The 266,441-nt window shown below is 43.4% G+C and overlaps 3 protein-coding genes, 1 long non-coding RNA gene and 3 pseudogenes across 22 annotated transcripts, besides 15 other annotated features; 4 read left to right on the top strand and 3 right to left on the bottom strand.

The window, feature by feature from the left end:
• RN7SKP108 (RN7SK pseudogene 108) lies at positions 16,051-16,272 on the top strand (annotated as a pseudogene).
• Positions 27,395-27,464: an enhancer, noted in NCBI's record as "active region_8988". NCBI's record gives its function as "activates an Ori minimal core promoter by ATAC-STARR-seq in GM12878 lymphoblastoid cells {active_cell/tissue: GM12878}" and the evidence as "EXISTENCE:reporter gene assay evidence [ECO:0000049][PMID:35858748]".
• Positions 61,755-61,934: a silencer, noted in NCBI's record as "silent region_6056". NCBI's record gives its function as "represses an Ori minimal core promoter by ATAC-STARR-seq in GM12878 lymphoblastoid cells {active_cell/tissue: GM12878}" and the evidence as "EXISTENCE:reporter gene assay evidence [ECO:0000049][PMID:35858748]".
• On the bottom strand, positions 87,449-152,189 carry PAPOLA (poly(A) polymerase alpha). Of its 10 annotated transcripts, none has more exons than NM_001293627.1 (22): positions 151,965-152,189; positions 134,337-134,510; positions 133,493-133,559; positions 129,174-129,255; positions 127,026-127,135; positions 126,559-126,612; positions 122,979-123,090; positions 122,145-122,234; positions 121,916-122,054; positions 120,002-120,074; positions 118,566-118,686; positions 117,505-117,589; positions 112,269-112,322; positions 111,672-111,791; positions 110,307-110,416; positions 106,647-106,768; positions 101,943-102,085; positions 98,618-98,715; positions 98,152-98,390; positions 93,854-93,916; positions 91,672-91,746; positions 87,449-89,610 (listed from the first exon to the last, which is right to left on the bottom strand). In NM_001293627.1, exons 1-22 carry the CDS (start codon positions 151,970-151,972, stop codon positions 89,515-89,517), a joined length of 2,235 nt encoding a protein of 744 aa, NP_001280556.1. In that variant the 5' UTR covers positions 151,973-152,189; the 3' UTR covers positions 87,449-89,514. The 10 variants fall into 10 exon arrangements, with proteins under 10 accessions (NP_001280556.1, NP_116021.2, NP_001280557.1 ...); NM_032632.5 differs by having other exon boundaries at positions 98,618-98,718; positions 151,965-152,183; NM_001293628.2 differs by lacking the exon at positions 151,965-152,189 and adding an exon at positions 151,611-151,714 and having other exon boundaries at positions 98,618-98,718.
• Positions 149,534-150,033: an enhancer, noted in NCBI's record as "H3K4me1 hESC enhancer chr14:96970869-96971368 (GRCh37/hg19 assembly coordinates)". NCBI's record gives its function as "activates a minimal SCP1, AML or CMV promoter by ChIP-STARR-seq in naive H9 embryonic stem cells {active_cell/tissue: H9 hESC(naive)}" and the evidence as "EXISTENCE:reporter gene assay evidence [ECO:0000049][PMID:30033119]".
• Positions 150,034-150,535: an enhancer, noted in NCBI's record as "H3K4me1 hESC enhancer chr14:96970367-96970868 (GRCh37/hg19 assembly coordinates)". NCBI's record gives its function as "activates a minimal SCP1, AML or CMV promoter by ChIP-STARR-seq in naive H9 embryonic stem cells {active_cell/tissue: H9 hESC(naive)}" and the evidence as "EXISTENCE:reporter gene assay evidence [ECO:0000049][PMID:30033119]".
• Positions 151,691-152,286: an enhancer, noted in NCBI's record as "NANOG-H3K27ac-H3K4me1 hESC enhancer chr14:96968616-96969211 (GRCh37/hg19 assembly coordinates)". NCBI's record gives its function as "activates a minimal SCP1, AML or CMV promoter by ChIP-STARR-seq in primed H9 embryonic stem cells {active_cell/tissue: H9 hESC(primed)}" and the evidence as "EXISTENCE:reporter gene assay evidence [ECO:0000049][PMID:30033119]".
• Positions 151,691-152,369: a biological region, named in NCBI's record as "NANOG-H3K27ac-H3K4me1 hESC enhancer GRCh37_chr14:96968616-96969211".
• Positions 151,870-151,989: a silencer, noted in NCBI's record as "silent region_6055". NCBI's record gives its function as "represses an Ori minimal core promoter by ATAC-STARR-seq in GM12878 lymphoblastoid cells {active_cell/tissue: GM12878}" and the evidence as "EXISTENCE:reporter gene assay evidence [ECO:0000049][PMID:35858748]".
• Positions 152,110-152,369: an enhancer, noted in NCBI's record as "active region_8987". NCBI's record gives its function as "activates an Ori minimal core promoter by ATAC-STARR-seq in GM12878 lymphoblastoid cells {active_cell/tissue: GM12878}" and the evidence as "EXISTENCE:reporter gene assay evidence [ECO:0000049][PMID:35858748]".
• On the top strand, positions 152,239-152,917 carry PAPOLA-DT (PAPOLA divergent transcript). The gene has a single exon (NR_122121.1). It is a non-coding gene; the product is annotated as a PAPOLA divergent transcript (long non-coding RNA).
• Positions 152,287-152,881: an enhancer, noted in NCBI's record as "NANOG-H3K27ac-H3K4me1 hESC enhancer chr14:96968021-96968615 (GRCh37/hg19 assembly coordinates)". NCBI's record gives its function as "activates a minimal SCP1, AML or CMV promoter by ChIP-STARR-seq in naive and primed H9 embryonic stem cells {active_cell/tissue: H9 hESC(naive and primed)}" and the evidence as "EXISTENCE:reporter gene assay evidence [ECO:0000049][PMID:30033119]".
• Positions 152,428-152,771: a silencer, noted in NCBI's record as "fragment chr14:96968131-96968474 (GRCh37/hg19 assembly coordinates)". NCBI's record gives its function as "represses an EF-1alpha promoter that drives an FKBP-Casp9 reporter gene in an ReSE screen in K562 erythroleukemia cells {active_cell/tissue: K562}" and the evidence as "EXISTENCE:reporter gene assay evidence [ECO:0000049][PMID:32094911]".
• Positions 152,882-153,478: an enhancer, noted in NCBI's record as "NANOG-H3K27ac-H3K4me1 hESC enhancer chr14:96967424-96968020 (GRCh37/hg19 assembly coordinates)". NCBI's record gives its function as "activates a minimal SCP1, AML or CMV promoter by ChIP-STARR-seq in naive H9 embryonic stem cells {active_cell/tissue: H9 hESC(naive)}" and the evidence as "EXISTENCE:reporter gene assay evidence [ECO:0000049][PMID:30033119]".
• On the bottom strand, positions 165,138-262,437 carry AK7 (adenylate kinase 7). Of its 10 annotated transcripts, none has more exons than XM_006720021.3 (18): positions 262,306-262,437; positions 256,302-256,490; positions 249,700-249,808; positions 245,624-245,718; positions 233,633-233,743; positions 216,650-216,730; positions 211,747-211,835; positions 207,958-208,048; positions 204,686-204,763; positions 202,995-203,144; positions 198,090-198,218; positions 196,353-196,482; positions 182,959-183,087; positions 181,810-181,878; positions 175,903-176,100; positions 171,346-171,566; positions 167,509-167,667; positions 165,138-166,607 (listed from the first exon to the last, which is right to left on the bottom strand). In XM_006720021.3, exons 1-18 carry the CDS (start codon positions 262,408-262,410, stop codon positions 166,548-166,550), a joined length of 2,193 nt encoding a protein of 730 aa, XP_006720084.1. In that variant the 5' UTR covers positions 262,411-262,437; the 3' UTR covers positions 165,138-166,547. The 10 variants fall into 10 exon arrangements, with proteins under 10 accessions (XP_006720084.1, NP_689540.2, NP_001337817.1 ...); NM_152327.5 differs by having other exon boundaries at positions 165,138-166,260; NM_001350888.2 differs by lacking the exon at positions 181,810-181,878.
• Positions 180,327-180,527: a silencer, noted in NCBI's record as "peak2245 fragment used in MPRA reporter construct". NCBI's record gives its function as "represses an SCP1 promoter by STARR-seq MPRAs in K562 erythroleukemia cells {active_cell/tissue: K562}" and the evidence as "EXISTENCE:reporter gene assay evidence [ECO:0000049][PMID:32103011]".
• On the top strand, positions 197,512-198,036 carry RPL23AP10 (ribosomal protein L23a pseudogene 10; annotated as a pseudogene).
• Positions 227,122-227,241: an enhancer, noted in NCBI's record as "active region_8986". NCBI's record gives its function as "activates an Ori minimal core promoter by ATAC-STARR-seq in GM12878 lymphoblastoid cells {active_cell/tissue: GM12878}" and the evidence as "EXISTENCE:reporter gene assay evidence [ECO:0000049][PMID:35858748]".
• PEBP1P1 (phosphatidylethanolamine binding protein 1 pseudogene 1) lies at positions 230,268-231,637 on the top strand (annotated as a pseudogene).
• Positions 237,033-239,904, bottom strand: LOC124903276 (translation machinery-associated protein 7-like). The gene is made up of 3 exons (XM_047432025.1): positions 239,832-239,904; positions 239,369-239,506; positions 237,033-237,115 (listed from the first exon to the last, which is right to left on the bottom strand). The coding sequence occupies exons 1-3, from the start codon at positions 239,902-239,904 to the stop codon at positions 237,033-237,035; spliced, it is 294 nt and encodes a 97-aa protein (XP_047287981.1).
• Positions 241,910-242,042: a silencer, noted in NCBI's record as "fragment chr14:96878860-96878992 (GRCh37/hg19 assembly coordinates)". NCBI's record gives its function as "represses an EF-1alpha promoter that drives an FKBP-Casp9 reporter gene in an ReSE screen in HepG2 liver carcinoma cells {active_cell/tissue: HepG2}" and the evidence as "EXISTENCE:reporter gene assay evidence [ECO:0000049][PMID:32094911]".
• Positions 262,368-262,877: a silencer, noted in NCBI's record as "silent region_6054". NCBI's record gives its function as "represses an Ori minimal core promoter by ATAC-STARR-seq in GM12878 lymphoblastoid cells {active_cell/tissue: GM12878}" and the evidence as "EXISTENCE:reporter gene assay evidence [ECO:0000049][PMID:35858748]".

Here is a 266,441-nt window from a genome sequence, read left to right as displayed (position 1 = left end):
AGCACCACTGCACTCCAGCCTGGGTGACAAGAGCGAGACTCCATCTCAAAAAACAAAACAAGGTTAAAATAGCAAAATGTATGTTTTTTAACCACAATTAAAATTTTCATATTCCTGAAAGGGAAAATGGGAAGTAGTATTTTTAAAATAATAAATAAATAAATAATAAAAATTCAAGAAGGTGAAGGGACAGACAATTCAATAATCGTAATTGGAGATATCAGTACCCCACTATTAATAATCAGTTAAATAACTAGACAAATCAGCAAGAATATAGAAGTTAATATTATCAATTAATTTGTTCTAAGCAACATCTATAGGATACTCATTTGATGAGGCAGAATACACATTCTTTTCAAGCACACTTGGAAGATTCTCAAGGATAGGTTGTATTCTAAGCAATAAAACAAGTTGAGGCAGAATACACATTCTTTTTAAGCACACTTGGAACATTCTCAAGGATAGACTGTATTCTAAGCAATAAAACAAGTCTCAATAAATTTTAAAGAATTGAAATCATACAAAGTATGCTCTCTCATTACAATGGAGTTAAATTAGAAATTAACAAAAGAAAGAAATTTGGGAAATCTCTAAATATTTGGAAATTAAACATCACACTTCAAAATAACTCATGGGTCAAAGGAAAAAATCATAAAAAAATTAGAAAGTATTTTAACTAAATGAAAACAAAAATAAGACATATGAAAATAGGCCGGGCGCGGTGGCTCATGCCTGTAATTCGAATATTTTGGGAGGCCAAAGCAGGCGGGTCATTTGAGGTCAGAAGTTGAAGCCAGCCTGGTCAACATGGTGAAATTCCTTCTCTACCAAAAAGTACAAAAATTAGCCAGGCATGGTGACGCGCCTGTAGTCTCAGCTACTCAGGAGGTTGAGGTAGGAGAATCACTTGAACCCCGGAGGCAGAGTTTGCTGTGAGCCAAGATTGGGCCACTGCACTCCTGCCTGGGTGACTGAGCAAGATCCTATCTCAAAAAAAAAGAAAAGAAAAGACAATTTTTGGGGCCCAGAGTGGGGTCTCATGCCTGCAATCCCAGCACTTTGAGAGGCTGAGGAGAGTGGATCACTTGAGGTCAGGAGTTCAAAACCAGCCTGGCCAACATGCTGAAGCCCATCTCTACCAAAAATACAAAAATTAGCTGGGCATGGTGGCACATGCCTGTAATCCCAGGTACCAGGGAGGCTGAAGCACGAGAATCGTTTGAACCCAGGAGGTGGAGGTTGCAGTGAGCCGAGATGGCACCACTGCACTCCAGCCTGGGTGACAGAGTGAGACCCTGTCTCAAAACAAAACAAAACAAACAAAAACCAGACAATTTATGGGATGCCACTAAAGCAGTGCTTAGAGGAAAATAAAATAGTTTTAAACATTTATATTATTAAAATGGTATCAAATTATTAACTCAATTTTCCACCTGAAGAAACTAAAAAGAGGCAAACTAAACCCAAATCCAAAGAAATCAAAAGCAGTAAAACCATAAGGAAAAAAATCAATGAAACCAAAAGTTAATTCCTTTAAAAGATCAGCAAAGTTGACAAATCTTTAGCTAGACTGATCAAGACAGAAAGAGGACACAAATTACCAAGATCAGTAATAAAAGAGGGAACGTCACTGCCAACTGAAGCTTAAAAGGATTATGGGAAAAACAATGAAGAACTTTATGCCAATAAATTAGGCAATTTAGGTGAAATTGATAAATTCCTAGAAAAACACAAATGACCAAAACTGACTCAAAAAGGCAGAAAATCTGAATATATCTATAATTAATGTGATGATAAATTTTATGTGTTATCTTGACTGGGCTAAAGGATACCCAGGTAACTGGTAAATCATTATTTTTGAGTGTGTCTATGAGGGTGTTTCTAGCATTTGAATCAGTAGACAGTAATGAAGATTGCCCTCATCAATGTGGGCAGGCATCACCCAATCTGTTGAGGGCAGGAATAAAACAAAATGGCAGGAAAGAGCAAATTTTCTCTTCCTTCTGGAACTAGGACATCCGTCTTCTCCTGCCCTCAGACATCAAAACTCCAGGATATTGGGCCTTCAGACTCAGGACTTAGACCAAGCAGCTCACTAGTCCCTAGGCCTTCAGCCTCCGACCAGTTACACTCTACTGGCCTTCCTTGTTCTCCCTCTTGCAGACAGCATATTGTAGGACCTCTTAGCCTCCATAATTGAGTGAGTCAATTCTCACAGTAAGTCCCCTCTTGTATATGTTCATATTTCCTATTTGTTCCATTTCTCTGGAGAACCTTGACTAATATAATTCATTAAAAAATGAATTTAAAAAAATAGTAATTTAAAAATCTTTCTACAAAGAGAACCCAAGTCCTCAATGATAAATTCTATCGAGTATCTATATCAAAAGAAGAAATAATACCGATCCTTTACAAACTTTTTTAGAAAACTCATTTTATTGTCAGTGCCTTGATACCAAAGTGAGACAAATATCACAAGGAAAAAAAACTATACATCGATATCCCTCATGAACATAGATGTAAGGTTTTTAAACAAAATATTAGCAAACCAAATACAGCAATATACTAAAAGGATTATTCACCATGACCAACTGGGATTTGTCCCAGAAATACAAGGTTGGTTTAACATCTGAAAATCAATTACTATAACACACCGTATTTGTAGAATAAAGAACAAAATGCACATGATCATTTTCATAGGTGCAGAAAAAAATTGACAAAACCTAACACTCATAATAAAAGCGTTTAACACAGTAGGAATAGAAGGGAAAATCCTCAACTTGATAAAGGGCAGCTACAAAAAGCCTGTTGCTAACATCATATGCAACAGTGAAATACTGAACACTTTCTCCCTAAAATCAGGAACAAGGCGAAGATGTCCATCCCTTCCACTCTATTCAACATTGTACTGTCAGTTCTAGCCAGTGCAGTCAGGCAAAGAAAATAAATAATAGGTATCCAGATTGGAAGATAAGTAAAACTGTTTATTCACAGATGACACAATCCTGTAAGGAGAAAAACCTAAGGAACACACACATACACACACACTCACACTCACACACACAGCTAGAACTAATAAATGAGTTCAGCAAGCTTACACGACACAAGATTAATAGGCAAAACCACACTACTATATACTAACAAATAATCTGAAAAAAAATGGAATAAAGAAAAAATCCCATTCACAATAATATCAAAAAGAATTTTAAAAATTGAGGCTAAATTTTACAAAAGAAATGGAAGGTTTGTATGGTGAAACTGTAAAACATTGCTGAGATAAAGAAAATTTAAATAAATGGAGATACAGTCCATGCACATAGACTGGAGACTCAATATTGTTGAGATGACAATTCTCCCCAAATTGATCTATACATTGAATGTAATCCCTATCAAGATCTCAGTAGGAGTTTTTTGTAGAAATTGATTAGTTGATCCCAAAATTCATATGGAAAAGCAAATGACCCAGAATAGTCAAAATAATTTTAAAAAGAAGAACAAAGTTGAAGAGCTGCTTGACTTCAAAACTTACTGTTAAACTTCTATAATCAAGGTAAAGTGGTATTGGCATAGGATAGGATCAATGGAATATACCTGAGTGTCCATTATTACATTCATGATCAACTGATTTATAACAAAGGTGTCAAGGCAATTCAATAAGGAAAGAACAGTCTTTTCAACAAATGGAACTGGAACAACTGGATATCCATATGCAAAAGGATTAATTTCAACCCTTACCTCACACCATAAACAAAAATTAATTCAAAATGGATTATAAACTTAAATATGTAAACTAAAACTATAAATCTCCTAATAGAAAACTAACCAGAAAAAAAATTGTACATTGGGTTAGGCAGAGTTTTTAGATACAATGTCACAAACACAATCCATAAAAGAAAAGATAAATTGAGCTTCATCAAAATTTTAAAATTTTTGCTTCAAAAAATAACATTAAGGAAATGAAAAGTAAAACCACAGACTGGGAGAAAATATTTGCAAAACATATATTTGATAAAGAATTTCTATCCAGAATATATAAATAACTCTTAGAACGCATCAATAATTAGAAGCCAAATTAACTTTAAAATCCAAATTAAAAATAGACAAAATTGAATAAACATTGCACCAAAGAAGACATACAAATGGCTAATGTTCACATGAAAAATGCTCAACATCACTATTCATTAGGGAAATGCAAATTAAAACCACAATGATAAATGAAGGTTCAAGATGGCTGATTAAAGGCATTCAACACTTGCCCCCTCTGCAAAGAAGAACCAAAATAATAAGTAGAAAATCTCACTTCAAATAGAACATCTAAAACACTGGAATTTGGCAGAAATGTGACATGAAACACCCAGGGCACAGAGGGAGAGGGAAGCAAGGCAGCCAGCTCAGCCAGATATCCCCAGTGGGTAGGGAAAAGGTAAATGAGAAATCCCCAGTTATCCACCTTCTGACTGTGGGCTCCTACAACCCTAGGCACAAGAGAACTCCTTGACCCTTGTGGGCCTTGAGACTCCCATAGGGAGCTGCCCAGAGACCACATAGAGACATTGCTACAGAGAGAAAGTTCATGCTGGGTCCCACACACACTCTGAGTTTTAAGCAGTTGCAGCAGGGAACCATTCTGAGGGCTCAGCCCCTACCAGACTGCATCCTGCCCTGGGGTCCAATAGCCCCTGCATCTTTACATCCCTGGAGCCCCACTGACATCCCCTTGTGTCCACCCAGAGGGCTGCACTGGCGTGATGCCAGCTGAATCCAGCAAAGTGACAAGATCCCCAGCTCCCTAGCACACATAGTGTCCTGCACTCCAGGGAATGGGCACTGCAATACTCTGGGAAGACTGCCCTGGGACGATGGGAGCCAAAATATGTACTCCTCAAAGCATGAAACCTACCTACCTGGGCCCCTGCTACTGACAGCAACCCTTAGCCCACCAGCAGCAGGGCTACACCAAGCTTTCATGCTCCCTGAGGACATGCCCTCCCAGCCTGCAGTTGCCACTGCTGCTGCCACTTTGGCAAAGTACAAAGTACTTGCCACTGCAGCAACATTATACTCCTCAGCAACGGGGACATCACATACTTGAATGTGCCTTGAGGACTGGCTCTCCCACTGCTGCCACTGTAGCCACCTCCACTGGGGGCCAAATCAAACACTCTCCAGATTCTAAGAGCTGCCTGCCTGCCTGCCTGCCTGCAGCTGCTGCCAATGACGGCAACCCCACACCCCCTAACAGCAGGTTCTCAGCATACTTGCATCACCCTAAGGATAGATTCTTTCTGCCCTCAGCCATCTCTGCTGCTATCACCCAGGTACTCCACCATAAGGCCTGGGGATCACCCTACTCTGCCCACGACAGCATGCATTCACGCACACCACCAAGAAGCCTGAGGACAGGCCTGCCTGGCCTGGAGCCCCTCCCTCAATGCCCAAGCATGTTCCCCAAGGGCCTGGGATCACCTTTCCCCATCTGCTACTGCTGGCATCTGTGCACTTTTCCCGGAGGCTTGAGGACTGGCCAACCCAGCTTACCACTACCATCACAGCTGGCACCTACCCACATGTGTCACCTGAGGGCCTGGGGTCTGGCCTACCCAGACCATTACAATAACCACTAACACAAGCACATGCTACCTGGGAGCAGCATGGGAGCCTGAGGGTTGTCCCACCACCACTACAGCCATCACCCATGCCACACATGCTGTCCAGGGTCCTGAGGACCCACTCAGCCACCCTGCCCACTGCTGCCACTGCTGACACCTGAGTAAGCCTCCTGGAGGTCCAAGAATTGGCCCACTTGGAAATGCTAAAACGGGTGATCTTGTATACCACCTGGAAGCCCAAGGACAGGCACACTCAGCCTGCCATTGCCACCACTGGTGACTGAGGACTAGCCTACCAGGCATCCCTGTCCCTAGGAAAACTTCATCACAGCCTCTGCTAACAACCACAGCCTAAGCCACTGAGGAAATCACAGATACCACTGCCACTGTTTACAGCTGAGGAAATCGTATGGAGACTACACTACTGCATGCATGCAGAATCAAAGCTAAAGTGCCCTACTAAACCAACACTATAGATACATCTTCTGAAAAATGTCTTCCCCTATAAAAGCTAACCCAAAAATTGGAAGAGGCAACTGTTATACCAGATGTGCAGATATCAACTGTTACACAGATGTGCAGATATCAACATAAGAAGGCAAGAAACATGAAAAAGTAAGGAAATATAACACCTCCAAAGGAACACGATAATTCTCCAGCAGCAGTTTTTAATGAAAAACAAAATTATGGGATGCTGGAAAAAGAATTCAAAATAATGATCTGAAAGAAATTCAGTGAGATACAAGAGAGCACAGATAAACAATAAAAAGAAATCAGAAGAAATAATTCAGGATATGAATGAGAAATTCACCAAAGAGATTGCTTTCATAAAAAAGAGCCAAACAAATCCTGGAACTGAATAATTCAATGAATAAAATAAAGTAAAAAAATTTATTCAAGAGCTTCAACAATAGATTAAACCAAGCAGAAGAAAGGACTTCAGAACTTGAAGACAGGTCTTTTGAAATAGCCCAGTCAGACAAAAGAAGAAGAAAAAAAAGAATGAATAAAGCTTAGGTGACATATAGGACACCACAAAGAGACTAGACATTCTAATTTTGAGTTCCAGAAGGTGAAGAGAAACCCAAAGGCATAGAAAACCTATTTAACAAATCAATAGCTGAAAACTTCTCAAGTCGAGCCAGAGATTTAGATATCCACAAACGGAAGGTCAGCAATCTCCAAAAAGATGTAACCTAAAGAAGTTTTCTCCACAGCACATTACAGTCTAACTGTCAAAATCATAGACAAAGAGAGAATTCTAAAATCAGCAAAAGAAAAGCATGTACTCGCATGTAAGGGAGCCCCCACCAAATTAACAGCAGAATTCTCAAGAGAAACATTACAGGCTAAGCAGAATGAGATGACAGAATGAGAGAATGGGATGATATATTTAAACTGCTGAAAGAAAAAAAGACTGTCAGACAAGAATACTATACCCATATAAAGTTGTCATTCATAAATGAAGGAGAAATAAAGTCTGTCCCAGAAAAGCAAAAACTGAGGGAATTCGTAATTGCTACACTAGTCCTATAAGAAATGCCTAAGGGAGTCCTATGGTTAGGACTGGTTGAGCAAACACATGAATGAGGAAGAGAAAGGACTCAAATATTACCACTACAAAAAACAAAATAAACAAAAACAGAGAAAGAAAGGAGCAAAGCATATACAAAACAACCAGGAAACAGTTAACAAAGTAACAGGAATAAGTCCTCAAACATCAATCATAACCTTGAATGTAAATGGATTAAATTTTCCACTTAAAAGATCTAAACAGGCTGAATAGAGGAAGAAAATGGACCCAACTATGTGTTGCCTACAAGAAACCTGCTTCCCCTATAAATACATATATAGACTGAAAATAAAGGGATAGAAAAAGATATTCCATGCAAATGGAAACCAAAAGTGAGCAGGAGTAGCTATGGTTATATGAGAAAAAATAGACTTTAAGTCAAAGACAGTAAAAGAAGACAAAGGTCATTATATAATGATAAACAGATCAATTCAGCAAGAGGATACAACAATTCTAAATATATATGCACCCAACACCAGAACACCCAGATATATAAAGCAAATAATATTAGAAGTCTATCTCTCCCACTAGAGATAGACTGCACTTTAGATCAAATCAACCTAACAGACATCTACAGAACATCTTATCCAATAGCTGCAGAATATACATTCTTCTCACAGCATATGGAGCACCTTCCAGGGTAGACCAATGTTAAGCTATAAAAACGAGTCTCAATATATTTTTTTAAATTGAAATTATACCTTATGATACAAAGAAATCAGTGTCTTCTCAGACCACAATAGAATAAATCTAGAAATCAATAACAAGAGGGACTTTTGAAACTATACAAATACATATAAATTAAACAATATGCTCCTCAACAACTACTAGGTAAATAAAGAAATTAAGAAGTAAATAAAAACATTTCTTGTGACAATTGAAAATGGAAACACAACATCTGGAAACCTATGGAATACAGGAAAAGCAGTGCTAAGAAGGAAGTTTATTGCAATAAACACCTACCTCAAAAAAATAAGAAGCCTTCAAATAAACAATCTAACAATACACCTCAAGGAACCAGAAGAACAAGAACAAACCAAACCCCAAATTAGAAGAAAAGAAATAATAAAGATTAGGGCAGAACTAAATAAAATAGACTAAAAAAAATGCAAAGGTTCAACAAAGTGAAAATCTGATTTTTTTGAAAAGAAACAGAATTGATATACCAGCTAGACTAACCAAGAAAAAAAGAGAGATGATCCAAATGAACAAAATCAGAAACAAAAAAAGGAGACATTACAACTGACACCACAGAAATACAAAAGATCATCAGAGATTATTATGAATAACTATGCACAAGCTGGAAAACCTAGAGGAAAGGATAAATTCCTGGACACATACGACCTACCAAGACTAAATTAAGAAGAAACAGAAAACATGAACAGACCAATAATGAGTAACAGGCTTGTATCAGTAATAAAAAATCTCCCAACAAAGAAAATCCCAGGAATGGATGGCTTTACTGCTGAATTTTATGAGACATATAAAGAAGAACTAACACTAATTTTCCCTCAAACTATTCCAAAAAGTTGAAGAAGAGGGAATTCTCTCCAACTCATTCTATAAGGCCAGCATTACCCTGATACCAAGACCAGACAAGGACACACACACACACACACGGACACACACACACACACACGAAACAGAAAATTACAGACCAATACCTTTGATGAACATAGACACAAAATTATCCAACAAAATACTAGCAATAGAATCCAATAGTACATCAATACACCATGATCAAGTGGGATTTGTCCCAGGGATGCAAGGATAGGTTCACATATGCAAATTAATCAATAAACATGATACTGATATCAACAGAATGAAGAACAAAAAACATATGATTATCTCAATAGATGCAGAAAAAGCATTTGGTAAAATTCAACATCATTTCATGATAAAAACTCTCAACAAACTTGGCAGAGAAGGAACATAACGCAACATAATAAAGGTCTTATATGACAAACCCGCAGCTAACATCATACTACATGGAAAAATGCTAAAAAGCCTTTTCTCTAAGAACTGGAAAAAGACAAATATGCCCACTTTCACCATCCCTATTCAACATGAAAGGAATGTCTTCCATGCCTGGAAGCCCTAGCCAGAGCAATCAGGCAAAAGAAAGAAATAAAAGGCATCTGAATTGGAAAAGAGGAAGTCAAAATTTTCCTTTTTGCAGATGACATGGTTTTATATTTAGAAAAACTTAAAGATTCCACCAAAAAACTCCTAGATCTGATAAATAAATACAGTAAAGTTGTGGGATACAAAATCAACATTCAAAATTCAGTAGCATTTCTACCCACCAGCAATGAAATATTAAAAAAGAAATCAAGAAAGCAATTTAATTTACAATAGACAAAAAATAAAACACCCAGAAATAAATTTAACAAAGGAGTTGAGAGACCTTCAAGTGGAAAACTACAAAAAACTGATGAAAGAAATTGAAGAGTACACAAACGAATGAAAAGGCATTCCATGCTCATGGATCAGAAGAATTAATATTGTTAAAATGACCATACTACCCAAAGTAATTTGCAGATTCACTGTAATCTCTATCAAAATACCAGCATCAGGCCAGGGACAGTGGCTCATGCCTATAATCCCAGCCCTTTGGGAGGTCGAGGCAGGCAGATCACTTGAGACCAGGAGTTCAAGATCTGCCTGGCCAATATGGTGAAACCCCATCTCTACTAAACATGCAAAAAATTAGCATGGCGTGATGGCAAGTGCCTGTAATCCCAGCTACTCAGGAGGCTGAGGCAGGAGAATAGCTTGAATCCAGGAGGTGGTGGTTGCAGTGAGCCGAGATTGTACCACTGCACTCCAGCCAGGATGACAGAGTGAGACTCTATCTCAAAAAATAAAAAAGAAAAAAATACAACAACCAACATCATACTTCACAGAATTAGAAAAAAAAAAAGTCCTATAATTCATATGGAACCAAAAAGGAGCCTGAATAGCCAAAGCAACCCCAAGCAAAAAAAACAAAGCTGGAGGTACTACACTACCTAGCTTCAAAATCTATTACAAGACTATGGTAAACAAAACAGCATGTTATTGGTATACAAAGAGACACACAGACTAATGGAAACAGCATAAAGAACCCAGAAATAAATTCACATATTTACAGCCAACTGATTTTTGACAAAGGCAATAAGAACATACATTGGGGAAAGGGCATCCTCCTCAATAAATGGTGCTGGGGAAGCTGGATATCCATATGCAGAAGAATGGAACTAGACCCCTCTCTCTCACCATATACAAAAGTCAACTCAATATGGATTAAAGACCTAAATATAAGACCCAAAACTATAAAACTACTAAGAAGGCCAGGCGTGGTGGCTCACGCCTGTAGTCCCAGCTACTCAGGAGGCTGAGGCAGGAGAACCGCTTGAACCCAGGAAGCAGAGGTTGCAGTGAGCCGAGATCACACCACTGCACTCCAGCCTGGGCGACAGAGTGAAACTCCATCTTAATATAAATTAATTAATTTTAAAAAAACTGCTAAGGAAATAAGGGAAACATATGGGATATTGGTCTAGACAAGATTTCATGGCTAAGGCCTCAAAAGCACAGGCAACAAAAACAAAAATAGACAAATGGAACTCTACTAAACTAAAAAGCTTCTGGGCAGCAAAGAAAACAATCAACAGAGTGAAAAAAAACAATCTATCAAATGGGAGAAAATATTTGCAAAATATTCATTGGACAAAGGACTAATATCCAGAATATGCAAGGAACTCAAACAACTCAATAACAAGAAAAATCAAATAACTCCATTGAAAAGTGGACAAAGAATTGCATGTGGAGGCTCTTGCCTGTAATCCCAGTGCTTTGGGATGCCAAGGCCGGAGGATTGCTTGAGGTCAGGAGTTTGAGACCAGCTTGGGCAACCTAGCAAGACCCAGTCTCTACGAAAAAAAAAAAAATTAGCCAGGCATGATGTTCACACATCTGGTCCTAGAAACTTGGGAAGCTAAGGTGAGAAGATCACTTGAGCCCAGGAGTTCAAAGTTCCTATGGACTATAGTCATGCCGCTACACTCCAGCCTGGGTGAGAGAGTGAGACCCTGTCTCTAAAAAAAAAACAAACAAGAAAAAAAACAAAATAAAACAAAACAAACAAACTTTTTTAATGTGCAAAAGACACAGATAGACATTTCTCAAAAGAAGACATACAAATAGCCATCAGGTGTACGAAAAAAATGCTCAACAACACTAAACTTCAGGGAAATGCAAATTAAACCACAATGAGATATCACCTTAACCTAGTTAGAATGACTATTATTAAATAAATAATAGATGCTGGTGAAGATGTGGAGAAAAGGAAACTCTTATACACTGTTGGTGGGAATGTATATTTGCACAGCCATTATGGAAAACAGTATTGAGGTTTCTCAAAATACTAAAAACAGAACTACCATATGATCCAGCAATCCTACTACTGGGTATTTACCCAAAGGAAAAGAAAACAGTGTATCAAAGAGATACCCGCACCCCATGTTCATTGCTGCACTATTCACAATAGCAAACATATGGATTCCTAAGTGTCCATCAGCAGATGAGGCGATAAAGAAAATGTGGTACATATATGCAAAGGAATACTACTTGGCCAAAGAAAAGAATGAAATCTTGTCATTTGCAGCAACAGTGATGGAACTAGAGGTCCTTATGTTAATAAGTCAGACACAGAAAGACAAATATTGCATGTTCTCACTCTTATGTGGGACCTTTAAAAGTTGATCTTGGCTGGGCATGGTGGCTCACACCTGTAATCCCAACACTTTGGGAGGCCAAGGCAGGCAGATCACCTAAGGTCAGGAGTTTAAGACCAGCTTGGCCAACATGGTGAAGCCCCAGTCTCTACTAAAAACACAAAAATCAGCCAGGCCTGGTGGTGCACACCCATAATCCCAGCTACTCGGGAGGCTGAGGCAGGAGAATTGCTTGAATCCAGGAGACGGAGATTGCACTAAGCTGAGATGGCGCCACTGCCCTCCAGCCTGGGCAACAGAGCGAGACTCCATCTCAAAAAAAAAAAAAAGGTTGATCTTGTGGAGGAAGAGAGTAGAATGATAGTTACTGGAGACTGATAAGTGGGGTGGGGGATGAAGAGAGGAGAGTTGGTGAATGGGAACAAACATACAGTTTAACTTCCAATGTTCAATAGTAGAATAGGGTAACTGAAGTTAACAGCATACTGTATATTTCAAAATAGCTGGAAGAGAGGATTTGAACTGTTCTCAACACATAGAAATGAAAAATACTCAAGGTAATGGGCACCCAAAATACCCTGACTCAATCATTACATTCCATGCATGTAACAAAATATCATGTTTCTCCATAAAAATGTGCAAATATTATGTATCAATAAAAAACGTTTTTAAACCACTGTGAGATACCATTATATAGCCACTAGAATTAGCTGTAATTAAAAAGACAATAACATATATGGTAAGGATGTGGAAACTAGAACCCTCACACATTGCTGGGAAGAATGTAAAATGATACAGTCATTTTGAAAAACAGTGTGGCAGTTTCTTGAAAAGTTAAACATAAACTTACTCTACAATTCAGCAGCTCCATGGCTAGGTATCCATTCAAGAGAAATGAAAACATTTCTCCACACAAAGACATGTACATGAATGCTCATAGCAACATACTCATAGTAACCAAAAAACTTGAAACAAGTCAAATGCCCATCAGTTAATGAATGGTTGAACAAAATGGGCTGTATCCTTACAATAAAATTACATTCAGCAGTAGAAAGGCATGAACTAGTCAAACATGCTACAACTTAGATGAACCTCGAAAACATCATACTAAGAGAAAGAAGCCAGCCACAAAAAACCACATATTGTATGATTCCATTTATATGATATGTCTAGAAAAGGCAAATTCATAGAAACAGCAGATCAGCGGTTGTCAGGTGCTGGGGGGAGCAGGAACTGACTGCATATTGGCAGGAGGAAACATATGAGGAGGATGGAAGGTTCTAAAACTGGACTGTGGTGATGATCGTACAACTCTATAAATTTAGTAAACATTGAATTGTAGACTTAAAATAAGTACATTTTAGTATTTATAGTTTACTTGGAAAACGCTGTTTAAAAATAAAAAAAAACTCAGGCCGGGTGTGGTGGCTTATGCCTGTAATCCCAGCACTTTGGGAGGCCGAGGCGGGTGGATCACTTGAGGTCAGGAGTTCAAGACCAGCTTGGCCAACATGGTAAAACCCCATCTCTACTAAAAGTACAAAAATTAGCTGGGCGTGGTGGCATGTGCCTGTAATCCCAGCTACTCCGAAGGCTGAGGCAAGAGAATCACTTGAACCTGGCAGGTGGAGGTTGCAGTGAGCCAAGATCATACCACTGACTGCACTCCAGCCCGGGCGACGAGCACGACTCCACCTCAATAAACAAACAAATAAACAGTAAAATTTAAAAGAGAAAAATCATTGCCCTAGGAGAGGACTGAATGTATTAATGATAGGACCCACCTCCACCCTTGTCAATCTGACCTTCAACTTCCACAAGATCTACACACCAGACAAATGCATAGTTTCTTTACCGAAAGGTTAGAGTCAGGGCAGTTTCAGAATGGGAACTGTAAGGCTGAAGAGGGAAAGGTTAAGATGGCAAGATTTGGGAACTGCCTTGAATCTCACAAGACATTGACACCCACATCCTCTGAGCAACCCCTACTCCCAAACACTGTTTATTCCTTGGTGCTTTTGCATTCTTCAGCAGTCACCAGGACTCATCCAGTGGACTTATTACAACTCTGGGGTAGAGCCATGACTCTGGGCCCATGGGTAGGGCCCATGCACCTTCCATTCCAGGGCCTCTGATCTCTCCTGAAAGCTGGGCCATGGCTTACTTTACCAATTGCCCATTTCAGTAGGCCCACCTCCCAAAGCAGGATTTCTCTTGAAGACAGGCAGAGAGTCCATAAGTAGAAAATTCCATTGTTCCTGTTCAAGATGCAAGCTGGCCCTCAGAGCCTTTGAGACCCCATTCCAAACCTGAGAAGATTTTAGGTTCTTTCCTGCTCCTCCTGGAGCCCAAGGGTCTCTCAAAAGAGCCGCTGCCTTGATGATATTCAGATTCTAGAATGTCAGTCCCCTCTGAAAGGCAGGTGGGTGGGTAGCTTTATTCCTCCCCATGTGCTTGAATGAAGGTTTTCTATACCAGGACCTAGAGAAGAGGGCATGATGGGTCCCAGAGCAGCCAGTCTGGATTTGGACTTGGCCAGGACCAAGGTCACCAGCACAGGACCACAGGGGTGGGGCAGACAGGCAGTTGCAGCAGAAGTGGAACCAGCTGAGCAGAGCCTGAGCAAACAGAAGAGCAGCTGTTGGTGTCAGCATGCCATGTCCTAGACAGGGACAGTGCATCCCTAGGTGGGGCCCTCCTAGGGCTGGTGAGGGTGGGCAGCCAATCACACACAGCTGGCTGGAGCAGGAGAGCAAGGCAAAAGGGCAGGAGACAGATCCTAGATATCTACCTGAGCCCAGAGACCACCTGGGCCGGGGTGGCAGCCACTCATTTGGTTTATACGATAGCCTGGCTTCTACTTTTGCCCCATTCTTGGCACCCAGCCACAGTGATTCTGATAAAGCCTAGTTCAGATGGCGGAACTTCTGTGCTGCGCATCCTCAGCCACAGCGGCCGAGCTCCAAAGAGGGTGACACGGCCAAGCAAGGCCAGCCTGCCACACCAAGGCCAGGGCCCTGATACACGATGACAGTGTTTACTTTCATACCCCCAAATTCTTGAATCATCAGACTCCCTGCCCCCTTGGTGGCTCACCATTCCCTATTGAAAACTGGCTCTCCCCCAGGAGAATCACTTGAACCTAGGAGGCGGAGCTTGCAGTGAGCCGAGATCGCGCCACTGCACTCCAGCCTGGCGACAGAGCGAGACTCCATCTCAAAAACAAAAACAAAAACAACAACAACAAAAAAACTAGCTCTCCCCGTTGCTTGGAGACGATGCAGAGACCCTCCCCTACAAGTCAGCATGTGCCCCTCAGAATCGATTCCCATTTCCCCTTTAGACTGCTAGGCCTGGAATTAGGATTAAATCTCAACATAACCCAGTTGGGAATGTGTACACCAGAGGACCTCCAGGACCCAGTAAGCATGACCAGCAGGAGCCTGCCAAAGTGTGTTCATGGCACTGGAGTCTGAGGGTGCCTGACCAAGGGGGTCTAAGTTAAGACTGGAAAAGGGAATGCCAGGCGCGGTGGCTCACTCCTGTAATCCCAGCACTTTGGGAAGCCAAGGCGGGCGGATCACTAGGTCAGGAGTTCAAGACCAGCCTGGTTAACACGGTGAAACCCCGTCTCTACTAAAAATACAAAAAATTAGCCGGGCGTGGTGGCGGGCACCTGTAGTGCCAGCTACTCCAGAGGCTGAGGCAGGAGAATCGCTTAAACCAGGAGGCAGAGGTTGCAGTGAGCCAAGATGCACCACTGCTCTCCAGCCTGGCGACAGAGTGAGACTCCCTCTCAAAAAAAAAAAAAAGACTGGAAAAGGGAGACTCCATCAATGTGAGTACACTCCTGGGATTTCACCTCCTGATGAGGATGCCCAGTGATGGTGCAAACTCTACAAGGATGTCTGTGGGAAGTATGGATCAAATCAGGTCCACATTCAATGAGGCTGGCATGCCAGGATTGCCACGGCAGACAGCTCCACAGGAGACTGAAAGGCTCAGAGATGTGGGTATGTTGGGGTGGATATGCTGTGTAAGGTCAGAAGACACACCAGATGAATATGTTCCATGGAAAATGTGTCATTTACTAACGCCATAATAAATAGGCTGGTGAGGGGGCGCCAGCATCATTACAAAGTTCACTGGGGGATGTGAAGGCGATCTGGCTGTGACATCTGTCACCCCAGCGATCACCCGGGTTGATTTGGCTGATCTTGCTGACAAGTCGGGTGTCCCCTTCTCCATCACCACTCCATGTGTGACCTCCTGAAGCTGTGCCAAAGCTTCCCCGATAGAGGAGGACCGGTCTTCGGTCACAGATATATGAATAGCTGCACTCCCCTGCTAGAACCTCCAAAAAAGCTCTCAAACTTCACCGGGACTCCTCTCTGCAGGGGTCTTTCCTGTCTGCAAGGCCTCAGCCACCACCACTATCCTCTCTGCAGGCCAAGGCCGATGGCAGAGAAGACACCATTGCAGGACAAAGTTCACTGATCACAAGGGAGATGATGCCATCAGAAACCAGATGGCCACAGGTGCTGCACTGAAAACAGGGTCACAGTGGCAGCACAGGACTTAGAATGTGGGGGCAAGCTGAAGTCCACTTTTGTGACCTAAGGTTGGAATATAGGTGGCCTCACAATCAATGGCAATTATCTTGGCAAGCTGGTCAGCAGCTTGTAGGGAGGAAAAGCCGATGATCTGGGACAAGGAGGTCCGGGAGGGAGACATGGATGGACGCCTGGAAGTGGGCATCAAGGGTGAAGACCCTCTTCTCACGCAGCTCACCAGAACACATCCAGCACAGAAGCACTAAACAACAAAACGACTTGGCCAGCTGGCACCAGCCAGCCCTGCCATCGGCCACCCGACTGCTGGCATGAGGGCACCTGAGCAAAGTGGAGGCCCCAACAGCATGAGCTCCCACTCACCAAGGCTGGTCCAGCTACTGCCACCTTCAGACATCCAACCTGACAGAAGCAGGGACTAATGTTGAGCCCCCAATATGGCACCATGTGGTGCTTGGTAGCAAATGGACTATGTTGGACCCCTTCCACCCTGAAAAAGCCAGACAAATATTCCAGATATGCTTTTGCCTTTCCTGCCTGCGGGGCCTCAGCCAACACCACTATCCAAGGGCATGTAAAGCATTTAATCCCCTGGCACAAGATCTCCCATGACCTTCATGAGACGAGAGAACCTGCTTTATGGCAAAGAAGGTGCAGGGAGTAGTCCATGATCAGGTAACCCAGGGGTCATATCTATATCCAGAAGTGTGGGCATGATAGTGTTGGAATTGCCATTAAAGGTACAACTGAGGCCACATTTTGCAAAGATGAGGTGTCATCCTCCAGGATGCAATATGCAGTTTAAATCAAAGACCTATATATGCTGTTATGTCCCCAACAGAAAGAATACGTGGGCAAGCTCAGAACTAAGAGAATGGAAGCAAGAGTCTCTTATGGGCTCAGTTGTGTCCCCCACAAAATTCATATGTTGAAGTCCTAACTCCAATTACTTCAAAATGCGACTGTAATTGGAGACAGAGCTTTTAAAGACAAAATGAAAATCAAATGAGGTCATGGGGTGGGCCTTAGCCCAATATGACTGGTATCCTCATAAGAAGATATCAGGACACAGACACACACAGAGGAGACATGGGGAAAAAAGTGGCCATCTACAAGCCAAGGAGAGAAGTCTTAGAAGAAATCAACCCTGCCAACACCTTCGTCTTGGACTTCTAGCCTCCAGAACTGTGAGGAAATAAAGTTCCATAAATTCCATTGTCACCCAGACTATGGTTCTTTGTAATGGTGGCCCTAGTAGACTAATACAGAGACCCTTCACTTTCAGCGACTCACTTGGCGAATTTGTGCTTTCTGCACCCACAATTTGAGCTCTGTGTGTTAAGAGGTCCTGGTTCCCTAGAAGAACAGTTCCACCAAGGGCTCAGCCAGAATCCCATTAAATGATAAGCTACAAGTGCTACCTGATGCTTCAGAATCCCAAGACCGAGGAATTGGCAAGTAAGAGTGGAGTCAGCATCCTGGTGGAGCTGACTGACCACAATCAACAAGAAAAGCAGGTCGGCTGTACACAGTGAAGGCAGGGAGGAAAACGTTTGGCATTTCTTGATATTTCCCTGCCCAACTGTGATGGGCTGAGGAAGGGCATGGTGGCTAGGAGTCAGACCCTCCAAGGATGAGGATCTGGGCCATGCAACCAGATAAGAGCAGCAAAGGCACTAGCTGAGGGTGAGGAGAACCCAAAGTGGCTACTGGAGGAGGGAGATGAGATGAGGGCTATCAACTCATGGCCCTGAGGCCAGCTGCAGCCTCAGAAGCAATAGTCTCCTCAACCTTCCCCTTCTAAGTTTCTCCCAAGAAAAGAGGTCCACCCAGGATGTTGAGGAGTGATGCTCAGAACATATAGGAACAAGTAGGTCCTGGAGGTCCAAAGGGAGGATTACGGTGGACACTGTGATGCTCCACCCAGATCCCCTTCGATGGGACTTTCGCCCCAACTTCTGGGAGTGCTGTAAGCAGACAGATTTCAGCTCTCAGCTCCTGCAGGGACCACATCCGCTGCAGTTAAGTCCCCTAACCCAAGGGCACATTCCTTCCGGTGCGGCCTACATGCAATGACTAATCCGTATGGGAGCACCAAAGCCTGGCCACGTCACCCAGCTAGGGACAACAGTGATGGCCACGCTAGTTCCAAAGCTCGCCATGGGCTCCACTGAGGCTGTCCTTGGGCCTGCCCATAGCTCAGCTTCTCCCTGTGCCCAGTCTTCTTCCTCGCCCTTCCATTGCTTTTGGTTTCTATATAAATAAATGTATTTAAGCACACTGTTCATATACCCAAGCATTGTTTTTTTGTTTTGTTTTGTTTTGAGATGGAGTTTCACTCTTGTTGCCTAGGCTGGAGTGCAATGGTGCGATCTCAGCTCACTGCAACCTCTGCCTCCTGGGTTCAAGCGTTTCTCCTGCCTCAGCCTCCCAAGTAGCTGGGATTGCAGGCACCTGCCACCTCGCCTGTCTAATTTTTGTATTTTAAGTAGAGATGGGGTTTTGCCATGTTGGTCAGGCTGGTCTTGAACTCCTGATGTCAGGTGATCCACCCGCCTCGGCCTCCCAAAGTGCTGGGATTACAGGCATGAGCCACCATGCCTGGCATCAAGCATTGTTTTATAATTACACTTAATATAATTCCCCTTCCATTTCAGAACCCACACTTTTGTCCAAGGTTCTGAGCTTTATCAATCTCCATGCCCACATCCACTCATTCCCCTGGCATAGTTTTCTAGGTCGCGTTGCCTGGTAACTTACAACAATATGGCTATGGTTGTTTTTAGTGCCTTTGTACCAGGCATTTCTCCTGCCTTCTCTCATTTGATCCTTTTAACACCACTCTGAGTCAGACACTACATTATTTCCATTTCCAGTGAAGAACCTGGGTCTCAGAAGGCTCAGTTACTCACACAAGGTCATATCGTGGGTCCACAGGGAGACCAGGAGGTGCTCAGGCAGCCCGACTCTGAGTCCACTGATTCTCAATCTGCTGCTGCAGCTCTGATGCAAAACGAGGACACCTGCCTGGTGGGCCCAGCTGCTGGGAGTTTAAGCAACGGCAGATACCACCTGAAGGGAATTCTAGGTCAACCAAAGGAGGAGCTCTAGCAGTGGGATGGGCTTCTTTGAGAGGTCATGAGACCCCTATCCCTGGGAATATCCAAACTTCCACCAGGCCTACGAGAAATATTATGCTAGGCAAGCAGAAAGGTCCCAGACAACTCAAGGAAGAAAGGATTCTCTGATTCCATCCATGACATTCAAATCTCCCCGCACTGAGCTGACTCAAAGGTTCCAGCTGACAGTGATTTGAGGAGAGGCAGACTTGTGACCAGCACAGAAGCCCTGGGGCCGGGTGAAGCCTGACCTACCTCTGGAGCACTGCCAACCGCTGGTGGTGACTCTGACCGGCCTGAGAGCAGGAGGTCAGACTGCAATACTTCTGGGGTCCCTCCACGGTCTCAGTGCCCTTGACTGCAGCCCGCCAGGTGCCTAATGGATGCGGCAGATGTGCATGGGAGTGAATGCCAATCAGCCCTGGAGGGCAAACCCCGTGGAGATGCAGATGGAGGTTCACCAACCACAGCCCCTCTTCCCACGTTTCCTTTCCCTTACTGAAAAGGTGGGTGGGTTCAACACCCTGGCAGGCATGTGTGTGTGTGCATTACCTGTATACATCAGTGCCTGCTCCAAACGCCTCCTTGGCTCGTCATTAGGCATCCAGCTTCCCATAGGACCAAGGTAGCATGTGGCAGCAAGCCTGGATTTCTGAAGAGCTCAGAGTAGTTCCTCTCTGAGGCAAGCACAACTCTCAACTCAATTCACCTCTTCCTCATCTCCCCTTTCGACCAACGTGAAGCCAAGAGAATATCCGCTATCCACACAACAAATTGGATTATTCAGGGTTTCCTACTCTTACCTGAAACTCATTCACTCATTTAACTAACATATATTGAGCCAGGCCCTGTAACAGGCTCAAAGATAGAGTCAGCAAAGTTTTTCTATAAAGGGCCAGATAGTAAAATTTTGGGCTCTGTGGGCTCACCTGTCTTGGTCACAACTACTCAACCCTGCTATTGTAGCACAAAAACAGACACAGACAATATATAAACAAATGAGCATGGCTGTGTGCCAATAAAACTTTGCTTACAAAAATATGCCACAGGCCAGATTTAGCCGCATAGGCCTTAGTTTGCCAACCCCTGATCTAAGAACACAAAGAATAGATATATCTGCCTATGGGGGATGGAGGATGGAGGTAAGGTCCTTCTTGTCTTCTGAAATTTTATAAAACTAGAAAAACAAGTCTTAGGCCAGGTGCAGTGGCTCATGCCTGTAATCCTAACACTTTGGGAGGCTGAGGCAGGAGGATCGCTTGAGCTCAGGAGTTCGAGACCAGCCTGGGCAACATAGTGAAACCTTGTCTCTACTAAAAAATAAAAAATAAAAAAATAGCCTGGCATGATGTCTAGTAGGTGGCCTGTAGTTCCAGGTACTTAGAAGGCTGAGGCAGGAAGATTGCTTGAGCCCAGGAGATCAAGGCTGCAGTGATCTATAATCATGACACTGTACTCCAGCCTGGGTGACAGAGAGAGACCCCACTGAAAGAAAAGAAGGAAGGAAGGAAGGAAGGAAGGAAGGAAGGACAGAAAGATTAAGAGAGAAGGAAGGAAGGAGAGAAAGAAAGATTAAGAGAGAGGGAGGGAAGGAAGGAAGACAAGGGAAGGAGAGAGAAGGAAAAAAGGAAAGAAGAAAGGAAGGAAGGAAAGAAAGAAAGAGCAAGAAAGAAGAAGGAAGGAACGAAGGTCTTTATCAAGGAGGGAAGGAAAAAAGGAAAGAAGGAAGGAAAGAAAGAGACAGAAAGAGAGAGAAAGGAAGGAAGAAAGAAAGAAAAGAAAAGAAAAAAAGAAAAGAAAAGAAAAAAAAGAAAAAAGAAAAGAAAAGGAAGGAAGAAAGGAAGGAAGGAAAAAGGAAGGACGGTCTTAATCATAACTAACTTTAACATGCCACAGCAAAACCAAAGCATGGCCAGTGAATGACTTCTGACCCTAAACTCCTGACAGCACTGGGCAGCCCTGGGGTTTGGGTTTGAGCCCACTCTCTGCCATTTACCAGTGTATACACCACTTCCATGATGTTTGGTTTCTTCTGTAAAATGAGGCTATTTTATAGAATACAGTAGTTCACGCCTATAGTTTCACCTATTCAGAAGACCTGAGGCAGGAGGATTGCCTGAGCCCAGGAGTTCAAGGTTACAGTGAGCTATGATTTCGCCACTGAACCACAGCCTCGGTGACAGAGCAAGACCTTGTCTCAAAAATAAAATGAGAATATTAATGCATATATACATCATGGGATCACTATGAAGATAAAAATCCCATAATGTGGAAGTGCTCCCTAAATTATAAAAAGCTACAGAAATGTAAGAGATCGTCATTGTCATCCTCCAACCTAATGCAAAACTTCAGATGTGGTCCCAGCCCTGCAACTGATTAACTGTGGGACTCTGGGCAGGTCACCTCTCCCCTCTTCACCTCGGTTTCCTCGACGCTGAGATGCTCGAAGGAGATAAGGGAAGTGCATTGCACCGTGTAGAGTGTGCATTTTCTATGTTGTCTTGATGTCATCATTAGATAATAATTATTATTATCATCATTTTGTATCATTATAATTGTCTGTGTTTCTAGCTAAAAGCTCCCTAGATATTTCCGTCTGCCAAAGCCGCTGAGTAGTCTCCTTCCCTCTTTCGCTTTGCAGCAAGTCCTCCTCATTGCTCTTAGCCCAGGATGAGGCCTCTCCTTCTCTTCAAAACACTACAGTAACTGTCTCTCTGCCTGCCTGGTCGGTCTGTCTGTCTGTCTGTCTGTCTGTCTGTCTGTCTCTCCCACTGCCCTGTGAGCTCCTTGAATATGGGGCGGGGAACAAGGTCTGACTCATCTCTGTGTCCCCGCCCCTGCCCCAGTGCCTGGTGCATAGTGAGGTCTGCTGGGTCCATCTGATGAGAATCCCTGGACCTCCCTGGCCTGATGTGCTACTCCATGTTACTGCTGGCCCTCCAGGAAGATTGCCCAGCACCAACCGCCTGCTTGAGGGCCACAGAGGGGAGATGTGGATCTTCCTTGCGGTTCACATAGCAGGGTCATGCTGCCAAGGTACTCCCGCCAGGCCTCCTGCTGTGGCCCTACCCAGTCTTTCAGGTCCTCAGGAGCCACCCCAACAGCACCTCACCTCTCACCTGCTGCGGGGTGCACTCAGAGGTGCTACACACCTGCATGGCTCGCCCACGGGGCCTGAGTCCATGGCATCGGGTTCACGTGGTGGTTGCCGCTGCTGCTCTCTGGACACATGGCTTCCTCAGCAGACGCCAGTGGAGCCGGGTAGCACTCCATGTAAAAGCAGAAAGGTGATGGCTCACGGGGCAAGATGTCACCGTTGGGAAAGAGGCTTCAGTGGGTAGTCTTCTCTCTTCCTTTCCCGGGACAAACTGCTCAAAGTTGCAGTGGACAGGGCAGAAGACATTCTACCAGGACAAGCAGCTGACTGTTCTTGGTTGAAGCTGAATAACATACTCCCTTCTATTTTCTGTCCCTCTTCCTTCCCTCTGCTTCCCTGGGCCTTCTCTCCCCAATAAAGTGTGAGCATCCAAGTTTTTGCCTCAGACTTGATTTTCTAGGTGGCAAGGGCTGAGGCATGAGGGCCTAGGAAATGCCCACTTTGGTTTTCCCCATCTGCTCTCTGTCCTCTCAGAGCCTTCCAAAGCCTGAGCCGTCGTTCGCTGCCAGTCCTCAGCACCCCTCCCCCAGCCTCTCTTATCCTTCCCAGCCCAGCCTGGAGCCCACTATGCCCACCTGGGCTACATCCATCCTCAGACTGCAGACCCAAGGCCCTGGGCTCTGTCTCTCCTGGCCTCTCTGTTGCTCCCTGGATGCTGGCTGTGCAGATCACTGTCCGCATGAGTCTCCATTCACAGTGGACCTGTGTGGAGGCTTTAAAATATGTCCACACCTTCTCCGCTCAAACTGTGAAGCCTAATGCCCCCACCCCTTGAGTGTACACCAGACTTAGTAACCTGCTTCTAATAAATAGAATCGGCCGGGTGAGGTGGCTCATACCTGTAATCCTAGCACTTTGGGAGGCAGAGACAGGTATATCACTTGAGGTCAGGAGTTCGAAACCAGCCTGGCCAACATGGTGAAACCCTGTCTCTACTAAAAATACAAAAAATTAGCTGGGCATGGTGGTGGGCACCTGTAATCCCAGCTACTTAGGAGGCTGAGGCAGGAGAATCACTTGAACCTGGGAGGTGGAGGTTGTAGTGAGCCGAGATTGCACCACTGCACTCCAGCCTCGGCAACAGAGCAAGACTCTGTCTCAAAATAATAATAATAATAATAATAATAATAATAATAATAATAATAATAATAAATAGAATCATGGCATATGATTTCCAAAATGAGGCCTGAAAAGGCACTGGGACCTCCTCCTCTCCTTCAGGTCACTTGCACCAGGGGAAGCCAGCTGCCATGGAGAGGAAACTCAAGCAGGGCCATGGAGAGGCCAACTCGGCAAAGAGCAGAAGCCTCCAGCCGGTGGCCGTGTGAGGAAATCAGCTCATGCCAGATCCTCCGGCCCCGCTCAGGCCTTCAGATGAGTGCAGCCCCAACCAACATCTTGAATGAAATCTCATGACAGGTCTTGAGCCAGAACCACTCAGCAAAGCCACTCCCAGATTCCCGGTCCTCAGGAACTATGTGTGATGATAACTGTTTTCTGTTTTAAGCCTCTAAGTTTCAGGCTAATTTGTTCCCTATCAGCTGACACCATCCTATCCTTTTACTTGTCTCAGGGGCTCTCTTCCCCTTCCCCTCAGCCAAACCTCCACATCCTCAAGCATCTACCCAACACGCAATCCTTTTGTTCTCAGTGAAAAGCTTGTCTCCCACTTTATGGGGCAGGAAGAGGGGAGATGAGGCACTCAAATGTGACACCCCCAGCTCCCTGACCCACTCCCTCCACAAACGCCTGCACCTACCCCATCCTCACTGCCTTGCATCCAGTCCCAGGGGATGAGCTCCTCACTCCTGTTCAAGAGCAGCCCGTTCCCTGCTCCTGATCCCCATTGTTCATCCTCACTCCTAGCCCTGCAGGTGCATTCTCTCCACAGCCTAGAGCTGAACCTCTCATCTCTGTGAAGCCCCTTGACCAGAAGCCACTTCCTAATCCCATTCTCTCTCCTTCTCTAACAAGCACCTTGAAAGGGCTGGGCATGCCTGCCATGCATCTGCTCATTCCTCAACCACTGAGCAGTAACTGCTGCCCCTCTTCCCCAGAGCTCCTCTTGCCCCTGCCTGGTCTCCAGTTATCCCCCAGCTGCCAAACCCAGAGGTGACTCCCCAGCCCATCTCCCAGGGGCCACTTTGCAGCATGTGACACTCTTGGCCACTCTTTCTGTCCTCCAGCCCTCCTCCTCATATCCGTACCATGCTCCTTCCTGATGCCCCTAACTGGTCCTCACTGCTTTCTGTGCAGACCCTATTTCCTCCTGCTACAGCTCAGACACAGATGTTCTCTGGTTTCAGCCCATGCTTCTTTTACTCTTCCTGTCCTCCTCAAGAGAAGTCCTGACTCCCTCTCATGACAACAACCACCACCCTGTATGGATGGCTGTCAAGTTCAAGACCTCTTCCCTGCATGTCAAGACGTCTTGACACGCCTCGCCCAGACCTCTTCCCTGAGTGTCAGATTGTATCCAGCTGCCTGCCATTTCCCAAAAGCGCTTCCAAGTCACCACGTTCAGAGGATGTAATGCTGCATGCTTCTGCAGTGTCTTTCCATCTCGGTGAATGGCACCTGCAGCCACCGGCTCATGGCCAAGACCTGGGTGTCACCCTGGAAGTCCTACTCCCACTTCCAAACACTCGGCAAGTCCAATTGAATCTTCTCCCAGGAGAGTTTTTCAATGGGGCCCCTCACACTCTCCTTAGGATGCACCGTCCTGCAGTAGACCTAGTTGTCTCTAACCTGGATCCTTGGGACAGGTTCCTGACTGGTCTCTTTCAGATCTATGGGTCTAAGGGGTAGAGATCATTGGCTCTACCCTGCAGCCACAGGGAACTTTCCAGAACTCTAATCATTTTGCCCCCTTCCTAAAACTCTTCAGTGACTCCCCTTCACCCTCTGTGACCTGTCCTCTGTTAGCCCAATCACCCTCAACTCCCACCACTCCCAGACTTACACTCGAAGACTTGCTAAAACCAGTGTCTTCTTTTTGCCCGCACATTCTCTGCACAGTCTGACCTCCAGCCTTGGCTTGTATTGGTCCTTCTGCCTTGTATGCCCTTTCCACCTTTCTTCCCCTGGCCAACTCTCTGCCATTTTCCAAAATACAGCTCCTGCATCATCTCCCACAAACCCCCATTGGCAACATCCTCCTCCATCTCTACTTCAACCTTCTGACCTTGGTGTGTGGGACGTTGGGCAGAGTGAGGGTAACAGCCACCTCACCACACTGTCACCAAGACCCACTGAAGGAGAACAGGGTACTCTGCATGAGGCCTGGCCCATAGTCAACAATTCACAGCTTGTAGCAACCATGACTAGTAGTCTCTGTGCTCTCTCCAGTACCCACTGACCACCCTGTCCCCGCCCTCACGGCTCTGGGCTGCATCCTTGTCTAACTGGGAGCTTGCTGACAGAAAGAGTTGTGGCGTTGTTCCACCTCCAGAGCCTGCACAGTGCCTGGCATAGTGGAGGTGCTCAGTCAACACCTCTGAACTGGACAAGAGCTGAGAGGTGAAAGGAAAGGTAAGAAGCACCTGTCCCCTTAAGCAAGTACAGCATAATGGTCAACTTGCTGGGCCCCTCCTGCTCTATCATCCGTGACCTGTCGGCCTTGGCCAGGTGACCCCAACTCTCTGAGCTTTGGTTCACTTACCTTTAAAACAGGGGCTCTAAGAGTGCACGCAAAGGTTGTACACAGGGACAGCCATTTACCCAGGGTCAGCGTGAACCCACTGCACTTCACTAAGGCTCTGGACCGTCCTGTCCCAGCCCTGCATGGGTGCAATGGGTCCTTCACCCACTTCTTCCTGCTAGGCCTGCCAGGCAGTGTGGAGAGCCCAGGGGGCACACATATGTGCTGCAAACTTGTTCTCTTGGAAAGGAGGTATCATTTTGTCCTTGTGGTTGCCTGCAGGTGCCTGCAGACAGCCTGTCTCACTGGGGGAGGTGTGTTGGCGGGAGAAGGGGGCTGGGGAGCTGCCCACCTGCACCTGGGGTGCCTGGCCCATGCCCACCTCACTGCCTCTCTCATCTCCTCTCCCCTCTCTCCTCTCCTTAGTCCCTCTCTCCTTCCCACCCTTCTCTCTCTCTGCTTTCCCCTCCTCTCCCCTCTTTCTGGCTTTCTCCTCTCTCCTCTCTGCCTCTCGTGTCTCCTCTCCTCCTTCCTCTCCGGCTCTTGTGTCTCCTCTCCTCCTTCCTCTCCGGCTCTCGTGTCTCCTCTCCTCCTTCCTCTCTGCTTCCTCTTGTCTCCTCTTGCTCCCCTGTCTGCCTCACCTCCTCTCTGGCACCACCTCTCTGCCTTTCATTCTCTGTCTTGTTTCTGTTTCTTTCCCTCTCTTTTCTTTATTTTCCTCTCTCTCTCTGATTGCTTTATAGTCTTATTTATCACATCCTCCCTTTCTTTACTCTCCATCCTGTGCAAAGAATTTTTCCCCTGCTGCCTCCAGACAAAGTTGGTGGAGAAGAATGAATTTTTCATTTGTTTTTCCATATTCTGCTCCTGTACCCAAGAAAGTGGAACTCAGGTCCCTCTGTATGTGTCTGGAGATATGACACACCTCGATCTCTCAGTTTTGCTTTGTCACTTCCCATAAAAGTAAAACCCGTTCAGAAAGTCAGGCGCCAGGCCCGGGGAATCAGAACGGCAAGCCCATTGGCACATCCAGCGAACCTCGCCCTGATGGCAGCCACAGGAGATGGGGAGCTTCCTTTGCCTTCTGTCCCACCGGAAGGGTAAGAACCTGTCAGAATGGCTGTGTGTTTCCAAGGATGCCAGAGCTGGAAGTTAGGTTTCTAGCCAAGGACGCCAGCTGAGTGCATATGTGCACGCGAGCACACATATCACGCGCACAACAGGCACACTCACGGGAGCTCCTGTGTGGCTGTCCCCCACCTCCTGACAAATATGTTTACCAGATAAGGGTCTTGAGACACTGGAGCCCATGGGACAGGGAGGATTGTGGGGAAAACAGTCTTCCCCTAATGAACTTTTCCTTCCTTTCTCTTACTTCAAAAGAGAAACAGAGTCAGGATCAGCTCAGCTGGACTCGTTTTCTGTTTACTTTGAGGATGTCCCATCCCTCCCTGCTCCTCCATTTCCCCCAATACGACTGGGTTCCACGAGACTGGATCAGTGTCAGAGGGGAGTGCCATGGGTTTGTTCAGTGCTGCCCGAAGGGACCGGGATTGTCCCTACCACTCCCCTGGCTCCACGTCACCCTCCAGGTCTCGGTGTAAACGACCTCTCCAGGGACGCATTCCTTGCCACCCTGGCCAAACACTTGGGAGAACGATAGTGCTGCTCACAGTGCTCCCTCCCAGCCCCTTGCTTGCTCCCTTTTCAGTGCCTCTGTCAATCTGCAGTTGTCTGATTTGTGTGATACTTGTTGCCACACCTTCTCCACTAAAATGTAAGCCTCATGAGACAGGGACCGAGCTGCTATTGTTCACCAGAACGTCCCTGACACCTGGCACAGTGCCTGGCACACGGTAGGCCACCAATAAATATCTGCTGAATGAGTGAGTGAATGAATGAATGAATGAATGAATGGGATCATCTTATCCAAGCCCCCAGTGCTGGCGATGATGACGCTGAGAGGCCCCAGGGGAAAAAGCAATTGCCTGAGAGTGCACAGCCGGGGGTGCCTGGCCAGGATGAGGGTGCTGGTCCCTCCCAGCATCCTCACCCCACATCAGTTCCCCAGAGTCCCTTCCGAGCTGGGCTTCTCCCACTAACCAACAATCCTTCTATAAGAACTTCATACACCCGCCTGCTATCCTCTTAAGCCAGGCCCATATTTTCTTTGGAGTAATAATTAAAATAACATATTCACCAGCTGTTTTTTTTTCTAGATTTAATCTGCTCAGGCTCTGATTTGCATATTAAAAGCACTAATTAGCCCCTCCGAGTGCTTGGGCACGGAGAGTGCAGTAACTGGTCACGTCGTCCCTGAAGACCCATCCCCAGCGCTCTGGGCGAGGATACGGATGGCGGCGCGAGCCCTGGGCACGGAGCAGCAGCCTTTGTTTCCCAGCATTTGGGGACTGGAACGCTCCACTGCTCCATCCTTGTGGCTCTTCTTCTCTTTGAAGTGTCGTGTTTGATGTGTTAGCTTGTCTGTCAGTTTTTATTTTAACTCCTTTAGAGTGTGTGTTTTAACCCCTCTTGGTCACACCGGGGCAGAGAGTCCCCAGAGAGTGTGGGCAGCCTTCGACCAGGGGCTCCACGGTGAGCCCCAAGTCCACGGGCAGTGAGGCTGTCCTCCTTCCCAAGCTTGCTCCTACTCCTGCCTCCCAGCGAGGAGGAGAAGGGCGATTCCAGCATGCCGGTCCCTTTAAATTATTCCCTTACTGGACCCGTACAAAGGAATAGCTAATTGCGTTGTTATATTTCCTTCAAAATAAAATTGGGGAATGTGTGTGAGGGGAGGATGAGGGGCCCCGTCCATCAAAGCTGTCGGCCGTGCAGCGGGATTCTGCGCGTGCTCCAGCACACTGGACCCCCGCGGCAGCATTCAGCGTGACCCAAAGACAGCTCTGACTTTCTGCTCCCGGGGGGATGAGATCTCAGATGGGCACCTGCCTGCACTGTCCACGGCTATCAAAAGGAAACCGAGGCCTAAGTCTCGCAGGAGCTGGCAGAGGCCAGCCAGGGACCCGGCTAGGGAGACACTCCCAGAATTTCAGAAATTCCAGCCTGGCATCCCACAAGCTGCTTCCCCAGACCCCGGATCTTCACAGACGAACAGCCCCTCCAGGAAGGCCTGTGAGCTTGCGGGCCTGCGGGGGCTGGGCCACAGCAGAGAGCCAGATGGCGGCTGTGCGAGCACCAGGGGCAGGGCCAAAAACCGTAACTGGGAAGAAAGCGCTGGCAAGAGAGCCCCTTTATTTCTTCTGCCCAGGCTCGGGGTGGAATCCAGCTCCGACGGCTGGAGCCCGCTCAGCCTCCAGGCGACCGTGGCCCGTGTCGAGGCCTGCCCAGAGCACCTGTAAGAAGGCTGTTGGGCCCTCCACCCTCGAGGCAGCCCAGCCGCTCCCAGACGGATCCCCGGCCACTCTGTCTGTCCCCACCTGCTGCGCCGTCGCCTGTGCCTGAGCAGGAGCCAGAACACCCTACACCCCTTCTGGGCCCATCTGGAGTCATTTTGGTGGGCCTCCTTTGTCCGTTTCTGCACTGGCCCCACAGGCGCTTGTTGGACATCTTGCCTGCTCCAGACCCTAGGGTTGAAGATTGAGAAGGTGTCTGGGAGGGAGAGAGTGGATCCTTGACTCTGCCTCCAGCCAGAGCCCTGTGTGGAGGAGGCAGCCTTGCTGGAGAGCCGGCTGACTTTGACAGGAACGCCAGCAGGAGGCTTAGAAGTCAAAGTGTGCGCCTCACAGTGAGCACGGAGCTGGGGTGAGAGAGGAAGGAGACGGGGTCAGGCTATGCTCCGGACAGAAGACCACCACTCAAGGCTCTCTTGACTTGGTGGGGAGAAGGGGACACCCACTAGGAACGCAAGAAAACATGGAGTCAGCTAAAAAGTTTTGCGGCCCAGACAGAAACCGTGGGAGAGAGAAGCAAGGGAAGTCTTGGGTTTAGGCGGCAGAAGAACAGCAAGAAGCAGGGGGTTCCCGAGCCAGCCATGGAGGGCGGGGACCTCAGGGAGAGGGAGCCAGGGCTGACGGCCTGAAAGAGAGTGACTGTGAGGGCCACTGGGGTGCCCTCGAGGTGCCGCAAGGGCAAGGGATGGAACGTATGCCAGGAAGGAGAAAGAGACTCCCGATGGGGGAGAAGTGCCGTGTGGTTCTCGCTGGGCCTCAGGAGAGCTCTCAGATCTTTCCAGCTTCCAAGAATGGGGTACAAGAGGGAGTGGAGGGAAGTAGCAACCCCGGCAGGCAGGAGCACAAGTGCATCCGCCACTCGCGCAGAGGGCAGAGCGCCAGGAGGGGCTTCGCCAGGCTGGGCCAGCCTGGGATCCCCGTGGGGGCTGGAGAGGAGCTGGCCCCGCAGCCACGCGGAGCTGCAGCAGTAGAGGAGGCGCATTTAGGTTTGTCCGGCGGCCTGACGTCACTGCTCTCTGTTGCCAAGGAGCAACGGTAACCCTGCCTCCATCCGGGGTCCCTGGGTGGGGAAAATAGAAGACAAAGAAGAAGGGGCAGGTTGGAAAAGGCGATGGGGTGAGTGACGCCAGTAGTGGGGAAGACCTGGACCAAACCTGGAAACTCAGGGATTACAACCTACAGAATCCTACATGCCCCAGGAGGTACAGGTATTCTGGGGGCTACTTTTCAAGAATGGTGGGTTTTCCACTAGGGAACAGAATCTCTCCAAAGGGGGAGCAGGGAGCCCAGATCAATCTGTTGTTGAAACATCCCCCACAAGTGCATTCATGGCCCACAGAGAAGCAACCCCGGGGTGTCATGTAGAAGCTGGCAACACAGAGCTTGACCACACCATCTCCTCTCAACATGCTCAGCCCCTCTCAGATACACCAGCTGGAAAAATTTCTTCTCTGTGGCCAAAGATCTAGACTGCCACCCAAAAGCAGGTCACTATGGAGCTCTGAGAGAACAGCTTTGACTTGAGGAACATGGGACCAGCGGCCATCAGAGACAGTCAGCTGCCCCTGCCGTGGGCTCTCTTGGATGTAGGATCTGGGTGTCAGTCAGTGTGAGGCTGGCACGGTGCTGCAAAGAGGCCCAAAGACCCAGAAACAGTGCTGAGGTGGAACACAGGGATGATAGCGGGGGCATGGCATCGCCCTTCCGATTGGACTTGCAGTTGGAGAAAGCCAGGTTGAGAGGAAGCAGGCTCATACCTCGACTGACCCTCAGGGAGACCGCAGGTTCACCATTTCAGATAGAAACTGAAAGACCTAGATTTAGGCAGAGGCCCAGGTGAGTGCATTTCAGCTAGAACTGGGTAGAAGATGAAGACAGCGTAGACAGGCGAAAGACTCTATCCACGTGTTATCATTTAATTTCTCCAAATCAATCTCAAGAAGCAAGAGACTGATAGCCATGTCTAACTTTTCAACAGGAGAGAGTGCTAAGTGCCATATTTGCAAGTTGGTCTGATACTTCGGTGCTTCCGGCCATGGATAATGTGCTTGGACCATCTTGTTGGCACAGTGAAGACAGAATCACCTGCTGCAGATGGTGTGACTAAGGCTGATGGGTTGTTCTGGGGGACACCCCTGACAACCTTGGCAGATTAGGGGGCTGAGGTGGGGTCCTGAGCCTCATCTCCAGGAGACTTGGATAAATGCGTGGTAGACACAACTTGGCGTATTTCAGGGGCTTCTGGGGCAGCACAGACTAGATGCTCATGGCCCAGAGGGGCTGAATTTCACATTATCCTGGACCTAAGACGGTTTCCAGGAGCTGTAGAAAGGTTAGAAATTGAATTTCCAAAGTGCATCATCTCTAAGATGCCCTAATCTCTTCTCCAGGAGGTACATAGCCACATGCCTGGCTGATGCCAGGCCTGGAGGCGCAGCACCCATGGGAAGTTGGTTTCATCCTCTCCCCAGCCTTCCCAGGGAGCACCCTCAGGCATCAAGGACTCCTTTGCAGAGAGGGCTAAAGAACCCCCCAGAGAAGAAAGACCTAGAAATAGGTAGAACAGAGCCCCATTTCTTCTTCCTAAGACCTCTTCTCCTCTCCCCTCCCCTCCCTTCTCCTCTCCTGCCCTCCCCTCCCCTCCCCTCTCCTCTCCTCTCCCAGGAGACCTTTCCTTACCCAGAACATCCCAAGGAGGTGGGCAGGTGGGAAACAATCACAGGTTGTAGAAACTGTGCTCCCCTCTTTTGTCCTCTTTCTACCTTTCTCTCTGCTGGATGGTTAGTCCAGGAAGATGCTGTCGGGGCTGACAGCTGCTCTCTCTGGAAGGAAACTCTGGTCCCAAAGAGAGCCTGGGTGAGAGCCAAGAGGGGAGGAATCAAGGTGCTGGTGGCTTGGGGTGAGCCAAGCTGGTGGCTTGCCTAAGGTCACGCTAGTTGATGAGGCTCCTCTTATCTGTAGGTGGAGTCAATTTCCAAAAGGACAAAGATGGAAGCTGCAAGGTCTCTTGACACCTAGGCCCCGAAGTTGCACAGCATCACGTCTGCCACATTCTGTCGGTCAAAGCAAGTCACAAAGCCGGCTGAGATGCAAAAGGTGAGGAAACAGATGCCACCTCTTAACGAGAGAAGCTGAAAATATTGTGGCCATGTTTTACCGTCTACCACACACACAATCCACAATTCAGCAATTCTATTTCTAAATGTGTAGCCTAGACCCAGAGAGACTCTTATACAAACTGACAGGAACAAGAATGTTCATTATAGCATCCTGTGTTACGGCAAAATCGAAAACAAAAATGCCCACCACTGGGAGAATATATAGATGAAAAATGGCATGTTCATGCACTGGAAAACTATACAGCAATTGATAAAGGAACTAGATCTCTATTTGCAACTCGGATGAATCAAAGATTATGCTGATTGGGAAAAACAAGCTGTAGAACGAAATGTATGAAAAATTAGCCAGGCATGGTGGTGCATTCCTGTAATCCCAGCTACTTGGGAGGCTGAGACGGGAGAATCGCTTGAACCCAGCAGGTAGCGGTTGCAGTGAGCCAAGATTGAGCCACTGCACTCCAGCCTGGGTGACAGAGGAAGACTCTGTCTCAAAAAAAAAAAAAAAAAAGAAAAGAAGAAGAAGAAGAAGAAGAATTAAATGTATAGTATGATATAATTTTAAGGAAAAAATTTCAAATACAAAGACAATACTGTATATTATTTTCATATACATACGCATGTAAAAGGCTAGGAGGTAATTGAAGTGTTCAGCATTAATGAGATGAGATTCTGTACAATGGGGAGAAGTGGAATGGGCATGGAGTGAAGCCGGACTGGACTAATGAGGGCATGTCATCTCTAACAGAGGAGAAAGATGAGTAAATAGATTCGTCCAGTTTGTGCTCTTGAGATCCGCACATACAGAACAATTTCAAAATAAGAAGACAAACTTGAGAGGGAGCCACGAAGGAAGAAGATAAAGAGGGATAACTGACCGAGGGAGATTTGCAGAAGGTTGAAGGAGGGTTAGCAACACATGTTGCGGTAGGAGCCTCGTTCCTGTGGGAGAGCCAACACATACAGACAATTCATACTCAGTGCTTTCCTTTTAAAAAAGTGTTGCTTATGGCTGGGCACAGTGGCTCATGCCTGTAATCCCAGCACTTTGGGAGACTAAGGTAGGGTGGATCACTTGAGGCCAGGAGTTCAAGACCAGCCTGGCCAACATGGTGAAACCCTGTCTCTACTAAAAATGCAAAAATAAAAATAAAAATTAGCCAGACATGGTGGTACATGCCTGCAATCCCAGCTACTTGGGAGGCTGAGGCAGGAAGATCACTTGAACTGGGGAGGTGGAGGTTGCAGTGACCTGAAATCATGCCACTGCACTCCAGACTGGGCAATAGAGTGAGACTGTCTCAAAAAAAAAAATTGTTGGTTATTTCTGTTTATTCTTTCAATGTATTCCCTTTGTCAGAAGGTCATGAAGTTGCCAATTCATTATCTGGATAAAGTTGGTATTAGCCATGGTTTTGACTTTGTGGGCAAAGCAGCTGCTGCTTTTACCTATAGAGGTGGCTATGGCTAAATTCATTCATTTACTCCTTCAACGAATATTTATGGAGTAACTTTCATGTGTCTGGTGCCTTAGTTTTGGGGATACACCAGTGACCCCAACATGGAGCTTACATATGGAGCGCTCCCATCCAGCAAGATGTTTGTCTTGAAGTTTCCACTCCCTGTTGAATGATCCGATCTGCTAAGGTTTTATGGCTTCCTCTATCTTTCCTTCCTGAGCAGAGTTCATACCCACAGGCCTTAGGGTCCCCACTCATAGCAGATTGAAAGAAGTGTGGAGAGAGCAAACCGCCGCTGCCCTGCATCGGCCCCTCCTTTGTGGTCTCCTGCTGACCCTCTCTGGGTTCTTGACTCTGAGCCTTACTTGCCAGGAGCCACCACAATGATCAGGCTCTGCCTCCTAATCTGAAGCCCAGAGTTTTCTATTTGTTGTTGTTGTTGTTGTTGTTGTTGTTGTTGTCTTTGTTTTGTTTTGTTTTTTGTTTTATGAGATGGGGCTCCCTCGGTCACCCAGGTTGGAGTGCAATGGCACAATCTCAGCTCACTGCCGCCTCCACCCCGGCCTCCCAGGCTCAAGTGATTCTCCCACCTCAGCCCTCCAAGTAGCTGGGCCCACAGGTGCACGCCACCACACCTGGCTGAATTTCTTGTATTTTTAGTAGAGATGGGGTTTCACCATGTTGCTCAGGCTGGTCTGGAACTCCTGAGCCCAAGTGGTCCACTGCCTCTGCCTCCCAAAGTGTTGGGATTACAAGCATGGGCCCCCGCACCCAGCCTGGAAGCCTGGGGTTCTGGATCCTCCTTTCCCCACTGTCTTTCTGCATCTCCATTGGACCAGACGGAGAGGGGAGTGGGAAGATGTTGTCAGCAATCTCTGAACAGACAGCAGTCCATAGAGGGCTTTCCAGGGGTCATGAATGTGACCCTTGCTCTGGGCTGCAGAGGTTGGGGTTTGGTTGGACAAACAGGATAGAGGTCTAAAGAGGCGAGGCCTACGGTCGACCCCTCCTGCTCTAACTGCTCTCCCCACTCTAAACACACCCCACTCACCTGCCCCTCCGTGTCCTCACTCACCTTGAGCAAATTGGGGGATGTGCCCCCACCTTGGGCATATGAGACTGAGTCCAAGTGTCACCTCCTCTGGAAAGCCTCCCATGACCTATCAGCTTTCCCAGGCTGAGCTGAGACCCTCTTCTGTGCCCCCAGTAGTTGGCACATACACCCACCTCCTGTGGCCCTCAGCACACAACCACGTGATGGCAGGTGGGCCTGTGGGTCCCTCCCTCCCTCCAGGCCACTCTTCTAGGGTTGTCCCCCAGTGCCACCATATAGACAGGAGGAAGGAGGAGGGCAGTACTTAAGCGCTGGAAGAAGGGAAAGGGAACTGAAGGGAGACAGAAAGGTGAGGGAACACTGGCCACTCCCTGCAAAATGCCCAGTGGCTTTAGCTGGGCCCTCATATGTCTCAGAAAATGGGTAGGAGCCCCGAAGCTATGGTCACACTCAGAAGGTACCCACAGAACACAGGACACCGTGTGATTCTATTGCAGGACCAAAGGGTCCTGCCAAAGCCCAGGGGGACAAGGGTTTCTGTTTAAACTCTGTGGTTCATGCAACAGTCCAGTTCTCCCTAGAGTGACATTATCTGATTATCTTCCTTCTTGCACATTTGCTGATTTAATATTCATCTATTAACAGCTGCAGGGCCAAGACCCTGTATGGGTTCTTTCACACAGTTCAGTGCTGAGCTCCGGAGTCAGGCTGCCTAGAATCAAATCCAGCTTCTTCCTGGCTGTGCGACTGTGGACCAGTTACTTAACCTCTCTGAGCCTCAGGTTTCCCATCTGGAAAGTAGAAGGAATGCTAGCACCCACCCCACTGGCTGTTCTGAGGATCAGTAAGAGACCCCGTCCATGGAGCACTGACTGTCGCTTTGTGTACATTATTTCACTGATCGCTGTTGAATTCCCAGCTTGAAGGAAATTGAGGCTCAGAAAGGTTACATGGCACCACCAAGGACTCCAAGAAGCAGGTAAAAGAGCCAGAATTGGGTCCCAGCTCTTCTATCCAGCCTGAGGGAAGCAGGGTCCCAGGAAAAGCTACTCCCAGCCCTGCTCTCCTCTTCCCAGGTAGGTCCTGGAGCCCTCCTGCTGCAGTCACACCTCCAGACATGATTCGGATCAGTGATTCTAAGTGGCAGCATGTTGGTAACCAAGAGGTCCCCTATGGTCTCCAGCCCACTGTCATCTGGCTGCACCACACCCTGACTCCACCCACAGGCTCACGCCCAGGCCACCAGGGACCCCCTTGTGGTCACACCCAAAGGCTCCTCTTCAGTCACTGCATCCCCTGCTCCCTGATCCCCTACTGCACGCACCTGCCCTTCCCACAGCTCTCCAGTTTCACTTCCGGGGTTCCCTGCAGGCTCCTCCTCCCAAGCCTGAAATGCTGCCTTCCATCCTCCACCCTCATCTGTTCTCAACTCTCAGCCTCTCCCTGGGCTCATCCAGGGCTCATCCACAGCTGATGACCCACAGGACTTCAACCCATGCTCCTCTTTGGGGGTCCTGACCCCTGGATCCAGTGGAAATTCTCCACCGGGATGTCCCACAGTCACCCCAGTGGTCTCAGTCCACCCAGACCTGAACTCCTCACTCCCGGATGCTCACTCCTCCCCTGGCTGTATTCCCACCATCTACCACCCAAAATGGAAATCCAGAATCTTCCTGGACACCTTCCTTCTTTTGCCTCACATTGAAAGAGTGACCAAATCCTACGAATTCAACTTCCTTAATATCTTTTTCTTTTGTCACCTCGTTTCCACGTCTTCTACTCAAAACTCAAGCCTCCTCATCTCTTACCTGGACCGTGGACATTTTATCCCAGGAGGTTTTGCTGATCTAGGTTCCCCGTCCTCAGCCCCTCCCCACCCTGGTCATATTTCTCCCATTGATGGTGACCAATTCCATGAACATGGCTGAGTGTCTAACATGCCTTCACAGTTCTGGGTATGAGGGAACTGATGACAAAACATGGTTCTTCTCTCAAGTAACTCCAAGTCACACAGTAATGGCAAATAAGGAATGAGTTGCCATGCAGATTACAAATCATAGTAGACATCAAGTGGCATACAGGAAGCCCGTGGGGCCATTTGGCAGTCTTAGGGGGCCATGAAAGGCTTTTTGGAGGGACCAATGGCAGAGATGAGTGAAGTCCCCCTCATTGTCACAGGCTAAAGTCCAAACAAAACCTCCAGTTGGCCTGAAAGACCCTTTGTGAGCTGGTCCCAGGCTACCCCATCCTCTTTCTGCTCGCGCCCCCCCCCCCTTACACACACACTCATGCACAGCACTCCCCCGGCATGCCCCACTACCACATGGCCTGGGGCGGGGGTCCGTCTCGCTGCCATTCCAGCCCTGGTACAACATCTTGCATCAAGAATTGTGTCAATTTGTGGGCTTGCAAATCGGCACTTAGCTCGCATGCCAAAGTCCACAGTCCTAAGTTTCAATGGCAGAAAGACATTGCTGAAAATAATTGTGCCTGGCAGCACTGGGGCTGATTCCAAAAGCCGTCCAGTGATCCAGCGCACGCCGAATCTTTGCTTGCTCTATGCGGCAGCCAGATGCCTCTATATCCTGCCCAATTAATCTGGAATGAGTTGGATTATGATAATGTACATTTTGCAACAGCCTGCTACTGAAAGAAGGATCACAAAGCTACTTCCTGGTTCCTTCCCCTCCTCCTTGCCTCTCCCTGCTCTGTGGCTCACCCCAAGGGCCCTGCTGCTGCCAGCCCCTACAGGTAGACAGCACCAGGTTGTGGCAGAAAGCGACAGCCCCACCGGCGAGCTGGCAGCAGAGACCCCTGCACTGCCAGCCATTAGCCATTGACTACAGTCCTGCTGGCTCCAGCAGGCAACGCTTGCAAATTCCTGCTCTCCGGGAGAAGTCCGTGCACTGAGCCCTTCCCTGGAATGTGACATTGGCCCGTTTCACGTGGTGAAACTACAGAGGCATTCTTGAGGCAAGGCCTGGCCTCTGCAGGCAGGGAGCTGTTTCCCCACCTTAATGCTCCCCAAAGAACCAGGAAGATGCAAGGCAAAAATGTGTCCAGAAACCCCTTGGAGGGAAAGAGGGAGGGAAGGAATGGATGTGAGGACCTGCCAGGTGCTGTCACTGCGTCACCCTCCCAGAAGCCTTGCAAGGATTGCGCCTCTTTCTGTTCTAAAAATGAGCGAACTGGAGGCTCAGAGAGGATGAGTATGGCCCCCCACTAGTCAACGATCAGGGTCAAAGCCTCCTGACTCGCACCCCCTGTTTCCAGAGCACCGCCCCCATCGCTCCAGCCCTTCACCAAGGGCGCAGTAGAGTAGAAGCCTGCAGGCCAGACGTCAGCATTCAGAGGCGGCATTCAGAGACCGCGTTTAGGGGCTCAGTTACTTCTTCTCCTTCCGCCTTTTCTTGCCCCTCTCCTCCAAACCCTCACATCCTCATCCCAGAGATCTCAAGGGGACTGTCCCGGTTCTCACTTCCCTCTTCTCATCCATTCCTTGGCTATTCTTGGAGCACAGAGAACGCCTGACTCCAGAAGGGTATCCAGGGCTGGCGGATGGCTAGAAATGCCCCGTGGCTGGCAGGAGAGTCGTTCTTAGGAAATAAATGACCCAAGAAACCGTTAATACTGTGTTCCTCTCGGGAACTTGGAAAGTTCAGTGAACTCTCAGACTCTTTGAGCTGGTTTGAGTTTGGGCTTTCTTCAGAAGATGTTCTCTTTCTCCGTCAACATCCCCAGGATCTAAACACAGAGCAAACAGCCACACACCATCCGGGCGGCTTCCTCCTCCTCCACTCCCACTGGATGCTGGAAGCCGTGAGCTTTTAGTCTGCGCCCTCCATGCCACCCACCCCGCCGCTGTCACCACACTCCCACCCTCACCCCCACCTCACTTCTAAGACACTCTTAGCTCGCATGCCAAAGTCCGTCTGCTCACGTCTGCTCTGGTCTTTGGGCGCCGCCCTTGACCGAGAGGAATACCGAACGTTCCCCTCCCACCAGCACCCAGAGTTCCAGTTTGTTTCTGGACTGTGCACAAAGCTCAGAAACAGGGAAAGAGGCTGGAAGGTCGCAAAGGAGGAAGGGAAAATGATATTTAACTGCCTCCTCAAGAGAGTCACCATCAAAGTCAAGCAAGGTTCCAAGGTCGGGACGGACTATCAGCTGGGCTCCTGGCGGCCTCACCAGCCATCCGAGAGCCCAAGGGTCTGGACCGTTTCAGGCCGGTCTGGCACGAGTATCTCTCCAAGCGTGCTGAAAGTCGCTCCAACAATTAAGCTTGGTCCTTTTGTCTCTCCTCCCCTTCCTCCCTCTCTCTCTCTGCTTCCTGCGAGTGTCCCACTGCGCGGGGCTCTGCAGCCACCCTCCCCATCAGGCCGTTTCGCAGTGGCACCGCGGCGCCGTGGAGAGGAGCTAATTGGATTTGTTGTCAGCTCCTGAAGCTGCCAGGAGCTCACGTCTGCTCTGGTTACAGATGAAGACATCACGGTGACAGGCTCAGAGACAGCTCAGCTGGCATCCCAAGGCCACTAATAGAGCCATGTTGATTTAATGTCCGAGTGGAGAGGTGCAGACAAGCTGTTCAAGTTTTCCCTTCCAAACAAAGCAGGGATATACCATCCGTCATCTGTGGATCAGTAAATAAGCATCCGCGTGCCTCTAGGAGCTCTTAACCATTGCCACAAAAGAATGACGAACTATTTTAAACAGGGAAACGGGACTTTGAAACAGAGAGTCTCTCTCTGGTGTATGCTGCCCTCAGGGAGCCCAGCTAATTCCACCAAACATAAATTTTCCTTAACTATGCAATTATGAATGAATCCCATTAGCCTTAAAATTGCTCACTCGCTAAAGGTGTGCCCCTGTGTAAATGGGCTTCGGTGTGTGGGGGATGTGGAGAGGTGCCAGTGAAGATGAGAAGACCTGCCTACTGTCAATGAAGTCATTTAATGAGCACCTACTGTGTGCCAGGCACTGGGTGAATGAGGTTTGGCACCTGCATTCAGGAAGCCCATGGATGAGGCAGTTCCAGCCCAGGGCAATAGTGCTACAAGATAAAAATGGGACTATGGGGAGCATTGACGGGAGGCATCCCATTCCCTTTGAGGGTCTGGAATCGGTTCCCAGTGAGAAAAGCATCTAAGTCCAAGGTCTGCCCCAAGCCCCTTCAATCTGAGCAGGTGGTATCTGTAGTAGGGGGATCCCTGGGGTGACCATCCCCTCTGTCCCTAGACTGGTCCTTTGCCACCAACCCACTAACGACCCTGTGGTCCTCCCCAGGTTTGCAGAGGCCTGAAGTGTCCTCATAGGGTGGATGGTGGCGCCTGAGGTCCAAGAGCACCAGGAGGGGATGGAGCCAAGCACCCTGCAGGGGGCTGGTCTTGGAACTCAGCCTGCCTGCCCAGCACATCAGGGTCCCATGGGCTGTGCTCTGTCCTCTGCTTCCCCACAGCTCCTGGACCTGTGTGAGAACTCTCCTCTCAGATCCTGCACATGCCAGGCTGCTGGCCACCCATGGCCACCTTGACTTCTCAGTGATAGGGCCCAAGCAAGAGTATATTTTTAAAAAATTTATATATATATATGATGAAGTTTTTGCTCTGTTGCCCATGCTGGAGTGCAATGGTGCCATCTCGGCTCACTGCAACCTCCACCTCCTGGGTTCAAGCAATTCTCCTGCCTCAGCCTCCCAAGTAGCTGGGATTACAGGCACCCGCCACCACACCTGGCTTATTTTTGTATTTTTAGTAGGGATGAGGTTTCACCATATTGGCCAGGCTGGTCTCGAACTCCTGACCTCAGGTGATCCACCCAACTCGGCCTCCCAAAGTGCTAGGATTACAGGCATGATCCACTGTGCCTGGCGTATATTAAAAATATTTAACATCAGATCAGATGATGGTCACTGCTTCTTATCAGCTGCACATCACCCTGGGGCCCCAGCATCCAACTGCCTGTTCCTGGGGCCCCCTCTTCCCATCCCTGCCAAGTCTCTCTTTAGACCCTCATCCGCCAAGACCACATATCACTCTCTCCTGCCCGGATCCCCAAGCCCACCTGAAACTCAGCAGGCCCACATACTGGCAGAAGGGAGATCTCAGGGCTACACCAGACTGGGGAGCCATCTGAAGCCCACCGTGAACCAAGGACACAAACTCTGGTAGAAGGCATTTAACATTCTCTCAGACGAAGCAGAGGAGCCCCTGAGCCTGACGAAGACCCCCTGCTCCCTCGCTGAACCGTCTCCCCTGAGCCATGGCCACCCACATGCCCACAGGCCTGTACCCAAGTCCGTTCCAATGGGGCAACTTGAAAATAACCACGAATGCAGGCAGTCCTCAGGAATGAAAGGGGAGAGAGGGAGGGAGACACGGAGAAATAATCCTGATCTAACAGAAAGCTCAAGGAAGAGAGAGAATTCCTCTTTATTGAACAATGAATGAGAATGGTAATTCAACAAAACAGATGCACAAAGACAAGTTACTAAAACTACAGGAAAAGATGGAAAAGGACATTGCTCAGACCTAAGGGTGCAGATGGAAGCCAAAACGTGCTACGAGAGCAACAACAACCTTCTGAACCAGAAACAGGAGACATTCTTAGAAGTAAAGTTATTGACATAGTGGAAAAGCTTGAGAAAACGTGAATGCAGATGAAATAAAGAAATTAAAGTAAGTAGAGATAAGATAACACAGAGAGGCTAGGTGCAGTGGCTCACGCCTGTAATCCCAGCACTTTGGGAGGCTGAGGTGGGCAGATCACTTGAGGTCGGGAGGTTCGAGCCTGGCCAACATGGCAAAATCCCATTTCTATTAAAAATGCAAAACTTAGCCAGGTGTGGTGGCATGACTGCAGTTCCAGCCACTTGGTAGGCTAAGGCAGGAGAATCGCTTGAACCCAGTAGGTGGAGTTTGCAGTGAGCCGAGATCATGCCACTGAACTCCAGGCTGGGCAACAGAGTAAGACCCCGTCTCCAAAAAAAAAAAAAAAAAAAAGACATATAGAGAACTGGTAAGGATGGTACAATGTAAGAAATTTGGGGGCCGGGCGCGGTGGCTCACGCCTGTAATCCCAAAACTTTGGGAGGCTGAGGCGGGCAGATCACAAGGTCAGGAGATCGAGACCATCCTGGCTAACACAGTGAAACCCCGTCTCTACTAAAAATACAAAAAAATTAGCCAGGCGTGGTGGCGGGCACCTATAGTCCCAGCTACTTGGGAGGCTGAGGCAGGAGAATGGCGTGAACCCAGGAGGCGGAGCTTGCAGTGAACCGAGATCGTGCCACTGCACTCCAGCCTGGGTGACAGAGTGAGACTCCATCTCAAAAAAAAAAAAGAAAGAAAGAAAGAAAAAAAGAAGTTTGGGTCCCTGAAGTAAAGAACCCAACGAATTGAACAGAAGATGTAAAGAAATGATAGAAGACCATTTCTCTTAAATGTACAACTTTTTCAAAAGATCAAAAATATACGCATACAGTGTTCCAGAAAATCTTAATGGAGAGCCATGAACACTGAAACATTGCCTGGTTAAACTATAGGACATCAAGGATAAAAATGAGTTCTTTGGAGGTCAAGACAGAAACAGCAAATCAATCACAAAGAGAAAAAGCTAACTGGCTAAAGACCTCTGCAGCCACATTCAATGCCAGGCAGCTCCAGAGTAATAGCTGCAGGGTTCTAGAGTGACAAGGTGTGACCAGGAGATTATAACCCAAAAAGATGCTATTGGAATATAATGGTAACAGGAGATGTTCTCAAACATGAAAAACCCCGGGAATATAGCACCCATGAAAAAATGACTCTCATCAAATTCATCCAGTTCCCATAAAGACCCATGAAAGAAAGAAGTATGGTGAAAGCACAGGTGGCAGGGATTTGGTCCATTTAAATATAGAGCTAAAATTCAACAGCCATGGAATGATGGTTTTAGAAGAGTCTTAGTGTTACACAATACTCAGCACTGGGGAGTGGGGCTTGGAGGAAGGAGCAGCAAGTCTGGCTGATAGCGGCACAAATGGAAACACAGAAAGACTTGCAGTTAAGCTGGACAGATGAGACATATGCCTTTACTCTGGGTTTAGGAAGCCCACCCAAGGGATGGTAACAGAACAAAAGAGCTATCAACCCACAAGGACAAAGAACACAGGAAAGATGAACCAGGAGATGGGAGATGTCGACAAAATTCTGGAAGATGGACAGTTGATAGATCAGTGGTAATTGACTCAGCAGACCAGAGAGCTAAAACTTAATTGATTTCAAGGGGTGGGGAGGAAGATGGGCAATAAGAAGCAAGCCTGTCTCCCACCCTCCATATCACCCCAAAAAGGCTGAGGAGCTAGAAGAATCAAAGACATCTGAAGGCTGGAGAGTGGGGTGGGGCTGAAGACAGGAGGACTGGTGGAAAGTTGGCAAAAGAAGCAGCCGGATCACCAAATAGCACAACCAACTGTCTCAGTTTGCCTGGGACTTTGGGGAGATTGAGAGGATACAGGACTTTGGGTACTAAAACTAGGACAGCCCCAGGCAAACCAGATTAGTTGATAATCTTACCACCAGGTTTCCTCCCTGACCCCAACCCGGGGCACCTACAAAATTGCCCCTTCCACCCCAGTAAAAAACTAGAAAAAGCTTATTTTGTGATGAAAATGAACTAGATTGTATATTCAACAACCCCAGGCCCAGTGAAGACCCTGCTGAAAATAGAGGTGTTAAGAGAAAGCTGGAAGTGTGAACATGGGGGAAGCCTCAGGTCCCTTTCCTCACTTGATTCAGAATCTTGGCAGCCAGGTTTATATCTCACAATCTCCTACACACACTCCCACTTCTACAGATTTGGAGAGTGTCCTTTGAGGAACTAGTCAGAGAGAAAAGATCTACAGATACAGATAATTGAGGGACCCTCCCCACAAGAGAATGACCAGATTGTCACCAAACCATCCCATAATGAGAAACATCAGTCCACAAGCCCAGCCCTCAGACCCAGCGTTTCTGCTCAGCTTTTTAGTGCCTCACTCTTAAATATCTTTAGGGCAGCCAAGGATCGCCAGATGTGATCCCCAGATTGGAGAAAAGCCTTTCACAGAAAAGTAGAAGACTGAAGAAAAACACATGGAAGGAAACAGCAACAGAAATAATAGAAGGTACTGCATTTGTTAAACAAAAATGGATGCTAGTGAAACAACAACATAAGGAACAACCAGAGAGTAAGAAAGGGACTAACAAGTTAAAAGTATGACTAAAAAAATTTAAACTCAATAGATGGCTAAGAAGGCAAAGTTGAGGAAATCTCAAAAACAGAACCAGGCAAGGCAAAAAGATACATTCACAGCACAAATTCAGCTGCCAAAATTCAGCCACAAAATTTTCTTCTTTGTCATTTTGTGTGTTTTCCAAATTTTCCACCATGGACCCATATTAATTTTATAGTCAGAAGAAAAAAGTATATAAAGATGTCATTGTCAAAAGCCCATGACCACACAATGGGCAGCAGGCTGGGGGCTCGGGAGTGAGGGCTGGGGTGGGCTGGGGAGGGAGGCTGCCAGCAGGGCCCCCATTTCCCATGGGGACGCAAATTCATGGGCAGCAGGGGCTTTGGGGACTCACTTGGCCGGGGGAGGGAGTTTCCAGAATCCTCCCAGGACAGACTTTCAGAAGCTCAGGGCCTGAGGGGGACTGAGCCTATGGGAGGCTGGAGATGGGGGCAGCCAGTTGGGCAGGGGCTGAAAAGTGAGGAAGAGTCTGGATTTAGATGAGATGGGCCATTTTTCTCCAGGTCCACAGAAGACCAAACAGAAGGAGTGCCACACGAATGACTGGGAGCTGCCAACCAGGACGACTTGCTGGGGGTCTTTCATGCAGCTGAGGAGCGTGGTCACAGCTCCCACCTCTCAAGAAGACTTCAGTTCAGGCTTTCATCCAGCAAGGCTCAAGCAAACGCCTTCTCTGTGCCAGGCTCTCGCTAGCACTGGACGTACAGCAATGAATCAGGCCTCACCAGGCCCCAAAGCAGAGGGCTGGGCCAGACCCGCTCTAAGCCTCCCAAACTCTACACCTCAGGGGTGGTGGGGGACTCAGGAAGGGAGAGGAGAGGCCCAGCTCTTCTGACAGCTCTCTTGAGGTGAGAAAGATTTTCGAAAGAGAACAAAGGCAGAGAACTGTGGTGATTATGGTCATGATAAGTCCATGAGGAAGAAGATGACAGTGGTGAGGAGAGGCCCTCATGCTTGCTGAGACCGCTGCAGGCCTGTCATCCTCTCCTCAGCTCTCCCAGCAGCTCCACAGGGCACACATGCCCACCTCCGTGGCCACAGTGAGGACACTGAGGCTCAGAAGTAGAGGCGTCTCCCCCAGGAGGCCAAGCTGCTGAGCAGCAAAGCCCAGCTCCAGCCCCAGCCCAGCCCCACTCCACGTTCTGGGCTCTAAGCTTCCCCCAGCCACACTGAGCTAGAGCACGGGATGATTTACTCACGAGGCGATGGACACAGCGGGGCAGGAAAGGTCTGAAATGGTCTGAAAGTGTATGCCCACCATCCACCACCAAAATTCAGTGTTGAATCCTAACCCCCAAGGCGATGGTATGACTCCCACCTTCGGAGAGTGATTAGGTCATGAGGATGGGGCCCTTATCCATGGGATTACTGCCTTTATAAAAGAGGCCCCAGAAAGGTCTCCAGCCCTCATTTCGCCATATGAGGACACAGCAGGAGGTGGCCTTCTATGAATCAGCAAGTGGGCCCTCACCCAAAGCAGAACTTGCTGACTCCTTGATCTTGGGCCTCCCAGCCAGCCTCCAGAACCATGATAAATAAATGTCTGAGTTTATTATAAGCTCCCCAGTCTATGATGTTCTGTTATTGCAGCCACACAGACTAAGACAGGGTCAGTCTAGGAACACACATCTGCTCATTCCAACTCTCCACTGCCCAGTGGCCGAGTGTCCTATCCAGACCTCACCATTCCCAGGCTCGGAGCACCACAGCCTTGGCAGGTCAGTCTGGAGCCCACCCGTCAGTCCCCAGCATCTCCAGGACAACCAAAGCAAGAATTGAAGAGACAGCACTGCCCCGATTTGGGGCTATTGACTCGATTTCTGCCAGGCCCCACTAAGGAATGTAAAACTTTCCACCTGCCTTGAGCAATCTGCCAGGTGGAAAAGAAGTCACAGGGACAAGTGCACATCTTTCTAGCAGAATCCAAATGTGCCCTTGATAAGTCCTGTATTAGTCCATTTTCATACTGCTATGAAGAAATACCCAAGACCGGGTAATTTATAAAGAAAAAGAGGTTTAATGGACTCACAGTTCCACATGGCTGGGGAGGCCTCACAATCATGGTGGAAGGCGACAGAAGAGAGAAGGCATGTCTTACGTGGCTGCAGACAAGAGCGTGTGCAGGGGAACTGCCCTTTACAAAACCACCAGATCTCGTGAGACTCATTCACTATTATGAGAACAGCACAGGAAAAACCTGCCCCCATGATTTGATTACCTCCCACCAGGTCCCTCCCATGACATGTGGGGATTATGGGAGCTACAATTCAAGATGAGATTTGGGTGAGGACACAGCCAAACCATATCAGGTCCCCATTCTTTTTTGACAGGGGCTGGAATGAGAGTGACCAGTGGGTCCCATCACAATTAATAGACAATCACTGCAGACCAACTGTGCCTCATCTTTCGGGTATGCAGATGTATACAAGTGACGCAGTCATCAAGTCCCTGGATGAGGCTCACACCTTGTCCAAACCCGGGTGGGCCAGATCCAGTGCCAGCCCCATCTCCTGCCCATACACCCTTGGGACCTGACCCCCCCATATACCCCCCAAGCAGCTGCACTCTTTCACCTCCAGACTTTGCTCCTGCAGTTGCTCTGCCCAGAACCTCTTTCTCACCTCCTTCGATGTGGCTGCCTTCTACCCAGACTTTGAAACCAGTTCAGATGTTGCTGAGGCTCAGAGAGGTAGACTAATCTTGACTACCATGCCCAAGTCCATTGAGTCTGATTCACACAGCTGCCTCCTCCTCTGAGAAGCCTTCCTGGATGCCCACAGAGGGTTGGGGTCCCTGATCTCAGCCCCTGAGCATCCACTAATCACACTATAGTGTCTGTGTGTCTCCTGGACCAGACCAGCTCCACATAGGCAGTGACGGTTCTTGTTTCCTGCTGGATTCCCAGAGCTGTCTGTCCTCCTCATTGGTGTCACCGCTATGGAAACACTTGGACCTTAAGATCTTCCTCCACCTTACGCTACTGGCTCCAGCCGGGGAAGCAGAACGCATTCCCAAGGAGACCACATCCACATGGGAATCTGACTGCAAGGCAGAGTTGGGAAATGGCTGACCCCACCCTGACTAGGAGTCCCACACGTCCCTGCCCACCACAGTGCCCTCTCCCATGGCACCATTCTTCTAGAATAAACACCCAAGAAGAAAGAGTCTACTAAGTCACTAGAGCAGAGGTGCTGGCCAAAACACTTCCTCACTGACAAGGCAGCTGAGAGGTTCACGGGGTCCAGGGCCTGTAGAGGAAGAGAAGGATCTAAATGGGCAGAAAGAGGGGGTGGGCCTCCTAGAGGAGCTGGACTTCACCCATAGGTGTCAACTTGCCATCAGGGTGGCCACAAATAAAAGAGCTGGCTTCTTGAAGCCTCAGTTTCTCTCATAAGAAAGGCATCCTATGTGCAGGTGGCCATGCATACAGTAAGAGCATGGGAAATGGCGCTCCTCTCCCCCAGCCGTCTCCCTCCCCTTCTCTCTCCTTCCTGAAGGCACCTTTATCTATGAGTCTCCTTCACCAACAGCTCCATGCAGTCAGCTGGGGCGGCTGGTCAGGGGCTGGAGAGGTCACTTCCCAGGCAGCGCACTCTCATGCTGGCTTCGGCTGTGGTCAGACACCTGCCTTCCTTTCCACACAGCCTGCTCGAGATTTCTCCTGGCAGGGGGCTGGATTCCAGGAGTGCATGTCCCAAGACAGCCAGGAGGAAGTCATGTCACCTCTCATGATCTCGCCTCAGGAGTGTCTTTTTCACCATAGTCACAAGCCCACCCACAATGAGGGGAGGGGACACAGAGCCCCCTCCATGGGAGGAGTGTCAGCATCACATTGTAAGAAGAGAATACAAATGTGGTCAGTTTTGGAAAATACAAGCCGCCCCACCCACTCCAGAATGAGTTTGGATTTTATTGTATACGTGACAGTAGGATGGCAACAAGACTGGGTTTACATTTGAGAAGTGGCTGGGTGGACGGTGGATTAGAAGGGAGCTGAGTGGAATCCTTCCAGTTAGGAGGCACTAGCCCTAGTCCAGCTAAGGGGTGATGTGGATTTGCGCCCTGGGCAGCAGTGGAGATGGGGTGGGCACCAGGACCTGCACACTTTGTGGCTCACTAGTACAATGCCCAGACTCAGACATGTCAGCAAGGCCGTGCAGGACGTGCTTGGGGGTCTAGACTTTATCCTGGGGCAGTGGGGACCTACTGAGGGATTCTAAGCAAGAAAGTAATCTGCTCAAACTGTGTCTTAAGGAAAACTCTCAAAGAAGGCTGAATCTAGGACAAGACTCGCAATCTGACCTTTGTAGTAATGGCCCAGAGAAACAGGTGTTGCTCTGCCTCAGCAAGCCCAGTAAGTTCACCAAAAACCAATATCCCCCAACCTCCTGCCTCTTGTTTCAAGCCTTAAGCCATGGGTGTTTCTCTCTGAATTCACACAGCTTTTGGAGTTGGCCTCTCTGGGGCATATATACTGTTTCCACCCACCCAGCACCCAATTCCCTCTGTGTATCAGTCAGCTTCTGCTAGAGGCTGCAGTAACAAATGATCCCCAGATCTCCGTGATTTCCAGTGGCAAACATTTGTCTCTTGCACTCAGTTCACACAGACTTCAGGTTAGCTGCAGCTCTGTTCCATGTGGCTTCTTCGCAGTTGGGTCCAGGCTGAAGGAGCAGTCTCTATTTCGGACAGCCCCTTCTAGAGGGAGAAGGAAAAGAGGAAGAGAGCTGGTGGAAATCTGTAATATTAAAGCTTCCGTTCAGACGTGGTGCATATCACATCTGCTCACACACCGTGAGCCACAGCAAGTCACATGCCACGTTCAAGGTTAGTGGAGAGGGGAGGTAGACTCCTCCCACAGGAGGCACTGCAAGGCATGGGGTATGGGAGGAGATGTATGGTCTTCTTACAGAAAAGGAGACTGAAGAGTTGAGAGCAAGAATACAATCTACACCCACTTCACCTGGTGACCCCTTTGCCATAGTTATTGGTTCAAGGACGGGCATGTGACCCAAGCCAGGCCAATTGAGTCAATGAGATTCATTGCTAAGCCTTTCATCTGGGCTGAAGGGAAAGAGAAGCATTCATTTCCGTTGTTGCTTCCGAGAAGGTGGCTGTGAGCCTGAAGTTTCAAGCAGTGGTCTTGGCACCACAGGCAACAGAGCCCTCCCAGAGACAGCAAGAACAAGACCAGACCCCAAGAATGTCACTTGGGGTCCTGCAGCCAGATGTGGTGGAAGCCAGCTACCCCTGGCCTATTTGATTATAAGAATCTGCTCAAGCCATTTGCATTGGGTTTCTGACACTTGCTACTCAGAGTCTGATTCAATACCACAATTGAAACAGATCCACTCTTTGGCTATCACAGCCTGACTTCCCTGAGGGTGCGTTCTGCCTTCTCAACTAGACAGTCACACCTTCAGGATAGAAATCTATGGCACCGATTTTTAATGACCCTGAGTATCTTAACACACATTTTGGAAGAGAAGCACATATTTTGCATATACTATGAGCCCGGCATTGTACTGCGTGTTTTGCCATGTACTATATCATCCCAATCTTTGAGAAACCCTGTAAGGTCAATGCTACTGTCAAGATTCAAAAAGATTAAACTCTCTGTCCAATGTAGCACCCGAATCAGTAACAGAACTGGGACTGGAGCCCACCTTGGTCGTGATGTGGACAGTATTATCCCCTAGGGCTTCCACACCACCACCTAGTGTGCTATGCAAGGTTCCGAGTGTGTTCAGGGGGAAGGATGGAAGCAACACAGCTCTGCTCTCAGGCCGACCTATTTGTGAGCAGGACTGACAAGAAGGCCGCCCGGGGCCAGGTCTGGAATGTGTGGTCAAAGGTGAGCCCGACTGGCTTTGGCTGAAAACCAGCACGCTCCACCCTGATGCCCAGTCTAGTTGGACCTCAAAAACAGGCACCAAAGCCTGTATTCATTCAATTCAACCCCCTCTAAAGACAACCTCATCTTTGTTCCAGGCTTCTGCACCTCTTCCCATAAGTCTTGCAGACTGAAGCCACCTCCTGCCCAGATGCTAAGCATGGGCCAAGCCTCCAGATCGCTGTGCCCAAGCTGCCCCAACCCAAGTCCTCTGCCTTCCTCTAACTCCCTGTCCCCAGCATGCAACCCTCCTACCCAGAGATTATTAAATATAACCCCCATTTGCAGGAAATATGCAAAACTGTTTATCTTTGGAAACTAAAATATATGAAACTGAGTCATCAGGCAAATTATATGCATCAGTAAGTGATAAATGTTCAGGGCCAGCAATCCTGAAATAGCACATGAAAGCCTTTTTGCTACTCCTCTTTCTGCCTACAGAGCACTTTTGAGCAAAGTTCATTGCCGGCAGTACAAAGTCAAGCCCCACAGAGCCTCTCACATTGATCCTGCCTGCTCGAATGGGTGCCAGGAGGACTCCTGGGGCAGGGAAACCCCATGGACCCCTATCCCAGCCCATCCTCTCTCAACCTCAGGGCAAGGCTGTTGGGACATCTCTTTGCTCCAGATGCAACCCCTGGACTCCTAAGGTTCAGCAGCCTGGGATAAGAAGTCCAAAAAATGTTCCCTTCCCTGACCTACTCAGTACACCGGCCAGAGAGGCCAGACGCCGACAGCAACTCCCCATCCAATATGGCCTCTCTGTCAAGTTGGCCCAGAGAAGTGGCAAGGCAGAGCGCAGTAGCCGAAGGACCTCTTGCCCAGAGAGGGACAGCAGCTCCTGGCGGTGCCCCTCTCAGATGCAGTCCTCACTCAGTCTTCTGCATCCTTTCCCTCTCCCCTCCCCAGACACTCATACCCACCTCTTCCTTCCCCTCTCCACGTAGCTCCTGACCATGTGGTCTTTCCTACAAATAAAACATGAAGGTCCCCTGGCCTGGCCTGGACTGCATGTCAGGAGGCCCGAACTCTAGTCCTGACCCTTCCCCAACATACAGCATGATCTTAGACCTTCCCTGGGCTGTTTCTACATCTGCCATATGAAAGTCCCCTACCCAAGGGCCCATGGTGGATGTTTGGCCCACGGTGGCTGTTCACTTTCTAAACAACTGCTCTGGATAGTTCAGCCACAAACACAAACACTTGTTCATTCATTCAACAAATACCAGGGGAGCACCTCCTGAGTCCCAGGCACTATGCCAGGTCTTGGGGTGCTGGTCCCACCCATGAGCTGTTCACTGCCCAGGGCCCAGGGTGCCACTTAAAGAAGATGCCTGCTTAACTACAAATGCACTGGCTGTGCTTCAACCCAGGACGGGGCAGGAGCTCCACGCCATGCATGAGCTTTATGCATTTGCCTCCTGGATGGAGAGGCCATAGTTTCCATTTAGCACCATGATGCAACATCTGACAGAACTGAGTCCCAGCTCAGAAGCCTCCATATACTTTTCTTGACCACAGTTTCCTCATCTAAGAATGTGAACTATATAAGGACAGCCTTCTAAGAACTCTGTAGGAATTAAGTGAGAACATGCACAGGGTTTGGCCCAGAGCACACAGTTAATAAATGCTGTGGTTGTTATTATGAAAGAGAGTCATTTCTACCTCCCTGCATCAGTGCTGGGCCGTGCTGCACAAAGCCTGGTGTGTTTTCCTCCAGCTTCCAGGTGGCTTCACTTTTACTCTCAACTATTAGGTAACAGGAAAACCTGGGGCTGTCCCCTGCAGCCCTCCAATCCCCCCTCCTGTGTTGAAGTTCTGGCCCTATCACCACGTTGCTCTCTGTCTTTAGCCTTAGTTGCCATCATCTGAGACAAGGAGCCAATGCCACACTTCCCTCCCTTACGGGCTGCCATGGGATCAAAGGTGACAGCATCCATGGAACCTGTTTGTAACCCATGCAGTATTCCATGCAGACAGCATGAATCTCCCACAAAACCAGAAAGTTACCCTCCATACATGGGTTCAACTGGAGTGCTTTGGGCTGCAAGTAACAGACAAACCAACTCAAAGAGGTTTAAACATCTCATCAAAAAGTGGGCTAAGGACATGAATAGACAATTCTCAAAAGAAGATATACAAATGGCCAAGAAACATGAAAAAATGCTTAACATCACTAATGATCAGGGAAATGCAAATCAAAACCACAATATGATATCACCTTACTCCTGCAAGAATGGCTGTAATCATAAAATCCAAAAAACAGTAGATGTTGGCATGGATGCGGTGAGCAGGAAACACTTCTACACTGCTGGTGAGAATGTAAACTAGTACAGCCACCATGGAAAACAGTGTGGAGATTCCTTAAAGAACTAAAAGTAGAACTACCATTTCATCCAGCAATCCCACTACTGGGTATCTACCCAGAGGAAAAGAAGTCATTATGTGAAAAAGATACTTGCACACGCATGTTTATAGCAGCACAATCCACAATTGCAAAATCGTGGAACCAACCCAAATGCTCATCAATCAACGAGTGGATAAAGAAACTGTGATATAGATATATATGATGGAATACTACTCAGCCATAAAAAGGAATGAAGTAACGGCATTCGCGGTGACCTGGGTGAGATTGGAGACTATTCTTCTAAGTGAAGTCACTCAGGAATGGAAAACCAAACATTGTATATTCTCACTGATATGTGGGAGCTAAGCTATAAGGATGCAAAGGCATAAGAATGATACAATGGACTTTGGGGACTTGGGGGGAAGGGTGGAAGGGGGTAAGAGACAAAAGACTGCAAATAGGGTGCAGTGTATACTGCTCGGGTGATGGGTGCACCAAAATCTCACAAATCACCACTAAAGAACTGACTTATGTAACCAAACACCACCTATACCCCAATAACCTATGGAAAAAGAAAAAAAGAGATTTAAGCACTGAGGATTTTCATGACCACACACAAAAGACCCTGAGGTGGCCAACCTCAGACCAGCTTCAATGTCGGGGGAATGGGAACCATAGACCAAACACAACTTACCTGAAGCCCAGCCAGGTGGAAGAGGGTGGAGCCTGAGAAAATCAGACTCCGCCAGCAGGGAAGTGGGGGAGTGAATTTGGAGTGAGCAACAAGAATGTCTGCCACACCTGCTTATGAAATAGCTTTGCAGGTGAATTTTCTCATTTACTTGCAAGGCATTCTTACTTGTTAGCATTTCCTAATGATGCTGAGAAAATAGGAATACCATTGGTAAAAGCTTGATCAGGAAAAATGAACAGTCTTGTCCTTGGTGCTTCACACCCAAGAGCCACTGGTTCCCAACCCCTCAGGCGGAAGCAGACTTTGGTGGCCTCATTGCCTGTGACCCCAGGCCTCCAGTCAAACGCATGGCCTGGCAAAATTCCTTTCTTGGAAAATGCCTGAGATGATCGCATGAATCCTCCTACACAGCCTAGGGATTACAACCAACTGGGAAAGGAGTGGAGGAAGGAGGTCACTGGCCCCAGGAGGGTGAGTCAGCTGTCCTACCAACCCACCCCTCACTCCTGATCTCCTTCTGCTGTGATCCACCTCTCAACAAAGAGTTGGATCTCTCAAGATCCATCTCTTGGCCTCACGTTCCTGACTGTGGACCACACTCTGGCCCCTCTAAGACCAGCACTTGCACAGGCCCTGCTGGAAGTACAGCCTCAGCTCATGGGGCAGTTTCAGCATGGCTTGACTCTCACGCCCTGCTGCCTGGGGAGGGCCACACAGCCCAGACTCAGCCTCAGCCTCAGGAAAGCCAACCCCCATCCCTACTTGGCCACCATTAGCTGGCAGAGCGGGGGGAGGGGTAGGTGGGTCCTGATGCCACTGCCATGAGCCACAGCAACTGTCAGCTAAGACCCCAGTCCCGTAATTGGCACCTAGCAAACAATCTGGGAGGTGCTAGGGTTGGGCCCCCAGCATGCGTTAGCCATCGTGGTTATAGAAGCAGCAGCCTCCTGAGGGCAAATGTGGACTGCAGTTGCAGTGTGCTTCCTAAAGCATTGGTCCCCAGCTCAAGCATGGCCCCAGGGTAAGTGGGGGCTGCGAGTGAGGCACAGATTCAGGAGTGCAGAGCCAGGCTAGGGCCTTGGCTGTCCTGGCTTTGGACCCCAATGAGATAGGCACACCCATTTGTAGTTGCACGTCACGATGCTGCAGTATTCATGTCATGGTTGGCTGGCTCTCTGCAATTTCCCCCTCTTCCAGAAGTAGCACCCTGTGCAGTCCAGGTCCTGAGTATCCCCCACCCATGCACTGGAAAGACACCCAAGTGGATGGGCCAAAGAGTCTGCCCACCAGAGTTTGGGAATTGACACCTGGTGGTACCAAGACACAGGGCAGTGGGCACTGAAGTTGAGTCCTGTAAGGGCTGGGCCCCCAGAAGACGGCCACCGCCTCCTGCTGCCCCAGTCCCCACGGCTACCTATTCTTCCTGGGCCAGTGCCTCCTGTAGTCCACAAAACACCCTCACTTCCTGCCAGGAGACTCTTTTTTTGTTTTTGTCAGATAAGACAGAGTCGGTTTCTGTTGCTTGAGTCCGAATGAACACACGGCCCTCAGCCACGCTCTCATTTTACAGGTGTGACCTGGGGCCCAGCAGGCATGTGACGTGTAGAGGTTGCGCTGGCCGTGCATGCAGGTCTGAGAGAACCCCAGTTTCTAGGCACCCCCTCACTCCTCTTTCTGACAATCTGCTTGGTAAACGTGTGGACTCGGCCCCTTCCTGGGGCCCTCTTGGCTCTGCCTTCAGAGGTGTCCACATGCCCTGTGTTGGTGCTGCTTGGGAAGGCAAAGGCCCCAATCTGCTCAGACCAAGTGGTAAGCTTGGACCAAGCGGATCCAGACCTGTGGGGAGGCAAACACACCCTCACCACCATCCCTCCCCAGGAGCGCATCCAAAGGCCTGGCATCAGGGCTTTCCAAACTACCAGGAAAGGGCGCTCCACAGGTGAACACACTTCCAGCTCCAACAATTTCCCAGGGAAGAAAAAGTTGCCATGCCCCTAGATAAAGGGTGTGCGGAGCAGCAGGGGAAAGTGGAGCAGCAGGGGAAACGGCTTCTGGTGTGCGCACTGCTCCCTTAGCTGCAGGAGTGTCCCTGATCTCAGTAGTAGATAAACTCTTGGCAAAGCTGGGTTTTCCATGGTTTGCTGAACTCCTGAACACAGATGTCCCATTTGTGTTTCGTTAGTACATCAGCCGCTCTGCGGCTTTCGACCTCTGCACCAGGCAATAATTACCTGGCTCGGGCCCATCCCCTCACCAGCTGGCCGGGGACTTGCTCTGCCCGACCAGGGCTGTGTCTGCTGTCAGCCCTTTCCAGGCAACTGGACAGCTCCGTCATAACCAGAATGCCTCAGCTGGGCCTGTGTTAGCATGAGGGGCTGTGGGTGGCGGGTCCTGTAGACTCTAGCAGACACCTCTAGAGAGAGAAGAGGTCTCCAGAGCCCATCTACCCCGGGGAGGCTGGAGAGAGGGAAGGGGAGGAGGTAGAGAAGGAGGTGGGGAGGAGGAGGAAGAAACCTAGAGGGGCAGGAGAAGGGGAGAGGAGGGGAGGAAGGGAGGAGGAGGAGGAAGACGGAGGGAGGAGGAGGGAGGGAGGAGGAGGGAGATGGGGGAATAGGAGGGGGAAGGAACCTAGAGGGGCAGGAGAAAGGGAGAGGAGGGGCAGAGCAGAGGAGGGGGAGAGGAGAGGAGGGGGGAGAGGAGAGGAAGGGGAAGAGGAGAGGAGAAGGAAGAGGGACAATGGGGAAGAGGAGGGGGAAGGAACCTAGAGGGGCAGGAGAAAGGGAGAGGAGGGGGAGAGGAGAGGAGGGGGAAGAGGAGAGGAGGAGGAAGAGGGAGAAGGGGGAAGAGGAGGGGGAAGGAACCTAGAGGGGCAGGAGAAGAGGGGAGGAGGGAGGAGAAGGGGGAAGATGGAGGAGGGGGAAGAGAGGAGGAAGGAGAAGAGGGGAGGAGGACCAGAAAGAGAAGGAGGCAGAGGTGGGTTGGGGCCCAGGCCTGGAGCTGGGAGCTGCATCTCTGAGCTGAACATGCTCGGGTGGGCCTGGCAGGCTCCATGGACCCCTGCTCCATTGCCTTCTGGCTCCAGGGGAGGGGCCAGGGTGCCATCTCAGTCCCACAGCAGAGGACATGTAAGGGAGCCTTCTGATGGGATGTCGGCTGGGTTTCAAGAGCGGCCTTGGCAAAGTACAGGGCTTTCCCCACTCTCGTCCTGAACTGACGCACTTGGGCATGGGTGAGGGGGTCAGGGCATTGCCCTCCCTATGGGTCTCCCTTCCCCAGGCTCTGCTCTTGGGACTTCCAGAAAGCCCCCAGGGAGGTCTTTGTGGAGGAAAGCATTGCGTCTAGGCTCTGAGGCACACAAACAGAAAGGTCCCTAAGCCCCAGCTCACTTGTGTGGAATTTTTTAAGACACAGTCTTAAAATATGTAAATAGTTGTTATTCTGTATAGTTTTTTAAAATGTGTATTTCTTATTGTTGTATTTTTTGTTTGTTTGTTGTTGTTTTTGGAGACAAGGAGACAAGGTCTCACTCTGTCACCCAGGCTGGAGTACAGTGGCATGATCTTGGCTTACTGCTACTTCTGCCTCCCAGGTTCAAGCCATTCTCCTGCCTCAGGCTCCTGAGTAGCTGGGATTACAGGCACCCGCCACCACGCCTGACTAATTTTTGTAATTTAGTAGAGACGGGGTTTCACTGTATTGGCCAGGTTGGTCTCAAACTCCTGACCTCAAGTGAGCTGCCCACCTCAGCCTCCCAAAGTGCTGGGATTACAGGTGTGAGCCACCGTGCCCGGCCTACTGCATGTGAAATTCTAACGTGGGTGGATCAAAGGGGATTTGCCGAGAAGCGAGTGAAACTTAAGCTCCAGGCCCCCTCACTTGCCCAGGTACCTTCCAAGACCCTGAGCTGAATTTAGAATTTATAGCTCTGTAAGAAGGCGCCCCAAATTGTATAGGTTCCAGGACCCCTAAAACCTGGATCTGACTCTGGTATAAATTTTCAGCTCCACCTTTTCATCTACATTGAGATGTGGGATATCTACATTCAAATCAAGAGTCACCATGGTGGGGCTCAGAGAGGCCAAGTCTTAAATCAGAAATATATTGACTTTCGGAAGAAGGACCCCCACAGAGAAGGTAGCGAGGGAGTAAGTGTGGCAAGGGGAACAGAAAGGGTAGCCGGCATTCTTTAAGTGTGTCATGAGCATACATGCTAAGCATTCTGAATCACGATCTTGTTTAATCTTCCCAGCAACCTGAGGAAAAGTTGTTCTCCCATTTTGCAAATGAGAAGAATGGACCTCAAGGAAGTAACTGGTCCGCAGGAGTGGAGTTGGAATTGAAGCTTAGGTTGGTGGGCCCTGGAGGCCACACTCTTCCCACGACACGTCATGCACCCAGATGTGTGAGGGAGCTGGTGGAAGGCACAGTGACTGGAAGCATTTTGGTGAAACTACAGTCCTCAGTATCTATGCTTCCCACACGCACAGATTCAACCAACCGCAAGTCAAAAATGTTTGAAAAAAAATAAAAATACAACAATAATGGCCGGGCGTGGTGGCTCACATCTGTAATTTCAGCAGTTTGGGAGGCTGAGGCAGGAGGATTACTTGAGCCCAGGAGTTCAAGACCAGCCTGGGCAACATGGTGAAACCCTATCTCTACAAAAATACAAAAATTAGTCAGGCATGATGACAAGCGCCTGTATTCCCAGCTACTTGGGAGGTTGAAGTAGAAGGATCGCTTGGGCCCAGGATGTCAAGGCTGCAGTGAGCCGAGATGGTGCCACTGCACTCCAGCCTGGGTGATAGAGTGAGACCTTGTCTCCTTGTCTCCAAAAACAACAAAAAACAAACAAAAAAATACAATAAGAAATACACGTTTTTAAAAACTACACAGAATAACAACTATTTACATAGCATTTACAGTGTATTAGGTATTATAAGCAATCTACAGATGATTTAAAGTATATGGGAGATGTGTGTAGGTTACATTCAAATGCTATTATTTTATTTTATTTTTTAAGAGACAGGGACTTGCTTTGTCACTCAGGCTGGAGTGCAGTGGCAGTCACAGCTCACTGCAGCCTCAAACTCCTGGGCCCAAGTGATCTTTTCACCTCAACCTCATGAGAAGCTGGGACTACAGGTGCACACCGCTGCACTGGGCTAATTTTTTTTTTTTTTTTTTTTTTTAGAGGTGGAGTCTTGCTATGTTGCACAGGCTGATCTTGAACTGGCCTCAAGTGATTCTCGCAAAATGCTGGGATTACAGGTATGAGCCACCGCACCTGACCCACATTTTATATTGTCTGATCATCCACGGAGTTGGTGTCCAAGAGATTCCTGGAACCAATCCCCCACAAATACCATGGGACCACTGTACTGACTACACTGGTCAATGACCCTAAAACATTTCTCATGTGACTAGTACATGGATATTAACTATTTGGTACCCTTTGTTACTGATGTACAGCATATGAAATATCTGTGGTGGTCTCTTTAGTCAGACTGATGTTTTAGTTTAGTTTTGATTCTTAATGAACGTGTATAAATCTATTGACATCAATAAATTGTTTCACTTGTGATCTTACAGGTTCTTCATCCACAAATTCTCTCACAAGAGGCTTTTAAGAACAAAACTATCACCACCAAGGAGAGGAGAGAGAGTTGATACAGCCAAGGATAACAAATTTCATCTTTCTGCACCAACTCCCATAGGTCAGCAGCAACTTCCTGAAGTCCCGCGTGCAAAGGGACCTTTGGGCCCAGCAGCTGTGATCTGTCAGCAATGCCTGCTCCAAGCACGGGAGGGAAAAGAGGCAGTTTTTCCGGCAGGTACTTGTCAGCTTCTGGAAAAGCAAAGATAGACAGAGGCCAGGCCCTCCAGCTACAAAAATGAGTATTCTTTTGGGGGCTGTGACGAGACTCAAATGTCCTCAGCTAAGAAGAAGCTGGACTTCTCCCACCCCGGAGTCCCTGGGCACCTTGTTAGCTAGGGTGGCTCTGGCCATTGATGAGAGAAGGCCAGGAGGATTAAGACCAAGATTTGAACCTTGGACAGCCAGGAAGTTGGCATCACTGTCACCAGAAGTCAGCAGGCCACCTTGTGCTGGATAAGGTGGGCTCCACCACAGTCCCTGCTTGAGGAAGGTCATGGCCACTTCTGTCCCGACCTCAGGGGCTCACTGGATGGTTTAGTTCAAGGGTGGTCTCAAATGGGCCACCTTTGCTCTTCTTGCAAATGTGGCAGATGTTGAAAGCAGCACTTTCCTTTAATTTTCACAAGAAAACACTCACGTAAGACCTTTCTGTGTGGGATTATTACTGAAGTCTGGGGTTACAGGGGATCCCACTGCGCAATGAAGCAGCTTAAGGGTCCTGTGGTGGTCTCCCGAATGCTCACGAATCCACCGTCCTCCCGGAATGGGACTAGAGTGAAGCCCACTTGCCTTGGGTGCAGAATTTAAGAGCAGCCAGAATTCAAGATAAATAATGTTAATGCAAAAAGTAATGGGGAAAAAAATCCACGATGAACAAAAAATCAAAATTTTATTTTATTTATTATCATTTTTTTTTGAGATGGAGTCTCGCTCTGTCACCCAGGCTGGAGTGCAGTGGCGCCATCTCGGCTCACTGCAAGCTCCACCTCCCGGGTTCACACCATTCTCCTGCCTCAGCCTCCGGAGTAGCTGGGACTACAGGCTCCCGCCACCACGTCCGGCTAATTTTTTTGTACTTTTAGTACAGACGGCGTTTCACCGTGTTAGCCAGGATGGTCTCGATCTCCTGACCTCGTGATCCACCCGCCTCGGCCTCCCAAAGTGCTGGGATTACAGGCTTGAGCCACCGCGCGCCGCCAAAAATTTTAAATAAAGACAGAATCAACTATGCCGTTCCATATTGGACCCTGAGGCAAAAGGAGATATCCATGAAACAGATCCTGTCTTTACTTGAAATGTTGATAGTTCGTTCATCATGGATTCCTTTTGTTAATTTTGAGTTTTAAAATATGGCATTAAAATACGATTTCCCTTGATGATTGCGATTTTTGGTGCCCCTTCAATTCTGTGCCCAGGCCAGTGCCTCATTCTCCTCACCCCTGCTCTGCTCTGCCCCTCTTGGCCTCTGCTCCCAGCCTCATAAGAGCATTAAAAATGTCTTCCTCCAGTTTTCCCAGGGCACCTCAACCCTTCCCCGCCCCTACTCCCAAATACAGCACCCCATCTCCCAAGACCTGCCACTTTGAAATTGCTCTTGGCAGAGGATGCCTCAATGCAGACAGTCAGGTGAAGGCCACATGCAGGGACAGGAATGAGTCCACGAGGGGGTTTTCCCCAGTTGGGGGCTTCCTCACATGGAGGGGCTGTCTTTCAGCTACTCGGACCCCACAGGACAGCCCCCAGAGCCAGGAGGAGGCTACAAAGGCGGATCCAGGTAAGGTGTCCTAGGAATTGGGAGGATAAAAATAGTGGTCACTAGACATGAAATCAGATCCACACAGACACAGAGTGCACTGTGAAAGGGGGTCCCTTCTCTGGAGTCCAGGCCCTCCTCTGGGTCGTGAATATTCTCCAGCTCTGGCTGGCATCCAGGGAGGTGGGGGTGCCCCCTGGGCAGGATGCTGCTGGGTCCGAGGCTGGCCTGGAGGATGAAGGGGGGAGGATGAAGCCATTCTCGCCCTTACCTCTGGAGCTAGGCGGACTCCCCATGGCTCCCACCGGCCCCTCTGCTCTTTCTGCTCCACCCTCCGTGTCCAGGGGAGCCCGATAGAGCACGCGGGAAAAGCCGGGTGTCTACGCTTCCGCGACTTAGGCTGCAGAGATAAGAGAAGGTCAGGCTCTGGGAGGACGCGAGGCCGTCCAGGAATGGCAGGGAGGCCCGCTGGGGCCTGACTTTGGTCCTAATGGACCAAAGCTTCGACGGAGCAAGGCCGGGTGTCCGTGGTGGCACCTCTCATCAGTGGACGCTGGCGAATGACTATGGAAACAACATTCAACAGCAGTGTTTTCTATGCCAGGTACACAACCGCCTTGGCGTGGGTTGATAACCATGCCTATCTCACCGCGTGGCACTGAGCCGACCGCACACCCAGGGCCCCGGTCTCCAGGGCTCGCTTACTCGCTTACTGCGTGAAGCATCCATCCCCGCAGGAGCCGGAGCAGGAACAGGGCTGGGCCCTGGGGCGCGCGCATGCGCAGGCCGTGCTCCAGGAAGGGCGGGGCACTGAGCCGAGGGCCGGCGCGGGGCGGAGGGCAGGGGGTGGTCGCACTCTCCAGGGCACCTGTGCGGTGACTGAGAACCGACCCGGCAATCCGCGGGCCCGGGCGGGGGGAGTCCTGTCTCTGCCGCTGACCAGGTGCGTGACCTTGGGCAAGTCACTGAACCTGCAGGTGCCTCCGTTTTCTCGTCTGGAAAATGAGGGTCCTAGAGTCGCCCATCTCATAAGTCGTCGTAGCTCCGGGTATAACTTAGGCCGGTGGCAGGCACGGATGCGGACTCTCTGTGCGGCAGCGCTGAGCATTCCGGTGGGCGCCTAGGAAGGGCTATTCTTATTCTGCTTCCTACCTAGTCTCAGCAAGATGAGACCCAAAAGTATTTCTCCACCACCCAGTACTTATGTTGCTTTCCTCCATTAAAATCACGACTTTGTGTAATTTGACAGGATACCTTGCATGTACGCCTTCTCACTTGACTGTCACATGAGCCTTTTGAGATGGATAAATTTTAGGATTCTTCCCATTTTCCAGATAAGGAAACTGAGGCTCAGAGATCTAGTGGCCAGCCTGAGGTCCCACAGCTAGAAAGTAAGGAAGCTGGCCAGGCGCGGTAGCTCACGACTGTAATCCCAGCACTTTGGGAGGCCAAGGCGGGTGGATCACCAGAGGTAGGGAGTTCGAGATCAGCCTGGCCAACATGGTGAAACCCCGTCTCTACTAAATATACAAAATTAGCGGGGTGTGGTAGCGGGCGCCTGTAATCCCTGCTACTCGGGAGGCTGAGGCAGAAGAATTGCTTGAACCCAGGAAGCAGAGATTGCAGTGACCTGGGATCGCGCCACTGCGCTCCAGCCTGAGAGACAGAGTGAGACTCGGTCTCCAAAAAATTAAAATAAATAAAATAAATAAAATAAAATAAAATAAAATAAAATAAAATAAAATAAAAATAAAATAAGGAAGCCAAGACTGAAACCCAAGTCTTCAGATTCCAAAGCTGGGGTGCTGCTGGCTCGTTCTGAAAGCAAGCATGATGGCCATCCTTTCTAGACATATCAGCGGTGTAAGTTCACACTGAAATTGCCCTGCATAATTAAGGATTTTCTATTATTGGGGAGAGTGTGACAATACAGTAATATTACAGTTATACTTTGAAAAAGAACCCTCTCCCTTTAGAGAGACACACTACAATCTTCCCAAATGAAAGGATACGATGTCTGGTGCCCATTTGTTTTTAAATAATGGGGTGCGGGTGCACAGATTAAGCAAAACTGGCCATAAAAATTGTTGGAAATGGGTGATGAGCACATGAGTTCATCACATGAGTCTGTCTACTCTTAGCACATGTTTAAAGTTTCCATAATAACAATAAAAATAAATCAAGTTTTCTCAAAACTTCTTAAGCTGAAGCACACCTGTGTTGCTGGAAGAACTCAATCCCAAGATCTGTTTTCCAGCAACTGAGAACCGACCCCACAGTCTACAAGCCTAGGGGGAGTCTTGTCTCTGCTGCTGACCAGCTGTGTGACCTTTGGCAAGTCACTCAAACTGCAAGTGACTCTGTTTCCTCATCTGAAAATGAGGATTATAGGGGTGCCCACCTCAGAGGGAATGAGACCCCTGGGACTGGATGCTGGGTCCTTGAAAGCCACTGAGCTAGGAGTCCCACACCCAGGGCCTGCAGGGCCAGGCAGGCAGTGTCACTGAGAGGAGTGACAGGTAGGGACGGTGACAAGTGGAAATGTTCCCTCCAGCCTAATGGTGTGAAGGGGCCACATATTCTTCTTCAAGAAAGGTGGTGAGCTAGCTCTTGACCTGACATTTCCTGGTTTCTAAAGGTTGGCAACCAATTCAAATGTAGCTGTGAACCAATTGCCTATATGTGACCAATTTGCCTCCTGGAGCCCGGGCTAGCCCTTCTCCTTTCCCCCACACCCTTTGGAGAAGAAAGAACCAAAGCCCAGAGTGAGGAAAAACTCCCAAAGTCTCACAGCGAGTCAGATCCAGCCCTAGCACAAGACACGCGTCTCCCCTCCCCTGGCCCACTCCTGGTTTCATATTTCAGTAGTTGGAGGACCTTTCCCAAAGAAGAGACCATGCAGAGACAGAACAAAGAGCAAGCACCAGATGACAATGTCTAGGAGAATGTCAGTTCTGCTTCTGAACCCAAATGAGTGAATATGCCCCAACGAAGGCAAGTGGGGGCGAGGTTAAGCGGGGGAGGGGGAGGCCACTACTGTAGACCTTAAGATCAAACATTTGGGCCAAATGAGTTTTACTTATTACTTGGCTAGGTGGGTTTACTGAGCAAGTTATTTAACCAGGCATGACCTCTGTTTTCCCATCTGTAAAATGGGAGCATACACACAGCTTGCCCTTTTCTGTTTTATGCAACAGTATAAAAGCTCAAAGCTTCTTACAAATTGTGGCGATCTCCTCAGAGCCTGCGGCCTTGGGCAAGCAAGGGGCCACTCCAGTGTATCACTGTTATCACTACTAAGCACTATTATCAAAACAAAAATGGAAGAAGAACCAGTGCCGAGAACTCATGGATCTAAATGGCTGAGCTCTGGAATCTCTCTCTTTTCAGAAAGCAGCGTCTTAGGTGAAGGAAAGAGCATCGAAGATTGGAAAGCAACAAAGACTACGCCCTCATAGTTCTCATCACAAGGCAGAGACAAGCTCATGGGGAGAAGATGCGTATACACAACATTCCTCTTGGAGCTTTTCTGAGTTAGATAATGACATTTCTAACCCAGTGCCAACAGTGTTTGAAACATCACCCAGAACCAGCGACATGGCAAGAATATGGAGCTACAGAAATAAAATATGCTGAGCATAGAGAGGGGAGGGCAGGGAAAGCAGAGAGAAAATCTCAGATCCAGAGGAGGAAAAGCCACCTGTGACCCTGAAGAATGCTGGACTCTGCAACCGGCTCAAGCTGCTGAAGACAGATCCAGCTCTTGCTCGCCCAGACAGTAGTCTCCCCAACACCCCAGAAACAGAGCTGCAAGCTGGCCTGTGGGAACCAACAGCCCTCTTGCAGCTGCCTTCTGAGCTGGGTTTTCACTTCTGCAAGATAGGAATAATGAGCTCCACCTTATGAGATTCTTGTAAGGGTTAAGAAGATGACTGTGGACAACAGGAATTTTTAGAGACTCAGTTCTTTATTTGCCCAAGATCACGCAGTGTCCAGGCTAGGACCAGATCCAGGCCTATGGGTTCTGGTTCCCAGCCTTGTGTTTGTTCGCTAGGCCACCCTGCTCTAAGTGGCCTAACACCCTGTCACTTTATTAATCTACCAGGACAGAAGTCACAGTCTGGTGGTGTGAGAGACCATTTTGGTCTCCACGGCGTTTCAATTTTTATTTTGTTGCTGGCATTTTTTGTTAAGTGGGAAATTACACATAAAAGCACAGATTTGCAGCTTCCCTTGAGAAATTATAACCTCTGCAAATGCTGGGCCTGGTTCCCACATGGAGACAGCTGGCTGGCCTGAGAAGTAGCTGCCTCCCGGGGGCAGGTCCCGGGCCCTCAGCATCTTCCTCCAGGCCTGCTTCATCCACTTCCTTCCCTCTCAACCCGCGTATGCACTTGGATGTGGGACACACGGCTTTTTAGAGGGAAAGCCCTTGGCTTGCCTAGAAGCAGCCAGGGGACCTCTCAACACCAGAGCCAGTGAAAATTGCAAAGCATCCCTCGAAATGCGTCCACGGCGATTAGCAGGCTGGAGATGTGATTTATGAAGAAGAATGAACACAGGAAATGTGCCGACCTTGGCTGAACAGTGACGTGGGCAGAGATGCGCCCCATTCACGGCCTCAGGAAGGAGCCGAGTTGTTAGAGAAAAGCCCAGGGGGGCAACTCAGGGAAACAGAACTGAGCCGGGGAAATTTTCAGCTGAATTATCAGGAAACTACCCCTGGAATTGTGAACGCCTGGGCAAAATGGAGGTGTCGATGCAGAGAGGGAGGGGAAGATACCGTTCCTGTTTCTGCCTGACTTCTCAAAAGAGGTCACCAGATCCATTCATTGGGCATTCAGGAAACAGCTCTGCACAGAAGCTCTGTGGACTGCAGGAAGTGGCTCCAGGAGGAGTGGCCAGCTGTTCAGCCTTCGGCACCCAAAGAAAGCGGCAAAGTCAGGGTCATTGGGGCCTGACCTGCCTTGACATCAGAAATAGAAGGACAGCACGGGGGGTGGATCCAACCTGGCATAACGGGCACAATGGCTGGAGTATGTGGACAGTGTTGGTGGTTATAGGCATGACAAAGGGATTCTGGTTTTGGAAGAGTAGCCTATTGAATAGGTATTTCAGTCAGGTCTCTTTTGAGTTGCAACAAAAACCCAACTCAAACTGGTCCATGTGCAAAGGAAAATTGTTGGCTTCCATAAATGATCATTTCAGAGGTAAATTGCTTCAGGCATGGCTGGATCCAGTGGTTCAACTGACATCCTCAGGACCTGGGCTCTCTGTCTTCTAACTCTGCTTTCCTCTGTGTTGGTTCTCAGGCAGACGCTTCCCTGTGGTGGTAAGATGGCGCCCACCAGCTCATCTTAAGATCCCATGAAGCCCAGGAGACATCCTGAGGGCAACTCTTACTGGACTAGTTTTGGATCACATGCCCACCCCGCAGCAACCAATCAGATTGGTGTAGGCATGTGGTACTGTGATTGGGCATGCAACATTCTGGGCCACCTATGGCACTAGGCGCAAGGTGGGGGCTCTATCCAAATGAGCTGCCTATAGACGAGGGGTTCTCCATGGGAAAATTAACATGCCATTTTCAGAAGTAGCAGGGGTAGAACTGAGAGGGCAGGCAACATGGCAGGGGAGCAGACGACAGAGGTTGCTATCAGGACCCAGCCAAGCAGGGCTGTCACCAAAGCTCTGGGGACACTCAGTGGGATCTGGAAGACCACCACTGAGGCTGGCTCAAGTCTCACACTGGATCACAGCCCCAGGTCCCCCCACCAGCTGATAGGGCTGGGACAATTAACATTCTGGTCCCTAATGTGGGCTGCCTCGGGGTCTGGGTGAGCCAGCAGCTTAGAGGGGTCAATGCCCACTGCCAAGAAGAGCCTAGAGAAGGCGGGATGCTGGGGCTTCCGGATTCCAAGCTCAGAAGGGCAGGAGGGCACATCCCAGGTACCCGAAGTATAGTGTCAGGAGGGCACGGATTTCACTCTCCTTGCCAGGGAGTGCCTGCCTTATGCGTGGGCATGGCGTGTGTCCCCATTCTAGTCCACGACAGGGGCGGGGAGTTGGAGGAAGGAAAGGCCTGGGCTTCTGGACAATATTTTGCTTGCTCATTAAAAATTAAAATTATAAAAAATCCCATTTGAAGAAAGAGTCCAATTTCCACCTTTGGACTGCCTTGAGTCTGGGTGGCACGCGGGACTGAGGCGGGCAGCCAGGCTGCAGCCATGCGGAGGAGCTGAAGGTGGCCAGGGAGCCAAGGAGCCAGGGCCTCTCGTGGTGGTGGCATCACCTCAGGAAAGCCCATCAGGTAATGCAGTCCCCGTACTCGCTTTTGCAGCGGGTTAAGCAGCGTTTCTGTTGTCTGGAGCTGAAAGCAGCCTCCTTGACACCAGGACTCAGAGCTGGGATCAGCGTGAACTAGGAGTGACAGGGGAGCCAGACCGGCTGCTCCAGCTTCCCCCTGGCCCTGAGCCCTGTGGCTTGTCTTACTGAAGACACGTTGGTCAGTTTCTGCTGCAAAAAACTGCTCTTTCCTTCACTTCTAGGCCATGAAGGGAAAACTGTTTCCTAAATAACTGTCTTACCCTGGTTTAAATAAGTCTCCCACAAAATGGCCAGAGACTGACGTTTCCTTTTTACACAGTCAAAAAAGAAAGCTCCCCACCCAACTGTCCATCAATAGAGGGTAATTAAGTTCATTCAACTACAGCCATTTGATAGCTGTGTGCACAGCCGCTAAATTGATGCTGACAGATGATGCTTAAAGACACGGGAGATGCTTTGTATATTACTATTAAATGAAAGAAAAAAATACAGGTTACAAAACTCTATGTATGCAGTATGATCATATACATATATTTTTTTTAATATGCACACACATAAAATAAGACTGGAAGGAAACACCACAGTGTTTGGGTGGTGGAATTTGGGGTAATATTTATTGTCGACTTTATACTTCTGCACATTTTTCAAGTTTTCTACAATAAGCATATATTATGATTGTAACTTAAGAACTAGAGTGAAGACTCTGAGGACATACTTGGCAGCCCTGGGGGAAACACTTCGAGGGAGAGGAAAGGAAAATCTTTCACGTTTCCATCAAGGTCCAGGGCTCCAAGCACCCACAGACGCCACATTGAGCCAGAGTGAGCGTCCGGGTGTTTCTGGCAAGTGCAGAAGGAAAAGTCAGAAGCGCAAGATTCTGGGGTCCAGGAACCTTTCAGGGTGTGCAACAGCCTCCTCCTCTCCCTCTGCCTCCATCAAGTCTACCTCCCACCAGATCTCTGCGGTTCCCTCTCTCAGACTGAGCAGCAGCAAAGCCCCCGTAAAATATCTGGTGTCAAAGCTGACCTCGCACAATCCGATTCCTTGGGAGTCCCTCATACTCAGGGAGTTTGGCACGTGGGAGGTTAATTCTCTTATCAAAACTGTACAAAATCCTAATTTTGCAGAGTGGCAATTTGGGGGAAAAAAAACCCAGCAATGGGAAAATGTTGGTTATGCAGCACTAGACATTCAGTTCTCAGGGGATCAATTATAAAAACACTCATTCAGCTATTTCTATTCAAATGAACACCTGAAGAGGAGGCCTCAATGGTTTTAAAAGTGTGTGGATATTACTGGATAAATGTTAGTCCAATAAAAGAGATCATCATCCGCTATTTGTGTACATTTAAGTTGACACTAAAAAGATCTTTGTGGAGTATCGCTGCGGCTGCTGCTTTTTCTGCATGCATCTTTTTATCTCCTATTCCCTTAACACTTTAGCAACTGAAGAAAACAGACCAAATGTGGCTGGTCATGGTTTTCTTCTCCTTCTCCTTCTTCCCCCAAGATTAAAGGGACACGGGTGTTGCGAAGGCCACACCTGAAGTGGGCAGCCTGGTTGCTCACACTGATGAATATGTAATGTCCTGCTTGGAGGCGCAGTCACGAACTCCTAATAAGAATTCACGAGTCTGTGTTTGAAAACAGACATTTGCATTTGCCCTGCGGTCACAGTACATGGACCATTCTTATTCAAAAATTTATTTTTTTCTTCTTCTTTTTAAGACCTGAAAATATTCTATGCCCTCTCTCCCCACCAACACACAGATACACACACCCTTCTTTCTACGTTCTCTTTAAACAGAAATTAAGATACGGAAGCCCAGAAAGCCCAGCAGCCCCCACTCCTGCAGCCGCTGGGCCTGGGGCGGGAACTGCAGCTCCCAGAGAGACGGAGACCCCTCCAAACCTGCTTCGAGCAGATACTAGTTTTCTCTCAAGTCCAAGGGCTTTCTTGGTCCAGAATGAAATGCAGAATTTTTAAAAAGGGGAGTAAAACAACATGGGGAGAGTACGTTGAGGGTCAACAAGCCCACTGAAGTGAAGCCAGGGTGTGTAATCCACTTGGCGGCTATAGGAACCTGCCTGGCCCAGGGCTGGGACGCTGTGCCCCAAGTTCCCGGGGGCAATTTGGTGGTGGCAGGCGTTTCCCGGTCAGTGGCTGTGGTTTATGCAGTTCAATTTCCCGGAAAAACAGCACCCCACCGGTCACTTTTAAAAACACTTTAAAAAGGGGCCTTTTTTGCCTGTGACTCCTGAACCTCTAAGTCCTTAGCAATGTCTAGAGGGCAAGAGTGCCACCATTCGAGGTACAAGGAACAGAGCATGAACACCCCATGTTGATTTGGGTCTCTCCTCCTCTGCAGCTTCCTCAATAGAGCACAAAGCTCTTGGCCTCTTCTACCCAGGGGTCCCCACCCTCCCTCAGTCCTCACAGGCCCCCCAGGCTGGCCACACTGACTGCATGGACGTGGCTGCACTCAGCCTCCCTGCGCCCCTCCTTCCTGAGGGGTTGGCCGAGGTTAAATGCTGATCCCACAAATGTCCGGGTTTTGAGCATTCCTTCTAATTACAGGTGTTCAGAGAGCCATTTGCGTGCCTTGTGAAAATGGTGCTTTCTTGGGGCCAGGCTGTGGTCAGTTAGTATCGTCCTTGCTTTAGCTAAGGGTGGGCAATGTCCACACAGCCAGGGAGGCAAAGCATAAGAGCAGGGAGTGCTGCGCCCGCTCCGGGGCTCCCTCAGCCGGCCAAGCCGCTAAGCCAGGAAGATTCCTTTGCGGCTGCCCACAGGCCGGCCCAACCAAGCCCCCATTTCAGGGCTAACAGTGACACCTGCAGTTTAACCTGCCACATGTCACTCTGCGGGACAACTGCCCTGGGAGGGGGCTGAGGGACCTTGGGCCACCTGGCCACCAATGCCCTTGCCAGGGGTCCCCAGGGAGAGGCTGAGGAGACTGAGTTCTCTGGGCCTGGTATAGGAGCTAGAGAGAGGGCAGACCCACCTGCTGTTCTGGGAGGAGGCCACAAGGCAACAGTTTCTAGCCCCGAGACTCCAGAACCCAGCACCTGTGCCTGTGACTCTCCCCACTCAGCCACCAACCTAAGAAAGCCAAGGCCATGGGAACTTGCTGGGTGGGGAGGCAGCAGGGACCAGAGAACACCAGTCGCCACAGTGGCAGCATCCAAACAGGTTTTACTGAGAGCCAGCTCTGTGCTGCACTAGCTCACCTTCCCCCTGCTCCTCTCAGCAAGGCGCGACCACCTGGCCCAGTGCCCTCACTTTACAGCCCGGAAGACTGAGGACCACAGAAGGGAGGTGGCTTGGTCAAGGTCATCTAGGGAGATGGCACCTAAGTCTGGTCTGCAGCCTCAGCCTACCTGCAGGACAGTGCTCAGGACTGCCATGGCGACATGCTCAGGACTTGATCAGGCGACATGCCCTTCCTGGCGTGGCCACCATGGGACAATGCATGCACAGCTTTCCATAGACCATCTCCTCAACACCACCACCCGCCCTCCCCCAACACACACTCACATGCTTGCACACACACACGCACATAGGCACACACACCGAGAAAAGACAGCAGGTCCAAGATGAATTATCTGAATCCAGCCCCAGCTCCCAAAGCATGGCCCCAACAGCCGCGGCTCCATTTCCTCCCCTGCACTCGCTCACAGAAATCTGAGAGCCAGGACACAGGGAGTTGAGAATGAAAATGAACCGATGCAAAGATTTCTTTATAACTTTTCTCAATATTCTGCTGATTGCTAGCTCAGTAGCAGATGTGGTGTGCTTAATGATGCATAGAGAAGCAGCAGCCCCTGATCCCTAAATGAACTTCTTATCTCTAAATATATACAGGGAAAGCTATATAAACTCAATTTAGCCCCTCTGCTCTTCCAGCTACCCCGATCGAGGAGTGGAAGGAGAGAGTGGGTGCCTGGAAGACCTGGCAGGGGCAGATGGAGGGCAGGGAGAAGGTGGGGAGGCTGCAGTGGCATCCGGCCACTGTGCTCACCGCCCCCCAGTGACTGAGCTGGCCACACAGACAGGCAGCCCACCTTCCTATTTCCCAGGGTGAGGGGGTGGTTTGAGGGGCTTCCTCCTGAGAAAGCCTTCAGTGGCAGGAGCAGCAATAGCAACAAAAACCTTCACCAGCAAAACCTCTCTCTGTTTAGCCATTTCCATTAAGGTGCCGCATCTGTATGTAGCAAGATTCAGCAAGTTCTTACAACTCAGGTTCTCGGTAAAGGGGTTAAAACGCTTTGGCCCTGAGCCTTCCTCGCTTGGTGGCATCCACTGTGTGCAGGTGCGAGGCCAGAGTCCCAGGGAGGACCCAGGGTCCAGCAGGGACAGATGTGAGTTCCAAGTGCAGGTGTGTGCCAGAGGCAGACACACTGGGCTGCAGGAACACAGAGGGGAGCCCTAGATCCTCCTCTCTGCACCCCCCACCCCCAGGAACGCCCAAAGGGCAGAAGAAGCAGCAGGTGCGAAGGCTTGGCAGGCAGGAGAACACCAGGCCTGCTCAGGAGCTGTGGTAAGTCTGGACACGGGATGATGGGTGTAACAGAGGGCCCAGGGGCAGGGGAAGCAGGACCTCCGACACCGTGTGAGGAGCCTGACCTTCATCCTGCAGGAGGTGAAGGGGATGCTTGGCCTAGTTCTAGGTCGCTGCTGATACATAAAAGCTGCTGCTGCCATGCTGAGTGGGTGAGCAGGAGGGCGGGGCTCGGGTTCAACACTCAAGTCCCAGAGTTCCCAAGAGGCCAGCCCAGGGCCTGGCCAAGTCACTTCAAATAGCTGTTTAGCCCAGATGGCCTGTTAATCTTGAAGGAAACCCAAAGAAGCACAGAGACACAGTTGAAATGGGAGTAAGAGCACCCAATGCCCATCCACGGCCAAAGGAAAGCTTATGCATATGCAACATGGGCCCACTCCGAAGGCTTTTCCATTAGCCGCGTGGAGACACTGTGGCCAGGTTGGGGGAATCTATATTTCACCTTACGTTGCACACAGCTGGGCTCAGACTGGCACCAGTGTTAATATGCAAACGAGGCAGTATCTGTATTCACCAGGGCTCTGAGAAGCCAGGATCCTTCTCTTCCAGAGCAGCAAACAGAGAAAGGTGGGTGGGGCATGCCAGAGGGGGCGTGGCTGGTAGGCAAGGACTAGGCAGGAAAGAGGCCATTGGAATGGGAGGAGAGACCAAATTATGTCAAATCAGTTTGGGGGAGTGGAGAACATTCTCAAAGAGAAGACTTAGAACCCAAAGGGTTTTGGAGCCAGAAGTTCCTCCTCGGTCTAATGGTCTCATTTTATTGATGAAAAAACTGAGGCCTAGAGAGGAGAAATAATTTGCTGAGAGACAAACACCTAATGGTAGTTTTTTGTTCATATGCGAATACAGCTGTGTTTAAATTTAATTTTTGTTTATATAGGTAAAGAAAGATCAAGGAGATCCTCAGAAGGTCAGTCCTATCAAGACCATGTGAGTACCGCGTGGACAAAAAGAGAAGCCACGGTCCTTGCCTTTGACATGTAATAAGAACTCAAAAGAATGGGGCACTGCGCATTCAAGAAGGTCATGAAGTGAACGTGCTACCTGCCAGGTGTGGGCTAGGGAACTGGGTGCAGTTGGTATTATCTCAGAGGTCCCCGGGGCGGGTGGAAGAGCTCAGAGCCACATCCCACCCTGCGCTTTCCTTTCGGCTCTGCTCTGAGCCCCACTCCTGGCTCCTCTCTCCAAACCCCCTTCCTTCGGGTTTTCTGGGAGAAATGTGCAAAACCTCACCAGTCTGTAGCGATGGATACAGTTTCTCTAGCTGGACACAGCTCCAGTGGTTCTAAGTGTGCATCTCTTAAAACGTCCACTGAGGCCAAAAAGCTCTCCCGTGCCCATCCCCCCACAGCAATTAGCAAATCGTCGGCACAGCAGTTATCTATACTAGACACATGCAGCCTACAAGCTAGACACCTCTTAAGGGAACTAGTTTCCTCATCTGTGAAATACAGTTTACAAGGCCTGTTTTCTGTGAGGAGTAAAAACGATCAGGTATGTGATGACATTTAGTGTCATACCTGCTATACTTGAAGCTAGCTGAAGTTACAGGCCTCTAGGATAATCTGCTGTGAGTTGTGAAAACCGGCACATAAGTCGAGTGTTAACCACAAATGACACAGGAGACAGCCACGAAGACCTTTGCTGTGCACCTAGAGGACAGGGCGTGACCTTGGTGCATGGGCTGTGTGACATTTCTTCCCAGAGCCTAGAAGCCTTTTCTACTTACTGCTCGGTTCAGAGATTCAGGGCTGGGTTCCAGAGGGATGCAGGAACTGCAAGCCAGGCTTCCAGATAAACAAGCTTTCGCGTGTAGCACGGAGTGTCTGTCCTCCTTCCTGAGTCTTCCCTTCACCCTTTTTAATGCCAACTCCATTTGTGATGATCACAGGAATTACTCTAAAGTCAGCCTGTGCTCCTCGGAAGGACAAACTGTTAAAGCTGAATGTAAATTTGGCATTGCTCTCCCTTGAATGCTCTTGGCATCCGTTTAAAGAAACGAGAGTTAGGGCAGTGATCGCATATTCATTTTTATAAAAACGACTTACAGACCAAGATTGGTTTCTTGAAATCCCACAAGTTACAGCTTAATTTCCTTCACCAGCACTGGTCCAGTCCTATGCTACACTGGCTTTGGCCACACTCACAAACTTGTTAAGCCTCAGTCACTTTATTCTGCAAAACCTGCCATAGCCAGAGAGGTGGTAGACTGGAAGACTCAGGGTAACCAGCCATGAGTCTTAATCCAGGAAAAGGGCTTTGACAGTGGCCCCTGAGATCTGAGAGGACTGTCCAGTTACTAGTGCATCCCAATTAGCTGGGCTCCCTATCATGGTTTATTCAGCAAATGACAGTCAGGACTGTCATGTCAGGCCAGGTGTGGTGTCTCACACCTATAACCCCAACACTGGGAGGCCAAGGCAGAAGGATCACTTGGTCCCAGAAGTTTGAGACCAGCTTGGGAAACAAAGAGAGACCCTGTCTCTACAAAAGAAAAAATTTAAAATTAGCTGGGCCTGTGGTGCCGTGCACCGTGGTTCCAGCTACTCTGGAGGCTGAGGTAGGAGGATCACTTGAGCCCGGGAGGTCAAGGCTGCAGTGAGCTGTGATTGCACCACTACACTCCAGCCTGGGTGCCAGAGCAAGACCTTGTCTCAAAAATAAAACAGAATTCTCATGTCAGAGCCCCTTTCCAGTAAAGTGGGAGAGAGCACAGGCAGACACAGCTCCTGCCTCGAGGGGCCCCCTTAGCGTTCAAGCTATGATACCCGAGAGTCCTCTCTTTGGGGTCTGTCTGCCTAAGAACATAGGGTTTGAATCTTGGCTCCACTGCTTCCCAGCTGGTGGCCTTGGACAAGTCACTGACTTTCTCTGAATTCTTAGGTTCCAGGTAACAAAAGCAGTCCTGCAGGGCTGTTTTGGGTACTAGATGAGAGGTGTGCATAGTACCAAACAGTGCGTAGCACACAGTCAGGTGCCCCTCTTCTCTGTCCCATCACCCTTAAACATTCCCATCATTGCAATTGGCACCATGGGTCGTTGGACAAGTATTTCTCTGTGCCTCGGTTTCAACATCTGGAAAATGGGAACTGTAATACGTGCTTCAAAGGATTGTTGGGAGGATTCAGTGAGATAGTCCACGTAAGGCATTTAGCACAATCTTTAGACCATGAAGTCTTAATACACATGAGCTCATATTCCACTGGTACACTGGGAGCTCCTCGGGAAGAACTTGGTCAAGTCCTTCATTCACTGAATTTCCACAGACACTGACAAGCAGCTATTACACATCATGCACTGTGGCTACAGACATGCATCAAGACACGGCCTCAGCTTTGCAAGAGCTGCTCCCAACTCGGGCAATACCACAATATGGTAAGTGCTAAGAGATTTAGCTACAGAGTGCTTTGGGAGTGGAGATCTAACCCAGCCTAAGGGATCAGAAGACTTCTCAGAGATGATGATATCTAAGGTATATCCTGTGGGATGAGTGAAACCCAGCTGAGTACAACAGGAGGTGAGCAGTGAGATGCTGGGGCAAGAACTTCCACGCACACAGAAGAGCACGTCGTGGCAAGTGGAAGAGGGGACAGGCTTCGGCTAACTCATTGACACACCCAGAACTCATGCCAGGCACTTGGGGCTCAGGAGGTGCTGCTGAATGAATAAACAAGCTTGCCGTACACGGTTCACATCCTCCCTTCCTACCTGCTGCTCCAGGTTCCAGGGAAGAGATGCCCGCTCCCTCTGGCGCCTAACCCAGAGCATAGCCAGGAAGAAGAGGGCAGCATGTGGAGCAGTGCGTCACTGGACATGCCAGGCCAGGCTGCCATGGGAAAGCACTCCAACTCCAGGAAGACTGCCACACCCCCAGGTGCCCAGACTCCCAGATTCTCAGTGAAAGGGACAGGCTGGGGCCCCAAGTACTGCTGCAAGTGGACTCAAGTGGCTTAAGTTCAGAAACCAAGGTGCTAGGCAAGTTGTCCACGGGTGGGGAAGAAGCACCCTCACCTCCTGTGCGGTGCTTCTTGACGACGCAGGGGCCAGGTGTGTGAGCCTCACCTCGGGCCACATTCCCATTACATCTTCCTAGCAAAGTTTCCAAAGCTTTGTCCTCATTTCTCCTCTTCCCACCCAGGCCCACCCCGTCTTGAAATTCCTCTCCTGACTGAGATGTTTGTTGTTCACTGTTGTACCCTCCCCTTCATCCTTCTTGAAGGCTGTTAATAGAACCATCAGACAGACAGGCAGCGTCAGGAGAACAGGCACCTCCCCAGATGCCTGTTGGGTTGTTCTCTCCCGTCTTCCACTTGGGCTACAAGTTGCCAAACACCTAGGAATAGGGGCCGTTTGGTCAAACTATAGCATCTACCAATGGTCAGTGCAAATGTCTCTCTTTGCCTCCACATACTGGGGGCACTGAAAGGAATCCCGGCCTTGATTTCTCTCCAGTGGGTGGTAGACACTGGAGGGCAGTCAACAGCATGCCAGGAACAGAATGAGGAGCAGCGCCTGGGCTGGAAGTTGGCTGTGGGCTGCAAGGTGGTGGTGGGGACTAATGGGGCAAGGGGTGACTGCATTTATCAATGAAAGTATGAAAGGCTTAATTAAATAATGACTCATAAATATTCAGCTCAGCCAAGCTGAGCCCCCACAATGATGGATGTCAGGGACTAAAAGGCTTTCAAGGGGAGGACTCTGCAGAGATGTGGGCCCCCACGCGTGTCAGAACGTAAAGGGCACACTGCCCACAGCCTCTGCTAGCTTGTGACATATCGTTCCCTCGCACCCGCCTTGCAAGCCAAATGCATTTTAAGGCAAGCGGTCTAGTTCCCTAATGAAGAGACTTCTCTATCAGGACCTTGGAATTTGTAGTACAGTAATCCCCTTTATCCATGGTTCTGCTTTCCGTGGTTTCAGTTACCTGCAGCCAACCACAGTCTGAAAATATTCAATGGAAAATGCCAGAAATAAACAACTTATAAGTAGTAAATTGTGCAGCCCTCTGGGTAGTGTGAAATCTGGCACCGTCCACTCCATCCTATTTGGGATGTAAACATTTCTTTTATCCAGCATGAAGCTGGATCTGGAAGGAAGGGAGGTGCGAGAGCAAGTATGCAACGGTACAAGTCTCCAATATGGGAATATGGGACCAGGTACAAGCACAAGTGACGGAAGCCCAGGGTCTTTGTGTGTGTGTGCGCTCTTTGTTCTCCTTTACTTAGCTTCTACCACCACTAAGAACCTGGACCACATCTTAATCATGTTGAGCTGCTCTGAGCCTCAAGATCTTTCTCAATAGGGCAGTAACATCTAACCTACTGCTCCCCACCCGCCCCACCCAGTCACACACTAGCTTTGCTGGCTGCTTTGTTCTCTGACCTTGACATGCTCTCCTGCCCCGTGCCCTGGTGCAAGCCCTTCACTCCACTTAGCATGCTGTCTCCTCTGCTCTGTTTCCTGATCACAGCCAAACTACCCATCAAATGGCACCTGCTCTCCCACATCCTCCCCAAGGCCACCAGGAAGCTGCATGCTCCCTCAGCACTTCTGGACCTCTTATTCTATCACTGTGATACATCTGGGCACCTACATCTCTCTCAACCCAACTAAGCTCTAAAACTCCAGCACCTTCCTGTTCCTCTGCAGTTGCCAAGCTCCTTCCTGCTTAAGAAACATGCTGCTCCCTCACTCGGCACCACCTTAGTCTTCAGGTCAAAGCTTGTCCAGTTTGAAAGGGTGCTCCTAACCTTCCAGAAGCACTCTTATTTCCGTTCAGAGCCCACTAGTAACTTACAGTTCATTTGTGTTGTCGGCATCTGTATCTCCTATGAACTATAAGCTTTCATAAGGACAGGGGCTATTATCAGTTTTGTTCCCCATGTATAACTAGGGCCTCTTTTTAACTGTTAAATGTGCCCCAAAATGGAAACAGCTTGGGCTTTAGAACCAGACAAGTTCAACTTATTACCAGGTCTCACTGATCTGTAACTACCCCCAGGCAGCTGTCACGGCAGCTGAGTGTGACGCCCACCACTCAGAGTGCGCCAAAGTGCCTAAACCCTGTGGACTCAGTGAACCCCAGTTCCCTCTCCTTGCTTGCTTCTCACTGTAACAGCACCTGGTACATGGTAGGGGATCAACGAATATCTGTTGAATGAACATCCTCCTCACAGGAGGCAAAACCATGCCCATTGAACTACACGAGTTTGTTTTTTTTCTAACTTTCTGATAGGGGTATTCACTTAAAGCTAAAGCCGGCCATTGTTGTGAGCCTCCCTGATTCAACCCTCACCTGGCAAACCAGGGAGTCTTTCTCCACTATACAGCCTGGTTCCCTCTCCATACCCCTCCTAGGTCCAGGCTCCCCCACATTTCTCCTCAGGCTTCAATCCAAAGCGTAGGTCCCCAGCTTGTGGAGACACACACATGATATGCTTGGGCTCTTTGCTTTACCTATTCAACAGCCGTGACAATCTCCAGGGAAAATGCCTGATATAAAATTACTTACCTAGTATGACCTTAAGTATGCTTTTTTTTTTTTTTTAAGGATTATGGGTGAAGTTTCTTCTTTATGCTTTTCTGTATTTTTTAAGTATTACAATGAATATGAATTTTGACTACAATGAATATGAATTATGACTATAATTAGAAAAAATCAACATTAACAAATTCAAGATAACATCAAATTTGCCTAAAACCAATTCACCTAATAATCAATTTGCCCAGTGACATATTCACCCACAATTCACATTTTAGACATTTACCACATTCACATTTTATATACAACATAATGAAGCCCTCCCCACAAAAAATTCATTTTTAGATGCCAATTTTTCTTTTTTTTAAAACATTAAGTATTGTTTTCATCCAGTTCCTCTAAAAGTGCCTCTGCCTTTTCTGTTTTTAATAAAACTTTGTCAAGTGTAATTAATGCCTTCAGATATGATAGGTAAAGCACCTCAACAACCTCTAAGGCATCTCTGCTGAGGTTTCATTCACTCTAGTCTTAAGCACTTTTAAGGATTTTTAGCTTTCCTTTTAGGAGGTCTTCTGTTTTAATTGGCTTAAAAAGAAAAACATTCTAAGATGCAAAACTTCTCAAGGAGAAACCATCCCAACCGATATGTAACATTACTTAAACATCCAAAGTTTAGTCAAAGCTATTAAGTGACTTGAGTGTGAACAGGTCAGTTCACCCCAAACTAGTCAGAATCCAAACCTTCCAGTACTAGTAAATAGAGTACACCAGTCTCATCAGAGCCCAGCTGTTCACTGTCGCTCTTTGCAAATCTCTCCCCCTCCTCACCTCCAGCAGGCCAGCTTTTTAAGGGCATCCAAAGAGCAGCAATGTATTTTAGCTGTTCTAAAACTAGAGGCATATGCAAAATAGAGCTAATTACCCTTGCCTTCTCAACGATAATATCCAAAGAGATACTAAGGCAACGTTGTTGAGTGGGAAAACACAGGGTCATATTTCAGGATTAAGTTTTAGAGTCAAACAGAACCAGGCTCAAATCCAATTTACTGTGTGACCCTGGGCAAGATACTCTGCCAAAATAAACCTGTTTCCTCATCTGTAAATGGTGACACCAATGAATATGTCAAATCTTATAGGTTGCTGTAACAACTGGCCCTACCACTTAACACCTAGTAGATATACTCAATAAAAGGCAGCTACTGTCAGGAATTTTTCCCAGACCCACTCACTGCACTTGAACCCTTGCCAGAAGCAGGCAGGCATGCTCACTGTCTCCTCAGAAGCTACGCACTGCATTTGTCTTGGCACTAAGGGAGAGAACGTTTTTTAATGAAAAGGTCAGTCTGCCCCAAACTCACACTAATTTTTTTTTTAAACAGGGCTTTGCCTGACTCCACTTTTTTCTCCCTACTCTGGTCCTGCCCAAATTTCATAGCAGGAAGACAGCTTTGAGAATTAGCAGGGGTGGTTTGCCAGATGTTCCTTTGCAGTCTGCCTTTGTGACTGCCCTCTGACTAATTCAAACTAGGTTTAACCTAGTACTGAAAAAAAAAAAGTCTGATTGCTTAAACATGCCCTATCTGCTTGCTAATCCACATAAAGCTTCAATAAGAAAGATCTAAAGAAAAACTTAACATTTTCCTCAGAAACTGGGGGAAGGCGTTAAGTAGCTTACCCAGGGTCATCAGGCCCTGGAGAAGGATCAGATTTGTCCTTCCTGAAGGCCAGGGCTTTTTCTTCCAACCACTGGACCAGGCTCCCTTCAGACATTAATCAAACATTGCACCACACTGGTGGTGGCTTCAGAAGCATAAGGCTTAAGACTTCATGCAACTTGGAGTACAATTCAACTGAAAGGCCAAGGTTTGGCAATATTCAATTTGTACATCATAAAAAAGTATTTAACAATATCCAAGTCCTAGATTGGTTGTATAATTCAGCCAGGATGTAAAACAATGGAATTTCTCTCTCCAATTCGGTTGCATCCCCTAAACTGCTTTATCTTTCCCTCCTCTTTTACTGCCTTCATCTCGTCGACATCTTATTTTCTTATTTGCTCATCAATTATCTTTTCTTTTCCTTCCTCCCACTCTTACCTGGGAACCTTCAATGGGTACTTAGGCTCACTCCAACTAGATATGCAAAATTTCAAGAAACTAGTTGGTGACAGTGTTAGGCTGAAATACGTTGTTTACAAACAAAATCCCCAACCAGGATGACGTGACACAAACTTTAATGGAATCTCAAGCATTCAACCTCTTTCCAGTGTTAGCTTTCCTCAATTCTAACCTGGACCAAAGTTCAAATAGCCACAGATCACCTTGGCTATCCCAAGTAAGGAAGAATTGTTAGTTAGAACATTTAAGCCAATGAGCGCTGAAGGGTGAATGCTCAGAGAGCATCAGGACACAGTAGTAACAGCTGCAGTATGAGGCTCTTCACTTACTTACCTTTTATCCTCACAATCACCTTAAAAGGACATTGCTCATCTCCACTGAAAAGGAATACGAGCTTCAAAGAAAATGCTGTAACTGCATGAGCTCAATAGCTAGTAAGTGCTGAAGCTAAGACCTGAATGCAGCTCTGCCTTGAAAACAGGCATTCTTTCCGCTACACACAGAAAGTTGTGTACTAAATGTTTTAATTCAGCTGATATGATAAAATGGCAGTCAAGATGAACTGCCTGATGGGCAACTTTGCTGAATATTTCTAGCATGTGCCAAACCCAGCAAATGATGTATCCTATGGAATTTAATTCTTAACAACCAGAAATTAGGCATCCGTACCACAATGCCAATGCCATCCCCTTTCCACTCAGCAAAATGCCCAGACCTCTTATTTTCCATGCATCTTTATCACAATGCCAATGCCATTTCCCTTCCACTCAACAAAAGGCCTACATAGACCACTTATTTTCCAAGAGGCCCCAGTCTTCTAATTGGCCCTAACATCCGGGCATGCCTCAAACTCCCTGTATTCTCCCCCCATGTTAAACCAATATAGCAGGTTTCAAGTAAAACACCACTCAAGTCAGAGCCTCTAAGGTGCTTCAACTTCTAATCCTTCCTTCATGGAAGCTCCAATGCTTTGGATATTATGATCCTGAGTGGTGATCAAAATAAGATTACAAACAAGAATTTCCAAAGAATTCAGAATTAATGGAGTCATGCTAATTTATGTGGTTTAGCCACTTACTAGCCATATTACTAATTATTTTCTCTAGGCTTCTGGCCTCACCTTACTGTTCAATACTTGTTTCCCCACATCCCAGTTATACTACCCTTCTTTAAAAATTCTGTTCCTAACATGTGAAAATTCTACTTCAAACCTTTCTGAAAATGAAGATTTTCGTGTTTTCCTACAGCCTGTTTGGTTAACAGCCAAATTCAAAGCTCTTCATAAAGTACCGCAAGGGGCCAGGTGCAGTGGCTCACACCTGTAATACCAACACTTTGGGAGGCCGAAGCAGGCAAACTGCCTGAGGCCAGGAGTTCAAGACCAGCCTGGCCAACATGGAGAAACCCTATCTCAACTAAAAACACAAAAATTAGCCAGGTGTGGTGGTGCATACCTGTAATCCCTGCTACTTGGGAGGCTGAAGCACGAGAATCACTTGAACTCAGGAGGCAGAGGCTGTAATGAGCCAAGATTGTGCCACTGTACTCCAGCCTGGGCGACACAGCAAGACTCTGTCTCAAAAAAAAAAAAAAAAAAAGGTGCTACAAGGCCAAGGGGGAGCTAAGAAAATACCAGGAGTCCTTGCAGCTCACCTTTCTTCTACCCATCCCAAGTCTATCTTCTAGGGATTATGATTTAGAGTCCATGACTAGAACTCTCCTTTCAAAAGCCAACCCTGGTAAGTCTGGCAGAGGAAACCCTTCTTTGGAGGTCTCTGAGAACAAATCTGGCCTCAGAAAACATGCTCTCAACATGCTACAGTTCAGTTCACTAAACCAGAGTCCTGTAAGACATTCCATCTTACCTCTTCCCATATCAAAAGTGAGTCAGTAGAACAAATAATACAGAATAGCAAGAACACACTTTACGAGATGGACAGAAGTAGAGAGAAATTACATGATCTTTGATGTCACTTGATAGTTTCTTCATCTATTGCAAATTACTGCTTTTATCTTCCTATCAGTGGATTTCTAGCTTAGCAATAGCTCATGCTCACCATAAACCTCGCAAAAGCCTACTGAGAAAACCTGGTATCGCCCTAATGTACAAGTTGCTCCACTACACCCACAGGTACTACTTCACTTGGGGGATTTATCCTGATTACGATATATCCGAGGACACGAGCTTAACCTTATTCCCCTCTTCAGGTGTGTGGTTCCTAGAGAATGAGTGGTGTTAGACTACCACTACTCAAATAACAGGGAATGAGTGATGTGCTAACATACTCTAGCTATAAAACACATCCCTACATCTGACTTTGGATAAGAAAACCAGCTAGTGACTCCTGAGTAATGTTTTGAGGTCCCCTGTTAAATGAAGTAGAGATGGGTCATAACTGGCTTCTAAGGAGACTATGGGGATTAAGAAAATCGCCTTGAGCCAAGCTAAAACTTCAACTGCTGCCTAGAGATGGCAACATGAAATACAGACTCCTCTCTCAATGGAAATGGTTGAGCAGAGGCCGTCACAGACAAAATGAACGAGAAGGCTCATTAGGTGCCTTCTACTTTGAGACTTTAAAATTTAAACATTTTAAATGTAAATTTTTAAAGAAGACTGGTTATTTTCAAGGAAAAAAAAAAGTTATTCAACAATTTAGGCAGATGACAAAGACCATGCTTGGAAAACTAGCTTTACGAGAATTTTCATTGTTAAGAAACCAAAGTGTTCACGTTTGGGTCATTCAACATGACAAAGGCCACAATGGTATCAGTTTCCTCAAAAGAGAAGTCTACTAAAATAGTCTCATATTTAAGAAAACCTAAGTGAAAAACATGTAACCTAACACAGCTTAAAAATTACAGGAAAAATTTGTACCTTTAAAGTCGCATTAAAGAGAGCCAAAAAAATCTTACAGGTTATCAAGGAGACCACACAAAACATGAACAGCTAAATTGGATGCCAGTAGCCTAAGTTTACAAACAGTGATAGATGAAAAATACAGTTACAATAAGTATGGCTAAAATGTCTAATATCCCATAACCAATGCTTATTGAAGCCAATGCTTATTCTTGAGGCAGGCTTTGTATGAAAACTGTAGTAATACTTTTAAAACTTGTACTATTTTACTATAAAAGCCAAATTAGGATGAACTGAGTGCTTTAAATAATTTTCAAAAATAATTATTTTACAGTTGGAAAGTGTGTGTTGTATATGCAGAGATTTGTCCTGAGCATCTCAAGAACTTAAGGAAAAAAATGGTAATGTGAAGTAAGCCAAAGCGACAGAGAGAGAGGTAGTAGCCTAATAGTGCAGTAAAGTTCCCCTAACAGTCTTGGCACAGTGTCCAGGCATGGTCGGTTCTCAGCTGGGGGCAACTTTCTTGGCTGTGAAGGCAGATCATGCCCTCTGTCACTCATGGGGAGCAGTTCTGCCCAACTGTCTCTTTTCGACAACTTTATCATCAATCTCTTTATTAACAGCTCCACTGCAGTCAGAAAACGCAAACAAGGACCAATTCTCATGCCAGATTTCTGGAAATCACATAGCACCAGGCATCACACAGTGTGAAAGTTTCTAAGGAGGGTGCTATGCCAAGAGAGAGACAGCATCCACAAGGAAGAGCACAAAGTTGGGACATTTTACGTTTTTACACACACACACACACACACACACACACACACACAATTTCTGATGCCTAAAACTGAAAAGAACCCCAAAACTCACATATGTGTGTATGTATGGGGATTGAGAGGGGCACGGTAGTGAGACAGAGATCACCTTACTCCCCAGAAATAACTTTGTTATTTTGCACTTCCAGAAGTCTTTGGGCAAAAACAGTATTATACCAAAAAAAAAAAGTTTTAACTATTTTAGGACTACATGACATTATTAGAAAACACACAAGACTGAGATAAATGTCTCCAATGAGCTGGAAAAAAAAAAAAACCATAAAACTGAAATGTTTGAATTATTCAAAATATATATTTTCAGCATGAAATCTGTTGGATCAAAAAATAACATCCTACAAATTAATTAAAGGAAATACTTCTAAAAAGCTTGTGAAGTATTTTTAAGAGACTTTAAGAGACTTAAAGATAATTTTTTAAAAATCAGGTCATAATCATATCACTAATAAAAACCATCCAGGTTATGTGAAAAATGAGGATACCATCTACACCGTTTCAAATATTGTGATGTGTGGTAATTAAAAGAGGTGAGACTTTATCATTTAACTACTAGTAACATTAAAACCAGCCCAAGACTAAAACCTACCATAACAAACCCGTTGACTTGTTTGAGAAACAAACTGACAAAAAGAGTATTATTCAATGACTACTGAGGAAGACTCTACAATTTTAAGACTGATAATACATAACTGAATTTATACTGTTGCAAAATTTTGCATTTTGCTATAGTATGTCTTAATGCTCTGACACCTGTGCTCAGGTGAAAAGGGAACGGTGCTGCTTAGACCAAGTGGGCAGTGCCGAGTTCAAGTCCAGGGTGAATCAGCTCTCTAGCGTCCAGACTCTATTTATTCCAAAATGAAAAACAAAACCAGCACACCCTTGGGCTTTCCCTAGTCAATTCTGCAACCCAGTAAGAGGGAGTGTGGAGGGCTGAGCATAAATCCATTCTCACCATTAAAAAATTAAAACAACATATAACAAACAAGAACTCTAACCTAGTGGCACAAAGCATTATTCTGTACCTTAGAAGTATCAAAGCAAAAAATATAATCCTTTGATACACACACACACGCTCTCACTCTCTGTCTCTCTCGCTCACTCTTCTGGTTCTTTACTTGAATAGACACATTTCCCACCTTACTGGTGGAATTTAAAGATACCCAGACCAGAGGAAAAAGTGACTGCACTCTTATTTATATTAAAGTATGAATACTTTGAAAGTTAACATTTTAAACAGCAGATAAACTCTAAAAACTCAACAAAAACTGTGCCCTTTGTAGGTGTGACTCTTAGCTGGATTAAAATAGAAAAAACATTAAAAGATAATTGCAGAAAAAAGCACAATAACTAAAATCACAACCTTTCACACAAATGTAAAGTTTCTGAAATGTGAACTTAAGCCTAGTCTTAATTCTACCCTTTTAAGGAAAGGCCTGTGAATTGGGAAGGGATGAAGAAAGAAAAAAATGTACTTAAAATTCCATCCCTTTCAACAGAATACTTGTGTGGTTTGATCAGCTGTAATGATGTTCCCAGAATATTGAGACAAAAGCATGTCTCCAAAGAAGAAAAGAAGTTGAAATGATTTCCCAAGTATATAAAATCACATCTAGAATGAAGTACAATCACTTCTGAAACACATGGCTCAAAAACATTGAGGCCATCTTCCTTATTTGGTGCTAATAAAAGCTATGTAAAATTTAACAAGAATTTTTAAATTGATAAGAAAAAAGAAGAATGAATTGATTCTATGAGAAATAGATATTAAACAGACCACTGGTTTCTATATGACTGAAGGTCATATTTATTACAGAACATAATATTTCATTTACCAAAGTCAGGTCTGAGTGAAGACAGCATCCATTTGTGATACTGGTTTGAAGAAAAGCTAACAAGCAAAATAATGTGGAGAAATAAAAATCAAATCAAAACATACAATTCAGGCTAAAAACCAACTAATTTTCCTTGTACTAGTCATTTTTATTAGAATAAAAACAGGTAAAAGTATATCCAAAGGATTGCTCAGTGCTGCTTCAGGTAAACAGTTTTATAATTTAAGTGCACTAACAGTATTTCTGGGACTCAATCTACAAGTTTGTATACATTAATGATTTATCTGTTCATATATCCATTACGACTTGGAGCTGCTGATCATTTATTGCCACCTTGAATGCAGCCAGAATTAATACTATGCAGAGCTCTAAAACATTTTTCTGTGTGGTGGGAAAAAAACCTGTTAATTAGAAAAATAAAAACTTTATTCTAGAATATACCCACAGCCACAAAACACAACTTTCCATTATAATTTTACTAATTCAGCAAGATGCATGAAAATGCCAAGAGGCCACGTGGATGATAAAACTCAGAAACTGTGATATACAAACTGCATCTAGATGACTATCAAAGTAGAGGAAGTACAGCCAGTTCAATTCTTTTAGTGTTAACAAGGGAGATAAGGGTAATTCCTACAATATTTTCCCTTTTACTGAACAGTCTCAGAAGTTAAATTTTGCTTTTACTAAAAAGTTATCCCACAATGCAGCCACATTCCCATTTTCATATATAGGGAAGGTTACATTAGAATTTTAGAAATGATATATGAACAACTGCATGTCCCTCAGAATAATGGCTTTGACACAAAGAGTCCATCCCTCCACCCAAAACACAAGATAACCATACCCAAGAGCTGACCATCACAAAATACACAGAGCAGCTCGCTCCTGCACCATGAGTTAAGTATCAATGCTGAGCATCTGGGGGGTTAAGAAAAGCAATATCTGATTTGCATTTAGTAAAATAAGAAACATAGAATCCTGTTGGTTGTGGTCTGTAATTCTAAATTCACTGAAAAACAACAGTGCCACCTGCTGACATTAAAGTGCTAAATGCTTTGAAAAGGACAGTACACTGTCCACAGGCATAGAATAAATATACAGATAACGTATGGTGTCTACAGACACAGAACACTTTAGAGGACGGAAGAGCTAAAATTGAATTAATAGTAACTATATTAATGTTTTCCTCCCTAAAGATCAATTATATGAAAAACAAACACCTAATTATTATCTGAGCTATAAATACAAGGCTGCTGCCAATGGCTGAAGTTAACCAGAAACAAATCTTTTCTAATGTAACCAAATTCTTTTGCAAATCCTCACTTAGAATCATACTATAAACTTATGATTACTGGAAAAAAGTAGTAGTCAAAAGAAATCAGGCAACTGTGAGATTGTGCTGTTTTTTTTTTATTGTGTTTTCAATGGAGAAATACATCATCTGTTTACAAAATAGCTCTTGAAAAATACAAGGAGTACAGATACTATAAAACAAAGCAAACTCCAGTCATGAGACACTACATACATCATGCGAAAGCAACAGTCTGATCTCCAGGTTATGAAAACTATAATTAAAAAGTCACTACACAGAAAAGGTCCAAGTTTCCAGCTTGGCAAAACTTGGGTGCAGTTACATGAAACGTTTAATAAACTGAATTGTTTTCCCCAATGTGTAAACAAAATGACAAGACTAAATCTGTGCCTGGTAATTTCAATCTAACTCTGAAGCTACACAAAACACACAGACACCTTGTACATTTCACCTGTTAGTATGACCATCTTTTTTCTTCGGTGGTGGAAGGAAGGGCAAGGTGACTGTGTAAAGCAAAGATGTGGGAAGTAGAAATATTGTTTACTAGACATTATAAAGTCATGGTGAAAAGAAAGCTTCGATTAATGCATAGCCTAAGGGGGAAAAGACTACACTCCAACTTCAGAAAATTAATTTAGAAGGATAGGGGAAGAGATTAAGTAATTGCAGTTTAACATGAAAAATGCACATGTGATAGAATGGAGCACAATGGAGGATTCATAAAACATGCTCATCAGAAAAATCTGTTAAGTCGACTTTGTCCAGATTCAGAAAGAGTAAGTTTATCAACATCTGGCATCCCTCATACTTTGTGAAGATAGATCTTCTACTGCTTAATTATGAGAAATTATTTTATTCAAAGAAAGGAGCTCTTAATCTTTTGATAAAACAAAATAAAGGAGTAGAGAGCTGACTAGATGTCAAGTGCTTGCTAGAAATGATTTTTAAAATGCTTCTACACGTAAAATGTACTGACAAATTTTGGTAAACCATTTAAAAATAAGAATTAGTTTTAAAATCTTGGAGAAAATGCCTTTTTGCCCACATTTAAAACTGAAAATCAATTTTACTATAGATAGGAGTTCTGTGGAGTGTACAAAATTCCTTTTAGAGATCAAATGGCCATCCCAGATAGATATCATGTTTCACAGGCATTACTTTTAGTCACCCTCAAGTTTCAGCCATGGGACCAAAATTTAGTGTTCTGTGCCATGTGGTCACAGGGTCATTGGTTTCACATCATGGCTTAAGAAAATACTGGCATTTTGTTTCTTACGAAGTAAGTCCTACCTTGTGCATACAAGCAAAAAGAAAAAGGAAGAAAACAGGGGAGGGAAAGGCGCAAGAAGCTTTTTTTGTTTGTTTGTTTTGAAGACAACAGATTGAAGGCAAAAGAACACAGAGCTTTCACAAGCTCAAAGAAAAATATTTGCTGGCTGATCGCTGATTTGTATGCACTATAAAACAATTCCATAAATAAAACCAATATATCATTTCTTAATCATGACCCTATCAAAACCAAGTTATTTCCTAACTATTCTTTCAATGTCAAATGTACCCTAGAGTTGACGTTTCATTTTTAAGGGTTACAGCTACCTCATAGGAACTGAACTAGATGTACTCTTACCCTTTCTCTGAAGTATAACAGTACACCACTGCACAACAGTATCCAATTTGAAGACTAATGGTAAAGAAAATTCTTCAGGAAAAACTGAAAATCCATCAAGCTGAAAATCTAAAATTAGTTCTACTTTCTAATGAAAAATACATAAAAGTGCATCATCAGAATAAGTAATTCTTATGCCAGTTTGTATTGCAAATTTTCCAAACAATGCATCAAACATAAACCCAATCCAGATGTCAATTATGAATACAAATATAGCTTGAGGTTGTTTTTTTTAAAGGCAGTAATTTTTGAAATAGTTAATGCAACTGTTGCTAACACAATAATAATAGTACTCCTGGCTTCACATACTAACCTGGACTTCCGATCAAGTGCTGATTAGCCCAGTAAGGGAGGTCACCAAAAAACCCAAATCCATTTCAGTCATGTCTAGTCTTGTACCCTCCATTCTCCTTTTTTAGCATTTGAAGACAACAGGTTGAGTTGGCAGATATTGTTTATGGACCCCTGAGGTTGTTTTTACCGATTCAATCTCAGTTTTATTGAATTCTTGATAACAGGAATAGGATTTGCAGGGAGAGCAGGGATATCAGAAAGGTCTGTACTGGATGTTTTCTGAGAATGAAAGCAAAGAACACAACATTGTTCAAAGCACCATAATTTAACAATGAGATGTATTTTCCATTGCTTTACTTCCTAAGAAACCTTCTAAGAAGAAAAGTATTACAAATTTAAAAACTCTATAATGTTGTCAAAATGGAATGTAAATATGCCTATCACATTATTTGTTCAACAAATAATGTGTTCAACAAAGGAATTTTCAAATAGGTATATTTTAATAATATTTTAAAAACTCCTAAGTAATTTCAAATAGTTTTTAAAATTGTTCCTCTAAGAATCACCTATCATATAATGCTTAAGTTACTGCTAAACTGTATTCACTTATTACAACACTAATAGCTGTAATATTAACTAGTATTGGAGCACCCCCAAGTGGGAGAATACTCAAAGCTCATTTTATATACAGAAGCAGCAGTAAATTTATTATTTTCTGACACTGTAAATTAAACAAATATATACAGCTAAGCAATAATTTAATCATCCTAAATTTTAGGTAGATTATTTTCATATTAATTAGATTAAATCACAAGCGTTCTTTAACACTAAAAAAATACAGAGATGGATCTTTAAAAGTTTTATTATGGAAAATTCCAAACATACACAAAGTAGAGAGCACTGTATAATGCATCCCCATGTATTCATTACCCAGCTTCATCAATTATCAAATCAAAGCCACTGTCCTCCCACTTTCAATTCACCTTGTGTTATTCTGAAGCAAATCCTAGAGATCTTATCATTTCATCTATAAATATTTCCAGATTTATCTCAAAACAATAAGAACTCTTTATTAGGTATAGCCACAATATTATCACCTCCCCAGAAATAAGTACGCCCCTAACATTACCAAAGATAGGAATGAATTTTTTTTTAAATCAACATAATCATTCTTCTTACATAACTGGGTGATTTTTCTCTCTATGGCTCTATGAATCCTTTCATTAGAAAGAAAATTCTACTCACTCATAAAAATATCTAAAAGGCAAATACCCATGGGTACTAATTACTATAGGGATAAATTCAGTAAGACAAAACTATGAAAATAAGTCCCGAGAGTATGTGGCAAACCAAAAAACATGCAATCACAATCACAGGACAGTTTAAGACTGATAAACAAGTTTGTCCACGTATCAATATTAAGCATACTTCCTGATGTTAGTTACTCCCCCTAAAGTTTTATTAGATTATGGAAAAGGTATTTCAGAAACTAAACATAATATTTATATATCTTTAGAGTCAATAAAAGTTAACATCTAGCAAAAGCACATGTTTAAATGATCACGTTAAAATAACTCGGAGCTGCACAGGAGCAGCAAAATATCATCATAGTACATAGTATCATATCAGTACAGCAGCAGTTGTTATCTCAGTTACTTTGTAGACATTAACCAGTTTTATCATCTATTAAAGAATATATCTACTTTGTGTCAGAATTTGAGCTAGATGTTAGGGTTCATTCATGTGAAAGGATTCAAGAAAAAAATTATTCAACAAAATGAAGGTTCACAAATCAATGAAAAAAGATTCCAGATGCCTACTGTATTCTGTATGTGAGGGTCTGTCACAAGTAGAATTGCTAGGACAAATGAAAACATAATTCTGAAGAGCTATGGGCTATATTAAATAACTAACTGAAATCAGTAGTGGAAAAATAAGGCAGAAATACATTTTTAAAATAAAAATATATTAGCCTTTGCAAAAGAAATCCACGAAGAATGTTTTTTAGTTCATTCCTAGTTTTAATTTCACTTTTGACCTACAAATAAAACCTACATATGAACCCTGTGTAAATGACTAGTGAGAATTTAAATGATTTGCAGTATCAAATAATATATTAATATAAGGGGATGGGTTAACATCGAAACAGTCCCAGAGAACGGTTCCGTCAAATCCAGGGCCCTGCCTTAAAACTACAATAAATACGTTTATAGGCTAGCAAGTAATTACTTTCAGAAAGATTAATTTTAATAGTCTTCTATGAACTCTCACTTTAATTCAATATACCACACTAATCTTAAGGACATTTACAAAATTCTCCTTGCTTTTTGCACTTAGTACCTGAGAGGCCAACAGAGAAGCCGCTGTCTGAATAGTTTCTGATTGAGTTGTACTTGTCTCTGTATCAAGTTGTTCCTGTGAGACAAAGAGGATGGGGAAGGGGGAAAAGAGACTTAAAAAAGAATAAAAGAACATAACTGGGTTTGGTGGCTAATAAAGAAGACAAACTGGAAGACAGGAGGGATCAAGAGAAAGATGTGACTACATTACAAAAACATCTAGTCAGTAGATGTTGTAGGTTATTTCACCATTTCAGATATTAATAAATTTCTATTTGCCTACTTAAATCTTATAAGGCATGGGTCAAACTAGCTCATGACTTTCCAACCAGCTCCAACTTGGGACATTTTAAGCAAACAATAATTAAAAACACACATAGGCACATCATGAAATGTTGCCCAGACAATAACAGAGCATAAACCCAAGGACAGTTCTTAGCTTTGTGGGAGGAAAAAAAAAAAAAAAAACTTATTCAATACTACTAAATAAAATAACCTCACACCTTTAATTAAAAGTAGAAAATATGTCTAAAAAAGATTTCTCCCTCCTTATGGTCTCTTCACCCCTCTCTAGTAATCAGTGCACTGATTCTACTCATCAGAAAACACAGGGTAAAGTATGTCATGCCATCACTCTAAACTTTTTAAAAGCAGTACACAAAAGAAAATAATATCTACACAAATAAATGAAAATAAAAATATAGGCCAGACGTGGTGGCTCACACCTGTAATCCTAGCACTTTGGGAGGCCGAGGTGGGGAGATCATGACATCAGGAGTTCAAGACCAGCCTGGCCAACATGGTGAAACCCCATCTCTACTAAAAATACAAAATTAGCCAGGCATGGTGGCGGGTGCCTGTAATCCCCACTACTCGGGAGGCTGAGGCAGAAGAATTGCTTGAACCTAGGAGGCAGAGGTTGCAGTGAGCCGAGATTGTCCCACTGCACTCCAGCCTGGGCGACAGAGCAAGACTCCATCTCAAAAAAAACCAAAAAAAGGACAAAGAAGAAAAGAAAAATATAAAAACTTCAATTTCAATGAAACTATACCAAAAAAAAAAAAAACGAAATATTGTTTTCTCCTATGAAATTAAAAAAGGTAAATAAGATGTAAGAAGTAGGAATGGAAGACATGCAGCCTTCCTGGAGGACAACTTGGTGATGTATACCAAACTTTAAGATAAAGCATACTATTTTCCTCAATAATTCTTCTTCCATTAATTTATGCTAAGTAAATAAACATGAATGAATGGCAGATATGGTATTTAGCTGTAACCAATATTACAGCAGGAAAGCACAACTTTCTTTTTTAAATGGAAATAATTGCTATGGATAGGAAATTGGTTGGATAAAAATAATCATAGCCTTAAGACAGCATTCTATGAAGCCATTAATAATTTTGTAGATTACATAATGATACACATACTTTTTTCTTGGTTTACAAAGTGAATCAAAATTATAAAGCAAGGGCATTATGAGGGCACACACAAAACCTAAGAGAGTTTTGTTAAAATATCCATCATAGAAATCTGGATAATTTGGGAGAAGGGGGAGAATTTCCAATTTTTCCACAAGGAAAGAAAGTTAAAAGCCTTCAATAGATTTCAATTTCTAGGGAAAAAAAATGAGTCTTTTACATTTTGGGGAAAAAAAAATTTCTTCCACCCCATCTACACCTCATTCAAGCCCCATGTACCCCAGGTTCTAGCCAAAACCTTACGCCAAAAACTGCTTCTATAATCATAACAAATTCTCAACCCAAAGAGACAGATCATGATCTCAGCCCGGACTATCAAAAATCCTATGTATCCTTTGAGGACCACTTCAAATGCTACTTCTTTCTTCAATGAAGACATGTACTGCTATTTCTGCAGTCAGAAATAACATCTTACTTTTCTTGCCCCGTGGCCCCCAGCCCTCAATTACTTTTTCTTTGATAATGTAATTAATTACATTCATGACTTATCTTGTCTACTTAATTATAAGCTCCTTTAAAGGCACAGAATGTGTTTCACTCATCACAATATTCCCTTCAGTGTTCAGCATTACATAATTAACAGTAATAAACAATACTAAAAAAATCTAAAACCTATAGCACAAAAATACAATATTTTAGAGACATTTCTATTACATCTTCTGTACTCTTAATTGTGTATGTATTCTAAAGGCTAAATTAGTATACCTTTGCTTCTGTTTTATCATGTCCACTCAAAGCAAGACAGTTAGCATCTTCACTTGTTTCATCCTGTTTTTAAAAAAAAAAGCTTTATTCTCTAAAATGAAAAATTTAGATTATTTGCCAATCAATGCTTTACTTTATAAACTTTAAAACTATAAAATAATTAAACCTGTAAGATCAACTACAGCCTTAAAATAGATAACTGGTCCCTCTTTTAAAATGTTTTTATCAGATTAAATTTGGCTTCAGTAGCTAATAAAATTAAAAAGAGCATTAGGAAAACTGTTACTGCAGATCACCACCTAAAGTACATTTCCAAAACCACTAAGAGTTCATAGAAATATATTTTGTAAGGAAAAGAAAAAAAAAAAAGAGTTCCTGATCATACAACTTTAGGAACTTGGCATAGTATCACCCCCATTCTGGGAGATTCACACAGAGTGGCACATAAAAGGTTCTAATAAATTCTATCAAGAAAGAACTCCACTTTAATTTTCCCAAGCTTAACCAGAGAATCCTTGCTCTTGGTACGACCTACTAACATCCTACAGAATACAAGACTTGAGAAATGCCTTGCTTGGGTCTTAATAACTATTTTGACACTATTTTCTCAGCAGAATTAAAATTTAATTTTAAATGTGACTTTTAAAACAGGCATAGAAAAACCACAGGCTTATAGCTTAGAAGAGATTTAATACAGTATCGATCAATTCCAATAAGGACTTTATTTGTACCCTGCAAATATGCAAACTTTAAAAATAGTAATGTGTCACAATTGGCCAAATCTGAATACTGACTGATATGTAAAACTATGGATTATTAATATTTGTGTGACAAATATACGGTACTTATATTTTATAGAAGTCCTTATTTTTAGATATACAAAGAAATGTTTTTGGTTGTTATGCCTGGGGTTTGCTTCAAAACAATGGGGAAGGAAGTGATGTGGGTATGTAGATAAAACAAGGCTGGCTGTGAGTTGTTAACTGTTGAAGCTAGGTGATGCAAACATGACAGTTCATTATACTTATGACATGTTTGAAATTTTCCATACAGAAAGTTTTAAATATATACATATATACACATATATATATATACATATATATATGTGTGTGTGTATATATATATATATAGAGAGAGAGAGAGAGAGAGAGAGAGAGAGAGGTTAATTTAGCTATAATCCAGGAAATAGAGCAAACATTTTCGATTTTTATTTTACATTACCATTTATATTTATTTGAAAAACCTTAGGATATGATGACCATTAAGCAGAACTAAACTACCTCAGAGTATCTAAAACTTTCCTATCTATATACACGTTAGTGCATTACTGAGTGAGGCCAGTATTTCTTTCTGCTTTGCTAAAATTTCTAATACCAAGTACTCATTAGCAGAGAATAAAAGACCCAATTAAGAAGGGCTTCAAAATCAGGATTACTTCTACCACAGCAAATTTCTTTTGACTAAAGCACCATGAGATTTAGGCCTGGGTTCTAATCCTGCCTCTAACTGTAACTAGATCCGTAACTGGAAAAGCCACTAAACAGCAAGTTCTTCTGGTAGGAAATGAGATTAGCCCATGGAATAACCTAATACCCCTTATCTTCTTAAAATGCTATAGTTCTATTAATCAACTCCGTAGAAATACTGTAAGCAAAATCCAGACTGAGAAAACATACACCAAAAAAAAAAAAAAAATTACAGGGAAAAGTGGGGGAGGGATGGAGGAGGGAATCTATATTTTAAAGGACACTTAGAGATATCAAACAATTGCAACACAGGGATCTTTTTCTGCTTCCAGATTTAAACAAACAGCCTATTTTTTAAAAAATCAATGAAACAATCAGGGGCCATTTGAGCACTGACTAGATGTTTGATGATATTAATAAATTGTTAATTTTTGTGAGTAGGCTAATTTTACTGTTAATGCTTTCATTCTTAGATATGATTTTTAAGATTCTAATGAAACATGTTTGGATTTTGCTTTTAAGTAATTCAATGGCAAGAGAAAATGAAAAAGGCTGAAAGAATTAAGATTACAAAGATTGGCTGAGAGTTAATTATAACAGAAGCTGTGTGATGGGTACACAGGTACATAAAATGACTCTTTTATATGTATTTTTAATTTTCCATACTTAAGTTTAAAAATTCTATATTCTTATTGCTTTTCTAAACCAGACAAGAAACACAAGTGTTATTCTACCAAGGTAAGTGCAAACAAAATTGCAAAATACTGCACTAGTACAAACTTATTTAGAGCTCTTAGGGTGCCATTTTTAACATAAAGAAAACCAAATGTTAAATGCATAGAATTATGCTTAAATACACTTTACTAATGTCAAAAGAAATTTGAGTTCTGAAATGCCGTGACAACTTCAAACCAGTATCAGTAGTCTGAATGTGTAATTGACACAAAAATTGAGTATATTCTTTAGCTGCTGCACAACCCAATCATGTGGCAGCAGGGCTCTTAATAGGATCTCCAGGCCTAACTTCTAGAAGATCTCTGATTCAGTTTGGAGAAAGCCCTAAAATCTTTATTGAAAAACAACAACAACAAAAAAAACCCCAAAAACTAATTCTGTTGTACAACCAATGATGAAAATCACTGCCCTAAGAGATAATTACACAGACACAGATGAGTTTTCAGAACACATCTTCTAAGTTATGATTATTTACAGTGGGCCCTCCATATCTGTGGAATCCATATCTGCGAATTCAACCAACCATGGATCAAAAATACTTAGAAAAATAAAAAATAATACAACAATAAAAATGACACAAATTAAAAAATACATCATAACAACAATTTAAACAGCATTTACATTGTATTAGGCATCGTAAGTAATCTGGGGGATTTAAAGTACTATACAATACCCGTTTTTCATTCTCATTTACCATCTTAAGAGTGACAAAATTCATCAGATTACTTTTAGTTAATAGCAGCTATTTCCAAAAAAAAAAAAAAGAAAGAAAAAGTCTTCAGAGAATAAGCTAAATAATAAAATAATAAAATAATTTTTCACCATTCTTAATCAAAACATAATAGAATCCATGAGAAATCTAGAGGGGTTTTTTTTCCACTCTAAAGAAATTGTGTTGTAGTAAGTAAATTACTAAATACATTCTTAGCAAAAAAAAAAAACACAATGAAATTGGTGCTTTTAGACTGTCATCTCTGGGGCAATTGCAAATGCCTCACTGATTGGAAAACAACATGAAAGTGACTCGAGGGAGAAATAAAATTGTGTAACAAGACTACCTCTATTTTAAGACTCATACGAAATCAATGTACAGTTTTAATGGTTTTCCCAAAACTAAGACTGTAACAATTATAAACCAGGTAGTATAAAAGGTTAATACCAGCTTGCAAAGCATAGTGGTTCCTGTGACCTCAACACTTTGGGAGACCAAGACAGGAGGATCGCTTGAGCCCAGGAGCTGGAGACAAGCCTGGATAACATAGCAAGACTCTGTCTTTACAAAAAAATCTTTTTTTAAATTAGGCAGGCATGGTGGTGCGCACCTGTAGTCCCAGCTACTTGGGAGGCTGAGGTGGGAGGATTGCTTGAGCCCGGGAGGCAGAGGTTGCAGTGAGCTGAGATTGCTCCACTGCACTCCAACCTGGGCAAAAGAGCCAGCCCCTGTCTCAAAACAAAAAACAAAAAATTAAGCTGGAAATGGTGGCATGCACCTGTGGGTCTAGCTACCTGGGAGGCAGAAGGATCGCCTGTGCCCAGGAGTTAAAAAACAAAAATGCAAATGATGCTAGAAAGTTTCTTTAAGGGTTAGAGAGCTAACCATTTAAGGTTCAAAAACTAATCTGGCTGCATGCACTTATCATTCAGTAAGAAGTCCCTGAGAACCTCTGGTATTTGATGGTCCTATAACACCAAGTACAGTAGAGAAACTCCAAAACTCCTTTTGGATCACAGAAGCAAAAAACTGTCCAAAGGACCATCAAAAAATCAGTACAAATAAAAGGTAGTCATTAGAGAATAATAAGTTAAGAATACATGTAATTTCATGTTAAATTCTGTTGTAGACAATACCTGCTAACTACACACACTAAAGAAGTTTAAATGAGAGGGCATAGCTTTATAGCAGAGGTAGTTACTGAGAAGAATGGGAAAGGTGAAGAGAAACTACAGCACTAAAGCACTACAGACACACCTAAAATTTTCTAAAAGCTTTGTTCCTTGATCCTTCTCTATTTTGGTTCATAAACTTTTCTTCCACTGGATTTAAAAATAGGCAGTTGGTGTTGCCATGGCTAACTAATATGTTTTTCATATATATACCTCTTCTGTTTTGGTTTTCTTGGGACTCTCTTCTTTATGAGGTGAGGATGTCCTCTTGACTCCTACTATAGGAGTAGGTATTTTTGTTGCTGCATTTCCTGAAGTTGCTGCATTTCCTGAAGATCTAGGTGGTGGGTTTACCAGACGTGTTGAAGAAACAACTCTGGAGACCGTAGGCTTTGGTGGTGGAGAAATGGCTGGTTGTGTGGCAGTTTGAGGAATGCTTTCACTCGATGTACCTAAGCAGCAAATATATGAGTATATACAAATTAAAATAACCAAATCAGTATCAAGTTGTAAGTTTTTGTTTCTCTGAATTTGATTTCATGAATAACTTTACATGCAAAAAATAAACTGGCATTTAAAAAACTGAATTTCAACTACTTAACAAACCCACTTTTCAAAATGAAGGCTAAACCAAATATAATGTAAGAATTCTCAAACCTGACAAACCCAATCTCCTTACCCCCTGAGCTTTCACTGGAATTTACTTGTGGCACAGAAACTTCAGTAGCCTGTATGTTGGTCACAGATGCTGCTGTTACAGCTGGAGCAGGACTGTTTCTGCTAAAAAAAAAAAAATTAAAAATTGTCTCAAAATTTAAAAATAGAAAAATAAAAAAAAAATTACAATAATCTATAACATATATAGAAATTATTTTGTAAAGTAAATGATTCTTTGGTTTTACTTCCTATACATACAATTTAGCAACTGACTTTATTGGATAAAGTATAACAACAGTAAATAGTACACAAACCTTCTAAAGCAGCACTGTCTAATGTTACTTCCTGAGATGACAGAATGTTCTATATCTGTGCTACTGGACATGGTAGCCACTATTAAAACATAGCTACTCTGCACTTAAAATATGACTAGTGAGAAACTATTTAATTTTAATTAAATTTAAATTGTCACATATGGCGGCTGGCTACTATATCGCCAGAGTGGTTCTAAAAGATCTATTCTTAGCTAATTTTGGCTAAGAGACTTAACTGAAGGATTTTTTCGAACAAAAATCCTTTAAAAAGTTATTAATAAGAGGCCAGGCATGGTGGCTCACGCCTGTAACCCTAGCACTCTGGGAGGTGAGGTGGAAGGATTGCTTGAGCTCAAGTCTGAAACTAGCCCGGACAACACAGTGAGCCCTCGTCTCTACAAGAAAAAAAAAAAAAAACCTATATTATTAAAAAAAAAAAAAGTTATGAATGAGCAAATGTTCTGAGAAACAGAAAACAGAAATAAACTTCTGTATACAAAGTATAAGAGTTTTATAAAACCCTAAAAGCCCATCCAGTGGCCCAGTTAAAGACCTTTAAGTGACAAGGGGATTATTTCAATATCTTACTTTTAAAATAACTTATTTTAAACCCTCTTTACTCCCCCGAAGTTTCTCTCTCATTTTCTCTTTCTCATGCCAATCTCAAATGACCTTCCTACTTAACAACCAACCAAAAGCCACTAGCCAAGTATTACCCCAAATTCTAAGTATAAATATTAAAGAGACACACCTATTTCTATAATTAACCCCTATTCTTTCCTATACAAAGAAATTATTCCTTATTATATAAAAAAGCCCAATCTATGTTCTAAATCTCACTAACTCCTGTCATCTCAAGAAACTCAAATCATCACACTCCTTTACTCTCCCATCCAATTTTCCTGTCTCAAGTAAATCCTACACATTAGCATTTAAATAAATTCACGGTTTTATTACCTCCTAAAAGAAAAACAAAAGCAGAAAAGTCCTCTGGTTTCTCTCTCTGTCTCTATCTGTGTCTGTGTGTGTGTGTGTCTGTCTCTCTTTCTCTCTCTCTCTCTCAGAGCTATCACCCACACTCTGAAACTGGTGAATGATGACACCATGAGGAGGTAGGCAACACTTCGAAGACTTGTTATTTTTGGTACTTACATGACATCCACAGGGAACCACGGAGCAGTCAACTTATTAAAGCTATGGATATCATTGGTATATGAATGTAAATGTAGTCAACAGAGCAGGTGTTACCACTCAGGGACAATATCAAGAGGGGATAAACAGACAAAAGAATAATGAGAGAGCCCTCAAGGGCACAAATATTAAATGACTAAAAAGAAAAGGATAGTTGGCCAGAGAACAACCACAGATGCTGAAGAAAGCCTGAAATGGCTAGCAAGGTGCCTAGTACATAATAAACACTCACTGCTTGTTGAGCAAATATACAATCGTATTCTAAAAACCCAGAAGTTTTATTTACAGAAGTTACTTAGTATTACTTCAAGAAACTAAACTTCAAAACTAAATTTGTGAAATTATTTAGTACAGTTGTACACATTTTATATTTGTGCACACACTCAAAGGACACAGACTTTCACAGATCCCAAAATTCTTATTAAAATGTTAGTTTCTTCACTTAAAAAAAAACTTTTAAAATGATAACACTTACAGGACATATTCAGGCCTGAAGTCTTTGGATTATGCATGATTTGCCTAAAAACATATACACATGAAGTCCAAAAGAAAGAAAAAAACACATCCACAACACCTCAGCATTTTCTATTTCACACTCATCCAGGGAATCCTCCCCAACCCGCACTTCTGCCATTGGTTAAATTGTAATACAGGCCGGGCGTGGTGGCTCATGCCTGGAATCCTGGCACTTTGGGGAGGCCAGGGTGGGCAGATCACCTGAGGTCAGGAATTCAAGACCAGCCTGGCCAACATGGTGAAACCCCGTCTCCACAAAAATACAGTAATCAGCTGGGCATGATGGCAGGTGACGGTAATCCAAGCTACTCCGGAGGCTGAGGCAGGAGAGTCGCTTGAACCTGGGAGGCGGAAGTCGCAGTGAGCCGAGATCGCGCCATTGTACTCCAGCCTGGGTGACAGAGCGAGACTCAAAATTTTTTTTTTTTTTTTTTTTTAAGACAGGGTCTCACTCTGGTTGCCCAGGCTGGGGTACAGCAGTGGGATCACAGCTCACTGTAGTCTCAACCTTGCAGGTTCAAGCAATCCTCCCACCTCAGCCTCCTGAGTGGCCACGACTACAGGTGCATACCACCACACCTAATTCTTTTACTTTTTTCTAGAGATGGGAGTCTCACTACGTTGCCCAGGCTGGTCTTGAACTCCTGGCCTCAAGTGATCCTACCACCTCAGCCTCCCCAAGTGTTGGGATTACAGGTGTGAGTCACTGCACCTGGCTGAAAATTTTTCACTGCTTCATACCCAGGGCAGTGGCATGCGCCTGTAGTCTCAGCTACTCAGAAGGTTGAAGTAGGAGGATCGCTTAAATCCAGGAACTCAAGGCCAGCCTAAACAACACAGCCAGACCCCATTTCTCAAAATAATAATAAATTTTTAAAATTTTAACTGCTGTAAATGTTAGACAGATATCTAGCTCTTCTAAAACAGGTTTCCCTAACTATCATAGACACATTCCCTGTTACAAAGGTATAAGCAGCTCTGGGACAGAAAGGTGGTTTTGTTCCTTTTGTCTGTTCTCATCAGCACACCATACAGTGCACTGTAGCAGTAGCTATCTAAATACATGAATTTGGAGGGGTTATGTGCTAACATTCATTCACATCTGACTGAAGACATTATCAGTCTCAAAAATAAAATGTTAAGTATGACAAGACAAAACCAAAAAGTACTATCCCCAAACCTGGGAATTAAATTGCTATTTAAAAAAAAATTAGTAGATGGAATGAAAATAACATTCTAAATAGATGACTTTAATAGCAAAAAGAGAATGTATCTGATTGATTTAGCAAACAGCCCCTCCACTTCTATTTCCCTCTTTTTCCTTACCCCTGAGAGCTGCCAGAACTGTTCAATGGACTGGTCTTCGTAGCACTAGTAGGTGAAGGCACAGACATGCTGTTATCACTGTCCATAGACAAGTCGAGGCTGCTGTCATTGAGAGCTGTCAATTTGACACCTTCTGTTGAATGCTGCAAACAATAAAACATTTTATCAAATATATCTTTATTTCATCCAAATGTTGAAACATGGAAACCTTTTACTTAACATATATGATTTTTACTGAAAAGCACAGATCACTAAATCTACGAAAGTTAGATGTGCCATGCTGACTCTAAAAGGCAACGATTTGGGAGTCAAGTACTTTCTTCTAAGAAGGCATCAACATTAAATATAGTTCTTATGTGGGAGAAAAAGGGAGAAAGAAATGCCGTATTAAATGTACATACTGACTGTAAGATACAACACAAATTAAAAACACTATAATATAAAAACACAAGAATCTCAAATCAGAGAACTCTAAAAATATACACACACAAGAAAGAAATGTCTCAACAATAAACATGGGACTACAATGACTCTGGAAAGTGGGACTAGAAGTGATTTTGTTTACATATAGATTTCTAATTATCCTACAATAAATATAAAATTTTTTTAATTTCAAAAAGTGTAACTTATTGCCACTCCTTACTATTTGTCAATAAAAAGAGCCTCTCTCAAAAGCAAGAGACTTCAGTGCTCTAATTGCAATTCAGAATTTTTTAAATGGCATGCTTAATACTGTAAATTATCCTGTGAAAAGAAAAGCAGAAATAACTTTCTGAAAACTAAACATAATATACAAATCCTAATGTTGGTCCTCCTTAAAAATCAAAGCACCCCAAAACAAATAATGCAGAAAAACCAAAAACTATGGATGGTTTCATGGAATTAAAGTTGCTTTCTAGTAACAGAGTTTAAATTTTCGCTATTTGGTACTACTGTAATATTACATTCAGCTTAATTTTTTTTTCCAGAATGTTTAGCCTGTGTTCACTTACCTACAGAAACATTTTAATGAAAATAATTTATACTGTTGACAAAAATACATTCCTTATACATGTGCCTGCATTCTCTGCTTTCTAGTTCCCCAAATAACAAAATATTCTTATCTTTGATTTAGCACTAGACATATCACTTATGTACATGAATGAAAATTGATCAAATGGGGAAGATGAGATTTGGTAGAAAGGAGAGGAAGAGAGAGTAATGCCATTTGCTTATGAAGTCAGTCGTGAAATAGAAGTACCTAATATTATAAATGAGTATCTCTTCTATTCAACAATGCTACCAATCTTACTCTCCACTAGATATGAGGATTTATTCAGTAAGTAAATTATATTCAGTTCTACAGTTACCTGCCTACCTGCCTCACTAAGTGGCCAAACAGCTGTGAGTTAACAGGCCACTGTTGGGGATAAACTGTGAAAGTTTATCTGGTTGGTCTAAACACAAAACAGCATTAAGCTACTTTGCTTTGTTTGCTTCTATATCCAGATCAAGTTTGGTAGCAAGAGACCTCAAAGCCAAATAGTCATAAATATTCTATCATAATTTTTAATAAAATAAAACAAAGAACATACTACAGAAAGAAACACACACACATACTTTGCAGTCAGACCTAGGTCCAATTCACAGCTCATACTACATAACCCAGGGCAAGGTTCTCAACCCCTCAGTTTCTGCTACTAAAGACAATACCCATGGGTTGGTGGAATATTAAATATAAAAAGGACTCGTACAGTGCTTTGCAAAAAGCAGTTAATAAAAGGAAGCTATTTATAAGAGTCCAAACAAAACATTCATAGATCTTGACTCCTAGACACTTGTTATTAAGCAAGAAAGTGCTATTTTACTAATGCAAACTTAGAAATAATCTAAATGATCTCAAATACAGGGTAGATTTAATCATACTGTAGCTATATAAAGAGATATTAAACAACCACTAAAAATGTAATTTGGATAGATGGTCACGATATGTTAACACAAAAAAAGGCAGGTCACAAAATAGCAAGTTTAATCAAAAACCTTTTAAAAATATGTATGTGGTAACAGGCACTGAACAGTCTGTGTATAAATAAAATGTTAAAAGTAGGTTTGCTGTGAAATTATAGTTACTTCATCTGATAGAATTTTTGGACCAAAAAACAAATTTCCAATCATTAATGATTCTCTTTATATTCTAGATGACTATATTTAAAGAAATAATAAAACATCTTATATTCAAATTTACTTAAAATGTACACAAGATGGTTCCAAATATCAATATTGTCATGGAAATACTAAGAGTTTAAAAAGGTAATCTGAATATATGATTCTGAGAAATCTAATTATCTGTTATAAATAGCTGTTTATTAAATAGCTATTTGATTATGAATTAAATATTCATAAGAAATAGCCAAGTTCTAAAGAACATAATCTACTTTCACTTCTGAAAACATAAAACGTTTGTATACTTTTTTAAAAAAATTATTATTTTGTAAGAGACAGGGTCTCGTTCTGTCACTCAGACTGAAGTGCAATGGCATAATCATAAGTTCACTGCAGCCTTGAACTATTGGGCACACATGATCTTCCCACCTCAGCCTCTCAAGTAGCTAGGACTATAAGGCCCAGGCCACCATTCTCAAAAAAATTTTTTTTTAGAGACGGAGTCTTGCTGTGTTGCCCAGGATGGTCTTGAACTCCCAGCCTCAAAGGATCCTCCTACTGCAGCCTCACAAGTCACTGGGATTACAAGCATGAGCCACCATTCCCGGGTCCAAAATGTTTATATTTTCTGTATGTGATAAATTTACATTTAAGTACAATTGATTTAACCTATTAATAATACAACACTAAAGGACAATTAGAAAGCAAGTGTTTAACTTGATATTTTAGTTTTGTTTTCCTGAGGCTAAGCTCTAGCTGAGATACTTTAATTTTAAAATAAAACTGCTTGATGGAAAATTTTACAATAAATATGTGGAAACATGCACTGAACAGTCTGTGTATAAATAGTACATTGAGAATGGTACATTTTTGTCAATTTTTATTTAGTTAACTAAATTTTTAGTAAACCATTAGGTTAAGAAGAAAATTTTTGGCCAGGTGCTGTGGCTCACACCTGTAATCCCAGCACTTTGGAAGGCTGAGGCAGGCGGATCACGAGGCCAGGAGATCGAGACCATCCTGGCTAACACGGTGAAACCCCGTCTCTACTAAAAATACAAAAAATTAGCTGGGTGTGGTGGTGGGCACCTGTAGTCCCAGCTACTCATGAGGCTGAGGCAGGAGAATGGCGTGAACCCAGGAGGCGGAGCTTGCAGTGAGCCGAAATTGTGCCACGGCACTCCAGCCTGGGCAACAGAGTGAGACTCCGTCTCAAAAAAAAAAAAAAAAATTAGAATAACATCATGTTTAAACCTTAAAAACTGATTTTAGACCCCTCCCCATCTATCTACCTATCTCCAAGTTGTGAATAACAATGATGGTGATAACAAAAGCCAATATGAGCATTTATTATGTGCCAGGAGCTAGTCTAAACCACCATTTACATGTATTTATGTATTGGCTCATTTAATCCTCATGAAATACCTAATAAAATAGGTAAAAATATTGCCACAATTTTAGGGATGAGACAAATCAAGAATAAGATGTTTGCCATGTAACTTGCTCAAATTTCACAGGTAGGAAACAGTAGAGCCTGAATTTGAACAAGGCAGTCCACTCCAGAGTCCTTGCCTTTAATTAACTTCAATGCTTTTGTATCATAATATATTGTTTTAAGAAACAAAATATTATAAAATTAAAGTCTTTTGTGTATTAATTTCATTCCTTTCCTCCCAACCCCAATCCCAGACAACCAGCCATTTTCCTGAATGCAGTAGTTGTCATTCTGTAACATATACTTTTATTTCATATTCTCTCCTAAATACATTGTTTTTTAGGTTTTTAAACTTGTAAACTTTATATGGAAGTATCAAGTGATACATACATACATGTGCCTTTTTTATTCAACATATTAGTATATGCAGTTGTAGTTCATTTATTTTCACTGCTGCATACTGTGAAGTATTCCATTATAAGAATAAACCATCTATTTTTGAAATCACTTAAAGAAAAAACGTAATTTGTATCTGTCCACTAAAATTCCAATATGCTCACTAAAGTCCAAATAAGGAAAAAATGGCTCTAAGTTATTCAAAAGGAAGCACTAACACTAGAACAATGTAATGCAAAATATTAACTCAGTGACCTCTGTTCATGACCTCCTTTACACTCAGCAACTTTTAGTTTTTAATATACGTTATATTTTTTACATTCACCAAAAAAAGCGACTTTCATTTTTTAAAAGTCTCACATAATTTACTTGACCCACATATTTCCTTACTAATTTAATTTAGTTTACTTTTTAAAGGAAAGAAAATTAAATACTGGTGTGGGATTTTTAAGTGAATAAGAATAAAAAGTCCTAAAAGAGAATACGGGTATATACAAAGTAAGGATATGAAGCATCACCACTAATCCTTCTAAAATCTAAAGCAACTGTGTGCAAGAAAACTGATTAGAGTCAGATTTCACATAATGAAACTGCTCCATGAAACAGATTTTTAAAAAGCTGTCATCTATTTAAAATGACTTATTAACTGAGCCTAAATTCTGAAATAATGATAGTCCAGATGCATAAAACATTATGTTAGTAATGCTTTTGTAAGTACTTTCTAAATTTACCTTTTTCTTTTTCTGAAGCACATGATTAGGTAGTAGTTGATGGAGTTGCTTTCTTTTTACATGCATTGCAGCAATTTTCATATCCACCTCAAACATCTTGCTGTTTATTGCTTGCCTATAAACTATACAATTAGGAAATTGTTACAAGAAATAGAAACATTTTAATAAAGGCAGTTATACTCACTCCAGAGAAACTATTCTAAGTAGGGATCCTTTTTCCATCAATACTGCATATCTGTAGATCGGTCAAGACCTATTCCTAATCTGACATAATTCATTGCCTGAGCAAACTCCTTTTACCACAAGATGAGCTGAATAAAAGCACAAAATGTATTAATTCTTCCAGTGTAGTAACCCTTTAAATAGCTCTTAAAGTAGTAACTCTAAAGAGTAACTCTTTAAGAAATGGCAGAAATGAGGGGAAAAGGGTTTCTTACACCCATACCCTTTTATGCTACCAGTACTATTCTTTAAAACTTTACCCAAGTATGTAACACATGCTGTAAAATAAGTCAAACTTATTAAACTATACCTAAAGGTATCTTTACAAGAATCTGCAAGATAAAACTAACTAATGACATACTTTCTAATATAGTAATAATTTAAATAACAGAGGTCACAGGTACAAAAAGAAAATGCTACAATTAAATAAATTCAAATTATTTAGATCCAGAGGGCCCCAAAAAGTAAAAAAGTCGGTCATACAAAACATATTTATGAAACACCTATACTTGATTCATATTGTCCTAGACACTGGAGATAAGCAGTGAACAAAGACCAACGTAGCCTCAAAGGGTCTACATTACAGTAGGGAGAATAGAATAAACACAAAAAAATAAAACATAAACTATAGTCCGTGTCAGATGATGATAAGTATTACTGAGAAAAACCACGTAGGGAGTAGGATAGGAAGCTCAGCCTGGAAACTGAGTTGACATCTGACTGAAGATTTAAATGAACATGAGGATGTAAGCTGAGAGTACCTGGTGAAATAGCATTCCAGAGAAAGCAAACATCAAGAACAAAATGCCCTAAGCAGCAGAAAATGCCTGGAACATTTGAGAAACAAGAAAAATGCCAATGAAGAAGATGAAAAGTAGAAATCCATAATCCCTTATGTGCAACTCCAAAATCCCAAAAACTCTCAACACACAAGTTTTTCTAAGATAGGAAACAAAATTCATCTAGTAACAAACCCTGTTCTGAACTATTTGTGGCTATGGCTATATGGTCTTTACCTTTTGCTCCATGTGAGTACCAATGGTTCCCTGCAGAAATGATACTGTCTTTCAGTACCAAATGCTGCTCCAGGCCTCACTGGGTATATTACTTACTAACTTTATTACCCTTCTGGCTCCAAAACTTACAGATAAAGGACTGTGAACTTATAACAGGAGGTAAGGTCACAGACATAATGAAAAAGGCAGATCAGGCAGAGGCTTGCAAACCACAGTAAAGACTTGGACTTTTATTTTGAGTGAGACAAATACTCAAAGGTTTTAAGGAGGCAAGATATGATCTGGCTTAAAAATATCATCTGGACACTAGGTAAGAACAGCTGAAGGGGGCAAGGGCAAAAGAGAAAGTTTTGGCAATGACAGTGATCCAACAGCACTATAGTGGCTAGGACTTAGGGTGAAAGCAGTGGGAACAGTACTAAGTAGCAGAAACCTCAATGTATTCTGAAAGAAGAGGCAAAAAGATTTTATAGTGGATTAACATCAAATATGGAAAAAACAGGAGTCAAAGACTGATTCCAATGTCTCTAGGTTGAACAACCAAAATAACTTGAAAAGAAACTGGTAGGGGTTGGGAGTGAACATTTGTGTGCTGAATATGTGAAACCTATTTTCTTTAAAAATCCCATAAAGTATTGGATTAAAGTGTTTCAATATACAGGACAACTAAATATTTCCTTCCCAAAATACCTAAAACATCCTTGAAAATCTTGATGGTTCATTAGTGCAATCTTTGATAAACATCTTAACTTGAATGCAATGTACAGAACAAATTTCTAATCCAGGTAAGTATCCGTGACTTATTAGTTCATAAATGAGTTAACATCAGAATTTTTACTTCAGGAAAAAATACTTCTGTGGTGTTCAGCAGGTGGAGTATCACCCTACATACGACATTCTAAAAATCTGCAGAGGTATTTTTGTTATTGTATTGATTAAAAGGTATTATGCCTAGAAACACTATATATCTTTCAATGTGGACAGTTCTACCCAACACAGAATTATACCATGTCCTTCCTACATTCCTAAAGACAAAAAAACCTACTTGGCAATTATTTAAACAAGAATTCACTTCAATTTTAAATTTAAAAAATGGAGTATTTAAAATAAAAAACGAGAAAAAACAAACAAAAAATAGAGTATTTTAATTTGAAATTTCCAGGAATACAACTACCACCAAGCATATCAAAATCAGATCACTTTTTATTTGCAACTTTCACTTTTACCAGGTCACCAATGCTAACGCTGCTGGTGATAGCTGAATCCCTACAGACAACACTTGTATCAGTCAGAATTTATAGATGTCACACTGCTCGCGATTCTACATAAAGTGCAATCACTTGACTCTTAAGTTATCTTCTAGTGTCACTGTATCTGAGCACTGACATATTGAAATACATATCCTTTTCCTTTTATTTCTCCTTTATATCACAGTTAGTGTACGATACTGACTTTTTAACAAACTGGCACTAACTTTTTTCTCTCCTGTAATTAGGTAAAACATTTCTTAATTTTAAGTCTGTATGTTCTCAAGTGAAAACTCCTCAAAGGGAATAAAAATGCCACTTACTACATTTGTTTTAAATGGGGAGAGAAGGACAGTATCTGCGAGAGAAAAGGATTAGTCCTTAAAGAAGAAATGCGGTTGTCCCTATGCGTAGTATTTGCCATTCCCATTAAAAGTTGTGCAGCTACATATAGACTCATTCTCTCAACTACATCCACCATTTGGTCTTTGGTTAAAATGAACTACCTTTCATCTTAGGGTACAGGTCAATCTGAAATCTACATATAATCAGCCTATTTCCCACCTATGCATTAACATTTGAATCCCCATAGTCGGAAAATTTCTCCAGGTCATCACAAGTTCTGCTTCATCAATTTCTCAGGTTCAAGATGATGAAGGCAGTTAGACACAGATTCAGTCTAGACAACCATATATTCAAGTTGTTTCCCATTTCTCAAGAAATTATGCGCAAGTCAAGTTTGGAATGGTTCTACTTAACTTTAAGGTCACCACAATAGAGAAAAATCGTGTATACACAGGTTGAGTATCCCTAATCCAAAAATCTGACACTGAAACTGCTACAAAATGCAAAAATTTGTGAGTGCCAACATGATACTTAAAGGAAATGCTCACTGAAGTATTTCAAATTTCATATTTTCAGACTAGGGATGCTCAACTGGTAAGTGTAATGTAAATATTCCAAAATCTGAAAAAATCCTAAACACTTCTGGTCCCAAGCATTGTGGATAAGGAATACTCAATCTGTATTAGACTAATACAAAACCATTATTCTGATGATAGTTCAATATTCGCAAGTAATTTCAACAATTATTGTAAATATCACTATGGTATGCATCAAGACAATTTGAAATATGCAAGAACTGAAGTGTTTTGATTATCCAAGTAAAGACATACCTGTATCTGTGAAAGACTGAATATCATAGGTGAGATCAACACTGAGGTTTTCAGAGTTTTCTGTTTTTTTAAACACTAACCCAATCACCCACATCGTGCGAAATTCTTCCCTGCAAAGAAGAGCATTACCATAGTTTATCTGGATTTCATGAAAATGTAGCTATCAGTGTGGCTGACAATCAGAGACATGGAAAAACTTACAATACAAATGTATGAGCAAACTAAAAGTTCTAAGCCCAAGCTCCATGAAAACGCAAAGTCCTCACCCACACCTGTCCTCTATATTCCTACTACAACATAAACAGAGATCCAGGAGAAATATACTCTTACTAACTGTGCATTGATAGTCAATGTCCTTAATGATGATTCTAAAGAACCAAAGCCACTGAAATCAAAGAAAAATTATCTTTAAACTAATGAAGGAAAAAGAATAATCTTTTTAGAAAAATCTGGGAAAAAAAGGATTTTTCTAAATACAGAAATTTAACTAGAACTTAATAGATATTTCTTAAACTTCAAAAATTCAATTTAAAAGGCCACATGAACAGAAGCATAACAGGAGTAATTAGTGATTTAGCTACTTTTGAACATTTAACAGTTTATCTACTGAATGGAACATCAAACGGTCTTGTTATAATTAAGATTAGAATTACCACAAAATGTAAAAAAACTCTTATATAATTACAAAATAAAAAAATCTATATAATCAATAAGAATACTGTATAACACAAATTTAATGATCCTTTCACTTGTTTTAATGCTGCTTTATTTTTTAAAATAAGCTCATTACTAGTACTCTCCAATTCTCCAATGCAACAAAGTATAGAGTCTAGTCTCATACGAACAGCAAACAATCAAATCAACAACTAACCTACATAAATAAAAGACCCCTAAAAAGGTAAACTGACTCTGCTTTTTCTTATGTTATCTTCTCAACAGTCCAGAATCACGCATAAATCAGATTTTTATAAGTTCATAACAAAAAATTAAGATAAAAAGCAAAGACTGATGTATGGTATACCAGCTATTCTGACAACTATTGTACAAAACAGGAGAAGAAAAAATATTAAGAAGGAATGGTAAAGACAGTATTAAAGCAGAACTGTAGAATGTAAACTCTAGCTAACAGGCACCTCATCATTGGAAGAATATTATCAGAAAAAAAATGTGTGCTGATTTTTCTCACGAAACAGTCTTTCTCTTCAATGTTTCTGATCAGGAAAAACTAAATTATAAGTTCTAAATTGTCTATAAGCCATATGTAGTCAACAGAATAGTTATACTAGTTATAAAAAATGCCTGTAAAAGCTTCTATGAATAAAAATTGGAAATGGGAAGAAGAAATTAAATTAGAAAAGGGCTTACTTGTCGGGATTTTCTTTGGGTGCTGGAAATGACTGGGGATTCACATGAGCCAGTGTAATAAATTCATTCTTCTCCAAGCTTCCAACCAGGATTCGGATTTTTGATTCCACCAAGCCCACCCTGAACAAATGTCACTTAGTATTAACAAAAAGTTTTGGTTAACTTAAAAATAAATAAATAAAATGCACATACCAGGGCATTTCAACTAGCTGAACTCCCACAGATAAAACCAGAAGCCTTATGTTCTACCCAAAATTGCCAAACAACGGGGAAAAAAGAGCCAAGAAACACTCCATTCACACCAGCAAGGTTACAAAAGTTATCCACACAAAAATTTTAAGAAAAACAAGCTATAAGTGCACTTTAAATATACAATTAAGAAATTATGCACGGATCTCCATAAAGCAAACAAAAAAATAAGTTGCATATGGATCTCCTGATTTCTGTACTTCCACTACACACAGTAAAGCTCCATTTGTGAACAAATCAAACCAAACTAGAAGTTTTAAGGACTTCCTCCCATCTCCTACTGTGTTCAGTGGCTATGTGATTCATTTTGAAGTTTGCTTTTTCTGTAAAGTCTATTCTTATACTCACCATTCCAGGCGTTGTTTTTCTGTTGGTGCACTTGCTAGAAGTACAATATAATGCCTTTGAAGATAAAGACAACATGCTATTTATTTTATTTACACGCTTTGTGCTGGATATTAAACCATAAAGTAATAAGCTTCCTTACAGTTATAGATCCACATCAATTTAGCAAGGGGGACTACAATCTCAATATGCACATAAAATCATATATGCTAAATTCCATGTTTCTAACTACTAGTGAGTTTAATTCTTCTGAAAAAGGCAGTGACTTTATGAATAATTACCAAAAAGCAGCTTAATTCAAGAAGCATAAATAAGCATTAATAATTTTGCTCAATGACACCGATTGAGTGCTCTGCCTATAAAATTAAAGAGCTGTTCACTAAAATATAATCTACTTATAACAAAAATGTTTCAATAGAATCAAAACACCATTGCTTTAGACACAAAAACTTATCACTAAATACACATACTACAACAGTAACTTCAAAAACAGTATCAAACACATCATGCTTTTAAATTCAAATGAAATAGTAGTGAAAATTAAACTGAATACTGCAGTTAGGCCCTGTGATTTTTTTCCCAATTTTAAGAGTATACATTTCTATAATCAAAAAAGAAAAAAAAAATCACTAACATGACAGCAACAAAGAAATCTGATTTTTATCCAAAACTCAATCCCATTCATATTAGACAAAAGCCAAGTTTTCACTTCAGAAAATAGCATCATGATCAAATAAATAATGAAGTCTTTTTAAAACAAACTATTTACAACTAAAATGTAACTACAATGATTCAGTTTCCTACGACTAAAAAAGTTCAATCCAATATACTCTTCTACAGTACCCATTTTAGAAGTGCTGGGGGCCAAATTTCACACCAGAATCTCTACCCCAAAAAGCAAACTGACATCATCTAGTACTGACACTAGTTTCAAAAGTAGCAGTATAACCACAATTTTAAAATTATTTTACTCTTTGAAAAGTCTAAAACCTTCCTAATACTTTCTAACACATTTTATAAGTATAGTTTCTAACCAAGAGCAAAAATCTGACCTAGACCCAGAGAAAAACTACCAAACTTATTTTAAAAAAATGTATTTGAAACATGGTTTCAGCCGGGTGTGGTGGCTCACGCCTGTAATCCCAGCACTCTGTGAGGCCGAGGCGGGCGGATCACAAGGTCAGGAGATGAGACCATCCTGGCTAACACAGTGAAACTCCGTCTCTACTAAAAATACAAAAAATTAGCCGGGCATGGTGGTGAGCACCTATAGTCCCAGCTATTCAGGAGGCTGAGGCAGGAGAATGGCATGAACCCAGGAGGCGGAGCTTGCAGTGAGCCGAGATCATCGCACCACTGCATTCCAGCCTGGGCAACAGAGCGAGACTCCGTCTCAAAACAAAAAAAAGAAAAATGGTTTTAATTCTTCACAGCTATGTAATCCTAGGCAATTCTAAGTCTTGTGTACATCATCTGTAAAATGGGATAATAGTACACATTTTACTGGCAGAGGTATTGTAAAGTTCAATGGAGTTAACTTGAAGTCTATAAACTCAAGGTAACAGAGATAGATATATAAAAAACAAGGTATATAGGGATATGTGAATATGCAGTCCAAACTCCTACAAACCAATACTTCCTTTACCAGTTTAATTTGCTCAGCATTATTTGGAATATGTCAAATACATGAGCAAGCACAGATGGCCCAAATAAATCAACAAAAGTCATATAAAAGCATTAAAAAATCATGTATTTTATGTGTAGAAAAACCCATACTCGGAGTTCCAAATGCTCTTAAATCAAACAAAATCCTAACAAGCTCAGTAACCTGATTTCTAGGTCCCTAAAACATTAAAAATGGCTAACTGGTTAAAAAAAAAAAAAAAGGTAAAGAACATGCAGAAAGAGCTCTCTCACGAAAGTACAGTGACTTGTAACAGGAGACAATGAAGTATAGAAATCAGGCATGTACACAAAAACACAAAGCTGTCTGGGTCCATCTAAGGGCAGGGACAAAACTCCCGCAGTCTCTAAATCACTCTTACAACACATTATTAAAATGGAAATTCTTAATAACCACCTTAGTCTTCAACAAAACCTTAAATGATATACAATGTTCTTTATTTATAAAGGGAAAACATACAATCCATTTGGACACGGTTTTGCTGGCAATTCAAAGTTTTGAATCCTAGAGTTCAACATAACTTCTTACTGAAATCCAAAAGGGAAAGAGTACCTACTCTGTATATATCTTACACACAAATGCACACATTCACATATAGGTAGAAATATTAAGTAATTCTAACAAGTATTTATGCTGAGGTTAAATGTCCTTTACTCAGCCACATTTAAACAAATTTGAGTTGAGATATAAAATGCAATAGTTAAGTTTAATAAAAAAAAACCCGCAAATATTTTGAGTCATTAGGAATTCATTTACAAAACAAAATTCCAACTGCATTCTCTAAATATCTCTATTTTTAATTTTTAAAACCAGGATTGGTACTCAATTCTTAAGGTCCCAATCAGACCACAGAAACCTAGTGTACATCTAAATTAGACATTTTGTTGATGTACGAAAAATCATGGTCCCCTATTTTACAAGTGCCATGTTTAAAACTGTCATGTTTATGATGCGCAAGTGCCTCCATGCGAGACTTTGAAGTCTTGATGCAATTGCCATTACCTTTTCCCCAAATTTAAAAATATATAGTTTCCAATAAAAATAGTTAAAAACATAGTTAAAAATAAATTTAACTATAAAAATGTATCCCAAAATAATTAGAATTTATGCAAAGTGCCCTAAAAACACTTAATTTAGTTACTTTATTACCTAACTGCTATTTGCAAAACAAATTCTCTAAGTGAATCTCTTGAAGACCATTTCATCTCACCTGGGAAGATCATAACTCAGATGTACAATAAAAAGCTGGCATATCTTAGTCAAAAATGTTTGCAATTCTATGTTTACGTAATTCAAGACCAAGATTTAGTTTCCTGTTTTTAACTTTTTTAACAAATTTAAGGTTACTGTATACACACATGAAATTATAAAATCATCTTGCACCTTAGAGAATACATTGGTTTTCCTAATACTTTTCCTTTATTCCTAGTGAAATCTAACAACTGAAGTAAGTATTCACATTTCCTAATGTTAATGATTTACTGCTAGTTACATGTTAACTTGAATTATCTCAGAAGCGGCATTTAAAAAACTGTTTTCTTAGAACTCCAAAAATTTCACAAAACAATGTTACCCCTTTTTCTTGAGGAACACTGATAAGTCTTTCTGGAAGATGATTAGTTTGCATTTTAAAACAAACGAGATTTTTCTCCATGGTTCTGGCTCCTTCCAAGAATGTCAGGTATATTTCACATGATTTAAAATCCTACACATATCAACTGACAGTATTTCATGATATGCCTCAAATAAGATTGAATCAACTTGTGACTCATGGGAAGACTAAACATTTCCATTTGGTTGTACAGTCAATCTTTGGAGTATTTTATATGAGGATGTCTTTAAAAATTCAAATCTGTGAACACCTCCAAAAGCCTAATGATAGTCATCACTTTATCTTAAAGAGGCAAATTTCTGGAGAACAATTAAAAATATAAATAGAATTTGGTATGGATAAAACTAGCCCATTGTCATATTTTAAAAGTTTTCACAAGACACTCAGCTGAAATGCAAATTTTCCTGATGTAATTTCCTCTATTTGTTGCTGCTTTTTTTACAACCTAAAAAAATTTGATTATTTCACAAAAACTTCAGTGAAGATTAGTAATATATCTTTTAACCAGTCAAAGAACTTACAGGTACTATCCAGCAAGGACTGAAGCATAGTTTAAAACTTTTAAAAGAAACATTAAGCAAGCTTTAGAAAAAGCACCAAAGTTCTAATGATGTGAATTTGTTCAAATAAAATGACATTATTAAGGTTTGTTCAGTGTAAACATTAATCTTTCTTAAAGTGAAAGAAGCCCCGTCACAGTCCTATACGAAAGTGAATAGAACAAAGTTTGAATCTAGTTTCATCATTGATTCCAGGAATTAAGGGGTACTAGCACTTTCCTGTAAAACCAATTCCTTTATTCTTCTCCTTACATGTAACTGTGTCTCTTTTATATCATAGTTTTAAAAGTATCTACATACATGTTTATTAGTTTAAATGTTCCAAGGTACTTCCTCTACACTGGTTAAAATAAAAACAAAGAAAAATTATCTGTCAAACAGAAATCACAATTTATGGGGGGATTCGTAGTAAAATAAGAGTATTTAATGATTATGCTATTTTAATTTTTACTGACAACGTAGTGCTTCGAGAACACAATTACTGGCTCCGTTATTGCTTTCTCATGCAAAAGATACAGAAACAAAACACAGAGACATCATGAAGGTCATCATTCTTGTTTTTAATTGGGGAAGAGCATAAAGCAATCTTGCTTAGATTATTACAAAACACAATCCAACACAAGATCAAATGGTCAGAAAAGCTTCAAGCATTAAAAAAAAAATTTTAAGTGGGACTTTGGCACATTTTCAGCCCAGGGCAAATAAAAGTGCAAGTCTGTGGTTTGTCTGTTTTTTAAATAAGATTATAACTTACATTTTTCATCAAAACTAACACAATTAATGAAGCTTTTAACCTGTACTAAGGTATTAAACCATTATATTTAAACCATTAATTAAAATGATTAACACCCACTTAGATTCATGAAAGCTAGCTGTAGAAATATTTGAAGGGGCTATAACATTGGGGGAAAATGGCAGGCCAATAATGTGCTGTAACTATTGAAAACATTTAATTGGCTATATATTGACATTTTATTAGCTTTGTCTTTGTTTTAAAGATTCCTAGCAATTAATGAGTTTCCAGAATTAGATAAAAATACTGTTTCTTAGCAGAGAATTATTAACTACAGATTTTTCAGGGTGCATCCACTTGCCACTGTATACAGATGTACTGTTTTTGTCATGACTGATGTATGCCTACAGAACTTATGTTGCTACAAATGTAGCAGGAGTTCAGTTAGATCGGGCAGAAAAATCAAAGGGGCTTCACATTCATTACCTCAACCAAAAAAAACTAAGGAGTTCACTAAAACAGTATGTCCTTGTGACAGGAAAGAAAATTCTTCCAATAACATTAGTCCAGCAAGAAGAAATGTCATAATGTGCTACCATTAAACCATTACTTAAGAGAGCAACATGTCCGACATGCCTTAAAATACATACTTGTACTTTTGAAAGAAGTTTGGAGCTTCAAAAAGTTTGGACCACTCTGCCTTACTCAGCAAAATTTCATCTGTGATAGCAAGACCTAAATTAAAAACATATTAAAATGTTTGCATACTTCAGTCTACAATCTAGAATTTTAAATAATCTTAATCATACTACATGCACTCACTATAATCCTAAAACCAGAATTTTAACATATATAGTTTTAGCTTATGATTTTAGAGCATACTCTTATATATATACACATTTTTTTTTTAAAAAGCTGGAAGATTTTTTGAGAACCAGGTTTCTGGTAAAGTACAATTATTCTAAAATGCCATGCTCATAGAATGACCTTCTTTCTTAAACACTCCAGTTACCCGAGAAGGAAAACTTTCCAATATACTTTGTTTCTTGCCTTTCTAAAACCAAGTTTCCCTGTTGTTTCTAAAGGGATAGAGGCATCTTCCCTTGATGGGCCTCTTTAGACTAAAGATGAAACTAAAGTGTAAAATATTCAGGAATTTTAAACGTCTAAATTTAAAGCTAGTAGTCAGACAACTGATTCTATTTCCTTTACTGTTTTCAGTCAAACCAATCTGTTCCAGTTATTTCTCTCAAAGACTATTTGGTAGTAGCTATACCTTCAAATTAACAGTACAACTAGGGTTCAAAAGTTAAAAGGTTCCTCCAAAATAATGGAATGTAATTGGGTGGTTTGGCCCCATTCCTGCTCAAAGTTCTTTCCCAGGAGTATACAGCCTGCTAAACATCTCTCATTTCAACCAGTGTAGACAAACTGTTATCATTTATAATTTTACAAGGCAATAGTATGCAACTAAACCAGCTTACTGGTTTTAACTGTTGGTTAATCTTCCAACTTGTTATAAAAAACAAATTGCCTAAAAGGAATTAATTTTTTGAAGTCAGTTCTCAAATATATACTGTAATAAATAAATGAACACCAAAATCCACTTCAGTGAATCCTTCTTCAATTTAAGTTGCACAGCTGACTACTGGGTCTACAATGGTACGTAAATCCTTCCTGTATAAATCAGAGCATAAGGATAAACACTTACCTTGTTTAAACTCCTCAACCATGACCATCCGTGTTGAAACGGACACATTGTACGTGGAGTTCTGTTGTGGGTATGCTGGTGTAATTATAGGCATAAGATGGTACCTATCACTGGGGTTTACCTACATACAACAACAGCCAATCAGTTTCTTCAAGTACATATGCAACAGATACTTGGGCTTTTTACCCCTTGTTAAACTGAACCAATGATTCTATTTTTTATTTCATTCATAGCTGGAGTTGAGAAAGAAAAACCATGTAGAGAGACATTGTTTTTATAGGAATTTTTTATAGAATCAAAGATTTCATCTAAACTAATGATCTGCTTCAATTTGGATTTTGGCAACCTTACTAGAAAGTGTGCCTGCTGAACAACAACAAAAAAGTTCTGCTTGGGAATCTATTGATGTTTAGTTTTTCTTTATTCAACAACAGAAATGGGGATGCACATACAATTACCTTTAGAGACATGTCATGCTACAATGTTTTGTAAGCTAATTTTCAACAAGATAGAAACTTAAGTTCTTAATATACCCTGAAACTATTAAGGAGTTCAAGCTTATTAACACGCGGTGAAACTACATTATCCATGTTGATATGTTAGGAGATAATGAAATGATATACTGTTAATTTTAAATCTGTATATCAGTAAGTGGCACATTTCCACAAAGTAAGTTGTAAATTCACATCCTCTAAAAGTAAATGCCTTGAGGTTCGGAAAACCTGAAAATGCATAGCTTGATGTAATTCAACAGAATTTAAAATTTTTGATATTGTAATAATTTAGAAAAAAAGGATTTCATAAACTTAGGAAATCTTATTCAAACCTAAATTTCTTTTATCAGTTTATAAAGTGCATGTTGTTAACATTTAAAATGAGTAAGCGGTAAATGTTGTAACTTCCCAAGAAACAGAATGGAAGGTCTTCTTTAGCCCAACCATGTTTTTATAATCTCTAAAATATCTAAACCAATTTTTTTTACAATTACATCATGGTAATTAAAGTGAAAATGCTTAGAAGTTATATGCCACATGTAAACATTAAGTAACAGCTTTCCTATAACAACCCAACTTTAGCATAATACTTAGATAAAATAAAAAATACAGGGATTTTTAGTATCCTTTTATTTTTTTTAAAGCACAAATGCCCACACAACTTTGACTTACAAGGTAGTTCTATATAGAATAAATTAAAATGTTAGTAAAATCTGTATTAAAAACTATGTACAATTAAATGTGGTTTACAGGGTACATAATTATGCTTCTCACATCAATTATAGTTGAGGACAATTATAGTTGAGGTTATCTAAAAGAAAGTGTAATACGGACATGACCATTCATAAGTAAAAGGCTGGAAGTCTCCCTGGAGTTTATGCAGATGATTTTTACTTGTTATTGCACAGTGTGAATTGGTAGGGGAAAAAATAATACACTAACCCTTGGGTCCCATACAGGCAAATTAAGATTGCATTCTTCAGGCTGTTTCAATAGCACTGGATTTGGCCATTCCCTGTTTAAAAAGATTGTAGCACTTGATAAGACTATTGGATATTACCATCTAAACGTATTTTGTTAAACATACAGCATTTGTGAACGTGATCCTTCTTCATTCTGCCTTCTTGGTACATACAACGTTTTAATCCTTTCTGACGACATTAGACTACTCAAAATCTTTTTCTCCTAACTATGAAATGAACTTAAACCATTTGGTAGCCTTCTCAGACTGAAACCAAAAACGTTCTCTGCCACTCAAAGAACTTTAAAGGACTATTTAAATAAAGAAGTACCATCCCAAGATAATGATGTGTCCACTTCAACCTTGAACAGAATAAATCTCCACTGAAAGACAAAATTCCTGCCTTTATACTAGTTCCATCCAAAGTCAAGTGATAATTTTAAAAGTTACTTCTGATCACAGGCAAAGGGGTATGAATAATTATAGAATTCATGACTTAAAAGTGGTAAGACAAGTGTAGTAGTAAAACTTGGTGGCATAACCACATTTTCATATGTGTTCCATAAACTAGCTACTTTGGTCCCATATGAAAGAGGTAAAAACTGGAGAACACCTGCCACTCTTAACATCAAGGTTAGCTTCTTAAAAACATTATTTGCTTATATATGTGTAGCATTAAAAGAAATTCTGACAGCCGGACGCGGTGGCTCACGCCTGTAATCCCAGCACTATGGGAGGCCGAGGCGGGCGGATTATGAGGTCAGGAGATCGAGACCATCCTGGCTAACACAGTGAAACCTCGTCTCTACTAAAAATACAAAAATTAGCCAGGCGTGGTGGCAGGCGCTTGTAGTCCCAGCTACTCAGGAGACTAAGGCAGGAGAATAGCATGAATCCAGGAGGCAGAGCTTGCAGTGAGCCAAGATCGTGCCACTGCACTCCAGCCTGGGTGACAGAGTGAGACTCCGTCTCAAACAAAAAAAAAAAAAAAAAAAAAAGAAATTCTGACATTCTTTAATCTTATCACACCTGATTATAAGTGCTACTAAATCCCAAAACAGCCAGAATGTGTACTGAAAAGTGTGGCATGGTTCTAAATTTTTTTTATTTTTCCTCCAGTTGAACACAGCTCTAAATTGTCTCAAATAACTAATTTTTATAAAATTACTAGAAAAGAACATCTCTTTTGCAGAGGGAGGAGCAGGAGTTCATAAGAACAGGAATGGACGATTTATCTTAATTTGATTAAAAACCAAGAACCCTCACCTTTTGGGCCAAGGCAATTAATATAAAATGGCAGTAATCTTTTATTCTACTTTTTCTTAAATCATAGTTGACATATGTGGAAATGAAACGAAGAAACTTAAAAAAATCTGGGTTAATGACTAATCTCAAATTCCTTTTTTGTCCCGAAGCACTTAATGTTAATTTATTCTTTAAAAGCTTCTTATGAAAATTCGTATCTTTAATATTAGGCCAAATAAATGCTGAAAGCAAAAAGAAAAAAAAAACAATCACAAGAAACTAATGGCCTATAGATAGAGAATTAAAAGAGTGAAAGAGGTAGTGTGTACAAGTTTTATCCAAAAGTATAGTAACTGATTTCCCAACCTATCAATAAATTGGATCTTAGCTGCTAAAATTCAGAGTTTATTCAGAGGGTAAGTTTATGCAAGGAAGTACAAATAGAATCTGCCTTACTATCCTGGCCAAACTAGGGAAAAAAAATAGTTTCAGTTTGCCATTTTATACACAATGTGATCTCCAAGGCTGCCTACATGACTACATCATGAACTAAAATTTGAATCTGAAACCAAGCTGAGAAATGTCATAGAAATAAGACTAAACTTCAGTGTCTACAATCAATTTTATTTTAATATAATCTAAACACATACCATTTAGAAAATACCAAGAAAAATTTATGTACAAGAGTTGATGCTATTGCATTTGGATAAAGCTGGCAAGTTCTTGCTACTAGCATAGCCCAGGAAACACCACCGAGGAAACCTAATATATTGGAATAGATGTTGTGGCCTGTTGATAAGGGAAAAGCAAAAAGATAAGTTAGTGTTGAACAAAAGTTTGAACATTTTTAATAAGCTAGCCAACAAATTCTGAACTCACGTTTGGCCCATAGTTTGATAGCTCTCAGAGTTAACCTGAAGTTGTCAATGTTTGGTACTAGATGTAAAATTTCATCGGTTACCCTGCAACCTAATTAATAGGGGTAAAAAAAAACACACACACACACACACACACAAAACAAAACAAAACAAAAAAAAACAACATTAAATCATCAAAAGTTTAATGGTAATGCTTCCAAATTTTCTGAGATTGAAGTTAAAAGTAAACATAAATTTTTATTTGGTAGAACCAGTAAAGCTAATTCAATAAAGAGGGGGAAAAAATCTAAAGCATTTATCTCCTATTGTAAGCACTGACCAAAGAAACCAAAGTAAACTGTAACCTGCCCCAATTTGAACTTCAGATTCACAATTAAAACTTCCCACATATACTGCGGAAGACTTAATCCACTAAAGTTTCCAAGAACTGCTCTTCAAGAGCACAGTAACAAGCTATGCTAATATAAAATTGTACCAAAGTAGTCCTTCTGATCTCAGCAATGCTGAAAGCATTACTAAAGAATAACAGGATCAAAATTAATTTGGGTTAGGCCATGAAACCTAAATCACTAGCAACAGAGTACAAAAGTCAGATGGTCTTTTTAAGTGTCCTGAGTATACCATTAATGACAGAAGAAATACAGTGTATAAAATACTGTAGAGTGAAATAAACTACTACATACTCTTCTGTAGTTTATTAGGCAAAGTTCATTTTATTTAACTCACTACTGTGTTAACAATATAGCTATAAAAAGCTTCAATACAAAACTTGTGTAAAAACAACTAATATCTGACAAAAACTGAAGTACACAAAAGGAAGTAGGCTTTCTCATACCGTTAAGACTTCTTATACATCTTATATCTAAATTTTTTAGCAGACTGTCATCTCGTAGATCCAAATCTTCAGGAATTGTCTGCAGTGCTAATCTTGCAAACAAAATATCAATCTGAAACACAAACAAAACAACATTCCATATCTGTCAAACTACTTTTAAGGCATTTCTATGAAAAAACAAACAAACAAAAAATCCCAGCACTCTGGGAGGCTGAGGCAGGTGGAACACTTGAGCAAGACCAGCCTGGGCAACATGGCGAAACCCTGTCTCTATAAAAAAAATACAGGTCTGGCACAGTGGCTCGCACCTGTAATCCCAGCACTTTGGGAGGCCTGGGCAGGCGGATCACGAGGTCAGGAGATCGAGACCATCCTGGCTAACACGGTGAACCCCGTCTCTATTAAAAATACAAAAAAATTAGCCGGGCATGGTGGTGGGCACCTGTAGTCCCAGTTACTGGGGAGGCTGAGGCAGGAGAATGGTGTGAACCCAGGAGGCAGAACTGCAGTGAGCCGAGACCGCACCACTGCACTACAGCCTGGGTGACAGAGCAACACTCCGTCTCAAAAACAAAAACTACAAAAAAATTAGCCAGGTGTAGTGGCACACACCTGTGGTCTCAGCTATGGACCTCCCATGCACCTGTGGGAGGCTGAGGCAGAAAAATCATTTGAGCCTGGAAGGCGGAGGTTGCGGTAAGTCAAAACCATGCCACCGCACTCCAGCCTGGGTGACAGGAGTAAAACCCTGACTCAAAACAGCAAAACAAAAACCTAATTTTCCTTAAAGCCAGGATCCTTTCATTATCTATGAACACGACAATGTCCCTCCAAAAGTCCAAACTATATTATTTCGTATCATAGGTATTTTAATTAGATAATTTTAAAACATGGCAATATAGGCTGGGGGTAGTGGCTCCCGCCGGTAGTCCCAGCACTTTGGGAGCCAAGGCAGGAAGACTGCTTGAGGCTGTCTTCGAGATCAGCCTGGACAACATAGTGAGACTCCATCTCTACAAAAAAAATTAAAAATTAGCCAGGCATGGTGACAAGCGCCTGTAGTCCCACCTACTTGGGGGGGCTGAGGTAGGAGGATCCCTTGAGCCCAGGAGGTTGAGGCTACAGTGAACTGTGATTGCAACACTGCCTCTAGCCTGGGTAAAGTAAGACCCTGCCTCAGAAAAAAAAAAAAGAAAAAAAAAAACAAACAAACATGGCAATATTTTTAAAACAGAAATGGAAATGTACAAATACCTGGTTGTCAGTTTAATCACAATTATCAAGTTTGATGTATTAAGTTTGTTAAATGCATCTACTGGATATAGTAAGTCTAGTAAATACATATGCTGAATTAAAGTTAACTGTTTAGCTCTTCATCTATATGAATTATAAATTGATTACATACTAAAAAGTACCCAAATTTAGGCAAATAGCCTTATATTCAGCCAAAAATACCTCTCAATAAGGGGAGATCTCATTATACATGAGAACTTAATAGTACTCAAATATAAGGCAAACATCCTTACATTTAGCCAAAAATAATTCTCAATAAAGAGATTCCATTATATCTGAGAACTTTTATGTCTGTAATACTACAGTATGTTTTTCCAACTGAGTTTTAAGTAAAACAAAAACACTGGGGAAAGTACAGCCTAAAACAACCACAGTTAAGGCTAATTTTGAAGACATAGAATTCCGCTGACAAAATTGTTTCTTTTCTAAAGGAAAGGTGAGAGTGCAAAGAAACAGCACAGCTTTGGTAGTTATCCCTGAGGGTATGATTTCATGGTTCCAAAAATGTGGATGTCGCTGTAAACAAGCCTTTTATAAGATCACTTTTTTTTTGTTTGTTTGTTTTTTTGTTTTAGACAGAGTCTTGCTCTGTCGCCCAGGCTGGAGTGCAGTGGCAGGATCTTGGATCACTGCAACCTCCACTTCCCGGGTTCAAGTGATTCTCCTGCCTCAGTCTCCTAAGTAGCTGGGACTACAGGCACACGCCACCATGCCTGGCTAATTTTTTCTATTTTTAGTACAGACAGGGTTTCAACGTGTTGGCCAGGACGGTCTTGATCTCCTGACCTCGTGATCCACCTACCTTGGCCTCCCAAAGTGCTGGGATTACAGGCATGAGCCACCGTGCCTGGCTACTAGATCACTTTTTAAAAAGCAGTATTTTAGGAGCACATTTTAAAATATCATTTAAACATACCTACAGAAAAAAAATTGTACTGTTACACAAATAAGTACTTGTGGTCTAGGATAAACTGTTCAATGAAAAAGAACAGATTTCAAAGTCTCCCCCAATTTGGACAGAAATAAAGATTATAGGCTCATAAAACTAGGTAACTGAAAAAGCAACTCAGTAATAATACTGACACATTTTTTAAAGGATGGAATTACTTCAAAAAATATTGAAATGTGAAAATGATTACTAAATTTCCTAAAATATTATGTTCCTAAAATATTATTTTTTAATATAGCATGTATAATAGAAAATTAACACATTAAATGTTTTAAGTAGCCATCTAACTTTCCATCTTGATCCTGTAAAGTTTACAAAGTTAGGTCAGGTCTCCTTCCAAAAAAAAGTCCTCTTTGTCAGTAATATTCTTTTTAGGAAAATGAGGCCTCAACTTATACTTTATATTACAGATTATTTTTACGTTTACTTAAAACACTGACAGTAAATCAAAACTACATGAACTTGATAATCCTTTACCAAATTTAACATTTTATGTCTACTTATTAAGGTCAGTCACTTGACTTTTCATAAAATACAGAGTTGAGCGTCTTATGCAGCAACCTTAGATGCAGCCATTTTTTTGCAAAATAGTACAACAGTGAATTATCTTTTTTATTTTTTAAAGAGATTAAGTCTCGCTACATTGCCAGGCTAGATTTAAGCTCCTGGGCTCAAGAGATCCTCCTGTAGCAGCTTCCTGATAGGTGCACATCACTGTGCCCAGCTTCAATAAATTATTTCTCTTACAGTTTCCAAAATGTTACAATCTTCACTTTATTATCTGTGACTTTCCAGTACCATTCTGTACAGCAAAAGTAATGAATTACTAAAGTTGCTTCACTGTCAACTTTATTCTCATCACTTTAATTACACACACCGAAAGCAGCAAGGAGAAATGAACATCATCTCAAGAATTTGAGTCCATAAATCCTCCCCTATCGGAAGATATTTCAGCACTCACACTTTTCTCCCAATTTTTAAATGAAGTCAAAGCAAAGCATTACTTGCAAAAACACATTATGCTACTGCCTTAATGAGACTAAAAGCACACAAAACTGGCATATGGAAAAGCTACCAAAAAAACTTTTTTGTAATAGCATTTCAATCTTAAGGTTTCATTACTTCTGTTTTAGCTCCAAATTTCACTTGGTATTTTTAAAAAGATTTAAAATGGTATATTCTACAAGAATAGGCAGTCACTTCCATTTAAAAGCCTTAATTGTTATTAATATCACAACCAACTCACTAATTATAAACTTTAAACCAAGTTTTTAACCTATATCAATCAAAATTAGTGACAGCACATAGCAAGAACTGTCAATTTGAACTATACCTTACCTCTATCCCATCAAAACAGAGTTTAATAACTGGTACGAATGCCTCTTCAACAGCCTATAAGGAAAGTAAACAAGTTCAGGGTCTCTGAAACTACATTTTAAGCCTCTACTAGTTTTAGTACTTTAGCAAAACACCTGACACAAAAATAGCTAGCTTTAAGACTGGGCTGTTCGATCAGACAGATCAGAAATCAAGGTTCAAATATTTTACTTCACCCACTCATCAGATGTATGATTGTGGCCAGATTATTTCATATTTATTTTGTTTGCCTCAATTTCCTAATCTGTAAATGAGTTTATAATTTTAGGCTTGCTGTAAAGAATAAAACACAAACACATATGCCAAGTGTTTAGAAAGGTTTGGCAAATTGCAAGAACTCAATAAATGATGGCTATATCATAAAATTCACTCAACTGACTAAATGAATGTTCATAACTCATCCCATTTCACCCCGAACATTTACGCACTCTTAAATCTTTTACTTCTTCCTGTAATTTCAACTTATCATAGAATGAGGTGAAAAAGTCACTTCGATCAACATGTCTTGGTGCAACACACAACGCATCAATATCAGCACCTAAAAAAAATTAAGCCCATCAACCACTAATTAATATTACAAGAAAATTATTTTGCATCCTATCATGGTAGTATTTGATGTTGAGAATCTGTTTAACATACTGGTGAGCTTCTAAAAATGTTCCACCCCTTACTTAAAATTACCAGTCAATGGAGGACAAACATGATTTTAATTGATGTGGTATATTTTGATCCTGCAGCATCCTCTATTTATAGTGGCCCAAGTAAACTGGGAGCCCAAAGAAAGATGGCTCAGCAAGTACTTTCATGGTGGAGAGGGAATTATTCAAACATACACCCAACATCTTGATGTCATTAGTCATAGCCATGTTCATTGGTAAAACAAAAATAGTTTTCCTCTATGTACTACGTATTTGGTGCTTATAGGTTCTCTACCAGGCCCCTAAATGGGACCTACAAAATAAACTTCAAGCAGAAGAATCCAAAGAAGTAGACAATGGTAAAATATTTGTCATTAATTCAGTGCTTGATAAGAGGCCAGCACTAAGTACATAGGCAGAATTTTAAAAAGGAGAATTAAAATCAATTGGGGTCATAAAAGGGAGAGATTAATGTGGAATCAGGTCAACAGTCATTTTCCTAAAAGACAAGATGCTGAGGTATGACTCTGAAAGCTATTTATTAGAACAGGAAGAACGGTGTACAGCACACAGGATATATCAAAAGTAATGTACTAATGGGACAGAGTGATGGGAGATGGAGAGAGGAAAGGATACTAGAAAACAGACAACACTATCTCGGCAGATACAGTTCATGGTTAAAGAATACAGCCTCAGCTGGGCGTGGTGGCTCATGCCTGTAATCCCAGCACTCTGGGAGGCCGAGGCAAGTGGATGGCTTGAGCCCAGGAGTTCGAGACCAGCTGGACAACACGGGAAAACCCTGTCTCTACCAAAATAAAATTAAAAAATTAGCCAGGCATGGTGGCGTGTGCCTGTAGTCCCAGCTACTCAGGTGGCTGAGGCCTGAAAATCAATTGAGCCCAGGAGGTGGAAGGTGCAGTAAGCCAAGACTGTGCCACTGCATCCAGCCTGTGCAACAGAGCAAGACCCAAAGACAGTACAGCCTCGGGATGCCTGAGTTGTACCTACTCTGCCACTAGAAGGTTGAGAAAAACTGTTCAAGCTTTATTGCCTCTTTTAGTCTCAGGCTCCTGTTTGTTATGTGAGAATAACAGTACTGGAAGAACTAAATAAGATAATGAAGATCTCAGTACTCAGTGAAAGAAAAGAAGCTCAATAAATGTTCTTTGCCGAGGTAACATTTTTATTGTGTATTTATTTGCATAGAGGAAATAACTACAAGTATAAACTATTAACTGATTATCATTGGCTATGAATACACATTTTTGGGGTTTGCTTTTGCTTAGCTATATTTTATAATTTGTCTATAAAGGTATTAGCGGGGGGCATCCATGAGTTTTCTTAAAAGCTAGAATTCATTTTTGTTCTATTTCCAGAGTGATATTCTTCTGGTGAGGGAAAATGATATATATGTAGATAGCAGCACTGTACAAAAGAGCTCTCCAACAGAAAAACTACTCTGTATCTGTACTTTCCAATGCAGTAACGACTAGCCATATGTGGCTACTGAACAGATAAAATGTGGCTACCTCTACTGAAACTCTGAGTTTTTAATTTATTTATTTACTTTTTCTTGAGACGGGGTCTTGTTCTGTCACCCAGGCTGAAGTGTAGCAATGCAATCACAGCTCACTGCAGCCTTGACCTCCCTGGGCTCAAGCAATCCACCTGCCTCGGCCTCCCAAAGTTCTAGGATTACAGATATGAGTCACCACACTAAGCTAATTTCATTTAATCTTAATAATACTTTTGGACAGTGGCGATATAGAAGTCAGCATTATTTTACATCTTTCTTACTGAAAAATTTAGACTCCTCAAAGCACTCTCTCTTCCATGCAAGCCTAAGCTATATGATACACAAGTAACTGAGACGGGTATGTCATAATTTTTAAGAACTAAAGGGTCCCTTTCTAAGAAAAATGAAATAATACTTACCTTTTGTATGCACTCCTAATCTGTAAGATCCAAATGTAAAAATTTTTCCTCCAACATTTTCAATTACAGATTGTGGAAGATTCTGTTGAAACAAAAAATGGTTATTTTGCCAGTGGAGCACAAGGGAAACTATTCAAATGATACTATACTGGGGTGAGGGAGTGGATCCAAGAAAGATTACAGTGTAAATTTATATAAAGGGTATTCAAAGTCTATAAAAGTTCTTAAAAAATACCAGCCCCTCAGATCAATCATATTTGAAATTCAAACCATTTTCAACTTTTAAAGAGGTTTATTCTTTATTGTTAGATTCTTGCCCTATTTCTAGAAACTACTATAAAGAAGACTGTGATTGAGAAGATCATGTAATCCCACAGGAGCACGTTAGAATCGGGGACTTTATTCATGACAAAGATGCTGTATATAAAATGAATCACCAATTTAGAGTATAATAAAAACATATTCTGATTGCTTTAAAGAAAAAGATTATATTCAACGATTTTTACCAAATATCCCACAACATATTAGAGTATTTTTTTTATCATATCAAAAGTGACTTGAAAGCCAATAGTAGCCACACACAGTGGCTCACGCCTATAATCCCAACACTTTGGGAGGGTGAGACGGGCCAATTGCTTGAGCCCAGATTGAGACCAGCTTCGGCAACATGTGAAACCCCGTCTCTACAAAAAATGTTTTAAAAATTAGCTGGGCATGGTGGCATGCACATATAGTCCCAGCTAATCAGGTGGCTAAGGTGGGAGGATTGCTTGAGTCCTACAGGTCAAGGCTACGTGAGCCATGATCACGCCACTGCACTCTAGCCTGGGCGACAGTCAGACCCTGTCTCAAAAAAAGAGAAGGGGAAGGGGAAGAGGGGAAGAAGGGAAGGGGAAGGGGAACGGGAAGGGGAAAGGGACAGCAGAGCAGAGAAGAAAAAGCCAATATTGGTAAATAATTGCTTAGTTTTTTAGATTTCCAAAAGGCTTTAGTGAAGTAATTTAGAAACAACTAAATTTTCTTTTCTTACTCAGAAAGAGTAGCATCATCAGGAAGAGGGAGAAAGCATTCAAAAACTGCCTTCCTGGCCCTGGCACTAGTGTAAAGTCCCAAGCTTTACGGTTTAGTATTCAATGGCCCTGCTCGTAAGAATGACAAGGTCTGTCCAAACAAAAACAATTTTATGAAGTGTTTAGTCAATATTTCCTTTTACCTAACTCCTCAGTATAATAAAATATCTATTCAGTACCAAAACATGTAAAAGACCACCCCCCTTCCTCTCAAAAAAAAGAAAAAGGACATAAAATGAAGTGTTATTTCATACTCCAAAAAAACCCTAAAGCCAAGTTCTAAACAGTCAGAGACTCCTGTTTTTTAAGAGCATATTTAACCATCACTATAGACACTAATAGACAAGTTATGTGTGTAATTTTTTTTTTTTTTTTTCTGAGACAGAGTCTCGCTCTGTCACCCAGGCTGCAGTGCAACGGGCGCAATCTCGGCTTACTGCAACCTCTGCCTCCTCGGTTCAAGCCATTATCCTGCCTCAGCCTCCTGAGTAGCTGGGATTACAGGCGCGCACTACCACGCCCAGCTAATTTTTGTATTTTTAGTAGAGACAGGGTTTCACCATGTTAGTCAGGCTTGTCTCGAACTCTTGACCTCGTGATAAGCCCACCTTGGCCTCCCAAAGTGTTGGATTACAGGCGTAAGCCACTGCGCCTGGCTGTAATGTTGTATTTCTTAAAAGTAAGCAAAGCCTTTGTCTTCCTATGTTTAGATATTTTAAAACCTCAATGGCAACGCTGACCTGGTTATTTAAAATTAGCCAGCAAGACGTGTGCACAAGTAGCCTACAAAGGAGGTGAAGGAGAAACTATCTTAAAACACTGGTCCACAGACTTCTCTATTAAGACATAACAATCTTTTGAAGAATACTCTCCAATGGTACTTTCTGCAAGGATGTAAATATTCTGTCACTGTTATCACTTTTGTTGAGCACCTGAAATGTTGCTAGTGTAGTCAAGAATCTGAATGTTTAATTTTAATTTTTATTTAAATACCTGGCTGGTGACTAGTGACTAGTATATTATAAACTACATTTTTAGATATTAGTATGTTTATACTTATTATCATCATTGTAACCCAGAAATTAAGATTTCTTAATTCAGGTCATGGAAAAACATTTTCACTTGCAAAATCTTTTTTTCATTTTTAAGTGAAGAGTATTAGATGTCAAACAAACCAAAAAAAAAATCTTATTTTCTATCAGAAACTAAAATCAGTAAGAAACACATGGTACGTAAAGTCCATAATTTAGAATACTACATTTGCTGAAGTTTAATTTGTATTTTGAAATATACATATACACTGCATAAGTAAACAGTACTATAAATTTCATTAAAACCAAAAGACTACAACTTTTAAGTTGACACCCTGTCTCCCTGCTCTATGAAATTTTTCCTTTACCCTTGGTTCTCTTTTCAACCTTTCAGTTATATTATAGATTAAACACGGATTTTGTACTACCCTGGAAAAATTACCACTATTTATGTTATTTTTTTAAATGGGTCAAATGAACTCCACACACAACTCTACAAATACATTTTCTCTACCAGAAGAAGCCCAGCCATGTATTTATGAGTTGTATGTATGAGTATTCATAATGAAGTGTTAGAAACTCAAAGGGGCTGGGGCAGTGGCTCACCCCTGTAATCCTGGCACTTTGGGAAGCCAAGGCAAGCAGATATCTTAAGCCCAGGAGTTCGAGACTAGCCTAGGCAACATGGTGAAAAGCCATCGCTACAAAAAATTAGCCAGGCTTGGTGGTGCCCACCTATATAGTCCCAGCTACTCAGGAGGCTGGGGTGGGAGGATTGCCTGAGCCCGGGAGGTGGAGGATACAGTTAGCTAAGATCATGCCACTGCACTCCAGTCTGGGCAAGAGGGAGACCCTGTCTCAAAAAAAAAAAGAGGACAGAACAGTACCTCACGCCTGTAATCCCAGCACTTTGAAAGGCCGAGGTGGGCAGATCACTTGAGACCAAAAGTTTGAGACCAGCTGGTCAACGTGGCAAAAGCCCATCTCTACTAAAATACAAAATTAGCTGGGTATGGTGGCACACACCTGTAATCCCAGCTACTTGAGGGGCTGAGGCAGGAGAATCAGTTGGCCGCAGGAGGCACAGGTTGCAGCGAACCAAGATGGTGCCACTGTACTTCAGCCTGGGCAACTGAGCAAGACTGTCTCAAAAAAAAAAAAAAAAAAAAAAAAAGAAAGAAAGAAAGAGGCTAGATGCAGTGGCTCATGCCTATAATCCCAAGCACTTTGGGAGGCCAAGGAAGGTGGATCACTTGAGGTCAGGAGCTCAAGACCAGCGTGGCCAACATGGAGAAACCCCATCTCTACTAAAAATAAAAACAATAGTTGGGCATGGTGGCGCCCGCCTGCAATTCCAGCTACTCAGGAGGCTGAGGCATGAGAATCACTTGAACCCGGGAGGTGGTGGTTGCAGTGGCACCACTGCACTCTAGCCTGGGTGACAGAGTGAGACTCTGTCTCAATAAAGAAAGAAAAAAGGAAACCCAAAGAATGTTATTACAGAAAACTAAATAGGCCGGGCAGCGGCTCACGCCTGGAACACTAGCACTTTGGGAGGCCAAGATGAGAGGACTGCTTGAGGCTAGGAGTTTGAGATCAGTCTGGGCAACACAGCAAGACTCCACATATACCATTAGCCAGGTGTGAAGGGACATGCCTATAGTCCTAGCTACTTGGGAGGCTGAGGCCAGGAGGACTGCTTGAACTCAGGAATTTCAGGTTACAGTGCACTATAATGGTGTCACTACACTCCGCCTGAATGACAGAGCGAGACCCTGTCTCAAAAAAAATAAATAAAAAATAAATAAATAAATAAATATTCAGTTTGAATAATACCTGAAAATCTTTTTTAAAAACTAACTGTGGCAGAATTTCTTAAAAGGTAAGAAGAGTCTCAAATATGTTTAAAGCACCTTTTTAGAGAAACATCCATTATTTCTGTGAAGAGTGTAAGTACTTTACAATTACTGAGTTTCAGTTTTCAAATGTTCCAAACAAAGAGTACTATACTTATTTTTAAAAATCGCTTAACTCAGTTCAGTTTTTCCTGCTTCCAAATTAACTAGAAAAATAATGTAAAATCTGTTATCAATAGTCTAAAATTGACTCCACATTAAAGACTCCAAATCCACTCAAATAAGAACAGGTTATATAAGACACTTGCTGTGTTCAGTTGGCTATATATGAAATTATTTCATATACAAAAAAGTTGCCTTACCTTGCTTTCACTGATTTCTCGTATCCACTCTTTTACCAGGTTATTTAGTTTTCCCAAAATTAAAATCCTGTTGATAAAACAATTATCAATCAAGTATTCCAGATCATTACTGATTAAATTTCTTAAAGTTTTAAATAGGCGTTCTTCCTAAATTATGAGTTTTTAAGCAATCAGAAGCACAGTATATTGTAGTTAGTGCACGCTCGCTCGCTCTCTCTCTCGCTTTCTCTCTCTCTCTCTTTCTATATATATATACAGGCACTGTTACACTGAGTAAGGCATTCCTTTTTCTCCAGACAATTCAGTACTATAATAACCAAAAGCATAAAAAATCAAAATTAATTCTTCAGAAAAAAAAATAAATAACATCAAAATTAAGGGAAGAGAACTCTATGTAGAAAATAAAAGTTTTCAGCCAGGTACGGTGGCTCACGCCTGTAATCCCAACACTTTGGGAGACCAAGGCTCAGGAGTTCGAGACCAGCCTGCCCAACATGGTGAAACCCCACCTCTACTAAAAATACAAAAAATTAGCCGGGCGTGGTGGCGGGTACCTATAATCCCAGCTACTCGAGAGGCTGAGGCAGGAGAATCGCTTGAACCCAGGAGGCGGAGGCTGTGGTGAGCCAAGATCACACCATTGCACTCCAGCCTGGGTAACGAGCAAGACTCCGTCTCAAAAACAAAAAGTTTTCTCTCTTAAGTATCCCTCTTCTCCAAAACAGATATATAGATCTGGGCAAATAACCCTGGTCTTCTAAGTAAGTAGAGAATGCCTCAAAATTAGTTTATGTCAACATTAATAAAAGTTTCCGAGTTAAAAAAATATAGAATATCTATTTACCTGCGCTGCAGTTCCTCTTCCTCTTCAAAAACCCCAAAGGGTTTCAATGTCTCAATTAGTTTCTGTGTAAGTACGCAGTCAGTCTCCTTGGGGGCTGCTAAGCTGATAGGAGAAGTAATGCCATAGTGCTTCTGTGGCGGTTGTGTTTGTTGTGATCCCTGTGTTGTAACTGGACTATAAACAAAATTGGATACAATTACTGCCAAAAGAATTCTACAATTTGAAACAAATCAGTAAGACCAGAAAAACTAATTTAGTAACACACATTTCTAAACATGATTGGTTCCCTGCAATACCCCCAAAATTTTTGACAAAAAGTGACCAAAAGCAAGTGACCAAAGAGAAAATCCTGCCCCAAGGATTTTAACTGTCACTACTTAAACATCTAAGTTAGAATCCAGACCAAATACATTGCTAGAGAAAACACTAATTCAGAATATAGTAAACTTCTGAGAAATTTCACCTCTTGAAAAGAAGCCAAAATCTGTTTCTTAAACATTGATAAACACGCTACAGAAATGCTACTTTACCAATATAAGACATTCCCCAAATGAAACCTGGCATCTGGCTTACAATGAACGAAGTTCATAGATAATGAAGCAAATAGCAAAAACTTAAACAAAATTTGAAGGGAAAGAACTGAATATAGTTCTTTCCCTTAGGGTGAATATACCTTAAGCTTGTTAATGATCTTTTTAAGAGATTTACACTTCGATAATGATGCTAGTCTAAAAGGTTTATTTTACACACACACAGCTATTTTATCCATTTTAAGATAAGTTCCAAATTTGTAAAAAGGCATAGCATGCTTTAAATGCTTAGGAAATAAATCTGACTCAATCTTTTTTCATAAATATTTTTTCATTAAATTAAGAAGTCAACATAATAATTTTAAACTAACAGTTGAATAACATACAAAACCAAGTACACAATAAGGAAAGACCCAAAATCTGGATCGGTTATTTCTCCCAAATTCCATTCCTTAAGAAATTAAGTGTTTATAGGCCAGGTGTGGGCTCACCCCTGTAATCCCAGCACTTCAGGAGGCTGAAGTGGGAGAATGGCTTGAGCCCAGGAGTTGAGGCCAGCCTGGATAACATGCTGAAACCCTGTCTCTACCAAAAAAAAAAAAAGTGTATTTTACACACACACACAGCTACCTCTTATTTTTTGAGATGGAGTCTCGCTCTGTCACCCAGGCTGGAGTACAGTGGTACGATCTCAGCTCACTGCAACCTCTACCTTCCAGGTTCCACCGATTCTCCTGCCTCAGCCTCCCGAGTAGCTGGGACTACAGGTGCATGCCACCACACCCGGCTAATTTTTATATTTTTAGTAGAGACAGGGTTTCACCATGTTGGCCAGGCTGCTCTCGAACTCCTGAGCTCAAGTGATCCGCTCCCTTTGGCCTCCCAAAGTGCTGGGATTACAGGCATGGGCCACCATGCCCAACCACAGCTACTTTTTTTTACCAAGTTCTAAATACAATTTCTACTTTAAGTTAAAGTGTGATAATCTACATATGCAATAAAGGCCAGGCGCGGTGGCTCACGCTTGTAATCCCAGCACTTTGGGAGGCCGAGGTGGGCGGATCACGAGGTCAGGAGATCGAGACCACAGTGAAACCCCGTCTCTACTAAAAATACAAAAAATTAGCTGGGCGTAGTGGCGGGCGCCTGTAGTCCCAGCTACTCGGAGAGGCTGAGGCAGGAGAATGGCGTGAACCTGGGAGGCGGAGCTTGCAGTGAGCTGAGATCGCACCACTGCACTCCAGCCTGGGGGACAGAGCGAGACTCCGTCTCAAAAAAAAAAAAGCAAAAAGCAATAAAGTGCTAAATCTAAGAATGCTATGCAAGTAAGGCTTATGATACATTTACTGAACAAATCCACTGGGTTCTGGTCTATACTCCAACGGCTAGACTGTTCTGTAATTTGTCTTGTGATATCAAGAAAGATCTAAGAATGCCAAGAAGCCCATACTGCGTGTTACTAATTAGCTGCTGGACTGCGTGTCATCTATTTACTGTTGCCTGGTCTAGTTACATACTGTCTTAATTTTAATTCAGATTTTATAATAACATTTACTGAATAAATATGAATCAGATTTATCTCTTGCAGAAATTAATTCACATTAGATCGTTTCCTCCTGCCCCTTTAATCTAAGTTGCATAGCTACTCAAAAGCTATGTTAATCCCCATCAGCATTAAGCATTTGCTGAAGACTGGCCCAAGCATGGTGTCTCACACTTGTAATCCCAGCAAATTTTGGGGGGCCGAGGAGGGCAGATGATTTGAGGCCAGGAGTTCAAAGACCAGCCCAGCCAAGAAGGCGTAAACCCATTTCTAATAAAAATACAAAAATTAGCCAGGTGTGGTGGCATGCTATAATCTCAGCTACTCAGTAGGCTGAGGCAGGAGCATCGCTCTAACCCAGGAAGTGGAGGTTGCGGTAAGCCAAGATCGTGCCACTGCACTCCAGCCTGGGCAACAGAGCAAAACTCCATCTCAGGAAAAAAAAAAAAAAAAAAAAGCATTTGCTGAAGACAAAATAAAAATGTTCTGTTTTCCAATCATATGTAGCATCTCCTAAGGTTAAAATATACACATGAAATGTAACTGAATTCATAATGTCTTGTTCATCACACACAGGTTTTTTTTTCCCCCAGTTTTATTGAGATATCACTGACATACCAAAACTACTGAACGTAATTAATGTATATAATTTGGTGAGTTTGGACATATGCATACACTTGTAGTTCCATTAGCATAATCAAGGTAATAAACGCATCCATTACCTCCAAAAGTTTCCCTGTGTACCCCTCTGGTTTTCTGCCATAAGAGCACGCAACCTGAGATCTACTCTTAAATTTTCAAGTGCACAATACAAAGTACGCTTACCACATATCCTAACGTAATTGTATTATCTTGTGTTATTCATTGCTTCATGAGTTTTTCTGAATAAACTACAGTCCTTCACAATTATCCTGGGATTATGAATGCTTTTATAAATGACTTTAACGCAAGTAAAGCCAGAAAAAGTGTAAAAACTTTATTTTGTCTAGGCTAGATCTGGTTCAAGCAAGGAGAGCTTTTAAGTCAAGTATAAGCTGAAATTATACTTTTGTAGCTTCAAGCAATAAACTTCTATTTTTGTTTTGTGCGAGTAATATGTTTCTCTGCATTCTTTTCCATTCTCAAGGAATTAAATTCATTACCAGTTCAGTTTGGATCATTAAAAAAACAAAGAGTATCCACTGTAAGATTCCTAAATCTTCCCATTTTTTTCTTACTCAAATCTTTAGGCTTTCATTGTCACAATAAACAATGCTTGGAAAGCTCCTGTCTACTTTAACTTTCTCACTAGAACATTAGAATACAGGCCCTGATTTCTAAACGCGCACAAGACTTGTTCAGCCTAATTTGAAAAAATATTGATTACACTAACATTTTGATGGGGAAATAAATCAGACGCAAGCTGGAAATTTTTATTTACTTTATTCCAAATGTAGGCACATCATCTAGCCTCAGTATTACTTTCTGTCAAGATAAAACCACATGTGTTCCATCTAATTCAAGAAAGAATATATATGAGCCAGGCACCATGGCTCATGCATATAATCCCAATGCTTAGGGAGGCACAGCAGGGGAAAATCACTTGAGGTCAGGAATTTGAGACCAGCCTGGGCAACACAGCAAGACACCCATCTCTATGAAAAATAAAAATTAGCTGGGCTTGGTGGCACATGCCCGTAGTCCTAGCTACTCAGGAGGCTGAGGCAGGAGGATGGCTTGAGCCCAGGAGTTTGAGATAGGAGCCCAGGAGGGAGGGAGGGAGGGAGGAAGGAAGAAAGAGAGGGAGAGAATGAGGGAGGGAGGGGAAGGAAAGGGAAGGAAAGAAAGAAAGAAAAGGAAAAACTACGTTAACATAGACCTACCAAATAAAAAGAAACAAATGCATACTCTGAAATTTACAAGATACTTGTGTCTCCAATAAAAATGGCTCAGCATGAGCTTAAGGAGCTAGACTAAGAATTCCAGGCTCCCAGATGTTTCAAACGTCCAAAGTAGAAACATTAAATATTGTAACACTTTAAATGGAAGTGAAGATTTTCCATTTAACATTAGAAATTAAGTAGAGTGATAAAACAATTTAAGGAATCTTTTTGTTGCTGTTCTCCTTCTAACAAAACTATATACTCCAATATTGGGCAATTTGGAACATAAACCTCCAAAGATTAAGGATTCTTCTGCCTTACATATGCACTGACACTCTCCTGGAACCATACACCAGACAGCTACCAATCCCAAGAATGCAAAGTTCCTCCTCCCATTCTTGAATGCACTAGACATCTGCCCATTCTAGAAACATTTTTACCAGTATTTAATTTTCTTCAGACACTATTCTACTTTGAAAAATAAACTTCTACAATTTACGTAACACAAAAAGGAAAAATACAAACCAGACATATAGCTGCAGTATTTGTGATTCCTTAAAATGTCTTCCTGGTTTTTAATATGAAGAACACTGTGCTTTGCTTGAGCAACTGGTCCATTTTCGTCTCACCAACATAATTAATATTTACCTTCAGGGTACTGCCTGAATTCTTAGAGTGCAACTGGCAGCCATCTAGCAAGCTCTCTACTCTATAAAAATACAAAAGTTACTGTATTTCCTTAAGAACTATTTTTAGTAGCCTAATATTTTGCTCCATTGTGTATCTATCCTTATTCTTCCTTTTCATCCACATCTAATGCAAACATCTTGCCAGTTTTTAATATTATGACTAAAGCATTCTTAAAAGTCTTCATCCTTTCTGGATCAGAGTTACACATAAATACATACCTACATCTAATAGTACATATATGAATTCTGCCCCCTCTCAAAACCACAAAAAGACAGCCAAACACTCCTCCCCTACAAACACACCTTTTCTTACAGGTTCAAGGTAATGTATAAAGAATTTTCAGAACTCTTCTCTCCTTAGAATACGAGGAGTTTTCTTTATAATATTTAAATTATTTTCATCAAGGCAAAGTTCACATAGAATACATGCCTTTTAATTGTTTTAATTTTAACATTCTATATAACAATTCGTTTTCAACTATTCTAGTTCTGATTCTTGGCAATCTTGGTCCCAACTCCTTTCCTTCCACTCCTTTGTCACATGGTTCCACCATGCATATTACTACTAAGTATGTCTTCCTAAAATATAACTGTATACTAAAAAAACTGTGACTTCTGGTAACAGCATTCAGGACAGACTACAAAGTCTGGTCTCAACTCAAAAACAATCTGATAAAAAAGGGAGAAAGCAGGCCTGATTTCACTTCTGCTACTCGTCGTATTACTCTGGTTTCAATTCTGCCACTAGTTATATTATTCTTGGTAAGTTGCATCTCTGCAGATTTACCTTAGAATTTATTGTATCTCTTCATTACTTTGGATAACAAACTAGGAATTTTACAACTACAACACATAACACTAAAGAGCAGTTTCCAAATACGAAAGTTTTTAGACCAAAGCTGAGAAACAGGTCTTTCCTTTCCCCATGCAGGGCTGTCAAGATGACTCTAATTAGGATAAATATTTAGGAACTTAGAAAGAATAGTGACATTTTTGTTGACTGTTGGCTATTTATTTTGGCGGGATATTTGTTTCAAAAGGTTAGACATTCGACTTAACTAATATATACAATCTCAACTATCAAGAACCACCTTGGTACAGTAGTTAGAAATCTAATGCAAATAGGCTGGGCGTGGTGGCACACGCCTGCAATCCCAGCACTTTGGGAGGCCAAGGCGGGCGGATCACGACGTCAGGAGATCGAGACCACCCTGGCTGACACAGTGAAACCCCGTCTCTACTAAACATAACAAAAAAAAAAAAATTAGCCGGGCGTGGTGGCAGTTGCCTGTAGTCATAGCTACTTGTGAGGCTGAGGCAGGAGAATGGCGTGAACCCGGGAGGTGGAACTTGCAGTGAGCCGAGATCCCAGCACTCCAGCCTGGGCAACAGAACAGGACTCAGTCTCAAAAAAAAAAAAAAAAGATACCTAATGCAAATAGTGCAAGTTCCTATGATTTGTTAACTGGAGTTTAATGGTCATACATTCAAATAGGCAAAGCATGATCATCTTTGGACATATACTGATAACCATTTTAAATCAGTGAAGACAACTATGAAATACTCAAATGGCTTTGACTGTCCATAGTAAAATCTAAAACCCAGATGCTATTTCAGAAATATTTAAAAAGCATAAAGGCACTGAAAGAAAATAAAAAACATTTTCAGAGCCTTAGTCAAGCAAGACACGGAACGCAAAAGCCATAAAAACAGGTTTACTTACATCAAAATATTCCAACTTTTATATAATAACAATATAGCACATAAGGAAAGTTAAAGCAAATGATAAAAGGAGAAAATACATGCAGCTTATGCCAAAACAGCAACAGTCTGAATACATAAAGAATTCTTCAATCAATTTTTAAAAAAGTTTCACTGCATATCAGGGAAGCAAATTAAGACAACCTGATTAATGAAAAACAAAATTTAATATATGTGGTAAGAATGAAAGACAAAAAACCTCCAATGTTGGCCATGGTGTAAAAAAAACGAGCCCTTATTCATCACGATGAAAGCAAACTTGTTACATCATTTTAAAAGGCAATATGATATTTATCAAAATTAAAAATGCACATACCAATTTTAAAAGTTTGTCTAGCAACTTTATCTCCAGCGATCTATTTATTACAAAAATACTAGGACAGAAGGTTCAAACTGAAAGCCATGAAATTGGAAGACATATTCTCTTTAATCACACATTTTTAAAATATAAATTACATAAAAAGCTAAATCCCCAGGCCTGGTGCAGCGGCTCAGACCTGTAATCCCGTCACTTTGGGAGGCTGAGGTAGGAAGATCCCTTGAGCCCAGGAGTTTGAGACCAGCCTGGGCAACATAGAAAGGCCCCATCTGTACAAAAAGTTTAAAAATTAGCCAGCTGTAGTGGCATGCACCTGTAGTGTAGTCCCAGCTACTCAGAAGGCTGAGGCAAGAGGATCTCTTGAGCCCAGGAAGCTGAGGCTGTAGTGATCTGTGATCACACCACTGCAGTCCAGCCTGAGCAACAAGCGGGACTCCATCCCCAAAAAAAGCAAAAAACAAACAATAAAAAATATATACATTTCCAGCCACTGCTAGAGTATGGGTGCAAAGACTGGAAGACAGACCAAAATAGGGACCCGAATTCCAGCACAACAGAAATAAGCTTGAAATGAGCAGTGTCTATCCCAGGGCTATCCCCTAAAAAGGGAGCTTCTTTGGTACTTAGTTCATTCATTTGTAAATTAACTCTCTTGATCTCATAGGTTCTGGAATTTGAACCTTTCTCACAGAACTAACACAGAAAGGTAATCAAGGTTGTTCACTGAGCAGAGTATGCAATGAAGTAAAACTGGAAACCACCTAAATATCCATCAGTAAAGAACTTGTTAATTACAGTACATGCTTACAACTTAAAACTATGCCAAAATAAAGCAATGAGATAGTATGTTTAGCAGCATGTGTATCAGGAGAAAAAAAAGTTGCAGAATATAATTACGATCATAGCTGCCATCTACTGAAATTTCAACATAACCCACGTATTAAGTCAAGCACTTTACATTATTCCCAATTTTTTCTAACAACTCTTACTATTAAACTAAGAAAGAAGGCTTGACTAAGTTTACTGGACCAGAATATGAACCCAGATAGCTGATATCATAGCCTATAATAATCATCTCTATACTGAGGCACCTCTGCACATCATTTACAATATGTAGTCATATAGATAAAGATATATATTTTTTTAATTTTAGAGATGGTGTCTTGCTCTGTTGCCCAGGCTGATCTAAACTCTTGAGCTCAGGCGATCCTCCCTTATAGCTCAGATTACAGGCATGGACCATGACACCCAGTTTTTTTTTTAACTATTTGTATATTATGTCCATAACACATTCATAGAAACACAATCAAGCAGAATTGAGACCGTAAAATTTTACCTTATATTTTATAAACTTGTTTCAACATGTTAAATTATTTAAAGTAAATATTAATAATCTTGCAAAAGTTGAAAGTCAACTAATTCTACCGTTCACCATTAAATTAGAATAGTTATAGCAAGGAGGCTAAAATAACCCCCTATAATGGCAGCAAGGGGCACCAAACAAATCTTCAAATTAAAACAATAATTAGCTTTTGGTTATTAGCTAAAAACTCAGTTTATGCTAATTAAAACACTATTTTGTGAAATAAACAAAGATTTTTAAAATAGCTTTTTAGTGCAATACTCTGTGGCTAGAAATAGTAAATCCAAAGCAAATATTGCTTTATTTATTGCTCCAGGAAGCTGCTAGGGCGGCCAAGTTATTAAACATCAACTCAATTTTCCTAAAAGCACTTTTTTCTCATCTACCTTTTGTCAGAAAGTACAGTATTTATGAGGTTGAAATGTACCAAATTCCTAAATATGCATAAAAGACAATGCTAAATAAAATCAGAAATACAAAGATGCTTAAGGTAGTCTCTGTTTTCAATGACAATCTCAAATTTAGTCTGGGATTCAGATCCTTAAACAACAAGTGCAAAGTAGAAGTTTGGGAAAAAAACCATTAAAGAAACAAAGATAAAATCATGACTATGCCAGAAGGTGTACACAGTAAATGATCGGAAAGGAGAGGCGTAATCTAGGCAGACGACTAACACACAAAAGGACAGAACATCATATTTCCATTGGTGTTTTCCTTAAATAGTTAATGTTTAAGTACTTTGCATCTCAATTTAATTTTTTTTAATAGAGTCAGGATCTCACTATGTTGCCCAGGCTGGTGTCGAACGCCTGGGCTCAAGCAATCCTCCCACCTTGACCTCCCAAAGTGCTGGGATTACGGGCATGAGCCACCACAGCCCGCCTGTGTCTCAATTTATACAAAACTCATCAGGCACTACTGATTAATCCCCACCTAGTGATATTAGGCATTTGGAACAAGTTGTGGCCCATGATATTAACAGAGTCAACTGCCCCAATTTATAGCTACTACTTAACAGAAAACACTTTATTATTTGCATGATAGAGTTAAAACTGAAAGCCAAACTTGCTAAATATTCTTCTTTGAAACCAATCAGATAAACTACAGTTAACTTATTTAAAGTAACAATTCATCACAGTAGAATTTGCTGTTTAAAGGTCTTAACCTTAATGTGCTCATTCAAAGGACATGAACAGAAAAGATACAAGGGATCTCTCTAAAGTATCTCAATGTGCATTAAATATTAATTATTAGCCAAAATAATACAATCTCCTTTTTCACAAGGTATACGGCATGATAGTAGCTTACAGGCAAGATTATCGCCAAAATAATCTATTTGCTAAGAAATTAAAACGATGGTTAACTGGCCCACCGTAAGGTGTTCTGTGTAAGTGGTACTAAAAATATTTAGATCCCACTATATTCTTAAAAACGTACTGCAGGTGGGCCATCCAGCCAATATTTAGTAAAGCAGCAGCAGAGGCTCAAAGATGATGTTAATAGTTTGTTTATGCTCAAGGGGAATAAAGTATGTATGATAAAGCCCAAGGCCAAACTGAAAATTCAAGGTTGCTTATGCAGAGAAAGGGTACTTGCTGTTCAATTACTACAATGGCCAAGTTATTTTTCCTCACTTCCAAAGGGTACTTCCAACTGCCCCTTTGCGCACAAGCGCACGCGCGCGTGTGTGTTGTGTCCCTCTCTCTCATATGGCTAGGAGAAACTTAAAAAAAAAAAAAAAAGCCAAATTGTACACTGCTACATCAACTTGCCAAGTACAACTTGAAAATGAAAGAAATGTAAATTTAATAAAGTATGAAACAGGACCTGAAAAAGTACGAAAGAGTGTGAAAATGTATCAGAAAATAGTCAAGATTATAGTAAGTCATAGTATTACAGACACTAATTTCAGGAAATGTAATTTAAATGTTTCTAATGATCAAAATGACAAACACTATTCTTGATCAACCTCAAAATTATAAAAACTGCCGTAAAATCCAAGAATCCAATTTCTGGACAAAATATAGAGGGAATAAAAATTTGAAAAATAATTCTGTAACAAAAGAGGAAGAAAGAAATCTAACAGAATGCCTTTATTTTTTCTTTCCCAAATCCTTAGGTTTCCACAAATGAGATTGCTATACAGTTCAGCAGGCCTACATACAATCCAAAGATTAAAAAAAAAAAAAAAAAAAAGCAACTCCCACAAAAGGTACTGGCCACAACAAAGCGGCGTCTAAGTGGCAAATCTGTGCATGGCTTTAAATAAGAATATATATGCAAATAAAGCCACTGAAAGTAGTCGTGTGCCACGTTAACAGAATTCTTCAGTCAATGACAGACCACACATATAACAGTGGTCCCATAACAGCATAATACCGTATTTTTACTATTCCTTTTGTGTTTACATACATTTAGATACACAAATGCTTCCTAATGTGTTACAAGTGCCTACAGTATTCGGTACAGTAACATGCTGCCACAGGTTTATAGCCTAGGAGCAACAGGCCATATCATTGGTGCATAGGCCTAGGTGCATAGCAGGCTATACCATTTAGGTTTGTGTTAAGTACACTGTTCCCACAATAAAATCTGAAAAATAACACATTTTTACAGAATATATCCAATCATTAAGCAATGCACAAGATCTCAGGTTCTATAGTATGTTACATTCTGTGTATACTACAAGTATACACTATATGTTACTTTTGTTTATATACTTTTGTATACATTTTTATTATGTAAATACTTTGAGATTTACATGTTATACACACAAAAAAAATTGAGCTTGAAAATTAATTCTACTTGAAACTATACAGAGATTCCAACTGGCCAGGCATGGTGGCATGAGCCACCTGTAATCTCGGCAATTTGGGAGGCCAAGGTGGGATTGCTTGAGCCCGGGAGTTTGAGAGCAGCCTGGGCAACGTGGCAAAACCCTGTCACAGTAAAAAATACAAAAATTGGCCACGTATGGTGGTGCGTGCCTGTAGTCCCAGATACTTGGGAGGCTGAGGTGGGAGGATCCCTTGAGCCTGGGAGGTCAAGCCTGCAGTGACCCATGATCACACCACTGCATTCCAGCCTGGGCAACAGTGAGTTCCTGTCTCAAAAATAAATAAAGACTCCAACTGAGCTAACCACACATGGTTCCCTACAGTGTCCACAGGAGATGGTATAGTGTACTGGAATGACAATGCAACACAGAATCCAGAGCTGATTTAAGCCCCAATCTACAATTTAGTACCTTTATGACCTTGGTCAGGTATTCTTTTGAGCCTCAACTTTAACCAACTTTTAGGGGAACCAATTACCTCCTATAATGTTGCTGCTTTGTAAATCATAAACTGGCATTGTCCAATTATTTAAAAGCTGCTAGGTAATTAGAACCCTGAACATACAGAATAAAAGAGACACACACACCCTCCCAAAATGAGAACTAGCTAAGAAGCCAAATGGTCTCATTTTACCTGAAAGAAGCTAGCTTTATAAACTTGCCTAGATAAAACTGAAGATGAAATTTAATTGTAATGTTAACCTAAAGTTGACTTAGTTACCCAAGAATAGAATGTTCTGATGAGCCAAAACATTTTCAAAGTTGTTATCAAGCCAGAACTGGCTTCTGCCTTAAGAAGGTGAGGAAAACAATCAGGGATAGGAACTGAGTAGGCTCATAAATTTACTCAACTCCAATACCTTGCCTTCCAACTTCTCTACCAAAAAATATGGACTGAAAACATGTTTAAGGCAGAACACCACATCTCAAAACCATAATCAACATTTACTGAGCAGCAATTCACTACAAAAACTCCAAATTTTAAAATCTGAGAATCAAAATCTCCCACAGTTCTGTTATCTTTCCTAAAGGTTATCTACTATATTGTTTTTCACTGACAACAACAAAAAAATTTTATTTAAATCACAGACGGTTGGGGTGGGCTGAGGTGCAGTGTTCAGAAAACCACCAGACAGTGTTCAGAAAACCACCAGAGGCCAGGCGTGGTGGGCCTGTAATCCCAGCACTTTGGGAGGCCAAGGCAGGCAGATCACCTGAGGTCAGGAGTTCGAGACCAACCTGGCCAATACAGGGAAACTCTGTCTCTACTAAAAATACAAAAATTAGCTGGACGTGGTGGCACGGGCCTATAATCTCAGCTACTCGGTAGGCTGAGGCAGGAGAATCACTTGAACCTGGGATGCAGGGGTTGCAGTGAGCCGAGCTAGCACCACTACACTCCAGCCTGGGCAACAGAGCAAGACTCCATCTCAAGAAAAACGAAAAACAAAAAAACACCAGAGGTGCTGCATGGACAGCTCATACCACCACTGAAAAGTCTACTTCATCTTGGGGCAGCTGTTCTCAAGCAGGATTTCTCAAGTTTTCAAACATTTTGGTCTCAGGACCCCTTTACGAGTTGTAAAACTCTTAAAATGTATTGAGCACTCCAAAGAGCTCTTTCTTACATGCATTATGCTTACCAATATCCACTACATTGGAAATTATAACTGAAGAACTTTTAAAGTATTTATTCATTTAAATAACAAGAAACTCATTACATGTTAACATAGCTTTAAAAAACTATTTTCGGCCAGGCGCGGTGGCTCACGCCTGTAATCCCAGCACTTTGGGAGGCCGAGGCAGGCGGATCACGAGGTCAGGAGATCGAGACCACGGTGAAACCCCGTCTCTACTAAAAATACAAAAAATTAGCCGGGCGCAGTGGCGGGCGCCTGTAGTCCCAGCTACTCGGGAGGCTGAGGCAGGAGAATGGCGTGAACCCGGAAGACGGAGCTTGCAGTGAGCGGAGATCGCGCCACAGCACTCCCGCCTGGGCGACAGAACGAGACTCCGTCTCAAAAAAAAAAAAAAAAAAAAAAAAACTATTTTCCAAAACAAAAAATTTAGTAAGAATGGCATGCTTTTGCATTTCTGTAAATCTCTTTAATTCTGGCTAAACCAAAGATGGCTGGATTCTCATAGCTGCTTCTGCATTCAATCTGTTGCAATAAATTGTTCTAGTTGAAGCATATGAAGAAAACCTGGCATCAAACCAACATTATAACTGTTTCTTTTTGTTTTGTGGAGATGGCTATGTCACCCAGGCTGGTCTTGAACTTGTAAGCTCAAATAATCCTCCCACCTCGGCCTCCCATAGTGCTGGGAGCAACATTATAACTGGAAAAGAGGAGTATTTAGTATTTTCAATTAATATGAGTAGTCTTCTTTGATACTACACCAGAACTCCACAAGTGGCAGTTTTGCAAAGATTAGTTACAATATGAAAGTTAAAACCCTATTAATAAGCCCTTGGTACTCTGTTGCATTAAAATCTGGTTTACCTTGCACTCTGAATGTACCCTTGAATGCACATATGATTTTATTACATCACAAATGGTCATTTGGAAAATATGGGTTCACTGAATTATACAGGTCTACCAAATATTAAAAAACATTCTTTTTTTAAGCACACATTATACAGCATTAAAACTATATGCATTAATATTACCACCAATGTCAGCAGAAACATCTTTTAAGTATTGGGAAAAACCGTCAAGCTCATGATGGAAAAGCAAGCTTTCTAAAATTCTATATTTTGCTTGAAAGCTCCAATTTTTCACTGGCCAGGAATAGTCAGTTGTTTACCTTGGAGTGACAGACTTGCTTTATTCTCATTTAAGTCTCCTAAATACTCAAATATGAATATCCACAGTTCATCACTTGTTCTTTCAGATAAAAATGGAGCTCCATGAGAACACCAGTTTAGCTCACAAATCAACATACAAGTGCTCCTCAAAACCACCATTCTACTCCCCAGTATACAGCTTCACAAGTACTTTCCGTGGTCACAGTACATTAAATAAACAAAGTGTCAAGATTTAATAAAATTAACCTCCTTTTACTGTTTCATCAAAAGCTTTTTAAACTATGAGTGTGCAGTCTTCAAGAAATAAAATGACAGCCGGGCGCCGTGGCTCATGCCTGTAATCCCAGCACTTTGGGAGGCCGAGGTGGGGGGGGATCACGAGGTCAGGAAATCGAGACCATCCTGGCCAACATGGTGAAACCTCGTCTCTACTAAAAATACAAAAATTAGCTGAGCGTGGTGGCGTACACCTGTAGTCCCAGATACTTGGAAGGCTGAGGCAGGAGAATCGCTTGAACCCGGGAGGTGGAGGTTGCAGTGAGCCGAGATCGCTCCACTGCATTCCAGCCCGGCGACAGAGCAAGACTCCGTCAAGAACGGAAGGAAGCAAGGAAGGAAGGAATCAAGCAAGGAAGGAAGGAAGGAAATGACTATATACAATACCGGTTCTCTGCCTTGATTGTTCCTATGATGGATACAGCATTTTCCACCACTGCTTTTGCACCGTTAAGTACAAATGTTGAAAGACAAAACATCTCAATAACATGAAAATAGTTTGAACATTATGTACCCTCTGAAAGATCTCAGTGGTCCCCCTCCCCAAGCATCCACAGATCCCGCTCTGGGAAGCACAGACCATCCACCAGCAGGTACCAGTTCTGCTTGTTATGGCGATGTAAAACTACTACAATTCCCTCTTTTTTGTGCAGCCCCCGAAAACATTTTTGCTATTGTCTCGCCTAAACCTTGCAGTAACTCTTTTTGGTAACTTTGACAACATTCTATGCATGTGGCATAAATGCTACTGATACTGGTTACTCTCCTTCACACCTTTTTATCATATGTGTGATACTCAGAACTGAGCTGATGCCAAAAATATCTGACCAACACAGAGTAGGGCAGAAATACATCTAGTTTCCATAAGGGCATCACACTTTTCGTTAATGCCGTGGTTCTCAACCAGATTTTGCACCCCAGGGCACATCTGGTAATATCTGGAGACATTTTTGATTGTCATTACTGGGGAAATGGAGGGGTGGAGCTCCCGGAATCCAGTAGGTGGAAGCTAAGGCTGCTGTTAAACTACAATACACAGGACAGGCACCTGCAAGGAATGAATCTGGCATAAATGTCAATAATGACTAGGTGAGAAACTGTTTAATGGATCCAAAGACTATCAAAACTTTCAGAAGCTTCACCACCATGACTCTTAAATCAGACTATAATCTTTCCAAAAGTATGTTTGTAGCTACATATGAAATTTAGACAAAATATGGACACTTGATCAAAATGTTCTGTAATATCCTAAATTTCGATAATTTTGATTTAAATTCATTCCGACAACTCACCTAGGGTCCATGCCCCAATGCCACTCACCCATCCAAATTTAACATTAGGACAGGTATACCAAAAATGAAAGCCAAACACAATATAGCCGGGAAATCACAATCCAACACATCAAAAAAACAACATTTATGACAGTGTGACAGCAGTACATGAAAAACAAAGCAACTTAATGAGGAAGAAGCCCTATTTTTCTTTAACTAGGCATTCTTTGGTCTCTCTATTGTTTACTACAGTAATTATCGTATACTTACTTTTTGAGTCTCGCTCTGTCACCCAGGCTGGAACGCAGTGGCATGATCAAGGCTCACTGCAGCCTCAGCCTCCTGGGCTCAAGCAGTCCTCCCACCTCAACCTCCCAAGTAGCTGGGATTACAGGCATGAGCCACCACGCCCAGCTAACTTGTGTTTTTTGTTGAGATGAAGTTTCGCCATGTTGCCCAGGCTGATCTCAAACTCCTGGCCTCAAGCGATTTACCTGCCTGGGCCTCCCAAAGTGCTGGGATTACAGGCGTGAACCACCGCGCCTGGCCCCGTCTTCCATTTTACACACTTGAACTAACTCGCGAAGAATTTGAAATACCTAAGGTCTTTCACAGAAATGTATACCTTCCCTCTTCAAAGAATGTTGGGGGAAAGTAGGTATAAAAGTACTTTTAATTCCTAGAAATAAGACACAAATTACTTAATGTTATTTCTTCATTGAAGCCTTTTAAGGTTTACATCTATCATTTTTAATGCTGGTATGATTATCAGAAAAAGAAGTCCCTTTTCAAAGACAGCAAAATGTTAACTTAATAACGCAGTCATCACGACATCACTGCAAACATTTATCTCCTATTGAACTGAGAAACACCACAACAATCTTGCTTAGACTCAGTTCTCCTAGGGTCTCTTATTCTATGAAAGGGAAAAATCAATAAACAGAAACCATGCAGATTCCAAGATTTTAGACCTGTATAGTTAGTTAAGTCTAACAAACGTTTTCATCACAGAAGTAATGTGATAGACTTCTTAATAACCTAAGGGGGTGGGTGGGAGCCATGGAAAATCCTTTTAAAATACATAAATTGCGATAGAAGTCATTAAGGTCTGTGCCAAAGTTAGAGTCTCACCTGTAAAGAAACACATTCACACACATATATAATTGTAAAACTACAATCGGTGATTATGTGCTAAAGAAATTATCCTTACTTACAAAAAAAAAATAGACCTGAGTTACTACATTCGATGTCTAGAAACCACAAAAATCTTTATCCTGAATTTAACCAAAACTTTGAGTGTCAATTACATGTTGCGTTTTGAGGCTACTAAGATGAAGAAAACTCGGTCCCTGGTCTCAAAGAGGCACTCTTACGCTTCAATATTCAAAAATGGAAGAAATGCAGTCTCACTATTTAGGCCTCTACAATGCTGTATATTTGCAGGAAAAAAAAAATCCGTAATCTACTGGCAATGAGCTGCCAAATTATATCTCATTATCAGAAAGGGGGAGGGGAGAAAAAAACTTTTTAAAAACCCACCAAGAAAAGAAAAAGGCGCAGTGGCATTAGAAAGCATAAAGAGACTAGCTTCAAGCCTTACAACCAGGAAAAAAAAAGTATCACCAGAGATAGAGAAAGAAGGAAACAGAATGAAACCTGGTTACCCCATCAAAACAAAACAGGGAAAGCAATACATAAGTCGTTTTGGAGGAGGGCACCCTGTGAAGTGCCCCCTTCTCCGACCGCCTGTGAATGCTAGGGAGGCGGAGGTGGAGGCAGGCGGACTCAACGCTCAAAGCTGGGCTTTTAACTCGTGCTCCTACATTCAGACAAGGTCAGTGGAAAGGGGCTAACTCCGGCGCACAAGACAGGCATCTGGAAATGGGAGGAAGAGAGTGAGCAAACTGAGACAGACCAGGAACAGAAAAGCAACATCGAATGGGCCCGAGGGGCGCCGAGAGCGAGCCCGAACCCCAAGTGCTGATCCCGCGTGCAGCAGGGTCGTGGTTCCCCACCACCAGGCAATGTTTTGTTTTCGGGTTGTTTTGATTTTCTTTGTGGACGGGGCGGAGAAGCTGGAGTGGCCGGGCGAGTTAGAGGTTCCGCCAGCAATTCCGGAAGGGGAAGGCCCCCGGCCCGACGGCAGCTGACCCAGCCAGGAAGGGTCGGGGGACGCGGGAACCCAGCACACGGGGGGAAGTGCGGCGGCGAGCGAGCGAGGAAACAGGAAGGTCCCCAGTCCTGCCTGCCTCCTACCAGCGGGGAGGGTCGGGCTCGCGTGCCACCCTCTCCGCCTACCTCTTCCCCTTCCCGGACGCCCCCCAAGGCCCAGCCGGCGAGCGAAAGAAAACAGAATACAAATTACTTACAACGGCATCGTCTCCGGCGCCGGCACCGCCCAGTCACTTCCCCCCCGCAACCGCCGCCGCTGCCGCCCTGGGCATGATCCACTGAGGCGGGAGGGAGGGGGGGGCCTGCCTCAGCCCTGGGTCCAACCCCTCTCCCGCACCGCTCCCGCCGCTTTAAGCGCTTCTCCTCCTTCCCCTTCGTCCTAACATGGCGCCCGAGCGCTACCACAGCAACGTTCTAGAACTGCTGACGCCACCACGCACGCCGTGCGTGCGCCTGCGCACCAGCGCCGTCCGCCGCGAAGCCTCACGGGAAGCGGAGTTCCTAAGGCCGCCTGCGGCCCGGCAATTACCCCCTGGGTCCTCTCACACTTAGCAGTGGGTGTCAGATGGTGGAAGGGAACGCTCAGGGAGGCCCCGGGCGGTGAGTTGTCCCTCGGGCGGGGACGCCCTCGTGGGCAGTGCGGCGTGGACGGCGCAAGGAAGAACCCGGAGAGATCCCAAGCCACGAGGCACCGCTTCCGGCGCATTGTGAGGTCCCACCTTTCCCGCCGCCTGAGGTCGCGGCGGCTGCTCTTTCCCGGAGCAGCGTCCCTGGAGGCGCTGCCAGGGGGTGAGGCACCCACGCGTGCACCGTATGTACCCCCCAGCGCGGCGCTTAGAACGACTCGCATGAGTCGCTGCCTTGGGTTGGAACCGGTTACTCCGCCGCTTCGTACTGGACTGCAAAGTAACAAGTACTTCGCCGGGCAGCGGTGCCGACCCCGTGTGCTACGGCGAGAGGTGCTTAGCCTAGAGCCGACGAAAACATGTCCCCAGGACTCCCTTTCCCTCCCAGACTGCGTCCCACCAGATGGAGCTTTCCGTCTGTTTTAACCACCAGTGTATTCCTGATGCCTGACCCAGGCGCTGAAATATTTGTTGAACGAATAAATGTGTAGGTTAGGACTGACGACAGTCCGCGAATTCTGGAACACGGGCTGATTTTACTTTTGAACAAATGATGCACTGGAACTTCCTGACAGAGCTGACCTTTTATAGGAACATCAATGGCAGTCACCGCTGGCATTTTAGCAAAGGTTGTCTTGGTCATAATTTCCCCTTGACTGTGTTTCCAGCCCTTAATCTATATCGGGTGGGACCTGGAAGTCTACCTTCTCGCCACCCCTCGGCAAAAGTTTGAGAAAGTGTTTGAGGCAGAGCCTCCTCTCTCATATGCCCTCCATCTGCGAATTAGAACGAATTATAAGTTCTACGGTGTCACATAGGGGGTTAGCGGAGAGGAAGAGGGAAAGAATCAAATACAGGACGCTGCCTTAACCAAAGTTCTAAACTCTAAATGTAATAATGTGCATTTGTGAGTCCTCAGGAAGTTTCACAAAGGCTTTCCCTTTTTTCACAGAATGTCTAGTAGGACTGGTGACTCCGAATGGGAAAAACACAGGACCTAGACCTGCCCTGTCCATTAGTGTAGCCCCTTGGCCACTTAGGGCCACTGAGCACTTGAAATGAGGCTAGTTCGTTTAGGAGGCACTGGAAGTGCAAAATACGCACGGGTGTCAGTTCGACGAATGTGAAATACCTCACTGATCACTTTTTATATTGATTGCACGTTGAAATATTTTGGATATATTGCAGTAAAGAAAATGTAAGCCGGGCACGGTGTCTCACACCTGTGATCCAGCACTTTAGGAGGCTGAGGTGGGAGGATCGCTTGGGCAGGAGTTAGAGACCAGCCTGGGCAATATAGGGAAACCCCCGTCTATACAAAAAGTTAAAAAAAAAAAAAAAAAAAGAAAAAAGAAAAAAAAATTAGCTGGGCATGGTAGTTCCTGCCTGTGGTCCCAGTTACTCCGGAGACTGAGGTAGGAGGATCCCTGGAGTGGGAGGTGGAGGCTGCCGTGAGTCGTCATCTCACTACTGCACTCCAGCCTGCGTTGACAGAACGAGATCCTGTCTCAAAAAAAAAAAAAAGAAAATATACTATTAAAATTAATTTTACCTGTTTTTTTAAATGTGACCACTAGAAAATTTTAAGTTATATATGTGGCCTTCATTTCCATTAAATAGTGCTGATCTGCAAACAGACTTATATTTGATTGTCATTTCTTCCATTTAGTCTCTTTTCCTCTTGTCATCAAGGTGGCTTTGGCTGGAGACCCAGTAGCATAGTTGTCCCTAAAAGACTGAAAATCTGAGATCCAGATAATTCAATAATGTATTAAGGCTATGGACTTCAAAGCAGCTTGTAAAGATATGCCCTGGGGCCTGGCACAGTGGCTCACTCACACCTGTAATCCCAGCACTTTGGGAGGCAGAGGATTCCTTGAGCTCGGGAGTTCTAGGCCACCCTGGGCAACGTGGCAAGTCGTTGTCTCTACTAAAAAAAAAAATCAAAAAAATTAGCTGGCCTTGGTGGCACACACCTGTAGTCCCAGCTACTTGGGAGGCTGAGGTTGGGAGGATCACCTGAGGCAAGGAAGTTGAGACTGCAGTGAGCCCTGATCATGCCATTGCACTCTAGCTTGGCAACAGAGCAAGACATTGTTCAAAAAAAAAAAAAAAAAATGCACTAACGATGTACTTTATGAATAAAAGAATGGGGACTTTTTCAGCTTATGTTGTCCTCTGCCAGGCATCTCAGAAGGCAGTGAAGAGAGGGACGCTAAACATCCATGCTTTTGGTCTATAATTGCTTCAAACTATTTTTGTTTCAGCCTTCCATAGAATGAGGCAGCTAGATAGCACAGCTGATGAATATTTAGTACCTAGAATGTGCTAGATATCACGCTACTTGCCTAAGGCATTTAAAAGGAACAATATTGAGGATTGAGGATGGAGTCAAGGTAGACTTCATGTAAGAGGTCACTTCAGACACGTCCTGATATGTTAGGGTTTGGTAAGTGGACAGAAGGAGTAGAAGGGCATCTCAGGTAAAGAGAACAATTTTTAAAAATAAAATGAGGCCGGGCGCAGTGGCTCACGCCTGTAATCCCAACACTTTGGGAGGCTGAGGTTGGAAGATCACTTGAGGTCAGGAGTTGGAGATCAGCCTGGCAAACATGTTGAAACCCCATCTCTACTAAAAATACAAAAATTAGTCGGGCATAGTGGTGGGCGCCTGTAATCCCAGCTACTCAAAAGCTGAGGCAGGAGAATCGCTTGAACCCAGGAGGCACATGTTGCAGTGGACCAAGATTGTGCCATTGCACTCCAGCCCGGGCAACAAGACCAAAACTCTGCCTCAGAAATAAATAAATAAATAAATAAAAATTAAAACGTGCAAATAATTTATTTGGAGAAAGGGAAACTTTTGAAGTGACTAAACCACAAAATATTTAGTGAGGAGTGGTGAAAATAAAGCTGCAAAGTTAAGTGAGAGGCAGAAGATAAGGGGCATAGTGGTGCACACCTGTGTCCTCTATTCTGAAGGCTGCGGTGGGAGAATCACCTGAGCCCAGGAAGTCAAGGCTGTAGTGAGCCAAGATCATGCCACTGCGCTCCAGCCTGGGTGACAGAATGAGACCATGTCTCAAAAATAAAGGAAGTAGGGGGAGATGGGAGATCATATAATGACTCCATAAACAGACAAAGGAATTATAGATGGTGATAAGCGGCATTAATAAACCAGGCATTAGAGTTGTGGTGGAGGCCAACTTCAGATAGAGAAGGCTTTTCAGAGGAACTGACCTTTGAGCTGAGACCTGAAGTTAATTCTGAGCGATTTTGAATTTTTGTTTTTGTGAATGGAGGAGCCATTGAAAGTTTTAAAACAGGAGTTAGGTTACATTTATATTTTTGGAAAGATGACTGAAAGTGTAAGGAATGAATTTGAACTAGGAGAGGTTTTGAAGCTGGAAGATGGGTGAGGCGGCTCTTGCAATCCTTCAGATGAGAAATGAAGTTTGAAATAAGGAAGAGAAAGCCGGGCGCGGTGGCTCAAGCCTGTAATCCCAGCACTTTGGGAGGCCGAGGCGGGTGGATCACGAGGTCAGGAGACTGAGACCATCCTGGCTAATCCGGTGAAACCTCGTCTCTACTAAAAATACAAAAAAATTAGTCGGGCGTGGTGGCGGGCGCCTATAATCCCAGCTACTCATGAGGCTGAGGTAGGAGAATGGCGTGAACCCGGGAGGCGGAGCTTGCAGTGAGCTGAGATCGCGCCACTGCACTCCAGCCTGGGCGACAGAGCCAGACTCCGTCTCAAAAAAAAAAAAAAAAAAAAAGAAGAAGAAATAAGGAAGAGAAGAAGGGAGCAATCTGAGAAAGATTTAGAAGGCATAGTTAATTCTGGATGGGAGAGGTGATGGAGAGGAAGAAGACCAAAATGATTTCGGAGGTTCTGAGTGGGGGCGGGTGACAGTGATTGGAGCTACTGATAAATGAAATAGGAAATAGAGGAGGATAACTGGGTGAGTGGATGAGATCGGGAGAGTAGTAGCTATGTGTTGATTTTGAACTGCCTGTGGGACATTCAGAAATGTCTATGAGGCAGTTGAAAATATGCTTCCGGAGCTAAGAAGAGAAATTTGGGCTGGAAACATTATAAACTCTGAAAACAAGAATCATGGCTTGGAATCATGTTTTGGCTCTGGAAGGACCTTATATACACCCAGCGACTACTCCAACTCAAATTTCATGAATGAGTAATAATCTAGATGCTCACAGATCATATTTAGGACCCAGTTAAGAGTAAAACTCTAGCCAAGGAAAGTGAAGAGTAAGAGAAGACCAATTAATAGTATATTGGTAACAGTCTACTGTTACCCTTGCCTTGCTTGTCCTGAGTCCTGCCCACACCTCCCTCCAGCTGCTGCTGGTCTCCGTGACTATTGCCCCATCACCTAGTGCCTGTTTTCTTGTGGCTGCGGAGAAGGGGGAAGATGTGTTCTACTGGAATTTTAAGTATAGTAGTCTCTCTGTACCCCCAGGGGATACCTTCAGAGAGTCCCAGCACATGCCTGAAACTGAGGGTAGTGCCAAACCCTATATTTACTATGTTTTTTTCCTACGCATATGTACCTATGATAAAGTTTAATTTATAAATTAGGCACAGTGAGAGGTAAACAGCAACAATAATAAAATAGAACAATTACAACAATATGCCAGCATGACTACTCTTGCACTTTGGAGCCATTATTAAGTAAAATAAGAGTGACTTGAAAACAGGCACTGTAATATTTGACAGTTGATCCGATCACGGAGAGGGCTGCTGAGTGACTAACTGGTGGGCAGTGTATACAGTGTGGAAACACCAGACGAAGGGCTGATTCATGTCCACCTGAGCAAGAAGGTGCAAGATTTTATGACACTACTCAGAATGGTATGGTATTTTAAACTTATGAGTTGTTTATTTCTAACATTTTTCATTTACTATTTTCAGACCACGGTTGACCACAGGTAATCAAAACAGGAAAGAGAAACCCCAGATAACGGGGGACTACATTTTCCACAGAACAGTGTCATAAATAGTGGAAAGAATTTCAAAACTGGTTCCCAGAAGCCCACAGTGTATTCAAACAAACAAACAAAAAATGCTTGAAAATGTTTTTGAGAACAGAAGCTCTTCATATATTGGGAACTACATGGATTGTATTTTGCTGTCATTTAGGAGTAGTCGTAGGAGATACTGTGTGACACAGAGATTTTTATCCCAGTAGTGAACTCTGATGATCCACTGGGCCAATACTTTTCAAAAAATCAAAGATCAGACTTATTAATTACTAAAATAAAAATAATAATACAAGCATTTTTATCCAATGAGTGCTATACTCTTGAGCAGTCCTTTCATTAAATTCATTTCCCCTTTTTTTAATATATCTATTTATTTTTTGAGACAAAGTCTTACATTCTGTCACCCAGGCTGGAGTGCAGTGCTGTGATTACAGCTCATTGTAGCCTCCCTCTCCCAGGCTCAACTGATCCTCCGGCCCCAGCCTCCCAAGTAGCTGGAACTACAGGTGCATGCCACCACGCCCAGCTAATTTTTTTTTTATTATTTTTAATGCAGAGGAGGTCCCAGCTACATCACCCGGGCTGGTCTGGAATCCCTGGCCTCAGGCGATTCTCCTGCCTCGTCCTCCCAAAGTGCTGGAATTACAGGAATGAGCCACCACATCCAGCCATTTTATTATTTTGACTTTCACATTTAATTCTATGCTCCACTTCAAAATAGTTTCATGTGCAGTATGAGGTAGAGGTCAAGGCTTGGCTTTGTTTTTAATATGTGGATCTCTAGTTGATGGCCATGCACCATTTATTTAAAAGATCATACTTTCTTATCGAATTGCCATGGCACCTTTGCTCTAAGTCAGGTGACTATAAATGTGTGGGTCCATTTCTAGGTTCCTGATTCTGCTCCATTGATCTATGTGTCTGTTCTAATCACTGTAGCTTTGTAATAAGTCTTGATATCTGGAGAGTGTAAGTCCTCTAGGTTTGTTCTTCAAAATTGTTTTGATTATTCTAGGTCCTTTGCATTGCCATATACATTTTAGAACCAGATTACTGGTTTTCTTTTCTTTTCTTCTTCTTTTTTTTTTTTTTTTTTTTTTTTTTTTGAGACGGAGTTTCGCTCTTGTTGCCCAGGCTGGAGTGCAATGGCGCAATCTCGGCTCACCACAACTTCCACCTCCCGGGTTCAAGCGATTCTCCTGCCTCAGCCTCCCGAGTAGCTGGGATTACAGGCATGCGTCACCACACCCGGTTAATTTTGTATTTTTAGCAGAGACAGGGTTTTTCCATGTTGGTCAGGCGGGTCTTGAGTTCCTGACCTCAGGTGATCCGCCCGCCTCAGCCTCCCAAAGTGCTGGGATTACAGGCATGAGCCACCGCACCTGGCCCAGATTACTGATTTTCATCCCCCCAAAAAATAAAGTGAGAAGGAAGCAAGCAAAGATGGAAGGAAAGAGGGAAGGAAGGAAGGAAGGAAGGAAGGAGTAGGGAGGGAGGGAGGGAGTGAACGAAAGAGAGGGAAAAAGATACTGGGATTCTGATAGGAGTTACATTGATTCTATAGATCATTTTGGGGAAGAATTGAAGTATTAACAATATTGGGCTTTATAAAGTATTAATATGGTCTGTCCCTTCATTTCTCCACTTATTTCATGTTTAATTACTATCAGTAATGTTTTGTAATTTTCAGTAGAGGTCTTACACATCTTCCTTAGGTTACCCCTACCTATTTTATTGTAAATGATACCAACTTGCTATGATTTGAATATTTGTCCCCTCCGAAATTCATATTTAAATTTAATCCCCAATGTGGCAATGTAGAGAGATGGGACCCTTAAGAGATGTTTGGGTGATGTGGGCCCTGTCCTCTTGCATGCATTAACCCATTCATAGATTAATGCAATAATTGGTTAATGGATTAATGGATGGTAGTGTTGGAAGGATGAGAAGCACAGAGACTCCAGATACGTTTTGAAAGTTGAGCCAATATAATACATTGATGTATTGGATGAGGGGTAAGAGAAAAGGAAAAGAGCCAGGCACCGTGGCTCACGCTTGTAATCCCAGCACTTTGGAAGGCCGAGGCAGGTGGATCACCTGAGGTCAGAAGTTTGAGACCAGCCTGGCCAACATGGCAAAACCCTGTCTCTATTAAAAATACAAAAATTAGCCAGGTGTGGTGGCACGCACCTGTAATCCCAGCTACTCAGGAGGCTGAGACAGGAGAATCGCTTGAACCCAGGAGACAGAGGTTGCAGTGAGCCAAAATTGCACCACTGCACTCCAGTCCCTGGGTGACAGAGAGAGGCTCCATCTAGGGAAAAAAAAAAGGCAGAGAGAGAAAAGGAAAAGAATCAAGAATGACTCCAAGGTTTTGGGCCTGAGCAACTGGAAGGATGGAGTTACCAATAACTGAGGTGGGAAGATGGGGGAGCAGCAGGTAGAGGGGAGGGAGGAGGGGGATCAGGAATCAGAGTTGGCCATGTTAAAGTTTAGCATGCCTACTAGACATTCAGATGGAGGGAAGAAAGTGTTTGAAGGAGGAAATGATAAAATGTGTCAGATGCTCAGAGACACCCAGTAAGACGAGGCCTGAGAATTACCAATTGGATTTGGAAATATGGAGCTCGCTAGTAACCTTGCTATATTGGGACCATAGCTGGAGGAGGATGTGGAGGTGTGGGAAGGTTTTTGCATTTTAATTTGGTTTTGTCTTGTTTTGAAGTACGGAAGCTAGTACCTCATGTTTAAAGCTTAGCATGATGATCCAGAAGTGAGAGAAAAATTAAGCTACAAGAGAAAGCAGACAATTTTAAGAGTAGAATCTGATTATGTGAGGAGGGACAGGAGCGAGGACACAGTTGAGGGCTGACCTCAGACGGGAGCACACACAGTTCTCTGTAGCAGAAGGGAAGGTAGAGATAGGTTTGTAGTGGGAGGATGTAGAAGCTCTCTTTTATCCTTTTTTTTTCTTTTGCTGGTTCCACGCCCATGAAGACAAAGAAGCTCTCTTTTGATGGCTTATTTTTTTTGTTTGTTTTTTGTTTTTCAGTAAACCAGGAAGCAATGTCATGAAATGAAGGCACGAAAATGTAACTATTATAAAGACTAATGATTTCAAACTGTGGAGAATGTATTCTTTTTATTGGGATTTTTAATTAAAATATAAGGGTCAAAAATAGTATAGAGTGCAGCCATAAAAAATAAATCATGCCCTTTGCAGCAGCATGGACGCAGCTGGGGGCCATTATCCTATGCTAATGAACATTGGGTACTCATGGACATAGAGATGGCAACAATAGACCCTGGAGACTACTAGAGGTGGGAGGAAAGGCGGGGGCAAGGGTTGAAAAACTAACTATTGAGTACTATGCTCACCACTTGAGTGATGGGGTCATTTGTGTCCCAAACTTTAGCATCACACAATATACCTATGTAACAAACCTGCACAGGTTACCCGCTGAATCTAAAATAAAAGTTGAAATTATAAAGAAAAAAAAAGTTTCCAAAAATAGTGCAGTGAAACAAAATTAAAAATAGGAAATAGGTAAATTAAACTTCCTCAAAACTAAAACCTTTTGTGTCTTAAAAGGCACTCTCAACAGAATGAAAAGACCCATGGAATGGAAGGAAATCTTTGCAAATCATACATTTGACAAGGGTCTTGTATCCATAACATATAAAGAACTCTTACAATTCAACAACAAAAAAACAAAGCAAATAAAAAGTGAGCAAAGGGCTTGAATATACAGGCACACCTCATTTTATTGTCCTTTGCTTTACTGCACTTTGCAGATACTGTTTTCTACAAATTGAAGGTTTTTGCAGCCCTGCATCAGGCAAGTATATCAGCACCATTTTTCCAACAGCATTTGGTCATTTCATATATCTGTGTCACATTTTGATAATTCTTGCACTATTTCTAACTTTATTATTATTATTCATTAGTGATTTTTTTTTTTTTTTTTCTGAGACAGAGTCTCGCTCTGTCGCCCAGGCTGGAGTGCAGTGGCGAGATCTCAGCTCACTGCACGCTCCGCCTCCTGGGTTCATGCCATTCTCCAGCCTCAGCTTCCTGAGTAGCTGGGACTACAGACGCCCACCACCACGCCCGGCTAATTTTTTGTATTTTTAGTAGAGAGAGGTTTCACCGTGTTAGCCAGGATGGTCTCGATCTCCTGACCTCGTGATCCGCCCGCCTCAGCCTCCCAAAGTGCTGGGATTACAGGCTTGAGCCACCGCGCCCAGCCTCATTAGTGATTTTTTTATGTCACTATTGTAATTGTTCTGAGGCGCCACAAACCATGCCCATATAAGACAGCAAGCTTAATTGATAAATGTGTGTTCTGATTGCTCCACCGACCAGCCATTTTACCATCTCTGTCCCTCTTCTCGGACCTATCTTTTCCCTGAGACACAACAATATTGAAATTAGACCAATTCATAACCCTACAATGGCCTTTAACTATTCAAATGAAGAGTCACAAGTCTTCACTTTAAATTAAAATGTAGAAATAATTAAGCATAGTGAGGAAGGCATATTGAAAGCTGAGACAGACCAAAAGCTAGGCCTCTTGTGCCAGTTAGCCAAGTTATGAACGCAAAGGAAAAGTTCTTGAAGGAAATTAAAAGTGCTACTCCAGTGAACACACAAATGATAAGAAAGTGAAACAGCTTTATGGCTAATATGGAGAAAGTTTGAATGGTCTGGACAGAAGATCATACCAGCTACAACATTCCCTTAAGCCAAAGCCTAATCCAGAGCAAGGGCCTAACTCTCTTTAATTCTATGAAGGCTGAGAGTGGTGCAGAAGCTGTAGAAGAAAAGTTGAAGCTAGCAGAGGTTGGTTCATGAGGTTTAAGAAAAGAAGCCATCTCCATAATCTAAAAGTGCAAGGTGAAACATTAAGTGCTGATGTACAAGCCGCAGCAAGTTACTCAGAAGATCTAGCTAAAATCATTTAAGAAGGTGGCTGCACTAAACAACATTTTCAACATAGCGAAAACAGCCTTATATTGGAAGAAGATGCCATCTAGGACTTTCCTACCTAAAGAGAAGTCAATGCTAAGCTTCAAAGCTTCAAAAGACAGACTGACTTTCTTGTTAGAAACTAATGTAGCTGGTGACTTTAAGTTGAAGCCAATTGTCTATTTACCATTCCCAAAACCTTAGGGCCCTTAAGAATATAGCTAAATCTGTTCTGCCTGTGCTCTCTTAAGGGAACAATGAAGTCTGGATGACAACATGTCTATTTACAGCATGGTTTACTGAAATTTTTTTTTAAGAGACAGAGTCTCAGTATGTTGCCCAGGCTGGAGTGCAGTAGTGATTCACAGATGTGATCATTGCACATCACAGCCTCAAATTCCTGGGCTCAAGCACTACCCTGCTTCAGCCACCTGACTAGCTGGGACTACAGGCATGAACCGCTGTGCAATGGCTTGGTTTACTGAATAGTTTAAGCCCACTGTTAGGAACTACTGCTCAGAAAAAAAAAAAAAAAATGATTCCTTTCAAAATATTACTGCTCATTGACAATGCATGTAGTCACCCAAGAGCTCTGATGGAGATGTATAAAGAAATTAATGTTTTCATGTTATTAACACAACATTCTGCAGCCCATGAATCAAGGAGTAATTTTGACTTTCAAGTCTTATTATTTAAGAAATACATTTCATAAAGCTATAGGTGGCATGGATAGTGATTCCTCTGATAGATATAGGCGAAGTAAATTGAAAACTTTCCAGAAAGGATTCACCATTCTATATGCCATTAAGAACATTTCTGATTCATGGGAGGAGGTCAAAATGACAACATCAACAGGAGTTTGAAAGAGGTTGATTCCAGCCCTCTTGGATGACTTTGAAGTGATTAAGACTTCAATGGATAAAGTAACTGCAGATGTGATGGAAATAGAAAGAGAACTAGAATTAGAAGTGACGACAAAAGATGTGACTGAATTGCTGCAATCTCGTGATAAAACATTAAACAGATGAGAAGTTGCTTCTTATAGATGAGCAAAGAGAGTGGTTTCTTGAGATGGAATCTACTAGTGAAGACACTGTGAACACTGTTGAAATGTACAACAAAGGATTTAGAATATTTAATAAACTTAGTTGATAAAGCAGTATCAGGATTTGAGAAGATTGACTCAAACTTTGAAAAAGTACTAATGTGGGTAAAATGCCATCAAACAACGTGACATGCTACAGAGAAATTTTTCTTTAAGAGTCCATCAATGTGGCAAACTTCACTGCTGTCTTTTTTTTTTTTTTTTTTTTTTTTAGATGGAGTCTCACTCTGTCACCCAGGCTGAAGTGCAGTGGCACAATCTCGGCTCACTGCAACCTCCACCCCCTGGGTTCAAGTGATTTTCCTGCCTCATCCTCCCAAGTAGCTGGGATTACAGGCACACGCCACCACGCCCAACTAATTTTTGTATTTTTAGTAGAGATGGGGTTTCACCATGTTGGCCAGGCTAGTCTCAAACTCCTGACCTCAGGTGATCCGCTTGCCTCAGCCTCCCAAAGTGCTGGGATTACAGGCATGAGCCTACTGTGCCCAGCCCATTGCTGTCTTATTTTAAGAAATTGCCATAGCTACCCCAACCTTCAGCAGCCACCACCCTGATCAGTCGTCAGCCATCAGAATTGAGGCAAGACCCTCTACCAACAAAAAGATTACAACTCACCGAAGGCTCCGGTTATTGTTAGCATTTTTTAGCAATAATTTTTTTTTTTTCTTGAGAAGGAGTCCCACTCTCTCGCCCAGGCTGGAGTGCAGTGGCACGATCTCGGCTCACTGCAAGCTCCGCCTCCCGGGTTCATGCCATTCTCCTGCCTCAGCCTCCTGAGTAGCTGGGACTACAGGCACCTGCCACCACGCCTGGCTAATTTTTCTGTATTTTTAGTAGAAACGGGGTTTCACCGTGTTAGCCAGGATGGTCTCGATCTCCTGACCTCGTGATCTGCCCACCTCGGTCTCCCGAAGTGCTGGGATTACAGGCATGAAGCAATAAAGTATTTTTAAATTAAGATAGGTACCTTGTTTTTTAGACATAATGCTATTGCACAGTTAACAGATAGTGTAAAATATAGTGGAAAAATAACATATGCACTAGGAAACAAAAAAATTGGGGTGACTTGCTTTATTACAATATTAGCTTTATTGTGGGGGTCTGGAGCCAAACCCTTAATATCTATGAGGTATGCCTGTGTATTTCTCCAGAGAAGACATCGAAATGGAAGCAAGTGCATTAAAAGATTCTTAGTCACAATATGATGCCACGTCACACCCACTATGATCACCATTAAAAAAATAAAAACACAGAAAATAACAAGTGTTGGTGAGGATGCAGAAAACTGGAATCCCTCATACACTGCTGGTGGGAATGTCAAATGGTGCAGCCACTGTGGAAAACAGTGTGGCAGTTCCTCAATAAGTTGAGCATAGGATGACCATATGACAGCAGTTCCACTCCTAGGTATCTAGCCAACAGAACTGACAACCTGTGTTCAAATAAGAGCTTGCACACAAATGTTCATGCCAGTTGTAGTCACAGTAGCCAAAAGGTGGAAACAACCCAAATGTCCATGAACAAATGAACAATTAAACAAAATGTGGTATGTTCATACAATGGAATAGTATTCAGCTATGAAAAGGAATGAAGTACTAACACATTGTATGACATAGATGAACCTCGAAAACATTTTGCTTAGTGAAAGAAGCCAGACACGAAAGACCACCCATTATATGGTTTTATTTATAATAGGTAAATCCATAGAGACAGAAAGCAGATTCGTGGTTGCCTGGAACTGGGGGGAGGGAATAATGGAGCGTGACTGCCTAATAGGTGCTGGGTTTCCATTTGGGGTGATGAGAAAGTTCTGGACTAGATAGTGGTGGCTGCAGATCATTGTGAATGAACTTAGTGCCACTGAATTATACACTTTAAAATGGTTACAGTGGTCAATTTTATGTTACATGTATTTTAGCACAAATAAAAAGTCGGGCAGTTATATTAGGTTACATTATTTAAAGAGATAAAATACATATGCCATTAAACCTAAACTAATTTCTCATTTAGGGTAATTCTAGGAATCTTATGGGATTTTTAGAACTGGAAAAGACTATAGGATTGATAACTTATGCCTATGTTATAAAGTGTGTTGAAAATATTTAGCAACTTCTCACTTATCACAAAGATTGGAATTATCCTGTTATGCAGATTTCTCCGCCTAAAGGTTTACAGTTCTCTCCGATTCATTGTCTGGGATCCTGACCCTGAACTCAAAGCAACCTTTCCCTAACCATTGCTTCATTTAAAAAAAAAAAAAAAAAAAGCCACCTTACAGGCACCAATCTTGTCTGATTTACTGTGAGTCAACAGGCATAAATCACTTCAATTTATTTCCATTTCTAATAACATTGTTATTGGGGCGATAACAAGTCATGTAAATTAGCCTACATGTTAGAATAATACATAGTCTACAATATATAGTCTGATTTTCTTCATGCTATAAATACCTATAAACATTAGTGTACAGAAGCGGTATATTTAGATCTGACTAAAGAATAAAATATTAAATCAGTATTTGTCTCATGAGCTATGCACAAATGTCTTTATCAATTTACATTTCAAATATAGTTTTAATGACATAGTCATGTCATATAGCTTTTAATAGAGATTCTAGTTTATAGAATATTTGTCTACAAAAAAAGAATTTTCTAAGAACTGGAAAAGCATTTTTCAAAGCAATTTTTCAAAGTATAATAAGTGATCTGTGGTTCTGTAAAGGTAGATAATACCAGATCTTTCAAGTTTCACTGTGCTTCAGGATTGTTCTTGAAGAGATATTCTGCCTACAATTTAAAAAAAGACAAGTCAACAGTTTACAAGTTATTATTAGTCATGTATTTGTATTAGTAATGTTTACAATTTAAAAATCATCCTGGGCCAAGCTTGGTGGCTCATGCCTGTAATCCCAGCACTTTGGGAGGCTGAGGCGGGTGGATCACTTGAGGTCAGGAGTTCGAGACCAGCCTGGTCAACATGGTGAAACTTCCTCTCTACTAAAATACAAAACATTAGCTGAGTGTGGTGGCAGGCGCCTGTAATCCCAGCTACTTGGGAGGCTAAGGCAGGAGAATCACTTGAACCCGGGAGGTGGAGGTTGCAGTAAGCCGAGATTGTGCCATTGCATTCCAACCTGAGCAACAAGAGTGAAACTCTATATCAAAATAAATAATAAATAAATAAATAAGTAAAAGTACATACATTTTTTACTTTCAAATGAATAATAAAAATCTTACATGGGTTTGACCAATGAGGGAAAAAAATCTTATTATAAATGGTGAATATATTAGAAGCTATTTCCCAAAGAACCAGAAACATAATTTTGCTATCTCAACTGGTTTTCTGTTAAGATTCAGGCAGATTAGGCCAGGCGTGGTGGCTCACGCCTGTAATCTCAGCACTTTGGGAGACCGAGGCAGGCAGATCACGAGGTCAGGAATTCAAGACCAGCCTGACCAACATGGTGAAACCCTGTCTCTACTAAAAATACAAAAATTAGCCTGGGGTGGTGGTGCACATCTGTAATCACAGCTACTCAGGAGGCTGAGGCAGGAGAATCACTTGAACCGGGAGGTGGAGGTTGCAGTGAGCCGAGAACGTGCCACTGCACTCCAGCCTGGACGACAGAGTGAGACTCTGTCTCAAAAAAAAAAAAAAAGATTCAGGCAGATTTTTTTTTCTTTTTTTTTCTTTTTTTTTTTTTTTTTGAGACGGAGTCTCACTCTGTCGTCCAGGCTAGAGTGCAGTGGTGTGATCTCGGCTCACTGCAACCTCCACCTCCAGGGTTCAAGCGATTCTCCTGCCTCAGCTTCCTGAGTAGGTGGGACTACAGCGCGTGCCACCACACCCAGCTAATTTTTTTTTTTTTTTTGTATTTTTAGTAGAGACGGGGTTTCACTATGTTGGCAGGGTGGTCTCTAACTCCTGACCACAAGTGATCCCCTGACCTTGGCCTCCCAAAGTGCTGGGATTACAGGTGTAAGCCGCCACACCCAAACTCAAATTGATCTTTTTTTAAAAATTAAATATGTTACCAGAAAATCAACAGGGTCTTCGGGTCGGACGTTGCAACATTCATTCAGGCCCTGAATAAGAGTTGGCATCACATAGGTCATTAAATAGTTTCTCAGGGGAATTGACTGAGCCTCCAGTAATTCTCTTTCTTCTCTTTTCACTTCCTCCAGTCGTTTATTCTAAAATAGAATATTTGGTGGTAAAGTAAATGTGTAGTGAGAAAGGGGAGAACACTCACACAGTTCACCCTACAGTGCATTGAGACACTGCTAGAAATGGTCACCATCTATGATACAGATGGCATTTCCAATCAGCAGAGAAAAGACATAAATGGTGTTACAACAACTTAGCCATTTGGAAAATAATAAATTGGATCACTTCTTACACCAAAATAATTTCTAGCTGCCCAGATGAAGCAAAATAGAAAAAAAAAAAAAAAGAAATGCCACTAGAAAGTCTGGAGGGCATTGGGATAGTGACATGTGCAATTCTTTGCTCAGCATACAGCCACCCTCTCTCTTGGGAATCATAATTCCAAATTTCTTTTGAGAAATCTCCCTTCTCAGCCTAGTGGTTTGGTTTGAGTGGGATTTAAGCCCATCATCCAGCCAGCTCCTGGCCATAGATTCTAATTAAGGATCAGCACAACATCAAAATTGGTTACAATTTACAATACCTAAATTGTAAACAGTACGAGTACAAATACATGACTAATAATAACTTGTAAATTGTTGACTTGTCTTTTTAAAAAATTCTAGTTAAAGATCAGCACATCAAGTGCCCTGCCATGCATGGTAGGTGCACCTAAGAATGAAGCCTCCCATGCAAGGCAGGACAGAGAGGGGGATCCTAAGTCTTTGGTGACATCATTTGAGCCACTATATCAAGCCTCACCTGAAGCCAGCCCTACCCCTGGACTTTTCTGGTTTTCTTTATGGTGAAGTCATTTTGAGTTTGCTTTTCTATCACTTGCAAGATAAAGAGTCCTAGCTGGGCTGGGCGCGGTGGCTCACGCCTGTAATCCCAGCACTTTGGGAGGCCGAGGCGGGTGGATCACGAGGTCAGGAGATCGAGACCACGGTGAAACCCCGTCTCTACTAAAAATACAAAAAAATTAACCGGGCGCGGTGGCGGGCACCTGTAGTCCCAGCTACTCAGGAGGCTGAGGCAGGAGAATGGCGTGAACCGGGGAGGCGGAGCTTGCAGTGAGCCGAGATCGTAACACTGCACTCCAGCCTGGGCGACAGAGCAAGACTCCGTCTCAAAAAAAAAAAAAAAAAAAGTCCTAGCTGATATTTGTTTGAAAGGAGGTCTTTCTTAGCAAGATTGCCAACCCAGAGATCAAAATGGGAAACAGGTGGGTGAATTTGAGTACATATAAACATGAAACTTTTGTGTGGTCAGAGAAAATACCATAAATAATGTTAAAAAATAAATCATGAATTAAGAAAAACTGCAATACATTATTAAAAAGTTAAGATGTGATGAGGATACTATGTGATGCACACTACTTGCCAGGCACGTGCATAGTTTACGTATATTACCTCTTTAGTCACCACAATGACTGTATGAAGTAGGTGCTATCATTATCCCCACTTTACAGATGGAGAAACTGAGACACAGACAGGAGCTTGCACAAGGCCACATACCTACAGAGAGAGTGGAGTGGGATTTGATCTCTAGCAGCACGACTTGGGAGGCCAACTGGAGCCGTTCCTGTTTCTATTGAACTAGTTTATCAGGAGTTCTTTTTGCAAAATAATAAGAAAAAGTCACACAGCCCAAACAGGGGCAAAGAAAATACGCAACATGAGAAGAAACATAAATGCTTAACAAACAGAAAAAGCTGTAAGATTAGTGATCAGAGAAATGAATATTAAAACAATGAGAACAGTTTTTATCAGCCTGACATGTGCGAGTAAAATTGAGAAAGCAGGTTTAGAGAAGGTGTAGGGAAATAGCCACCTGTTAGATGATACATAAACTGGTTTACCATTGCTGGAGGGCAGTTTTTAAATATGTATCAAAACTCAAACCATGTCTAGTTTGACCCAGCAAACTTTAGGAATTTATGTTAAGAAGATTAATCAGGCACCCAAAGATGTGTGCATTGGGCCTGCCTCCCTCCCTCCATCCCTCCTTTCTTCCTTCCTTTCTCCCTTCTTTCCTTCCTTCTTTCCATTTGTTGAGTGCCTGTTATGTGCCAGGCACTATTCTAGGCACTGGATATATGGTAGTGAACAACACAGACATCCCTGTCCTCATGTAACTTAAGTTCTGTGCAGAGAAAAGGCAAGAAACAAGATAAATACATAAAATGTATATAATAGGTAGAGTAAGTACAAAGAGGAAAATTAAAAAGTATAAAAGGGGATGTGACAGGTTGTGGGGAGGGGTAGACATTGAATTTTACAGAGACCAGGAAATGCCTCACTAGAAAGACAACTTCTGGTAAAGATGCCAGGTGTCTGTGAGGCAATGAGTCATGCAGATGACCAAGACCACCATTGGTGCACTGTTTGAAATTGGGAAATATCAGAAGCAGCCAGGTCACAAAGGACCTTGACCACAATGACAAGTTTGGATTTTTATCAAATTGTGATAATTGAGAGCCTGTGAGGAGTTGTAAGCAGAGAATGGCCATAGTGGGTCTGCAGTTTGGAAGGATCACCTGGCAGCTGCGTAGGAACAGACTGGAGATGGAGCAGGGTGGAGTTGGGGAGGACAGTGAGAAGACACTGCGTAATTCGGATGAGAAACACTGCCCCTGATCAGAAGTAGAGAGCTTGGGACAGATTTGGGTGCCATTTTTGGTGATGGTGGTGTTTGTTTTTTGAGACAGGGTCTCACTCTGTCATCCAGGCTGGAGTGCTGTGGCATCATCATAGCTCATGGCAGCCTCAGTCTCCCAGGATCAAACAATCCTCCAGGCTTAAGCAATCCTCCCACCTTAGCCTCCCTAGTAGTTGGGGCTACAGGCATGCCACTATGCCCAGCTAATTTTTATTTAGTAGAGTCAAGGTCTTGCTATGTTGCCCAGGCTGGTCTTGAATACCTAAGCTCAAATGATTCTCCAGCCTCACCCTCCCAAAGTGCTGGGATTACAGGTATGAACCACCATGCCCAGCCTAAGAGTGCTATTTTTGGAAGCAGAATCACTTACTAGATTCAGTGATTTGGGGAATGAGGAGGGGTGGAAAGAAGCTGACCACCTGGGTAGGTTAGATGGGTAAATGGAGGAAAATCAAATCAAATCATGAGGTCAATGCATAGTAAAATGTTACACATTTACAGGAATTTGTATTACTAATACACCTGCTAATGGCTAGTTTTTGTTACTAATACTAAGCAAGCTGGGCATGGTGGCTCATGCCTATAATCCCAGCACTTTGGGAGGCAGAAGCGGGTGGATCACTTGAGATTAGGAGTTTGAGATCAGCCTGGCTGGCCAACATGGTGAAACCCCATTTCTACTAAAAACAGAAAAATGAGCTGGGCTTGGTGGTGCACACCTGTAGTCCCAGCCACTGGGGAGGCTGAGACAGGAGGATCACTTGAACCCGGGAGGCAGAGGTTGCAGTAAGCCAAGATTGCACCACTGCACTCCAGCCTGGGCGACAGAGCCAGACCCTGTCTCAAACAAAAAGAAAAAGAAAAAAAAAAAAACTAAGCAAAAGACCATGGATATCCTTTTTTAAATGGTACAAATGACAAAAAGCAAACACAAATTTGTTTAGGGTATTTCCATGACATTTCCCTAGAGCAGGATGGGAAGTGGAACTGGCCTAAATGGCTTTGCCAGGCACCGCACCCCTGTTCCACAGATACACAGACTCACAAACACACTCACCACTCACCCACTCCTCCCAGCGAGCTATCTTCTCTGCCATCTCCACGGCCTCCTGGTGCTCGCGTTCTGCTTCCTCAGCAGCCTCCCTGGCCAGCCGCTCCTCCGCAGCCTTCCGCTCCTCTTCTGCCTTTTCTTCGTCTGTTAAACCATAATTTCGAGGCTCCCCAATCTCTTTGATGAGCTGTTTGATAGCAAGTCTATTCTGAGCATCTTCAAGTTTTCCTACATCTTTAAATACCAGGAGAGAGATCAACACATACTTATATTCTAGGCCTGCCTGCAATTGGGAAAATTCTTTATTACTATAAACTTGCGATAGTCAATTATGTAAATTACCACATAGGGTTTTCTTTTCTAATTGCCAGCATAGTTCAGAATTTCTTCTCTCACGGGCAAATATCAGACCAGAGTCTGAGGGCTGTGGGTAGGAAAATTTGGACTTGGGTCTATGAGTTCTAACAATGACTTGATTTGAGTGGTTGAATGGGGGAATGGATTGCCTGAAAAGTAATGAGCTCTCCATGCCTGGAAGTATTCAAGCAAAGACTGGGACACTTCTTTCAGAGGTTTCTACAGAAGGAAGTCCTGCACTTGTGGGAGGCCAAACAGGGTGACCTTTCTGAAAATCAATGATACTGGGATACATTTTCAATTCATAAAAAAATAACCATTTCAGTGAGTCTACTTGAATAGGAAAAATATCCAGACTCCAGAATATCTGAAAAATGTTAGTATCAAGACCAAAGAGAAGAAAAAGAGAAATGGTGTATTGATAAATACTGAGATCTCCACGGTCACTGAGGTGGTAAATTCTATGCCACTCTCTTAGGGCTGCTTGGAAGGTGTCTGCAGAGAACGATGTGCAGCAGACACATTTTGGTACTAAGCCCCTTCAGACCTTCCTCTGGGTAGCTGCTTACCCCACGCCCATTCATAGTCACTGCTGTGCCCACCCCTCCCATGTTTGTTTTTTATTGTTTTGTTTTGTTTTTATAGAGACAGGGTCTCCCCATGTTGCCCAGGCTGATCTTGAACTCTTTGGCTCAAGCAGTCCTCCTGCCTTGGCCTCTCATAGTGCTGGGATTACAGGCATGAGCCGCCACCCCTCCCATGTTTGTATGACCTTGACCTAGACCAGAAGCACCACCAAGTTCTAATATGGGAAGAGGGGAGGAGCAGAGCCAGTGCACTGGTTGGTGAACAGAAGCAAACCTTTAAAAAAGCAAAAAACAGCTGGCCATGGTGGCTCACACCTGTAATCTCAGCACTTTGGGAGGCCGAGTAGGTTGAGGTCAGGAGTTCAAGACCAGCCTGGCCAACATGGAGAAACCCCATCTCCACTAAAAATACAAAAATTAGCCTGGTGTGGTGGTGCACACCTGTAGTTCCAGCTACTTGGGAGGCTTAGGCAGGAGGATCACTTGAACCCGGGAAGCAGAGGTTGCATTGAGTTGAGATTGAGCTACTGTACTCCAGCTTGGGTGACAGAGCAAGACTTTGTCTCAAAAAAAAAAAAAAAAAAGGTAAAAGTCATATCGGTAGCTCCTCATTGCCTGACCTGTGACATTTAAATGCATTTCTCACTGGGTGTGGTGGCTCACGCCTGTAATCCCAGAACTTTGGGAGGCCGAGATGGGCAGATTGCTTGAGGCCAGGAGTTTGAGACCAGCCTGGCCAACGTGGTAAAACCCTGTCTCTACCAAAAACACAAAAATTAGCTGGGCATGTGGCATACACCTGTAATCCCAGCTACTTGGGAGGCTGAGGCAGGAGAAACGCTTGAACCCAGGAGGCAGAGGTTGCAGTGAGCCAAGATTGCGCCACTGCACTTCAGCCTGGGTGACAGAGGGAGATTCTGTCTCAAAAAGAATAAATAAAATAAATAAATAAATAAATAAATGCATTTCTCCCTGATTACTCTGAGTAGTTACAACCTTGATATCACTAACTGGACACCTTTGAGAAGGTACTTGGGAATGATTCCCCCTAGCAATATTCCACTCTGACCCCAGAGTGGGGCCACTGCTGATTAGACTGGGGTGGGGCACCTCAGCCCGAACTGTGACCAGCAGAGTTGCCCTTCAGGGAATGTGGGATTGGACACAGTGAAGTCAGCTCTGGCCTTGGCTCCCAGGGTAGCATTGTAACTCTGGGGTGTGGGGTGGCCTCAGCCTACCACACAGGCCACAGAGGGGGAGAGTACACTGGCCCAAAGAAAGAGAGGACAAAGAGACACTGAGAGAGAAGCAGAGTCCAGAGCTGATGAGAGGATGTGATTCCCAGCATCTTTCCAGGGCCCCATTCCAGACATTGCAGAGGCCGGGCTGCATCCCTGGCTGTGAGACGCCCTCCCCATCTCCCATCCTTAGGATACATTTCTCCCTTCTGCTTTTATATTATCTCCCAGTTGTCAGTTGTAGATGAGGCCAAATGAGATGGGCACAGGATGAGATGGAACACAATGGCCACTCATTCATTCCTCCCTGTTACTTATTTTTTTTCTCAACATTTCTCCTGGGCTCTCCTGATCTTCCTATAAACAGTTTTTGGGACCTAACTGAAAAGATGACAATCACTATTTTTCTGAAATGTATTCTCCATTCTTTCCTAGTTCTCTAAATAATGTAAACTAATTTCCATATTAGGAGGTACAGAACCCTTAGCTTTTACATATAAAGCATGTCCAACATGCAGAAACATGTCCAGATGAGGACAAAACCCAGTCACTGCTCTGAGGGTGCAGACAAGAAGAATTTGCAGATTTATAAATTGTTTTTGTATTTCTTTTTTTTTTTTTGAGACAGAGTCTCACTGTCACCCAGGCTGGAGTGCAGTGGCATGATCTCACTTCACTGCAATCTCTGCCTCCTGGGTTCAAATGATTCTCCTGCCTCAGCCTCCTGGGTAGCTGGGATTACAGGTGCACACCACCACGCCCAGCTAATTTGTGTATTTTTAGTAGAGATGGGGTTTCACCATGTTGGCCATGCTGGTCTTGAACTCCTGACCTCAGATGATCCACCCACCTTGGTCTTCCAATGTGTAGGGATTACAGGCGTGAGGCACTGCACCCAGTCATTTTTTTATTTCATAATAGTATGTCATGTTATGCCTTAGTGTTGGTAGGAATAACAAAATGACCACTTGTTGAACTCCTTCAATGTGCCAGGCACTTCGTATCTCTCATCTCTACCGTTTGTAACAATCCTGCAAGCCTGATTATTTTCCTATTTCACAGATGAGAAAACTGAGGCCCAGCCACAATTGGAATTAGCTCTCCTGCCTCCTGCTGACATTATCCCTTAGCACTAAGCCTCCCGATACTCCAGGGCTCAAATGCTGTCCCATTGGGCAGTTGGGGGTAGAGAGCAGCCCCTGGAGGCCCAAGGTGTGGGCCTGGCCAGGAAGCTTCCACCAGGCAGAAGCTGGTTCTTTCTCACCAAGCCCATAGGAGGAATACGTGCGAAGGTCCAGAAAACCAGAAAGGTAGGTCAGGGGTTCAACAAGCCAAGGGAAGTAGCAGCAGCTGTGAAAGCTGAGAACTGGAGCCAGGAATGATAATGGTGACGATGAGGCTGACGTGATGCGGGATCATGAGTGCTTGCTGTGTGCTAAGCTCAGAGCTGTGTTTACAGGAAACAAGAAGGAACGCAGTGAAGAGCTATTTGCTCTTCTGGGTAGCTACGGGGATGGGCTGGCCAGTCAGAAGGCTGGGAAAGGGTCTGGAAGAGCACCAGTGCCCAATAATTTAACAGGGACAGAACACTGCTCCCAAGGAACCTGGGGGAATGGCCCAAGCAGCCAGCACCATACACACATTTCTTTAAAAAAAAAAAAAAAAGAGTTTGTCGGCCAGGCACGGTGGCTCACACCTATAATCCCAGTACTTTGGGAGGCCGAGGCGGGCAGATCACGAGGTCAGGAGATCGAGACCATCCTGGCTAACACAGTGAAACCCCGTCTCTACTAAAAATACAAAAAAATTAGCCGGGCACTGTGGTGTGCACCTGTAGTCCCAGCTACTCGGGAGGCTGAGGCAGGAGAATGGCGTGAACCCGGGAGGCGGAGTTTGCAGTGAGCCGAGATGGTGCCACTGCACTCCAGCCTGGGCAATAGAGCAAGACTCCATCTCAAAAAAAAAGAAAAAAAAATTAATCAGGCCTGGTGGCATGTGCCTGTAGTTCCAGCTACTTGGGAGGCTGAGGCAGGAGAATTGCTTGAACCCGGGAAGCAGAGGTTGCAGTGAGCCAAGATTGCACCACTGCACTCCAGCTTGGGCAACTGAGCGAGACTCCATCCCCCCACAAAAAAAAAAAAAAGGATTTGTCATTTGACTTCACAATATATCCATAAATTCTCATACGATAATAACACCCTCCCACCACCAAATCCCCACATAGAATGACTCCCCAGGAGGAGTGCCCTGTGTATTTCATGGCTTCCTGTGCCCCAACCCATGATTACACTCCCCACCCTCCCCCCAGCCCCACAATTACAGCTAGACCTGCACCAAGCTTTGCTGGGGGTCCTGGACATTCACATTATCCTTGAATTCATTTCATACCAATATGTATCGGGTGAATTTCAAGTTCATCAAAATAGTTGAAGACAGTCTCATCGTCGATATTGATGTCCCGGTAGTTGCTCAGAGCCCGGAGGAATCGGTCTTGGCTGTAGTGGGTCCCCGCCACGATGCTCTCAGGAAGGTTTATCACACGCTCCTTCAGAAACTCATCCGAAGCATCCAGTGCACAAACGAATTCTGGGGAGAAGGACAGACTCCAGAGTTGGCACAATACAGCGCAGCTAACTAGCAGGGTGCTGGAGAACGCATGGCCCCCTGGTTACCAGCCAAGACCTCCTGTTGCCACAAATAGCCTGTCCAATTGGCTTTGCTGCCTCTCATGGAGGATAAATAGATGAAAATCACCCCATTTCCAGAGACCACCCTATGAGGCCCAATTAGTATTTTGTGCAATCTATTATTTTCCCTTTCTTCCCCCCTCCCTCTCTTCCTTCCTTCCTCCCTCCCTTCCCCCGCCCTCCCTCTGTCCTTCCTTCCTTCCTTCCTCCCTTTCTAACTAATAAAAGCAGCAGAAATCATAAGTAGCAAATCTCAGATAACCCTGTGATATCAGCTTCCTAGTTAATTTTCACATTGTCTCTTTTCTCTTTTTTAAAAAATACATACTTATATGTATGTATATTTATTTTAGAGAGATACAAGGTCTTACTATGTGCGGGCTGATCTCAAATTCTTGCCTTAAGCAATCCTCCCGCTTTGGCCTCCCAAAGTGCTGGCAGGGATAAGCCACGGCTCCTGGCCTCACGCTGCCTCCTATCCAGCACAATTATCACAGGCTTCCAAAGAGAGCTATGGCTACAAGCAAAATGCTTTGATGGCCAGTTTGCCAAATTAATAAAATGGGAACTCCCCTTGGAATTTTCATGGATCCAGCTCTTTCATCAATGCCATTGGCTATGAAACACTTACGTACAACATGTTATGGTCAGCACTTATCAAATTCAACACACAGATCATGTTAATAATGATGACCATTTTACCCATCTGTGATTTTCTTTTAAACTGTGAAAGCAGCTGTTCCTCCAGCTTCTAGTACAAATTCAATAGATAATTGTTGAGTGAATGAGAGATTTAAGTGTGGATCAGTGAAATAAACTTTCCAAGGTGAGTTGTGATTCTTAGATGTTCTCAACTACAGGAGCAGGGTATACTGGTGCCCAGATCAGTGTCTGGGTGCATCACAAATAGCTTGCTATCTATTAGAGCTCAACAGAACTTGGGAATGATTTGATTTTTGTTCTAAAATTGTATTGGCTTATAACATCATAATGCCATTCTCGTTTACTTGCATTCTAATAAGCTTCCTTGAGTGGGTGAAAAAGGTAAGTGTAATGGGGAAAGCCCACAGGAGGTGTGTCCCCGAGGCATGTGGACATGTGTGAACATCATCTGCTGCAGATGTTAACTGTGAAAACAAAGGCTGAGACAGCGTGTGGAATAAGATCCTATAAATTCATAATAGTTTGATACTACCTCCATTCTGCATACAAGAGGTGTTTTCGCAAGTAAGTTGTTCCTATTTTTTGCTCATCTTTTACCATTTGATTGTCATGATTTTCATGAGTGGCTGCCTTTTGAAAAGGAAGGTAGACATATGAAGCCTCAAATGCTGGTACGGTACTGAAATCAAAAGGATGTCAACAGATTCGCTGAAAATTGAATCCATTTAAGCTCTATGATGTCGGACATCTATATGAAAACTTATTTTCTTTTTAGATTTTTCCCTAACATGATACTCATTTGTTAGAAAATGTATGAACTATGTTAATAATCTATGAATTTCAAAAATATATTCTATCTTTCTTCCAGGCTGATCAGGAGGTGGAAGATTCCAGTTAATCAAATAATGAGTAACATCCTTGGCTTTCCAATTTTCAAAGATTTTTAATATGATAAAATATACTTCTCACTAGATGATTTTTAAAAAAATGTTCATTCTCTTTATGACTCAGAGAACTTCAAGATTCTGCAGTATCTCAAGACAGTTATTCAGAACATCTATTGTCCTTGCACTGGCTAACTGTGGATAGCGAGTAATAGATTTCTGCTTGGTAAGACCGTAGATAACAAGGAGGTCACTGTATTTGGCTATCTGGAATCACATGAAAAATCTATGGTTTTTTTTTTTTTTTTTTTGAGACAAAGTCTCGCTCTTGTCCCCCAGGCTGGAGTGCGGTGGCGCGATCTTGGCTCACTGCAACCTCTGCCTCCCGGGTTCAGGTGATTCTCCTGCCTCAGCCTCCCAAGTAGCTGGGATTATAGGCGTGCACCACCGTGCCTGGCTAATTTTATATTTTTAGTAGAGATGGGGTTTCACCATGTTGGCCAGACTGGTCTTGAACTCCTGACCTCAGGTGATCTGCCCACCTCGGCCTCCCAAATTGCTGGGATTACAGGTGTGAGCCACTGCGCTGGGCTGAAAAAGCTATGTTTTAACAAATTTCCAAATATTAATCAGGTAGGTACAACTTTAAACTTATCTCCTTCAACCAAGAGGTCTTCAAAGAATCAAACTGGACATAGGCTAACAGCAGTGGTAAAATGCAATGGTTGCTCAATGGGAGAGAATACCATCTAGAACTGTATTACCATAGATTGGAATGTGTTTCTTTTATTTTCTGTATCTTATGCTTTGATTTCTTTTTTTTTTTCTTTTTTTTTTTAAGAGACAGGGTCTCACTGTCACCCAGGCTGAAGTGCCGTGGCATGATCAAGGCTCACCACCGCCTTGACCTCCTGGGCTCAAGAGATCCTCCCACTTCAGCCTCCTGAGTAGCTGGGACCACAGGCACATGCCACCACACCCAGCTAATTAAGAATGTTTTTGTGTGTGTGGAGATGGGGGTCTTGCTATATTGCCCATGCTGGTCTCCAACTCCTGGACTCAAGCAATCCTCCTGCCTTAGCCTCCCCAAGTGCTGGAATTGCAGGCGTGAGCCACCACACCTGGTCTGTTTTGACATCTTCAGGGGGGCCTTACAGATCTGGGGAGAGACTGCTGTCCTTCCCAGGCCTAGCCAATACCTAAAGATAGTAACAACTTGCTTGGGAATGCCCCTCCTATGCAAGCCACTCAATCCATTTATCTAATCTCACACAGCAAGCCAGTATTTCCCTTGCCCTAAATCATCCCAGGACCAGGCCCCAGGCAACTAGAGACCACCCGTAAACTCAAACTAGCCAGTCCCGAACGGTTCACTGTGGCCTGTCTTGGCTTTCCCAAAGAAACCCCAACAACGGCATTGATCTAGACCTTTCCCCTTGTTCTTGCTTCTGCCGCCTGACCAAACCTGGCATTCCCCATGTGCCCCCATCTCTAGGGAATCCTAAGTGTAAATTATTTCAATGGCATTGACCTCTCTATGTCACCATTCAGTTCCCTCCCTCAATTAAAATCCTACAAGTACGAATGAAACAATGCCCTACTTTCTTTCAGAGAAATAGAAAATAAAGACAATTTCTGAAAAGTTTGCTAACAACAGATTAACGTTCCAAATAGATTACGTCTTAGACGTGTTTGCACTGTGTCCAACAAAGAATGGAAAGTCCAGTGGCCTACGTTTAAGAGTCCTTGGTCACTTGACCTCTGTGCTTCCATTTCCTTATCTCACAGGCAGGTTTCATTAATTGTTTTGGAGGCAGTGGAGTGAGAAGACCTGAGTTTTAATTTAATCCCCCTACCATTTACTAGTGAGTGGACTTGCATAAATCTCTAGGCTTTAGCTTCTGGATTGGGTAAACATGGGTGTAATTCCTGCCTTGCAGGATTGTGGAAAGGTTCAATGAGTGCCTGGCACATGACAAATTGTGCACGACCAATTGCCAGTTGAACTGAAATGTATCCAGCTGCCTGGATGTTATGGGTGTTATGATTTAGCACAGAGTTTGCAATGAGTGAATATTGCCTAGAAGTGATAAACAAAATGCACTGGACACACCTACCTAGAATTTAATAATCAACAATAAAGTAGATGAACAAACTTTACTTTTTATTTTATTTTTTTAATTAATTTTTTTGAGACCGGTTCTTGCTCTGTTGCCCAGGCTGGAGTGCAGTGGTGTAATCAGGGCACCTGCAGCCTTGACTTCCCACACTCAAGTGATTCTCCTACCTCAGCCTTCCAAGTAGCTGGGACTACAGGTGCATGCCACCACCCCCAGCTAATTTTTTTGATTTTTTTTTTTTTTTTTTTTTAGTAGATATGAGGTCTCACTATGTTGCCCAGGCTGGTCTCTAACTCCTGAGCTCAAGAGATCCTCCCACCTTGACCTTCCAAAGTGCTGGCATTACAGGCACTGTGTCTGGCCAATCAACTTAGCCCACAGGCAAACAATAAATATCCATCCCCAAGGATGACTGCTATCTGGTGGTCTCAGTCCTTCCAGAAGCTTCTCTGCAAACTGTGCTGGACCAAGAGAAGAAAACAGCCACAAGCTGCCTTCCTCGGGGACTTGATACCAGTGAGCAGGCAGGCCCTTTTCAGTTACAGCCTTGTCCTAAGTTGCTGAAAATAGCTTTTCTTCTAGCGATCATATGACCCAAAATGATTCCCTATGAATATCTACCTCAAGCAAACTGACTAAAAACAACAACACTTTTTAACGTTTACAGGAAGGTCACAAGAAATGCCTGCTCAGTACTAAGTAAATCCTGTTGTGTACGATAAATTGCTTATGCTTTGCTTTCAAGAGTACTTTGTGAAATCCCTGTGTAAATATGTGATAGAATAAAACCACTGTGGAGTTAAGAGTGAACTGAAAAGCTTTTGACCTGTGCAATCTCAAGTCAGAAGCTGAATGTCTTTTGGAAGAGATGAGGGCACGGTTAGCACCAAAACCAGGGCAGGGAAGGAGGCTACATGACTCACGAAGTCAAGCCATCAGCAGATTTGCTACCTTTTGCTTTGTTACAGGAGAGAGCAGTGGAAGACAACGTTCCCACAGGGATTTCTATTCATTTCAGCAATTTAATATTCCTCATGTTTATCCGTTGGTGCATTCTCTAGTTTGCAAGTTTATGCTTGAGAATGTCTTTTAATATTTTTCCTAAAAAAAAAAATCCTACTTTATTAAACTCAAAAAGATTCTTTTGGCACAAAAGGGATATTGGGCTACTCTAGGCACACTGCCTATGGTGTAGCCCTGCTCCTTAAGAAGTAGTTAAAAAAAAAAAAAAAGAGCCTGGGCAAGGTGGCTCACACTTGTAATCCCAGCACTTTGGGAGGCCAAGGCGGGTGGGTCGGGAGATCGAGACCATCCTGGCTAACATGGTGAAACCCCGTCTCTACTAAAAATACAAAAAAATTAGCCAGTCATGGTGGTAGGCGCCTGTAGTCCCAGCTGCTGGGGAGACTGAGGCAGGAGAATGGCGTGAACCCGGGAGGCAGAGCTTGCAGTGAGCTGAGATCGCGCCACTGCACTCCAGCCTGGGCAACAGGGCAAGACTCAGTCTCAAAAAAAAAAAAAAAATTAGCTGGGCATGGTGGCAGGCACCTGTAGTCCCAGTTACCGGGGAAAACAAAGAGAAAAGAGAGAGATATCAGACAGCATTCTTCTTTTCTTTTGAAACAGAGTCTCTGTCGCCCAGGCTGGAGTGCAGTGGCAGGATCTCGGCTCACTGCAATCTCTGTCTTCTGGGTTCAAGTGATTCTCCTGCCTTAGCCTCCCGAGTAGCTAGGACTACAGGCACACGCTACGACACCCAGCTAATTTTTGTATTTCTAGTAGAGATGGGGTTTCGCCATGTTGGCCAGGCTGGTCTTGAACTCCTGACCTCAGGTGATCCACCCGCCTTGGCCTCCCAAAGTTCTGAGATTACAGGCGTGAGCCACCACGCCCAGCCCAGAGAACATTCTTTTAAATGTGATCTTAGGGAAATAAACTTACCAGGTATAATTAATTTATCAAAGGGAAACATTCTGCCTCTGACATCATCTTCCTCCTCCTCATCTTCCTCTAAGAAAACAAAATATTCCTCATTGTGTTTATTAATATATTATTACTATGGATCACAGCAAAAAATTCCAAATATCTTAAGTAGCAAGCACTAATGAAAACTAGCCATAAATAGCACATGTATTTTAGAAATAGTCTCACAAACTAAATGTACATTGATAGATGCATGGATAAAGAAAATGTAGTATATACATCCAACAGAATACTATTCAGCCTTTAAAAAGAAGGAAATGGCTGGGCATCATGGCTCACACCTGTAATCCCAACAATTTGGGAGGCCAAGGCAGTAGGATCACCTGAAGCCAGGAGTTCAGAGATCAACCTGGCAACAGGGTGAAACCTCCATAACATTTTTAAATTAGTCGGGCGTGGTCATGCACGCCTGTAGTCCCAGCTACTCGGGAGACTGAGGCAGGAAAACCACTTGAGCCCAGGAGGTCAAGGCTGCAGTAAACTATGATTGTATATATCACTGTGCTCCAGCCTGGGTGACGGATGGTCTATTTTTTTTTTAAAGGAAATTCTGCTATATGCAACAACAAGGATGAACCTTGAGGACATTATGCTAAGTGAAATCAGTGACAGAAAGACAAATGCTACATGATTCCACTTACATGGGGAACTTGAGTAGTCAAATTCAAAGAATGAAAGAGTGGGATGGTGGTTGCCAGGGGCTGGGGAGGGGAAAAAACAAAAGTTACTAATCAACAGGCGTAAAGTTTTAATCAGGCAAGATGCATAAGCTCTAGAGGTGTGCTGAACATCACAGTGCCTATAGCCAACGATAATGTATCGCACACTTAAAAGCTTGTTCCGAGGGCAGATCTCGTGTTAAGTATTTGTGCCACAATACAATAAAATAAAATTTTAAAAAATTTGTAAAAGGCTATGCACCTTGAGCCACCATCCAGGGGGAAAAAAAAAGAAAAAAAAAAGCTACGTAAAGAAAGGTGAGCCAAAGCTCAAAAATAAATAGTCTCTCTAGTTTTCTGTTTACTTTAATTGAGTGACTACTTCTCTGAACAATAAAGTTGCAACTTATCTGAATATAAATACTCAAAATAGAACACTCAAACTTACGATTGAACAGGTCTTTTGCTTGATCATAGGTCTTTGGGAATCCATCCAAAATATAACCTTGATTCCTGCAAGGCATTGATTTTAGCTTTTCTTTCATAAATCTAATTATATATTGATCGTCTAGTTGACCTGATAAAAAAACATATATGTATATATTACTTATAATGTATCACATTCTAAGTAAGAGTTGTTTTAAAGTTATCTCAAAAATTGTTGTGTAGTCAAAGGTACTATTGGAAATCCCTATTTTGCTTTTTTTTTTTTTTTTTTTTTAAAGAGACGGGGTCTCACTCTGTCGCCCAGGCTGGAATGCAGTGGTGTGGTCATAGCTCACTGCAGTCTCAGCCTCCCAGGCTCTGCAATCTTCCCACCTCAGCCTCCCAAGTAGCTGGGACTATAGGCGCTTGCCACCATGCCCCACTGATTTTTAAACGTTTTGTAGAGAAAGGATCTTGCAATGTTGCCCAGGCTAGTCTTGAACTCCTGGCCTCAAGCAATCCTCCCACCTTGGCCTCCCAAAATGTTGGGATTACATTTTGGCCCTTAAAGTAAAAAATATGTGATTTTGTACTTTGAACATGATGTGAATTCTAATGCACAGTAATGTAGGAGAACCCAGTGAACTTGTCTGCAAGAAAGAGCATGGGCGAGTGCCGATGTCTGCACTTTCAAAGTGTTCTGTAATCCCAATTTTTGGTGAAATTGATTGAGGAGCAGCAACTGGAGTAATGCAGAGAGCTCCGCCCGCCCGCAGGGTTTCTGTTTTGATATTACACCTCTGTAACCTTACTATACAATAATAAATGCTTCTGTTGTGAGAATTGTGAGATAGCATTCATGTTTGTTGCCAGCACATAATTTACTAAAAGAAGGTGCTGGATTTGACTAACAATCAAACTTGACCCGACCCTCAAAGGCACTTTTCTCTGTAATGCTTCAGAAAAGAACACGGCTCCCTTCTCCGTGTCTTTTCCAGTTGGCATTTCTGACCTCAGCCCCACTGGACAGTTCCCTCTCAAGCCCTGACACTGGGTTCCTGGCACTGCTTGGGAAGGATGAGGAGGGAGGAGTTTGTTCTAAAACTGGCACAGTGGTTTAATAACAACATGATGCAACTCCACCACAATATCCATCACTCCATCATAATTATTGAACAGCTACAATGTTCAAAACGCAGCCCCATCCTTACCTTGCTTAATGTGTACATTATAGTAATGTAAGTTTGACAAGTTAGGGAAATTGATCTTCAAAGCTCTTTCCAGAGTTTGTACTATTCCTTTACCTTATCAGTGAATCTATTATTCTTTTACCTTATCAGTGACTCCCCCTCCTCCTCTCCCTCCTCATCCTTCTCCGCCTTCTCATCCTCCCCCTCTTCCTTCCCTCCTCCTCCCCCCTCATTTTACATAATGTAAAATAAATAATTTCAGGCTTCTTTTTTATTACTCTATCAATGACAATAAACTGATCTAATTAAAACACCTCTCCCGGGCGGGCGCGGTGGCTCACACCTATAATCTCAGCACTTTGGGAGGCCAAGGTGGGTGGATTACCTGAGGTTGGGAGTTCGAGACCAGCCTGACCAACATGGAGAAACTCTCATCTCTACTAAAAATACAAAATTAGCCGGGCGTGGTGGCACATGCCTGTAATCCCAGCTACTCGAGAGGCTAAGGCAGGAGAATCGCTTGAACCCGGGAGGCGGAGGTTGCAGTGAGCCAAGATCGCACCATTGCACTCTAGCCTGGGCAACAAGAGTGAAACTCCATCTCAAAAACAAAAAACAAAAAACAAAACACAAAACACCTCTCCTTTCTTCTACCTTTCAGTGTCACACCATCCATTAGGCAGTAGCAGGTTCCGAAAATAACTGTCTTTCAGAAATTTAAATATTATGGCTAAGACAAAAAAAGATCTTAAGTATTATTTAACATAATGAAATTCCTCTGAATGATTCTACATTACTTCCCAGTAAGGTTCACAGGGGTGCCAAGAAATGAAGCCAAATAAAAACGTGTCAAGGGATTCACTAATATTCTAAATCTGGTTTTATTTAAGCCGTCTATTTTCTTTTTTGTTTTTTGAGACAGAGTCTCATCCGTTACCCAGGCTGGAGTGCAGTGGTGCAATCTTGGCTCACTGCAACCTCTGTCTCCTGGGTTCAAGAGATTCTCATGCCTCAGCCTCCCGAGTAGCTGGGATTACAGGTGTGCACCACTACGCCCAGCTAATTTTATTTGTATTTTTTAGTAGGGACAGGGTTTTGCCATGTTGGTCAGGCTGGTTTCAAACTCCTGACCTCAGGTGATCCACCTGCCTCAGCTTCCCAAAGTGCTGGGATTACAGGAATGAGCCGCCGCCCCCGGCCTAAGTCTATTTTCATTTTTCAAAGGCTTTGTTGTTAAATTAAAGGCACTTAATCTAGAAATCTAGCTGCAATTCCCTTCAATGCCTCCCTCAGTTTATTTCAGGCCCTGAGCTTAGCCACTCATTTCTGCTTGATTCGGAACGAAAGTGCTCAGTAATTAAGAAGGGACCTCCAGCAGCATTTTTTGGTAATTATGGGATGCTTACAAGGCATGACCCAGTACACAAAGGACCCAGTCCAAGTGCCTTTCTCTTGAGAAATGTGATCTCTTAGAGATAATCTCATGACCTTTGGCCAGGGTTCAGCTGTATGGCAGGCAACTGCGCTTTCTGTTTGAAAATGAATGAGCACAGCCCTCCTACATAGCTTTTAAAAATGTCATCCTGCTTTTTCTAAAAAAAAAAAAAATTAAATGTATCTTTCAAATGCCAGTAATATTTAAAATGTTCATATGAACACATATTCATAATTACTAAAACATGTTTAAAAATAGAGAGCTGCTCCCCTGAGCAGTGGTGGGAATGTGAGGGACGGCATTTGAGATGACAACCTGGCTTCTGTCCCCTCATCCCCAGGAAACTGTACTGTCTTAACTGATGATGACCAAACAGCAAGCAGTGATTTCACAAAGGAAAGAGTGCAGGCCGGGCGTGGTGGCTCACGCCTGTAATCCCAGCACTTTGGGAGCCCGAGGCAGGTGGATCACGAGGTCAGAAGATTGAGACCATCCTGGCTAACACGGTGAAATCCCATCTCTACTAAAAAATACAAAATAATTAGCCGGGCGTGGTGGCATGTGCCTGTAGTCCCAGCTACTCGGGAGGCTGAGGTAGGAGAATGGCATGAACCTGGGTGGCGGAGCTTGCAGTGAGCCGAGATCGCGCACTCCAGCCTGGGCAACAGAGTGAAACTCCTTCTCAAAAAAAAAAAAAAAAAAAAAAAGGAAAGAGTGCAAAAGCTATGTATTTGTAGGAAGTCTGCCTCATGAGAGAGATCACCCTTCTTTCTGTTTTTTTTTTTTTTTGAGACAGGGTCTCCTGTCACTCAGGCTAGAGTGCAGTGTTGGGATCTTGGCTCACTGTGGCCTCTACTTCCTGGGATCAGGTAATCCTAGTGCCTCGCACACCACCATACCCAGCTAATTTTTTTTTTTTTTTTTTTTTTTGTAGAGACGGGGTCTTGCTATGCCACCCAGGCTGGTCTCAAACTCCTGGCCTCAAGTGATCTTCCTGCCTCAGCCTCTCAAAGCGCTGGGATTACGGGCGTGAGCCACCATATGTGAGCCACCGTATCTGACTTTTTTCTTTATAGAAGCAGAAGCAAAAGTGTTCCACTTGGGTCCCAGTTTGAACTTGGTAAATAAATGTACCTCAGAACTAGAATTATCCATACAGTTATTCTTAAAGATAATGAGAAATGAAACAAAATGAGTGGCTTTTTACTCAGTTCACCAGGCAATGGGTAAAACTCCATTGTTTGCTGAGATACAAAAGTTTAAAAATCTACATTCTCATCCAGGCAGTTTGATATTTGGATAAATTTGTCTAAATCAGGTAATGTCCGTAAGCAGCTCAGGGAAGAAATACCTTAAGAAGCAGCAGCCGGGCAGGGTGGCTCACGCCTATGATCCTAGCACTTTGGGAGGCCGAGGCGGGTGGATTGCCTGAGCTCAGGAGTTCGAAACCAGCCTGGTCAACACAGTGAAACCCCGTGTATCTACTAAAAATACAAAAAAATTAGCCGGGTGTGGTGGCGTGCGCCTGTAGTCCCAGCGACTCGGGAGGCTGAGGCAGGAGAATTGCCTGAACCTGGGAAGCAGAGGTTGCAGTGAGCCGAGATTGCACCATTGCACTCCAGCCTGGGTGACAAAGTGAGAAAGTGAGAATCTGTTGCCAAAAAAAAAAAAAGCAGCAGCAAAAGATGGCTCTTGGAAGAAATTTTGGAATCTTCAATTTGATCTAATTAATATGGACACATTAATATTGCAAAATCTTTCATACTGCACTAATTTGTTAAAAGAACTGTGTATTGGAGTTTGCAATTTAAAACTAACTGAGGCACAACGGACTTGTTTAAAATATTTTACTTGATTATACATATACACTTTCCAAAATTCTTATGTAATCTCTAGTGGACTTTTAACTGGTCAAAGTTTGTGTTTATGAGAACCTTTGCCTTTTTTTTTTTTTTTTACATATTCGTCTACACTTACAGATTTCCTCAGTAATATTCTGAGTTGTTGGTTATTTGCTTTCAGTTACATTTTTTATTGTGCATGCAGAATGTGCATTGCTGCCCGAGACTTTAGGTTCATTATAGGTTTATTTGGGCAGCATTAGAAAAAAAATACCATAAATCAAGCCAGCATTTTAATAAGGCCAAAACAAAGTTGGTGATCTAAAGGCTTGTTAATGGTATGGAGTTTCTACATGACGTTAGTGAAAAATGAGGGTTGTTTTCTATTAGGAAAATGGGCAACTCTCTCCGGCCGTGTATTTTTCATGTTAATCCTGACAGTTCACCAATGAGCTAGTCATGAAGAATGTAGGCAGTTAATATCACTCCAGGAACGGGCCAGGTGCTCACACCTGTAATCCCAGCACTTTGGGAGGGTGAGGCAGGAGGATGGCTTGAGCTCAGGAGTTCAAGACCAGCCTAGGCAACATAGGGAGATCTCATCTCTACTAAAAATAAAAAACAAGGCCAGGCAGTGTGGCTCACACCTGTAATCCCAGCACTTTGGGAGGCTGAGGCAGGCGGATCATGAGGTCAGGAGATCGAGACCATCCTGGCTAACGTGGTGAAACCCCGTCTCTACTAAAAAATACAAAAAAATTAGCCGGGCGTGGTGGCGGGCGCCTGTAGTCCCAGCTACTCATGAGGCTGAGGCAGGAGAATGGTGTGAACCCAGGAGGTGGAGCTTGCAGTGAGCCGAGATCATGCCACTGCACTCCAGCCTGGGTGACAGAGCGAGGACTCTGTCTCAAAAAAAAAATAAATAAATAAGTAATAAAAATTAAAAACATTAGCCAGGCATGGTAGCTACTTGGGAGGTTGAGGTGGGAGGATTGTTTGAGTCCAGGAGATAGGGGCTGCAGTGAGCTATGTGCACCACTGCACTCCAGCCTGGGTGACAGAGCAAAATCCTAACCTCCCCCACCAAAAAAACTTCCTCCAATTGTTCCTTCCTATGTTGTATATCATTTGGTTTCTTTTTTTTTTTTTTTTTGAGATGGAGTCTTGCTCTATCGCCCTGTCTGGAGTGCAGTGGCATGATCTTGGCTCATTGCAACCTCCTCCTCCCAGGTTCAACCAATTCTCCTGCCTCAGTCCCCCGAGTAGTTGGGATTACAGGCATCTGCCACCGCACCTGGCTAATTTTTGTATTTTTAGTAGAGACAGGGTTTCACCATCTTGGCCAGGCTGGTTTTGAACTCCTCACCTCATGATCTGCCTGCCTCGGCCTCCCAAAGTGCTGGGATTATAGGCGTGAGCCACTGCGCCTGGCCTCTTTGGTTCTTTTACTCACCTACTTGAATACTTGGATAAACCATTCACCAGGTAAAATAAAAGGATTTTATTTTAATCCTTTTACATAAAATAATCTGAACTCTGACAAGTTTCATAAAAGCTTTTTGGCATTAATCTACTTTTAGTGTATTGATAAAACAAACAAAAAGAAACACGGTTTTCCTTTACTTTGACAAAGAAATGTAATTTTTACCTTATTTGTATGGAATTCCAGAATTAATGTATTTTTAGCCTTTTTTTTTTTTAAACGGAGTCTTCGCTCTGTCGCCCAGGCTGGAGTGCAGTGGCATGATCTTGGCTCATTGCAAGCTCCGCCTCCCGGGTTCACGCCATTCTCCTGCCTCAGCCTCCTGAGTAGCTGGGACTACAGGCACCCGCCACCACGCCCGGCTAATATTTTTGTATTTTTTAGTAGAGACGGGGTTTCACCATGTTAGCTAGGATGGTCTTGATCTCCTGACCTCGTGATCCGCCCGCCTCGGCCTCCCAAAGTGCTGGGATTACAGGCGTGAGCCACGGCACCCGTTCTTATTTTTAGGTCTTTAATACAGTGTTTCTGCCTCTCATTTGTAACTACATGCATTATTCTTGAAAGCAAGTAAACTCACTGAATTGTTGTGTAATAGTCGTTTAATTATTGCCTGTACAAATGTATATTGAGGTAAAATAAAACTGACAAAATATTTCTAGGGTACAGTTGGATCCATACTAAGTGGCTTGTCAAGCTAGATACATCCTTAGTGGGTCTGGAGACTTGGTCATGAATATCCTTTGTCCTAACCGGAGTGACTCCATCTTGAATAAAGGCCAGATAAAGCCAAACCTGCTGGGTGACATTCCCAGGGGGTTGAGCACTTTTGGTCACAAGATATTTATGGTTGAGGGACTGAGTTAATGATGCTAACTAACTAAAGACCCAGAACTTATAGAAATGTCCTGATATTTTGAGAACAAAAAGCATTCTTAGTTTAAGAATAGGTTTTGCTTTAAAGATAATAGTACACTTGTAAATTCTCACTGAAATCAATAGTAACATAGCATACTTATGTTCTTAAGTAACATAAGAAACAATACTAATAGCCTGTCACAAGTTGACCATAAGCCTTTATAATAAAGTACACTATTCTCTCTCTTTCTCCTTTTTTTTTTTTTTTTTTTTTTTTGGGACAGGGTCTTGCTCTGTCACCCAGGCTGGAGTCTCGGCCACACCACAGCCTTGACCTCCCGGACTCAAGGGCTCAAGCCATCCTCCTGTGTCCCCGCCAAAGTAGCTGGAACTATAGGCACGCACCACCACGCCTGGCTATTTTTTTTGTATTTTTTGTAGAGGTGGGGTCCTGCTATGTTGCCCAGGCTGGTCTGGAATTTCTTGCCTCAAGAGATCCTCCCACCTTGGCCTCTCAAAGTGCTGGTGTGAGCCACTGCGCCTGGCCAAGTACACCATTCTTAACAACCTATACATGCAAGCACTGTTTATAGTATGGCCTTCCCCCTTGTGCTTTCTGAAGACGCCCTACTCTGTGACAGAGTAGCTTTCAATAAACTATCTCTTCTCACTGTGGGGTATTCCTTCTCTTGTTTTCTGAGGACACCCTACTCTGTAATAGAGTAGTCTCTAATAAACTATCTTAACTTCACTATACTCTGTGGCTCACCCTCAATTTTTTCCTGCGTGAGATCTAAGAACCTGCTCCTGGGATCTGGGATGAGACCCCCTAGAAAGGGGTAACATTGCACCAGGATCAAATTCTCAGTGACTGTCATGCAGCCACGTCCAGGCTTCCACAGACACAGACTGTTTGGCGGTGACCCCACCCTTCCCTGTTATTGGTGACACTGTACTTTGTGTAAGTTTTTAGAGTTCACAGTGCAATTGCATTCATGTTCTCTTGGTTATCATTGTGTTACCTCAGTTAATCCTCCAAGCTGGTGGATTTATTCTGTCTTCTCCTCTCCTCTCTTTTTTTCCTTTTTTTTTTTTTTTTTTTGAGACAGAGTATTGCTCTGTCGCCCAGGCTGGAGTGCAGTGGTGTGATCTCAGCTCACTGCAAGCTCCGCCTCCCAGGTTCACACCATTCTCCTGCCTCAGCCTCCCGAGTAGCTGGGACTACAGGCGCCCGCCACCACACCCGGCTAATTTTTTTGAATTTTTAGTAGAGACGGGGTTTCACTGTGTTAGCCAGGATGGTGTCGATCTCCTGACCTCGTGATCCGCCCGCCTCGGCCTCCCAAAGTGCTGGGATTACAGGAGTGAGCCACCGCGCCCGGCTCCTCTCTCTTATTATTATTATTTTTTTTAACACAGGATGAAACAGGTTCAGAGAGAGGCAGTGACTGGTCTGAAGTCAGGAACTAAGCAAGTGGTCAAGCCATGCTTGGTGACTTCCAAGTGCATTCTTCATCTTCTTGTTTAATAAAGTCTTGTGGAAGATGGTATGTGAAACAGCGAGTCTCAACAGCAGAAAAGAACGCAATGTTAATTCATGAGTCATGGTCATGGTTCTGATTAGACTTCCACTGCCAAGGTTAACTGGTTTTTTGTTTGTTTGTTTGTTTGTTTGTTTGTTTTTTGAGGCGGAGTCTTGCCCTGTTGCTCAGGCTGGATTGCAATGGCACAATCTCAGCTCACTGCAACCTCTGCCTCTAGGGTTCAAGCGATTCTCCTGCCTCAGCCTTCCGAGTAGCTGGGATTACAGGCATCCACCACCACACCCGGCTAATTTTTTGTACCGTTAGCAGAGAGAGGGTTTCACCATGTTGGCCAGGCTGGTCTTGAACTTCTGACCTCGTGATCCGCCCTCTTTGGCCTCCCAAAGTGCTGGGATTACAGGCATGAGCCACCAAGCCTGGCCAAGGTTAACTGTTTTAAGAAATTTTGCCTTGATTACAGTAATAATATGTGTTTTGTTTAAAAAAAAAATTAGATAGCTGCAAGCCAAGATTTTACAATGACCCATGTACAGTAGAGACATCAACAAGTTGGTACATTTACAGACTTTTCTTCCCCTTTTTATTTTGAAACTCAGAAAAGTTGATAGTCCAATGATCACCAGGAATCCTACCAACTAGATCCAGTAATTTCACAATGCTTTTGAAATATGTAAAGTGAGCACAAAATCTGTAATTAGCACACTCTATGGTGTAACAAAGCCCTTATTTTGCTGCACCATCAGGGGCCGATGGGAGTGGAGTTAGGACATGGAGGGGCCTCACTGTGGGACTGGGAAACTCGTTTTGCTAGAATCATTGGAATCATGTGATAACAAATGCAGTCATGTGAGGGAAAGGTGAGGTAACCTCAGTGCCAAGGGTTCAAAGGTCTTGTTTTGTTCAAACATAGGCAAGGTCCATGTTTTCGTCTCAGGTAAATACGGATAGGAGGGATTTTTGGACACACTTGAGAAAGTTAAAAGGAACCGAATGATTCCAATCTTGTAGGAAGTGGGGAAGTGGGGAGTCACATGTGGGTGAGGAGCTTTGAGGGACGCTGGCTGTTCTAAAGATGTATCTTCCCCACACGACCACTTCCTCTGCCCCCTCCCAGGGCCCCTCTTACATCTCTCCTGACAGAGGCTGCTGAACCTGTTTGGCCTCTCACACCTGGGGGAAGAACAGAGTGAGAGGACAGGCCCTCTGGAGCCTGGGGGCCTCAGTGAGTGTTCTCAGCTGGGCACTATCTCTGCTCCAATTCTTGTTCTGTGTGGTCACCTCCCCAAGCGTGAAAAGAGCTCAGTTGGTACTTAACTGTTAGGTTAAGCCTTGGATAAGATTTCTGGGCCCTTGCAAAGGCCAATTATATGTCTTTGTCAATAAATAATGCTTGGCCAAGCACAGTGGCTCACGCCTGTAGTCCCAGCACTTTCAGAGGCCAAGGCAGGCAGATCACTTGAGACCAGGGGTTTGAGACCAGTCTGGCCAACATGGCGAAACCCCGTCTCTACTAAAAATACAAAAAATTAGCTGGCCATGGTGGTGTGTGCCTGTAATCCCAGCTACTCAGGAGGCTGAGAATTGCTTGAAGCCAGGAGGCAGAGCTTGCAGTGAGCCGAGATCACACCACTGCACTACAGCCTGGGTGACAGAGTGAGACTCATTCTCAAAAATAAATAAATAAATAAATAAATAAAGTTCAATGTTTGCTGAGTCCTGTTAGCCTGATTATTAGACATTCTTGTCTCTCCTTAGGGGATGGCATAGTTCCTTGCTCCTGGCACCCTGTTTCTAGCCTTACACCCCAGCTGTAAGCTTTACTTACACATGGCCATGTACACTGTGGCTTCCTAAAACTCCCAGTCCCACACCCCTCAATGTGACCTTGACAGATTTCCTTCCACAGATGTCCTCACAATGGAATGTCTTATCTTGTTTTTTTCCACCTCACCCAAAAGGTAAGCATCAGAACTCTGCTAGACTTTTTTTTGTAGACATGGGGGGTCTTGCTATGTTGCCGAGGCTGACCTCAAGCAATCTTCCCACCTTGATCTCTCAAAGTGCTGGGAATATAGCATGAGCCACTGTGCCCAACTCCACTCTTTTAGACTCTCTAAAACCAACATAGTGCTCCCCAAATGTCTTATGGGAAGGCAGAGGCAATGTTACATCCCCAAGCATTCATCTGGGCACTCCTTTCCCCTCTGGGAAATCTCTCTGGAATTCTAGATGCCATTTCCTTGTGGTGCAGCTCACAATGAAGCAGAAACCAAGACTCAGATGATGGGCTGGTTTCAGCGAACACTTGGTGTTTGCATGCAAAACCACCTCCTCCATCCCAGAAAACTAGGTTGATCTGGTGGAGGGGAGGAGGAGAGAGGTTCAGGGCTAACCTGGCCTTCAGGGAAAGGGTCGGGGGACTAGAGACCTCCATGGAAGCAGGCAGTGACAAACATAAGGAACCAGGGCCAGGGACCAGAGTGAACCCTCCTTAAGCTGGCCAATGGCAAATAGCCCCGGTCAGTCGCGTGCTCCCTGAGTGGAACATGGGTGACATGGACACCTGGTAGGGAATGGGATGAAGTTAGGAGAGGGAAACTAGGTCTCCAACCCAGGTGGAGGTGAGTAGCTGGGAAGAGGACAACCTCTATGGCAAAGGGGTGGAGTACCAGAAGACCAGTGATGGCCATGGAGGCAGTCAAGAGCCATGCCCCGGCGGTGCAGTGGGCAGTTCTCAGTAGGAGAATCTCAAGAGCCCCTGAGAGATGACAAAGGAGCAGCAAGCATGCCGTCTGTCACCCAATGCCAACTTACATCCGAGTTGGCCACATCCTTCTCTGTCCTTCTCCCCTGTCCTTGATCCCTGGAGGATCAGAAATGGCCACCAGCAAGAAGGGAGGAGGAAGGAAGAGGAGAGAAAATAAAGGTGGTTGAGAAGACGGCAAGGGGAGAAACTGCATTAGATGAGTCCGAAGGCGATACTACAATAACCAGATGATGGAGGAGCTCAACTGTCCAAGTGTAAACATGATGAAATGGCTTTATTTTTCTAATAACTGCTACTGACTGCTTTCCTGCAGGTAGCAAGATCCCTTAGAGACCTCTCAGTTCAAAACCCAGTTTGTAATTATTTGATTGGAACAGACTTCCTAAAGCATGAATAAACAAAGGGGCTACTCACTATCTAAGAGTTGCAATGGAACCAGCCTGAAATTCTATCCAAGGGAAAGAATGAATCCAGTTTGAGTTCAAAGCGACACCTTACTGTGATTACTTTGTTCAACAAACTGGCTACAATGAATCACTGAGTAAGAATAATTTTCCATTTATTTCTACGTCTTCCTGTATTACGTATTGGCCCATTTCATTAATCCATTTTTTTCTTTTCTTTCTTTTTTTTTGAGAGGGAGTCTTTCTCTGTTGCCCAGGCTAGAGTACAGTGGTGCGATCTCAGCTCACTGCAACCTCTGCCACCCAGGTTCAAGCGATTCTCCTGCCTCAGCCTTCCGAGTAGCTAGGATTACAGGCACCTACCACCGTGCCTGGCTAATTTTTGTAGTTTTAGTAGAGACGGGTTTCATCATCTTGGCCAGGCTGGTCTTGAACTCCTGACCTCGTGATCCACCCTCCTAGATCACGAAGTGCTGGGATTACAAAGGGATTACAAAGGGATTACAGACATGAGCCACCGTGCCCGGCCTCATCCATTTTTTTCTATTAAGGATTTCATAACTCTCTTATCAATTTGCCTGAACATTTTATATATTAAGGACATTAACTTATCATATCAGTGGCAATATTTTTTCTTGGTTTGTCCAATTAAAAGGACAACCAACTGATTGGTTGGAGTGCAGTGCTGTGATCTTGGCTCACTGCAACCTCTGCCTCCTGGGTTCCAGTGATTTATGAACATATGTGTGATTTTTTTTTCTTTTTTTTTGAGATGGAGTCTTGCTCTGTCACTCAGACTGGAGTGCAGTGGCACGATCTCGGCTCACTGCAGCCTCCACCTCCCGGGTTCAAGCGATTCTCCTGCCTCACCTTCCCGAGTAGCTGGGATTACAGGCACGTGCCACCACGCCCAGCTAATTTTTGTATTTTTAATAGAGATGGGTTTTCACCATGTTGGCCAAGCTGGTCTCAAACTCCTGACCTCAGGTGATCCGCCCAACTTGGCTTCCCAAAGTGCTGGGATTACAGGTGTGAGCCACCGGGCACAGCCGATTTTTTTCTTTTTAACTTAGGAAGTTCTTCCCCATCCTACCAACAGATCATCACCAAAATGTTAACAATGAGATTATGAAGGATTTTTTTTTTGTTATAATTTCTGTACTTCACCTTTTTTTTTTTTTTTTTTTTTTTTTTGTTGAGACAGGATCTTACTCTGTCACTGAGGCTGGAGTGCAAGGGCATGATCATGGCTTACTACAGCTTCAACTTCCCAGGCTCAGGTGATCCTCCTGCCTCAACCTCCAAATAGCTGGGACTATAGGCACATGCCACGATGCTCAGCTAATTTTTTTTTTTTTTTTTTTGAGACAGAGTTTCACTCTTGTTGCCCAGGCTGGAGTGCAATGGCGTGAACTTGGCTCACTGCAACCTCCGCCTCCCAGGTTCAAGCAATTGTCCTGCCTCAGCCTCCTGAGTAGCTGGGACTACAGGTGTGCGGCACCACATCTGGCTAATTTTTTGTATTTTTAGTAGAGATGGGGTTCACCATGTTGCCTAGGCTGGTCTCAAACTCATGACCTCAGGTGATCCACCCGCCTCGGCCTCCCAAAGTGCTGGGATTACAGGCATGAGCCACTGTGCCTGGCCATGCCTAGCTAATTTTTGTATTTTTTTGTAGAGATGGGGTTTCGCCATGCTGCTCAGGCTGGTCTCAAACTCCTGGCCTCAAGTGATCCTCCCACCTCAGACTCCCAAAGTGCTGGGATTACAGGCATGAGCCATGGCGCCCGCCTGTAGTTCAGTCTTTTTTTTTTAAACAGTCTTTTATAACCAGATTTTTAAAAATAGCCACTGTTCACAAGAGCAGCGTGGCTCTCTGCTGGGTGTGTGTTACCTGCATTCTGCTCCATGCTCTCCTTGATGCCATCTAGGAGCTCCTGTGCATCTTCCACATTCTCCTCCTCCTCTTCCTCTTCGACTTCTTCTTCTCCTTCCCCTACATCGTTAGGGGCAACAATCGCCTCCTGCATACCACAGGGATATTCACATTGGATGATGCCCCACATCCATTTGCTATTCACAAATCAGCTGGCAGGTGATCCTGGAAAAAGCTTGGGATCCAAATAGGACAGGTACCCTATGACAGCTGTCATGCAAAATTTTGCAGGATGCACATATCCACAAAGACACATGAGATCCTTGAGGTTTTTCTTACAGCATATTTAAGAGAATAGTATATTTTTGTGCTAATGCCAGAACTGCTTGAGCCAACATCTTTCTAATGTGTTATTCTAAGGTATTGGGTTGTATCTTACTTGAAGGAACCACATGTTGCAGAAATCAAGACTTTTAATAATCATTTATGAAAGCTACCTCAGTATCTGCCATTTCCAATAAAATGATACAAAGCAGTTTATAAATAAAGTTTGATAATACCCCGAGAAACATACAACACTAATAAAACACCTACAAGCGTTCCAGGCAACAGAGAGAACACAAGCTATACTTTGAACCACAGCTGGAGGCAGACTAAATTTCAAGGGCAACCCACAGAAGCTGCTTCCGTCTCAGAGGACAGCCCTGTAGAGTGTTGTGTTTTCATAACTGGGGGCAACAAGAACATCCAATTAAAATAACAAATCTCCTGTTTACTGACATACAAAATTAGTTGCTTGTTTATTATAAAACTAAAAAAAGCATTTCTAAAATGTTAAAATTCCCAATAAAGTAGTTACAAGCCATTTCAGGCTTGGCACGGTGGCTCACACTTGTAATCCCAGCACTTTGGGAGGCCAAGGCGGGCGGATCACCTGAGCTCAGGAGTTCAAGACCAGCCTGGCCAACATGGTGAAACCCCGTCTCTACTAAAAATACAAAAATTAGCCGGGCATAGTGGCACACACCTGTAATCCTAGCTACTTGGGAGGCTGAGGCAGGAGAACTGCTTGAACCCAGGAGGTGAAGGTTGCAGTGAGCCAAAATCGTGCCACTGCACTCCAGCCTGGGTGACAAAGCAAGACTCCATCTCAAAAAAAAAAAAAAAAAAAAAAAAGCCATTTTACAAGATGGCTCTGAAGGTAAAGAAGGAAGCTCCTTTCTTTCCCGAAGCCAAAGCAAAACCTTTGAAGGCCAAGAAGGCAGTGCTGAAAGGTGTCCACAGGCACAGAGAAAAGAAGATCCACACGTCATCCACCTTCTGGTGTCCCAGGACACTGTGGCTCCGGGGGCAGCCCAGACATCCTCCCAAGAGTGTCCTCAGGAGAAACCAGCATGACCACTCTGCCATCATCAACTAACATCCCCCGACCCCTGAGTTGGCCACGAAGAAGACGACACAAACACACACTTGTGTTCATTGCGGGTGCCAAAGCCAGCAAGCGCCACATCCAACAGGCTGTGAAGAAGCTCTCTGACGCCAGTGTGGCCAAGGTCAACACTCTTCTCAGGCCTGAGGGGGAAGAGAAGCCAGATGTTCCCCTGGCTACTGATTAGGACACCTTGGATGTTGCCAACAAAATTGGGATCATCTAAACTGCATCCAGCTGGCTAATTCGAATCATATACATCTTTATACCCTAAGAACAATACAGTAATTAATTAAAATGCCCAGGAAAATAGTTTAAAGTGTTACCAGTTTTGCTATGGCTTCAGAAATGACATCCTTCAGTTGGATGTGATGCAGTTTGTAGTAGTTGGCCAATTCTTTAGCAATACTGGATTTTCCCACAGCAGGGGGACCAAGAATGCAGATCTTGATTGGCTGAAAGAGGAGAGAGTAAGGAACATACAGCAAGCTCTGAATGATCTGTAGCTAGACAGAGTGGTTTTTTATTTCAGGGGAGTGCTTTTTTTTTTTTTTTTTTTTTTTGAGACAGAGTCTCTCACTCTGTTGCTCGGGCTGTAGTGCAGTGGCATGATCTCGCTTACTGCAACCTCCACCTCCCAGGTTCAAGCGATTCTCTGCCTCAGCCTCCCGAGTAGCTGAGACTACATGTGCGCACCACCATGCCCAGCTAATTTTTGTATTTTTTGTAGAGACGGGTTTTCTCCATGTTGGCCAGGCTGGTCTCAAACTCCTGGTCTCAAGTGATCTACCCACCTCAGCTTCCCAAAGTGCTGGGATTACAGATGTGAGCCACCACGTCTGGCTGGGAGTGCCTTTTGAAAATAAAGTCTCTGGACCCTGCAGGCTAACTCTCACTCTTCTGTGGAGACTCCAGAGTCACGCCTCTACCCCCACCACCACCACCAGGGTGACTGCCACATCATCCCGAAAGCGTCTGCCGCCTGGTCAGACAGTTCATGTTCTGGTTCATGTCCATTCATTCAGTAGGTATTCAATAGGCACCAACTACATGGGCTGATCTGGGGCTGGTGGATAGGGCCACATAAGAAGATGTATCAGGAACAACTCAGATCACTAAAGAGTAAGTGCTCAGGAATTACACACTGCCAGTTTCACAAGACAGTGCACAGTACAGGGCATTGTGCTACCTTTGGAACAGTAACAAAGCAAAGAATTTCTGGTTTGGTGTGCAAAGGGCCTAATTTACTGCCTGAATACTATTTCTGTACTGAATTTGGTCTTTAATTATTTGTTTTGTTTTGTTTTGTTTTGTATTGAGATAGGTGCTCCCACTGTTGCCCAGGCTGGAGTGTAGTGGTGCAATCACAGATCACTGCAGCCTCGAACTCCTGGGCTCAAACCATCCTCCCAGCTCAGCCTCACAAGTATCTGGGACTACAGAGGCACACCACCATGTTCGTCTGATTTTTATACTTTCTGTAGAGATGAGATCTCACTGTGTGGTTCAGGCTGGTCCCAAACTCCTGCACTCAAGGAATCCTCCCGCCTCAGCCTCCCAAAGCGTTGGGATAACAGGTGTGAGCCACTGCACCTGGCTTGGTCTTTAATTACTATTATTATTGTTACTATTTTGAGACAGAGTTTCACTCTTGTTGCCCAAGCTGGAGTGCAATGGCATGATCTCGGCTCACTGCAACCTCTGCCTCCTGGGTTCAAGCGATTCTCCTGCCTTAGCCTCCTGAGCACCTGGGATTACAGGCGCACGCCACCACACCCAGCTAATTTTTTGGTATTTTTAGTAGAAATGGGGTTTCACCATGTTAGCCAGGCTGGTCTCGAACTCCTGACCTCAGGTGATCCACCCGCCTCGACCTCCCAAAGTGGTAGGATTACAGGTGTGAGCCATCGCACCTGGCCAATTATTTTTAACACAGTTAATTTATTCTAATTTTTAGGCCAGGCATCGTGGCTCATGCCTGTAATCCCAGCAGTTTAGGAGGCTGAGGTGGGAGGATCCCTGGAGCCCAGGAGTTTGAGGCGAGCCTGAGCAATATAGTGAGGTCCCCCTCTCTACAAAAAACGAGGCCAGCTTCAGCAATATAGTGAGATCCCTGTCTCTACAAAAAAAAAAAAAAATTTTTTTTAAATATTGGCTGGGCATAGTCACATGTGCCTGTGGTCCCAGCTACTTGGTGGCCCAGGCTGAGGCAGGAGGAGTGCTTAAGCCCAGGAGGGTCTAGGCTGCAGTGAGTCGTGGTCCTACCACTGCACTCCAACCTGGGCAACAGAGCAACACCCTGTCTCAATTTTTAAAAAAGTTATTCTAATTTTTAAAAACATACTCATTAAAAAAAAAAACACCATTTCTCCTGCTGATAAACTTGATTGAATGCTAAAGAAGCCCTATGGTGTTCATAATCAATGAGTAAATATTCATTTCTAACAGAGGTCAAAATATCAGTAACATATAGTTATTTATTTCAAAATGGTCCAAATAGTTGTGAAACTGAGGGCCCATATTTTGCAAGGTAAATTTTAGAATTGCGCTCATGAAAAGGATTTGCATTGGTAGAGTGTCTGTATGCTTACAGATTATATAATTTCATCCACCAAGTTGGTTAATATCATTACTACCATTTGACAGGTGAGGAAACCAAGACAGTGAAGGAAGTAGGCAGCACACAGGATGGTTCTGGCTAGCAGCGCTGTCCCATCGGATAGGGATGATGGATGGCTCTGGCGCGTGTGGTCCCATCGGATAGGGAGGATGGATGGTTCTGGTGAGGAGTGCGGCCCCGTCAGATAGGGATGATGGCAGGCAGTGGAAGGAGGCAGGTGTGAAGGAAAGCAGTTCTGGAACTGAGTCCTGACGAGCAGGGCTGGGCCCCTGGAGAGGTGCAGTGCATTCACCAAGGCCTGAGAACCGGCTGTCAACTGAGCAAGTTCAGGTGTCTCATTTGTCCACGGACCAAGGGTGGGTCCTTTCTCCTGGCATGGGCTCACTTTATCCAGGTGTAAAACCAGGATGCCAATCTATTCATTTATTTACAATGAGAAGTATGACTGCCACTGAATCAAATACTCCAAGTCCACATATTTGGTATATTTACTCCCTTCAAGCAGATGGACACTGGGAGCCAAGTCTTATAAGGCTGCTTGATGAGCTTTGATCAGAACAAGGGGAGTAGGATGAACTGACTGGAAGCAATGGGTCAAGGTGGCTTGATGCATCTGTCTCTGAAGCAGCAATGACTTTTCCTTGCTAAAGGAACTGCGATCACGCAAGTGCATGGCTTGAGACTCCATCTTTTGGGGATGTCACTGAGTGACACCTCTGGGGCTACACTGGCCTCGGTAGTGTTTCCTGTGGCTAACTGCCCCTAGGGACAGACATACCCTATTTAGTTTTTAGATATACTATTCCTTCTATCATATTCTTGTCCAGTCTTGCTCATCGGGAACCATACGGTCTCTTCAAAGTGTCTTGTCATATTTCTACTCTGTGTGTTGTTGTTACAGTTGACCTAGAGAGGACATTAGTCTAACCTCTGAGGTTGGGTTGGTGTATATCTCAGGATAACCTCCCAGTACAGCCACCATGAGGATCTTAGATGCTTAAAGAGATCATTATTTCTTTTGCTAAGTGGTACATGTTTTGCTTATTCTTAACTAGACATGTTTTTTTTTCCAAGAGAATACGGTTCTAAGGATATGATGGTGACACTATGCTTGCTTATGTGGAGCATTCCCTCCAACAGTGATAATTATGGTTATGATGACACCTGTTACTCACATACGCCATTTTACAGTTTTCAAAACACTTTCTCATGTATGACCTACTTTTGTCTTTAGAATGTTTCCCTGGGATAAATCCAAAGCTCTACGCAGGTGCTTCATTGATCTGATTTCAGAGAGGCAGGTGTGGCGGCCCTGCAGTTAGATGCGGACATTCTAGTTAAGTCTGCGTCCTACCTAGTCTGAATCTCTGACTAGCTGTGTGACCTTGAAAAAGTTGCTACCTACTCAGGAGGCTGAGGCACTTGAACCTGGGAGGCAGAGGTTGCAGTGAGCCGAGATCCTGCCACTGCCCTGCAGCCTGGGCTATGGAGCAAGACTCTGTCTCAAAAAAAAAGAAAAGAAAAGAAAGAAAGAAAGAAAAAGAAAAAGTTGATGCAGCCAGGCACGGTGGCTCAAGCATGTAATCCCAGCACTTTGGGAGGCCAACGCAGGCGGATCGCTTGAGGCCAGGAGTTTGAAACCAGCCTGGTCCACATGGTGAAACCCCGTCTCTACTAAAATTACAAAAATTAACCAGATGTGATGGTGCACACCTGTAATCTCAGGTACTACTCAGGAGGCTGAGGCACGAGAATCACTTGAACCCAGGAGGCAAAGGTTGCTGTGAGCCGAGATCACACTGCTGCACTCCAGCCTGGGCAACAGAGTGAGACTCTGTCTGAATAAAAAAAAAAAAGGTTGCTTCATCTCTTTGAGCCTTTGTTTCCTAATCTATACTATATAGATAAGAATATCCACCTTTCACCATAAAAAATGATAAGTGTGTGAGTTAACACGGATGTTAATTAGCTCGATTTAGCCATTCCACAATGTCTACATATTTCAAAACTTTATGTTGTACAGGATACATGTATATAATCTATTTGTCCATTTCAATTAATTACTTTTTTAAAAAAGAATATCTACCTTGAAAAGTTGTGATAATTAAAATGACCAGTGAGTCCTCTGACCACTTAGAAAGAGATCAAAGTAGTAATCAGGTTTCTTCTACCTCCCACATGTATACCCAGGACTGAAACAAGCCAGCCAGTAAGGCAGTTGATATTTTTACCTATTTAATATTCTTCTTTATATGGACAACACTGCGACATCACTCTTGAGCTTGCTATCATGTGCAATTTGCGTACATTATTATCTAATGTTTAAATTAGATAATTTTGCATACATTATTAGATATTATCTAATTATTAAATTAGATAAATTTGCATACATTATTATCTAATATTTAAAACTGTTCATGTTTGGTTCACAGGTATTAATTTGATATACATGTAAATTTGTTAGACCTGGACAAATTTGTCAAATTTGAAAAACTTGAAATTAGAAATTTGAACGTCTGAAAAAGCAAATACTTCCGTTGGCATCATCACACTAGAAGTTTGATTCATTTTGCTTGAATCAGAAGTTTCAGTGGGAAACAGTGATAGTTACCATCAATCCTCTGCTTTGCTTGTACTCCTTGAGGATAGTGTTGATATTTTCCACAAATCCTGTTTGGGCAGCCCATCGAATATTAAAATTCTCCTTCACAAAGAGCGCTTCCATTCTTAAGTTGACCAGTAAATGGTCAAGACAATCTTGCTGAAAGATAGAGGACAATTAGAGATTTGTCTTTTTTTGTTTAATTCTGACTGTCATAACAGACCAAAATCACTACAGTTATTAAAGAAAAACAATATACATTCACTAAACGTGGAAGTCAATTAATCCAGCACTGAGTATTTACAGAGTATCTGTGTGATACTACGTTACTTCTAAACAGTCTCCATGTCTACTCTGATGGCGGGCCACCTTCTGGCTGAACAAGTAGGAAGATACTGGAAATCCAAATTTTCTTTTTTAAAAATTTTAATTGTGTCTACTTTTTGAATACTGCAGTTTCATGGTTCAAAATCCAAAAGAACAAAAGGTGTAGAGGAAAATATTCCCGCCGAGTGCCGTGGCTCATGCCTGTAATCCCAGCACTTTGGGAGACCAAGGCGGGCAGATCACAAGGTCAGGTGGTCAAGATCATCCTGGCTAACACGGTGAAACCTCGTCTCTACTAAAAATACAAAAAATTAGCTGGGCGTGGTGGCAGGCGCCCGTAGTCCCAGCTGCTTGGGAGGCTGAGGCAGGAGAATGGCGTGAACCCGGGAGGTGGAACTTGCAGTGAGCCGAGATCGCGCCACTGCACTCCAGCCTGGACGACAGAGTGAGACTCCGTCTCAAAAAAAAAAAAAAAAAAAAAAAAGAGAAAAATATTCCCTCTGACCTTTGACCATCACCCACCCAGTTCTGCTCCTCAAGGAAACCAATAATATCAGTCCTTTCAGAAACATATTCCAGTGCAGTGTTTAGATGCAATTTATTTGCAATTTATTCTTAAAAAGAATTGCATTCTAATGCAAGCTTGAAAAGCACACTGCAAAAAACCCTATTTTTTTTTTTTTGTTGTGATGGAATTGGAATCTCAGCCTGCTTTGAATTTTAGAAAGAGGCCAAAGAAAATAATTCCCAGTGTTCGAATGGCATTTTACGTATCAAATAGCTTCCAAATACATTTTGTTTTGTTTCTTTTTTTTTTTTTTAATTTTTTTTATTTTGAGATGGACTGTCTCTCTTGTTGCCCAGGCTGGAGTGCAATGACGTGATCTAGGCTGACTGCAACCTCTGCCTCCCGGGTTCAAGCGATTCTCCTGTCTCAGCCTCCCAAGTAACTGGGATTACAGGCATGTGTCACCATGCCCAGCTAATTTTGTATTTTTAGTAGAGACAGGGTTTCACCCGGTTGGTCACGCTGGTCTCAAACTCCTGACCTCAGGTGGTCCACCTGCCTCGGCCTCCCAAAGTGCTGGGATTATAGGCGTGAATCACCGCGCCCGGCCCAAATACATTTTCTGACCAGGACCTCTGGGGGTTATTCAGGAAAGACAACTGAAGACAAGAGTAAGTTGTCTTAGGGTAGAATATCTGGTGGTGTGGTAGGAGATGAAGATGGCATTGGAACCCAGGCCTTCTGACTCCAAATCCCTCACAGATCAATGTTATTTAGCCAAAACCTATCTGATATTAAAAAAATAACAATACTCCATATTATTGAGAAAGATAGTTAAAAAAAAAAAAACACCGCATATACTAACCGTTAAGTCCTTGGTTAGGTATGCATTTTCTCTGGGTATTTTCTGGATTTTCCCAGGGCCAGTATTTTTACTGATACACTGTTAGAGGAAAATCGAAATATTAGTTGGTTTACCTGGAAGGTTTTACTTTATATAAAACTCAAATGGGCCAGGCGCAGTGGCTCACGCCTGTAATCCCAGCACTTTGGGAGGCCAAGGTGGGCGGATCACCCGTAATCAGGAGTTTGAGACCAACCTGGCTGACATGGTGAAACCCCGTCTCTACGAAAAATACAAAAGTTAGCCAGGCGTGGTGGCGTGTGCATGTAGTCCCAGCTACTCAGGAGGCTGAGACACGAGAATTGCTTGAACCTGAGAGACAGAGGTTGCAGTGAGTTGAGATCACACCACTGCACTCCAGCCTGGGCGATAGAGCGAGACTCCATCTCAAAAGCAAACAAACAAACAAACAAACAAACACCCTCAAATGAATGTGAACATAATTGAATTTTTTTAAATAGCATTAGTGCCAAGTAGTGGAGATAACGATGAGTGTGGCCCAGGATCTGCCCTCAAGAGCTCCCAGTGTGAAAAGAGAGACAGAACTGTACACAGATATTTATCATGTGGAGTGTTTGCAGCTCAGCAAAGGGGATTCTGTGCTGTAGTCTGAATGTCTGTGTCCCACAGAATTTACATGTTGAGATCTTCACCCTTAAGCTGATGGTAGTAGGAGCTGGGGCCTTTAGGAAAGTGGGTCTTGAGGGTAGAGCCCTCAAGAATGAGATTAGTGTCTTATAAAAGGATCCCAGAGAGTGCCTTAGCCTCTCCACCATGTGAGGACGCACGGAGAAGGTGACATCTATAAAGCCAAAAAGCAGGCCCTCGTCAGGCACTGAATCTGCCTTTTTTTTTTCCCCACAATTTTTTTGTTTGTTTGTTTTTGAGACAGGGTCTTGCTCTGTTACTCAGGCTGGAGTGCAGTGGCACGATCTCAGCTCACTGCAACCTCTGCCTCCCAGGTTCAAGCAATTCTCCTGCCTCAGCCTCCTGAGTAGCTGGCATTATAGGCGTGCATCACCACGCCTGGCTAATTTTTGTATTTTTAGTAGAGAAGGGTTTTCACCATGATGGCTAGGCTGGTCTCAAACCCCTGACCTCAAGGGATCTGCCTGCCTGGGCCTCCCAAAGTGCTGAGATTACAGGTGTGAGTTACCACACCTGGCCATGCCGTAATTTTTTTTTTTTTTTTTTTTTTTTTTTTTTTTTTAGAGATAGGGTCTTGTTCTATTGCCCAGGCTGCAGTGCAGTGGTGCAATTATAGCTCACTGCAGCCTTGAATTCCTGGGTTCAAGCAATCCTCGCACCTTAGCCTCTCAAGTACATGGAACTATAGATGTGCACCACCAAGCCTGGCTAATTTTTAAAATTTTTTATAGAGAGGGAGTCTCACTATGCCCAATGCTGGTCTTGGACTCCTGGCCTGAGGTGATTCTTCCACCTGAACTTAAAGTGCTGGAATCACAGGTGTGAGCCACCGTGCCTGGCTGAATCTGCCTTGATCTTGCACTTCCCAGCCTCTGGAACTGTGAACAATAAATGTCTATTTTTTATAAGCTACTCGGTTTATGGTATTTTGTTGTAGCAGTTCAAACAGACTAAAACAACCTGGGATGAAGAGAGACACCTGTCGCGTGCAGGAGGTGGGAATGAGGCAGGGAGAGTGCACAGGAAGATAGATAAACTGAATTTCTTTTCTTTTTTTTTTTTTTTTGACAGGGTCTCACTCTGTCACCCAGGCTAGTGTGCAATGACACAATCTTGGCTCACTGCAACCTCTGCCTCCTGGGCTCAAGTGATCCTCCCACCTCAGCCTCCTGAGTATCTGGGACTACAGGCACACCACCATGCACGGCTAATTTCTGTATATTTTTTTTTGGTAGAGATGGGGTTTCACCATGTTGCCCAGGCTTGAGCTGAATCTTAAAAATGAATAGGGAGTAGCCAGGAGAAGGGCAGGAGAAGGCTGCACTAGCTGGGCCGCATGGTAGCTGCTTTAGCCAGAGCAGCCTGGACTGGAAGAGGAAGCTGTCCCAGATCTAGACTCCTGATGCTGGGCACAATGGCTCAGACCTCTAATCCTAGCACTTTCAGAGGCCGAGGTGGCAGGATCACTTGAGCCCAGGAGTTTGAGGTTGCAGTGAGCTAAGATCACACCACTGCATTCCAGCCTGGGTGACAGAGCAAGACCCTGTCTCTAAAACATTAAAAACAAACTTAGCCAGGCACTGTGGCTTACCCCTGTAATCCCAGCACTTTGGGAGGCAGAGGCGGGAGGATCATTTGAGCTCAGGAGTTTCAGACCAGCCTGGTGACATGGTGAGACCTCATTTTGACAAAAAAAGAAAAAGAATGAAAATTAGCCAGGTACGGTGGTGCACGCCTGTGTTCCCAGCTACTTGGAAAACTGAGGCAGGAGGCTCTCTTGAGCCCAGGATGTCAAGGGTGCAGTGAGCTATGATCACACCACGGCACTCCAGCCTGGGCGAAAGAGCGAGACTCTGTATCAAAAAAATAAGTAAATAAACAAATAAATAATATTAAAAATAGAACTCCTGGAATTGGCCAGTAGGTTGGTGAACCTGATCATATCAATACTTTGGGGCAAGTGCCTATTGGCGGATTTTCGTATTCTGGTGTGTCATCTGCGTGTGTGTCTGGGGTGCAATGATCGCCATCTTCTTAACCTGAGCCCTACAGCAGTCTTTCTTATTTCCCTCTGTACATATAAAAGAGAAAGGCTATTTTGGTAGTAACCTCAAAGTATATACTGCAAATGCAGATAGTGAGTTTGGGTTTTACGGATATTCTTCTTAGGAGTCCCAGTTTTGTTAGCACAACTGATTGGGGGCAAAACTTTTTAATTTATTTTTATTTTAATTTTTTATTTTTTATTTTTTGGAGATGGAGTCTTGTTCAGCCGCCCAGGCTGGAGTGCAGTGGCACAATCTTGGCTCACTGCAACCACCGTCTCCTGGGTTCAAGCGATTCTCCTGTCTCAGCCTCCCGAGTAGCTGAGATTACAGGCACCCGCCATTATGCCCGGCTAATTTTTGTATTTTAGTAGAGATGGGGTTTCATCATGTTGGTCAGGCTGGTCTTGAGCTCCTGACCTCAGGTGATCCACCCGCCTCGGACTCCCAAAATGCTAGGATTACAGGCATGAGCCACCGCGCCCAGCCAGCAAAACTATTTACGATATGTCATCAAAGTATGGGATGAAACCACTGTACCTTGACTATGTCTTCCAGGGTATGAACAGACTCATCCACAGCAACCAGGTAGTGAGGCTTTGGCACGTGATCTATGACGTTTTGTATCACTCTGCAGACCCACAGGTAAAATAATCATCAAAGGGAAAAAGCGAAAGAGATGCAGTAAACTAGAATTCACTGACCACCACCCCCATGGCTGGGCGTGGGGTTTGGTGCTTTGATAAGTTATCTCCATTTTCAATACGGTCAGGGTTGGGATGGTTATCTGCATTCTCCACATGAGGAAGATGCTAAAGGGTTCGGTGACATTTCTCAGGCTGAAGAGCTATTGCGAAAGTGGAAGAGCCAGCTTTTGAGGTCAGATGCATCTGGTTCTGGACCTGTCTTCTTTCTAGCATACTGCCCTGTCTCCCAACAAGGGGAACTGCCCCCAGCAGGACCGGCCCCCAGCAGGACCCCAGTTTATGAAGCCCTCCCCATCTAGGGGCTCGTGTGAGCCTCACAACAATGCTTTAGGGAGGTATTTTACAAAGTAAGACACAGATTTAGACAAGCTGTGGCTCTTTAAGGAAGTCACGCAGCAACAGTGCCTGAGCCTGCTTTCCTATCCCAGTTGCCAAGGTTTCCGAGCGCTTGCTTCTGTGCTGAGGGTGGCACAGGTGTGATCCCACTAAATTTTCACAGCCCTAGCATGTAGGTGCTGCTCCTATCCCCGTAAGTAACTTCCCTAAATTCACACAGCTAGTGAGAAGCAGAGCAGGGATTGGAACAAAAATTAAATTCCAGAGAGAAACAACAGTGAATAGATGTCTATCACAATGGCTTGTCAATTCTACCTCCATCTTAGCTTCCTTTCAATAAAATGAAAATAAATCGAATGCACGCTTCCAAATGTGCAGTTCACATTTATTTTGTATTCATTTCTTTTTTTCTATATTTATTTATTTATTCACTCATTTATTTATTTATTTTGAGTCTCGCTCTGTTGCCCAGGCTGGCAGGCAGTGGTGTTATCACGGTTCACTGCAGCCTCAAACTCCCAGGGTCAAGTGATCCTCCCGCCTCCACCTCCCGGGTAGCTGGGACTGCAGGCATGAGCCACCAAACCCGACTAATTTTTGTATTTTTTGTAGAGACAGGGTTTCACTATGTTGTCCAGCCTGGTCCCGAACTCCTCGGCTCAGGCGAACCTCCCACCTTGGCCTCCCACAGTGTTGGGATTACAGGCATGAGCCACTGCACCTAGCCTATTTTCTACCCATTTCTCAGAACATTTCAGCTTTTTGCTTTTTCCTCTGTTAAATATTTGACAATCTTCAAAGAAACCTCTGGGGAAAAAATGCTACTTAAAAGGGTCTGTCAAAAGACAAAATTATAACAAATCTAGTTAAAGATTTCAATGGACTTTATTTGTGATTCTAGAATCAGGCAACATTTCATTCCATAAAATAGAACAAGTGTGTCAGTGAAATGAGCAGAGGCGGGTAGTTTGATAGGCAGAAAGGGCTGCAGAAAGCAGAAACAAAGAACAAAAAGCACATTGGTCATTTCAAAGTTAGTTTCCTTGTAAGGCAGGGACAAGGAGAACAACATAAAGATAACTAATGGGGCTGGGCGTGGTGGCTCACGCCTGTAATCCCAGCACTTTGGAAGGCTGAGGCGGATGGATCACCTGAGATCAGGAGTTCGAGACCAGCCTGACCAACATGGTGAAACCCTGTCTCTACTAAAAATACAAAAAATAGCCAGGCGTGGTGGCCGGCGCCTGTAGTCCCAGCTACTTGGGAGGCTGAGGCAGGAGAATCGCTTGAACCCAGGAGGCGGAGGTTGCAGTGAGCCAAGGTTGTGGCACCGCACTCCAGCCTGGGTGACAGAGCGAGACTCCATCTCAAAAGGAAAAAAAAAAAAAGGAAAGATAACCGATAGGTTAGTACCAGGTTACTTTAGGCTACTTTTTGCCATAAGGATTAAAACACAGAGAGCTTTATTATCATGCCTATTGAAGACTGAAACTGGCTTGTTTGGGAAATTAGCTGTTGTTGCTCTCTTTGGCTTTCTCGAAAGGTCAGGTAACAGCTTAGTTTCAGTTTGGTGACTGGAACTTTGGCATGGGTGACTCCATTTTGATTTTCAGTCTGGTCTGTTGGGGCCTAGTACAAGAACTTACTCCAAAACAATGGCCTCCTATAACTTGTTTTTAACAGGCTCTAAGTCCTTCTGTAATGGCAATCATTTCACCCTCTAATTTATGTTTGGACGTAATATGTTAAGGATTAATGCCAAGTAAGTTATATTAATAATGTAAAAGACTCTTCTGTATCTTTGAAACCCAGTAATGTCATAATGTAAAATCTCTGCAGAAAAAAATGGGTATGTTTCGGCCCCTCCATCCCCAGGGATGGAGCAGATCCAGGGTTTTGTAGTGCCTGAAGCTTAGCCCATTTACAGCAAGCTTGTCAAACCAGGGCCTGTGGGCTGCGTGAGGCCCAGGATGGCTTTGAATGTGGCCCAACACACTTTGTAAACTTTCTTAAAACATTATGAGTTTTTGGGCCGGGCGCAGTGGCTCACGCCTGTAATCCCAGCACTTTGGGAGGCTGAGGCGGGTGGATCATGAGGTCAGGAGATGGAGACCATCCTGGCTAACATGGTGAAACCCCATCTCTACTAAAAAAATACAAAAAATTAGCCAGGCATGGTGGCGGGTGCCTGTAGTCCCAGCTACTTGGGAGGCTGAGGCAGGAGAATGGCATGAACCTGGGAGGTAGAGCTTGCGGTGAACCGAGATTGTGCCACTGCACTCCAGCCTGGGCAACAGAGTGAGACTCCATCTCAAAAAAAAAAATTATGAGTTTTTTTTGTTATTTTTTTTAAAGCTCATCAGCTATCGTTAGTGTTAGTGTATTTTATGTGTGGCCCAAGACAAATCTTCCAATGTGGCCCAGGGAAGCCGAAAGATTGGATATCCCTGACTCATAGGATCCTTCTTTAAGAAAAATAATAAAAATTAGGTTCAGGGTCTTGGAAAGGGATCTGCTCAGGGGTGTGGCCCTGAAGTTTAAACTTCCTTCATTTCCCAGTAAGTCTAGAAATTTATCTGAGATTGTGACTAATTTACTAGTGGCCAGTGGATGAGAGAAAGAGTGGGAATCTGAAAACCAGAACCTCAGGGAAGTGCAGAAATTGCTCCTTTCTGGGGATGTGCCACAGGGGTGACAGAATGAAGTCCCCGGAAGCTGGAGCTGATGAACCACAAACACAGTGAACCAACTCATTGACCTCACGTTTAAGTCAGGGTCTTCAAAGGAAGAGAAGGGTTTCTGGACCTGTCTGAATACAGGGTTTAGATGCTCTGTGAGTATAAAAAACATATGTCAACTTTACCTACAACTGTCAAAGAAGGAAAAAGCTTCAGGTTTACAGTTTTCCATTTGAATTCTAGAATTTAAGTTGACGGGTTAGACATATTAATCTCATCTGGGACAAAGGAATAAGAAACTACGTCCTCAGAATGTACACACCAAGTTCTTTCTTTTCCAAAATTGGAGGGCATTGCTATTCTGTCGATAGTTTCTAAGAGATGAACCTGAACTTGTCACCAGAAATGTAGAACTTTTGAACAGTGGGCACTATTTCATTAGATGCAAAATGGAGAAGACGGTACCTTCTGCATAGGGTTGTTACGAAGAATGAACACAATAATCCATGTAAGGGTCTTAGCACTAGGCAAATGCTCAAAAAGTATTAGGCTACAAACAAACACATTAACCAATTCTGTGAAGGTCACGTCTCTGGGCGAATGCTTACCCTGCTAGATCAAGAACATGGATTGTTGGAATTACATTTGTTCCATCGCCAAAAACTGGTAATGCAGGAATCTCGCCCAACCAAGCCATCTGAAAGGAAGAAAAGCAAAATCATGTCCCCCAGTTATATGTGGATGGCTATTACAGCTCACACATAAGTCTACAGTCAGAGGCAACTGAAAGGCCTAGCTATCTGCTTAAGTAATTTCCTCTAGGGGGTGTTTTATAAATCAGCCCTGATGAGATTTAGGATCAAATTCTGCCAAGAGAAATAGTGTGTAGCCCTGGGACTGAATCAAATTCTGCCAAGAGAAATAATGTGTAGCCCTGGGACTGAATCAAATTCTGCCAAGAGAAATAATGTGTAGCCCTGGGACTGAAATACTTTTCAAGAAATCTACAACCTCTCAGCCGTATTTAGTAGCTATACGCATGGCATTCACATAGAGAAGAAATGTTTTCACATGCATGATGTCTTAATTCTCACAAAAAGACAAATTAAAATTTAAAATTACCCCCACCAGTAGGGATGAGGTGAGGGGAAATAAGTACCATCAGTCCAGGGGTGAAATGCTTAGCGGATAAGTAGCATGCAGGAGGATACACTTGTGAGAGCTTGGACTGGAACCCCGATCCTCAGAGTCCAAATCCTCATCTTTTCTTCTCATTAAGTATTTCAGTAACCAAACAGACATGATGAGTACTGTTTAAGTGTCACATATTAGATTATTTTGAATTGTTGTTAAGAGTGAAAGAGGTAGGGGTAGGGGTCACAGTAGACCACTGGGTCTTGTAAGATATTTTGGACTTTCAGAAAGTATTGAAGGGTTCTAAGCAGTGATGTGACACCAGCAGGCTTGCTTTTGTTGCCTTGTGGAGAAGTGGCGGGAAGGAGAGTCCAGTGGGGACAGAGGGGTGATGGCAGGTGTGCAGGCGAAATAGGGTAGCTTAGCCTGGAGGTGGGAAGTGCAGGGAGTGGGGATGGAGAGAAGGGAGACATTGAGGAGGCTGACTGTAGTAACTGGGAATTTTATGATGGGTAATGTGAAAGGAAAATAAACCTTGGGACCCCAAAATCACTAAGCCAAAGGGAAAAGTCAAGCTAGGAACTACATAAAGCAAACCTGTCTCTCATTCAAAGATTTTATTTTGTTTTCTTTTTTTTTTTTTTTTTTTTGAGACGGAGTCTTGCTGTGTCACCCAGGCTGGATGGAGTGCAGTGGCAGGATCTCAGCTCACTGCAACCTCTGCCTCCCAGGTTTAAGTGATTCTCCTGCCTCAGCTTCCCGAATAGTTGGGATCACAAGCATGTGCCACCACACCTGGCTAATTTTTGTATTTTTAATAGAGATGGGATTTCACCATGTTGGCCAGGCTGGTCTCGAACTCCTGACCTCAGGTGATCTACCCGCCTCAGCCTCCCAATATGCTGGGATTACTGGCGTGAACCACCATGCCTGGCCTCATACCTTCCTCACAATTTGCCCACTATGAAATTATCTGTAGGCCCCAAGAGCTTTACCCGAAAACAGTTCTGTTGAATTTCACCCTGACAATGTAAATTGACAGCTTATCTTCACAGGTACAGGACAAGGACAGAACTCAAAGTCATCCCTAGGCTCACCTGACACAAATGCCTATCTGATTGCTTCCTCGGCCCTATGTCTATTTTATCTTACATAAAAATGCAGATTCGCTGAGCTAGATAAATGCATAAGTGACTATTCCTCTACCCTTCCCTCATGTCGAACAGCTGATCAAAGACTCAAAAGAATGTGCCCGCTTGCCTCTTATCTACCCACACCTTTTATTTATTTTTTGCAGATGCAGGGTTTCACCATGTTGCCCAGGCTGGTCTCAAACTCCTGGGTTCAAGCCATCCACTCACACTGGCCTCCGAAAGTGCTTTACTGGGATTATAGGCATCAGCCACCATGCCTGGCTTACCCACATCTTTAAAAAATTTCTTCCTCTTTCTCTAATATCTACCCTTTTCCCTTTAAATATTGAAGCACTCAAAGTCATCTTTGGAGAAAGGCACAGGCCTATCTCCTGGGCGTGCATCCTTAACCTTGGCACAATAAACTTCTAAATTGATTGAGACCTGTCTCAGAAACTTTTTGGTTTGCAGTAAGGAGGGAGGAGTTGGATTCTGATCATGTAGCTGGTTGGAGGGTTACCCCATTTTCTGAGATGGGGCCTTGGAGGAGGAGCAGGTTTGGGGATGACTGTAGGTATAGTTTGGATTTGGGAAAGACATCCAAGTTGAGGTGCTGAGTAGGCAGCTGGACCTACAGAGCTAGAACTTAGGAGAGAGAGCCTCGCTGGAGACTGAAGTTTGAGTCATTGGTATCAGTCATAGGAATAAACAGACCAAGGGAGAGAGAGCAGAGGGTGAAGAAAAAAGGTCTAGGGCCGAGGCCTGCGAATGCCAAGATTCAGTGAGCAGGTAGGTGAGAAGTAGCTGAGAATGGACAATGAGTAAGAGCTTCCTTGAGCTTCTCCTCTGCAACTGTCATATCTCTTGTATTAAAAAAATCAGTTCGAGGCCGGGCACGGTGGCTCACGCCTGTAATCCCAGCACTTTGGAGGCTGAGGCGGGCGGATCACGAAGTCAGGAGTTCAAGACCAGCCTGGCCAATATGGTGAAACCCTGTCTCTACTAAAAATACAAAAATTAGCTGGGCATGGTGGCACACACCTGTAATCCCAGCTACTCGGGAGGCTGAGGCAGGAGAACTGCTTGAACCCAGGAGGTGGAGATTGCAGTGAGTTGAGATTGCACCACTGCACTCCAGCCTGGGTGAAAGAGTAAGACTCCTTCTTTAAATAAATAAATACATAATAAATAAATCAAATAAAAATTAAAAATCAGTTCAACCAACCTCTCTTGACTACACTTTATCCTTTAACTCCGCCTTCTTTCTTTGCACCCCCCTCCTTTTACAGGAAAATTCCTTGAAATATTTCTCTGTTCTCATTGTCTTCAATTCCCCTCCAGCTGTTCCTCTTGAACCTGCGGCTGTTAGACTTTTGTCCTACCTAGTGCCAAAAAATTTAGCGGTCAATTTGTAGGTTTCATCTTAGTTGATTATCTGCAGTATCTGACACAATTTGTCATTCTTTCTTTTTAAAAACTTTTTTTTTTTTTTTTTTGAGATGGAGTCTCGCTCTGTCACCCAGGCTGGAGTGCAGTGGTGCAATTTCGGCTCACTGCAAGCTCCGCCTCCTCGGTTCACACCATTCTCCTACTTCAGCCTAACGAGTAGCTGGGACCACAGGCTCCCGCCACCATGCCCGGCTAATTTTTTGTATTTTTAGTAGAGACGGGGTTTCTCCGTGTTAGCCAGGATAGTCTTGATCTCCTGACCTTGTGATCCGCCTGCCTTGGCCTCCCAAAGTGCCGGGATTACAGGCGTGAGTCGGCCAAAAATATTTTTTTTAATAATTATTTACTTTTCTCTTATTTCCTCTCCTGCTTCCTGCCCACCCTTCTCAACCTCCTTTCCTAATTCCTTCCCATTTCCCTATAACCTCCAATATTGGAGGGTTCCAAGACTCAGTCCTCAGGCCCCTATCTCTTCTCCATATTCATTCAGTAGTTGATGTCATCCAGTCCCAAGGATTTAAGTACCCACTGTATACTGACAGCTCCCATGATTATATCTCCAGACCTGACCTCCCCCATGATCACCAAACTCTTTTTGTCCAATAGCCTTCCCAGTATCTATACTTGGATATTAATTATCTCAAACTTCCTGAACTTTTCATTGCATTGTACCCCAACCAGCTCCATTCCCTGTCTTCCCCATTTCAATAAGTGGCAGTGCCATACTTCTAGTTGCTTAGACCAAAATCCTTAAAGTTATCCTTTACTATGTTTCTGTCATCCTTACATCCAAGCTTTGAACAAATCCCATTGACTCTCTCTTCAAAATACGTCTGAAATCTGAACAGTTTCCAGTATCCCCACCATGCCCACCCAGGTCTTAGGCACTACCCTGCTCACTGGTTTCCTTGCTTCCTGCTCCTGCCCATGCCCCAAATAGTACATCCTCAGCACAGCAGAAGGAGAAAGCTGTCCTTTTATATCATATGGATTATGTTGCTTCTGTGCTCAGTCTAATGGTTGTCCAACTCACTCAGAAAGAAAGCCAGAGCTTCACGAGGGGCTACCAGGCTGGGCTTGGTCTGACTCTCTCATTACCGCTTTGACCTCATTACCGCTGTTCTCCCATACTTCAGCTAGATTGATCTAGATTGGTCTTCAAATGTAGCCAGCACATTTCTGCCTCACTTCTTTGCAGTAACAATTCTCACTGTCTGGGATGTCTTTCTCCAGAAAGCCGATTAGCCAGCTCCTTCATTGCCTTTCCCTTCCTACTCAAATGTCACATCGTTGGAAAGACCTTCCTCAACCTTCCTATATAAGATATAACAGCCCCAATCCCCGCAACCTTACTCCCCAGCACTCTCTGCCTTTCTCTGCTCTGTTGTTTTCCATACCCTGTTTCAACATCTGAAATACTCAACATTTACCGGCTTGCTTATTATCTATCTCTTTCTCCATCCCCCTAGAATGTAAGCTTCGCAAGAGGAGGGACTTTATTATTTTACTGTATCCCAAGTACCTACAACAGTTTCCAGCACCTGATGGGCACTACATCAATATCTGTTTCATGAATGAAAGGAGATACGTCTTTTTCATTATTATTTTGAGAGTGGTGAATACAAGTTAATAATGGGAAAGAAACGTAGGTCTTTGTGGTGACATCCATACTTGCCTTCATCTTCTGCTATTCTACTGCACTAACCACACCCAAAGCAATCAAAAACACCTTCAAATTGCGTATCTGTATCGTAAGACACTTTTAAACATTCCACGTCATCATTGAAAGCCATACCTTAAAAAATGTGTGTAACATGCCTCCTTCCGCTCCATACTGGAGTCCAGCAGCAACTACGTATGCTGCAAATTTTCTGGCCTATTAGATAAAATACAGAAAAAAAAAGCTGGATGTAATATTATTAGTCATACTGAACCAGATTATTTTAGTAGTTAAAATGAGCACTTTCAGAACTTCCGTCAACTCTTGCAGGTTACTGAGTATTGTTCGGGATACAAATCCTATCTCTTAAAGAGAGAAACGACACCCCCGCACTATTCAGGAATACCTCTGACTACTATTAAAATTTAACAAGGACTCCTAATTAAATTAAAGCCAGGGTTTTTGTGAAAACTTTGTACCTGTAAGCTCTATGCTCGGCACTGAGGGGGAAAAGAGAAAGAAAAACAGGTCTTTCCACGAGGATCTTTAATGATCTAGTACCTGAAACCAAGAAGCTGGTAATGGGCCTTAACACAAGGATGGAAATTCACATGGATTGTCCACTTCACTCTGGACAAGCAGTTTAGGCACTGTAAGAACTGGAGTCAGTATTCCTTTATTTTTAATTTTTAATATTTGTGGGTACATAATAAGTATATAGATTTATGGGGGTGCATGAGATGTTTTGATACAGGCATGCAATGTGAAATAAGCACAACATGGAGAATGGGGTATCCATCCCTTCAAGCATTTATCCATTGAATTACAAACACTCCAATTATACTCTTTAAGTTATTTAAAAATCTATAGTTCAGTTATTACTGACTATAGTCTCCCTGCTGTGCTATCAAATAGTAGGTCTTATTCATTCTTTCCAACATTTTTTGTACTCATTCACTATCCCTCCCTCCCCCCACCCCCTACTACCCTTCTCAGCCTCTACTCTCTGCCTCAATATTTAACCAGATAAGCTCAAAATACCATCTTTATTATTGATATGAGTTCTGCTGGAGGCCATGCCTTAGGTGAGCCATGATGATGAGCTTCCTAACCCTGAATCCAGAATAAGATGAACTTTTCCAACCAGTCCCAGGCCACACTGGACAGCGAGGGACTCCTCCACATGGCGGCCTGCTGCTGTAAGTCTCAGGGCATGAGGAAGGTGAAATGCACAGTAGCCACCATCCCTGGAGTCCCAGAGAGAAGGGAAGGAGGAGGGGCCAAGCTCACATGGCCAGGCCCTCCTCAAACCCACCAATCAGAAAACTCGCTTGAACTTCTTCAGGCGAACAGGGGATGGTGCAAGAAGACAGGAGTTTTTTGTTTGTTTGTTTGTTTGTTTGTTTTGAGACAGAGTTTCACTTGTTGCCCAGGCTGGAGTGCAGTGGCATAATCTAGGCTCACTGCAACCTTGGCCTCCTGGGTTCAAGTGATTCTCCTGCCTCAGCCTCCCAAGTAGCTGGGATTACAGGTGAGAACCACCATGCCCAGGTAATTTTTGTACTTTTAATAGAGACAGGGTTTCCCCATGTTGGCCAGGCTGGTCTTGAACTCCTGACCTCAAGTGATTCACCTGCCTCGGCCTCCCAAAGTGCTGGGATTACAGGTGTAAGCCACTGCGCCCGGCCTACAGGAGTTTTTAGGAAGAATGTTACTCAGGCTCTTGTGGGAAGGTAGTGATCTCACCTCACAAATATTAGGCCTGAAAAGGAGGACTTAACCACAAATACAATAGAGATTTTAAAAATTGTAAGACAGACTTAAGGACAACTTTCTGTCAATTGATTTGAAAATTTAGCCTAAAGGGCTCATTTCTTGCCCCCAAACACCTGTTAACTGCCTTCCCACAGTCCAAGACAGTTTTTCAACCAAAGTCTACCAAACAGTCAAAAGATAATCCCAGAGGCAGGGCAAGATGGCGGGATGGAAATCTCCCCTGCAAGGACAACAATAACTACCTACACAGAAAAAACAGCTTCATAAGAACCAAAAATCAGGTGAGCCCTCACAGTACCTATTTTAACTTCATATCGCTGAAAGAGGCACTGAAGAACCAGAAAAAACAGTTTGGAATCGCCAAAGCCACCCACCCTCACCAGCAGGAGAGCATCTCTGGGTGCTGCAGGAGGGAGAACACAGCATTTGAGAGGCATTGAACTCAGCACTGTCCTGTTAGAGCAGAAAGAAAAACCAGACCAAATTCAGCTGATGCCAGCCCAGCCCATGGAAGGAGCATTCAAACCAGCCTGAGTCAGAGGGGGCTCTCCGGTATCAGCGGTCGTAATTTAAGTGCCTCCAAACCTCGCCACCGAGGGCTACAGCGCTCTGTGTCTCCAAGCAAACTTGAAAGACAATCCAGGCCATAAGGACTGCAACTCTAGGTGAGTTCCAGTGCTGAGCGAGGCCCAGAGACAGTGGACTGGGGAGGGCATGCAACATACTGAGACACCAGCTGGAGCAGCCAAGGAAGAACTGGTACCACCTCTCCTCTAACCCCAAGCTGCATGGCTCGTGGCTCCGAAGAGACTCCTTCCTTCTGCTTGAGGAGCAGAGAGGGAAGAGTAGGGGGGACTTTGTCTTGCATCTAGAACACCAGCTCAGTCACATTTCTAGATACACCCTGGGCCAGAAAAGGAACCTGCTGCCTTGAAGGAAAGGACCTAGTCTCGGCAGCATTCATCACCTGCTAACTTGAGAGCCCTTGGGCCCTGAATAACCAGCAGTGATACCCAGGTACTATGTTGAGGGCCTTGGATGAGCCTTCTGGCTTCAGGTGAGATTCAGCACATTCCCAGCTGTGGTGACTACAGGCCAAAACTCCTTCTGCTTGAGAAAAGCAGAGGGAACAGTAAAGGGGACTTTGTCTTGCACCTTAGGTGCCAGCATGGCCAAAGTTAGGTAGAGCACCAAGGAGGCTCTTGGGGTCCCTGCCATGACTTGACTCTTGAATGGCATTTCTGGACCTGCCCTGGGCCAGAGGGGAGCCTACTTTCCTGAAGAGTGAGTCCCATCTGAAGGGTGAGTCCCAGGCCAGGCAGCAGTCAAGACCAGCTGACTTAAGAGATCTTGGACCCTAAGGGAACATCAGCACTAGTCTGTCAGTACTCCTTGTGGCCTGGGGTGGCTACTGGATGAGGCTCCTCTGTCTTTGGAAAGAAGAGGGAAGACTGGGAAGGACTACGTCTTGTGGTGTGAGTGCTAGCTCAGCCGCAATACAATAGAACGCCAGGTAGACTTCTAAGGTTTATCACTCTAGTCCCTGACTCCCAGATGGCACTTCTGGACCCACCTGGAGCCTGGGGGACCTTGCCACCCTGAAGGGAAGGAAACAGACCTGGCTGGTTATGCCACCTGCTGATTGTGGAGCCCCAGAGCCCTGAGTGAACACAGGCAGTAACCAGGGAGTGGTTACAGCAGGCCTTGGGCAAGACCCAGTGCTGTGCTGGCTTCAGGTCTGACCCAGCACAGTCACAGTGGTGGTGGCTACAGGGTTGCTTGTGTCACTCCACCCCCAGCTTTAGGTGGCTTAGAACAGAGAGAGAGAGAGAGAGAGAGAGAGAGAGAGAGACAGACAGACAGAGAGACTGTATATTTGGAGAGATGTAAGGGAAGAGAACAAGAGTCTGCCTGGTAATCCAGAGAATTCTTCCAGATTTAGTCTAAGACTATCAAGGCGATACCTCTATGAGTCTGCAGGAATTGCAGCATTATTGGGCTTGGGGTGCCCCCTAAAGCAGATACAACATAGATCATAACACCCATGTCCTTTTGAATATCTGGAATGCCTTCCCAAGAGGGACAGGTACAAACAAGCCCAGACGGTGAAGACAACAATAAATACCTAACTCTACAATGCCCAGATACTGAAGAACGTCAACTAGCATCAACACCAACCGGGAAAGCATGACCTCACCAAATGAACTAAATAAAGCACCAGGGATCAATCCTGGCAAAGCAGAGCTATGTGACCTTTCAGACAGAGAATTCAAAATAGCTATATTGAGGAAACTCAAAGAAAATCAAGAAAACACAGAGAAGGAATTCAGAATTCCATCGGATGAATTTAACAAAGAGATTGAAATAATTTTTAAAAATCAAGCAGAAACTCCGGAGCTGAAAAATGCAATTGCCATACTGAAGAATGAATCAGAGTCCTTTAATAACAAAATTGATCAAAGAAGAAAGAATGAGCTTGAAAACCCCCTATTAAAAAATACAGTCAGAGGAAAAAAACAGAGCACCTCTTCTTCTCCAAAGGATCGCAGCTCCTTGCCAGCAACAGAACAAAGCTGGACGGAGAATGACTTTGACGAGTTGACAGAAGTAGGCTTCAGAAGGTCGGTAATAACAAACTTCTCCGAGCTAAAGGAGGATGTTCGAACACATCGCAAGGAAGCTAAAAACCTTGAAAAAAGATTAGATGAATGGCTAACTAGAATAAACAGTGTAGAGAAGACCTTAAATGACCTGAAGGAGCTGAAAACCATGGCACGAGAACTTCATGATGCATGCACAAGCTTCAGTAGCTGATTTGATCAAGTGGAAGAAAGGGTATCAGTGATTGAAGGTCAGATTAATGAAATGAAGTGAGAAGAGAAGTTTAGAGAAAAAAGAGTAAAAAGAAATGAACAAAGCCTCCAAGAAATATTGGACTATGTGAAAAGACCAAATCTATGTTTGATTGGCGTACCTGAAAGTGATGAGGAGAATGGAACCAAACTGGAAAACACTCTTCAGGATATTATCCAGGAGAACTTCCCCAACCTAGCAAGGCAGGCCAACATTCAAATTCAGGAAATACAGAGAACACCACAAAGATACTCCTCGAGAAGAGGAATCCCAAGACAAATAATTGTCAAATTCACCAAGATTGAAATGAAGGAAAAAATGTTAAGGGCAGCCAGAGAGAAAGGTCGAGTTACCCACAAAGGGAAGCCCATCAGACTAACAGCAGACCTCTCGGCAGAAACTCTACAAGGCAGAAGAGAGTGGGGGCCAATATTCAACATCATTCTGTCGCCCAGACTGGAGTGCAGTGGCGTGATCTCAGCTCACTGCAAGCTCCGCCTCCCAGGTTCACACCATTCTCCTGCCTCAGCCTCCCGAGTAGCTGGGACTACAGGCGCCTGCCAACATGCCCGGCTATTTTTTTTTTTTTTTTTGTATTTTTAGTAGAGATAGGGTTTCACTGTGTTAGCCAGGATGGTCTCATTCTCCTGACCTTGTGATCTGCCTGCCGTGGGCTCCCAAAGTGCTGGGATTACAGGCATGAGCCACCGCGCCTGGCCTCAACATTCTTAAAGAAAAGAATTTTCAACCCAGAATTTCATATCCAGCCAAACTAAGCTTCGTAAGTGAAGGAGAAATAAAATCCTTTACAGACAAGCAAATGCTGAGAGACTTTGTCACCACCAGGCCTGCCTTACAAGGGCTCAAGGAAGCCCTAAACATGGAAAGGAAAAACCGCTAACAGCCACTGCAAAAACATGCCAAATTGTAAAGACCATCGATGCTAGGAAGAAACTGCATGAACTAATGGGCAAAATAACCAGCTAACATCATAATGACAGGATCAAATTCACACATAACAATATTAACCTTAAATGCAAATGGGCTAAATGCCCCAATTAAAAGACACAGACTGGCAAATTGGATAAGGAGTCAAGACCCATCAGTGTGCTGTATTCAGGGGACCCATCTCATGTGCAGAGACACACATAGGCTCAAAATAAACGGCTGGAGGAAGATCTACCAAGCAAATGGAAAGCAAAAAAAAAAAAAAAAAAAAGCAGGGGTTGCAATCCTGGGGAGAGAGAGGATTACCTCTCTCATCACTCCTATTCAACGGAGCATAGGAAGTTCTGGCCAATCCGGCAAGAGAAAGAAATAAAAGGTATTCAATTAGGAAAAGAGGAAGTCAAATTGTACTGATAAAACAGACTTTAAATCAACAAAGATCAAAAGAGACAAAGAAGGCCATTACATAATGGTAAAGAGATCAATTCAACAAGAAGAGCTAACTATCCTAAATATATATGCACCCAATACAGGAGCACCCAGATTCATAAAGCAAGTCCTTAGAGACTACAAAGAGACTTAGACTCCTACACAATAATAATGGGAGGCTTTAACACCCCACTGTCAATATTAGACACATCAATGAGACAGAAGGTTAACAAGGATATCCAGGACTTGAACTCAGCTCTGCACCAAGCAGACATACTAGACATCTACAGAACTCTCCACAAACAAATCAAAAGAGTATACATTCTTCTTAGCACCACATTGCACTTATTCCAAAATTGACCACATAGTTGGAAGTAAAGCACTCCTCAGCAAATAGTAAAGAACAAAAATCACAAAAAACTGTCTCTCAGACCACAGTGCAATCAAATGAAAACGCAGGGTTAAGAAACTCACTCAAAACCGCATAACATGGCAACTGAACAACCTGCTCCTGAATGACTACTGGGTAAATAACGAAACGAAGGCATAAATAAAGATGTTCTTTGAAATCAATGAGAACAAAGACACAACGTACCAGAATCTCTGGGACACATTCAAAGCAGTGTGTAGAGGGAAATTTATAGCACTAAATACCCACAAGAGAAAGCAGAAAAGATCTAAAATTGACACCCTAACATCACAATTGAAAGAACTAGAGAAGCAAGAGCAAACAAATTCAAAAGCTAGCAGAAGACAAGAAACAACTAAGATTAGAGCAGAACTGAAGGAGACAGAGACACAAAAAAACCCTTCAAAAAATCAGTGAATCCAGGATCTGGTTTTTTGAAAAGATCAACAAAAGAGATAGACCGCTAGCAAGATTAATAAAGAAGAAAAGAGAGAAGAATCAAATAGATGCAATAAAAATGACAAAGGGGATATTGCCACCGATCCCACAAAAATGCAAACTACCACCAGAGAATAAACACCTCTACACAAATAAACTAGAAGAAATGGATAAATTCCTGGACACATACACCCTCCCAAGACTAAACCAGGGAGATGTTGAATCCCTGAATAGACCAATAACAGGCTCTGAAATTGAGGCAATAATTAATAGTCTACCAACCAAAAATAGTCCAGGACCAGACGGATTCACAGCTGAATTCTACCAGAGGTACAAAGAGGAGCTGGTACCATGCCTTCTGAAACGAATCCAATCAATAGAAAAAAAGGAAATCCTCCCTAACTCATTTTATGAGGCTAGCATCATCCTGATAACAAAGCCTGGCAGAGACACAACAAAAACAAGAGAATTTTAGACCAATATCCCTGATGAACATCGATATGAAAATAAAATACTGGCAAACCAAATCCAGCAGCACATCAAAAAGCTTATCCACCATGATCAAGTGGGCTTCATCCCTGGGATGCAAGGCTGGTTCAACATACACAAATCAATAAACGTAATCCATCACATAAACAGAACCAAAGACAAAAACCACATGATTATCTCAATAGATGCAGAAAAGGCCTTCGACAAAATTCAACAGCCCTGGCCAGGCGTGGTGGCTCACACCTGTAATCCCAGCACTTTGGGAGACAGAGGTGGGCGGATCACGAGGTCAGGAGATTATTGAGACCATCCTGGCTAACACAGTGAAACCCCGTCTCTACTAAAAATACAAAAAATTAGCCAGGCGTAGTGGCGGGCGCCTGTAGTCCCAGCTACTCGGGAGGCTGAGGCAGGAGAATGGCATGAACCCAGGAGGCGGAGCTTGCAGTGAGCCGAGATAGCACCACTGCACTCCAGCCTGGGTGACAGAGTGAGACTCCGTCTCAAAAAAAAAAAAAAAAAAAATTCAACAGCCCTTCTTGCTAAAAACTTTTAATAAACTAGGTATTGATGGAACGTATCTCAAAATAATAAGAGCTATTTATGACAAACCCACAGCCAATATCATACTGAATGGGCAAAAACTGGAAGCATTCCCTTTGAAAACTGGCACAAGACAGGGATGCCCTCTCTCACCACTCCTATTTGACGTAGTGTTGGAAGTTCTGACCAGGGCAATCAGGCAAGAGAAAGAAATAAAGGGTATTCAATTAGGAAAAGAGGAAGTCAAATTGTCCCTGTTTGCAGATGACATGATTATATATTTAGAAAACCCCATTGTCTCAGCCCAAAATCTCCTTAAGCTGATAAGCAACTTCAGCAAAGTCTCAGGATACAAAATCAATGTGCAAAAATCACAAGCATTCCTATACACCAATAACAGACAAACAGAGAGCCAAATCATGAGTGAACTCTCATTTGGAATTGCTTCAAAGAGAATAAAATACCTAGGAATCCAACTTACAAGGGATGTGAAGGACTTCTTCAAGGAGAACTACAAACCACTGCTCAACGAAATAAAAGAGGACACAAAAAATTGGAAGAACATTCCATGCTCATGGACAGGAAGAATCAATATCATGAAAATGGCCATACTGCCCAAGGTAATTTATAGATTCAATGCCATCCCCATCAATCTACCAATGACTTTCCTCACAGAATTGGAAAAAAATACTTTAAAGTTCATACGGAACCAAAAAAGAGCCCGCATTGCCAAGACAATCGTAAGCAAAAAGAACAAAGCTGGAGGCATCATGCTACCTGACTTCAAACTATACTATGAGGCTACAGTAACCAAAACAGCATGGTACTGGTACCAAAACAGATATATAGACCAATGGAACAGAACAGAGGCCTCAGAAATAACACCACACATCTACAACCATCTGATCTTTGACAAACCTGAGAAAAACAAGAAAAGGGGAAAGGATTCCCTATTTAATAAACAGTGCTGGGAAAACTGGCTAGCCATATCTAAAAGCTGAAACTGGATCCCTTCCTTACACCTTATACAAAAATTAATTCAAATGAATTAAAGACTTAAATGTTAAATCTAAAACCATAAAAACCCCAGAAGAAAACCTAGGCAATACCATTCAGGACAGAGGCATGGGCAAGGACTTCCTGATTAAAATACCAAAAGCAATGGCAACAGAAGCCAAAATAGACAAATGGGATCTAACTAAACTAAAGAGCTTCTGCACAGCAAAATAAACCGCCATCAGAGTGAACAGGCAACCTACGGAATGGAAGAAAATTTTTGTAATCTACCCATCTGACAAAGGGCTAATATCCAGAATCTACAAAGAACTCAAACAAATTTACAAGAAAAAATCAAACAACCCCATCAAAAAGTGGGCGAAGGATATGAACAGACACTTTACAAAAGAAGACATTTATGTAGCCAATGGACACATGAAAAAATGCTCATCATCACTGGCCATCAGAGAAATGCAAATCAAAACCACAATGAGATACCATCTCACACCAGTTAGAATGGCAATCATTAAAAAGTCAGGAAACAACGGTGCTGGAGAGGATGTGGAGAAATAGGAACACTTTTACACTGTTGGTGGGACTGCAAACTAGTTCAACCATTGTGGAAGACAGTGTGGCGATTCCTCAAGGATCTAGAACTAGAAATAGCATTTGACCCAGCCATTCCATTACTGGGTATATACCCAAAGGATTATAAATCATGCTGCTATAAAGACACATGCACACATATGTTTACTGCGGCACTATCTACAATAGCAAAGACTCGGAACCAACTCAAATGTCCATCAATGATAAACTGGATTAAGAAAATGTGGCACATATACACCATGGAATACTATGCAGCCATAAAAAAGGATGAGTTCATGTCCTTTGTAGGGACATGGATGAAGCTGGAAACCATCATTCTGAGCAAACTATTGCAAGGACAGAAAACCAAACACCACATGTTCTCACTCATAAGTGGGAATTGAACAATGAGAACACTTGGACACAGGGTGGGGAACATCACACACTGAGGCCTGTCGTAAGGTGGGGGGATGGGGGAAGGATAGCATTAGGAGAAATACCTAATGTAAATGACGAATTAATGGGTGCAGCAAACCAACATGGGACATGTATACATATGTAACAAACCTGCCCATTGTGCACATGTACCCTAGAACTTAAAATAATAAAAAAAAGAGTAAACAGGTTTTCAAAGCTCTCTACAGGCAAACTTATGCAATTATCCCTTTAATTTTTATCTTCATATATATGTGCATGATCTACTTGTTTCTGAGTATAAATAAAACCATATGTTTTTGGCAGAAATATATATATATAGTCAGAGGAGACAAAAAAAGAAAAACAATGAAACATGCCTATAGGATCTAGAAAATAGCCTCAAAAGGGCACCTCTAAGAGTTATTGGCCTTAAAGAGGAAGTCGAGTAAGAGATAGGTGTAGACAGTTTATTCAAAGGGACAATAGTGGAGAACTTCTCAAATCTAGAGAAAGATATCAACAATCCAAGTACAAGAAGGTTACAGAACAGTATGCAGATTTGACTCAAACAACATGATATGGCTTGGGTCTGTGTTCCCACCCAAATCTCACGTCGAATTGTAATCTCCAATGTTGGAAGAGGGGCCTTGTGGGAAGTGATTGGCTCATGGAGCCATATTTACCCCTTGCCGTTCTTGTAATAGTGAGTGAGTTCTCATGAGTTCTGGTTGTTTATAAAAGTGTGTAGCAGCTGCCCCTTCACTCTCTCTTCCTCCTTCTCAGGCCATGTAATATGTGTCTGCTTCCCCTTTATCTTCTGCCATGGTTGTAAGTTTCCTGAGGCCTCCCCAAACATGCTTCCTGTACAGCCTGTGGAACTGTGCTGTGAGTCAATTAAACCAATTTTTTTTTGTTTGTTTTTGAGACGGAGTTTCGCTCTTGTTGCCCAGGCTGGAGTGCAATGGAGTGATCTCAGCTCACTGCAACCTCTGCCTTCCAGGTTCAAACGATTCTCCTGCCTCAGCCTCCCGAGTAGCTGGGATTACAGGCATGCACTACCACGCCTGGCTAATTTTGTATTTTCAGTAGAGACGGGGTTTCTCCATGTTGGCCAGGCAGGTCTCAAACTTCCAACCTCAGGTGATCTGCCCGCCTCCACCTCCCAAAGTGCTGGGATTACAGGCGTGAGCCACCACACCCGGCCTAAACCTCTTTTCTTTATAAATTACCCAGTCTCAGTTAGTTCTTTATAGCAGTGCGAAAATGGACTAATACACAAGACAACCTATAGGCATATAATAATCAAACTTGCAAAGGTAAAGGATTAAAAAAGGATCCAAAAAGCAGCAAGAGAAAAGAAACAAATAACATACAATGGAGCTCTAATACATCTAGCAGCAGACTTTTCAGTGGAAAACCTTACAGGCCAGGAAAGAGTGGCATGACATATTGAAAAGTGCTGAGGGAAAAAAACTTTCACCTAGAATAGTATATCTGGTGAAAATCTCCTTCAAGCATGGAGGAGAAATACTTTCCCAGACAAACAAAAGCTGAAGGATTTCATCAATACCAGACCTGTCCTACAAGAAACACTAAAGGGAGTACTTCAGTCAGAAAGAAAAAGACATTAATGAACAATAATCACCTGAAGGTACAAAACTCACTGGTAATAGGAAGTACACAGAAAAACAAAATATTAGAACACTTTAACGGTGGTGTGTAAACTATCTCATTCTAAGTAGGAAGACTATACAATGAACCAAAAAAAATAATAACTACAACAGCTTTTTATGACACAGTACAATAAGATATAAATAGAAACATCAAAAAGTTTAAAAATTGGGGGATGGGAGTAAGGCATAGTGTTATTAGTTTTCTTTTTGCTGGTTTCTTTATGCCAAGAGGGTTAGATTGTTATCCGACTAAAATAATGGGTTATAAGATAGTATTTGCAAGCCTTATTGTAACCTCAAACTAAAAAACTTACAATGGTTGCACAAAAAATAAAAAGCAAGAAACTAAATCATATCACCAGAGAAAATCACCATCCCTACAGCAAGGTAGGAAGGAAAGAAAGAAGGAAGATAAGACAATAAAACAACTAGAAAACAAATAACAAAAGGCAGGAGTAAGTCCTTACTTACCAATAATAACATTGAATGTAAGTGGACTAAATTCTCTAATCAAAAGACATAGACTGGCTGAATTGATGAAAAAAACAAGACACATTGATCTGTTGCCTACAAGAAACACACTCTACCTGTAAAGACACACATAGACTGAAAATAAAGGGATGGAAAAAGATATTCCATGCCAATGGAAACCAAAAAGAAGCAGGAGTCACTATACTTATATCAGACAAAATAGTTTTCAAGACAAACTACGGCTGGGCACGGTGGCTCACACCTGTAACCCCAGCACTTTGGGAGGCCGAGGCAGGTGAATCACCTGAGGTCAGGAGTTCAAGACCAGCCTGGCCAGCATGGTGAAACCCTGTCTCTACTAAAAAATACAAAATTTAGCCAGGCGTGGTGGCACATGCCTGTAATTCCAGCTACTCAGGAGGCTGAGGCAGGAGAGTCATTTGAACTTGGGAGGCAGGGGTTGCAGTGACCCGAGATCATGCCACTGCACTCCAGCCTACGCAACAGAGCAAGACTCTGTCTCAAAAAAAAAAAAAAAAAAAATCAGTGTGACTCATTAAAAGATGAAAGCAATTTTGGTATCAGGCAATTCAGGACTATTTTGGCAACTTGTATAATTATTAGGGTCTCCTCTTTTGCCTCAAAATACTGAATAGAAGTCTACCTTTTGTGTATGTAATCTTGTATATGAATGTGCTGGCTGAGGATGTGATAACAGTAGATAAACCACTTGACAACCAGCCTCTGGAGTGCATAGACTGTGTTTGCTTTATCGATGGCTGTGAGGGCAGCTCCTCATCACAGTGCCTGGGCCATAATCGGATCTAACTGGACATTAGTTAAATGAATGTGTTAAATGATTATTTTCAAGGGTCTATCTCCCAGATAAAAACATTAGCATCACTGATCAAAAAAGATCATTGGGATGACCAAATTGGCCAAATCAATCTTATTAATGGTGTAGAAAAGAGTGAGTAAGAAAGTTGGGGATAAAAATAATAGATTTTTACAACGAAATTTTGATTTTATTATTTAAATGACAAGTGTAAGGTTTTGTAATAAAAATATATTAATATGATCATATTTCTCATTTTAGACTGTTATTCAGTTAAATCAGCTTTATATGTGTAAGCATACATTTTCCACCTGTAAATTAAACATAAATGATCAAGAAATCACGGGTTCCAATAAAATAACATAGTTATGGAATTTAGAACTGGAATAAATTTAAACCATCTAATCTAGCCCGTTTACTTATTTTAAGCCCAGAAGTTTAATAACACGGCTAAGGTCATAAGTTAATGGACAGAAAAAGGGCTAGAATTCCTAATTTCCTGTTGTTTCTTCCAATGTTTGATGCTCACAGTGTTTGTATTGGTAAAGTGTTTTTTATAGGACCGAAGTTCCTATGGTAATATCCTCCGAGACCACTAGGTGTCATCTTAGAACTATTATTAGCGTTCACTTAGCGCTGGTCTTCCACTAATGGGAACAATGTAATGACACTTTCAGAGGGTTTGGGGTTTTCTCCAAGTTATATGAGGATGATAGTAGTACCTACCTCACAGAATTCTGGGAATTGTTTATGAGACTCTTGAAGATGACATGAGATACCATGAGTAAAACACTGAGAACTCATGAGATACTACGAGTAAAACACAGATGACATAAGATACCATGAGTAAAATACTGAGAACACAGTAAGCCCTCTGTAATTTTTCAGCTGGCGGAGACCCCCGTGTCGCCGCTGCCGCCGGCGCCTGGCCTCCCGCGGCACTCCCGGCTGCGCGCTCCGCTCGGCCCCGCCACGCGGGTGAACCTCAGACAGCGGTCCGGGCCCTGGAGCCTTCAGGAAGTGGACGAACAGCCGCAGCACCCGCTGCATGTCACCTGCACGGGGTGGCGGTGGACGAGCGGAGCACCGTGCCCGATCCCACCCAGGTGAAGAACAGACCCACCAGCATTTCGTGGGATGGTCTTGATTTAGGGAAACTCTACACCTGGGTCTTGACAGACCCGGATGCTCCAAGCAGGAAGGATCCCCAATACAGGGAATGGCATCATTTCCTGGTGGTCCACATGAAGGGCAGTGACATCAGCAGTGGCACAGTCCTCTCCGGATTATGTGGGCTCGGGGTCTCCCAAGGCACAGGCCGCTGAAATGTGACGAGCCCATCCTCAGCAACCGCTCCGGAGACCACCGTGGCAAATTCAAGGTGGCGTCCCCCCGTAAAAAGTACGCGCTCGGGGTCCCGGTGGCCGGCACGTGTTACCAGGCCGAGTGGGACGACTATGTGCCCAAATTGTAGGAGCAGCTGTCTGGGAAGTAGGGGGCAGCTCGGCGACCTGAACCGTCCTGGAGGCCCCGAGCTGTGTTCTCCAGTTCAGTGCTGCATGTACCATAGCTTTCTCCTCTTCCCACTCCCCTTTGGACAGACAAGACCTGAGCACTGAGATGGTGGCTTAGGGTGACTTTTCCTGCTGCCTGGCCTTTATCATTCTAGTCACTCACTCTGTTTTATGTTTTGATCAATTTTGAACTTCATTTTGGGGGATATTTTGGTATTGTGATGGGGTCATCAAATTGTTATTATGAAAATAGCAACCCAGAATTTAAAGAAAAAATTTGGCAGAAATAGACCAGGTCTACAGTAATAGAGCAAAGCATCAAAGAATCTTTAAGGGAGGTTAAAAATAAATAAATAAGGATTGGTTGCCTCTGCCTTTGTGATCCTGAGACCAGAACTGTAGCAGTGTGTTTTTATGGCACCATCGCTAGACAACCAGAGGCTCGCAATGAGGCTCAGCCCCAACACGGGCCTCTCAGTTGCCTTAATAGGCGTCAGTATCTCACTCTGGTCCCTTTAAAGAGCAATCCTGGAAAAAGGAGTAGGGAGAGTGGCTTTGCTGTTGTTGGGGCATGGCCCTGTAGATGGGCAGCAGTACTAGCTGACCGCTTATCAGGAATCCCTACATCTGTGTCTGTCAAATTGATTGCTCTTCATGGGGGTAAGAAAAGCTGGTCTGGAGTTGCTGAATGTTGTGTTAATTCTGCTGTTTGCTGATAGTTGAATAAAAATAAAAACCCTGAATGAAAAATCATCATCATCATAATTTTTCAGCTGTCACTACTTATTCATTGTCAGGGCATTCCCATCATCTATTCTGAAGAAAGGCAAGAGAAATAAAATAATTTTATAATGGACATGTCAAAATGATGAATTTTGCTGCTATAGGGCGACCCCCTGAAACTATTGCTACAGAATAAAAGATGAAATGCTCCTGACTATTGTAAATACAAAATTGCATGCAGAATTGTGTAAAGACAATGCCAGGTTGGGCTGCCAGAATGAGCCAACAGCGCGTGATGTGCTTCCCCCTGCAGAGAGCCTATGAATGGAAGTGCAGTCAGGGAGGTTTCACATCACCAAGATTCCTATCCCAGAAAAGCAGATGTTCATAGCTCTGGGAATGGAATGCGACCCTTGTGGGGAGCCTATAAATGGACACATGAGGGGCGCCTGTCCATATGGATAAGATAGGACTATAAACACCCTCATCTTGCCATGGCTCTTCTAGGCCTCTTCAGGGTTAAGGCATACTCCCTTCTGAGAATTTCTGGTCTAACCAGTTGTCTAGCTTCATGTCTCCTATCTATGGATTGTTTGTAACCAGCTTTGGCTGCAACTGTTACTGCTGATTAATACCTTGCTAATCATAGGTTATGGAAAGACTGTGTTTCTGTTTTAAGGCTCTGTTAGAAATTACTGATGCACACACTATATTGTAAATTCTTATCCCTGTATACTGTACTTCTGCATACAGATGTTATGTTAAAGAATTACTTCATCCCCATGTGACCATCTCACCTCATAATCAAATGACCCTAAATCCCTCACTAACCTATCCCTGCCCTCACTAAACTTAATAATAAATGCTGGTATATCCAGTGCATTGTTGGCACCACGGGACCAGAAGGCGGTGACCCCCCTGGACCCAGCTTTCACTATCTTGTGTGTGTCTATTATTTCTCAACCTGCCAATCCGCCTGGGAACAAAGAGATAGCCCCTTTGCATTGCGGGCTGCTGGCCAGATACTGCAATAGCTGCAACAGAAGGGGCCGGGCACAGTGGCTCATGCCCGTAATCCCAACACTTTGGGAGTTCCAGGCGGGCGGATCACGAGTTCAGGAGATCGAGACCATCCTGGCTAACATGGTGGAACTCTGACTCTACTAAAAATACAAAAAATTAGCCGAGCATGGTGGCACGTGCCTGTAGTCCCAGCTACCCGGGAGGCTGAGGCAGGAGAATGATTTGAACCCAGGAGGCAGAGGTTGCAGTGAGCCAAGATCGCACCACTGCACTCCAGCCTGGGTGACAGAGCGAGACTCCATCTCAAAAAAAAAAAAAAAAGCTACGAGAATGTCTTAATGACCAGTGAGTGACCAAGGATGTGTCAAGATAAATTCTATTGAATGATGGGGTTTTGGATTCCAAAGAAAAAAAGCGAACCCAGCAGGCTTTGGTGGCTGATGGCTCTCAGACTGAATCTCAGCTCCACGCCAGGAAATGCGCTGAGGACATCAATGTGCGTAGATAACAGCCTTGTTAGAAGGAGTAGATGAGTCAAGGCTGAGAAGCGCTCAGGACAGTGCTCAGTAAATCCTAGTTATGTGACCTTGGGCAAATTATTTAACCTCTGGAAGCTCCCATCTCCTTATTCATAAGAGGAGGTTAATAGGCACTTTTCAGAGTTGTTTTAAGAAACAAATGAGATAGATTCTGGGAACAGGGAAAATGTGGTTCCCCTGTTCCCCATTACAACTCTGAGTTATTTGCCTCTTTTGGGCCAAACAGCTTTTCAGACACACAGACCCCTTTGTGGGTGATGGCTCAAGCTCGGCTGGGTGGTGATGCAGGGCTTTCAACCCAGTGTGCTGGACCAGAACCTGGGCCAGGACCCCTAAGGACAGTGTATCCTGGGGTGAGCCTAAAGCTCAGACATCCGTGGGGTAAGTCTCAGGAAACCACACAAAGAGATGTTTAAAGACTTCAGATGATGTCCATGTTCCACTATGCCAGACTTACCTTTTTTCCAAATTTGAGAACCATTTTTTCAGCATTTATGTGGTCCAGAAAATTAGGATGAGACTTTCTTCTTCGATAATCTTCTTCAGTGAATGGAACCTCAGAATCCTCCTATTATAAGAAAGAAAGAAAAGGTACAGACTTGGTGAATTAGAGATGTGTGACTTCTAAGGCTAAAGATATGTTCCTTTAAGCTCAAATAAAGCTTAAAACTACCGCTTGATTTATTTTTTTATTTTTGAGACAGGGTCTCGCTGTGTTGCCCAGGCTGGTCTTGAACTCTTGGGCTCAAGCAATCCTCCTGCCTCGGCCTTCCAAAGTGCTGGGATTATAGGCATGAACCACCGAGTCTGGCCATACTGCTTATTTTATTTTATTTTATTTTATTATATTTCATTTCATTTCATTTTTATTTGAGATGGAGTCTTTCTCTGTCGATGATGATAGTAGCATCCTCCTAGACTGGATGGAGTACAGTGGCACAATCCTGGCTCACTGCAACCTCCACCTCCCAGGTTCAAGTGATTCTCCTGCCTCAGCCTCCCAAGTAGCTGAGATTACAGGTGCGTGCCACCACACCTGGCTAATTTTTGTATTTTTAGTAGACAGGTTTTTGCCATGTTGGCCAGGCTGGTATGGAACTCCTGACCTCAGGTGATCTGCCCACCTCAGCCTCCCAAAGTGCTGGGATTACAGGCGTGAACCACCACATCCAACCATACCACTTATTTGAATAGTGATTTACTCTTCTTAAAAATGCTTTAGGAGGCCAGGCGCAGTGGCTCATGCCTGTAATCCCAGCACTTTGGGAGGCCAAGGTGGGCGGATTACCTGACGTCTGGAGTTCGAGACCAGCCTGGCTAACATGATGAAACCCCGTCTCTACTAAAAATATGAAAATTAGCCAGGCGTGGTGGCAGGCACGAGACCAGCCTGGCTAACATGATGAAACCCCGTCTCTGCTAAAAATACAAAAATTAGCCAGGTGTGGTGGCAGGCACCTGTAATCCCAGCTACTCGGGAGGCTGAGGCAGGAGAATTGCTTGAACCCAGGAGGCGGATGTTGCAGTGAGCCGAAATCGCGCCATTGCACTCCAGCCTGGGGGAGAAGACCAAGACTTTGTCTCAAAAAAAAAAAAAAAAGAAAAGAAAGAAAAAAAAATGCTTTAGGAGACAAATTTTATAATTTAAATTTAATCTAAACAAAATTAAAAACTAAAAGTCTTTCACAGAGATGGTAGCAGGTTGCCACTGAGATTCCATAAAGGTATTAATATTAAATATAATTTTTTTTTGGTAGAGACAGGGCCTTGCTCTCTTGCCCAGGCTGGAGTGCAGTGGCCTGATCATAGCTTACTGCAGCCTTGAAATCCTGGATTCAAGTGATCCTCCTGCCTTAGCCTCCCAAGTAGCTGGGACTATATAGGCACACACCTCCATGCCCAGCTCATTTATTTTATTTTTTTGTAGAAACAGAGTCTCCAATTGTTACCCAGGCTGGTCTCCACCTCCTGGCTTTAAGCAATCCCCCCTCCTTGGCCTCGCAGAATGGTGGGATTACAGGCATGAGCCACCTCGCCCCAGCCTGTAGTTTTATTTTTTTTAACCTAAATTGTTTTTTTCTTTTTTTTTCTTTGCCACATGGGCCCTCCCCAAAATAAATAACATGTTAAAAAGGACATTGCATGTGCAGGTCACTGACTCTGGCTTTAAAAATTGGTTTCACTGGTTAAGATTAAGTACGTCCTGGGAATGAGGAATTAAAAACATTTCTTGACAGTTCACTGACCTGTCCCTCATATTCAGTCTCCCCACAACCCACAGCCTGTGCAGTCCCATAGAGGGATGCAACCAAAATAACTATGTTAAAACCTACTGGAATCAGAAGAAATAATTGAGAGCCATGCAACAGTGTGATTTGGCAAAAATCCTTCCAAATTCAGAGATCCGTGTTGGAGCAGGGTTTCAGGGTTTTAAAAATATGGTGTTCAGTATGGAACCTTTCAATCACAATACATTGGTCTAAGTTAAATAACCAATCCAAAGCTTTTGAGCCCAGAGTTTACAAGGAAACAACTGAAGAGGCAGGAGAAACACAATGAAAATCCTACTGAGGCTAGGCGAGGTGGCCCATGCCTGTAATCCCAGCACTTTGGGAGGCTGAGGTGGGTGGATCACTTGAGGCCAGGAGTTCAAGACCAGCCTGGACAACATGGTGAAACCCTGTCTCTACTAAAAATACATAAATTAGCTGGGCTTGGTGGCAGGTGCCTGTAATCCCAGCTACTCGGGAGGCTGAGGCAGGAGAATCGCTTGAACCTGGGAGGCTGAGGTTGCAGTGAGCCGAGACTGCACAACTGCACTCCAGCTTGGGCGACAGAGCAAAAATTCTTTTCAAAAAACAAAAACAAAAACAAAAACAAAAAGCCCTACTGAGGTAAGAGTACAGTTGCTCCTGAGAAAATGACTGGAGCCAAGCTGGGAATTGGTAGGGGATGCGGTAGGTGAGAGCCAGATTATCAGGGTTTCTGAGCCACACTGAGGAGTTCAGATTCATTCCAATAGCAATAAAAGGCTATGGAAGGATTTGAAGCCTTTTTTTTTTTTTTTAGACAAGGTCTCACTCTGTTGCCCAGGGTGGGGCGCAGTGGCACAATCACAGCGCACTGCAGCCTCAACCTCCTGGGAACAGCTGAGTCCACCTAGACTCCTGAGTAGTTGGGACTACAGGTGCTTGCCACCATGCCAGGCTAATAAAAAAAAATTGTTTTGTGTAAAGGCAGGGTCTCATTGTGATGTCCAGACTGGTCTCAAACTCCTGGTCTCAAGCAATCCTCCTGCCTCGGCCTCCCAAAGTGCTGGAATTACAGGCTTGAGCTACTAAGCCCAGTTGGGTTTTTCACTTTTAAAGCAGGACTGCAAAGTGATCTGAATTTCATATTTAATTTAATATTTTGATACATATTGTAATATATCATAGTGCATATATTTGGGGTATATGTAATATTCCAATACATGTATTTCTTTCTTTTAGCCACCTGGTTTGCTATTGATTGATACGTGTATTTTTAACTCGATATATCACCCTTGTACAGATTCTGGAGGTACCTGTGATATTCTGATACATGTTTTTTATTGATATATCAGAGTTGTGAATGACATTTCAACAAAATGGCTGAGGTGGTACTATGGAGGATGGATTGGAGGGCGCAAAGGCAGGCCCCAGCTGCACAACCACTTGAGTAGTCCAAGAAGCTAAAGGCTGAGGCTGGCTAGAAGGTTGCCATAGATACAAAGAGAGCAAAGTGTGTTTATGATACATTTCGGATGATGAATGAACAGAATTTACCAATGAGTTGACTGCTGGGAGGAGGGGAGTGAGGCTAGAGCAACTGAGATGCTAGGAGATGTCCTTGGGAGAAAGCTGGGAGAATGAGTTGTTGAGGGGAAGATCCACTTCAATTCTGTGTACACAGTAGATACCTAGTGAATACATATTGCACAATTAACTGTCCTCGTAAACAGGTCTAGTGGCCTACATGTAGGTTTGCCAGGTAAAACACAGGACATCCAGCTAAATTTGAATTTCAGATAAACAAATGACTAAATTTTTAGTACAAGCTTGTCTTCATATTGCACAGGGTATAGGTATGCTAAACAATTATTCACTGTCTATCTGAAATTCAGATCTAACTGGGTGTCCTGTATTTTCACTTGCCAGCTCCAGTCTGGAAACTGTGTAGTCAGCTTTGCCTTCAGGATGAATTGAGTCCTGGCCCCTCTGTAGCCCTGGCTCACATGGCATGCTGGGCCAGGTCACCTAACCCACCCTCCTTGCTCCCTGTGACTGGCCCAACACCCCTCTTCTGGATTTGCCCTACCCTTTGTCTTCAACGGCTGCCAGGGAAATGGTCACATTCCATGAGGTGAACCATAAGAGAACCATAGGTTGGATGGCCAATCTCTTCCCTGACATTTTGAGAAAGTGACTGAGAGAAAAGGAAGATCAATCTCTCTCTGGCCAGTGGCACTGGAGCCCATAAATTCCAACCAGAGGGGGCCGCAGGTTCTGAGCTGTCATTCCTTGATTCCTGGTTGGGACAGAGATCTGTTTGTGTATGATGCACCTTTGCGACCAGTTGCTAGGCTGTGTTCCCTTTAGTCCTTAAATTTCACTTGTTACAAACACAACAAATAAAGTGTATTTTGAACCCAAACCTTTAATATGGGTTTTAGTTCCTCCCAACTGTTTGCATCATTTGTCTTTCCAGTAAAGGGTAAGTGGTTGACCTTTCCTTTAGCAGGGGTTACAGCCGTGATCCTTTCATTGTTATATTATATATGGATGGCTGTCAGCATTTCTGGAAACTCAGCCTGCCTTACTACTATCTTGTTATAATTACTAAGCTCATTTAGAGGCTTCCTCTTTCTAGGAGGTAAAGAACATAGTCTACAGAGTAATCTCCCCTGCCCTTTATCAGGCCAATGGGCAAATCTGTTTTCTTGTAACACTCTAGCACTCTGTTGGATTCTCTTTTTTTTTTTTTGAGACAGAGTCTCACTCTGTCTCCAGGCTGGAGTGCAGTGGCACCATCCTGGCTCACTGCAACCTCTGCCTCCTGGCTTCAAGCAATTCTCCTGCCTCGGCCTCCTGAGTATCTGGGATTAAAGGCATACACCACCACACCCAGCTAATTTTTTTTGTATTTTTAGTAAAGACGGGGTTTCACCATGTTGGCCAGGCTAGTCTTGAACTCCTGGCCTCAGGTGATCCACCTGCCTCGGCTTCCCAATGTGCTAGGATTACAGGCATGAGCCACTGTGCCCGGCCTGGATTCTCTTTTTAATTGGTGATTGTGTTTGGTTGCCCACGTGGATCATTTGGTGGACTCCGTTTCTCCCTGGTTATTACGTGTGACAATCAGAGCCCGTCGGCCCTTGTTCTGGAGTATTTGGTTGAATCAGGGTCACCTCTGGGTTATATCTCTTTACTCACACATACAGAAACAAGTACATAGCTAGACTTTAAAAACAAACAGGTTCTAAGGGAAAAACCAACCCCAATATATATTAAGATTGTCCTATTATTAAAATTGATACCTTAATTATTTAATTAATGTATTAAATTAATTTAATTAATTAATGTATTAAATTAATTTAATTAATTAATGTATTAAATTAATTAATTTAATTAATGTATTAAAATTTATTAATAATAAATTAATATTTACCCTTCATTTGTAACAAAACTGATTTTTGTGCAGTTTTAATCCATTTGGATGCTTTTGGCTACCAGCAACAGAAAACCAAACTCAAAAAGACCTACGCACTGGGAAAATCATCTCCCATAAGTAGTGTTCCTAAGTCGGGTGGCTCCAGGCACCATGGGCTGGCCTGCCTCTGCTGTTTTTTCTTTGTTTTTCTTTTTTCCAAGAGTTTACTTTTAAATGTACAGTAGACTCCAAGACAACACTTCATTCCAGCTATAGGTGGCAAAAGATGTGATGCAGGGAATCCAGATGTTCAAATATACATGGAATCAAGGGTCACCATCGCCTCAGGCACAAGGAACAGCTTACTGCTTGCCAGATTTCCTTTTTTCTTTTCTTTTCAAAATATTTATTTATTTATTTATTTATTTTTAGAGATGGTGTCTTGCTGTGTTGCTCAGGCTGGTCTTGAACTCCTGGGCTCAAGTGATCCTCCCACCTTAGCCTTCCAATGTGCTGGGGTTACAGGTGTGAGCAACCATGCCCAGCCAATTGCCAGATTTCTTAATTCCACCTGTGGTGAGGGGTCCCTTCCCCATGGCCTTTGCTTTTAGCCCCTCAAATTTCTTCTGCTCCTCTTTTTGTTTCTGCTTGAAAGCCTTATCTTCAGCCATGTTCGGTCATTCACACCTGTAATCCCAGTACTTTGGGAGGCCAAGGCAGGTGGGTTAATTGAGCCCAGAAATTTGAGACCAGCCTGGGCAACATGGCAAAACCCTGTCACTACAAAAACATTTTAAAAATTAGCTGGGCATGGCGGCAGGTGCCTGTAGTCCCAGCTAATCAGGAGGCTAAGGCCAGAGAATCACTTGAGCCCAGGAGGTGGAGGTTGCAGTGAGCTGAGCCCAGGTTGCACCACTGCACTCCAGCCTGCACCACACTAAAAAAAAAAAAAAAAAAAAAAAGAAGGAATCCTTATCTTCTTCAACCTCCATCCGTCTTCTTGGCCTGTTTCTTGGGCTGTTTTAGGGACTTTTTCTTGCCACCTTCGTGGCCAGACATAGCGCCTACCACACCTTCCCCAGGCCCTGCACTGGAAACTGGCTCTGCTGTTCTGATGCCTTCTGAGCTCTGCCTCCTATGTGTGGCCTTCCTTTTCAGGATCACAGCAAGACTAGTAGCAGCAGTCCAAGCTTCACATCCAGATATGACAACATCCACAAAGAAAGAAAGCCCGTGTCTTCCTTGAAGTCTCTCCTAATCAGGGATGAGCCCTTCCTGGGAGTCTCCTGGCCATCTTTCCTCTGTGCCAGAGACTAAACCAGACTGATTTCCTGGATGCAGTTAGACTACATATTCCGGGCTCCTCAGCTATGGGCTGAGTTTTAGTCAAAGAAATTTGCAGAAGTGATGAGCATCTCTTCCAAGCCTGGTTCATAAAGCTTCCCATGCATAATCTTTTGTGTTTCTCTCCCCTCCACAGGCCTGATGCAAGTGTGCACGACAGCCCCAGAGGTAATTCTGGAAGGCGTTGGAGCCATCCAACAGAAGGAGCCTGGATCTTGAATCAGAGTTGGGAGAAGACTGACTTGATCATCAGCAACACTTGTTTTACATTTTACCTGAGCAAGGTACAAACTTCCTCCATGTGTAAGCCACTCTACATTTTGGGGGTAGGTTTGTTACATCCCACATCCCAAAATTGGATTGCATGCCCACCCCTTAGCCAATCATCGGCAAGAAGAATAGAACCATCATGGCTAGTTTGGATCAATCAGGATTTTCCCCTGGAATGGGAATAGAATCTCCCTTCTCTAGATTTCATGGGCAGTGTGGACACTTGAACTTAACAAGTCATGGCTCTGCTGGCAAGGAAGACAGTGGGGTGGCATCATGACAGGAAGCCAGTAGCATTTACAACAATCTAATATTCACTTTTCTGAGTTACATTATGGAGTCATGGCTTTTCACATACTCAACTGATTTCAATTAAGCATAATGTATTAGTCAGGATCCTCGTGGGAAAGAAACAGCATATTCAATGTTGGGTAATTTCAAGAGAGTTTAATAACAGGACTGTTTACGAAGATGTGGGCAGGGTGTAGGGAAACCACGTCACCTGGAGCCAGGAACAGGTGCTCTGTACTACTCCTAAATCCAAACGTGTTGAGTGGGCAGGCAACGATTAGAGCCCAGGGACAGGGGTTGCCCGGCAGGCGCAGTGGCTTGGGTTCAGAGACTCAGCCTACCCACAGCAACTCTGCCGAAGGGAGCTAGGGGAATAAGTGATCTGACCTCATTCTTCTCAATTCCCCTATCCTCTCACCAGTGAGCCCCACTGGCCAAACCCAGTTGGGAGCAGAGGACAAGGTTGCTTACTGATCTAGACTACAAGTTTGGAGCAGGGTGGAGAAGAGCAGAGAGTGGCTCTGGAGGGGCAGGTGGGAAGCAACCAACAGACAGAATCACTTTTGCGATGCTCGCCTTCTCACAGTGTGGCTGGTGGGGACCCTCTTTGTCCTCTCAGGCCTACTCAGGACATCTCTGAACAGATCTTGGCTCTGTAGCATCAACAATAGGTTCCAGCCTATCCCAGTTTTCACTGGCCCAAGACACAGAATCAACTCCCTCCCAACTCCAGAGTCCTGGAGTTAACTTCTACTGGAAAACAGACTTACAGAATACAATTTGTGTACTGGGGGTGCTCAGAAGGGCTGCTGTTGGGACATTTTTCATAGTGACAGAGCTTATCTTTTATAAGGTCATCAGCTGACAATGATTTTTTTCCAACCTATTATGTTAGTGACTCTTTCTTTACTTAGAACCGGTTTCCTTGGCTGTTAAAACTTCCTGTGTAGCTGGGAGCAGTGGCTCACGCCTGTAATCCCAGCACTTTGGGAGGCTGAAGTGCGCAGATCACCTGAGGTCGGGAGTTTGAGACCAGCCTGGCCAACACGGTGAAACCCCATCTCTACTTAAAATACAAAAAATTAGACAGGAGTGGTAGCATGTGCCTGTAATCCCAGCTACTTGGGAGGCTGAGGCAGGAGAATCACTTGAACCTGGGAGGTGGAGGCTGCAGTGAGCCAAGATCATGCCACCACACTTTAACCTGGGTGACATAGCAAGACTGTCTCAAAAAAAAAAAAAAGTACTGCAAGGCCAAGGGAGAGCTAAGAAAGTACCAGGAGTCACGGCCGGGCGCAGTGGCTCGTGTCTGTAACCCCAGCACTTTGGGAGGCGGAGGCGGGTGGATCACCTGAGGTCAGGAGTTCGAGACCAGCCTGACCAACATGGTGAAAACCCATCTCTACTAAAAATACAAAAATTAGCTGGGTGTGGTGGCGGGCTCCTATAATCCCAGCTACTCGGGAGGCTGAGGCAAGAGAATTGCTTGAACCTGGGAGGCGGAGGTTGCAGTGAGCTGAGATTGTGCCATTGTACTCCAGCCTGAACAACAGAGTAAGACTTCATCTCAAAAAAAAAAAAAAAAAAAGAAAGAAAGAAAGGAAGAAAGTACCAGGAGTCCTTGCAGCTCACCTTTCTTCTTCCCATCCCAAGTCTATCTTATAGGGATTACGATTTAGAGTCCATGATTAGAACTCTCCTTTCAAAAGCCAACCCTGGTAAATCTGGCAGAGGAAACCCTTCTTTGGAGGGCTCTGTTTTATAGACTTCGTCTCTAAAAACAAAACGAAAAAGACTTCCTGTGACAATGACAAAGAGACAGAAGCAGAGAAAAGCAGAGAGGAAAGTAGGAGAATTTACTGAGCTCCCCATGGCTCCCAGTCCTTGGCGCCCAGTGGCATCTCTGACCATGGGTTTTGTAAGACATTGTGTATGTCTTTCTAACATGTCTTCTTTCTGATTAAGAAAGCTGGATTCTGTTGCTTGCAAGCAAAAGTCTTACTCAGCTCACTCTGACTTCGAACGGATGCCACATCTTCTGCCACGCCCCCTTCAATTAGACTTGTTGGGGACAAACTTGTTTGTTTTGCGTAATCGGTCTTGTTGTATCTATACCCCCCACTGACTTCCTCATCCTCCTGGATTATTTAGAAGCAAATCTCAAACACAAATATTATTTATTACTTCATTAATCCTATTGCAGCTAGATTTGTCAATTATAAAATACTTAGCAGTATTTGGTCTTGTTTGAGGAATCCTCCATAAATTCTATAATTTTTCCTTTATTTATTTATTTTTTTTTTTGAGACAGGGCCTCTCTCTGTCGCCCAGGCTGGAGTACAGTGGTGCGATCTCTGCTCACTGCAACCTCTGCCTCCAAGGTTCAAGCAATTCTCCCACCTCAGCCTCCTGAGTAACTGGGACTACAGGCGCGTACCACCATACCCAACTAATTTTTGTATTTTTTGGTAGAGATGGGGTTTCACCATGTTGACCAGGCTGCTCTCAAACTCCTGATCTCAAGTGATCCGCCTGCCTTGGCCTTCCAAAGTGTTGGGATTATAGGTGTGAGCCACTGGGCTGGGCCTAATTTTTCTTTTAAAAAATTAAAGTTTTTGCTTTTTAATTTCAGTTATGTAATCCAACTGGAATTGACTTTGTGTGTGGCATGAGGTAGAGAATTTTGGAAAGTGATGAAAGTGTTCTGTATCCTAATTGTTGTGGTGGTTGTACAACTGCATGCAGTTGTTGAAACTCAGGACTATAAAAGGTTAACTTAACCGTATACAATACAGTAAATTTATTTATTTATTTGAGGCAGGGTCTCACTTTATCACCCAGGCTGAAGTGCAGTGGTGTGATCTCAGCTCACTGCAGGTTAGACCTCCCCAGCTCAAGCAATCCTCCCACCTCAGCCTCCTGAGTAGCTAAAACTACAGGTTTGCCACCGCACCTGGTTAATTTTTGCATTTTTTGTAGAGACGTGGTTTCGCCCTGTTACCCGGGCTGGTCTTGAACTCCTGAGCTCAAGCAATCCTCCTGCCTTGGCTTCCCAAAGTGCTGGGATTATAGGCAAGCACCACTACACCTGGCTTAGTACACTGATTATACCTTGATAAATCATTTAAAACCATCATTTGTCATTGGGGAAATGCAAATTAAAACCACAGTGACAGGATGAGGGCATGCCACAAGGACAGGAGCTAACACAGGAGCCACTGCTCCATGTTTTCTTTGGGGAACCATCTCTTCTCCATTCTCAGTCCATTCAGTGTAGGAGGCTTACTAGAGAGTGAAGTCTACTCAGAGCAGAAAAGAAACCATAAAAGAAAGAGAGAGAGTCAGTGAGCACTGAGGACATCGTTGAATCCTCTGGGCCCAGCTGTTCCTGAAGTCCGTTGTTGAACTTGTTCATTATTTTGCTTACTTTGGTTGGGACAATCAGTCCGGAAGCTAGCACAGTGGTCAGCCAGTCCATTGACTCATAATTGTTTTATAGTGGACACTTAGCTGGACGCTCTGAGGGAAGGGATTATAACAGGAATAAAATGACCATGACCTGCTCCTTGAGGTGATGGCATCCAAAGTAGTTGAGTAAACTTTACAAGGAAAGAGCATGAAACCTGTGGTCCCTGCCCTCAAGGGGTTCTCAGTCCACCAGGGGAGAGACAATTAAACAAATACAAAGCATTTGATGCAATAAGTGTGATGAATCCCTAAATATCTCCTTGTTATATATAATATATTCCATTGACCATATCATTCACTTTTTCACATTTAGCATTTCTGAAATTAGAACATATCTGGGATCAATGGTGTATCATTGTGGTCAGCCAGGAATCGCTGGCAATGTCGCTGCCGGTGACTCAGTGACCTTGAACACACCATTGCTATTGTTATCACTTCAAGTTGAGTCAACTACTCGCGTTGATTTAATTGCCTTTTAAAAGAGTGTACCGTGATTCAGCACTGAAATGGAAAGGTAGTGCATAGGCACAAAGGCACAGAAACAGAGCACCAAACGTCAATTTTACATTAGTCAAGAGAATGTTGGAAGAATGACTGTGGCTCATGTTTTCTTGCAACGTAATAACCACGTACTTCAGGAGTTTTATACTGAGTTGTGTGGAAAAAGACAGAATGTGGTGTGATTCAGAGATGGACTCTGAATATTAGGAAGTTTAGGGAATACTATAATCACTATATTTTACTTATATTTTCTTTTTCTTCCTTTATTTATTTAGAGATGGAGTCTCACTCTGTTGCCCAGGCTGGAGTGCAGTGGTGCGATCTTGGCTCACTGCAACCTCTGCCTCCCGGATTCAAGGGATTCTCCTACCTCAGCCTCCCAAGTAGCTGGGATTACAGGCACCTGGCACCACGCCCAGGTAATTTTTGTATTTTTAGTAGAGACAGGGTTTCGCCATGTTGGCCAGGCTGGTCTCAAACTCCTGACCTCAGATGGTCCACCCGCCTCGGCCTCCCAAAGTGCCGGGTTACAGGCATGAGCCATCGCACCCAGCCTATATTTCTTTTTAATGTATGCACAAGAATTTACGTGACAAAAATATGGGTCTAAGTAAGTCTAAAAGAGAGCTCTTTCAATATGTTTAAAATACATACCATAAGTGATAAGCAAGCTTTGCTATAGTTTCATAGGCAGCATATTTTTCCTTCTTAGAGGCATATAAAACAATGAAATCCCTTAGAATTGAATGTGCTTAGAGTCAGTAAACTCTGCTGGGTGCTTATTATGGGATAGGATTCAGGAGTGGGAGAATACACAACTCGCCATAGGAAGTTCCCTCCACACACAGATTACAAGGTGTTATGGCTGAAATGTTACCTAAAGGAAAGCTAACGCTCTACTTACGGGGTCCAGGGCTTTGGAGCGCGCCCAAGTCATCACCGTCGACAGTAAAATAAATAGCTTTCGCTTTTCAAAGTGGCTGACTTCTTCACTGAGTGCTGTGGGGCCAAAAAGCAGAGTGGTTATTTGGACCCATGCACAACTTGGTTTCTAAATCACGTGTACTATTAGTCACCAGTAGGAGCCACTTAACACCAGGGTGCTGTTACCTCTGATGCTTCTTTGACCTGTTCCCATCACCGTTCTTCAAATTCCCCCTGCTTTCTCGCTACCTGTATCCGAAATACGGATCCCAGCAGGTTGTTCACAACCAAGCATTTCAGTCTCATCAGTGCTCTCCACTGCAGCCCTTTCTCTCCACTATGCTCATCAGTTGCCTGATCCCTTCTGAGCTGAGCTCAGAATTGTGGCCCCTTTCTGTTTTCTGGCCTCTGGCCATGTGCTTTTACTTTTTGGGAGGGCTGGTGACAGTAAGGATCATAGGATCCTTATTAGAACAACTCATGGGCTTTGTTGAATTCCCCCCACTATGAGATAGGTATTCTGGGTTACAGATGCAGAAACCGAGGCACAGTTTGCCCAGGATCATAGAGGGAAGTGATGGGGCAGAGTCCAATCCAGGCTGTCTGGGTGCCAGGCCCATGCTGTACCCACCATGCCACCTAGCCAGCTGCCCAGAAAAGGGAGCAGGCTGGGGATGGGGCAGCAGAGGCCCCACATCAGAAAGTAAGGGCCTCTTAGGAGTTCCCATAAGGCAACCCTGTTCAGTGAAAGCCATGGTGGAAGGAAGTAATTCGGGGTGTGCCCACCCTTCCCACTCCACCCCTGGGGCTGTGGGCTGTAGTGGAGAGCACTGATAAGGCAGAAACGTTTGGTAATCAACAACTTGTAGGGATTCATATTTAGGATAGAGGTGGAGAGAAAGGAGAGCATTTTATTTCCAAAGGGTTTGCTGCTTTGCAAAAAGGCTCTCTACACATTTAAGCATTGATTCTCCTTGAATGTATTTGGCTAAGGGATTCCATTAACATATTCTTCATGATGTATAATTTTCAAGAAACATATCGGCCGGGCGTGGTGGCTCAAGCCTAATCCCAGCACTTTGGGAGGCCGAGGCGGGCGGATCACGAGGTCAGGAGATCAAGACCATCCTGGCTAACACAGTGAAACCCTGTCTCTACTAAAAATACAAAAAATTAGCTGGGCGTGGTGGCGGGCATCTGTAGTCCCAGCTACTTGGGAGGCTGAGGCAGGAGAATGGCGTGTACCCGGGAGGCGGAGCTTGCAGTGAGCCGAGATTGCGCCACTGCACTCCAGCCTAGGCAACAGAGCGAGACTCTGTCTCAAAAAAAAAAAAAAAAAAAGAAAAGAAAGAAAGAAACATATCAGAGCTGCAAAGTGAGGTCTAATTAAACTGTCAGAGGGGCTAAGTAATGCAGCTGCCATGGTATGATTTTAGTATCATGAGGTGATTCCCTAAACAAAAGCAACAAAATGAAATGCTGATATCCTGGATCTAAGTGTATTGATTTCTACCCTAAAACGAGAAAGCGTTATTGAATTAAGTCTAAGAACACTATGATCACGTATTATTCCAAACTTTGTGTTACTTTTGTTTCTATTTTTAGTCTAATAACAAAAATTGTCTCTTCAATTTAATTTTGCTCTTTTAACCTTTCTGCCCTGCCGAGCTTTAGTTTGGCCTATTTTGTGAATACTTGGCACACTTTGAGGTCCTCTAACTGGGTTATCCTTTTTTATTTATGATATTTATAACAGGTCTAGAATGATCTGCTTGTTCCCCTTTGAACACACCCTTCATCTATATGCAGATATTTTCTCTCCTTTCTAATAATGTATTCCTTTCTCTTCTGTCATCTTGCCTTCCTTCCATAGTATCTGCGAAAGGCAAGGTAGGAGAATTCTAAGACATTTAAAAATAATTTAATAAAACATTATTAAAAATAATACATAGCTGGGTGTGGTGGTTCACGTCTGTAATCCCAGCCCTGTTGGAGGCTGAGGATCGCTTGAGGCCAGAAGCTGGAGACCACCCTGGGCAACATAGCTAGACTTTGTCTCTACAAAAAATTTTTTAAAAATAGCTGGATGCACACCTGTAATTCTAGCTACTCAGGAGGCTGAGGCAGGAGGATTGCTTGAGGCCAGGAGTTTGAGGCTGTAGTAAGCTATGATATACTGCTGCACTCCAGCCTGGGTGACAGAGCAAGACCCTATCTTTAAAAAAAAAAGAAAGGAATACATATCCATTGCGAGAAAAACAAAATCTAAGAATGTGCAGTAGGTAAAATGACAAAGTCCCCATCCCTTACCAACCTCATGCCCTACCAACCCCATACCCCCCAGGTGACTCTGGTGACAGATTGAAGGATCTCTGACTATATTTTCTTGCAGACACAAACACTCTATATCTCAAAAATGAAGTAATTCAGCTAAAAGTTTTCCTCTAAATAGAAAAGGAAAATTTTCTTGATGATTCGAACCTCTTTATTAGAAGGAAGCAGTAAAACACTCTACATTTTAAAGCTCATGAAAGGAAATGCAGTGTCAAAGCTTGAGAAAAGGTTACATTTCCTTGAGGGGGAGAGGGTGGTCCTAAGAAAGGCCAATGCCCATCTGTGACAGCAGGAAGTCAGTGGTTAATGTCTGAAATTCACAATCAAGAGGCACCTATGGAGGCATTTGGATGTATTAAATGAGGTTGCTTGGCCGGGCACAGTGGCTCACTCCTGTAATCCCAGCACTGGGAGGCTGAGGCAGGAGAATCACTTGAACCCGGGAGGTGGAGACTGCAGTGAGCCAAGACAGTGCCACTGCACTCCAGCCTGGGTGACAGAGCAAGATCTTGCCTCAAAAAAAAAAAAAATGAGGTTGCTTTGGGGGGACATGAAACACAAAGGCACCATCTTACTAAACAGCACTTCATTCTCTTAGACTTGAGGTCCTTACATTACAGTTCATTACACTTTTCAAAGCAAGATGACAGAGCAAGATCTTGTCTCAAAACAAAAAAAGAGGTTGCTTTGGAGGAGGTGAATCACAAAAGCACCACCTTGCTAGACACCACTTCATTCTCTTAGACTTGAGGTCCTTAGAATTCATTACATTTTTCAAAGCACTTTCAAAATACAAGCACTCTCTACAAGCCTTCCTTGACCTTTGGCATCAGGGAACATTTGTTGAATTGAATCAAATATTTAGAGTTGGAAATAATTCCTCCCCTCTTAAAGTCACGTGGCTCTTATACACAACTTCCTTGTGAGCGCACCCCCCTTTGTTGAGTTAAAGTTTCTCTTGGGTGCCTTGTCTCTTGTGTGATGACTTGTGCCTTGGGGTACCTTTTCTTATCTGTCTTTGTATCTGCCCTGTACATTCAACCCCACCTCCTTAAGCAGCGCCTATGGAATGAGTCAGGTTGCATTTTAAAAGTTAAATGTTTTGGTAAGGCATTGTGGCTCACGCCTGTAACTCCAGTGCTTTGGGAGGCTGAGGCTGGAGGATGGCTTGAGGCCAGGGGTTTGAGACCAGCCTGGACAACATAGCAAGTCCCCATCTCTGCCAAAAAAAAAAAAATTAGCTGGGGTATGGTGGCACAAGCCTGTAGTGCCAGCTACTCAAGAGGCTGAGGCAGGAGGATCTCTTGAGCCCAGGAGTTCGAGGCTGTAGTGAGCTATGATCAGGTCACTTCAGCCTGGTAATGTTTCATTTTAAAAACATATATTTATTTTATTTTATTATTTTTGTAGAGACGAGGTCTTGTCACGTTGTCCAGGCTGGTCTTGAACTCCTGGGCTCAATAATCCTCCCACCTCGGCCTCCCAAAGTATTAGGATTACAGGCATGAGTCAGTGTGCCGGCCTTCATTTTTTTGATAATTAAAAATATTCTATTCTTCAGAAGTATCTATCCATATTATTATCATGGATTTCATACTTTAGGTAAGTCTCAGACCAGTTTTTCTATAGCCCTACTTTGTCTAGTGTTCCTAGATGACTATTAGGTGAAGTAGGCAGCACTACAATAGCATCCCTGGAGATAAAAGAGTACACCTCACTGACCAGAGACTGCCCAGATGGCTTCCTCCATTTGCTGTGAGCTCTCAGTGATGTTATAAATAATAACATCACACTCCAGCAGGCGCATGAGAAGGTCTTCTCGAGAGATGGCCTGAAAAAGAAAATTGACAGCCATTTGCAGCAAGACGCTAACAAGGTAACCTTCATATTTCAATGAAATGATAATTTTCAAAATACATATGCTACACTGAGGAGTCCCACAGGAAACACTTGCAGGAGGATTTCTATTTAAAATGAAATTGTGACTCTCTTCTGTGTGTAGTTTTCAAGTAACAAAGAAGTTTATGAAAACAGCTTGGAACAGATGATTTAAAAATTGCATAATAATCTTAGGTTCTATTTCTGCATGCTGTTTAAACTCCAATTCAGAAGGGAAGAATTAGAACACACTGAAAGAAAATGAGTGAGGCATTTAAAACTAATTCAAACTCTATGCAAGATTATTTGAGCAATTATATACCACGAATCACTCAGAAGTGCTGATGAATGATGAATGTGGATTGTCATAGAATTCTCAAGATGGATTTAATCTGTTCTCTTTCTAGATGTAAGGTACCTTATTACAGTTGACAGCCGGGAATATTTTAAAAATACAGAAACTTTTAATGATTAAAAATGTAAAGTTTATACATTAAATAGAAGTAACTTTGCTGCTTTGCTGATCATTTTTGGTGTTTTTTTTTTTTTTTTTTTTTTTAATTTGAGACACAGTTTCACTCTGTTTTGCCCAGGCTGGAGTGCAGTGGCGTGATCTCAGCTCACTGCAACCTCCCCCTCCCAGGTCCAAGTGGTTCTCATACCTCAGCCTCCCAAGTAGCTGGGACTACAGGCACATGCCACCATGCCTGGCTTTTTTTTTCTTTTTTGTAGAGATGGGGTTTCACCATGTTGGCCAGGCTGGTCTCAAACTCTTGACCTCTGGTGATCTGCCCACCTTGGCCTCCCAAAAGGTTGGGATTACAGGCGTGAATCTCGGTTCCAGCTGTTGATCATTGTGTTTTAACTAGTCAATCCTTGCTGCATGAATACCAGTACACTTCCCAATAGTACAATACCTTGAGTGCATTAAGAGAACCATAAAAGGACCCCGCATTTCCAAACTAAGATTTGCATTAGTTGTTATTCCCATTGTCCTGAACATCAGCTATTTTCCGCAGTTCCTTGACCAACTGTATTAAAGCAGAACCTTTTAGACCAAGCTGGGTCTCTTCCTTTATTGAAAAACAAAGGGAAGTTGATGCCTTTCCTTAGGAAATGACAGTTCTGCCTTGGCAAGGTTAATACGTCCTTGTTAAATTCAACAGCATGCACTAGGTTGCTAGTTTCTCCAGCCCTGTTCCCTAGATTCTTTTGGATGAATCTGCATTAGTTTTCTAGGGCTGTTGTAACAAACTGCCACAAACTGCATGGCTTGAACAACCAAAGTCTCACTGTTCTGGAAGCTAAAAACCCAGGATCAAGGTGTTGTAGGGTTGGTTCCCTCTAAGGGCTGAGAGGGAGAGTCTGTTCTGTGCCTCTCCTCTAGCTTCTGCTTGTTTGCTGGCAATCTGTTCCTCGTCTTGTATATGCATCACCCTGATCTCCACCTTGATATTCACATGATGTTCTACCTGTGTGCCATCTGTGTCTAAATTTCCCCTTTTTATAAGCTCACTGGTCATATTGGATGATAAGACCACTTTAATGACCTCCATTTATTTATTTATTTATTTATTTATTTATTTATTTATTTAAGACAGAGTCTTGCTCTGTTGCCCAGGCTGGAGTGCAGTGGCACAATCTCAGCTCACTGCAACCTCCACCTCCCAGATTCAAGCAATTCTCCCTGCCTCAGCCTCCCGAGTAGCTGGGATTACAGGCACCCACTATTTTTGTATTTTTAGTACAGACGGGGTTTCACAATGTTGGCCGGGTTGGTCTTGAACTCCTGACCTCAGGTGATCCGCCCGCTTGGCCTCCCAAAGTACTGGGATTACAGGCGTGAGCTACTGCGCCTGGCTGATGACCTCCATTTAATTGGATTTCCTCTGCAAACACCCTATCTCCAAATATGGCCATATTCAGAAATACTGGGGGTTAGGATTTCAATATATCTCTTGGGGGTGGGGGAGAAACAACTCGACCCATACCACCAGCCATTCACTTCCTTCTCTTGGCTGAATGTGCAAGAGGGAAGCCACTGACAATTTTGATCCAAACATTGATTTTTACTTTACCAGTAGCATGACAGTGGGAAAGGAAACTACCTTCCCAGTACACCTAGGATGGATCAAGATCCAGAAATGACACATGAAAGAAAAGAAGAAAACACTGGGAGAATACGAGGACTCAAAGATGTGTATTCTAGATGTGGCCCAAGAGAAAGAAGATACAGCATCTATGTTTCCAGCTTGTAAAAGCAGGTGGGAGTGGTGTCCACAGAAAAACACGCACACGTGTCAAATTATGGTTGGCTCTATTTAAGATGAAACAGCCGCATTTTCAGGAGAATGGTTGTCCTGACCCGATGGGGACTGACCATTTTTGTGCATTCATTTGTTCACCCAACAAACATTTGTGGGCCCTGCTTTTGACTGTAGTAATAGAGGCAAAAATGAATAATATATAGCTGCTGATACTAAGAAGAATTGTGTGTGTGTGTGTGTGTGTGTGTGTGTGTGTGCATCTGTGTATGCACTTTCTTGAGAAGATTTATATTATACCAAATAATTATGGTCTAATGTAGACAAGGGCCCAACCAAGCACATATGAAGCCGTTGTACAAATGAGAAAAAAGGTAACCTGCTTGGTGAAAAAATTATAAGAAGGGCTAAACTCTGGGGCCCAGGACAGCCAACATAACAGGCTGCTCTTCAGCCCCTACTCACGCCCTTAGCCAGGCACTCTTGTACAGTGTGCAACCTGTACAGCCAGACACAGAAGACCCAAATGTGGAAAGGGCTGTCATAGAGGTACATCTGAGATTCAATGGACTAAGAGAAAGACATGATTTTGTCTCATAGGAGAAGATATTTGAGTTGGGCTGGAAGGATGAATACAAGCTCACCTGGCAGAGCCCAGAATGCTCAGGGAATAGCAGGTGACTTGTTGAGCCAGGTAGAGGCACCTTTCATAACCTGAACCAGGCTAACGGTTTCCATTCTCACCTTTCCCTCACCTTTTATTCATTTTTTGCTGGTCTTCTCTGTATCATTCCAATTTGAGCATATGTGCCGCTGAAGCGAGCACTCTCCCCCACCTTTTCTGCCACCTTTGTGTCTTCCCTGTGGTTCCCATAACCCATGCTCTTTCTCTGCCACAGCGCACCATATACTTTCCCAGGCATTCCCCCTTGCATGGTGTTTCCTTCCTCCCTTACTTGTCTTGCAAGCTCCACTCAACCACGGAAGACCAGCCTCAGCCCCACCATCTCCAGTAGATCCCAACCTTCCAAGGGAGGGCCATCTGCAGGACTTTGTGCTAATGGAGGCTCCAGGATCTCAAGATCAGAGCACAGGAGGCCCCGATCTGTTTGGCAGGAGGGATTTGAAGCTTCATTTGCCTGTCTCTCTAGATAAGACTGAGAATTCCTTAGGTGCCCCTTTCAGAGAGCCTTGGGTGATGCTCTGTGCATGCCTCTGTCCCCACATCTACTGTCACAGAGTCCCTGCCAAGCCGTGAGCTCCACGTTCATCTGTGGATCATTAGGGTGCACAGGAAACATTCGCAGAATCAAATTCAGGTGAGTAGTGAGAGATGCTGGAGATCAGGACTAAGGCACATGGCTATGAGAATGGAAAGGAGGGGCTGACTGGACACCTGACAGAGAGGTGTGCTGAGGACCCCGTGACCAATAGGATTCAGGAGTCAAGGGCAAGGGAAGAGCCCACAGCTCTCTGAGGTTTTCAGCTTTGATGGAAGGCGAGTGCATAATGAACGGGATAAAAGACACTATTCGTTGTCTACAAACTTACATTTCCTCTTCCTTTTCTCCAACAGAACCCCAATTTTGCTTCAGATACTCCTCAGCCTGCGGGAAATTAACTCCCTCTTCTGGCTTAAAGGATGAGCCTAATTGATCTAAGGGTAAGTGACTGGCTCAGGAAAGGGACAATGATTCCATTCACGACAGTGAGACTCAAAGAGATGCTTGCCAGGGACTGCTGGCAATGTCCATCGTCCTTTCTCTGAGACCTTCTGGAAGTTTGCTTTGCCAGAGCGTCACTGTGTATGAACTAAGGCCCTGGACTGTTGCAGCCTTACTGCCAGCCTGAAGATAAAGTCATCCCTCAAGGAGGGCAGAGCCCAGGAAGGGGCAGGAAGAGGAGCTGGAGCCTGTGGATCAGCTCTGAAGCCGGTTCCACTTCTGGGCCACTAGCTACATAAGCTGATGAATTTCCTTATTTATTAAGCCAGTTTGGGTCACCTCTGTTTTCTATTACATGCGGTCCAACACAGCCCCAATTGATAGAGATAGCAAGGTCTTTAATAAAAATCAGTAGTACAAAGTCATACAAAGAGTGGTTTTGGGCCGGGCGTGGTGGCTCAGGCCTGTAATCCCAGCACTTTGGGAGGCCAAGGTGGGCAGATCATCTAAGACCAGAAGTTCAAGACCAGCCTGGACAACTTAGTGAAACCATGTATCCACTAAAGATACAAAAAATTAGCTGGGTGTGGTGGCACGCGCTTGTAGTCCCAGCTACTCGGGAGGCTGAGGCAGGAGAATCGCTTGAACCCAGGAGGCGAAGGTTGCAGTAAGCCGAGATCGCGCCACTGCACTTCAGTCTGGGCAACAGAGTGAGACTCCATCTCAAAAAAAAAAAAAAAAAAAAAAAAAAGATTGTTTTTGTAGCGGGGTCTAATAAATATGATTTTGGATATGTTGATTCAGCAATGCCTGCAGGACAACCGGGGACTGGTCTAGGAGGCAGTCGGATTTGGAGGCTGCAGACAGGCAAAAAAAGCACTGGCTATATGGGGAGCTGAAGCTATAGGGTTGGATAAGATTTAGGAAGGTCATCTGTTGTAGGAAGGGAGTGAGCTCTGGGGAAAACCGCATTTAAAGGGTAAAAGAGGAAAAGGAGCCAGAGAAAGAAGCTGGGAAGGAGGACTTGGGCGCTTAGTCAGTGCAGAGCCGAGGCACAAGAAGGGAAGGCGAGTTTCTCTCGGGAAGCCAGGCTGCTGCTGTGAAGCCAGGTGAGCTAAGCCCCTCGGGAGTCAGGGGACTGCTGGTGACATCGGCCAGGGCACCTCCTGTGAAGTGTTGTGGGCAGGGCCAGCCAGCATTGGATAGACCAGTGAATGGCGGGGGTGAAGGGGTGAGACCTGCAAATGCGGCTGGTCTCCTGAAGTTCAGTGGTGGCAGGGGCCGGGGCAGAGAAAGAGGCTGGTGGCCAGCAGGGAGGCCAAGTTAAGTGTTTTTTACAGCAGGAATGATTTGAGCATATGTGTAGGTATAGAGGAAGAAGCCAGTGGCAAGAAGAGAGAGAAGGGAGGTGAATGGGAAAGAATACCCGGAAGACAGGGGAAGGAGGTGAATGGGAAGGTCCCAAAGATGTCTGGAGGGGATGCATTCGTCCATTCCACAAGTGTTTATTGAGGCCACTTTGTGGCAGTGGCTGTGTTAGGTGCCACAGATACATGGATAAACACAGGGATAAACAAGTCACGGTCTCCACCCTCAAGGAGCTGACAGTCAGTGTCCATGGACCCCCACGATAGACAGGTGATAACAACGAGTGTGAAAAGCACTATGATCTAGGCAGGCAAAGGATGATATGGGAGCTCAGAAAAGAGCTCAGAATCCAAACTGGGAGTGAGGGAGAAGTAGGAATCATGAACGGCTTCCTGGAGGAAGAGACACAACTCTTGAAGGATGAATAAAAAAAAAAAGAGAGAAGGCCACTCCAGGGTACAGCATGTGGAAAGCTGTATGGTAGGCTCCAGAGAGTAGCAGGCAGGGTAAGGGAGGAGTTGGCCCAGGAGAAGAAGAGGGCCACTTCTTCTCAGACATTTAAATGTCTCAGGACTAGGACTGTGTTGAATTTGTCACGTGGAGACAGCATTGTTTCTGGAGACAGCAGTGGTATATTATTCCTGAGTGGTGCATTACCAAAGGATGTTTCTCTTAAAAAATTATTTTCATAAATATAAGAGACAGGATCTTGCTATGTTGCCCAGGCTGGTCTCGAACCCCTGGCCTTAAGCGATCCTCCCTCCTCAGCCTCCCAAAGTGCTGGGATTACAGGCGTAAGCCACCGCGCCTGGCCTATTTCTCCTTCACAGATGGCACCCATCATGGCACAGACTCGTCTTGGATAATGCAAGGCAGAATATGCTGAAGAGGAGAACTGTATGAGTCTGAAAGTCCAACTTAGATCCATCCTTTCCAACACTATCTAATTTAAACTCTTTGCTTTGGCCGAAAATTAAAAGTGGGGTCTGTGAGGTAAATCTCCATTACAGGAGAAAGCCATTCCCTCAACCTGGCCATGTCTGTGGAAGAGAGGGGAGGGGAGGCAAACAGTAAAACAAGTTGTCAAGGCGTTGGAGCGGAAGGTGACTCTTCCCTCTGTCTACTCCTGGCCAGAGCCTCCGGGACTTACAGAGTACGTCTCCACCGCAAAGTCAGGCCGCGGGCTGTCAGGCTTGGACAGCGTGCCCACAATCTGGAATGTGCCTTCCTTCACTTTGGTTGAGGAAGCTTCCAGCATAGCTGACTTATTTTCATCTTCCTCTTCCTCTTCCTCTGTAATTTCTTCAAGCGAAGCCCCAACTACACAGTTAGATAGAAACTGCAAGGAAACAGAAATTTCCCAAATGGTAAGAGAAAATTAGAGTCAGGGGGCCAGTGAATGATGATTCTAGAAACTTACCTTTCCCGAGTGCTTGCTGGGTGCCACCAAGGCAAAGCAAATGCTTTGCACACTGTCATCTCATTTAAGTTGATTGCATTCCTGGAGGAGTGGGTACTGTTATAATTCCCCATTTTACAGATGAGGAACTCAGGGTCAGAGAGCTTAATTAACTTGTTTCCGGATACTGCACTCCTCTAGCAGCAGGCAGAGCTGGGTCACAGTGATGATGTTTGTGTTGTCCAACAGAAATATAGAAATGTAATAGGAGCCACATAGGTTATTTTATTTTATTGTTAAAGATGTGGTCTTGCTATGTTGCCTAGGCTGGTTTCAAACTCCTGGGGTCCTCCTGCCTCAGCCTCCTGAGTAGCTGGGACTACAGGCACTTATGTAGTTTTAAATTTTCTAGTAGCAACATTTTAAAGAGTGAAAACAAAGGGTAAAATTAATTTAAATGCTGTGAGGTTGGGCGCAGTGGCTCATGCCTGTAATCCCAGCACTTTGGGAGGCTGAGGCAGGTGGATCACTTGAGGTCAGGAGCTCGACACCAGCCTGGCCAACATGGTGAAACCTCGTCTCTACTAAAAATACAAAAATTAGCTGGGCATGGCGGTGCACACCTGTAGTCCCCGCTACTCGGGAGGCTGAGACAGGAGAATTGCTTGAACCTGGGAGGTGGAAGTTGCAGTGAGCCTAGATTGTGCCATTGCACTCCAGCCTTGGCAACAGAGCAAGACTCCGCCTAAAAAAAAAAAATTAAATGCTGTGGTATTTAATGCAATATATCCAAAATATTATCAACTTAATATGTAATCAATATAAAAATTATTGAGATATTTTATTTTTATTTGAAATTCAATCTGCATTTTACACTGAAAGTACATCTCCATTTGGACTAGCGACATTTCTTTTTTTGAGACAGAGTCTCATTCTGTTGCTCAGGCTGGAGTGCAGTGGTGCAAGCATAGCTCACTGCAACCTCAAACTCCTGGCCTCAACCAATCCTCCGGCCTCAGCCTCCTGAGTAGCTGGGACTATAGGTGTGTGCCACCACGCCTGGCTAATTTTTTATTTTTATATTTATTTTTGTAGAAATGGGGTATTGCTGTTGTTGCCCAGGCTGGTGTGGACTAACCACATTTAAATGTTCAATGGCTACATGTGGCCAGTGGCTACAGTATTGAATAATGAAATAGAAAGAAGTTGGCGAAGTTTCTCTTCTTGCTTTCCAAAAGCTATCCTTAGAAGTGGCTTCTGTGGTGATTAAGAGTTTCATTCGTTTATATGTCAATACTTACTTATATATGTCAACAATCATTTTATTTTAATTTATCTATTAAGCATATATAAATAATCATTGCATTACCATACCTTGGGAATAAAGATATAATAAAACCAAATAAACAGAAAGTCCCACCTCATTTATTTTGATAGAAAACAGTCCAGGTTAGCATGCAAGATTGCCAGCTTCAACCTCCTAGTGGAATATTTTTCTCCCAAGTAAATTATGTATGTTTTCATTTCATTTATCTCTCAAACATACATATTCAATTTTATTATCCTCTTTCACAGTTGAGGAAACTGAAGCCCAGCAAAAAGAGATGGGGCTGGGGTGGCATTGCCCAACTGGATTGTAAGCCTAACGACGAGACACAGCTTCCATTTCTCTTATATTCCTCATATTCCCACTCCCATATTCCTTGGAGCAGATGATCAGTAATTACCTGGAATTTGAGAAAGGCCCTAATTAATTAAGGACCAACTAGAAAATTCTGTTATTGAAAAGTTTTTGAAAAAGATCTCTGGACAGAGCGTGGTGGCTCATGCCTATAATCCCAGCACTTTGGGAGACCAAGGCAGGAGGATTGCTAGAAAAAGATCTCTGTATACTAAAAGAAGTTTCATTACAAAAATATTGTTATAAAAAATAATCAAGATCTTTGGGAGGCCAAGGCAGGCAGATCACGAGGTCAGGAGATCGAGACCATCCTGGCCAACATGGTGAAACTCCGTCTCTACTAAAAATACAAAAATTAGCTGGGCATGGTGGCACATGCCTGTAATCCCAGCTACTCGGGAGGCTGAGGCAGGAGAATCGCCTGAACCCAGGAGGTGGAAGTTGCAGTGAGCCAAGATCATGCTACTGTACTCCAGCCTGGCAACAGAGCAAGACTCTGTCTCAAAAAAAAAAAAAAAAAAAAAAAAAAAAAATTCAAAATCAAAAGGGGATTAATTTAAGGAAGGAGATAAACTCCCTTCCCTCATTCTTTTTTTTTTTTTTTTTTTTTTTTTTCTAGAGACAAGGTTTTACTCTGCCCTATGTATACCTCCCAGGCTGGAATGCAGTGATGCGATCACAGCTCACTGTAGCCTCAAACTGGGCTCAAGTGATCCTCCCCATTCTGCCTCCTGAGCAGCTGGGAAGGTAGGCGTGTGCCACCATGCCCAGATTCTCCTTCATTCCTAATCTCAATCATGTTCATATCACCTCCGTTTTTTGTACAGGTGACCCTTGAACAACACCGGTTTGAACTTTGTAGGTCCACTCATCCACTTCTTTTCTTCCACCTCTGCCACCCCTGAGACCAGCCCCTCTTCTTCATCCTCTGCCTCAGCCTATGCAACATGAACACAAAGAGGATGAAGACCTTTAGGACAACCCACTTCTGTTTAATGAATAGTAAATATATTTGTCTTCTTTATGATTTTCTTAGAAACATTTTCTTTCCTCTAGCTTACTTTATTGTAAGAACGCAGTATATTTGATGTGTACAAAATATGTGTTGACTTTTTATGTTATTGGTAAGGGTTCCTGTTAACAATAGGTTATTAGTAGTTTAGTTCTGGGGAGACAAAAGTTATACACAGCCTGCAGTCCCAGCTACTCAGGACACTGAGGTGGGAAGATCACTTGAGCCCAGGAGCTCGAGTCCAGCCTGGCCGACGTTAATGAGACCCATGTCTCTAAACATACATAAATAAATAAGAGTTATGTGCAGAGTTTCGACTGTCTTCTCTATATCTGTATCTCTTTTTTTGGCAGATTTTTACTCTGTTGCCCAGGCTGGAGTGCAGTGGTGTGATCTCGGCTCACTGCAAACTCTGTCTCCCAGGTTCAAATGATTCTCCTGCCTCGGCCTCTGGAGTAGCTGGGATTACAGGCGCAAGCCACCACACCTGGCTAATTTTTGTATTTTTAGTAGAGATGGGATTTTGCTATGTTGGCCAGGCTAGTCTCGAACTCCTGACCTCAAGTGATCCGCTTGCCTTGGCCTCCCAAATTGCTGGGATTACAGGCATGAGCCACTGTGCCCAGCCTGTATCTGTATCTTTTTGAAAAACAAAACCCCTAACCCCTGCGTTGTTCAAGGCTTCCCACTGAATTTAGAGGATAAACCAAACTCCTGGCCAAGGCCATCCATGACCTGGCCCTCTGTGCTGGCCTCTGCTCCACTAATCTATGTAATAAATTTCTATGGAGCACAGACCATGAGTGCATCCCGGCTTAGGAGCTGAGTAGGGCCACATTCTGGGCTCCCTGGGCCCCTTCCTCCATTAAAAAAAAAATTTAAACATTATATTTCTCAATTGCATGCTATAAAGAAAAACACATTCATTGACTCTAAGATTTCATTTGTTTCCTTCTGATTTTAAAAGAAATTAGCACACTTTTTGTGGGCCCCTAAAAGTCTCATGGGCCCTGGGCATGGTACTTGCTGCACCTAATGAAGTGGGCCCAGGAAGCCCTGGTGCACTGCCCCCTAGCACTGTGCATACAAAAACCGCCAACCCTATTCCTACTTTGGAACCTGTGCTTTTGCTGTGCCCTCTGAGAACTATTTTCTCTGGCTTGAGCCTCATCCTGTGTATGTTAGATTAAATGTCACCATTTTTTTTTTTTTTGAGATGGAGTTTCACTCTGTTGCCCAGGCTGGAGCGAAGTGGTGCAATCTCGGCTCACTGCAACCTCCGCCCCCTGGGTTCAAGTGATTTTCCTGCCTCAGCCTCCAGAGCAGCTGAGATTATAGGCGCCTGCCACCACGCCCGGTTAATTTTTGTACTTTTAGTAGAGACAGGGTTTCACTATGTTGGCCAGGCTGGTCTCGAACTCCTGACCTCAGGTGATCCACCCACCTCGGCCTCCCAAAGTGCTAGTATTACACCACGCCCACCCTAAATCTCTGTTTTTTGATGGATGCATTTTAGATGGTACACTGGGTTAAATAGCGTCTACCCCCACCAAATTCCTGTCCTCTTAGAACCTGTGAATGTGGCCTTATTTGGAAATAGGGTCTTTGCAGATGTAATCAAGTTAAAATGAAGCCATATTGGATAGGGTGAGTCCTCATCCAACAACTGGTGTCCTTATGAGAAGAGGGAAGTTTTGACACAGAGACACAGGGGAGAGAACACCATGTGAAGAAGGTGGCAGAGATTGGAGTCTACTGCCAAGGGGTGCCAAGAATTATTGGCAACTACCAGAAGCTAGGAGAGGGGCAAGCAACAGTTCTTCCCCTGGAGCTTCCAGTAGAAACCAACCCTGCTGACACCTTGATCTTGGACTTCTGCCCTCAAGAACTGCGAGAGAATAATTTCTGTTTTATAAGGTCATCCAGTTTGTGGCAATTGGTTACCACAGCCCTAGAAAACTAATACAGATTGTACGTACTGTAGCCTCATCCTATTTTAAGCAGATTTGTCCTGTTCGAAAGTGCAGTCATTAGCCTCAGAGAAGTCTGTCCAGGGTGAGATTAGATTTCTCTGTAGCTCTAGAGGACAGAATTCAGATGGACGGGTCCTACCCACAGGGAATGATAAAATCATGGCTTTCTTTTGACAACTGATCATATTAGCATGAAGGGCCCCAGAGCCCTTTTTCTGAATATCTTCATTTTCCAGGGATAAAGACACAGAAAGGTGAGGAAACTTAATGGAACTCGGGGACCCAAACAGTGTCTGGTCCATAATAGATGCTCAAAAACCATATATTGAAGGGATGGATGAATGAAAAACGCTTCATGGGCAATATAAAAATTTGATTTACTCACGCCTGTAATCCCTTTTGGATTTACTCGGCCTGTAATTTGGGAGGCCGAGACGGGTGGGTCACGAGGTCAGGAGATCGATCGAGACCATCCTGGCTAACACAGTGAAACCCCGTCTCTGCTAAAAATACAAAAAATTAGCCGGGCGCGGTGTCGGGCGCCTGTAGTCCCAGCTACTCGGAGGCTGAGGCAGGAGAATGGCGTGAACCCGGGAGGCGGAGCTTGCAGTGAGCCGAGATCGCGCCACTGCACTCCAGCCTGGGCGACAGAGCAAGGCTCCGTCTCAAAAAAAAAAAATTGATTTATTTTCTCGTTTAGCTGCCTGCTTCAAAATCGATGGAAGGGTAGAAAGAGAACCTAGGAGGGGGCAAGAGACCTGGAGTCTCTGTCCAGGTTCTGGCCTCAACTCTCTATGTGATCTTGGGCAAGTCCCTGCCTCTTAGCCTCAGTTTCCCCTCATTAAAAGGAGGAACAGGGGATGGACCAGTGATTTCCAGACACCTGAGCTTCCATGTAGAATCTCTTGACCAGCCTGGGTGCGGACTGGGGTCCAGGGGGCATTGGTGGTGCCCAGGACGCGGGACCCTCCCTGAGGAAAGGCCCCGACAGCGCCCTGGGGCGCAGACCCTCGCTGGGTTTGCGGACCGGGGGCCGAGGGCTGGGAGCTGAGAGCTGGCGTGAGGCTCTGGGCCGCCGCCGCCGCTCACCTTCCCGATGTTTCCGCTGCTGTAGGAATCCAACAGGTTTATAAACACCCTCTGGGTCCGGATAACCTTCTCCGTGAGAGCAGCAGTTTCCTCTTCTTCAGCCATGGTGGGAGCCGCGCTGGTTGCTAAGGTGAAAGCGCCACTCGCTTGCCAAGGAGGCGGGGCCCGGGCCAGGGAGGCGGGGCAGGTTCTCTCTGGGGGCGGGGCCTTGGCTCCGGGCAGTTTGCCGGGCGGGGAGGGGCGTGTCGTGGGCGAAGCAGGGAGTGCCGGGCGGGGCGGTGCGTGTCGTGCCCGGCGCTAATCAGGGCGTGCCAGGCGGGACGGGGCAGGCTGTGCCGGTCGCTGGGCGGGGCGTGCCGGGTAGGGCGGGGCGAGTCGTGCCGGGGGGTTGGGCGGGGCATGCCGGGCAGGGCGGGGTGTGTAGTGCAGTGGGCTGGGCGGGGCGCGCCGGGCGAAGCGGGGCTCAGGGCTCGCAACTGCGCGCGCTGTCGGCTGCTGGGCGCCAGGCGGATGTCCCTGCGAGTGCTTTCCGCGGCGCCGCGCGTGCAGCCCGGGTCTCACCCTGGCTTGCTGCCCACTGGGAGCCCTTGGGCAGTGCATGGTTTCTTTCCGAAGCTCCCTGGGCGTCTGTCCCGGGGGGCCATGTGATTGCTGTGCCTTTTTAATCTCCATTGTTCGGAAAGTCTGGAAACACATCCCTGTGTCCGCTTGACCCGATGACTAAAAATAATGAGAATTCTGAAGAAGAGGGAATGGCCCACAGCCTAGGCCTCTCCCCGACACGTGGGAGTTACTCAGCACGCTCCCATGGGGTGGTCTGGCCGGGGCGACGGGACGTAAGCCTCAGCTGCGAAGAAAAGCTGTTGCCATGGAGTTTCGGGCTCCCGAACACCCGAGCGACGCTAGCGTGGTCCCGCCTTGCGGCAGGTGCGGCTTGGTCCGCCGGCTCAGCTCCCTTGGGGGTTGTTTCCAGACGCACGTTCCGGGAAGACCCCTGGTGTCGGCTGGGGGCGACCAGAGCCCGTAGGCGCCCGGGATTCGCTCACATTCACCAAGGGAAGAAATTTAGACTTGACCGTTCCACAAGAGATTATACATGCAGTTGCTGAGATAAATCCACAAATTAAAAGATAACATTCACCTCGGTGATCACTGGACCATAAAGGTTGTGGTGGACTAAGAATACGCAGTTCCCTTGGAATAGCCTGATCATATTGAACTGTTTTCATGCCTTAAGCATTAACTCCTTAAATGCAAATATTTAACACTTGCAGCAATTGTGTGTGCGTGGTTTCTTCTCGTTCTTTTTATTATTTTTAATAGAGACAGGGTCTCACTATGTTTGTTGCCCAGGCTAGTCTCTAACTCCGGAGCTCAAGAAACTCTCCTGCCTCGTCCTCCCAAAGTGCTGGTATTACAGGCATGAGCCACCACGCCAGCGTTCTTGTTCTTTTTATTTTTAATTTATTTTTTTGAGATGGAGTCTCGCTCTGTCACCCAGACTGGAGTGCAATGGCATAATCTCAGCTCACTGCAACCTCGCCTCCCGGGTTCAAGCGATTCTCCTGCCTCAGCCTTCGAAGTAGCTGGGACTACAGGCGCCTACCACCGTTCCCGGCTAATTTTTGTATTTTTAGTAGAGACAGGTTTTCAGCATGTTGGTCACGCTGGTCTTGAACTTCTGGCCTCAAGTGATCCACCCGCCTCGGCCTCTCAAAGTGCTGTGATTTACAGGTGTGAGGCACCCCACCTGGCCTTCTTCTTTTTAAAAAATACTGGTTGTTTCAAAAAACGGAGGTGGCCCAACATCTTCAGACAGCTTGGAGGCTCTGGGCTTTCAGGCACTCATGAGACTTGGCTTTGAGTTTCAGCTCTCCAGTGATTTGTGGGAGGCTGGGACCAATCTTTTAACTTTCCCTATGCTGTTAAATTGTCTGTAAAATAGGAGTGATACCACCAGCCTAACAAGGCTGTTAGGATTAAATAAGACATATGTGAAGCATTTTCTGAAGTGGTCGCCAAAGGTGAAATTATTGCTTTTTTTTCCTGCAAGGCTAAGGCACACTTGTACAGATGGGAGCCTTTATATTTCGTTTTTCTGTCCCCACCCCATTTTCTTTTCTATACATGCAACTCTCATTAAAACTTGTTTTGATAAACTAACGCTTTGAAGTTTTGCCAACTCAATTTGGGAACAGTTTGCTCATACCAAATTTATTATTTTTTTGAGATGGAGTCTTGCTCTATCCTTTAGGCTGGAGTGCAGTGGCGCGACCTCGGCTCACTGCAACCTCTGCCTCCTGGGTTCAAGCCATTCTCCTGCCTCAGCCTCCCCAGTAGCTGGGATTACAGGCGCGTGCCACCACACCCGGCTAGTTTTTCTATTTTGAGTAGAGAATGGGGGTTTCACCATTTTGGCCAGGCTGGTTTTGAACTCCTGACCTTGTGATCCACCCGCCTCGGCCTCCCAAAGTGTTGAGATTACAGGTGTGAGCCCCCAGGCCCGGCAATTTTTTGCTTTTCTTTAATCAACAAGAAAGTAATGTCAGTTTAAATGTAAAAGTATTCATGCAAAATTAGTGCAAAACTTAGAAAATATACTTCAGCATTCTTTCAAATGACTTACTAGTTCAACTATTCTAAAATTCACGATTCATTTTCAAATTTTTAGTTTATCTCTGCATTCCTTGTTGATATGCAGTTAAGCAGGTAAACACTTTGAAAGTTATTCAACCAGTCATGGTACAATGAAATATTTAACTTACCTGTTTCTTTCATGAAATGAGCTTGCCACAGTTACAGGGGGGATAGCTTCTAGATAATTTTATATATATTGGTAGGTTAAAAAAGGGGATTCTATTTTTTTTTTTTTTTGACATTGAGTCTCACTCGTCGCCCAGGCTGGAGTGCAGGGGGCAATCTTGGCTCACTGCAACCTCTGCCTCCCGGGTTCAAGCAATTCTCCTGCCTCAGCCTCCCCAGGAGTTGGGATTACAGGTGTGTGCCACCACACCCAGTTAATTTTTGCATTTTTAGTAGAGATGGTTTCACCATGTTGGCCAGGCTGGTCTCAAACTTCTGATCTCAGGTGACCCACCCACCTCAACCTCCCAAAGTGCTGGGATTACAGGTGTGAGCCACCACACCCAGGCCAGAGATTCTACTAATTCTAGTATACCAACTAACATGTTTGTTATTCTTTCCCTCTTTTAAAATCAGTTTTCGTATAAACACAAAATTAATGTGATGGTTTTTATTAACACGTACTGTATGGGGACAGCTGGCGGAGTCAGAAGACCTAGGTTCTGATCCAACTACACTGCTCACAAGCAGTTGCTGAGCAAGTCGCTCAATCTGTCTATCTCACCTGTATCATCCAGAAAATAAAGGGATTGGAAAGAAAGTTCTGAAGTCAATGTGGCACCTATCAGAATCTCAGTGTTTTCTTACTATGTTCCTCAACATTCAAACAGCACATTCTGTTTTTGAACACCGGGGAGAGAACAGCACAGTGTGCAATAGAAGAAGCTAATGATTGTAAGTACATTAGTAGCAGCCGAACCTGGAGGAAAGGTGGGAAGAGTGTCATCATGGGAAATGAGGTGTGCACTCTTCTCTTCATAATCATTCTGCCCTCTTCAAGGATCTGGGAGCAGATACAACTCAGCAAGGATTGGTGCTTTTGCTAGACAGCCTCTAGGTAGCTTAAACCCCACATCTATTGCATTTCCTGCTTCTAATTAGTACATACAAGCTAATGTATAAAATGTGAAAAAGTATTAAGGAAATGAAAATTATCTATTTTATCACCTAGTGATGACTACTAACAGCCTATAATCTTTTTTTGTTACATATACAATTATTTTTCAAAAAAGTATGTATAGTTTTATATCCTTTTTTGTGTAGCATAATTCTCATTGCCATTTTTTCATGATTTTTAGTGGTTGCATATTTTTCCATCAAAAGATGTAGCATCACTTTACCACTCTTTAGAGCCTTCCCAATTTTTCATTAGGGGAAATGAACATCCTTATATACTAGTTTTTTTGCTGAATCATTTCCCTATGCTAGGTTGCTAGTATATTACCAATTCAGAAGTTATAAACTTGTAAAGGATTTATTACCAATGTTTCCAG

This window comes from Homo sapiens, chromosome 14, assembly GCF_000001405.40.
Source record: "Homo sapiens chromosome 14, GRCh38.p14 Primary Assembly".
NCBI lineage: Eukaryota > Metazoa > Chordata > Mammalia > Primates > Hominidae > Homo > Homo sapiens.
The sequence above is the reverse complement of the archived record's forward strand: the minus strand, read 5'-3'. Positions and strand labels throughout refer to the sequence as shown.

Bases quoted from the DNA above. Each gene is read 5' to 3' on its own strand.
- AK7 (XM_006720021.3), bottom strand. From the start codon at position 262,410: ATGGCTGAAGAAGAGGAAACTGCTGCTCTCACGGAGAAGGTTATCCGG. The intron at 196,483-198,089 runs GTAACACTTTAA...TGTGGTATGCAG, and splicing joins CTGAAGCCATAGCAAAACTG to GAGGCGATTGTTGCCCCTAA. The intron at 183,088-196,352 runs GTAACACACACC...TTTTTTTATCAG, and splicing joins GAGCATGGAGCAGAATGCAG to GTCAACTAGACGATCAATAT.
- PAPOLA (NM_032632.5), bottom strand. The intron at 98,391-98,617 runs GTAAGGAGATTG...TTTGCTGCTTAG, and splicing joins TTCCAGTGAAAGCTCAGGGG to GTACATCGAGTGAAAGCATT. The intron at 91,747-93,853 runs GTATACTAATTT...TTTGTCTCACAG, and splicing joins ATGATAAAACAGAAGCAAAG to GAACAACTTGATACAGAGAC.
- LOC124903276 (XM_047432025.1), bottom strand. From the start codon at position 239,904: ATGTCTGGCCACGAAGGTGGCAAGAAAAAGTCCCTAAAACAGCCCAAG. The intron at 239,507-239,831 runs GTTGAAGAAGAT...ACATGGCTGAAG, and splicing joins GGCCAAGAAGACGGATGGAG to ATAAGGCTTTCAAGCAGAAA. The intron at 237,116-239,368 runs GTAACCCCAGCA...TGTATTCACTAG, and splicing joins GGGCATGGTTGCTCACACCT to GTATCTACTGTGTACACAGA.